Here is a 288358-nt window from a genome sequence, read left to right as displayed (position 1 = left end):
AAAAATCAATGTAGAAAAAAAAAATGACACTCATGTAGGTACCAAGTAAATAAATACTATTTTATGCTGCAACACATATTTAGAAACTAATATTTTAAATAAAAAACAGATCACATGTATAATCACTGAAACTCTGCCCACCTGCAAATTTGTTAATTTCTCTATCTGCATGCATTCATCTATGTGTTAATTCATCCAATCAACTTTTAAGCATCTATTGTACCAGGTCCTGTGTTAAGTATCAGAAATATGTGTTCTTCCTATGAGATCAAGGCCTAACATTCTTGGAACTCTATATAGAATTCAATAGGTCTCATGAGATATAATACCTGAGGATTGAGGATGAGATGATTTTACTTAAAACTCAGAGTCATGAACACGTAATTCTTATTTTACATTATAGAATTAATTAATCAAACTGTTAATTATAATTTTAAGCATATTTTTATTGCATTCTAGTCCTGGGAATTTGGCAAGCCATGTAGGTGATATAGAATAACAGGAATGTTTAGTCAGAACATCTTTTTCCAAATTATTGTGGACTAAAACTGACTAACATAATTTTCCCATTTGTTGAGTATTCCCTATGTATCAGGCAATATAATATATCTTATATATATTTGTGCAACACTTCCCCTTAGCATATTCAGGCAAGTAGAGAGATCATGCTCACTATTTTGAATATTCATATTATCATTTGTTATAGTTTGTTGATTTCACATACATCATTAATTGACTATAAAGAACACCTATCTATAAAGTAAGGCTGTTCTCAGTTATCCAAGTTGATGGAAATGACACTACAGCACAGCAGACATTGCCGTTGCACTTACAATGTAATCTTTCTTTGAGTTCATAAATAATATTCAGAATTGGTTCATACGTATGAAAGCCCCGATCAAAATCCTCCCCTCCAACACCCTCCGATGTTGTTGCACCGATCTGTGCAAACTGTCTCAATAGATGTCTAAAAGGTGGGGGCTTAGTTTTCAAACTCTCAATAATTTTTTAAGAATTCATTTATTTTGAGAGAGAGAGATAGAGGATAAGTGGAGAGGGGAAGAGAAAGAGAGGAATAGAGAGAGAGAATCTCAAGCAGACTCCACGCTGTCAGCACAGAGCTAGACATGGGGCTCGAACTCACAAATGATGATATCCTGATCTGAGCTGAAATCACAAGTCAGACGCTTAACCAACTGAGTCACCCTGGTGCCCAAATAATTTCTAGGTAATTGGGATGTTTCATTCATTTTTATTGCAAACAAACTTTACACTGTATCTGACACCAAAGGCTGGTATAATTTAGGTATTTAGTTTATGTAAACAAATCACATGATGAAAATGACTCATGTCTTATACCGTTACTGAGAATAATGTGAGATGATTTAATACATAAGTGACAGGCCTTATTTCTGGACCAAATATGAACCATTGCAAAGGTTTTTGTCCCCAAGTCTTGTAATACTTTCCTGGAAGCTAACTAGAGAATGCTCTTCAGTTTCTCTCTCAGGGCATTTCTTATCTCTCATCTCTTTCTCTTTTTTGCTTTGTTTGTTTCATTACTGAGATCATAATCCCTCCAAGTGATCTTTGATTTTTTTTTTTTTTTTTTTTTTTTTTTTACTTTTTCAGCCCTGCTTTTCTGTCCTCTCTCCATGTTGCCAAGTTTTTATCCATTAGATATTGACATCCTCATGCTTCACCCCTGCCCACCTCCAATCCCATGACATTAGCTGGTGTCAACATCACATAACCTCTACCTGCAATATGGCACTAGCCTCTTGTTAGCCATTTCTAGCCTCTCTTTTCCTATATTCAATGCATTGTACACGCTACTATTTGGTCAGTGTTCCAGAAGACTACTTGCATGCATTTAAATTCCCTGTAAGTTTAAGCCTCATTTAGGCAATCACAACCCTTTATGCTTAATCTCCTTCTACCTTTGTAACCTAAAATTTTATACACACTATTCATTTATTCACTCAAGAAATACTGGACATATGTCATGCAAGGAGCTGGTTAAAGCATGGGCGGCTGCAGCATTAAAGACCTTCTTGAGCATCTTATTTCACTGGAGACCGTTGGTGCTGTGATGCTCTGCCAAGATATCCTGGTCAGAACAGACTCGGTTCCCCCGCCAGCTTAAGCCAACTGACTCTTCCTACTTATGCCTTGGCTAGCAATTGTGTTCTATGGCAGGGAACTCCCTTGAGCAAGGTCCCACTACCTTTTAGGAAGATGCTTGAAACCAATGGCCATCAGATGTGGAAATAAAAAGGCCTGGCCCACTAGCCTCAATTTGAGACAACCCCAAAGGGCCTTCCAAGCTCCAGAACTCCTTGTGTGGTGGATTGAGGCTTCAGTTGCAACCATACTAGGTTGCATAGGTCAGTATTTCCCTCTGCCCAACCCTGCTTTCCTCACTTCTACACAGGTATGATTCCAAAGAACACTCCCTTTCTGGACACAGTCTCTGTTTCAGAGTACATTTCCAGGAAACCTTATCTAAGATATGAAGTGAAACAGGTAATAACCAAGCAAATAGCATAGATAACCGCACGTAATGCAGTAATTATATAACTGGTTGCAAATATTAGAATGCCATGCCCCTTCCTGTGGTGCAGGAGAATTATATTTCATCACCTCATCGATACCAGCTTCAATGATATTTCTTGCTCTGAACACTATGAAATGTATGTCACTTCCGGGAAAAAGCTTTAAGAGTCAGCTTATGGTTCACCATTTTTTTTTTTTCATTTTCCTCTGCCAAAACAATGAGCAGTGTTCCATATAGATGTTATTTATTATCCTGGGTCCCAGGGAAAAGATTGCGTACAGTGAAGCCACAGGTGATCTGTATGGCTTACAGCATGTTGTTTTAAGATACTGAGCTTTGAGAGTCTCTAGTTGCCACAGCAGGGTCTAATCTAGCCTGTTGGAAAGGCCTAGTGATAGGTACTCTCAAGTAAAGAAAAGCAGGCAAGAGGAATAAGGGAGTAGGATGGGGGCCAGAGACATGGATTTAATATATTTTTTTTAATGTTTCTTTATTTTTGAGACAGAGAGACACAGAGCATGAATGGGAGAGGGTCAGAGAGAGAGGGAGGCACAGAATCTGAAACAGGCTCCAGGCTCTGAGCTGTCAGCACAGAGCCCCACGCGGGGCTCGAAATCACGGACCCCGAGATCATGACCTGAGTCAGAGTCGGACGCTTAACCGACCGAGCCACCCAGGCGCCCCCAGAGGCATAAATTTAAATAGGGCTGTCAGTGATGACCTTATGGATAGGGTGATATTTGGACAGAGTCCTATACCAGATAAGAGAACAAGACATTGAAAATCTTGAGGGAAGAGTGTCCTAAGCAAAGAGAACTACAATGTAAAGGTCCTGGGGCCACTGCCTGCCTGACATAAATAAAACGAATAGTGTGGCTAGAATTCCAAGAGAAGGGGAGTTTCAACAAAGATGAACTGGATCAATAACAGAATCCAAAACACACAGAGCCTTGCTGGTCATTCAAAAATTTGTCATTTTTCTCTAGTAAGAAGGGAAGCCTTTGGGGCTGTAAGCTAGTAGAGACTGAGAAAGAGTTGGATTCTGGTTATATTTTTGAAGGTAGAATGGGCATATTTTACTGACAGGTTGGATGTGGGTTATATGAGAAAAAAAATCAAGGATAACTCTTTTTTTTTTTTTTTTGACCTTAACAAATGGCAGGAAAGACTTGCATTTCCTGAGACACCAACATTGCTGAAGCGAATTTTACAAACCCAGTCTTGTCAAATTTCTTTGCTTGTTCTCCTTATATTTCCTACACACGTTTTGTGTTTCTATCTTATCATTCACCAATCTCCATTATGTCTACATTCTATCTACTCTTCCAAGTTCAGCTCAGATGCTACCTCTTCCATGAAACTGCCTATGAATATCTCCATTTGAAGTAAGGTAACTTTTTCTTTTTTTTTTTTATTATTTTTTTAATGTTTATTCATTTTGAGAGACAGAGCATGAGCGAGGGAGGGGCAGAGAGAGAGGGAGACACAGAATCTGAAGCAGGCTCCAGGGGGATCCAACTCACAGACGACTAGATCATGACCTGAGCAGAAGTCGAACACTTAAGTGACTGAGCCACCCAGGTGCCACTAAGGTATCTTTTCCTTTTTTTTTTAAATTTATTAAACATTTATTTATTTTTGAGAGAGAGAGAGAGAGAGAGAGAGAGACAGCACATGAGCATTGGAGGAGCAGAGAGAGAGGAAGACACAGATTCTGAAGCAGGCTCCAGGCTCTGAGCTGTCAGCATAGAGTCCAACCCGTGGCTTGAACTCATGGACCATGAGATTATGAACTGAGCCCAAGTAGGATGCTTAACTGACTGAGCCACCCAGGAGCCCCAGGAATCTTTTTATATTATCATAATCTTTTATTTATGATTCTTTGTATTAATAACTTTTTCTCTTATTTTATATTGTTTTTATAATTTTTGAGGTTCAGTCAAATAGAGATGAAATTGTTATTTATATTACTAATTAACTTTAGGTAGCTGCTGTGGTGAGATTATTATTTCAGTTCTGTATTAGATTCACCCTAGCACATTCCCAAGAATGATCTACTCGCTCCCCCCACCCCCCACACACTCCTTCTCACAGTAGGTGCTTTCCATTGCAAAATTATTGAATCCCAAAGTATGGAGACAGTTGGATCTAAGGTAGGTTTGTAGCTTCTTTTTAATTTCCAATTCACTATTTAGATAAATCAGCCTTCTTCACCTAGGGAGGTTTCCTAGTCCACTCAGAATTTTATGAAAAATTCCATAGACTGGATGGCTTAAACAACAAACATTTATTTCTCACAGTTCTGGAGGCTGGAAAGACCAAGGTTAAGGCACTAGCAGATTCTATATCCCGTGATAGCCCACATGGCAGAAAGGGCAAGGGAACTTTTGGAACTTTATAAAGGCACTAACCTCATGTATGAGGTTATGCCCATGACCTAACCATCTCCCCAAAGTCCCACCTCCAAATGCCATCACTTTGGGAATTAGGTTTCCACATATGAATTTTGAAGGGACACAAACATTCAGTCTATGGGAGGAGAAGTGAGCAAGGACATGAGCCAAGAGGCCAAGACTTTATTCTTTTGAAGGATAAATATCTGTTCACCATGCACATAATGCTTTCTGTCAGTCTTAGTCTGGTCTTGAATAAAATATATGTATGTTTTCATCGCATAACCTCATAGCTCCCAGTATAATATCTGTGCACATAAGACATCCTAAGTGTTTCTGAATGAATGTATCTCTTAACATCATCAAGAATACATGGAATAAAGTAATGGTGATAATGGGACCATGAAATACCATGAAATAAGATTTTTAAAACTTTAACTACAGGGGCATCTGTGTGGCTCAGTCGGTTGAATATCTGACTTCAGTTCAGGACATGATCTCACAGTTCATAGGTTTGAGCCCCACCTCAGGCTCTGTGCTGAAAGCTCAGAGCCTGGAACCTGCTTCAGTTTCTGTATCTCCCTCTCTCTCTGCTCCTTCCCCACTCATGATCGTTTGCTCTCTCTCTTGCTCTCAAAAATAAATAAACATTTAAAAAATTTTTAAACTTTAAACAAATTTAGTTCCTACTTTTATTTTTACATATCTCTATTGCAACATGAAACTTTAAATATCATTTGCCTACTTACTTCTGCACATGACCTTATGCTAATTACAAATTTCGTACTAAAGAAAAATCACTATGCATATGTTACTAGTTTTTAAAGCCACAAGATGTTCAAATGTTATTTAAAAACCATGGTTGCATTTCCAACCATCTTTATCAACCATTAGCCTTTGAAATAAGAAACAAACTATGACTTTGACACTTGTAGAAATGAATGAAGAGACTTTATTGGCCATACAACCTCTCACTATAGATTGGTCACTAGACTACCATGGGAATTTAACCAGTTTGTTTCATGAACATATATATGGAGAAGAGGGGAAGGCAGTGGAGAAATTACTATTCTATTTATCTGAATATATATTGAATATATTTTGAATATATATTGAATATATTTATATGAATGGTAAAAAAACAGTGGAATAGAGAAAGTCTTTCTGAATCAATTGAAATAGGGGAGAACTAGGTCATTCACAAGTAAGAAGGCACTGGTAATGCTAGAAACCTGGCTTATAGTCTAAACACACAAACTCTATGCTCCATTTTAAAAGATCTCTCTTTTACCCCTATTTTTAAATCATGCCTACCATAAACTTCCAAGTTAATCAGTTTTAAGAAACTTTGAAATTATGTTAGTGCTTAAAAGTTAATAACAAAAGTTGACAAAAGAAAATGGTTCCTCATATAAAGAACACTTAGTAAAAGCCATCTATTATGCTGATATGTCAAAATCAGTAGTTAAAAGTCAACACTGACTTTTAGGTTATTTGCATGCACTAAATAGAAAGAGCACTTAGCCAGGACTCTAGAGCCTTTCCTTACACTGTCAGAATTGTGTGAGTTTGAAGTTCCTTGATCTCCCTGAGTCTCAGTGTTGCCAAAACAAGAAGAGAGTTGCATTAAGTAATCTACTTGGGTTCCTCAATGGTCATGGCTGACGTCAGATTTCCTGATTTCATGTCCATAGAGATCTAGTATGTTACAAGCTTTATCTTTAGATGTGTAATGCTTATCAATATGTAATCACTGATATATTTGAATGCATTTTTATGAAATTATCTGAGATTAGAAGAAAGTGCCCTCTGCCAATTAAAGGCTATGTTTAACGTACACCATATCCAGTGCTATCTTCCTAAATCTGCTTGATGCCATTAATAGTTCTATCCCCACCTAAGGACAAGGTAGACTTGTCCAGCTAAGGCTGTCTTCCTCTGCAAATCATCTGTTCTTGAACTTGAATCCTCTTATTCTAACTTGCTTGACTCAAGAACAAGCGTAATTCTCATTTTTTTTGTATCGAGTTACTTCTTTCAATTTGTTCCTTTTAGCCTAGAAGATTTAGAGCCCATTTCTTTTCTTAGATTACTTCAGATGTGTACCATTTAAAATGAACTGAAGTCACCTCTGGTGTGTTGTTTTCCTTTAAGCCCCTGTGTTTCATATGGCACAGCTATTCCTATCCTCACTCCATATCACTGTCCTCAAGTGCTGTATTTCAAAGAATACTTGTTATCACCCAACCTATTTTATGCCAGGTTGTTTATTAGAAAGAAAAATAAAATTTGTCCAGATACAATAATTTTGTACAAATGCATATAGTATGAAATTTTATGCAATTCTTCCATTTCATAGAATAGAATACTTCATACAGTCATAAAATGAGCAATGAGGATGTGGTTTAAGTTTTAAAGGGAAATAATTTTTAAATCAAAGAAACAAAGTCTTTATGATTGGTTAGATCTTGAAAAAGTCAACAGATTTATTGTAAAATGTGTCTAATCCTACATTTCAAATTGTAGCCAGATTGGAACCTGAGCATCTTTGGAATCCGTAATGACTCATGCAGGACACTTGTGTATCATTCAATCTTGACATGGTGCCAAAGCAACTGGTCACATCAATCAAACAAATTAGTTGAGCAATTCTTCCATGCCATGAAGACAATGTCCAGTTGGTTGTATTTTTCATCCTTTTACTAATGTCTGCATAATGGCAATTTGGCTGTGCTTCTGGTGAATGTGATGCTGTGTGTGTGATATATAGGACCTAAGGCTCAGTTCTTTGATGAAGCCTTTCCACAGAAGCTCTGAAGACTCCCAGGTATTCAAACTTCATGCCCCTTGGAACTGTAAGATTTTTGTATATTCCTCTAGAAAGCTCTGGTTCAACAAATCATGAGATCATATAGCACAAAGAGGCCCTTGAGAGAGCCTTTGGTCCAGCAGATGATTGTGTATATTTATTTCTTGGAGTCACTTGTGTTTATATCCATATATTTATGTTGGTGCTGTGTTCCCATTATATCAGAAGGTCTTTAAGGACTTGCTCTGTTTCTTTCTTTCTTTCTTTTCTTCTTTCTTTTTTTTTTGAACTCCCCACAGTCCAATAGAGTACTCTAAAATAGTGTTGGACTACTTTCTGTGAGCTGTCTGTGAAAAATTCCTATCATGCCAGATAACTAGGCAGAATTTACAAGGGTAGCAAAAACACTGGTCCTCTCCTCTCCAATAAATGTATATCCAAAGTATGGGTCACTGCACAAGCCACAAGATAATTTTAATCACAAGATATTTTTAAATGTCTCAAAATGTTCTAATTTTGCTTTCGACACAGGTTTCACACTTATTATTGGCCAATTCATACAGCCATATGAATTTGCATAGTTAAATAATAATAGAAACATGAGTGGGAGCTCATTGTTTGACTACTTTAGGACAATAATTAAAGCTAGACCTTAAGTGGCATGGGACAGGAAACAGGTCTGTCTGGCTGAATAGAATGACGCATGGCAGGTATTCAGGTAATATTGGCTGAATAATTACAAAAGTAAAACAAAAGAGTGAAAATAAATTTACTATTATTTCTTCTAGAATTACTCTTTTATTAAAAAATAGAAATATTGGCCTACTTTAAGAAAGAAAAGCTACTGATTTTTTCTTTTATTATATGTGTTTTATAGTTGACTTTCGAGGTTTCTTAATTATCACTGTTTCTAAGCAATGGTTTTATTTATTATACAGTCAGAGAGTGAGTAACTTACTATCCTTTCCCTTATTGAATTTTGTTTACTTTTTATGGATTCAAAAAATCTATAATAATAGAATTGCTCTAATTTCATGATGATATAAACAGTATTGTATATGTGCTTTAAAAATATTCATTTTAGGGGCGCCTGGGTGGCGCAGTCGGTTAAGCGTCCGACTTCAGCCAGGTCACGATCTCACGGCCCGTGAGTTCGAGCCCCGCGTCAGGCTCTGGGCTGATGGCTCGGAGCCTGGAGCCTGTTTCCGATTCTGTGTCTCCCTCTCTCTCTGCCCCTCCCCCGTTCATGCTCTGTCTCTCTCTGTCCCAAAAATAAATAAAAAACGTTGAAAAAAAAAATTAAAAAAAAAAAAAAATATTCATTTTAATTTGAGATATTTGGAGTTTGTTAAAGTCAAGAATCTAGCCAAAAAAAAAAAAAAGAAACAAGGAAAAAATGCTCTTCAAAGTTGTTCAAGATACCAACCAAATTAAATATCTGATATAAAACCAACATATTCTCTTTTAATATAGTATGTTCTTTCTGATTAAATCTAAATAATGTTCAAACCACCATTTCAGATAAAGAAGTACACTGATAAAGTATAAAGATAATATAGCTCTTAATATTTGCCAATAACATTTTTTTCCTCTGGTCAATGCGTCTTTAAGGGGAAAGAAAAATTTTAACTTGTAAAAAAGGATCTTTTATGATTGCCTGGAAATTACCAGCTTGTTGAACTCACCTTTACTGGACAGATGGCAGGTGACAAACTGATCTCAGCCAATATAATCTGTCAAAACAATCTGCCATGAGCAGGTGTCAGATAATTATCTAAATGAACAGATATGTAAAGTAATAAACAAACTAGAAATAGGTACTAAACAGGGAACTTAAGCACCTACATTTCTGACCTAACCTTCAGTCATACCTAAAATGCAAAAATTAACTGGTACTTAGAAGGTATTGTGTAACTCTGAACAGCAGTGTATGTTTTCTTCACCTAATTTTTGCTTTGTGAAAATAAATTTTAAGACTTCTATTCACACAGAACTCTGGTTACATCACTGTGATATGTAAATAAAACATTTTTTTTGTCCAAAATTTTAAAAAATTTTCTTTAATGTTTATTTTTGAGAGACAGAGTGTGAGTGGGGGAGGGGGAGAGAGAGAGAGGGAGACACAGAATCCAAAGCAGGCTCCAGGCTCCAAGCTATCAGCACAGAGCCTGACGCAGGCCTCGAACTCACAAACCATGAGATCATGACCTGAGCTGAAGTTGGACATTAAACCAACTGAGCCACCCAGACACCCCTGTTCGTCCATTATTTTTAATCCCATATCTGAGGTCAAAGCAATAATTTGTATTCAAAGTTATTGTTGTAAAACATTATAGATGTCTATATATGATGTAAAATATTAAATACATAAAACTTATACAATCAAAGATTTAAAACATATACAACCAAATATATTAAGATCTTTAATTTCTTATTGACTAGTTCTACAAATTATGAGTGATATCCATATACACTGAACTATGGATATTTTTGTAAAAATGGCAATATCCTGGCTTACTTCAGTTGAAAGGTAACAAATGATCAATATGTATTTAGGAAAATATTATTCGCCTGCATAGTTAGACATTAAGTTTGCATTCTTTTTTCTTTTTTTTTTTTTTTTTTGTAATGTTTATTTTGAGAATGGGGAGGGTCAGAGAGAGAGAGAAGGAGAGAGAGAATCCCAAGCAGGCTCTGTGCCAACAGTGCAGATCCTGACATGGGGCTGCATCTCACGAACTATGAGATTATGACCTGAGCTGAAATCAAGAGCCAGAGCTTAACCGACTAAGCCACCCAAGCACCCCAACTTCACCATTCTTAACAGCAAAATATTCTCTGCTGACCTGGTTAGTCATTTTGATTTGAGTTTAGTTTATCTTGGAATCTTATCTTGCCATTAGCAAATCTGATGAGTAGCAGGGGCAGGGGGGTGGGAGGCAGTTAGATGAAACTTCATGTAGAGAAGCTGCCATTTACAAGTTTTCTCTTGTAAGGATATTTCTTACCTCTGAAAAATCACTTGCTGTGGCATCTTGCTTATGCAAATCTAAGTAACATTAGCCAGCCACTCCCAGGCAGGAGAGATGTGTTATGAAAGAGCCTGTGACGGGCGCCTGGGTGGCTCAGTCGGTTGAGCTTCCAACTTCGGCACAGGTCTTGATCTCGCAGTTCTTGAGTTCAAGCCCCATGTCGGGCTCTGTGCTGACCGCTCAGAGCCTGGAGCCTGCTTTGGATTCCGTGTCTCCCTCTCTCTCTGCCCCTCCCCTATTCTCACTCTGTCTCTCTTTCTCAAAAATAAATAAACGTTAAAAAAAAATTAAAAAGAAAAAGAGCCTGTGACTGCATCCTAATACCTCTCCCAGAGCTGGTAACTCAAGAGTGGTCACAGTTGCACAGAACAAGGATTTCCTGGAGAAAGTGTTCCTTGGAGCTGTGACTCCATCCTCCTAATTATCTGCAGTGGCTCTGAGTTGTGAATGAGAACTGCCAAGAGGCAGTGCTTCTCAATCATTTAGCCTCAGGATCCATTTACACTTTTAAGTTTATCAATGCCCCTTAAAAAGCTTTTGATTATATGAATTGTATCTCTCAACATTTATCATATTAGTTGTAAAAATAAAGACATTTTAAAGTGTCTTTTTACTAATCGCTTTAAAATAATAATGATGTTAAACCTGTTAATATAAAGTGCATATCTTATTAAAAATGGAGTTTTCAAAATAAAGAAAATTGAGATGGGTGACACCCTTTACATTTAGCAAATATTTTTAATATCTCACAAAAGACAGATAAAGTCTCATCTTGGCTCTGCATACGATCTCAGGTGTGCTATTCCAGTTGAATTATATGAAGAAAACTTAACCTCTCACAGGTAGGTAGTTTGAAAACCGAGATATAATTTCAAAGTTTATATACATATTTTGGATATATTTTGAGAAAACAAAACCCAACAAGTAGTAGTTTCTTAAAAATGAGTTGCAATGTGGACTCTAAAACAATATCAATTGTACTCTCTTACATTAATACCAATTGATCTATCATTCATTTTGAATGAAAATTTTACCCATGATTTTGTAACATCGAGTACAATCATCTAGAAAATATTGGTTCACTGACTCATGTAGATCTCCACAACGCATGCAGAAAACTATACAATACTTTTGTGAAAGAATGGAAGTTAAAAAGTCAAGTAATGTCTTAGTATCATTACAAAAATCATTTTTGCCTCACAGACAACCCAGAAAGGATCTCGGGGCCACCGCACTTTTAGGATCATTGCCATGAAGGAAAGAACAAATGCGACTTAGAGAACAACTCTGCACATCAGAGACCAGATCACTGACAATCCTAAGCACATGGACAATAAAAACCAGTGAAGACAATGAGTGTGCAAAACAACCAGTGAGAAGACGGCTGGTTCTCAGTTGCCTTGTAGGAGTGGGGATCAAATGTTGTCTCACCTAATTGTTAAAGATAAACTGGAAACCTGAACTTCTATAAGAAATCTGATTTGTAAAAGTTGTTTAATGATTGACTAACACTTAACGAGCCAAGGGGAAACCCCCTGCGGATTTACACCATAAGCGAGTCAGGGACGTGCAGCGGACAGCGCGGTCTTTACATTGTATGTGCCTAAAGCCTGAAGTCATCTATGGAAGCTGTAACAGAGCAGGAGAAAGCACCTAAGAGCTGTAAACTTCCATGAACTTGGTACCCCTAATCTAGATATTTCTTAGTTGATGTGGGAATGTGCAGGAATCATGAGCTGGTGGAATCAAACTCCTAAGTCTGAAAAGGCATCATGACGGCAGTGGACAAAGGTACTGCAAATTACCTGGGACCGATTTCCAGTAGGGATGTGTATGCAGTAGTCAAAATAAGCATGGCAGAAAACTGGGCCCATGCATGGACGGGTCAATTTCTCCACTAGTCTTTCTGATTGGTATTTGAAAGACAGGTTTTTATAGACTGAGTAAGCTCTGGGGTTCATAGACTATTTGAAAGGAGAGGCACTAAAACATAATGGTGCCCTGCCAGTCTAGGTAGATGGGAATTTGTGAAACAATTATTTCAATGTTACAAAGAGATGAATCCTTAACTGTTACTCAAACTTGGGAAACAAGTTATGCTGGTATAATTCATATTTATATTATATTTATATTTATTTATGTATAATATAAATATCTAAATATATTACAGTTAATGCAATAATAAACATAATTATTTACCTAATAATTATGCATTTCATAATTTGTTTATGTTCATTATTTAAATGTATTTAATAATTATTTATACAGTGATTATTTTATAAACTATATTAGCTATAACTTATATGTTAATATAAATATATTTATACTCATATGACTTGCATTATATAGTATACGTGTTTATGTGTAATTTGTTTTGTATTTTATATTATTAAAATAATAAAACACTTATTACATAGAGATATATTTATATATACTACAAATACATTTATGATATATGTATATTCCCTGAAAACAGCAGAAAACAAAAGACAGGAATAACATATGTGACTCTATTGGTTCAGTCATTAGTCTCTCAAAATGATCCCAAGTAATTCTACCTTATCTGTGTGTATGCTACTCTTGTCATCAAGAGTCGTCCCCTCTCAGGGCGCCTGGGTGGCTCAGTCAGTTAAACACCCAGCTCTTGGTTTCAGATCATGATCTCACGGTGCATGAGCTGGAGCCCTGCTGTCAGTGCAGAGCCTGCTTGGGATTCTCTCTCTCTCTCAATCTCTCTGCCTTTCTCTCTCTCTCTCTCTCAAAATAAATAAATAAACATAAAAAAAAAAAAAAAAAAAAAAAGAAAGAGGTGTCCCCTGTCACTGAACCACAGCTGAGCCAGGGAGTGAAACAGAAATGATGTTGCAAGACTGCTGAGACGAGGTCTTAAGCCTTCAACTTGTACCTTGGCCTCTAGGAATGTTCACTTGGAGTAAACCAGCTGCTCTATAAAGCCTGCATACCCTGAGATCACCACGCTATGAGGAAGCCAATCTAACCACATGGAGAGGCCACATAGAGAGAGAAGGATGCCTACCCCATTGAGAGCTCCTCTGGCCATCCAGGCCTAGACACCAGACGTGCGTGGGGCAAACAATGTGGGGTATTTCAGCCCCAGTCAGTGCCAGGTAGGGAATAACCAAAGAACTGAGCAAACAGCCAGAACTGGGGGCTCATTATCACAAGCCCCCAGTGATGTGGACAAGTTATCACAACCATCTCAGCTGTGTAAATTAGCCACACTGAAGCCGTGGGCATCATGGAGCAGAGACCTGTTCTGTCTGTGCCTACCTGAACTCCTGACCACAGAATCACCAGCATAATAAAACTAGTTGTTTTATGGACCTGAATTTTTGAGTGGTTTGGCACACATCAATAGATAACTAAAACAACTATGTTTCAGTTAGTACTTACCATTTACTGTGCATAAGCCATGACGTTTGATTCACTCAGAACTATTATAATGTAAATATGATTATTTCTACTTTAGTTTGTGGAAGCAGAACCAGAAGTTTCCTCCTATTTTTGGATAAATTACCTGTAATTTGCTCAAAGTCACACAATGATAAAGTAGTGATTGGAACCTAGATTTTTTGGGGATCAGTGGTCCTAGGCTTTACTAGGACTAGGTCGTAGGTCTCTACTCAATTTCACAATCTCAGGTTTAGTACAAAACATGGATAATATTCCAGATGTGAAACCGTAGGAGGAAAGAATTGTATCATAGCTTTACATTTTTCTCCCATAAATCTTATACCCATCTTAAAATTAAAAAAAAAATGTTTTTGATATTGTAAGAGTACAAGCCAGCCATAAGGTATGGGTGCAATTTAATTTGAATTATACATATATACACACATATGAAAGTATATAAATATATATAAATATGTGTATATAAATATTCTAAATATATAAATATTGTATAAAATATTATATATGTATATGTTCAAATGTATAGTCAAGTGTTTGGCAACAGCTATTTTTGGTATTGGCTGAACAGACATCACTTTCAAATTATGTATAGGTAAATGGATGATTTGGAATAATTGCAATATATATATATATTGCATAGAACATATATATATATGTTCTAATAGTGAGCTTATTTGTTTGTTTTTTTCTACCCATAATATATCTGGAATACTCACTAGAGTCCTTGACTTTAGTAAAACAAGTAATTTCTTTCAAAAAAGGGATTTCTTTTTTTAAGAGAGAGAGCACATGCAAACTGGGGAGCGGGCAGAGGGAGAGACAAAGAGGATCTGAAGCAGGCTCCTTGCTCAGTGCAGAACCTAATATGGGGCTCAATCCCACGACCCTGTGATCATGACCTGAGCCAAAACCAGATCAGATGCTCAACTGACTGAGCCACCCAGGAGCCCCCCAAAAGGATTCGTTTTTCATTTTTAAAATTTCACCCTAACTCAAAATTTTCCAATGCTGATAACTATGCTTTTCATTATACACCATAGAATGGCCTAGAAAATAGTCCTTTATCTATGTACCTTGTGGAGGAAAATTGCTGCTTTTATTTGGAACTGCTATTTAAATAATATCGATTTTACCCCTTTTGACTCAGAGAGCTATTTACTCACCAAAATATTTTTTCTTGTTCTTCATGGTAATAGGAACATAGCGCCTAGCTTCCCAGGAGTCTTCCATTGAATTTTTTCCATTGCACTTTCCTACCTCCTTTGCAGCTATGTGCAACTACAAGATGAAGTTGTAACAATGTGAACAGAAGTAATGTGTGCCATTTCCATATCTGGGCCTATGAACAGGGGGACCTCTACTCTTTTTCTCCTTCCCATGAACACATTCTTGCCAACTGGAGCCACGCAGATACGGACAATAACTAGAGGTAGGTGAATACTTAGACTCAAGAAGGCCTGGGCCTTGAAAAGCAGTGTGGAGCAGGGCTACACTACCAAGCTGAACTGTTCACTATAGCACTAGATGCTATTACATAAAAGGCAACAAACTTCGGTCTATACAACCATTGCAATCTTGAGTCCCTTTCTTATACCTGTGAAGTCTTCAGACTAATTAATACATTCCCACTATTCTTTCTAAATTAGCTATGAAAAATATGCTTGGGGAACATCGTTACATTTTATCATTAAGGGAGCCCTCTTTGTGCATGACCTTGTTTATCCATATAACAAAGTTGGGGAAAATTGATCAACTCCAATGTGTTACTGATGAAAATTCAGCAGTTCAAAACTAAACTATTCTGTGTGGTTTTTTTTTTTTTTCATTTTGGGTGTGTCTGCCCACCCAAAGGATAATGAGCTATAAATATATATGCTGATGTTAATTAACTCTTTTCAATAAATTTTTATTGAGCATTAAGGGTATAATTGAAGAAAGAATGATAAGAATCACTCTAGAAGTTTTGTCTATTTTCTACCCCCCTTGCAAATAAGCTTGTATTCAAAAGAATTGATCTCCCATAGGCAGATCTGTGATATGCATAATTTTGTGCAGAAGAAAAGATTAAACCTTAAAAAATCATGACAGCATACAATGCTTTATATTTCAAAAGCAAAGCTGACCAAAGAAAGTGCATTTATCCTTCTGAGATGGGTTTGACAGGGCTGATGGGACACTGGCATGAGGGTTGGGATTTTTCCTTCCCTATCGCGGTTAGCAGTCAGTTTTTCTCAGCCTATTAACTGGTTTCATTGCCAGCTTGTTCATCTAAGGGCACTTCAACCTGAGTGAGCACACTTAGACTGTAAACAGTTAGGAGAAGATTGGAAATAAGAGTGCTCATTTCTACATCCAACAGAAAGATCTGGTAGCATCATGGAAGACCATGTCATGTTTGGTAATATAACATTGTAAATTAAAATAAATTTTCAAAATTGCTTTGCTCAACTACATGCTTGGGATTTTTTACCCTAACTCAAATGATATATATTTTTTAAATAAATAAGTCAGAAGAAGGGTCGTATCATGAATCAATGGTCTACCATATTCTAGGTGATTTATAGGCATGATCTCATTTGGTCACCATCATTTTATGATGTCACTATAATTCCATTACATAGGTAAGTAAAATGAACACTGGGTTATGTGACTTAAGAAAGTCATGTTGGTAAGATGGGAGGCCAGAATAATGCCCCAGAAATGTGTGGTAATTTCCACACTAACTCCAAAGTTGTTAATTAAAAAATAAAATCAACCCTACACATAAACATCTTTTTAAAGAATACATCAATCACTCTGGATGGTACTTTACCCTGTATCATATTTGATTCTCAGTTACTAAAATAATTTACAGTTTTTAAAAGGTTTATTTATTTATTTTGAGAGTGAGAGAGAGTGAGAGAGAGAGAGAGAGAGAGAGTATGGGGGAGGGGCAGAGAGGGAGAGAGAGAATCCCAAGCAGGTCCTATGCTGTCAGCACAAAGCCTGACTCAGGGCTTGATCCCATTAACTGTGAGATCATGACCTGAGCCCAAATCAGGAGCTGGACCCTTAACTGATAGAGCCACCAAGACACCCCTAAAACAATTTACATTTAACAAATTTCCTGAGATGTTCTCAATCTTAGAATTTTGCATTTCTGATCCATTCAATGCATTCACATTTCCTGGTCCCTGCAGTACCACTTTACTGCAGATAAACTTCTGGACCTCTTGCATTGCTCTATGAACTCTATCATGCCGTGGCCCCCTCCCCCACCCCCAAACACACCAGTTTCATTTCTCCAGTAATTTCTCTTCTATCAAATGGAACCCTAAAGTTTCTTGTTCTGCAGTTTCATTGGTTGATCCATCCTTTTATCAATGGACTTCTTAGCTAGACTCCATGGTGCCAAACTGGAAAAATCGTCTCACTATTTTAATGGCTATTGATTCTTTATTATTCTATATTTATTCCTTCATAGTGCCTGTGAAATAAATCACGGACTGGAATTCATTCTAAAGTCAGCGTTTCTTCTTCCTACACTTGGATGATGAGTTCTGCTACAGGAAACCCCAAAACTCCTAAACTGGTCCTAAACAAATTCGCTGGTCTTGATCTTAGTTGAGCTCTTAGCACTTTCAAGACTCTTTACTTGTTCTTGGTCTATTTTCCTGACCAGATACTCTAAATCTTTATATATTTCTTCAACCCTCTGGTCAACACTTTCTCCATAAGTCTCAGAGTGACATATTTGATAAATTTGAGTCAATGATATGTGAACTGCCTCAACGTATGCACCCCTCCCGCATTTACAAATATGTTCGTATTTCTGTTCTGTGAGCGGTTACTTCTGAAGTGATTCCTAATGATACCTGCCTCATGGTATTCAGGCCATTGTGTGACCTCCTCCTGTCATGTGTGGGATGGACCTAATAACACCTCTACAGAAGACAATATGAAAAAGTCATATAGTGATTATTATTTTTTATATTATAGAAACCTGAGAATTTTCATAAAATTCATAAAATATTAAAAATAATAAATTAATGCATAATATATGTTATATATAATAGTGTGTCATATGATTACATATTAATATATCACATAAATACATTCTTATATATTAATATATACCATGTTAATATCAATAAAATGCAATAAAATATATCAACTTTAATGTAAAAAAGCCACAAAACTGAAACATTTTTTGAAAGAATTTGTTTTTCAATGTGCAAGACACCCAAATGTGTGTGGCAAATATTCTCTTGGTCTAGTTTGTGGAACTGACATAGGAGGGTTTCAGAATCCAGACAAATTAGTGATAGGTCAAGGACAACAGCAGGAAGATTTGCAGATTTAGATAGGGTTTTGATTTTCCTACCAAAAATAAAGCACAGAAGTGTTCTAAGAGCACCCTCGACCAACAGAATATGTCCTCGCTGAAGCAGGTGGTCTGAACCAGGATCAGCCACAGCACTCAAGGGTGGGAATGCGGGGAACACAAATGTTCAGGCTGTACCAGAAGGAAATGATGAGACTGCTCCATCTCAGGTCCCAGGCAGACCAGTATTTCATTCATTCCAGCTCTTCCCATGCCATTCTTCAAGGGTGATTTTTATCACCTTAAAATAAACTATAAATGCTGCTTCTTTTATTAGGTGGCATTAAAACAAAAACAATTCCCTACTGCTTGGAGAAAATCATTTGGAGGCAAGTGGAAGAATATGCCCAAGTTATTTCAGCTAGGGTTACACACCTCTGTCCTTATAATCTGAAGCAGAGAAACCGGCCTATTAAAGGAATATTTTCCTTGAACTCCTTAACCTCTTTTTAAGTAATTAAGACACCATGTACGATTTGTCTCCTCATTTACAATTTGTTTCTGTTTGTTTACAAGTTCTCTGAAGTGTGTGAGCAGTTTAATAAATGACTGATGCTCACAAAACTCATTGGGCACCTTTCCCTGGAGACATCTACAGCCATAAAACAGTCTTGAAATAACTCAGTTAATGCCTGCTGCCTATGCATGGTCCAGACAGAGGACCTTTAGGCTCAGAGATCAGAGAGACTGTCCCTGGAAGCTGAATAACAGAGGCACCTGGTTGCAAATCCATAAAATGCAATCTCATAGGATGGTTTATCATTTCTCTCTTGCTTCTCCTTAGTTATTAAGCAAAAACCCTGAAGAAAGGTAATATAACTTAAAGGCAAGAATATTGGCAACAGCCCTGGACAAACTGAGTTCTTCCTTCTCTGGTTTTGAACACGTCAACTGTTGAATCTGTAAAATGGGGGCAATAACACCTATTTGGCAAAGGATTCATGAATAATACATAAAATATATGCACAGTGGCCATTACATGCTGTGTACTCTTTAAATCAAAGCGATTTACTTCTTTAGAAGTAAAGAAGTAATATCTAAAGTATTTTTAGATAGAAAAAGTAGAAAAATTCCAAAGTGGAAACGTGTTCTTAACTGTAGACTAGACAAGCTTTTGTTACCTAAGTATTCATTGTCATACTAACCCATTAGGATGTTCTTACAAATAGATGCATTAACTGAGTGTGAGATGGATCATAGATACTTAATCATGGCTTACAACTGATGCATAAAAACTGGAGAATTTGTACTCTGCCTTTCCTCTTGGAGTCACTTCTGCATTATTTAGGGGTCAGAGGAGAGGCTACCAGGACACAGGATGCTCTGGGCCTTCTCTGATCTGGGTTTTGTCAGGACTAAAATTGTTATGGCATGAAAAGCACATTCCTCCTGAACTCACAGTCCTTTTTTTATTTAAAAAAAGAGGGGGGGGGGGGAAGAATTACTATAGTTCCTTTGATGATTGTGAAAAAGAATGCATTTTGTTGCAGAAAGTTTGACTACAAGAAGCTATAAAGAATAAAATAAACATCACCAACCAGCGAAAAATCTTTGTTAAAATCTGTCTTTTTTTAAATGTTTTCTTCCTCCATGTGGAGATATATATATGGCTATCTACTACCTATCTATCCATACATACATATGCATAATTACATGTATTATATATGCATTTATACATTTAATAGAATTTGATCATTTTACATTTAAAAATAAACCATGAGAATTCCCTACAATATTCAATACTTTTAGAAACTATCACCCACTATTTTTACAATATTTCATAGTCTAGATATTTTAGCTCATTCCTGATTATTTAACTTGGATATTTTTGTTTCTTAACACTACTATAATTTATGCTGTGATTAATATCTATATGAAAACATCTCTGTGCATATCTCAATATTTCCTAAAATAAGTATCACTACTGGATCAGAAAATAAAAAAATAAAAATAAATATTTACTAGGGATGTGATGCTTTGCAAATTTATCCATAGCTTATTATTTACATTTTAAGTATTTTAACATAAAAATTTTACATGCACACTGTCAAATATATTAATTATCCCCCCTTTAGTATTCTTTCTCTGTTTTATACTTAAGTTGAATTTTCTTATTTGAGTTTATACTTATTTTATAGTTTTATAAGTTGACTTATTTTATAGTGTTGAATTTTACACAAAATTTCTCAATGCACCTGGCTATGACTTTAGTATTGCTATGAGACAGTAATGCAATATTCTTTGCATCAAGGATCTAATGAATTTCCTCAACACTAATGATGGACTAGGTCCTTTTTTTATTATTGATTTAAACATCCGCCTTTATAATTTACTAAATTTTTTTCTATTAGGACTTCTTTTTTCTCACTGTACTGTGTTCTGTTGACCTATGGCTCTATGGAGTTATCTTTCTAATTATTAATTTTTTGTTCACTTGTATAGACCTCACTCCCCAAAGAATGATCTGCTAACTGCATCGCCATCGTGGGAGCTTGTTAGAAATGCAGAATCACAGAACTACTCAATCAGAATCTCTACATTATTCATATATACCTTCAAGTTTGAGAGGAACTGGTACACAACAGTTTCTTTTAGCCATTGAGCTGAGTCTTGTTTTGCTGGCTGAATGAGAGGAGAGTGTACTGAGGTCAGGAGGACTGCTAAGCTAACTTCCCATTGGTTTGCCGCTTTTTGAAAAATGTCACTCATAGAAGAAGAGGGTGCCTTTGCCCATCCGTTCTGTCATTCTGGCAAGTTCTCTTGTACTGTAAGACCACTTTTTACAATAAAACGTTGACCTCTAGGAGGCTTCTGTTCTGTTTGCTTTACTTACAGCCAACTCAAACAGGAAAGAATAAAAGAAAACCGTAATTTGAGAAATCAAAAAGGTACCAACCCAGGTACTTAAATTTCTAAAACGTCAGCTCTTGATGAAATAAAATAATAAAACACAAAGTAAAGGAAAATGGAAATTCCAGTCCAGTCTATGAAATCAAAGTAGCTCAGGACTCTGCAGAATTTAACGATGTCTCAGTGAACCATTTTGTCTGCTATTGTTGAGATGTAAGCATTAAAGCAATGTAAAACTAACTAAGCCCTTACAAAAAAAGGAAAAAAAAAAACCTCCCTTCTTGTCTTACCAACACTGCTATTATCACATAGTGTGTTTCACATGATAAGCCATTCATTAAAGCATCACCTACTGTTTTTTTCCTCTTCGGTACCAGCTAGAACATGATCTGTCTCTGCATGAAGACATTGGACCTCTGACCTTTTCTGTAGCTATTCCAGGCAAGTATAATAAACAGAGTTCACTAGGTTTCTGTAAATCTCTGATTATGTTTACTGTGAAATCCAAGTGTTCTTCTCAGGCAGAAAAATTAAGGTTGATTTTCAAATATTATGTACAAACTCTAGCTACTAAGCATTCCATAATGAGCACTTTGGCAATTTAGAGCAAATTAGGGTTCCCACTAGGCAAGGATGCCATGCACTGCAGTCCAAGAAAGATGGCAGGTTGTTAATGGAGAATATTCACCAAGAATTTAAGATAAATCCAGAGAGCTCTACTCATTGTAAATTTGGGGGAAAAAGTAGTACCGTCCTTCATTCACTCCTGAAACATGTGAGAGTCTTAAACTCTCCTCCTCTTCAAACTTCACCTTATGGAGGAAGGCTAATGAATCAAATAGCCCAGTATCACTAGGTGGTTCTTTAAGGACATGCCAATTGTGGGAAACCAGTTACCTTTCACACGATCATCACTGACAGAACAGCTCAACATACACAACTATTGCCAGAGATTAATGCAAGGGTTGATTAAAATGAGGAATGAACTTTTATTTTCACCCAAGCACAAAATCAAATCAGAATTGCACTGATTACATATGTCAGAGAACCAAGATGTTAGTTACAAGCTCATGATAGGCAAATTATTTGCATTATATATTTAATTACATAGCAATACGCATATGATGGGAAAGTTTAACTATATAGATAAACATAAAGAAAATATAAAAATCATCATTATTCCTACCACACTTACATAATCATGGTTAACTATAGTCTGTATCATCTGAGAATTTATACACACATATATATGGATAAGTTATTATATATGACGTGAATATATATGACAGAAGACTGTATATAGTCAGCTATAGTATATGTGTATGTAAATACACACTATGTATTTATTTATATATATTAATTTATTTGTCTATGTCAGGTTTAAACATGTCTTATATCTGGAAATATGTATGCATATATGCAGATGCACATATATGTATGGGCATGGATTTTCTCTCTGTGTCTATGTGTGTATATATATAATTTTTGTAAGTTGTTTTTAAAGTAATAATACACACGCGAATTTCTGTGTCAAAAGAACAATCTCACTTTTAATGATAGTCCATTTTATAAATTTTACTATCATTTGTATTACTACTGTTGGATATTTAGGTTGTTTCTAAGTTTTTTTACTATCATAAACAACATTGTAACAAAAACCATATATATAACTGTCTGATTATTTCCTTAAAAATAATGGAATTACTGGGTCACTAACTATGTTCTTTTCTGCCTTATGAAATATATTACTACACTATCCTCCAGAAAGTTTGTATTAATTTACTTTGTCCTGGCAATGTATTCAAGTAAACCTCATCCTAAAACCAAAATAGATGTTATCATTAAAAATTGTTAATTTGATAAACCAAAACCAATGTATTCCTTACTAAGAAAGTTGAAATTATTTTTCATGTGTTCTCTTACTTTTCCATTATTGTATTCATTTAGTCATTATTTGATTATGGGACTTTTTATACATTAAAAAGATTACCCAACATATATTAAATGTATAGTGAATATTTTCTTTTCCATTTTGCCACTTGCCTTTCACTTTGTGGTGGGATTTTTGTTTTGTGTTTTGTTCTGGCAATCAGAAGAAATTAAAATTTACATGGTCAAAGGTATCAATTTATTAATTTGTGATATCATACTAACAATCTTTTTACGTTGCAATTCTAAAATCATTAGCCTGTTCTTGTTGCTTCTTCTGGGCATTATTTTTTGACATTTAACCCTCATGTCCATCTCAAAACAACGGTGATGCCAAGAGTAAAGTAGGGATCCAATTTTTTTTTTCAGATACTTAATCATTATCTGACCAGTATCTATTAAATCTCTTTTTATACCACTGATTTGAAATGATATTGTCATCTATGATACAGATAAATATTACACACACACACACACACACACACACACACACACACACACACATGAGTTTGTTTCCTAGATTTCTTCCTCATTACATGAGCATTCTTTTTTCATTCTGGAACAAGTTCCTCACTATGATAGCTATTGTTATCATTTAGTTTATATCAATTGTTTGCAGTGGGATTCCCCCCACTCATCTTTTATTTTCAGAATTGCATTGATTTCAGTACATGATTATTTTTCAAGTAATATTTAGAATGTTTTCCCAGATGGACACAAATTATTTCTAACTTGAATGGCATTGCATTAAATTAGGAAGATTTGAATTTATGGCCTTTCTATATAAAAGCAAAGGCTTTTCTTCCATTTATTTAACTTCCAGTGTCTCAATAAAGTGCATGGTGCTCTTCATATGGGCCCTGCATCCTTGATTAGATTCATCTCTAGGTACACTATGTATTTTTGCTAACTAAAATTAATAGGTTTCTGGGGTGTTTTTATTTAGTATATAGGAACTATAATTATTTTGCAAGTAAATTTTATATGTCATGTATAAAACTCTCATCTTTAGACATAATGGTTTCATACCTTATTTACTCAGGTTTTCCAGTGACACTAGGATGGATGTCATTTTTAAGGGATTTATAATTAGACATGTCAAGAATACAAGTTTTAAGATCCATGCAACCCAACGAGAGAGTAACCAAATCAGAGTCTGGTAAATTCAATCATGTCTGTGTTTTCTCTTCCCTTAGTCTTAAACTCATCAGAGTCATGTTTTTCCCACTCCTCCCCTGTAGCATCTCGTTATGAGAGTGTCCCATATGGCATCAAGTAGAGAGGTGGCCACTGGTCTGAGACCGTCTGTTCTCTGCTGCCTTTTTTTTTTTTTTTTTTTTTTTGCAACTCCCACGTCCCATTCACTGGCGCTTTAGTTTTCACTTGAGTGTTCCATGTTCCCTTTGTCCTGAATCATATGATGCATCTTGCAAAGCTGTGTGTGTATTCTACCATGATAAATTTGGGATGTCTTTCGGCTCTAGCTACATTTCTCTTCCCCTCTTTCAACCTCTTCTTCCTCTCCATCTCTCTCTCTCTCTCTCTCTCTCTCTCTCTTCTATCTTTTCACCCTTCCTTTGATTTCTATACTTGTACAGAGACATGGAGAAGATTGTCCTGTTTTCTGGGGCTCTCTGTCATCAATTCTGCCCCCAATATCCTGCCCAGTTTTTCATGCTGTGCTTTTGTAGCATGGCACAAATCTGTAAGACCAGTGCCATCATATGCAATCCGGCAAGTATTATGTCATAATTAATGTGTATTAATTTGTATTTAGGGAAAATTAATTTGATTGCATTAAGTGTTTTATGATTGTGAAAATGACTGTAAAATAATTATTCAAATAAAATGTGAATTTTTAAAAAGTGTTATTTATTTATTTTAGGGGGGTGTGGAGAAAGAAGGAGAGAGAATCCCAAGCAGGTTCCACCTCAGGGGGAAGCCTGGTGTGGGGCTGGACCCCACAACCGTGAGATCATGACTGGAGTCAAAATGAAGAGTCCCATGCTTAACCAACTGAACCACACAGGTGCCCCTAAAATGTGAGTTTTGTTTTTTTTTAAAGTAATGTCATACAACAGAGAATTAGTTTTTAGAGGACTATGTCTGAACTTAGAGGACTAGTAGCCATATTTTGTTCGACTACCAAAAACTGCATTGGCCAGTATTTTATGTAGACTGTCTAACAACATTACATCCACTTTTTTTTTTTTTTTTTTTTTTTTGCTTTTGGCGGTAAAAACAAAATCTTATAGGTAAGAAGGGTGGTAACATCTGCTCATGCTCTTTGTAAAAGTGAACAATCTTTTCATGTGTAAATCATTACACTAGGTCCCAACCAATTACTATGGTTATTAATAACCATGTGAACGTTTAATAAACTATAATAGTAACAAAAGATGCCCCCCCTATTCTGGAGTAGCTAGCTCTATAACCACTGCTACATGCCTTCTATATGTTAATATTTTTTGAAAACTTATGCTCTTGCTTTTATTGTCTGTAAAGAACACTCTGACATACAAAAGTTAAAAAGTTTGTGAAAGGCACACACTTTGAGGGAGGCAGAACATGGATTTATCATCATAATAAGTCATTGTCTCCTGCCCTGAGATTTTCCATCTAATGGAGCACAGGCTATTGAGCCAGATTGGGTAGGTTCAAATCCCAACTCTGCCACTCTGTGATCTCACAAAAGTCACTTAACCTCTCTTTGCCTCAGTTTCCCCTTCTTTAAAATGCAAATAATCGTTTCAAATTCCTAGACTTTATTGAGGATTAAATTAGTTAATACATGTGAAGTACTTACCAGTGCATAGCTAGCACTCAAGAAATGTTAGCTATTAGAAATACAATTCTATAACTGACAGTATAACTGTGTAATAATTATGCAAATTGCTATTATGAGCATATAATTATATTTATTACTATTGTTGCTAATTCAAGAACTTTGTCATACTATGGGTTCAATTATTTCTCCCATGCGATGAAATATTTACTGATCTTTCTTTTGCAATCCACTTTAATTCTGTAAGATAGATGTTAATCATGACACACAGAAGTCACAACAGGGCCCAGCTGTATCCAGGAACGTGAAGAATTCTTAAATAGAGCTTTACAGTTTCCAACGCACTTTCACATCCTTGCAGCCATTTACCTATATATTCCCACAAGAAAATGTTGCAATAAAATGCTTCATGAGTGTGTTCATTTAAAGTGAAAATGTACTTGAGACTTTGGGGCTTGAGAATTGCCTTTTATTTATTGGTCCAATAAAAAAATATCATATTATCTACTTCATCTACTTTTTCCGCAAGGTGCAATATTGTTATGAATATATTCCGCATGCATTCATGGATTTTATCTTTATCAAATTCAACTTAAATAGCAATTTAATCCAAGAAATCTGGTTCAAATGGGGAAAAAGTAACATGTGATCATTTTATATTTCTAAAAATCTGCTTTATTTTATTTAGAGATGGCGTTGGAGCAGTTTTTAAATCTGTGCTACGTGTTTGAGACTATTCTGCCTAGTTGTTGATACAGGTGCTTCTAAACATTTATTTTACTAAGATGTTTTCTTTGTTTACATCTCACTATTTCTAATAGCTCCTCATTTCTTATGTCAAAACGATCCTTTTCCTTACTTGCCAAGTGCTGACCTTGAATTTCAACTTTGATTGCATTTTAGTCCTTTTAGTCAATACAAATAGTCTTACATTAAAGAATCTGGATTAACGTCCTGCTTTCTGCTTCAGGAATAACTCTATTGATATGACTGAAATACCAAGTCAATCTTTTGGTGGGGGTGCCAATTACAATTGATACTTTAAAATGTTCCTCTTCTCTCCACAGCTGCACCAAGCCCTCGAATTGTACGAAAGTTTTCACGTGGCCACATGAGATACAAGTTCTGTCAAAGGTGATCGGGACCTCTTTGGAGGGTGGAGTTTCAAATTTATGATAATAGGTGCCAGTCAGGGAACTTGAATGAGCAAAGTCAGCACGTTCCGGAACCAACAGGGAGTGGGGAAGATGTCAGAGAACAAGAGAATGGACACCTTGTTGAAAGCCAGGCTGCTGTGGAATCCACTTACTTGCTGCCAAGTCACCATGTGTGTTCACTGATGGCAGCTCTGAAAACTTGTTTTTTTCTGGAAATTTAGATTTTTTTCAGTGTGAAATCTCCCAGTTTTTAAATGTTTGGAATCATTGCAATATTTTTTTTTGAAACGCTATGGTTAACAAATGTGCCATTGCTGTGGTCATATCTGGTACACAGGCATCAGGTCAGTAAATTTTGTTTGGAGGCAATCTCGTCTATAACATGGAGTCACAGCATAAGGTCTAGAGAAAGTTCCACATGTTTGTAATTGCAGATCTCTCTGCTTACAGGTTCTCTGCCCCTTACACCAAATCATGTCAAATTCTCTGAAGACTTCACACAGGAAAATAAATGTATTTTAAAAACTGCGTGTGTCTATGATTGCAAACTTGAATATTTTCTTCTATTGACTCCCTCTAAACATAATTTCCTAATGAGAACCAGCCCCTTTAAAGATTTCACTTGTTATATTTGTCTCTTCTTATTCGTATTAAATGCTTTATTTAGTTCCAAAAAGAAAGCAGTATTCCTTCTCTGAGGCTTTACCTTACTATTTTCAGACGTATGCCACATTGAAGACGAATTAAAAGACTTTAGGTTGAAAATGCACCATGCCAGACACATAATCAAGAAATTCACTCAAATATATGTCAGCCAGAGTGAGAAGTCCCCAAACAATTAGACTGTAGGTTCAAAACTATAGTTGGCCACAGCTCTTTCAACTAGCACACAAAAGTTTAGCCTACAATCACCACACATAACATCCTAATGATGAGTCGGCTGACAGAAGCCACACAGGCCGACTGGACGCTTTTCAGATTCCTACATATTTTTTTTCAACTTTGCAGGCCCAGAGTCCTGAATGAATTTGCTTGGGCAATTTAGTTCATTTGTCTCTTCTTTTTTCCTATCAATTCTCCAGCTTTTGAAAAACGTCCTTTTACTTTCCCTGCACCTCCTTTCCCTGGCTTTCTTCCTGGTTTAGATTTTACTTGGGTTATTTCATTCTATGTTATAACCTAATTTCTTTCAAAGCCTAAACTCTCTTTTACTTGAGCAAAGTTTTCAGTATATTGTTAGCTCACTGTTCCATATACCATTAAAAAAAAAAGGAGAGGAAAAAAGACTGTTATCGTGGGAACATTCCAATCATTAGTGCTTTTACCAGATTTTCCATAGTTATTCAATATCTTAACCTTAAAATTATTCATATCCCCTCTGAGCACATTCTTTGGACTAAAGTGAAAGATTTGATATAAATATTTACTTTTCCCATTAAATTTGTGATCATTTATAAACAAAGCAAAGCCAATGCATACCTAAGTTTCCAATTCTCACAACACAGCTAACGTTTCAGATATTTTTTTCTCATTTCAGACAATTAATAATGCTTTGCATTTGTCTAGCATTTTCAAAGACATCCATACCCATGACCTTACTTACGCTCCCAACTACTGTAGGAACGACAAGAAACCCTCACCTCCGCTTTTCTGAAGGGAAGCTGTCGAGCAGCGGATGGGAGAAACTGTAGTAACAGAAACTGAATGTTGCCGGGGGAACACACGTGCTCTATGACAAGGTATCTGGATGCTAAAACCACCTGGGAAAATTTCACATATCCCACTGAATGGGGGCATTATGGCAACTTCCAGTGGTAGCAGCAGCAAGAAGGCCGGGTGCCTAAGCCAGTGACACAGTTCTCCACTAACTGCTCAGGTATGTTTTAGACTTGACATGATTCCCCTTTTGCCTCTGAGATACCATGGCACAATCTTCCCAAAACAGAACAGCCATATTTCTACCTTATATTTCACTTTTTTTTGGATGAAGACCTGTATCTACCATATTAAATTCAAACCCCTCCATATTCTACCAGAAATAGAAGGACATTTGGAACCACCGTATGTTCTCATTTCTGTTTGTTCATGTGTTCATTCATAAAAATTCCTACTGATCCCTAGAATCCAGGAATTATTTGAGTAACAGGAATGGAGAGTATAAATAATATCCGTTCCATAACTTTAAAAGTTACCACTTCTAGGGATTTAGACATGTCCATAATCGGTTACAATATAAAGTTGTGTCCTAAACAATGTTAGCCATTTGCAATGGAAATAAAAGAAGGAGAATTACTTGTGCCCTGAAATAAAATGAGGAAAGTTTTACAAAGCAGTGAATTTTCTTTGGGTTTTCCTGGATTATGGGGCTAAAAGCTTGTGGAAAAAAGGCATTTCCAGTACAGAGACCAATGGGGCAAAAGACTATGTCTGAAAGAACACGCCAGAACTGGGTAATGATGAAAATGGACTAGTGTAGTGGGACGTGAAGTGCAAGCTGAAGCAAGCTGACTTTAATGCCATGTGGAGACATCTCTACTTTCTCCTAAGGACAGCCTTTGAAGGCTACTAAGAAAAAGAGAGGGGTGAACCATTCGGTACTAAGTAGTACAGATAACTTGTGGCAGCAAAGAGGGCAGAGAGGAAGGGGAAAAAGCATCCAAGCACACTACCTAGGAATATGTTACAAGAAATCACACCAGTCCTTACCAGCTCAGTTTCCAAAGTCAATCAGTACTACCGTTCCCTTCCTTACAAGCCCGACTCCCTTGCCTCTCTTGCTGCTTTGCTGTACTCTCTGGCAAACCACAACAGTGGGTCAATTCAATTCTCTTCCTGCTCTGTGTCTACCCATGGCTGGACAAAAAGCACAACATGCTGCTTACATTCATAAGCAGGGACCTTAACGTGTCAGACAAACGTGCTGTGCTTTTCTGATCTCACTTTCCTAGATTACTGCATCTTTTTCTCTACCCTGAACTCCACCCCCTACAATCCACCCATATACCGGGTTTCCCACTCCATTGAGAAATATGAAGTGGTAAAAAGAGAATTTTCACAAACTCCAAATACTACATCTACCCACCCACCAGCAACTGAACCATAGAGTTCCATTACCAAGAATATATGTGTGTGATAGATGTGGTATGCAGACACATAGAGCGACACAGGTGTAGACAGGCATAGATATAGCTATAACTGGTGTTTTTATCTGAAGTGAACCCTTCCATTTGTATACTAGACCCAATCCTCTCTCACTCCAATCATACCATCAATTCTCTCCTGCAGCCATCAGTTTTTCCCTCCCTACATACTTCCACCATTACACAAACATGCTCTATTTATCCCATATTAATCCCTTTCTAAACCCTCCTTCCCTTTCCAGTTACTACTCCAGTTACTATGTTGCCTCCCTTTACAGGAAATTTTCTCTCTTAAAGTGTTGTTGAAACTTGCTGTCACCAATTGCTCTACTCCCATTCTTTCTGAAGCCCACTTGAATAAGGTGTTTTATTAGAAACACCATGCACACTGTTTTGTCAAGTCCATCTATTATCTCCACATTGTGGTCTCTAATGCTTGGTTCCCAATTTCTATCTGTCTTGATCTAGAAGAATTTTCCTCAATCTGTGGCTTCCAAGATGCCGCACGTCTTCGATTTTCCACCTCCCTCACTGTTTCCTTCTTCCTAGGCCCAGACTTTCTTCTTCTCCCCAACCTCAGGATGCTGGATGCCATAGGACTTGATCATAGTATCTATTCTCCTTTTGACCTATACTCACTCCCTTGAAGGCCACATTCAGGCTCATGGCTTTAAATATCACCTATATGTCTATAACTCTCAAATGTTGCTCCTAAAATTGAAATTCTATTTTTCAGAGATTTAGTTTCAGCCTTCTACACCTACAGATATTTATATAAATAAAAGCTGGAGGTAACTTGAGATGAATACAAACACAAATGCCTATTAGATATTCTTTCTTTTTTTTTTTAATTTTAATGTTGTATTTATTTTTGAGAGAGAGAGAGACAGAGTGCAAGTGGGGGAAGGGCAGAGACAGAGGGAGACACAGAATCTGAAGCAGGTTCCAGGCTCTGAGCTGACAGCACAGAGCCCAACGTGGGGCTCGAACTCACGAACCATGAGATCATGACTGAGCCAAAGTCAACGCTTAATCGACTGAGCCACCCAGGTGCCCCCTATTAGATATTCTTAATACATACAAAATAATTTCTAGTAAACCAAAATTTCACACCAGAGCTGTTAGCCTATATTTTTCTCTCCTCCAGATTCAGCTATAAAGGAGAGAGGAGGTAGGAAAAAGAAAGGGTTAAACTTCTGAGGGGAAAAAACAACTCCTTTCATATGATGCACTATTTTCCCCATTCCTGAAGGGCTTCTATAGGAAATAGAGTTAGACTGCTATACAAATCAACTTAGGAAAAAAAAAAAGAAAGAAAGAAAGAAAAAGAAAAAAGCATTCTCACTAGAGACTTATCTGCTGACAATCAAAATACAAATCAAAACAAAAAAAGAATTAACTGATTGGTTGAGAATTCTTTGGTGCAAGATTTATAAAGCATGAGAAATTTGCATGGTTTCTATTCAAGAAGGCTAGATAATAACATTTTCCAAGAAAATAAATGAGGAAGAAAAAGCCTTTTTAACCCTACGGCTGCATACACTTACATAATCTTCAATCTGCAAATCAACTATGAATTACTCATTATTTCAGTATCTATATATTCCTACAGATATTTTCTATTGCCCAAATGTCTTTTTCATACAGTTGAAGATCAACCGTATTTGTATTTCATACAGTTTTGCGGTCCACATATATAACCAATGAAAAGTGATGACTATTTAGGAATTTTAAAGAATTTTTTTTTCTGATTTGGCTGACCAAGTTAACAGATGTCTCATGTAAGACTTTTTATACCAATTCTTCCTGATGTTAGCAACATTTCAAGTTAAAGACCAAATTATACTCTGCCACCTCTCACCCTACAAAGCTGCTAATCCCTTTTTACTCAGTTTCTGCATTTGAGATTATTTAGATCTTCATAACCTTCTCAGCTTCCTGATTAAGAAATGTCTGATCGGTTGTCAATTGTAACTAACTAATTCATATATGGTGGACTTGATCCACACTTTAATAGATAAGACTCAAACAGTTCAGGACTTTAGCTGTTGATCTTGGTATTAAGTTTAATTTCTAATAAATTAACTGTGGGTATGTGTATGAGGAGAGGTGGAGGCTTCTCAATTATTTAGGTATTGTTTTTTTTTCTTTGAGTTTGTAGATCATAAAACCTAATAAGGTCTTTTTGTCTCTCGTTTTATCCTCGTTTTCTGTCACCTTGTGTTAGTATCACTAATATAACTAATCAAAGCAAAAATACATATATAACAAAGTTACTCTTTCCATGGGGATATTTACTACCAGCTGATTCAAAAGCTTCACAATAGGAAAGAGGTGAAAATTGCTAAATTAAATGTTAGGACTATAAAACATTTTAAACACACTTAGAAAGTTCTATTCAAAATGATCTGAGGTCTTCTGCCTCTCTTGAATCTAGGTCTGCTCTGTGCTTTCGTAGAATTCCCTCATTCCCTTAAGGTCATATTTCAACAATAACAATCTACAGGATAAGGTGTTAAATACTTGATCAACCAAGTGTTTTAATTTGGGCACAGTGCCAGGTCACCAATTTCTTACCTTATCCCCCACTTAATTGACAGATGGAGCCCAAATGGACTAGTTGATCCCATCTCACTTAAATATTATTTGGGGTAGGAAAGGCACCACAATGTCCATGTTTTCAATAAAGCAAGCCAATAACATGAGAAATTATTCTGGCCTCATCCTACCAAAAAATCACTGCATCCTTCAGCTATGGAACTCAAGGAGCACCCATTTCTCTGTACTAGAGGAATCGTTAATTAGCCTTTGGAAGTCTCACCTATGATGTTCAGAAATTCTGAACAACAACAACAACAAAACAAGACAAAACAAAGACCAGAACAAACACTAGATGATTAGTAAATGACAGCAAACCCATAAAGCAATGTCCTCAGTGTCAGGAAGGAAAAATGCAAGCAAACCCTAGGAGATGCTGTTGCAGATCTGTCCACAGCAAGCCTCTGTGTTGAGATGTTCTTAGTATAGACTTCTATGGGGTTCCATGCTAGCCAGGATGAGGCTCAACCCGAAAACAAACTTAGACCTCAAGATTTTTGATAGGGTCCTCTTCTTGGAAGGAGAAGTTAAATTTACTAAGATTATGAAAGATTAAGGAGCTGACCAAGATGATAGGGAGTGAGGCATAGTAACCAGGAGGGGCTCTATAGTAGGGCAGCTGGGTTAACATGGAGGGTCCTCATTAACTAGCTCTGTGACTTTGGGCAGTTACCATGTACATAACTGGAATGATAATAATAAAATATACATCCTATTTTTCTGAAGATCAAATAAGATCTAGGTTATAAAGCGTGTATCACAGCACCTGGCATATACTACACCATCAATAAGTATTGTTAGTGTAATTATTATTGAGCCAAGACTAAATAAATATCTGAGCTTCAACTCTATGCCAATCACCTCTCCCCTTCAATCGTGGATATAGAATGTTAAATAAGACTCAGTTCTGACCTCAAAAAAAGACAAGTAAGAAGACAATTATAATGCAACAAGTTAATTGCTGTGCTAGAGGTTACTGCAGACTCTTCTGGGAACAGAAGGGTATAAGGGAATTCTTTCTGAATGAAATGAAAACTGTGCCCCAAGATTCTGTGAATACACATCACAACTACAGCTCTGCCTCTTATGGACACGGTGTAGCTTAGGTCAACTCAAACCTCAATTCAGGCCTTCTGGTTCCCAGGTCACGAGGGTTTGCAGAAAAAAAAAATGCCTAAATCACATACATTTCCTTCAGTTCTTTCATCCATTTCCTCATGTCTCTCTGAATCCTAATCGCCATAAAACATCTATGGAGAAAAAAAAATCGAAACAATAAGTAATTAAAGTAAAAGTAGGTATTTGAACTCTTCATTTTTCAATAGGATCTCCTTTATGTAGGTATACATAGTAGTTAAAATGTGGACCCAGTAACATCTGGAAGGAAATCCAAGGCATATAATTTACTCTCTGGCTCTAAAATTATTCTCTCTATATTTCTGATATCATTAATATATTAACCATAATTAAATTCTTATGAGTGTGAAGTAGGTTTTTACACCTTGGTGCCTCTCAAAACTGCATTTGATGAGTAATGTGAAAAATATATCCCCCCAACACCTGCTGAGTTCCAACTATAAAATAAGACCAGTAGTAGCAATTTTAGATTAGCATTCAACAATTACCTTACATTTATTAGTTCTTTTAAATGTTTTATTGGAATTGAAACAACCAATATTTGCTCATGTTTCATTAAATCCCATTTTCAATGTTCGGCTCAAACCTAGTGATAAAGGAGGGTCCTTTGAGCTTAGTGGTAATATCATCTAAGCCTGAAAATAACAGAAAAGACTTCAGAGTCAACATCTCTTTGGTCTAAGGTAACAAGAATACCTGAATAATTACTCAAAATTATAATACTAATAAAACATGAATAAGGAACCACTTACAGTTCATCCGGTATGAATTATTTTAAGCATGTCTAATAAAAGAAAGCTTTAAAAGAGCATTAGCAGAATTTATTTAATTGCAATGTGTGCAGGGCAGTGTTATATTATGTACCTGTGGCTTTTCAGAATCACACACAGCCTTGTACTTAATGTGTATAATCAAACAAGAAAATAATAAAACTGGAAACTATTCTTCAATGGTAAATTTTTGCCCACTGAGCTGTCAATTGTGGATGGATTCATGATTGATCAGAATAATACACAATGGCACGGTGTAATTCTTTAGTGTGATGTTGTAAAATGGAGTATTGCTTCTGTTATTTTATCCAGTTTGCTTTTATATGACAGGGTTTATTGTGCGTTATGTTGTAGCTCATTCCTCTGTTCACAATGCCTACTGATGTGTAATTATGACTTGTCTGAACTGTAAGAAGGAGCAGTAAGTGAAAGGAAATCTGCAAGCACGCTTGATTTATGAGTCCTGATACCATATTACAGTCCTAATCTGCCTGCTTAACTTCGCTTCAGGCTAACTTACTGTATAACATGCTTACGATTAGCACTGTAGCGAGTTGTGGAAGATTTACTCTCAAGGAGCTACTAGACTTTTTTTTTTTTTAATGATTTAGTCATTATTTCAGTTACAGGTAAGGCAATAAATTATTTCTCTTATAAAGACTTCATGTCAAGGAATGACCATTTTTATGTGGTAACAAAGAGCAGTGTGTGGAATGTTTTCTCCGTGTTAAATATCATAATGTTATTGGTAATGTTTTATGAGGAAACCAGCCATGTTCCTCTTCCTCTTCTTCTTTTTCTTTCCCCACATACTATAGCTTTTGCCTGGTGTTACAAATGCACTGTGAGAATATCTATTTTGATCCAGGGCATCTGATTTTTTGCAAGATAGCCAAAAATAGAAATTACTATGGATGAGCAAATGAAAGCAAACCCATAAAGCAATGACCTCAGTGTCAGCAAGGAAAGATGTAAGCAAATTTGCCTTTTTTAATCACCATTCACAAAGACAGATACAGCTGGAGTTAAGCATCACAGTAGTGTTATTGAATCCTAACATATTCAATTCACATGCTTTTAGAAAATTAAAGTTATAAATTACCCTTTGTTTCCTCAGATCCAATCTAAATCACCAATAAGAAAAATAGTCTTCTCCAAAGCTTATTTGTGACCAGGTTTTGCTAAATGTCTAGGAGGAAAAAAAAAACTTGAAAAATTATCCGTAGCTCATAATTTGGTATGAAATAAAAAGCTTTGTGCATAAGGACATGTAGGCCATCTCTGAGTCGTCACAGAAATATCCTTAAACAATATCAACGAGATGGATATTCCAGAATTTTTTAAAATCCTATAATTTACATCATCTTATTTTTTAATTGTCTTTTGTTCAGATTGCATTCTATTTCCCTGTGTGCAATTTCTCCTGAATATTGCTTCCATAATCAGCAACACATCAGTTTGGGGACCCCATGAACTGAAATATAAATTATTAACTGATTACCTCATGATAAAAAACAAAGTTCCAGAAGAATAACATAGAATTACACTCACGGTGGACAATAGAAGGCTGTGACTATGAACACAAGTATCCTCAAGCTTATACAACTTTGGAAAAGTTAGTCAGAACAATGATCTTTTATAATGAACAATACACTCTATGACATTCTGGAATTTCAAGAAATGCTTTTGCAATATTTTTGGTCATTCCATGCTGAATAATTAGTCTCTTTTCTATTTCTCGGCACAAAAAGTCAGCCTAATTTTGGGTTTCTTGATGTGAATTCATGCTAAGGACACTTCGACTGCCATAATATCATGCAGTAAATGTACGACTGACTAGGATGATTTTTCTCATTTGGGCATCGTTGTGGATAGTGTCTGCCAGAACGTGCAGATGATATTTACTGAACCAAAGGTCTAACTTGTGGGAGATAGCCCCAAATATGTACTTCCTTTACCAATTATCAAATGAAACCTGATTCTTTGCCATTTGAACGGATTGTGGTTGGAAATCAGGATGGTTTATATGCACTGTGGATTCAAGTCGACTTCTTTTAATTTGGTACTTGTGAACTGCTTCTCTAATGGTTTAACTATCAATGGAAAATGAGGGATGGAACTGCATACCATTAGAGTGAGCCCATAAACCATGTACTGTTCTCGCTACACCAAATATTTCAAGGCTGGCATAGCTCACACTCAGAATAGACAACAACAAATCTCCTCTATGCAACCATCTTAATCAGTGAGAACATCATTCTCTTGAATGGATGGGTCTAAAAGCAGAGTTATCAGTTATTCTGATGATAAAATCATGAACTAAAAATAGAAGTCAAAGTGTTCTGGGTAGGAACTGTTGGTTAGCATATTTTTAACAACAATTTCTCCTCTCTTACACCCAGTGAAGCCACATTTAGATAGTCTCAAGTGACCATATATTTGACTACAACTCAAGGCGTATCTTATTAATTTTCTTGAAATGGTGATATATTTAGGACTCTGAAACTATCGATATTTTCCTGTCTTTCGAGAGCTGAAATGTCCAATTATAGTCTCTGTACTCAAGAACTTGAGTCTGATTCTCTAGTCTTCACTGAGGCAAACCTCCCACTGGAATCCGTGCTTAACACAATTAGGTTGTCATTACACTGTTTGGGAGACTTTCCATGGTGAAAATTCATACAGTGTGCACATTTGCAATTGCCCTTACACTAATAGGCAAAAACAACAACAACTTCATGAGGTAAAAACTTTGATATTTGCCCTGATTTTCTCTTCCAGAGGATAATTAAGATATTCCTTGGTTTTCTTCTGACCCAATTTCTAAATAGACACATTTGAAATACCAAGAAGTCTAAAGGAAGCAAGCAAGGCACTCTCTGGTTGATAATTATATTATTCAGGAATAAATGAATCGCCAACCTTAGAAAAGTCATCTTATCCAGCTGCTTGATTAGCAAGCATTGCTATTTTCTCTCCAAAAGAGCCTTGAATCAGATGTTAGAAAATCTGGGTTCAGTTCCCTTCTCATTACATATTTCTCTGAATATTTGACATAAGCTGTTCCATATGTATCTATCTTTTAAAAGGTCTTAATAATTGCCTCAGATACTGGATTTTGTGGAAATTAGAGGCAAAAAATAAGTGGAAGAATTTTATAAACTGAGATCCATGTAATGTGTATGTGTGTGGTATCATTACCAACATGATCGTTACCACAGCACTTATTCATTTTAGCATCATCTCATTGGGTTTTCCATCACAACTTGCTCCCCTTAAATAGTGCCATCATAGCAGCCACCCAGTTTCCAAAACCCTAACCGAATCCATCATTGGTCATAGCTCATACATAGTAATCTTGCTTTTAGGCTCCAGGGTCTCCCGCTAAATTCCCAAAGTGCATTTCCTCTCCAAACTACCTCATTTTTTTTTTCCTTGCTCCTTTATGGGAACAAGCTAACACCTGGACAAATCTCTTCTCCAGCATTCTTATTCAATTCCTTCAGAGAGGAATTTAAAAATCTACATCCTTTTAGAAATCTTCCCCAATTAATAGAGATTTGTTAGGGCATTTGCATCATCCCGTGCCACCTAATCAAGTCTAAGCCCTGTGTATAAACAACGATAGCAGTGCAGCTTATGAATCCAATGCTATTTATGTTCCTTCCTACTCAATTTGTCATTTGATATGTATTATAGTCATGCCCGCATTTTTCGTTAAGTCTCAGAGACCAAATAAAGAACTAGGACTAACCATGCTCAGGAGCACGTCATGTTACAGTGAAGCTGTGCATTTCCAGTAGATGCTGGTTTCTCTTTTTTCTGATAATTACTTGATGGGAAGACACAGTTATTTGAAAATAATGATACAACAAACATGTATTGACCATCTACTTGAATGACTTCTGCAAATTAAAAAAAAAAGAAAGTTCTTGACAACGGACACCTATAATTTAAGCAATAAGTTATACAGGTGAAAATCTTTACAAAACCATATGCAGTGGATTTTTAAAATTTACTTTTCAATGAACACTTGAGAGTAACATATTATAAACTAAAGACTTAAGTTTTAGCCACGCAAAGTAAAAGTCAAGCTGTTCCAGGATGGCGAATAAAATAAATCTAGTCACATTCAAAGTAAACACTCTACCATAATGGTGTATATATATCACGGTTCTATACAGAGGTAAAAGAACCATGGCTTGCGGCGCCTGAGTAGCTCAGTCGGTTAAGCCTCTGACTTCGGCTCAGGTCATGATCTCACAGTGTGTGAGTTCGAGCCCCGCAATGGGTCTCTGTGCTCTGTGCTGACAGCTCAGAGCCTGGAGCCTGCTTCGGATTCTGTGTCTCCCTCTCTCTCTGACCCTCCCTCGTTCATGCTCTGTCTCTCTCTGTCTCAAAAATAAATAAACGTTAAAAAAAATTAAATGTCCGACTTTAGCTGCCCTCATGATTTTGAAGTTCATAAGTTTGAGCCCTGTGTTGGGCTCTGTGCTGACAGCTCAGAGCTGGAGCCTGTTTTGGATTCTGTCTCCCTGTCTCTCCCCCTCCCCTGCTTGTCCTCTTTCTCTCTCTCCCTCTCAAAAATAAACATTAAAAAAAAAAGAATCATGGCTTTACACTACGGAAACATATACTATTTATGGTGAAACATGTAATTGTCATATTGTATTTATAAAGGATGGTGATATTTAGCATCAGTATCTATTTGAGAGTAATATTGTTCTAAGTACTCACCTTAGTGGCTTGCAACAAAATATCTATCATTCAGATTTTCAGTACCTGCCCCTGAGATAGGCTCTCTGCACCTATTTCTATGCACCTGAGCACCTCACTTGTGTCCTAGACTCCCCTGCTGTTGAGAAAAAGGGATATGCAATTATAGTTACCCCCTCTTATCAGCAGAAGATATGTTCCAAGACCTCCAGTAGGTGCTTGAAGCGGCATATTGTGACATACTCTGTATATACTATGTTTTTTCTAGACATACATAGCTATGATAAACTTTAATTGATGAATTAGGCACAGTAAAAGTTTAATGAGCATAACTCATAATAAAACATAACAATTATGATAATATACTGCAGTAAAACTTATGTGAACGTGGTCTCAGTCTCTCAAACTATCTTACTATACTGCACGTTTTTTCCCGTGATGATGTGAGATAATAAAATACCCACATGATGAGGTGAAGTGAGCTGAGTGACATAGGCTTTGCGACACAGTGTTAGGCTACTATTGACCTGTGACAACACTCAGAAGGAGGATCGTCTGCTTCCAGACCACAATTGACTGCAAAACAGTGAATAAAGGGACCATCGTGCAGTCCTGAAAGGTTGAGGGGGGGGGGACATTTCTCAGTGCCTTTGTGGTCATCACCTTATGACCAAAAGGGAAGAAAATCTTTGCTAAAGGTGTGTATGTCTGCACACACATGTGTGTACGTGTGTATGTGTGTAACAAAAATTCTTCGAAGATAAGAATGGAGTTTTACTCAACTATATGTTGACAAAGCCCAATACAAAAATATTGCATGGAGCAAGCACAGAGAACATTTTATTGAACAGAAGAAGTAATTTAATCTTAAAATTTCCTTCTATTCATTATTATGCTTATTCTGTTCCACATTAACAGTGTAAGAAATGGATAACTGACAGGGGTGCCTGGATGGCTCATTCAGGTCAAGATCTCACAGTTTGTGAATTCGAGCCCTGCATCGGGCTCCACATTGACAGCATGGAGCCTGCTTTGGATTCTCTCTCTCTGTCCCTCCCCTGCTCTCTCTCTCTCTTTCAAAATAAATAAACCTAAAAAAAAAAAAATAAAAGAAATCAATGATTGAAAGAACTGTTACTTGTTTCATACCAGTGGTGCTAAATACTTCATGACTTCTCTATACCCAAAAAAATGCTTCACAGATGAAAATTCCAACACAGTATGTTCCATTTGCTTATTTTAATTTCTTTATGGAAAATTATGAATCAAAAACTCTTCCAAAAATATTTAGAGTGAACTAAAAATCCATACATTTAAAAAAATAATATGCCAATCCGCTTATATTTATGGATATATGGCTATGGATTTACATGTGATGGCAATGTGAAAGGTCTAATTTAATTACACATCTTCCATCATATGTCTCAGCATTATCTTTAACCAAGAAGGACATGCTTTTCAATAGCATCTCTTTGGTCTATTGGTTTCAATAATAAGCATGCTGGAAGAATCTTTTTATGTTGTGCCATCCAAAATCTTCCCAAAGTCTCCCTTGATCAAAATATAACGCTGCTTAAATATGTTAGGCAACATGTATTCTACCTATTTGCATTTTGTCAAATGAACTGGATCATTCCAATATGGTACCACATGTGCATGGAAGCCTGTAGCATTTTATAACAGGTGTTGAGGAAATGTACTTGACAGAGATATTGACAGTAAGGTCAGCTGTAAGCATAAACATTGAAAATATCAAGAAAAGTATATATTCATTAGTGCTACAAGAGGGGGAAGAAAGTGATATATACTAAGAATCAGCTGTAATTTCCCCCAAAACAAAACAACAATGAAACACACGTACACAAATATATATATTTCTTGTTAAAAACATTTATTTTGCCTCACAATGTCCTCTCTCTATGTCTCTCTCTCTCTCTCTCTCTCTTTCTGTCTCTCTCTTCTTCATTCTCAAATATGGAGAAAGACAGAGAAGTCTGAGACAGAGGGAGGTCATCACATGGCAAAAAGTAAAGCCTACATGACAAAGGAAATACATGATGCAATAGAAAATAATTATTTTCTTAATTTTGTCTTCCTGCATTTACCTCCAAGAGAACATTTAGAACATTCTTCTTAACATTTTGGTTGTTGATAAACCTCTTCCTCACTAGATAATATACTTCCTCTAATTTATTTCTGAATAAAACCTAAAATAATGCCATTGAACATGGTATGTGTTCAATAAATATACTTTACAGCTGAATCCTAAATTGTAATTCTGTTTAGTTAGTTTACCAAAAACACACTGATTGCCTAATGGTTTATTGATGACTAACCAAAAACATGTTCAGGGGAAAGATTTAATTGTGACATAATCGTGTGACAACCTATAATAGCAACGTGTCAGTTACATTATATTGATAAAGAATTAATAGAAATAGAACTAGTAATAAATCCCAGCATTTATGACCTAAAACTTTTGCCCTTACACAAGATTTTAAATATATACTCATAAAATGCAAATGAAAAATTTGAAATTTAAAAATATATATAGCTTAGCTCTATTGAGAAGAAACAAATTTTAAAATATAGTTGCAAAGTATAACAATACAATGTCATAAAATAATGATATGTATGTTCATAGAAAAGTCTCTTCCATGTTTCAAAAGAAACTTCAGAAATGTTTCCAATTCTCAGTGAGGCAAGCATTCCAATTTTCTGCATATTAGCAGGGCTAACTAATGACGGCTAATTTTTGCCTGTAGTATTTCCTTCAATCTGCTTGTGCACTTCCAGTTTCTCTGGCAGCAGCAGCATTTGTAAATTTTCTGGTCACTAAGCACTCAAGTACAATTGTAAGTGATCAGTTTGCAAGTGGCCAACAAGGAGAAAATATAGGGGAAAAAAAAGAATGTTTGCATAAATTTATAAATAAATGTCCGTAAAAATCTTGAAAGCTCTATGTGCACAAAATTTTTTCTGCCTACCACATGATTTTATTGTAAAAGCTAAATGAGAGAGAATATCTGTCTTTGGGTCAGGAGGAGAAAACCACATATTTTGAATGAGCTTTATTATATTCCGTGGTTGAGAAATATTGTGCGCTCAGTGATTACCCCATTTTCATTTGTATTTATTTATTTGTAAATAAAAACTGCTACTTATGTTGCAGTAATATACAAAATGGCATCTTCTCATTACCTACTTTACAACTCAAGTATTTCAAATAATACATGTCAGAGATTGAAATAATCTTTCTAAAACCTGGTATTTTTTATAATACATTTATCAAGACAGCAGAGATGCTAAGAAAGTGCAATTTTAATGAGAATATGTCCCACATTTAGAAATTCAAGAAATTAAATGTTTACACAGAGAATATTTAGCAAAAAGTCAAACTGCCATATTTTAAACTCAAGGAAAGCTGATAGGGAACAATTTTAATCATCGTATAGTGATTCCTAATTAAATTATTATTCAGAAACTCTCACAGTACGTTTTGGGTAGGCCACATGGGACAAGCTCAGCTCCTATGAAAGAGCCATGTCACAAGGCTGATGAAGGCACACGTTTCATGGACACAAACCCCTGCTTCCCTGAGAATGGCTGTCTTCATTCCATGCACTGCACACCCAGGGATGAAGGAACTAGATTCCCCTTTGTAGAAAGCCTGGGGACTCAACTACCTGAAAATACAGTAAACCCTAGGACGGCCAAGGAGACCATGCTGTGAATAAATAAGTGACTGAGATGCTCAGTTTCCAGATACATCACAGATCAACTTCTATTCAAATTCCTTCACACTTTCCGAACATGACATTCCATGTGTATGTTTAAACTGTGTGTATTTGTCACTTGCTTTTGAATTTCGTTCAACTGATAAATCGCGAGCGTCCATTATTCGGCTGAGAGGAACTCCGAACACATAGGGCTTTAGTGAAACTGAGATGCCAAATTAGCTTTAAAAATATCTTACGTTATGGCTTAATTTCATGTTTTCATTGAAGCCCAATCATGTTGGCGGCCATTCAATAGGCTACAGAAATCTGATAGATGATGAATACAGGGATATTACAAATGAAGGAAAAATTGCCAATCAAAGGGAAACACAGTGTTTTTTATTTTTTGGTTTTTTTTTTTCTTTTTACCTAAGCAGAGTACTAATGTCCCCTTTACTTCCTATTACTAAAAATCACATACCCTGATTCCCATTTGTTTGAAGGGATTCTGTCCTAGTACATAGCTTGGAGATATTATAAATTATAATCCTAAGGTAACAGAGCCAGAAATAGAGCCATAGAGAGCATAGAATGCCCTTGGTGCTATTTCAAAAGAGGATCCCCTCTGGGCAGCAGAGGGAGTCATCTGGGAGCACAACCTGGTGTTTTTAGAAGACAATGCATGTGCCACTTTCTGGACTCAAGGGTTGCCCTGTTCCAACATCTAGCAGGTGTGGCACAGTCTAGTCTAGATTTTGACACTCATTTGCTCTGTCTGGAGATCTTTCTGCCACACAAAAACTCCACAACTTTAAAAGGTGACCTTGAGTCAAAATAAGAATAGCTTTGCAATTGCTTGGGAGTTCCTGACTTCTAAGTAATATTTGTGGTGCCCAATTCTGAGACCTGAATGAAAACTGGGGAAACTCAGGGGCACCTGGGTGGCTCAGTCAGTTAAGTGATCAACTTCTGATTTTGGCTGAGGTCATGACTTCACAGTTGTTGGTTGTGAGATCGAGCACCTCATCGGTGTTCCATGCTGGGTGTAGAGTCTGCTTAAGGTTCTCTCTCTTGCTCTCTGTGCCCCTCTTTCCTGCCTGTTCTCTCTCTCTCTCTCCTTCCATCCCCCCACTGCCCCACAAATATACAAACAAAAAAAAAAAGAAAGAAAATTGGGGAAACTAAATTGATTAACATTAGAACACCAGGATAATTCCAGGAAAAATTAAAGGGAAAGCAGGTTTTTGGGTACATGGAAAGGGCCCAAAAGTAGATAAAGGGGAAGAAGAGAAAAGGGAGTAAGATGGAAATACCAATGAGTGTCATCAAATACCAGGTGGCATTTTCAAGGTGGGATGTGCTGCAAGTGACTTTACAGAGGCATGTTTGGTGTAGAGAGGAACGACAGGGGAAAGCATAAGAACTCAGTGCTAATAGCACCAAAGATATTATTCACCCCCGGACCTGAGGCAAGCAGAACAGAGAAAGCCCAGATTTCAGGCCCGCAGGCTGCTTTAAAAAGGGGAGAATATTCTGTCAATGGATACATCCATATACCGTGTTCAAGTTGACCTTTCAAGAGGGAACCAAAAAAAAAAAATCAATGTAACTTTAGTTCCCGCCTTCCCTCCAATCTCCTGAGACCGTTTCCCATTGAACCAACCCCAAAAACCAAGAAACAGGGGGAATCACACCTGTCAGCCTTGCAGGCTAAAAGCAGGGTGCAGTAGGGTTGGAGCGGAATGACTGCACTCCCATGGGGCTATAGCTTGCTTATTTCTTTTACATGTGGGGTTGAAGAGAAGAGGGAGAATGGGGACATTGCCATCCTCTCAGACACTGTGAAAACCTAAAGAAGACAACTTTTAGGATCTATCATTGTCAGTTGTATGATTCTCCCTTAGTTATCCTCCACTGCCTGACAGATTACCCCAAAACTCAGCAGCTTAAAACAATTGTTCATTATCTCACAGTTGCTGTGGCCATGAATCCTGACTTGACTTATCTGCATGCCACTGCTCAGGGTCACTCATGAGGCTGCTTTCAAGGTATGGGCATGGGCTGCAGTCATCCCAAGACTTGACTGATGGAACATCTTCTGGCGGTCTTCTCAAGATCCGTTTCTAAGATGACTCACGTAGCTGTTCATGGTACTCTGGCTCTTGCTGTCCGTTGGCTGGGGACACAGGTTTTTGACTAGCTGCTTTCACATAGAGGGTTACTGACAACACAGGAGTTGGGGTCCCCCAGAACAAGGGCTAAGAGAGGGAGACAGAGATAGCAAGAAACAGAGAGAGAGGTCAGTCTTTTTGTAAATTAATCTCAGGTGATATCCCATCAGGTTTTTATTAAAATTTTTATTGTAGACCCACATGCAGATTTAAGAAACTACACAGAGAGACCTCATGTATCCTTCATCCAGTTTCCCCAATGGTAACGTCTTGCAAAACTATAGTGAAATGTCACATCCAGATTACTGACATTGATATAATCCATTCATTAATCTCATTTGGATTTCCTCAGTTTCACTTGTACTTTGTTGCACGTGTATTTGATTCATCACAATTTTATCATATGTCTAAGTTTTTGTATTCAAAATGTTGTCCTTTTATAATGGCACCCACTGTTTTCAGCCCATTCTACTCTATCCCTAATCCTTGGCACCCATTGATCTGTTCTCCACTTCTGTAATTTTGTCATTTCAAAATTGTTATATAAATTGAATCCTACTGTATGTAGCCTTTGGGGGGGTTGATGTTTTTACTCAGCATAATTATCTGGGGATTCCAATGTGTGTATATCAATAGTTTGTTCCTGTTTATTGCTGACTTGTATTCCATAGTAGGTATATGACACTGTTGGTGTGACCATCCACCTGTTGGAGGACATCTAGACAGATGCCAAGTTTTGTTTTGTTTTGTTTTGTTTTGTTTACTATTATGATTAAAGTTGTTCTGCACATTTGTGTACAGGTTTTTGTCTGATCATAAGTTTTTTATTTCTCTGGGATCAATGCCCAGCGGTGTGATTGCTGGCTAAATGTGTGTTTGGTCTCATAAAAAACATCCCAACATTTTTGCAATACTCTTTGTGTTACAAATGAGTCACTAGGTCCACCCACACTCAGAAGGAGTTTATTACAAAAGGGAATGCACAGCAGGAGACAAGGATCAGTGGGGTTTGTTTTAGAGATTCTTTTTTTTTTTTTAATCTAACTCCTCTTTTTGCTATACCTTCAAGGTGTTTGGAGTGCTGGCTGTATTTCTCTCAGATAGGAAAGCTTATATCAAATAGCCTTTCGGTGAAACCAAGGAGGCCCACATTTGTGGAAATGTTTTGATGAATTCTCCACTATTCCTGAGTTTGGTATTTGAACTCACTCATCAGGCTTTTGATTAGAAAAAGACTGAAGTTGAGTCTATTCAAATATGGAACAGGTCTGTGCAGGCTAAAAAGATCACACATATCAAATAACCATGAAGTCTTCAAGATGAGAGCTGGGCTTTGGGCAGAGACAAACTTATTCTCCCTCCTTAATATGACTCCTGTTCCAGCCTACACCAACTCCTCCTGTCCACGTTAATGATTTGAATCACACTGTTGCTCTGCAATTGCCATCTGCCCCAGGCAGCACCCTCTGTCTCACCCTGGAAAATTCTGGAGAAGACTTGAAACAACATCTCCACACTTGCCTTCTCACACCTAGTTGTTTGGTGATTTGGAGAACTTAAGTGCATAGGTACAGAGTGACAGTGTGCACTTATTTGTTCCTGATTCAGAAAAAGAAAAATTAGTGAAATTAAGTCACATTGCTGTCACCCATGTCTACAACATAAATATTCACCTAAATATCACAATCAAAAACATCCAAACAATATTACGTGAGGAGCTCAACATCTTAATGACATCCTTAACTTGTTTTAAAGAAAAGTGAAAAAATGATACATTAAGAATAAATTTAGGGGTGCCTGGGTGACTCAGTCAGTTGAGTGTCCGACTCTTGATCTCAGCTCAGGTCACAACCCCAGGGTCGTGGGATTGAGCCCCTTGTCGGGCTCTGTGCTGCGTGTAGAGCCTGCTTAAGATTCTCTCTTCTCTCTTCCTTTGCCCCTCTCCCCAACTAGTGCGCTCTCTCTCTCTAAAACACACACACACACACACACACACACACAAATAAATTTAGAAACACATATTAAACTTAAATATGAACATTCTGTTCCAGACAAAGATGTGACTGGAAATAATGATTTTTGTCTATTCATTTCTATGATTGCTTCAGGTAGGCAAGGTTTAACCTCCCTATTAGTAAGTTCTCTTAAACTCTCAGCATTGCCCAGTCTGTCCCTCACAGTGAGGGTCCCCTGCTATTTTATTACAGAACATATCCCTCAGCAAACCTAGTCCGCTGATCTACTCCTAACTCTGAGCATCTAACTTAGTTTCTCACCACCCTCTGCTTTTGACTCCTTTCTGTGCTGATTACCCTCAAAGATAGCTTATATTCATACCATGGCCTCAGTTAACAATGTAATAGGAACAATGGAACAGACATAACTGAAATAAGGCAGGGCAGGTAGTAATGGCAATTTCCTGAGAAATCAGGAAAAAATCACACAGGTACAACCCCATTTATAGTCCAGCCATCATGGTTTTTATCTTCTCTTCTCCACAATATTTTTGTGCTCCTAATCTTTATATATTTTCTTCTGCTTAAATGTTCTGCATATGTTCACTTCGCTAATTCCTATTTCTGGTCTCTGCTTAAACGTTTTTTCATCAGAAGCCATTCCTGGATCTTCCAGATTAGTCTAGATATCTGAACACACACATTAGTAGCCCTTTGTCATGGCTGTTTGATCACATGCCTAATGTTAGCCTTGCCCACCAGCTTGTAAACCCTAGAGAGGTGGATAAGACAGGATGTCTTCTTCACTGCTATATCCTTACATTTAGCATAGATCCTAGAGCCTATTGAGTATTCAAATAATGAATTTTAGATGGTTAATCATGTCTGAGTGACTCAATGATAAAAGACAGTGAATTTCTCATGAAATAGATAAGATTCCAAGCAGGGACCTTGTCATGATTGATACACACAAGAATGAGTAGCAGGAATCCAGTCACAAGGACTAAGATTCAAAAACATATCTCTAAACACTAAGAAAATTGCACGAAGGGGAGAAAAATTTCTATCACAGAAGGAATAGCACTGGGTACGCTTGTGTGACAAATACTGAGCCCTAAAAAGTGGAAGATAATCCATGGACTTAATTTGAAGGCAATCTTAAACATAAATTCAAATAAAAATATTTGATGCTGAGGCACCATAATTTTTCCACATAGCCAAATTTGTTCCAGAGACCAAGACGGTTTTGTGACTAAAGTTGAGAGCTTGGTGAGCCAACCCTGGGGATTGAAAGATTGAGTGCCAAGACGTCTAAGCTCACCGGGATCTTTTCCATTCTTCAAGTCCCTCACTGCACAAAGGGATACCGAAGGATAGCCTCTCAGGGAAATCTCAAAACGCACCATCCCTTGACACTCAATTTCCATAGTTCCTTTTTTACTATACATTCAAAAGTTTTCATGGGTGCCTGGGTGGCTCGGTCAGTTGAGCGTCCAACTTCAGCTCAGGTCATGACCTCACAGTTCATGAGTTTGAGTCCCATGTCAGGCTCTGTGCTGACAGCTCAGAGCCTGGAGCCTGCTTCAGATTCTGTGTCTCCCTCTCTCTCTGCCCTATCCCCACTCATGCTCTCTCTCTCTGTCTTAAAAAAATAAATAAAATATTAAAAATAAAGTTTTCAACTATATATGCTTCACATACAACCTTTAATTGATATATACATATATATACATACACACATACATACATATGTATACATATGTGTATACACACACACACATATATATATATACAAACACATATATACACACACATATATATTTTTTTTTCATTAAAAATTTTTTTTTTTATGTTTTTATTTTTGCGACAGAGAGAGACAGAGCATGAGCAGGGGAGGGGCAGAGAGAGAGGGAGACACAGAATCGGAAGCAGGCTCCAGGCTCTGAGCTGTCAGCACAGAGCCCGATGCGGGGCTCGAACCCACAGACTGCGAGATCATGACCTGAGCTGAAGTCAGACGCTTAACCGACTGAGCCACCCAGGCTCCCCCTTTTTTTTTTTTTCATTTTAAATGTTCATCCAAGTTACTTATTTTTAGCTGGTCAATTTCCCACATAGGTGTGTACAACTACTCTTGTGTGAGGCAGTGGTACTATATGAATTCTGCATTGTGTGTGGAGGGATAACTTTCTGGAGATGTCCAAGATAATACGAAACAAATACTATTCCCCTACCTTCGGGAGAAGAGTGCCCCCATTAGAACTGGCATGAAGCATTTAAGCACTCCATGGAGGCCTCACTGACATTCTCCAACTAATCCACTTTAACTTCAAAGTTTTCTTGTTGTTCCAATCAACTACAACATTATTTTGATAACTTAAAGTTTAATTTCCTTTTCCAAAACATCTTAAGTTAAAAGAACAGAAAGGGGAAGTAATTTTCCATCTACAGGACTAGACCAATAGAGACTGGATAGGAGTTCAATAAAACCATTATAGTTTTTGTAATAAGATTAAATCAGCTCTTGATTGAAGTACACAGGCACTTTTTGCCAAATTATATTAGGCCCTTGGCAATTGCCACCATTGTAAGGGAAGGGTTATTTTTGAAGGCTATTTTCCCATCTTACAAATGCTATAGTGTGATGAATCATAAGTGCCTGCAAAGTATCTCAATGGATATCTTTCAGAGATGAATCCCTTTTCTTGTGGCAGGATAGTTAGTTGTCAATTTTATTGTAAGTTTTATACAGGGTTGTTAAGTTTTTTTAACTGAAACACTAATATAAGCTAACCCTGTGCTAGTTCTAATAATTTCCTAAATATTAGGCAGTGCCTTTTCCCTCAGAATCCTCTATTACTCAAGCATTACTCTTTTTTTCAAGCACTATAATCTATATTGTATGGAATGTAGATTTCTTTTCCCTAAACCAAGAAAAATGTACTATGTCACTAATATTTTTTTTTTTTTAACGTTTTTTTTTTTTTATTTATTTTTGAGACAGGGAGAGACAGAGCATGAACAGGGGAGGGTCAGAGAGAGGGAGACACAGAATCTGAAACAGGCTCCAGGCTCTGAGCTGTCAGCACAGAGCCCGACGTGGGGCTTGAACTCACGGACCGCGAGATCATGACCTGAGCTGAAGTCAGACGCTTAACCGACTGAGCCACCCAGGCGCCCCACTAATATTTCTTAAATAACATAATATCAATCTCCTTACATATGGAACCTATACATTTTATCTATTAGTGTCTATTCTTTTTTTTTTTTAATTTTTTAATGTTTATTTATTTTTGAGAGAGAGAGAGAGAGCATGAGTCAGGGAGGGGCAGAGAGAGAAGGAGGCAAAACTCTGAAGCAGGCTCCAGGCTCTGAGCTGTCAGCACAGAGCCTGATGTGGGGCTCGAACTCGTAAGCTGTGAGATCATGGCCTGAGCCAAAGTCTGACATTTAACAGACTGAGCCACCCGGGCACCCCTATCAGTGCCTTTTCTTATTTCTATAAATGGAATCAATGTCTTTTTTTTAAAATTGCTAACCTTTCCATTCAGGTCATCTGTTATATGATAAATAAAAAATAAAATCCAGGTTTATTGAAAACTCCATATATGTCAGTAGTATTAGGACTTTAACTAGGTAGTATTGTATTTTCAAAAATCCCTTTTAATTCCTGGAAAAAATAACACTAATCAGCTGCTGGTATTGAACAGTGACCTTACCAAAAATACTCCTTCCTTACCTGGTAGTCACAATTTGCATTTGGAACCAAATTTGTCAATGACAAAAAAAAAATGCTATCTAGTTTTAAAAGAAAGAGTTTGAAAAAATAGTTATCATAATAATTTTATTTTTGGTTACATGTAAACTTTATCTCTGTACCAAAAAATCTTAAGATAAAAGAATTGGGACTGAAAACAAATGGTAGTAGAAATGGCTTTTAAAGCAATACTATATTTTTAATATTTCAGTTATTTTAAGTCTTTGTTAGAAATATAGAGCACCAATTTCTGAAGATAATCTCTAGTTGTGAGAGAGAGCTTGGAATACAAGTTGCCATAGAGCTGAGGGACAGTTTTGATTTTGGCATAACTTGAGAGTCTAGAGATTTCTGATAGACTGTGCAGTACTCTGTAACCTGGTATTTCTCTTTCTCTATGTTAAAGATCTCATCTTATTGGTGGTTGGGCTTATGTAGCTTTATTCGTAGCAAGCATTAATGAGATCTTTGGGGATTTTCACATCAATTTTGGTGGAGGTGACAATGACAAATTTCTTTTGGATTCAACACAAAGAAACTCAATTGAGAACCAGGTATCCATTCATAAGTAGCAAGCTGATTCACCTACTTCAGGAAACCACCTTTTTGCCTCTGTGGTGACAGGTGGGGATGAACAAAATGGTCCTGGAAGCAACACTGTCTTTTAGTTTTCTCACCCGCTAATGAAAGAGGTTTTTATGTTTGTTTTGGGAGGGGGGTTGTTTTGTTTTTGTTTTTGTTTTGCAGTGGTTCAACACCTTTTGAGACACATCTTCAGTAGTATAAAAATTAGGCATATTGCTAAGTTTAAACACTTGGTACGACCATTCTTGTCACTACCAATGGGCCTGTGACCGTAACAAGAACCATCTCCTTTCTCATTTCAGTCCAAGACTTAACTGCTGAACATTTCCTCATGTACATGATTTTCCTCGGATTGGGAATTCCTGCCGGTTCCTCCTACAAAGCGAGGGTTCTATTTGTGATTGGGCTTCCCTTTCTCGGGCATTTTGGTCCTGATTTTTCCTATTAACCTTTCTTCAAGTGTCAGCCTTTCTTGTTTTCTGATTGCTCCTACTTAATGTCTGGTTTGGGGGCTATTTAACCACCATCTTTCAAGACAAGAAAGTGTAATACACTTTTTGACAGTCTTCTCTTTCTTCTTAAAATGTTTACTAATCAGAATTTTAAATAGCATAATATTAATAAAACGATTTCCATTTAGTTTTCTTCTTCCTAGTAATAAACATGCCAAGCATATTTTATTTAGTTAAATCTGGACTCTTAGGTCCATTCATTTATCTTATGTTGCTGCTATCCAATCAATCTCATTTTTTCCTATAGGACTATACCTATCCATATATAGGGACAGGAAATGGTAAAAAATCAATCAATCAATCAATCAATCAATAATTTAAAAAGAGGGGGGGTTGCAAATCAGAACCAGAGATTTTTTTCACCACTTCTAGTTAATGCCAATGCACTTCTTATAATTCAGATCATTAAAATTCTTCACAATGTTTTTGGAACCAACAGTTGTGAGCATACTGTCAGCATTGCAAGAAAACTTCCAATGTGAGTTTTTATTTTAATAAAAACCTTAATATGCTCTTCATCATATACATGCTACATAAAACAAATAGGCTTTACTAGGGCTATTTTTTTCTTTGTGTTTATAAGGAGCAGGATTACCAATAAGTGATGTAGTTCAATACAGTGCTATTTATTACACGTGGGAGTTTGCAGAAAACATAGAAGAACATCAAAAATAACTAATGTTTATAGTACTTGGAAAGTTTGTGATGAAATTACAGATTGTAAAATTAGTTAATTGACAAAGTTGTTATAACACTGAGTTTGCATTTTATTTTTTAAGTACATACACAAAAGAAACTACATATATGAGGTAGTCATGAGATTGATAATTGCACCTGCTATTTAATATACCTGAATGTGAGACTGTTTCATCCACATGTATTATTTTAATGCCCTATACATCTATGAATCCAAAAGGTATACAGAACCATACAATTAATATTTTAGTTAACTACGAAATATTACCCAGGTACTTTATTAATCATTATAATCAAATTGAGGAGAGGGCATGTGGCATTGTTGTATGTATACTATTCCTTCACACACATTTGTTGAATGAATAACTTGTTTTCAAATAATTAAACATTACTAAAAATACTCTTTACACTACAAATACAAAAAAATAAAGGTTGGATTTATCTTATGATTCAGAAGATTATACTAAATTTCAACTTTAGGCAATTTCATGAAATCTGAATATACTCCTTGATACCATGGTAAAGGCACTTCAAAAAAATTTCTGTTGTCAAAACTTGTTTATATAGTATTTGCTTCTTTCCTGAGAACTGAGAAGTCAAAAACGATTCCAGTTTTAATTTCGTTTCGGAATCAAGAGGGAAGTGGCAACCATTTTTATTTTGAATTTCGATTTCTATAAACTCTGCCTCCAACACAAGCTAAAAAATCCTCATCTGGGTGTCACCTGGGTTATTTATTAGTAAGGCTTTTTGAAGCACAGAGGCCCATTACACACACAGCCTGGAGAAAGACAGTGTGGCACAATAGAAAGACCTGGGGCCTTTAAACATAAGTGCAAATCATTGCCCTGGCACTTAACAGGCATGTGAATTTGTGCATTCGTCAACCACAGGATTACAAAATCAGCCTCATCCTTGACCCATTTGGTTCCAGATGGTTCTACATAATGATAGAAGGTGTGCAAATCATGTTTCCATTTAGTGCTAATCCATTGTTGTCAAGCCCAAATCTTATTTATGTTTTCATAACCCATATTTCTTTCTCAAGGGATGTGTTAATAGCACAAAAAAACAACAAATGATATGGAATTCACCAATTGTAAAAGGAGATCAATGTAGGAAAATGACAATAAAGAAAGGAGCATAGATAATATCTAGACAACTTCATGAAAAGCAAACAACCCAGAAAATGGGCTAGTGGGGCCAGCGTTATAGTCCCCGTGGGACAAGTGAATCATACCCTCATGAGATAGATTTCTCTCTGGAAACATTTTCTGTGACACACTATGCTCCATGTTAAATTTATCCTACTAAAAAAAATTCCAATTCTAACACACCTAGTTTAATGTTGAAGCTGTATGGTGAATATTTTAAACAGAAAGAGACAAAGTCCTTATACCATTTTTATTATTAAAAAAGACTCTGGAAAATTATAATAATGGTAGCTGTAGCCTTTGCCAGGTAAATACCCATAATATCTATAAACAGTCTCCTGAAGATAATTCTAATCCATGATGATTTACATGGCAAATATTTCTTTGAATAAAATTGCAGTTTGGGGTATAGAGACAGAACTAAGAAAAGAAAAACACTCTAGTATAAATTTATATAAACCTGACATCTCAGAAAGAGTGGCTGACCATGGCATAAGTTTGACTCAAGGGTATCACTGTGTGCATTCTTTTTTCTACATAATTCAAACAAGGCAAACAGTTTTTATCAGTAAAATACAACAGAAACCAAAAGTTTATACTAAGTTTTTCATTTCATTAGTTGGAAAGCGGAAGGAATAGTCAAATACGATGATTTACCAAAAACGTTCTAGGGATCTTTTTTACATGTGAGCTTCAAACAGAAGTTAGGTCTAATCACACTTAAATCGATGTAGACTCTCTGTCTCGAAAATAACCTGGCGAGTTGAAACCAGCAAAAATGTACATTGGGTTTGCAGTTGGATTCCGCCTATGATGGAGTTATAAGTTATATACTTAAGCCATTCATAACATGGACTATCAACGAAGACATCACTATATTGAAAGCATTGTTGTATTTGGCAGAAATTTTTTCTTAAGTCTTGAATGCATTATTTTTCAGGTCATTTGGTCCCTTTTGGAAACCTACAATTTATCACCAGCATATTTAACAATCAAATGAATTGTCACGTTTCTAAATAATGTACATATTTTAGGCATATTTAAGAAAGTCATTTCACTTGGGAAGAGAGTTACTATTTTTTATTCACCACAGTTTGCTTCTGAGGGTCATTTCAATTTCTTTTAATTGTACTTAAGTGTTTCTCCCCCACCCCCACCCCCTTGGTATTTGTTACTAGCTTTTAATGTGATTTCAAAATTATAAACGGGTCAGCATATTGGTAAGTGAGTTTTTGAGTTTTGAGATTTTTCCACATAGAGAAGTGAAGTAAATAGGGAGAAGTGGAGAGTGGCATTTCTTCCTAACAGGTTTCATTAAAGGGGGTACTGAGCTAATGAAAAGTTTTCCTGAGAGTCTGGTTTACAGAATGTGCATTTCTTCAATACTATTAACTTATTTGTGCTTTAACTAATATTTTCTTAAGATCCACAAAGCTTTATCAGCATGATGCTTTTACTATTATTATTTGCACTGCTATTAGGAGCAGGAATGCTGGCTGAAGATTTTCATAACCATTTTATGGGAGGCAAACTCAAATGTTAACAGGGGCTAGGCAGATAATGTAAGGGGCAAAATGGCTCATTGTAAAAGAATAAGAAATAATGGGGACTGAGAGAGGAATTCTCTTCCAGAGGGATCAGCTGTCACTCAGTCTTGACCCATAATAGTCACCCATCAGGTTGAACAAAATATGTCTCCGGGCCTACTTTAGCCTGCAGGCTATCAGCCTGCAATCTTTGTTTTAGAGATCAATTTGTCGAGGGTTGATTAAGTAACATAAACCAAACTAGACTAGTGTTTGTGGTGGGGTTGAAGCATAGGAAGATAAACTATCCCATCAAGGGCTGGCTTCATGGATGTACAAGCTGAGAAGCTGCAAGAGTCCCCACGCTTAGAAGGGCCCCACACTTGGTTTAATTGTCTGCTCTTGTTGTCTTGAAATTCTCAATTATTTTTGAACAAGGGGCACCACAGATTCGTTTGAGACAGTGTGCAGTAAATTACAGAGCTGGTCTGGATCCCATTCAAAGTAACATTTGAAGTATTTTTCTCCTGAGTGAGTTAATATACCTCTCTACAAACTTAATTAACTACCGGGAAGTGTTAAAAATGGAGGGATTCCTATGTTATCTATTTGTTTAATTTGTTTCTTTTGCAGATTTGAATGTACCCTTTTCCTCTCCCTTCCTCTCTCTGTATTACCTGTCCCTGAAAGAGAAGGCAAATGGCCTGATGCATCAAACAAAGAGGCTAAGGTAAAAAGTCAGCAGTTCTGGCTTCAAAATTACCTGCTTGATTTGCTAAAAGATAGACGAGTTTCCCAAAGATAGAGCAAAGACTTCCACTCTTTCTCTGAATTAAATATAAAAATAAAAAAAAAGACTTACAAAAATAGTTCAATGATCAATGATATTGACAAACAGGCATGTTCCCCCTCTTGATGTTACCTATTTGTAGGAAAAAATAAATTATCATTTAAATTTGTCATTAGAATTGGCCTTAACAAGTGATTTACACTCAATATCTGGTTTCAGAGCATCTCTCTGCAATGTTGGAATAAAGTACAGCACAGACTTCTCTGGTGTTCACTAAAAAGCCATCTAACCTTTTTGTAGATCCCTAGACACCTGTAATCCACCAATTTCCAGCTCATAGGAAAAAGTATGAGCATTTAACTTCGAATCTTGGGAGCAGAACTCTTAGCTGGATTAATTTATTTTTGTTACCTATCAGTGTTTTAGATTTATATCCACTTTCTTGTTATACTTGATGCCAGCCTGCATTCCTTTGCTGTTGTGCAGGTATGACTAAGTACTGTCTCATTCCATTGAATGGGACATCATTTGTCTTGAGTTCTACAGGCTGGCTTGCATACACGACAGCACACAGTGACAGTAATTTGCACTGATCTGCCCCCACTGCTAGTCCTGCTGCTACAAATAGCAATTGATTATTATGCTGTAGTGTTATTGACTGTCACTATGAACACAAGCTTTATTTCATTTTTAAAGTAACATGCTGCAGATTTGTTTAGTATAAGAGCAAAACAGGGAAATATTCATTTCTAAGAATTATTTGCAGTCACAAATGCAACTTTAAATCCTGGTCATAAAACATTTACTTTACTTTAAATCAGAGTAAACAAAAACTTTATTGTGGTATTTATTTTAGTGTAATGTAAATAAATAATTTCCAAAAGCCATAAGAAAATCAGTATAAAACTGAAATATTTTTCCTACTCCCAATTTCAGGAGAGATATGCATGGAAAATGACTAGATACCTTTTCATCTTTTTTTTCTCCCAATCGTAAATGCTTTCTCTGTTTGAAACAAAGTTGGAATTCTATTTCACACACATGTGTTTATTGACTTGTCTGGTATTCTAAAACTCTCAGTTCTTCTGGGATCCTATAGTATCTCATACCTTTTTACTTTTTTACCCCTACCAACTGACCAGAATGTATTCCTGTGTTTAAAACTACAGTTATGCAGGTTTGTAGTGTTAATATTTATTAACATTATGTCGGTGGCAGATAGATCTTAGTTTATAAATGTGTGCTTCTATAAACTACAAATTTAAATTTCTAAGTCCTTTAAGGCACAACATTACTAGGTAGCAAAACTGATTTATTTTATTATGCTATGCCATTGTGAATTTTAATATGCTTGACAACTCCAGTAAGTATACCATTTCTGACTCAAACTAAACATTTTTGTTTAGAGAACAAAAATAAAAATAAAACTACACAAAACTCAAAGACCTTAACTACGTGGTATTTTTTTCAAATTTTTTTTAAAGTTTATTTTATTTTATTTTTCTGAGACAGACAGAGAGGTCGAGAGGGTGAGGGGCAAAGAGAGAGGGAGAGAGAGAATCCAAAACAAGCTCCACGCTGGCAGCCCAGAGCTTGACTCGGGGCTCCAACCCACAAACTGTGAGATTGGGGCTTGAACCCACAAACTGTGAGATCGTGACCTGAGCCAAAACCAAGAGTCAGATGCTTAACTGACTAAGCCACCCAGGCATCCCACTATCTACCTGGTACTTTTGAACAACTCTCTGCCTTCTGAAGGCAATGCTGGGGCCAGCCGAATCCATGATGGAATGGTGGAAAGGGCCACTGGACTCTTTAACATCACTCCTGAACGATCCAACCAATGGGTGGGTTCCCATAGTTTGGGAAAATAGAAGAGTCTTAAAGATCCCACCTTGCCATTTATTTTGTGTGTCTTTGGTACATTTTTTTTTATCAAGTATTTTAGTTTATTAAAAAATAAATAGGAATCTGTTATGTAAATAGAGGTAACTGAAACAAAATAATAAACTCAATATATGTTTGGAAGGAAATCTATTCCATTGTCTGAAGTATACTGTTGAAAGGATGACTCAGGTATCTGTGGTTAGAAAGTGAATTTCATCTTCTCTCCCTTCCACCTTGAGACCACCTAACATTTAAACATCCACCAAATGCAATTTGTAAAGCATACTTGTGTTAAAATTGTTATCTACAGATGATTTAACTTTTTTCAGTACTAACAAAGGAGGAAAAGCACGTAGAGGAATTACTGAACAGAAGTAGGGATAGTTAGTCTTACACTTTGTTTTAGATTTGAGCATATGTCCCTGTTAGGTAATATACAAAACCTGTTAAGAAGTAGGCAGGCGTTAACTATAAAAGCATAATACAAATAGTCATGTATTCTTGGTAAACTGAGGTTGTCAGATATTAGTAAAAGGGATTCTCACCAATATTTTAAGAATTGGATCTATCAAGGGCCTGAAGAAAGTGGGTAGCATTTCTAAGACAGTAACTGATACAGTACAAAGTCCAGAAATATCTTTCAAAAGGTGTGTGTGTGTGTGTGTGTGTGTGTGTGTATTTACACGTGAAAAGACAATAACAGGTATTTTTCATTTCACAGCCATGACATCATTCAAATTAATGCTAAACAGCCATGTATTTATCAATTAGCATTACGTTTCCATCTCTCTCTGACTCCTTGTATTGTTGTAATTCCATCAAATAGTCATTTGCTTTTTTTATGCTAATAATCCCTTCACATTCCTTCCTTTCATCTGTATCCTTGTGTGCTATTTGTTGTTCTGCTAAATCCCTATTATAGAGGCCCATGAGTTCCAAGAGCTTGATGAATAATTGGAAATGTTTTATCCCTGAGCTTCAAAAAAGTGCTAGAAATAATTATAAGCAAACATCTTCTGTAGTGTCCCATATCAATCCAATCCCTGCTTTATGCTGTTTGTACTTTAGATAGAGAAGGAGACAGTGAGATCTTGGCTACCAGCTCTTGCAGTGTAAAGGGGACAGATGTTTCGGTTTCTATCGCTTTTTCTTCTGTCTTCTCTGTTCTTTCTGGCAGCTTGGGCTGCTCACTACAATACGTTCCACAGTTAGTCAAGCCTGTAATTTCACAAGGTACAGTTAATTATTGATCAATCAAAATGAACTTCATAATCCTTTTGACAACTTGTGCTGTACTTGAACTTCTCTCTTGCCCATAAAATAGCTTAATGGTCTATAGTATAATGAACATGAAGGATATGAACTAATGTTCAAAGCAGCAGGCAAATCCTACCTTTCTTGCTCATGCCAACTCAGGATTATTCTTCACATCCTACTACACACTCCTTATTTTTCTTCAGCAAATCAGCTAAAGATTCGAGCCTTTCCCCTATCCCATCCTGACCTCAGATGAGCTTTCATATCTTCTCCAAGAATTTGATTCAATTTAAGACATTTATTTAATAATTGACTATAAAAAGTTTTATTCTTTAGTTTCTTCTCCATAAATCAATTTAGTCAAACCTTAAAGTAGCTCTCATGGGTCAGCGAGTTATGTTTTTAGTTAGTACAGCTATGTACTGTCTTTTCTTTCTTTCTTTTTTTTTTGAACAGGCAATTATATAAAAAAAAAAGAAGAGTGTCATGGGTCAAAGAATACTGACTCCCCTCCTTCTCTTAGTGAAAAACAAACCAAAGTGGAAATAAAACCCCAAACTCGCTTCCTTACAATGTGTATGCTTAAGGATCTTAGAGCTAGTTTCTACACTCACTCAACACTTGTCAAGAGCCTACTATGTGCCAAAAGTCTTGCTCAGAGGGAAACAAGAATGGAGACTGAGATATAAAAATCTGGACAGCTAAGCCTTGTCATAGGACATAACGATGAAGCTTTTGATGGAAAGGGTGCAGCTCTGGAGAGTAAAAGAGCTGAGGGGAAAAGTATAATTATAATATGTGGATAACCAAGTTCATTCAGTCTATCAGAATGGTATCTTCCTCTAAGAAACACACTGACTCTACAATCCTGGAGACCTTTAATCCTTCTGTGTACCATATGGTGAATGCTCCCTGCCCACTGTGGTTGCAGTCCTACTATACAAAGATGAATGAGTCCTGCTTCTTCTCGGTAGGGTTTATATGACATTAGGCTCGACCAGTTAATGGAAAGGACTGCCATCCCCACAGCTGCATAGGTTCTTACAGCTTCTCAACTTGGCTTCCATCTGGAAAGCTCAGTTCTAGGGCCGTCCCTGCTTCCCGTGAGACTTCTGCGTGCACTTTTGCTTTTTACAAATGCTAATAAGCAAACAGAAACCCACAAGATCTGGCAAAACCTGAGCGACTTCTTAATCCTTGAAAGACTAAAGAGGCTAGTCTAGATGCCTCGCACAAAGTGACCACCCTGCTAAGTGACAGTATAAAGAGCCATAAAGAGACGTAAAAACAAAATGCGCCAGAAAAGAAAGACCATTTGTGACTATGGGTTTTCACAACGAAGGTTTTCAGATTTTATGGCCAGTAGAGCTGGATCTCACAGAACAGATCATTTTCATCAAATGCAGACAGATTAGGGAACAACAGATGGTAAGCAAAAAGAAAGGAACTCAGAGCAAAGGTTCAGAGACAGGAAATGCAGTGATGTGTATTTAGTGTTTATTTACTTTGACTGTATGTATACCAGGTACCAACAAGCTGTTCCTAAAATTTTGATGCATTTGATAAGCACACAAATTAGAGTGAGTGAGAGACCCAATATGTCTCAACAGAAATTCATTTCCCCCTCAAATATTCCACAGTTATCTTCTGCAAGATGCTTCTCCTCTCTACTCAGGATTGGGTTCCTCATGTACTTTGACTCTGGCCAAAGTGTCTTATTCCTGCTCCTATTGCCCATGGGCTTCTGAGGGCACTGCTGCCCCAGAGACTGCCCCTCAAACCCAGGGAGGCTGAGCGATGGCTCTCTACCACACGTCTTAAGTGCGAAGCATGCTCTCCCTTGGATTCTTCACAGAAGAGTGGAAGTTAATCTGCCACTCATCCCAACATTCCTCAAGTTTGAAGATAACGACAGAGAAGATCAGCACGGAGCCACCACTGTATCCTTTGATACAGCTCTCAGAGCTACTCCCTTGGGGTCTGTAGGTAGCGCCAGTCTATTTAGATCCCAGTCTTTATCCAGGTGAGAAAACTCAGCCCAGCTCCATGACCAGGAGAGTACTAGTGTGTCTGAATCTTGGCCTCTGGCCCAGCCTCCAGAGATCTGAGAGAGAAGGCAGATTTCCTCTCTCAAACAGTCTAGGATACAACTTCAGTTTTGCCTCTTTCCAGAATGTGTGATATTCAAGCTCCTGGGGATACTGTGCACTTACTTGCTGGGGCATTTGGTCTCAACAGAAAAATTAGGTTACAATGTAAATGTTCAGCCAGAAGCAGATTTAATATGAAACTGAAGAAACCCAAGATTGAAGGCTTCCTCCAAGACTCTGTACTTAGTTTTGTGTTTTTTGTTTTGTGTGTTTTTTTTCTTACAGGGAGCCCAAAGTATGAGAGTTTCAGGCACCACTAAACGTGGATCTGACTCTCCTTCCAATACTAGCACATTTTAGAGTGTTTCATCTGAAATCAGACCATCCCAGTCCCAGGCTAGAGCAAATTCCCAGCTCTAGCCAGTCAACTTTCTATGTCTCACCTCCATCCTATGGTGAAGATCTTTTTTCATAACATTTCTGCTGTACTCTGTCTTCAGGTTCTCATTACCCATAGGGTCTGATAGACAAGAACTGACACACAGACACAGACACACACACACACACACACACACACACACATGCACATCACATATGCATAATCTCTTTGATATATAGCAAAGGCTGTTTAAATGCACAGAGAAAATATTCTCCAGAAAAAAAAAATGAAACTTGCAGAGAAGTAATTCTGTCTACCCATCTCCATCATTAGTCATACAGGTATTTGTGAAGAGTGAGATGATTTTGATTCATCATGAAGAAATGGCCCTTTTAGAAAGATTTAAAACCAACCAAACAAATAGAAAACAAAGACCACAACCCACAACCATTGCTAGTCTTTAGGTGACAACTTCTGGCATCAAACTTCAAAACTCTTGACTTTCAGGCAACGTCTCTCCCCCTCCCCCTCGCCTTTAGAAGGAAGACAAGTTGTGAAAGAGATAGCCAAGGAGATGCTTAACCACAGAACACTAGGCATCTTAACTTTCTTCCTTGTTTTTGGACAATTGGTAAGGAGGGAAGTGACCTGGTCAGAACTAAGTTTTAGCAAAGTTAAGCACAAGCATAACTTGTGTCAGGAGGACAGATCAAGAATGGATGCCCTGTTTTTTCCAGCCCAGATCCCTCTGGGCCCTATAAGAACAGGCTTCCATGACATGGAGTCACTGAAACTCTACATGATAACAACAATAGCATCTTCACTGATGACTTCAGCCCTCGGCCCTAGAAAGGTGGGCACTCTGAATCTGTGCTCACATTCTGGAAAATAAAAGCTTTACTTGGGGTCCTTCTTGTCTCTCATGAATTGCAGTGGACCTGTAGACCCCAAGGTTCCAAACCCTGATGACCCAGGGCAAAGCAAAATGAAGATCTTCTCTCCTCGCCACCCCCCAAGTTGTACTAATTAGATTTTCAATGGAATAATCAAAACTTCCAGGGCTCTTCTGAAAGAGAGTTGGTCTCTCTGTCCTCACATCCCTAGTGAAATTGGTCTCCAAGAGGACTTTAAAATCTGCACGTCACAGAGCTCTGCCCTCAGTTAGGATACCTGCTTGTGTGGAAGCACTTGGAGCTACAGATTCAACAGATCTGCCGACGATATTCTAGTAAACTAATTGCTGAAACTCTGCCTCCTCACAAAGTTGAAAGGGAAAGTAACGAAAATGTTGTACCTAAAACACTTGACACTTAATAAGTACTCAATAAACAGTGGTTACTTCTATTAAATTCTAAAACAGTTTGGGGAAGGTCATGCCTGAGAATCGTTGCTTTAGTTAAACTGAAGTTATCATTTTCTTGCCTGTGGTTCTTTGATTCTAAATGTAGAAAGTTTAAATAAATATTTATGTAACTTTTTTTTCTCCCCTTCCCCTCCCCCATGGTCTTCTGTTAAGTTAGTCAAGATCCACATATAAATGAAAACATATGGTATTTGTCTTTTTCTGCCTGACTTATTTCACTTGATATAATACCCTCCAGTTCCATCCACGTTGCTGCAAATGGCCAGATTTCATTCTTTCTCATTGCCAAGTAGTATTCCATTGTATATATAAACCGCATCTTCTTTATCCATTCGTCAGTTGATGGACATTTAGGCTCTTTCCATAATTTGGCTATTGTTGAGAGTGCTGCTATAAACATTGGGGTACAAGTGCCCTTATGCATCAGCACTCCTGTATCCCTTGGGTAAATTCCTAGCAGTGCTATTGCTGGGTTGTAGGGTAGATCTATTTTTAATTTTTTGAGGAACCTCCACACTGTTTTCCAGAGCAGCTGCACCAGTTTGCCTTCCCACCAACAGTGCAAGAGGGTTCCCGTTTCTCTACATTCTCGCCACATCTATAGTTTCCTGATTTGTTCATTTTAGCTACTCTGACCGGCATGAGGTGATATCTCAGTACCTAGTACTGAGTACTCACTTTCCCTGATGATGAGTGATGTTGAGCATCTTTTCATGTGTCTGTTGGCCATCTGGATGTCTTCTTTGGAAAAGTGTCTATTCACGTCTTCTGCCCGGGGCGGGGCAGGGCGCGGGGGCAAAATCATAAGAGACTCTTGGATACTGAGAACAAACTGAGGGTTTATGGGGGTGCAGGAGAGGGGAAAGTGGGTGATGGGCATTGAGGAGGGGACTTGTTGGGATGAGCACTGGGTGTTGTATGGAAACCAATTTTACAATAAATTATATTAAAAAAATAAAATAAAAATAAATAAATAAACAAATAAATAAATAAATAAAATATTTATGTGAAAATCACTGTGTTACAAACTGATTTTTACATGATATCATATTTTGCTAAATGTAGAAAAGTCTACACCTAGGTATAATATGCTTACCAGGATTTGGAATAAACTCTTTGGAAAAGATTAATTATAAAGTGTGTATGAGACAAATATATTTGTGCACATGGTTATAAAAAACAAAATTCAGAACGTTAAAAATAAAGGTATATAAAAATATATACTTTCTGTCTTCAGAGGCAACCTCATACTTTAACATTTTTTAGGGGGCGGAAGAATCAGGCGGTAATATTTTAAAGATTAATTTATGATGTCATCAGGGAACATGCAATAGCACAATGTACAGCAATATACATTTTGCTGTATATTTTCAGCAATTCGATATTTCCTGACACTGAGAACATTATTTGAAAATGTAAGTAGAAATGACAGTCCAATACTTAGAACTCCAGAAATGGGATACAGAAAATACAATTCTTACCAGAGAAGAGGATGGTATTTTGGGGTAGAACTGAATTTCCCTCCAACTTGTCCCACGTCAACTTGTCCTTCCACAATGGAAAGTCATTGATCTAACACAGGAGTTTACAAACTCTTTCTGCAAGGGGCCAGAAAGCAAATGTTTTAGATTTTGCTGGCCAGTCTCTCTGCAACTATTCCTCTCTGCCATCGCCATGGAAAGGCAGTCATGAACAAGAATGAACTAAATGGGTGTGGCTGTGTTTCGATAAAAATTTATTTACACAACAAGCAGCCGGATTTAGCTTATGGTGCTTAGTTTGCCAAGCACAATTCTAAAGTAATAGAAGACACAAGGAAGAACATACGACAAGGATAAAAGAACCTGCAGGAGGAGATGATAAAGTCACAGCAAGTAAGAGGGACTGCATGAAAAAGGAAAGCGGTAATAAAGAATGGGGTTTACGTTCTGTACCAACTCCTCTCTACCACTCTATGGCAGAACAATTCCATCTCAAGATGTAATGCTGGGTGTGCTGATGATGCCAGGTAACTTGTTTTATTGGGGATTTACATTGTACATGACAGACTGTATTATTTCCAAACCCCAGGGTTTGGATACTTAAAATAGTATGAAATCATTGAAATTGCCTCATCTAGTTCCAGGAGTTTCATTTCAGCCCTGACCACTGCAATCCCAGCAACTGACCTCTGAGAAAATTTCATGTTTCAAAGAAGAGATAAATAAGCATTTTATCCCAGCCCCTTCCGCAGCCAGCATTAAGGCACCACCACAAACTCCATGAACCTAGTGTGAGGAGACACATTTGCTGCTTAATGCTACTTAGTTTGTGTTCTTTAAATCTGGAGCCTAAGCTCTGTGAATTCGTGGTGGAACAACTTTGGCAAATAGAAAAATAAACTTTGCCTCAGTGGAAGATTAGTCCGGGAGGCCCAGTGGACATTTCACAGCAGTAAAATCCATGCAAAATGAATTTGGACAAGAATAGTCTGTCTAAGATATCAATTTGCCCAAATAATATATTTATAGACTATTATTACATCGAGGGAAAAAAAGCACCAGATTGAAACTGTAAAATTTCCCTGATAAAAATGATCCATTCTCAAACGTCAACCAACATTAAAAGGGAGAATTTGACACTTTTAAATAAAAAATGATGCACAAATTACACGAGAAATCTATGGAGACTCCTTCAGTCCTTTCTTCTCCTCTATCCCGCTCTGAAACATGCAATAAACCTTTTTCAATTGGAGAGGTTTAATCTATGTGTATAAGGAGAGTTAAAGGCAAGGCCTTCTCTTCCTGGAGGCCTGTGTGAGGGCTTTTTTCAGATATTGATTGTGAAAGTGATATCACACCAGAAGGTGCATTGATATGGTGTCGGGTAAAAGAAAACGGCAAAGAATCCTTATAGTCTAATCAAAGCTCTGCCCAAGCCCCACACTCTGATGAAATCCAATCAATAGAGACGATTAAATGACACATACAGAGTCATCAATATTAAATACACTCCATTTCCTGTACAAGAGCTGGAGAACACAAAGTGGACAAGATAAAACTTGACTCTGCAGGTTTATTTACAGGATCTGTGCTATATTTAAACATGACTACGAAAGTTTGACTTAGTTGCCATTTGGCCAAAAAGTCAGGTGCCACATGGGCATTTGCAAAACCGCCTTACGTTGAGCAGAGTAGGAAGATGAGCATATGGCAGAGGGTATGACTTGACAATAAGCACTTGGAGGAGGCCAGCATTAACTTGAACATCTGGCATTTGGTTTTATGACGGAAGACACACAGGAGACAAGGAAATAATAAAAGTAACAATAAAAATAGGTACGATTTATCGAGAGTTTGCTACAAGCCAGCCAAGGTGCTAATTGCTCTACAGTTATCAATCTCATCTACAAACCTTATTGCATCGTCTTTTTTTTTTTTAATTTTTTTTTTAACGTTTATTTATTTTTGAGACAGAGAGAGACAGAGCATGAACAGGGGAGGGTCAGAGAGAGAGGGAAACACAGAATCTGAAACAGGCTCCAGGCTCTGAGCTGTCAGCACAGAGCCCGATGCGGGACTCGAACTCACGGACCATGAGATCATGACCTGATCCGAAGTCGGATGCTTAAACGACCAAGCCACCCAGGCGCCCCTCATCGTCTTTTTTTAAGGTCCAGGAAACTGAGATTAAAATGTCTTCAGTGGTGTGGAAGTGAGCTTGTTGGAAACTGAACTCAGCACTTGCCTAATTCCAAAAGTCACGCTCTTCACAAGGAGGGCCCGAATCCATTGCTAATTGACTATGATCTTGGAAAGCCTACCAATGTCTGTTTCATTGAAGTCTCTTTCTTCTTCTGTAAAGTGAGAGGCTTGAACTAAGTAACCTAACGTGCCTCTCTTGATCTAAATTTCTAAGAATTGGTAGTAGCACATGCCTGACTGCCAGGTATTTATAAAGTGTGAATAATATCACTTCATCAAAATTGCTCATTTATTGCTAAGAAAGGCTATGCTTTCAAAGGTTGGGATTTTTTTGCTCCTTATTTTAATAGGGATGACAGACCAAGAAAATAAGCAAAGGTATTCGGAGGCAAGGCATAGTTCTCGAGATTCGGTAAGGATCTCTGGACTTTCAAGTAGGACTTTTAGCTGCTTTTGTGGCTCACTGTAGTACAGACTACAAAAGAAACGGGCTGGTTTCAGCTACCAACTGCTTCTCCTTAGATTCGGGCAGTGGGGTTCAAAATGTTTCCTCATCACTTTTTAAAAACAAAATCATTGTGCAATCAATTTAATCATACTCTAAAAAGGATATTAAATATACACACTTCATCTTTTTTCTTCAAAGTCTATTTATTTTGACAGAGAGAGAGAGAGAGAGAGAATGAGCAGGGGAGGGGCAGAAAGAGAGAGAGAGGGAGAGAGAGACAATCCCAGAGCAGGCTCTGCACCAGGAGTGCAGAGCCTGATGCAGGGCTCAAACTCATGAGGAACTGTGCAGTCATGACCTGAGCCTAAACCAAGAGTCAGTCGCTTAACCAAAGGGGCCACCCAGGCACTCCCACACTTCATCTTTTAAAATATTTAACAAAGCACACATAAGGCTTACTATGTGTCAGGTACAATTTGAGATACATTGTAACGATTAATGTATTTAATACTCAGAGCAACCCATTGAGGTAGCTACCTTTATGTTATCCCATTTCAAGGATGCAGAAACTAAGACAGAGAGAAGCAAGTAACTTGCCCAAAGTCATCCAGCTGAAGGCATGGATGGAGTCAGTATTTGAACTGAAGCTCTAGAAAATTTGCCCATAACCATTAGTTTCTGCTGCCTGTCTGTATAATCTACAATTTTTTAAGAAGTTTTATAAATAAGATAGACATTTTTAAAGACATTTACGTGGGGTACCTGGGTGGCTCAATTGGTTCAGCACCCGACTTCAGCTCAGGTCATGATTTCGTGATTTGTGGATACGGGCCCCATGTTGGGCTCTGTGCTGACAGCTCAGAGCCTGGAACCTGCTTTGGATTCTGTGTCTCCCTCTCTCTCTGCCCATCCCTGGCTGTTGTGTGCATTCTCTCTCTTTCTCTCTCTCTCAAAAATAATTTTTTTTTAAAAAAATGAAAGATGTTTACAAAAAGTAAAATAAAAAGCCTTTTATGCTATCAAAAGGTGTGACTGGAAGTGAATAGACCTACAGAAAATGTTTCCCTTGAAGAAAGTCAGGCTAAATTCACTGCTAAAGAAAGGACAGGAACAGGTATGTCCGTGAATTCAATTCACACAAGTCCCCAAACAGCTGGCAGGCAATCATGAGTTTTGACTACTGTTCATCACTGCTGACATGTCAGACACGCAAACAAGCATCAGGAAAGTCTTTGACAGAATTCAAAGTATCAGACAGTACTTCTGGACAGTGGCTTCTTTGAAGAAAAATCTTGTTTGCTAATCATTCTCAAGAGGAATGCATGTTTTAAATGCTTTTTAGAGTTAGAATAAGGATAAAGAGTATCTGCTTGTGTAAGTTAGTAGCCTAATTCTATCAATAGTCAATTTCAGTATTTTCCTGCCCTTTGCTTTCAAGAAAGGCTTCATAGCCACCAGCCTTACCTATGTCATGGTTATTTTTTTGGTCTATCTTTTCTTTTTCTGTCTCTTTTCCTCCTGGTAGGTAATCTCACTGATTTCCTTTGTCTAGTTATGCAAAATAACAAATGTCAAAGCTTGGAAACTAGTAATTTGGCAATTTTAGACAATCGCCTCATAACCACATTTTAGTACACCTTTGAAGCAGCAGAAGTTCAAAGGCTTTGAAAAGACGACTATTGCCCTGCCTGTTACTATGAGTCATTGGAAGTAATTGGTCTTGTCTGATGTATGTTTTGAACTGAGGAAGTAGAGCTTTATTACCACAATCAGATACAGGTTTCTAGCCGAGGAAGTGGGGTTTTCCTCACAGATGTAGATGCATGCTTGATAAGGCAGAAAACAGACAGATGTGCCTCTATGCACCAGGGGAGAGGTGTGGAGAAGGAACAAATAAAACAGTTGAGAAAATTCCATGAAGCTACAGTGAAGTGCTTTTGGAAGCAGTCCCAGTTAGGAAATATCTCACAAGCAAGCGGCTCATAATTTCGATGCAGACTTTGGCTTTAATTTTGATACCAACCCAAACCTCCCTATTATCCTCATCATGTTCAAAGTGGGCCAGTGATTTGCTCACAAGTAAACTGGATAAATGAAAATCATCTTCTTAAGAGAATATTAACCAGTCTCTCAACGTTACTTTTACAAATATGGTTCCTGAGGTAAAGCTACTTTTGACTTCAATGAAGATGGTTGTTTCACGGTCTCTCTCATGAAAAATAAAAAGCAAAAATTTCAACTACAGAGAAATACCCATATATGTTACTTCTTTTGGCATTTTCCCTCAAAAACAGTTGTTAATGGTTTTCAATGTGTGTATATATGTTTGTAAATAAAGGAATAAGACCAAAAATAAAACAAAAGGAAGCAAACACATACACAAACACGCGAGTGTGCACGCGCACACACACACACACACACACATTTCAGACAAGGTGTGACTACTTTGTAAGTATTTCTCATGTAACATTCAGTCAACAAATATCTATTGAATGCTTACAATGGGTCACGTGCTGGGCTAGCAATTAGAGTACAGAGATCATTGTAATCCCTATCTTAAGGAGTTTACAATCTAGAAGATAAAAGGACAAAATGACATGTGTAATAATAAGGAAAACTCATTGAAGGGAAGCATGCACAGAACAGAATAACCTAAGTCTTCCTAAAAGATGTTAGTTAACTATTTGGATTTTGATGGACTCAGTGCCTATGAGGGGACTTTCCAGAAAAGGGAAATAGTCTATGCTAAGGTGCAGAAACATGAAAGGATATAAACCACCTACAGTTAATGTAGCTAGAGCTTGCAAGACAATCAATGAAAGGCTAATTTTATTCCATGTGTTTTATGTTATTACTATAAATCATGTTTTACTTTGCAAATACTCACTACAATTGTTTCATTTATATTTATTGTAAAAATACAATTGACTTATTTCAGTGACCTCATATTCTTGGCTTTGCTAAAATCACTATTATTTTAAGTAGTATTCTGTACACTATTTAGGATTTTCTACAACACAATCATATATTATGAAAGGAATTTTACTCTTGCCTTGCATTCATTAAACTTTCTATTATTTTCTTATCACACTACAGTTGTTAGTATCTCTAACGAAACACTAAATAGAAACAAAGTAAATTATTCCCTCATTTCTAATCTTAGCAGTAAAGCATTCAATATTTTACCAATAAAAAAGATGTTGAGTTTTATGTAGATGATTTTTATTAGATCACAGTGAGTTTTTTTTCTTTCTGTTACTAATTTCCTGTACTTTCTTTTCTCCCTTTATGAATGAATATTCAGTTTGGTCAAATGCTTTGTCTGCATCTACTGAGAGGGTCATGCTTTTTGCTTTTTTTTTTTTTTTTTTTTTTTTGCTGTCTGTTAGTATGGTGGAATGATTTGATTGATTCTTAGCTATTAAACCAACCTTGCATTTTTGAGATGAAGTCCACTTGGTCTTGATGGATATATTTGTTTGTATATATATATATATATATATATATATATATATATATATATATGTATATATATATTTGAGAATGCAAAATGGTGAAAGCCCTGTGGGAAACATTATGGCAGATCCTCAAAAACCTAAACATAGAACTACCATATGGTCCAGCAATCCCATTTCTAGGTATAGATCCAAATTAATTGAATGCAGGACCTAGAACATATATCTGTATACAAAAATTCATAGCAACATTATTTATAATAACCAAAAGGTAGAAACAAACTATATGTCTATGGACAGGTGTGATAAACAAACAAACAAACAAAAAACATATAAGACATACATACCATGAAAAATTGTTCAGCATCCAAAAAGAATGAAATTCTGATATGTGGTAAAACATGGATGAATCTTTAATACATAATGCTAAATTAAATAATACAGATACAAAAGGTAAAAAAAAAATGTCTGAATCCTCTTTTATGAGGTACCTAGAAGAATCAAATTAATAAAGACAGGAAGGAGAATAGTGGGTACCAGGGGCTGGGAACAGGGGTAATAAGCAGGTAATGGTATGGAAAGTTCTGCAAATGGATTCTGGTAACTTTTTGTGCAACAATGTAAATGCACCTGATGCCACTAAGTTGTTCACTTAGAAATGAGTAAATTTCTATATTGTCTATATTTTCTGCAAGAAAAAAAGAAATTAAATAAATAAATAAATAAATAATAAAAATAAAATATTTTAAAATAATACAATAATAAAAAAATTAAAAGATGACGGCATGCCCGATAGAATGTCTTACTGAATGACTGTGGAAACAGATCCTTTAAACCATCACTACCTCTCTTTCTGACCTGCACAGTCTTTGTAAAGTGGTTACTACAGCATCCAGCAGCTGCTAAAGCTGCTTGAGAAAATCTCACAAACTGGGCATTGATTCTTTGAAAAGTGTTTTCATATTAGCTTCAACCAGGCCCTCAGGCCTTAATCATCTTTTTATTTCCTCTTTCTTTGTCATTTTTCAGAACCAATGCTCAATTTTACCACTTCCTCCAAATTTCAGACCCTGTGCATGCCCACCTAATTGTTAGAAGAGAGCTTTTCCTCTAATTTGTTCAGTAAGTGGGTTTCAGTAAAGATTTGTCTCAAATTCTCTCCACTCTCTTTCACAATTGCTTATTCCTTTGTCTGAATTCCCCTCAGTCTCTAAGAAAATGGTGTCTCTCTTTGTTTGTAACAATAGCTATTACTTCTATCACATTCACGATATGCTTGGAACACATACAGTAATAATACATCACCACAGCCACCTGAGTTAGGTCTTATTATGTTCCCAATTTTACAGATGTGGACCTGAGGCATGGACAGCCTTAACAACGTGCCTGGGGTTACAGCTAGGAAATGGTGGAGATGAGGTACAAACCCAGGTAGGATGCTCTTAACTGCCTTCCTAATACTCTTATATATATAATCTTTATTTTCTTATTCTTAATCTTATTCTTAATTTTTAAGATATATATATCATATATATATACATAGATATATGATATATATATGATATATATATGATATATATATTTCCATTACATTATATTCTCACATGACAACTGTGTCCTCATTCTCACAACTCCAGCCTTCTTCCAAAGCTATCACTTCCCCTCTCTCCTTCCTTTTTCCCATCAGAAGAGTTGTTCATAATTCTCACCTTAAATTTAGGTTTTAAACACTGCCTACAAACCAATTTCTTGTTGCAAGTTTATCCAAGGCCAGTTGAGCAAAGGTCAATATTGTCCTAATGGTACAATCAGTGCAGATCTATTTTCAACCTTCATCACGCTGATCTCTTTATCAATGTTGGCTTGTGATCCCTTGTTTCTCTATCACTACTTTTGCCTATCCTTTTACCTGTTTAGAACATTCTTTTCGGTGGTCTATTTTTATTGCCCCTTCCTTCCTTTTCTTAAATGTTGATGTTTCTCAAAGTCTTGTTTTATTTTTCTTCCCTTTCTTCCAAGTAGCTGTCCCAATATCCTCAAACTCACTGACCTATAAATACTTCATTGATAAACACATATTGGAATAGGATGATTTAACTTCTTGCTCACTTGCAAAAGGATAAATAATATAAGTCTTGGTAAACTGTCTCTAAGAGCAAACCTTATCCCTGCTCTATTTTGACAATATTAGATCCAGTTTGCCCTTATTAATTCATCACTAAGTTCCAGGCATTGTTTCAAGTGCTATGCTCCTCATAATAATCACATGAGACAGATATTATTATTTCTAAAATCTATTATTGAAGCATAACAGACATATAATATTATGAGTGTCAGGTGAATTGCACAGTGAGTCCAAAATTCTATACATTATGCTATGCTCACCAGTCACTATCTGTCACCATACAGTATTATTATATTATTGATTATACCCTCTATGTTGTACTTTTTATCTTCATGACTTATTTATTTTATAACTGGAAGTTTGTACCTCTTAATCCCCTTCACCTTTTTTTCACTCCTACCCTACCTCTTCTCCAGCAACCATCAGTTTGTTCTCTGTATTTAACAGTGTGTTTGTTCATTTCTTTTTTTTTAATTCCATATATAAGTGAAATCACATAGGATTTGTCTTTCTCTGTCAGACTTATTGTACTTAGCATGATACCCTCTAGGTCCACTTATGTTATTGCAAATCAAGTTCCTATTCTTTTTTAAGGCTGAGTAATATTCCTTTGTATGTATACATGGTGTGTGTGTATATATGTGTACACATATGTGTGTGCATATATATATATGTAGTGTGTACATATGTATGTAATATATATATACATATACATATATATGTATATATATAGTCTTCTTTATCCATTCATCTATTGATGGACACAGGTTGCTCCCATATCTTGGATATGTAAATAATGCTGCAATAACCATAGTGCATATAGCTTTTTTAATTAGTGTGGTTTTTTTTTCAGGTAAATACCCAGGTATGGAATTACTGAATCATGGTATTTCTATTTTTTTATGTTTTGATGTTTTGATGAATCTCCATACCGTTTTCCATGGTGGTTGCACCAATTTACATTCCTACCAACAGTCCACAAAGTTTCCCTTCCCTCCACCTCCTTGCCAACACTTATTCTTGCCTTTTTGATACTAGCTGTTCTGAGGTGATATCTCATTGTGGTTTTGATTTGCATTATTCTCACGATTTGTGATGTTGAGCATATTTTCCTGTGTCTATTGGCCATCTGTATATCTTCTTTGGAAAAAAAAAGGATGTCTATTTAAGTTCCCTGTTCACTTTTTTTTTTGTTCTCTGCTGTAATTTTTTTTTCTTTTTTTGGTGTTGAGTTGTATGAGTCCTTTATAAGTTTTGGTCATTAACCCCTTATCAGATATCATTTGCAAATATCTTCTCCCATTCATTAGGTTGTTCTCTTCATTTTGTTGATGGTTTCCTTTCTGTGCAAAAGATTATAATTTTGGTGTAGTCCCAACAGTTTATTTTTGCTTTTGTTTCCATTGCCAGAGGAGACTTGTCCATAAATATATTGCCAAGGTCAATGTCCAATAAATTAATATCCACATTTTCTTCTAGAAGTTTTATGGTTTCAAGTCTTACATTTATGTCTTTAATTCATTTTGAATTTATTTTTGTGTGAGAAAGTGGCCCAGTTTCATTCTTTCACTCTTTCATTCTCACATGTAGGTGTCCAGTTTTCCCTCACCATTTATTGAAAAGACTGTATTTTCCCCACTGTATATTCTTGCCTCCTTTGTTGTAGACTATTTGACCACATGGGTGTGAGTTTATTTCTCGGTTCTCTATTCTATTCTGTTAATCTGTATGTTTATATTTGTCCCAATACCATACTGTTTTGATTATTATAGCTTTGCAGTACCTCTTGAAATCTGGGATTGTGATACCTCCAGCTTTGTTCTTCCTTCTCAAGATTGCTTTGGCCGTTCCAGGTCTTTTATGGTTCCACACCAATTTTAGGGGTATTTGTTCTAGAACTGTGAAAAAATACTTCTGGTGTTTTGATAGAAATTGCATTGAATCTGTAGATTTATTTGGGTAGGATAGACAATTTAATACCATTAATCCTTCTAATTTGTGAGCATGATGTATTTTTCCATTTGTTTAGGTCATCGTTAGTTCCTTTTGCCATTTTTTTTTTGCAGTTTTCAGAGTACAGGTCTTTCACTTCCTTGGTTATATTTGTTCCTGAGTATTTTATTCTTTTTTGGTACAACTGTAAATGGAATTCTTTTCTTAATTTTTCTTTCTGTTTTCATTATTAGTATATAAAAATGTAACAGATTTCGGTATGCTAATTTTTCTGTATACAACTTTATGGAACTTATCCATTCTAGTAATTTTTTGGTGGAATCTTTAGTGTTTTCTATATATAGTATCATGTCATCTGCAAATGGAGACAGTTTTACTTCTTCCTTACCAATTTGGATGTCTTTTATTTCTTTTTCTTATCTGATTACTGGAGTTAGGGCTTCCAGTACAATGCTGAATAAAAATGACAAGAGTCAGTATCCTTGTATTCTTCTTTCTTTTTTTTCTTTTTATTTGGCAGAGAGAGAGAGAGAGAGAGAGAGAGAGAATCTTAAGCAGTCTTCACACTCAGCATGAAGCCTGACATGGGGCTGGATCCCATAACACTGGGATCATGATGTGAGCTGAAATCAAGAGTCAGACAACCAACTGAGCCAAACAGGAGCCCTTATCTTGTCTTATTTCTGATATTAGAGAAAAGCTTTCAATTTTTCACCATTGAGTATGATGTTATCTGTAGGTTTTTCATATATGGCCTTTGTTATGTTGAGGTATGTTTTCTGTAAACCCATTTTGTTGAGAGTTTTTATCATGAGTGGATGTTGTATTTTGTCAAATGCTTTCTCTGCATCTATTGATATGATCATTTTTGTTATTGTTGCTGCTGTTCTTATTGAAGTAGGCTCCACACCCAACGTGGGGCTTGAATTCCTGACCCAGAGATCAAGAGTCCCATGCTCTACTGACTAAGCCAGACAGGTGCCCACGCAGAGTTTTTATTAGATAATATTTGTATTTCCATGTGAGAGGTGGAGAAACCTGAGACATAGAAAAGTTGACTAACTCATCCAAGGATCCCCAGCAAGCAATTGGTAGAGCCAGAATTCAAACTAAAGCAATGTAATTCCAGGACCATTCTCTTACCAACTATGCTACATCATGTTTTAATCAATAAATAATGTTATCGGCAGGACTGTGGCACTAAACAACTGTAGTGGCTCTTTCCCATAAATTATGCAGAGGCCCTGACCAACAGAAAGGTGATCACTGTTGTTTATCTACTCCCACACAGACAAGAGAGAGACAATGGCATTTTGAAATAAATCTTGTAATCTCATATATCACAAACCTGTCGCGTTTCCACTGTTACATGTGTAAGAGAAAGCAATGGCATTCAAATTAAGTAATGGATCTGAAACAAGGAAAAAGAGTAAAACTCATACTCTGCTTCCATCCTCTTGGATGTCTTATAACATGGAACTTCTAGATATATTTTACTTCCTAGAGGGCTAGAGAGATGCATTCAACAGCCAGATAGATGTCTTTTTAATGCAAATCATATCATATCACTACTCTGTATTGAATTCTTCAATTCCTTCCACTACACCTGGAATAAACACTAAATGTATTAAGGTGCACATACATGTCAGCATCGTCAGACTCCTGCCATTTTCCCCAGTCTCATAATGTCCACCTCTCCCCCTTGTTTGCTTTGTTCCTTCACCCTGGTCTTCTCTTCTCTCCACTTGGGACACTCATCTTCTAACTCTTGGCAAGGCTGGCTCCTTTTTATCCTTCAGGGTCTCAGCATAAATGTTATCTCCTTAGAGAGATGCTCTGTGTCCACTTGATATAAATAGGTGACCCCCACCTCCCAATTACTATCTAGCATCTCACCTTGTTTGCTTCCTGGCATGATCCAGAAGTAATTAATAATTAAATTATTAATTATTGAATTATTCATTCTTTGTCTACCCTACTAGAAGTAAGCTTTTTTGTTCAGCATCACATCCATGATATTAACACAGAGCCTAGCACATAGCAGAAGTTAACATATTTATGATACTAAGAAATAAGAAGTGTATATTACACGGAGTTTCGCAATATTCCTTTGCCTGCACACTCATACAAACCTCACCTTCTGGTGTATATTTACCTGAAAGAGCATACAATTTGGAATTGAACAGACTTAGATTCTTATCCACCTCTGCTACTTACGAACTCCAAGATCTTGGGTGTGTTTTTAATTTAAAAATTTTCCTTTCACTTGATAAAGAAAAAAGTGGTATTTACCTCATGGATTCAGTGTGACCACTAAGTACAATAGTATCTGTAGAAATGATTCACTCTATTCCTGGCACTCAGCCACCAGTTAATAAATGTTTGTCTTCTTTATGTCTTTGGCACTTGTAAGCGCCACTATCTTACAAGTTCATGGATCACAGCAACATATTAGAAAATGAAAGTTAAGAAATAGAAATGTTTTTTAAGTTTCAAATCTCCAAGCAGGAAGCCTTGCTTTTTTACATCACAAAATTTAAACAAGAAGAGAAAAATTACACAAAGGAAATAGAAGAGAGGCAGGAAGCACAGGAGGGAAAGGTGAGAAGAGAAAGAAAGAAAAAGAAAAAGAAAGAAAGAAAGAAAGGAAGAAAGAAAGAGAAAGAAAGAAAGAAAGAAAAAGAAAGAAAGAAAGAAAGAAAGAGAAAGAAAGAAAGAAAGAAAAAGAAAGAAAGAAAGAAAAAGAAAGAAAGAAAGAAAAAGAAAGAAAGAAGAAAGAAAGAAAGAAAGAAAGAAAGAAAGAAAGAAAGAAAGAAAAGGTTTGCATCTTGCAAAGATACTGACAGACCATTCCAGTTCTGGCCTGGTGTTCACTGAACACACACACAGAACATACAGGCAGTTCTTTCTTGTTGGTTGATTGCTTCGACTACCTGCCGCCAGGCCCTACATGCTAGTGCAACTTGTCATTTTTCAGAAATGAGCATCATTTTCTCAAGTGTTTTGGCCAATGTGAACATTTCACGGATGTTTTATGTTGAAGGAACACCTAGTTTCTTACATGTTTTTAAGGGACGGGAAATGTGGACATTTAAAGGCAAAACAACCCAATATTTAGCATCTTAGAACTTGGTTATATTCTAGCATATTTAATGACGTAGTGGGAGAAAGAATTTTCTTAAAGCAAAAGCCTCTGAGGTATTTCTGGAGGCATATTTCAGATTCTCAAGGAGGGCTTAGTAGGAAATATTTTTTGCTAAGATGTTTGACATGAGTCCAGACGATTCCTGGAACTCTCTTTATATAGAAGCAACACATATAGATAAGTTAGAGGTTACCAGCAGGTTTGAAATGCTCCAAAATGCTCTCATGTCAAAGGGCCACCGTTTCTAGTATTAGGTGAGTGCATCAGCCATTTTATTTCTTCTCAGTATCCCTATTCTGTCCCTATTGGTATATTTGTAATAGGAGGAATAGCCTCACGTCTCCTAATAGACAAGTCTCTTGGGTAACATTTGCCAGACCAATGGCGTGGAACCAGGATAGATGGCACTGCAGATAAAAATAAGGTTTCAGGATACAAAATGACATCACATAACAACATCAAAACTTTAAATGAGCTTTAGCTGGTCTGTTTATGTAACAGTCTGGAAAATAAGTAACTACTGTTACCAAGTTGATTAGTGAGGTTATCTTAAAATCTCTCCAAAGGGGATCGTTTTGAACTGGAAGAGTTTTTAAGAATCATCCTGCGAGTTCAAGTCAGATTTGGTGAAAAGCAATAAAGGAAAGTCCTGGGTCTTCAGAAATGTACATCTGTTCTTCAGTTTAGGAACTGTGTGAATCTGGAGTGCAAGTGCATGGGATAGATGGAGCAGCCATTAGAGGGATTTCAGTTTGTCCCTTCAAAAGGATTTACACCAATAGGGATTCACCTTATCCAGCAAGGCTTTAGGACAGATTCTTCCCATAGGCCGTCTAGCAGGCACCTTCTGTGACCTACCAAGACCCTCTTGCTTCTGTCTGCTTCACTTCTTTTGGGATCTGATTGCTATCTGTGAGGCTTCCTCTGACGCCATCTTGCCTCTTCTCAAACTTGCTTTGACTTTATGGAGACTGGCCATGGTTACACTTTTAGAACTTGACATGAACACTCAAATCATGGAAAGATGGGATTATTTTCTCCATCTCATTAAAAACACAGACAACCCATCATTTTTCTTTCCTTCTGTGGAAAAGTTTGTAATAAAAATGTTCACACATTAGTGCTTAATAAGAAGCCCAATGGATGTCCTTTACTATTTAGTGTTCATAGACTTGTGATAATTCTTTTAGCTGAGGACTCTAGAATCCTGTGACTTGGCTATCCAGATGTGGAGAAACAAGGAAAACCCTAGTAAGAAAGCCAAAATCCTGTTCACACAGGAATTTGGTGGAGAATTCATGGCCTATTTCATTTCTACCCACCCATGGCTTTCATGAATCCTGCTGTTGCCTGACCAAATCGGGTCTGTTTATAACGCCCTCCCTTTTAACTTGAACCCCTACTGGTTTTCCTACTTTATTTATTTATTTTTGTGGAGGGTATCCTCATTTCTTTTTTTTTCCCACACACTTAGCTGAACTCAAGCTTGAGTCCAAACAAGACTGCCTTGAGTGGATTCCATAGCAGCGTTCCTCAGCTGGCTAGGTCCCCTTGTGATGGCATTCCCAAGGACCCATTGGCTGGGATCCATAGCATTCCACTATCAGGACTGCTGACAAAGGTTTATTTTTTTTAATACACTTTAATCTAATGCTTAAGGAAGGAAGGGATGTTTACTTGTATGAACCTTAGTTTGTGGTGGGTTTTTGTAAGATTCCCAGGGCATTCTGAAAGCATGGGATTTAATGCTCTGCATTCTCTGAAGGTAAAACAAAACAAAACAATAAACTTATTTCCCTTTAGTATCTTTCCTTCCAACTTTTTTTTTTTTCATCCCTTTGGGAAAACATCACTCTTTCCAAATTGAAGACTCTCTTCAGAAAAGGAGAAATCAAGTGACTAACATTCTTTCTTTTGCAAGAAAAATAAAAATAACACACACACAAAGAGAGAACATTAAGTGATTTCCTTTCCAGTGATCTTTGACATGTTTTTATGAACATATCTCCAGACTTCCCTTCTCCCAAGATACAGCTCCTCGCATCAGAGTTGGATTAAAAAACCATAAAATTAATTAATAAATTAATAAAAATAAGTGAGAAAATGTACATTGTTAAGCTTTCTTTAAAAAGTAGAACCATTTACATCTTCCCAAAAAAGAATGGCTTTCAGTTTTATCCAACACAAGATAGTATTTACAATAGGACAGAGAAAGAGATGACCCAGAAGAAAATGAGACTCGACCAATCAGTGGGCCTGTTAAGAATATTAATATCATTTCCTGATGAATATTACTAAAAACACTAACAAGTGACCTTTACTGAGCACTTTCCATACACCCAGTATCCCCCCAAGCTCTTTACATGCGTTATCTCACTTAATCTTTAAGCTAACCCTGAGATATAATTTAGGGGTTGGAAAACATATCTATAGAGGGCCAAACAGAAAATATTTTAGCCTTTGTGGTCACATAGGGTTTCTGTTACACGGTCTTGATTCCTTTTGTTGTTGTTTTCTTTGTTTGTTTTTATAAACCATCACAAATATACACACCATTCTTAGCACCTGGGCTGCCCCCAGATAGGTGGCACATTGAATTTGGCCTGGGGGCTATGGTTTGCTGACCCACTTTGATCAGAGTAGAACTTATACTATTTCCATTTACAGAAGAGGAAGTTGAGACTTAGAGGAATTAGGTTAATCTGCCAAAGTTATATACCTAATAAGTGGCACAGGACTTCAGTTAACCATGTAGACCTTAGCAAGAGAAAATGAATTGCAGTTAAATCTTAGAAGTCATGAAATGAGGAAATAAATATTGAGCATTTCTAATAAACCCTATATAGTTAACTATGATTCGCGATGTCACTGGAGTATCAGCTAGTTTATAAATGCCTTATTGGATATACTAGTAGATATATGCTATTTGCCCTTAAACTCCTGGTGCATCCAATAGCAAATGATGACTATTTCATGGGCACAAATAGAAGGGTTTTACTTTTAGAACACTGTAATATTTTCCAGCCTTAACTAATATAGCCCTGATTTTAATTTTTCCTGTTCTTTACCATTTCCTTTCCTTAAGTTACAGACAACTAACGTAAATACACATTCAACATTTCAAAAGCACAACTTAGCTGAAACTGAAAAAGAAACACACACACACACACACACACACACACACACACACACAATGGGCCTAAGATTATTTCTTACTATATTCCTCAATCCAGAATTTGAATGCAAATCATTCTAAATTTTTACTAGTTATCTGAAGTGCCATAAAAGGAAAAACATAGTGAAGCATTCAAGAAATACAAGATTTTTTTCCAAAAAATTTGATGGATCAATTCTGTGGTTTGAGTATAGAGTAAATTTGAGCCCATTGAAATCAATGTTTTTGAGGTTAAAAATCACTAATTAGGAACATGTATATGTGGTACTTATATGCACTATGCTGCTTTTCCCCTTAGAAGTAAATTATGTTGAGTATGAAAGACTTGACCCAAAGTATCTACTGCAACTTTTAAGTGCTCATTGTTCATTATTAAGTATTTTATTGAAGATTTTTTTTTGTCTAGATAATAATGCTAACTCCAAACCAAACAGCAGGAATCAAATCAAATCAAATTTGGGGAATTTGTAAATGATAGGCATGTCTAAAATTAGGAAGAGAAAGCATATCCAATAGATAAAAATCCTTCTCACCTATATTCTTTTTAACATGTGTCTTTAAAGCATCTAAATCCAGACTCCATTGACTCTCACTCCATTGAGAGTGATGGAGTAACATATTTTGAAAGTTTCCCCAAACTTATAATTTTTCCCACTAGATTGAAACAACTCCTTTTATTGTCTTGGCAGTTTTTAAAAACCGGCTGCCTTTATTTTTATCTAATATCCAGAGTCCTATCAATAAATAATACACATTAAATAACCATCTTGGTTGATTTTTAAGAAGTCTTTTTTTTTTTTCTTTTGGAATAAAACTAAGCAAAAGGAAACTTAGAAGTGTACCTATATATACAAACTGGCCACAACCAACAAAACACAGGAAATTGGACACACTATGGATGGAGAAAGAATTTCCGATTTCTATCACAGCTCATTCTGCGAGTAACACTGCAGTTCATTGTCAAACACAGGAGGGCCTGGGGTGCTTAGGAGAACAGATGGCAGCTGGGTGAGGCCAGACAGGAGAGAGGGGAAGGTGTGGCCACCCAGGAAGTGATTGTAAATTATGCAGCTTGCTCTTCTCGCCTTCAGATGAAAGGGAGAAAAAAAAGTATTTAGAAACGTGTGTGCCAATGGTCAGCGCTGCGGCAGCCCCGAGGCATGTCCAACTCAAGATACAAAGCAAGGTATAGACCGAAAAGCAATCAGGGGTTTTCAGGGAATGTTAGGAGATAGATGGTGATGCAGCAGCGCAGCGACCGCGCTGGGTCAAGCAGCGTGCTTGAAATAAAAACAAAACCCAGTGAAGTTTGCAGACTCAGTTTTTCCTTCACGAACCTAATGCTATTTGAAAGGTAGGTGCGATACAGGACTCTAGTGAAATGAACAGACGCAGCCTAGGAGCGCAGCTGTTCTTGCTTCTCACCGTGAAGTGATCAAGAAAAAACAAATAGACTTCCAGAGAAGCAGAAGGGAATAAAGCTGAGATTCAAAAATGTGGGACCCGGGAAATTTAGGGAAATGGTAACAAGGGAGATTATGGAATCACCTAAAGGATTATCTTTAAAAGACTCAAATCATTATATCAGCATTATTTAAAAAACCTGGCTGTTTTCTTTGGGGGGGCAGGTAATGGCATATCAAAGTATAATAAGATGTCAAACAAATTTTAACTTAACTCTTGGCCAAACAGCAAAATAATTTGTTTCCTGTACATCTTCCCTGTGTCATTTCTATTTTGTATATGAGCATGCTCTGCCTATAACAGATTTTCCTAAGTGCATCATCAAACTTCGGGGGTGTTTTAACAGTAGTCTCACAGTGCCTAAGTCAGTGTTGTGTACACAGTAAGTGCGTATCCACCAAAACTACAAAACTGGGAAGTTCATGAAGTTTGAGTTCATAATTCCTGCACGCGCGGACTTCCCAAGTGTTACAGAGCTCCGCCCACCCCCTTGTGATTTTGCTCAGAAAAGTAACGTGGGGGGCTGGCAGGGAAGGGGTAGAAGGAGACAGTGTTGCAGATTCAAGGAGTAACATGTAAGAAAAAGCTCAAAGGTGAGGAGGAGGAGGAAGAGAGAAAAACACGGGAAGGGTTTTCGCAAGTGAAAATAATTCAGCAATGGTTCGAGGTAGTAGTGGTGGGTGGGGAAAGGCAGAGAGAAGTGGATAGAGGCTAGGCTGCCGGCTCCTCGCAAAGGCTATTCCAGAATCTTCTAAACCCAGGTGAGAGTTTGGGTTTGGGCTTTCTCATGACGGCAATGGAGAGCCAATGGACCGTTTTAAGCAGGGAAATTCATTCCCAGAGATAAAGTTCTGTAATGTTCTTTCTGGGCGCAGTGAGAGCAGAGGTTGGAGAGAAGGTAATCTTGAGGCTTAGAGGTCAATTTTGAAGCTTCGGCCGAATCCAGAAAAGAAATGATGGCAAATTGCATGGAATGAAATGAACTAGGACTAGGAGATCAGAGTGGATTTGGGGAAAAGAGAGAAAAGAGAGAGAGAGAGAAAGAGAGAAAGGGTGAAAGCCACATTTGTGGTTTCACATAGAGACCACAGCAATGAGGGTAGGTTTGGGGGAAAGAAAGTGCGTCTTCCGAACTGTAATTTTTGCTTTGGCTCTGTCTGAAGATACGGCTTCCGAAATCCCTCCACCTCCTCTCAACCCTTCCATTAATTATTAGAGGATTCTGCATAGAGATTGGATATTTGTATTAAAATTGAAGTGTGCGAAATACAAAATGCCCTAAATTATCACAATCAGTAACTCTAATTGGTATCAATTAAGACCCTGAATTCTTCCCTACCTAAAATTAATCTTTTTCTGTCAGAAAATATTTCTGAAGCAATGTGCAAACCATTGACATCTTATGAGCTTGTAAAATACTGAAGTGTTTGCTAAAGTATTTTCTTTTCTACATTCTATCTTCTACTAAGTGAATTCTTTATCTGATATTTTGTGCTAATCTGATAACATATACATTTACATGTACAACATGCATACCCAGATATAGGTAAAATTCGTAGCTTTCCTAAATTGCAAATTCAATATTTTTGTACCAGTTCCAAAATTCCTATTCACTATTTAGAAGCTTTCCTACAAGACACAAAATCCATTGTGCAATATATATATATATATATATATATATATATAACCAGAATATATATATATATATATATATATATATATATATATATATATAACCAGACTGCAGGAGTGCAAAAGTATACACTGTTTCCCTCAAAAATGGAGTCATCACTCACAGATGTAGATGTGTACTTCTTATGCCAAGATGAGACAGATGTGGTTCTATTCACTCAGGGACAGGTGCTACGGAAAAAGAGATAAAACATTTGTAGAAAGTGTAAGCAACTACATCACTGTTGCTAAATAAATAAACTCTCTGCCAAAAAACTTTATTTGCTTATTTCTCCTGCATGTTTATTTTAAGATCTGGTAGAGCTAAGCTCTATTCCATTTTATTTTCCTGCATTGGTCACAAACGGACAGGGCGTACATATGTGTTTGAATATGTTCTGTAAGAATGAATGGCACAGACAGTCCCCACGCCATGCTATATACTATTATTAATTAATATAAATCAAGCTTACCCCTGACGTACCACACCCACAATTTGACACACTTCACTTCTGGCAAGATCATGTTCACCACCCTTATAAAAGAAAACAGGTTAAAATGAGGGCCATGAAAGCTAGGCTTTCTGGCAGGAAAAGCCAACTTCACATTATTTTTCTGAGAAACATTTCGGGGAGCCACAGACTGAGAACAGTACCGGGGGCAGAAATGTGCAGCTGCTAGGCTAGGGCAAGGAAACAGAAGATGATTTTGATTTTAAATATTCGTATTAATTCTGACTCCAAAAGAAGGATCGGGTGGGAATCAGCAGCTGGGAGAGGGAAGGCGAGTGGAAAAGATGATTTTGATTTTAAATGTATTTAATCATAATGCAAAGTGGAGAACGAAGGAGATCTGCAGCTGGGCCAAGGAAGGCAGAGGGCTGAGCTGGAAGATTGTCTTTCTTTCAAATACGCAGCTTTGGCTTTCCTGGAGCCCAGGGGGACCAGGGAACTTGCAAATACAAGGAAAGGTTTTATAGCTTGAGGGGGCTGCAAATAGAAAACTCTGCCTGCCCATGTTGACATTAAGAAAAAAAAAAAGATAATAAGAATAGTTAGTAAATTTAAATGAGATTAATCCCAAGATTGAAAAGGCAGCAGAAAACTCAAGAAAGTGTTGGCTGTGGAGTGCTCTAATAAAAACAAACATGCTGATTATTTGATAGTTATCTCTCATATAAAAGAGTTTTATTATCATTCTTTAAGAATTAGGAAACTAAAAATACACTGATCATTGAAATTATAGAGAATATAATGTACTCTTTTAGTTGATGATTTTAAAGGAAGCTTAGGGGCTCTTAGAACATTATGTCAGTGCAGTTGGGGCTTGGTAAACGTTTGTGGAATGAAAGTAAAAATTAATAAATAATCATTAACCTATATTTTAGATATGGTAGAACAAAACATACACTGAGCCTACAATATTCTCCAAAAGCTGTTTTGTATATCGGCTTGTTATTTTGTTATTTGTCTCACAAAATACAGTGTCAAGAAAAACTCAATTGAACTTTCTTTTCTTTTCTTTTTTTGGTATTCTGAGTAATGTGAGTTGTTTAAAGTGTGAAATTTCCATGGCACATTGATGATATTTAAGATACTATTTAAGAAACCCAAAAGATATATATAAGTGTGTTGAGAATGCCCATAAAGGGGAGAGATGTTCAAGGGAATAATCTCAACTAAGGAATCATTTGCTTTTAATATGAAAATGTAAGTATAACATACGTTTCACACTGCCAGGTTGAGAGAATCTTTGTTTTACTTAGGGTTATTCACTATTTTGAGAGTCTTTATTTCATTTGAGTGAGATGTGATTTATTTTTAAGCCCAGCTTCTGTGTTTCCGTAATGATAATCCCTTGGATACAATAGATAGCTTGTCAATAACAGGTCATGTCGTATTTCTTGACAAACAAAAACTTCCATTTAGGACCACGTTAAAAGACTGTGTAAACCTCCATCCACGGAATTATCAACACTCTAAAATAGGTGGTGGCGGTGGTGGTGGTTGGGATGCAGAGTGGGAGGAGCCTTGCCCAAGAATCTGTCTTTAATTTTTTTTAAGTCAATTTTGCTCACCAGGTGGGGGCTTTATCCATGCTTTTCAAAGCTTGACCAATGAATCCAGCTTAATACAAATATTTCCCTTTGTAGGCAGAATAGTCAAAGCCTTAACTGGTTTAAATCCAAGTAAGAGATTTTACTTTGTCTGAATGCCAGAAAGCATACAAAAAACAATTATCAAGGGCATAAAATTCATCTTTATATCCATCATGAACCAGTGGAGTCGCAGTGGATCTCCGTTGTTCAGTGTCATTCTATGTATTCTTAGCAGCTTTCTAATTCTAAATATGCTATTTGATTTTATTTTTTGACAATTTCTGTCAGTGTACGTCCTGAAAGTAGGTTGTATTTTTCCCTTTCAGTGAAGCTGGAAGAAGCAAGTATATAAAAAAATACCGTTACTTCCTTACATTTATATTTTGTACAACCCAGCATTGATTTGCTCCTTATTTAAGCAACATTTTCTTGATAAATTAAAAAAGCAGCAATAGCCATTACTGCAGGCTATATACAGCCTCTAATATCACTTAAGCATATTACAGAATATAATATCTGGTACTTAACGACTAACTTGCATATGAAAGCTCACATAATGTCTCATAAAACCCTTAAAATGGCTTCAGTTTAAGAGTCTCTTTAAAAAAAAACACCTTCAGGGAATATTGTAAATGAAGTAGCACTCCAGCCTTGGAAAAAAAATTCACACACTTGCAGAAATTTTTAATATAAATTGAACACATTAAAAATTAATTTTGCATGACCATTTCGCATTGCGGTGCCAATGCATAGTTAAGATAAGGCCTTAACTCTTCTTTGTTTAAAGTAACATGGAAGCTCTTTGCTTTCTCTCTTTGCTTTCATCTGTACATAATTATTATTTTCATTAATCAGAAAATGGACCCCCATTTTCCTATTCTGACAGCCTCAGCTGGAGTTGACGGAAACCCTACCTGAGTCACCAGGGTAACCTAACCATAAACTTCTAGGAAACTCATTAAAGAAAGGTGTGAGCTGACAATTAACCAAGGCAGTTTCCATCATCCTTCCTTTTTTGAAACCGAGGGGCTTGGGAGAAAAGCTTACTCATCAGAAAAGTAGCTTTGCCCTGAGAAGTAAACCTGCTCTGACTTGGCCATCACTCTCCTTTCCCAGACCCCTGATTTGTCTCTTCTTACTTGCTTTCAACTGGATCGGGTCTCTTCTTGAAGATTTGTGTGGCTTTTAACAGGAGTATTAAAGAAGTAACACAATGCACATTTTCTGTTAAGATACTCATTTTTCGATGGAAATAAACAGGGGCAAAAATAAGAACCAATTGCACCTTTTTGTAGTTGTGTAGATTTTTTTTTATTAGTCTCCTGGCCATCATTTTACAACAAAAATTCCCAAAGAGGGCATCGGTCGCAATAAGACATTGACGAATGTCTTTCTCCGCGGAGAGCTGGCGTTGCATAGATCTGACATGCTGTGGTTTTCTGTGGTTCTGACATGAGCAGCCAGTGAGTCCGTGATGCCAGTGGGAGCTCAGAGGGAGTTGCTGGGGTGATTCACAGATTACATCTCAAGTGATCAATTTTAAAAAGGTGGGGATGGAGCTGACCTAAGAAAGTGTCCTAGACCTTAGGTCAAAGGTGCTATATAAATTTAGCAAACAAAGAAAGAAACCCAGAGCACATGTTCCTTAAAGAAGCTTGCATTCTATCCTTTCATTGTTCGTATCAAAGATTTAACTATGCAAATCTTAAAAGCTGAAAATAAAATGAGAAACCTCAGGCTTAGTTCAGAATCTGTGGTTTAACCTACTGGGATGGGGATCGGAAGTTTTGGGTCAGGGGACAAGTTTTACAAGAGTATTTTCTTAGCTTTCTTAAGCTTCCAGAAGACCTTGTGAAATATTACAAAATGTATTCCCTAGTTCTCTCTTAGTTCTTACACTCCATGTTAATACCATTTATAAGATACAACAATAAGACTCCAAAACTATTGAGAAGACATTCATTGCTCACTGCCAGAAAAGGTATTAGACTGGTGGTATCTTATCTTGAAAAAAAAAATCATTCAAACTGTAAAAATGTAGTGAAGCCAATCTGTCTGGAAGAATTGGAAAAGAACTATCCAACTGCTTGCAGACACACACACACATTTTCTAAGATCTTCACCTAACACAATCATTGTTACCCGCCAAGCATTGTGTATGGTGGAATTGTTTTCAGAAACTTGCAGCCTTATTTTCCATTGAAATGTTTCCAGTCAGACAGATTTCAACCATCAGTTTATTGCAATGCAAGAAACAATCCCTTATACTGTAACTCCATTCATGTGAGTCCAGTGTGCCCCCCTTTTTAATGCAAATGTTATGAACAGGATAAACACTGTAAGAGCTAGATATTTTTTTACTCCTGGGTGGACACAGAGTCATGCAAAATCGCCAAATGTACTGAATTTAGATATGTACAAAAGAAAACAAAAAAAAATCCATAGAGAAGCATCCTTCTTTGTGGCTTCAGTAATTCTCAGTAAATGGCATGTAAACTTAATTTCTCTCTCATCTTCTCTCTCTCTCTCTCTCACATATGCACACACACACAAACACACACACACACATACACGCACACACAAGCAATGACAATACACGAAGTTCACACTAGAAAACAGTTATGTAAAATTATTTTAACATTTTTGGAGAATATCTTTTCATAATCACCTGGTACTAACATGATCAGCTGTTACTGGAGGCAGTGGAGATACAAGTATCTATAAAATTGAAATAAAGGTAAATTTTTATTGAATTGTTACTTATAGTGTTTAATCCACAAGGAAGTAAATAAAGACAAATACCCAAAATCTGATGGGATGCCAAAACCCAGAATAATCCAGTTTTCACGTAAAGTTGAACACAAGTAGTAATTCTTTGGAGTCATTTTGGGTGTCTCAATAAGTAACTCCAAAGAGCTATGAACCTACTAAGGCAGAGAAGCAACCCTACATTCCTAAGTCCCCTCCTCACCATACGGCTTCTAGGATCATACAAATCAGGCAAAAATAATAACATAATAAGCATGGCATGTGCATAATACTACCACATTTATGCAAGCTTATATATGTAACCATGAATGTATACTTTTATGATATAAACAATAAAAATTCTATCCATCAGAATTTTTTCATTAAAGCACTTAAGATCAAAAGTAACACACCTATAGAGATGTTAGCATGTGTCCCAAGCTGCGTTCATTCTCCTTGAACAGAACACAATCTCCAGTCACCTTCCTTCCTAATGGAGTATATATTCTTTTGCTTCTCTTCAAAATTGTGAGAAAATGTAGGCCTTGACCAGACATAGTAGGGTTTACAAGAAGACTGGGAAGAGGTGGTGAAGAACAAACACACAGAGGTCATTTTGTAAATCTGCCCCTCCTCTAATTTTCTACAATTTGCAGTTGATAAGAAGGTGTGATAGGCTGAATTGTGTGCCCCTCAAAGTTCATATTTTGAAATTCGAACCCCCAGTGCCTCAGAATGTAGCCTTATTTGGAAACAGGATCATTGCAGATGTAATTAGTTATGTTTAGACCATACTGGAGTAGAGTGGGTTCCTAACCTGATGTGACTAATGTCTTTATAAAAAGGGGAAGTTTGGGCATAGACACACACACACACACACACACACACACACACACACACACACAGATGCACACACAGAATGTCATGTGAACATGACAGCACAGATAGAGGTGATGTGTCTTTAAGCCAAGAAATGTCAGAGATTGCCAATAAGCCACCAGAAGCTAGGGGAAAGGCATGGGACAGATTCTTCCTGACAGCTCTCAAAAGGAACAAACCCTGACAGTGCCTTGATCTCAGACTTCCAGCCTTCAGAACTGTGGCATGATAAATTTCTGTTGTTGAAGCCCCCACACCCTTCCCATTTGTGCTACTCTGTTACAGCAGCCCCAGGAGATGAGTGCAGGAGGTTTCCATCATTATGAGTTTCTGGGTCTACTTTCCAATGAGGAATAATCATAATAACAGAGCATAGTAGAGACCTAAGGCTTTATGAAGGACCTCCTATTCCACGAACATCTGAGAGGTGTGTGTTAACACTGTGGTAGATGTCCAAAGAAGCGACGTAAAAGCAACCCAAGTGTCCACTGATAGATGAGTGAATAAAGAAGAGGTGGTATATACCGACAATGGAATATTACTCTGCCATAACAAAGAATGAAATCTTGCCATTTGCAACAACATGGATGGAACCAGAGGGTATTATGCTAAGTGAAATAAGACAGACAAAGAAAGACAAATACCGTATGATTTTACTTACATGTGAAATCGAAAAACAAAAACAAATCAAGGGCAGAATCAGACCTATAAATATCGAGAACAAGCTGATGGTTGATAGAGAGGAAGGGGTGGGGGATGGGCAAATAGGTGAAGAAGAGTGGAAGTTACAGACTTTCAGTTATGGAATGAATAATTCATGGGAATAAAAGGTACAGCATAGGGAATATAGTCAATGTATTGTAATAGTGTCGTGTGGTGACAGATGGTAGCTACATTTGTGGTAAGTATAGCATTACATACAGACTTGTGGAATCGCTATGTTATACACCTGAAAGTAGTGTAATATTGCCTAGCATCTATACTTCAACAAAAAATATAGAAATGAAAAATAAATGAAAAACAAAGAAGCAATTTAACAAAATTAATGTGGGTTAGGGAAAGACAGCAATACTATAATAATAGTATAAATGTTGGAGCTACTGTTTGTTTGTTTATCTGTTTGCTTGCTTTTTCCAGAGCTTTTGTTTATAGAAGAAGCAAGAGTGACTATAAACATCAGGAGTAGAAGTTCAGTAGAGGTTTTCTACTGGGAAAGGACAGAGTTCACTTGTGAGTATTTAACGTGTACCTGTTACATGAATAAGTGAATGAATAAGCAATATCTAGCAAAGCTTCAGAGAGGAGGTAAAACTTTAGACCCTGATTGCCCTGAGTGGGTAACATCTCATTTTACACAAAACCAAATCAAAGCAAAAATGACATTTTACCCAAACATGATAGAGTGGTAAATTTTTGAGGAGGAAAAAAAAACAAACGTTTACAAGCATTTCACAACCATTGGAACCAAGTGGTATGACACAAAATATAAGACTTGTTATCAATATTCACAGTATATTGTGAATTTATTTTTAGATTGTTGTATAATATAAAAATAATATATAAAATAGTCAATGATACAGAATCTTGGGAAGATTCTCAATGCTAGAATACTATGAGACAGTTAGGATGTATGCACTTATGGTCCTTTGAAAGAAAGAATACTGATTTTACCCCACAGAGTAGCATGATCTGATTTTCCTTTCAAGGTTTACCTGGTATTTGGTTTCTCTATAAAGGAAACTTCTCTATATGTGACATACACACATGCACCTGCAAACATATACATGGGCGATATGTCAAAAACAATCTGGCACCTGCTGAGAACAAAGGGATGCTTTTTTCGGTCCAAACTGGAGTGCTCTCCCCACCCCAAGGGGCCTGCTAAGGAAGAAGACAATTGAGCTCTCTTTTCTTGCTCGAGCAAACCACGGTCAAAGACTGCATGTAGTTATTAACAGGATCAACATTCTGTTTCCCTTCTTGCCTTCCTCTTTCAAGGTCATTATAGGTATAGGAAAGCAAAATAAATCAACCCTTCTCTTTAATTATTTAATGGGATATGAGGAGTTCCATGAAGAGAAATAATATCATAAGTGGGTTGAAGTGGGATAGCAGTCGTGAATTGATAACTGTTCCTACTCATTTGACTTGTGTCACACTCCATACTCTACAATACTATGCAGGAAATTTCATCATAGAGATGAACCAGGAAGCAGCTATAGTATCTTTACACAACATAAAACATTCATGTATTATAAATAAATGATATACAGTATAAATATGATTGCTTATTAACTAATGGCCTACACTCAGGCTTCATCTATGACCTATATAAAGGATTTTTGGCATTTAACGCAAAATATACACAACAATATTTCCTTGCTTTAAAACTTAAAAAGTGTATTCTCATTAAACAGAAACCTCAAAATCAAGTTCAGACAAAAGCCAAAAAGAATGTCATTCTCCCTCAGATTTTAGTTGGATTAAAATAGTGCTATTGCACCGATAGATGTTCAGGTTACCCAAAAGAGAGTAAGATAAGGAGAAAAGACTGCTTAGAGGGAAGACAAAATACCTTGCATAAATAACAGATAATTCACACACACACACACACACACACACACACACACACACACACGCCACAGTTTCTCTAACTTTAAAGCTCTGTCAGCTGCCATGGAGAAACCACTGGCAAATTTTCTCCAAAAATAGGACAAAAGAATTATACCAATTCGATGAGAGATGAATGGCAGAATGTTTATCATTAACTAATCTTAAATATATTATTTACTTTGGAAATATTCCCACAACCCCCATGCCATAAATATTAAAACTTAAATTTTTTCTATTGCTTGTATCTACTTATGAGTTTATTTATCGAATTCTCCAGACTTACAGAAGATATACCTTTTGGAAAACAACTTCACATTTTTGTTTCATGGTAGCATTTGAACCACAAACTTAATTCAAAATTTATCTTAACAATCTTAACTACAATATCTAATTTCTTCTTATTCAACGGCTTCAAGGATTTCTATGTCTATGGTTCTAACAACAGCTCTAAACAACAGACATAGAACCATGAATGCTCACACTGAAGGAAAGTGTTAGAACATTCATCTTCCATGAGAACAGCCCAAATGAGGACTCACCGAGGACACACCTCATTTGAAAGCCTGCCCTTAATGATTGCATATAGGTAGTTAAAATAGAAAGGTCTAACATAAGTGAATTATGATCCCTTTCAAAATATGTCCCCTTGAGTTTCAAAACTTGCAAAACTTGCAAAAACTTGCTTTCAGTTTGCAATGATTACTTGATTTATTAATCACCTTAGCTATCTTTTTCTTTTCTTTTAAAATTAATTTGAATTAATTTGACATATTACATTCAACAAAAGAATTCTGGGGATTCCTGGGTGGCTCAGTTGGTTGAGCATCTGACTATTGGTTTTAGCTCAGCTCATGATCCCATGGTCGTGGGATCAAGCCCTGTGCCAGGCTCTGTGCTGAGAGTAGAGCCTGCTTTGGATTCTCTCTCTTACCCTCTGCCCCTCTCCCCTGCTTATGCGCTCTCTCTCTCTCTCTCAAGTAAAAAAAAAAAAAAAAAAAAAAGAAGAAGAAGAAGAAAGAAAAGAAAAAAGAAAAGAATTCTGAAATTTTAGGATATTCTCCCCAAAACATGTTTTTGAATATTGAACATTCATTAATTGGGATTGGCCACACACTGTAATTTATAGGGTAAAAGGACTTGGTAAGCTGTACTATTTCTTTTCAAAGAACAGAGACTGTATTTCATTTCAGCCTGGGATCCTTGAAGAATGTGTCTTCGTTTCTTCTCACTGCAGGCTACAAGCACTGCTGAATTGCTTGGTGGAAACTAGCATCAGAATTAATATCTACCTTCCCCTATGTCTTTATAAGCTTTGGGAGTTGAGAAGAGAGTAAAACAATAATAACAAAAGCAGATTCAAAGTACTTATAATTCATAATAAAACCTCCATAACAGTGCTTCTTAAGTCTAACATTTTTTATTCCCTCCATCTCCCCACCCACCATTTTTTGCTAAGTGCAGTACACCCATATGCTTCAACTAGTGGCCCTCAGCTTTGGCTGCACATTACGATTACCTGGAGAACTCACAAAATGAAATACGGATGACTAGGGCAGGGCTTAGGTTTGGATAGTTTTAAAACGCCTCAGGTGATCCCAGTTTTCAGTCAGTGAGGAGAACAGCTGTATTAAACCAATGGTTTCTAGACCTTTCCAATAACCAGAAACACCTGGGAGACTTTTAAAAGCATGGAACCCTTTGCTACTCTACCATACCTTCTTTTCTATCTGTGAAATGGAATCGGAACTTGCGCAGTATCTAGTGTTTGTGATTATTAGCAGCTCCTCTATTATTTTCATGAATCATCAGCTTTGAGAACCACTGAATACGCACTATAATTCAACCAAAAAGGGGGGGAAAAAAGGAGCTCTGATCAAATATATTTGTATCGCATCAGAATGCGGTCTCATGTGATGTGAATTTCATGGTGAAATCGTCTGTGTTCTTGTGCATCCATTCAGTAAATGTGATGATTGGTCTGCGTGCTGAACTCCCACAGAGGACTTAGGGTTCTGTGTTCTGAGAACCTCTCTGTAGTCTGTCCACACTGAGGTGCTAACTCTCTTCGCTGTTCCATTGCTCTCAAGCCTAATTCTGTTACCGAACGTATCACCATGGACGGTTTATATGTCCAATCTGTATAAATTCCTGCAGAGGTACTATGCTTTTTGTACACTAGCAGCTTCCTATGGGCCGGACCCTAAAGTGAGTGCTGTACATGTATTATCTCAGAGTTTTTTCACAGTCTTAATTTCCTTATACATAACATGGTTGGTGGGACATCACTTTTTGCTAGTTGATTAAACTGGTTCTCAACTGACAGGAGACTTCTCTGTTAACATTAAAGTGTTATTAATAAACTGAAGCCCTGGGACCTCCAAGGTTGAGGGATGTGAGGACAAGCAAACATTGGGTTAAATCACTCAAAGATCTCCTTTCTGCATCTTTGGCAAAGAACTGACTGCTGCGCATCAGTCAAAAGAGTAAGGGAGGAATTTTACCCACTTAAAGCAGAAGGATTCTCACTTTTTCTCAAACCCAATGGGAACTTCTACTATGGACATGCCTTGGAACTTCTGACCTATCTTGAGTAGTTCACAAGTTCTTGAGTGAACTACTCAAGATAACCCAGGAGGCAGTTCATTCAAGAGAAAAAGAGAGTTCATTTCAAGAAGTGTTTTTCTCATTGTGATTTCCTATTATTTATAATTTTATTTTTCGTGCATATTGAATAAAATCACCTTTTATGTCAGATGTCCATTTAGAAAAACAGTTTTTATCCCATGCTCACAAGTCACGAAACAATTATATTCAGATTCTCTGTATGATATTTTGATTTCAGTGTCTCCCTCACAACCATTTTTCTGAACCATTTTTCAGAATACTTAGAGCTTTCAAAAGTACCCTATCTCCTCTTCCATCTAAGTTGCCTAAGATGTAGCACTTAGGAATCTATGTAGAATACTGCTGCTGGATAGATTATACCTAGCTGCAAGGACCCACTGGAAAGACACTAGGCCAGTTGCATACTTTATTTTCACTGAGTGTCAGGTCTTGTAAAAATATAAAACCCAGGCCTTATTCTCTGAAAGTCTGATGTTTTTCAAGTGAGGATGGGAGTATGTTGGCTGGAGACACGTCAGGGAAAGAGAGGAGCTAAGAGATAGAAAAATCTGGGGGAATCCACAAGTTAGATTTCTCTAGAAGTAAGATTTCTGATCCCCTAAAATGTGAAGAAAAATTGAGAAAACCCTTTTATATGGCTCCAATTTGATACAGCATATTCTTAAAAAATACTGCTTATAGAAGCTTACAATTAATTCATTAAGTATAGGGAACTACTTGGGTACTTGCATTTCAGAATCACCTAGTTTTAAAAGAATCCCCAAAGTCTTTTTTTTTTTTTTTTGCCACAATGGGCAATGGTGAAGCTAATGGTTTTCAAAGTGGGATGCCTGAAGCAGCTTTAGAATCACCTGGAAACTTTTTAAATGTTTTTTTTTTTTTTTTTTTTAGAGAGAGAGAGAGTATGCACACATGCAGGAGAGAGAGAATCCCAAGCAGACTCCATGCTCAATGTGGAAGCCCGACATTGGGCTTCCTCCCATGACCCTGGGATCATGACCTGAGCCAAAATCAAGAGTTGAACACTCAACTGACTGAGCCATCCAGGAGCCCTAGGAACTTTTTAGAAAAGAAGATTCCCAAGCCCATCCTAGACTGACTGACTCAGAATCTGCCAGTGGGGCCTAGCCCTTTGTGGTTTAACAAGCCTTTCAGGTGATTCCAATTCCTGAATTTTGAAAACATTCTGGTACAAACCAATCTGGGCAGATAGCATCTTTCACAGCTTATTAGAAATGAAGTAGAAGAGAAAGGCATAACTTCCTTCCCCTGGTGACTACATGTTAGCACCCAGCTCAGAGCTTTTCTACTTCCTTAATCACAAGGGATCAGAGAACAGAATGGTGTATGAAGCCATCATTATGTGATTGCAGTAGGCTAAGCATGACTCCTTTTCGCAGCTACCTGAGGATCTGCTCTTGCTACAGGTGCATTCAGTATGCATGGAAACATCAGACTCCTTGCGCCTAATCTAAATCCTTTTTATGGAAATTAAGCTTTCCTCTTTGTTTAGTTTGCAGTGGCAAGGAACAGCTGGTGAGTAAAATTAGTATGAAAAAATCTTCATATACTTAATGGCCATGATTTAAGTCATTCCTGAGTTTTTTCCTCAAACTAAAAAGCACCTTTTACTCTTACTTCAGTCTCTCTCATGAACTAGTATTCTGCTATTTAAGTTAGGAAAATATAAATTAATTATCCATTTTTAAAATCCATAATTCATTTTAAAAGAGTAAAACCAATATGTCTTGCTCTGCATAAAAATCACTGCAGGCTCAGGAGACAAATACAGACAGAAGCTTGCTAAGGGAACTCAGATGATTTCCAAAATATGCCTGCTTTTCACAAATGTATAGTGATCATTATAGCAAGGTTAAAGTTTAACACTAACACCCTTATTTTTATTTTTTTATATTTTGCTCATATTTGGAAAAAAGAAAATGCATATTCTTGGAATATTCTGCTAGCACACACTTCCCTTGGTTGTTAAAGCACCCTAATTGTTGTGCTTTTCTGTCTTGTGACTTACGTGGTGGTTCTGACCTCACCTTTATTCCAGGTGTGAATTATGCAATTCAGACTAGCCAGTCAGACTCTGCTTCTTCCTACCCACGCTGTTGGATCAGAGATAAGAGCTTTCTCCAATTCAGTCTGAAGAGAGACACTAAGATTAAGTTCTCTGACTTCTTTATCTAAAATTTTGAGGAAGGGACACTGTTTCTTTAGCCGGAATTGTTAAGAGGATGGGCTGAATGTGGATCCCTCAGCAACCATCTAATTTGGTGAGCCTACCAGCAATGGAAACAACACAGAGATAAAGCAAAGCTAAGAGATGGAAAGACCCCTAAGAAGGCCCAAGAATTTCCACCATAAAGCTGGTTAAGACTGAACTTTTCAGGTAAAAGAGCCATTGATTTTTTGTTCTTTTTATTTTTTAAACAAATTTATATTGTATTCTTAATCACTTGTAACCTAATGGGCAGGATGTTGTGACTAATTGGTTTTTGAAAAAGGAAAGATAAATCAACCGTGTCTGTAGGATTTTGGCATGAGTAATGGGGTAGATGGTGGTTCTTTTCCCTGAGATTCTGACAGAACTAAACAGAAGGGCAGGTTTGGTGAATGTTGTATAGAAGTGGGTGGTATAGATAAAACTATGTTGGTTTTAAACATTTTTATTTGACTATACCTGTGAAACATTTATTTAAAAATGTATTGTAGGTCACTGATTATGTAGGTCTATACTTCCTTTAAGAGGTCTAAGCTAAATGTGGCTATTGGGGAGTCATTGAGATACATGCGGTAGCTGGACTAAGAAAACGCCAGAGTGTAGAGGGTGTTCAACATTTATTAAGCCGTGTTATTACCTCCGTGACATTGAATGGCTCGGGTAAAGTAAGATAATGACAGAAAACTTAGTTTGAGTTGAAAGCTGGAACTCAGTGGAATGTACTGAAAAAGCAAGGTTGCCGTGGGTATCAAAGTGACAGATAAAGAAGCGAAGATGAACACAGATCATTCTTTTAAGAATCTTGGTTGTAATTGAAAAAGATAGGGAAAAAAAGTACCCTTTACCTAAATGCGTTTGGATAATTATATATGTATTGCTGTTTGACTCCTAATTCTTTATATGGGTTCAAGGGTGCTATTACCACTTTCACTTTTGCTGCCAGAATTGTCTGTTGCCATTTTAATTTAACATTACTTATTAAAATGTGGGAGTAGTGTCCAAGCAGATGGTTGTCAGTAAACTGATGACTACAGTTATGGATTAGTGTCCAAATACAATACTCAAAACTTGGTACACTACATAGTTTCCTGAATGTGACTGCCAAAATAAATCTGGCCTGGAAAATAATTTTGAGGATTTTCCCCTCTTGCTTAAATTTTCTTCACTATTTTAAACTAAAGATCTCCTTAAAAAGCTGAGGCTGTGCACATACAGATCAACCACAATATTCATTGAATACAGCTGTAGACTTTCTTGATAAGTTTATTTAGGAAAAAACTAGTCCAGTGCAAGGCTCATGTAAACTCCAGTTCCATCCAACATGATTGTTTTCTTCCAGAGAAAAAAATCTGAAACCATTGTAATGTAAAGTATTTACTCACTGTATCTGTGTTAATCAAGTCTTAAAGTGAATTCTCACTGGTATTTACCTTATTTGACAGTTCTTGTGCTCAGTGACCAAAATAGGCTCTAGAATCTTTTCCTGTCTGTCTCTTCTTCTCTAACCATTGGTTTATCTCTTAGCAGAAGGCAAGTTGTCTTTTATTTGGGAAAAGCTGTCACTAGGTCCTCCGTTCCTCCAAAGACCTACTCCCTACTCTTGCTGCTTGGAAAAACAACTGGAATGACAATAAATTGGCTGTGCCCTGAGTAGTTCCCAGCAAGTACAATCTCTAATACACTGCTGTTGTAAATCTATCAAATGCTTGATATTTATGAAGGCTTACCTGAGAGATAAGCAGTCCCTCGAAATCCTCTAAAATTTACTCAGGATTAAGTTAAACCAGCAGAGAGTCCTATCCTTCAATAATAGTTCTCCACCCAAGCCTTTACCTAGTGTTATTTTCCTGGCATGATGTCACTGGACAGTGTTGAGGGGCACTGTAGGAAACAGCCTCATGTAGCGGAGGGCTCTGTCTGAGATAAAGGTGTCAGTGAGGGTGATTTTCATCCTGTTACACAGTGTTCTTTTTATAAGGACTCCAGGGAGAAATTTTTTTCTGGCTTTAACACCGGCAAAAGTCATTCTCTTAAGCATTTGGCTTGTTTTTATCTCACGGACCGTCCCATTTTTGGCTTGAAGCAGAACTAATATGTTGTTTAAGATACCTGGCGGCAAAGAGGTCAGCAGGAGGTCATGCTGTCTTCTCTGTGGTGAATTAGGGACATTCATTCATTATCTTTCCAAGTCCTCATTAAAACAGCTTTAATGTGGTGACCATTTGATGGTAGGCATACGCTTTAATCTTATGAATATCAAACCCACCTGGGTTACACTTCCTGTTACAGACAGTTAGCAGAAGCAGGTTAATATGATATTTTAACTCCTTCATCTGCAGCATTTGTGTAGGAATCAAGCTCACTGGTCATGTGAATTTGGCTCAAATGGTCTTTGTAGAGTCCTGATTTATTAGGTTCTGTCTTCAAATCTCTGCTTGCTTAAGATACTTTTAATCATCTGTTTAATTTTGCACCTTACCTTTTTTTTTGCTCTGATATATTATTTTTCAGGTTACTCTTTAGGCCTGGATATGCCCTATTTTTCTTCCTCATCTGACCTAGATTCAAATTTACACACTGTGAAATAGCTAATAAATTCCCATTAAGGTTGTAAAAGGTGAAGGTTCAACCAGTGTCTAAGTCATCAAATTCTCATGTAAAACTGAATGATCCTTGATATTAACAGCTTGGCAAAAGCACGCTACAGGTCCTTAGGATTTTATGAAAAAAAAAAAAAATTTAAGTCATTTGGCTGAGGGCAACCTACCTACTCTAAAATGACTTGAACATTTCTACAGTTTCCATGTCACCTAGGGCAAATCTCCCCTCTCCTAATTAATCTTAAAAAGTAATCTTTTCCCTGGAAATCTGCCCATAGTTCTATCTTTACCTGTACTCATTGTATGATTTTTTGTGTGTGTATGTGTCTTTGAGGCTGGACATTAAAAGGGAAAGTTTCTGTTCATATTTGGGCGGTCGGAGTCTAGGGAAAGTGGGACAAGAAGCCCCATTGGGAGCTTTCCGCCCCCCCCCCACCCCTGCAAGCAATAGAGAGTATTACAATGATTTACAGAGACACGTTGAAAGTAAATTATGTTGTAAATGCCTGTCCCCTGGGCCAGCTAAGAATCACAGGAAAAAAATGTAAAAAGTTTGAAATTCCCAACAGCAAAGGTTGACAGGAAAATATGGTTTTGTTTTTCTATGAGTAAAAGTAACTTTTATGTTGTGTTTTCCCATGAGAAATTATAAACTTTCAAAGGAATTTTAGCCTCTTGCATGCACATATAAGAGCAATTTATCTGGTACTGCCCCAGTGAAAACACTCTTAAGACTTTAAAGCTGTTAGAAGTGGGGCTGAATTTCTTCAAGACTGCTACTTCTTATTTGTCCTTACTGTCTCCTCTTGTCAAAACATTTACTCAGACTTCGAAGAGTTGCAAGTTGGCACCATGTTAATAATATGAAAATGCATTTGTGCAGCCCGTGTGGCTGCAATTTTTGTATATATTCATCACTTATTTAATGAATAATGAATCCTTTACGGTAGCTAGGCGACACAGAAGGATATGCAGCAAATTAAAGGAGAACTTGTCAATATAAGACACTGCAAGTGTTGCCAAGGTAGCTTCGCCCCTTTGTAGCCTCCTTGAGGCTCAAACAGGGCCTTCTCAGACCCCTGCCTTCCTCTTCCTTCCTCCCTTAATGAGCACCAGCTACAGGAATTCTACAGCCAGGTGGGTAGCGTAAATCATTCAAGTCCGTCCTGTGGTTATGAACCTTTGTTACTCCCAAGACATAAAGATCTACCTTCATGTTAAGTCTTTCTTCTTCAGTGTCTCAAGTTAATTAGAAATTAGCCTAAATGATTTTTATTAGAAATTCAAATTTTTCAATGCCATGATAACAGAAATAAGTAAGAGATGGCCCTAACCTGCTACTCACCCTTCTCTGCAGCTAAAACTCCTATCATTAGATTCTTCAGCAGTGTGGCTTAGCAGTGGCTTCTTTTCATCCAGATATTCTTGGTCAGACTCTTTGTCCCCACCCCCTCTCATAATCCCTCCTTTGCCAAAGGTCCAAGTTTTCTCTAGTGTTTATAAACTCTTTCTTGTCAAAATACCAGATAGTCTGTTTTTCCCTAGCAGGGGAAAAAAAAAAAAAAAAAGATATGTCATTTCAGGGATGAGGAGCAGACAACAGTAATCCTCCTCTGCCATTCCAGCATCAGCATCAACACTTAAGTGTGCCTTTATTCTCCATCTCGTCCAACAGAACTTTCAGGACTTTGTTCCCTTTAGACCTCAGAATTAATTCTAAAGTTTGTATAAACGTCACCACAAAATCTTGGTAAACCTATAAACCTGGTAAAGTGCATGCACATTATATTGACTTAAGGAACTACAGTATCTCTGCGTAATATTCCCACAACTTCAGTGATGAATAGAATGAAAGCTAAACCGGCATCATCCTCATTTTCTCATGCTCTGCTAGACACACACTAAAACCCTGCCGCTATGCGTTGTTTCTTTCCCCACCCCTTCATTTTCTCTGCCTGTGATAGACATATCCTTATTTATGGATTAACAAGTACGAAGATCATGTCACTTCCTGACATAAATGATAATGTACTTTTTGTCCCAGAGATATATTTAGATCAAAAAAAGAATCCTCGTGAAAAGCATCAGATTGAGTTGTTGGTTAAGCAGAGCTACTTAATTAAAATATCACATTAAAATGCTTTTTAGTAAAGAGAAAGCTCAAAGCCAGTGCTTCATTTGCAGTAAGGTTGGGAAAGACATTCCAAATCCCTTCCAGTAGTGCAACTTAGCTTTACTCCAATGTGACCATTAGTCCTTAACCTCGGATAACAAACTTCTAGGGAATGTGAGGCATAGGGAGTCCTCAGAATCATCCTGTGCATGCCTAATCAATAAAAGCTATCCCTTAATTTCTTGGTTAATGATCAGCAAAGGGACAAAATTTTTTTAACTGGAATTTTCCTGTGTTTATTTTTTTTTAATTTTTTTTAACGTTTTTATTTATTTTTGAAACAGAGAGAGACAGAGAATGAACAGGGGAGGGGCAGAGAGAGAGGGAGACAGAGTCTGAAACAGGCTCCAGGCTCTGAGGGGTTAGCACAGAGCCCGACGCGGGGCTCAAACTCACGGACCATGAGATCATGACCTGAGCCGAAGTCGGACACTTAACCGACCAAGCCACCCAGGCGCCCCTCCTGTGTTTAAAAATAACCCTTCTCGTGCTCGCTTCGGCAGCACATATACTAAAAATAACCCTTCTCTGGGGCACCTGGGTGGCTCAGTCGGTTGAGTGTCTGACTTCAGTTCAGGTCATGATCTCATGGTTCATGGGTTCAAGCCCTGTGTTGGGCTCTGTGCTGACAGCTTGGAGCCTGGAACCTACTTCGGATTCTGTGTCTCCCTCTCTCTCTCTTTGCCTCTCCCTTGCTCATGCTCTATCTCTCTATCTCAAAAATAAATAAACATTAAAAAAATTTAAATAGCTGATCTAAATCTACTAAATATTTTCTTGAAGTTTAAATATGGTTGTGTAAAAAGGCCGTATAGGTTGTATAAAAAATGTACTTCCATTTTTGTAGTAAATAACATTAAACTGCTTAAATTATAGACCACTGGATGGACAGATGGATAGATAAATAACAAGGTACAAATATATCTTGTCTTTGTTCCTAGTTCCTGGAACAAAGCTTCAGAAATCCTTGGAATCTACTGAGTGATACAAGTGTCTCTGTTATGCCAAGGTGGTGACTCCTGGGAGCCTCAAGATAGTTTCAGGATAGGAGAAGCCTTTCACCAAAAAGACCAGTCTTGTGATTAGAGGGTTGGAACTTTCAACCAGCCTTGCTTTCAGATGGAGAGAGGAGGAAGGCTGGAGATTGAGTTCAATTACGTGGTCCATGATTTAATTATGCCTGAGTAATGGAACCCCAATAAAAACTCTGGACCGTGAACATGGTGGCGCCTCGTGGTTCATAAACACACTTATGTGCTAGGAAGGTGATATGCCTGGATTCCAAGTTCCCCTAAGACCTTGCCCTATGTATCTCTCCCTTTGGTTGTTCCCAATCTATATCTTTTATAATAAAACTATAGTCATATGTATAATGCTTTTGGTGAGTTCTGTGAATTCTAGAAAATGACCTAACCAGAGGGGATTGTAGGAACACAATTTATAGTCTGTCAATTGGAAATGGCACCCAAGACTTGTGGCATCTAAGTTGAGTGCAGTCTTTTGGAGAACATTGCCTCTAACTTGTGGAATCAGGCACACGTGGTTAGTGCCAGAATTGAATTCAATTGTAGTTGGTGTCAGAATTGGTGTCAGAACAGAGATGAAATCTTTTTTGAAATTTATTTTTGTTTACCTAATGGTTCAATTTTTCTAAATTAATCAAAAGTTGGAAAAAATGGAAGCAGTAGTAGCGAAGAAAGGATTCAGTTATTCAAGTACTGAAATAAAAGGACACTTGATGAAGGTGCTGAAATATAAATTTTCACAATTTCATGACCTAGAAAATGGTTAGGTTAATTGAGAACACAATTTAAATTTTAGTTATCTGTATTTTATAAAATGTATATATTACATATTATTAATATAAATATATATCACTATTAATGTTTATGCTAAGGTAAATAAATTTAACTCCAGTTGAATTTTGAGGCCCAAGAGCACAGAGAGTAATAAGAGAACATCAAGGCAAATAAATATAGGACCTAGTTGATGTTAGGATTTCTCTAGCATAATTGCATACTTTTTCAAGTGCATCTTTAAATTATTTCATGGCAAGAGAATTGTTTTCTACCCTGAGTATTGAAATGGTCACTTTTCACTTTCCTTATCTGCAAACTAGGAATAAGTCTAGCTCCTACTATTCAATAGTGTTGTGTGGATAAAAGAAAACGTTGGTTTGGGGAGTCTTAGAATTCTACATGTGCTGCTGGGCAATGCCCTTAGTTGCCTCACACAAGAGACCCGTCTGTTCCCTGACTCTACCTCACCACTTTGTCACCTCCCCTGGACTTCTGCTTGCCAATATTTCTCTTCAACGGCCTACCAAATACTGAACTCAAAACTCTGATTTGTTCTGACCAATGCAGAGAACACAAAGTTTTCACTCCCATTCCCCAGAACGAAGTATTTCTCCTAATTTCTGAACAATTCTATTACACTGTTGATCCACAGCAAGCCTGTGACAAGGAAATTCCTTCAGTTCAGTACAGTGTCTGCTTTTAAATCTAAATGCGACTTTTACGTTTATTTGTATTTCAATGCAATTCCTTTCCTTTTTTTCTAACTTGAGTTTAATGCTTCTAAGGTAATCATAAATTTATCCTACCTTTTTAGTATTTGTTACATTTGCATTTGGTAACCTGGTGTTACCTTAAAGGGATAATGTGGTTAGAAAGAACACTGCATTGGCAGTTAGAAGCAAATCAAAAAACCAAATAAATATTTGGGTTTAGATATGCTAGTTATGCCATTTCAAGATCATTTTGTAGTTAAAATCTTAGGTTTTTATCCATAAACTTGAGATTATAATATCGTCCTCCTTATATAATAGAGTTTCTGTAGGGATCAAATTAAATAAGGAAAACTATTTTAAAATACTCTATAAAACTGAAAAACAATATTCAAATATAAAGTAGAATCACAACTAATTTATTTTATTTTATATTTTATTTTATTTAGTTTTTTAAGAATAACTTGGGATGAAAGCATGAGTTCTTTAGCCACTCACTAGAGACCTTCTCTTTGTCCTTTATCCAAGTTCATTATCCTCTCCTCTTTGGTTTGCTTGTTCTCCAGACCCTTGACCTAGATTTCCCCCTCTTCCATAACAATATGAGACTGTTAGATTAGTTATACCTAAGGCTCCATTCTAATGTATTGATAATTATTTTATCCACTTTCTACCAGCTACTTCTTGCTGAGTTCTCCAGCTTCAGCCTTTGGAAGTTGGGGGATAGAATGTTAAGGATATTGGTTAAGAAGCCAAATAATCTTTGGTTGGAATCTTCAGTCACTCCCTGGCTAAGTGACCTGGGACAAGTTATTTTACACCTGTATATCCGGGGTTCTTCATCAGTGAAATATTCTTTCCATGTAAGGAAAGTAAATTTCCTTATAAAACTAGTATAAAGTTTGTCAGAGATAATATATCTAAAGTATTTAGACCAGTGCCAACTACTTATTAACTTAAAAATATTTGTGGTGGAAGCAGGTTTAAAAAAAGGGATGGGGGGAAGGATAAGGAAATGACTGAATTTTAATTCGGACTTTACTCCAAATGTTTTCCATGTAAGTGTTATGTTAATTTCAATTTTTTGAGATAGTATGCGATGTCAGATAGAAAGCAAAGAAGCTTTCTGTGGCATTTTCCTGGGTCTCCAGTTTGTAGACAACAGGTCATGGGACTTTTTGGCCTCTATAATTATATGACCCGATGCCTTATAATAAATCTCTTTATTTTAAATATATGTATCATCTATTCTGTTTCTCTAGAGACCTCCTGAATAATACATCAACATCAGGCAGGAAACTATTAGCTGCATGCACTTCTTATCCTCCAGCTTCCCATTCAAGAAAGAGTAGGTAGTTTCATATCAATTATCACCATTTTTCCTAACAGTTTATAAGCCATATATATTTAATATGCTTAAAGTGGACTTGATGATTCTGACTCCATAATTTTAAGAATCACTCCTTTCTTCCTCTCTCAACCAGAAAGATATTTTGTATTATGTAGTCATAGTTAGAATCTATGAATAGGACACAATTGTTCCCTCAGGAGAAACCTACACTGGACTTAGAGATTTGAAATCAAATTAAACAAACAGATGTTGGACTTTTCTTTTCTCATGTGCCCTAGAAGTTCTCCTTAACCCTCTGGTGTTGATTATGCTCTCTTCTACTTGAATTCTCACTGATCCCGTGGATGACCTTAGGAAAAGGAAGGGAAATTAATAGTCATTTATGATGGCTAATTTTGTGTTAACTTTAATAGGCAAAAGGATGCACAGATAGGTAGTAAAACATTATTTGTGAGTGTGTCTGTGTGGGTGTTTCTGGAAGAGATTGGCATGTGATACAGCAGACAGAGTAAAATCTGTCCTCACTCATGTGGGCAGTCATTTAATCCACTAGGGCTCAAGTAGAACAAGAAAGTGAAAGGCAAATTGTCTCTGTATTCTTCAGCTAGGATGCCCATCTTTTCCTGACCCTGGACATCAGAGCTTCTGATTCTCAGGCCTTTGGGCTTGGATTAAATTATGCCAATATCGTTGTTCTGAGATTTTGAAATAAAATCCTATTCTTTACGGAGAGCATGAACTATACATCTAAAACAGAATCTTAAAGTAATATTTTATAGCACATTGCAATTCATTAATTACATTCACATTTATCATGTTCTTAGATACACAAAATTTTGGAGATTTAGAATAGTCAGATTGCTCAAAGTCACCAGCTGGTTGAGGATAGGTCAAACTGTTATGATTTTATTACATTTTCTAAAATAGAAAATCAGACCAGGATATACTCTCCAAGTTTATTCTCTCAAGTCCCTCATTTTACAAATAAAAAAAAAAAAAAAATAGACATGCTGACAATTAAGACAGAAACCCTGGTTTGTTAGCCTTTCTTACCTTATCACTATACATTCAGATGTAATGATATTTGTAGATATGTAGATATTTTTAAACATTAAGGACAATACCTGTGCTATCCAAAAGTCATGCCTCCCAAAAAAGGAACATTAGGCATGAAAATAAAAAGTATTTCGATTCCCTAATCAACAACCATGAGCCTTTTGAAGTCCCTTGAGAAACCTGTAGGCTGATAAATATTTCTGCCCGGATACCAATTGTCCAAAGCCTTGACTGCTCCAGCTGATTTTTAATAGCCGTTCTCTGAACCTTTCACTTAGGTGCATGAAAACAGTAGCATTGTCACAATGAGAATACCATCTCCCCAGCAATCTTTGAAGATTCATGTCTGATACAGAAGTATTAGAGGCGGTTCCATAGTTCCATGTCACTGTTCCATTTAGAACTCTGAGATAGTATGATGACTTCTTTTCACAAATTGAGACATTTCCTTCCTTTCGTAGTGCCACATACTGCCAGAAAAGCACATTTGCGTAGTATGTTGAAACAATGTGCTCTCAGTTTTGGGCACTCCATGTAATTAAATGATAACACCATCTCAGCAATCTTTTGGTGCTTCCTCCTACCTAGGATGTCATCTACTCATGACTCTTATGTGATTTATAATCTGCGCTCTATAAGTTTCACAAAAATAAAACATAAATGCCAGGCCAGAATGACACAAATGGAGAAACAGCCCATTCCCCACCTTCAGCATGATTTGTGATATTTACTGACTAACCAAACACTAGCATGGGATCAGACCCAAATAGCCTTTCAAGACTGGAGTGGTGACAATTGGCAATGGTTAGTGTGGTACCAAAGTATGTACAATATTTGCAGTGTCATAGAACAGGGCTCTTTCCAAAGGGGAAATGCAGCCTTACTGCACAAAGGAGACTGGGAGATGATGTGGGCACAATCCATCCTCCTGGGTATAGGAGGGAACCTAGAAATGTCATAAAATCCCTCTTTGATCTGTTGTCGCTACTGTTGGTTGTATGGGAAATTAACATATTTAATTAACTGTCTGACCAAAGCAGCTGTTACCTTATATAAAACCTTGAACATTGGTGCCTGGCTCATCCCACTAGGTGTTTGAATGTGCCAGGGGCATAAGACTGATGATATTTTTATACTGCATGGCACAGCATGATTCCTCTTGCAATAGGCTCAAGTCAAGATCTTCTTTAAATTCTTCATGGAGAATAATGATGCTCCAGCCCAAATTGCTTAATAACACCCTATGTCAGGCCAGCCAACAGGAAGCTCCATGCACAACAAAATGAACTCTGGCCAATCCAATCATTTCCAACTTCCAAAAAGGCCCCTGCTGCATAGGCCCTGGCAAAGTCAGGCATGCATCTTTCCTCTTCGTCATCAGGATGCTATTTTAATTACAATTCACTTCTCTTATGACATTACTTGCCTTCTCTCTCTATATATATATATTTTAAACTCCTTGGCTGAAATATTTCTAAATGGAAAGAAGTACTTCAGAGTCAGAAGTTACTTGCATTAGTTTGCTAAGTTGTTGGTCCAAAGCTATTATGGAGATGGTGTAAAATAAATTTAATGCATCTAATTTCATATGGTACATGGATTGGTTTGAAGGATTTCTGTGAGGGGGGTGAGGGACGGTAGAAGGTGGCTTTTCTGGCCATTGAAAAAGCTTTCCTTTACTTGGTTTGTTATTTCACCCAATTGTGAGAGAGTAAGAATCAGGCATTTTCTATTTTGGATGGCTTGAGCTGTGAAGTGATGAGTTTATCTCTAGCAAAGATGGAGGCCAGAATTTTCAATACCTTTCTCGGGGTAATGTGGTAACACTGGTTATCTTGATTGCCTGTGCTGCTCTTTTTCTGAACAAATTGACTCTGCCATTGAATGTGTCTTCCTCATCATACCTTTACTACTGGATACACTTAATATTTTCTTTTGTGCCATTTCTGAAATTCTTGGAAAGTCTTGCAAAGTCTGCAGTTTCGGCTAGGACCATATGTAACTTACAAACAGTTTGCTAGTTCAGCAATTGAAGGGCTCAAAATCCTGATTAGAGAGTGAGGCCCCCATAAAAACTATAGAGAAAAAAGTTAGCTAGCTAGGACTTTACTGTTGGCATTATTATAGTCCAAACTTCTAATAATAAAATATGTGATAGATATATGAAGTAGGTATATGTGATTCTAAAAAGTGATCAATATTTCCAAAAATATAAAACTAAAAAAATTGAATAAATATTAGCATAGACTATCTCATTCTGAATGAGCATATCCTGTGTTGTACTGCATGTGGTCAAAGACCCATTCTAGTTATTTGTTGGAGCTATCATATGAGAATCTCCCAGGATTTAAGGAAGCAAGGTGGTGAATAGTTGGCTTATTTTTTTTATTGATCCATTGTAAGACGTGTGTGTGTGTGTGTGTGTGCACACACTGACATATATATATATACATATATATGTATATGTATGTTTATAAACCTATCCATACAATTATATATTTCTATCTATATAAGATATAAGATGAAAATTATTCTTTAAAACCACATTATTAAAACATATGGGATAACATCACATCTGAAGGTTGGAAGAGCAGCTTCAAGCTTCTAGAATTATACATGTTAGAGAGATAGTGGCCTTATGTCATTGTTAACTTTAATTAGGAATAGACTGCTCAGGTAACTAGGTGATAGTCTCTCTGCTATTATATAACTGATCTTTTGGTGACGACCAATGGAATCCTGATTGCTATATTCAGATGGAATTCACCCAAAGCATTCTTGTTATTCAACAAATGGAGAAAGTGAGGAATGAGTAAGTAAAGTATTCCGTCTGTCCTAATGTTGCCTATAGAATAGATATCTAGCAATGACTATAACTGGAGAGTTTCTTTAATAGATATTTGATCAGTGTAAGAAAATATATGTATTATATAATCATTATGTTACTATTATATATAGATTATATATGTTACTATATAGCTAATATAAATAGAATTACCAAACTATAGGTGATATAGAGTGAAGTTCTGATAATAATTTTTAACCTATTGTAGCTTTCATTGAATAAAGTATTGTGTTAAGATTTATGCACATTCTGTCATGCATTCATAATAATACACATAAGGTAGCTACTAATAGTATCAACATGAAATTGATCAGAACATGAGGAGAACGCTTAACTTCTAGGTCAATTGTCACCCATAAGTGACAGAAGTTTGTCAGCATAGGTTTTCCCAATACAGATGTGATGTGCTCACCTATCACAGAATTCTTCCTGTTAAATGAACTGGTGAAATCTCTAGAAGTCTGTTGTAGTCTGCTTCAGATAATGCTTCTTATGGTCACAACTTCGGATCCTGAACTGACTTTCACCTATGCTGTGCTATTCTGCTTTCTTTGTAGGAAGGTTGGTTGGTCGGTTTTACTATTTGCAGAAAGTGCTTAAAATTTTGGTTTGTAATTGCTCACTGCTTTGTAACTATGTTTAACAGAGCTTACTTTACTCTAGTCATCTTTCCTAAATGCCCGCTGCCAGGTGTTCATCACCCCTGCAATGTCACCTCTTTCTATTTTTGTGTCCTTGTAACTTTCTCTCCACTTTCTACCAATATGCGCCGGCTCATGCTGCAAGGTAGTCTTGTGAATTGGGCAGGACCTGATACTTAGAGGATAAGAACCCATATGAGTCTTCAAATTACCTCTTTTATATACATACCCCCACTGTACCACTTTCTGAGAAGGATGCCTTTCCACCTGTGTATCCTCAAGCCCTGGTACACTGCTTGTCTTGGGTGGAGTAGGCCATCAATAAATATGGAATGTTAATTGGAATAAATATATTTACTTAAATGCAAACATATTTAATTTGGAAATTCATTCTTCTTTTCATAATATACCAAACTTTTTGGGGGGAAAATTATCTCTCTCCAATGGTCATTGAGTTTGAGTATTCAAAGTAGTGTGCCCTCTCCTAGGCAAATGACACAAGTCAGGAAAATAAGTGTCTGTCACTGTCTCTGTGCATGTCTGTGTCTGTGCATGTGTCTCTTTTTCTGTGTGTCTCTGTGTGCATGTCTCTGTATGTCTCTTTCTCTGTATCTCTGTGTGTGTCTCCTCCTCCATGTGTGTCTCCCCTTCTGTATCCCTCTGTCTTGGTGTATGTCCCTGTATCTCTCTCTGTCTCAGCGTGTGTCTGTGTATCTCTGTTTCTGTATGGCTGTGCCCCTGTGTCACCCCCTCTCTCACTGTCTCTGTGTTGCCGTCTCCCAGCCCTCCCTGTGTTCCTCTGAAGTCCCTCCCTCTGTCTCTGTGTTCCCCCCCTTCTCTGTCCCTCTGTCTTTCTGCACCCCCCATGCTTCTCTATGTGTGTCTGTCTCTCTCTGTGGCCCTGTATGTGTGTCTGTCCATGTGTATCTGTCTCCCTCTATGTGCATGTGTCTGCATGCATGTGCTGGTCTCTATGTGCCTTTCTTTCTGTGTGTGTGTGTGTGTGTGTGTGTGTGTGTGTGTCCTTGTGCCTACAGTGTCCATGTACATGTGTGTGTCTATCTCTGTGTGTCTGTCTCTTAGAATTAGAGTCTAAAGAAAAAGGACAAAGATGGGGAGGAATGGTCGAAGTTCATCCATTCTAGTGTAGACTTCAAAGTATGTGTGTCTTAAGTATTCTGCTTCCTGTCGTTTCCTGAGCCTTATGAGTTCTATTTATTTTTTAACAGCATTAAGATATAATTTACAAATAATAAAGTGCACATATATATATAAATGCATAATTTTAAAAATGTTGACATATATATCCCCCCATGAAACCATCATCAGAATCAAAATAATGAATATATTCCATTACCCAAAACATTTTCATTTTAGCCCTTCATAATCCCTCCCTCTTATTTTTCAGCACCCCATCCCCCCCCCCACCAAATTTAGCAAATACTGATGATCTTCCTGTCAGTATACGTAAGTTTGTACTTCCTAAACTTTTTTAATACATGGTATAATTATTAGGTGCTTTTTCTTTTGGTCTGGATTTTTTCACACACCATAATTATTTTGAGATCCATCCATATTGTTGTATATTTCAGTAGTCAGTCATTTTGCTGGTGCTGAATAGTATTTTTTTTAATATTTATATATTTTTGAGAGAGAGAGAGAGTATATGAGCAAGTGGGGGAGGGGCAGAGAGTGAAGGGGACAGAGGATCTAAAACAACAGGCTCTGCTCTTGACTGCAGAGAGCCTGATACAAAGCTTGAATTCACAAACCATGAGATCAGATAATGCTTAACCCACGAAGCCACCCAGGCACCCTGAATAGTTTTCTATTATGCATTCACCTGTTGATGGGTTTGGGGTTGTTTTCAGGTTTTGGTTATTAGAAACAAAGCAGATATAAACATTTTTATAAAACTCTTTGTGTAAACATAGGCTTTCTTTCTCTGGGGTGACTTCTTGGGGTGGAAATGGTTAGATCCTATGGTAGATGTGCGTTTGACTGCTTTAAGAAACTGCCGAACTATTTTCCAAAACAGTTGTATCATTCCAATATTAAAGTGTTTACTTCATTTTGAGTTAATTTATTGTACAGAGTGAAAGGTATACATAGAGGTTGATTTTTTTTTTTTTTAACATATGGATATCCAAGTTTTTAGGCCTCATTTTTCATAAAATATTTTCTGTTAATTTATCTTTGTTCCATTAAAAATCAGTTGCACATATATGTATGTCTGTTTCTGGGCTTTCTATTCTCTCCATGAATCTGTTGTTGTTTTTTTCTAATTTTATTCCAGTATCACAACTCTCTTAGTGTAGCTTTACAGTGTTTTGAAATCCAGTGGTCTTAGTCATCCAAATTTGTCCTGACTTTTAAAGCTTATTTTGGCTATTCCAAGTCCTTTGCTATTTCCATATGAATTTTAGAATCAACTTGTCATTTTTTTTCACAAAATGTTCTACTAAGATGTTGTTTTTTATTGTATTGAAACTGTACCTTAATTTTAAGAGAATTAATATCCTTAATATTGGGAACTTTAACACATGTTCATGATTTCTCTCAATTTATTGAGCAATCGTTTGTAGAATTTAATATGCAGGTCTTTCACATCAGTTGTCAAATTTACCTCAAGTATTTCATATATTCTATTATAAAGGGTTTTTTTTCAACTTCACTTTTAATTGTTCATTGCACATATATAGAAATAGAATTGGTTTTTCTGTACTTACCTTGTGTCCTGCAGTTTTGCTAAACTCCTTTATTAGTTTTAAGAGTTCTTATAGATTTCATTGGATAATATTCATAGAGGATGATGTCCTATATAAATGTCAGTTTTACTTTTTTCTTCCTAATCTGGGTATTTTTTTCCACCTGTCTCCCTATGCTAGATAGAACCTTCAGCACAATGGAGAATGGAAGTGCTAAGAATGGACATCCTTGTCTTGTTTTCCGATCTCATGGTGGAAAGCATTTCACAATTAACTATGATGTTAACTGTAGGTTTTCTATAGATTTCCTTAGGTTGAGGAAGTTTCCTTTAGTCCTTGTTTGCTTATAGTTTTTCTCAGAAAGAGATGTCATTTTGTGTGAAATTGGATTTTTTTGCATCATTTGAGATGATTTTACATTTTCCTTTACTTTGTTAATATGATGAATAACATTGATTTACCTATTCAATATTAAACCAGCCTCTCATGCTGAGATACAATCAAGGGTACTTTGCATTCTGCTCTTTATATATTGTTGAGTTCTATTTGGTAAAATGTTGACAGCTTTTGCATCTACTTTCATATAGGATAGTTGTTTCTAGGTTTATTTTAATTGTTGATGTATTTGTTCATTTAGTTTCAGGATAATATTGACCTCAAATGAGTTGAAGTATTTATTCCTTTTCAATTATTTGGAAAAAAATATATGTAAAATTGGTGATTTTATTTTGTAAATGTTATGAAGAATTTCCCAGTGAAGCCATCTGGGCTAGAAATGTTCTTTGTGGAATGTTATATAATAAAAAATTCTATTCCTTTAATAGATATGGTATAATTTGTCCATTTCTTCTTGAGTAGGCTTTGGTAGTTTTTGTCATTTAAGGAATTCTTTATTTCATCTAACTTGAACTTATTGGCATAAATAAATAACATTAGATTGTAACATTAGATTATATGTCACTTTTCTAATTTCTGATATTGGTAACTTGTGTTTCTCTGTTTCTTGTCCACCTGACTAAAGTTTTATTAATTTTAGTGAATTTTTTTAAATACAAGAACTAGCTTTTTGTGCCACTGAATTAATCTATTTTTTTCTCTTTAACTGATTTCTGTGTCTAGCATTTATTATTTCTTTCATTTATGTTAAGTTTAATCTGGTTTCTTAATGTGAAACCTGAGGTCATTTATTTAAGAACTTTCCTTTTTCTAGTGCTGTAAATTTTCCCAGTACTGCTTTTGCAATATCACAAAAGGTTGAATAGGTTGCATATTAATTTTTTAGATCAAATACTTTATAATTTCTTATTTGATTTCCTATTTAATCATGTGTACTTTGGTTTATAAATATTGTGGATTTTTGAGACCTCTTTTTTTTTTTTTTTTAATGATTTCTTATTTAATATCACTGAGATGAGAGAGCATATTTTGAATGACACAAACTCTTTAAATGTTATTGAAACTTGGGGCACTTGGGTGGCTCAGTCGGTTGAGTTCAGCTCAGGTCATGATCTCACGGTCCATCAGGTCAAGTCCTTCATTGAGCTCTGTGCTGACAGAGCCTGGAGCCTGCTTCAGATCCTCTCTTTCTCTCTCTCTGTCCCTTCCCTACTCACATACTGTCTCTCTCTCTGTCTCTCTCAAATATAAATAAATATTAAGAAAAAGACTTTAAAAGTTATTGAAACTTGATTTATGGTGCAGAAAATGGTCTATCTTGGTAAATGTTCTGTATGCACCTGGAAAAAAGTGTGTATTTTGCTGCTGTTGGGTGTTATCTAAATGGCAATTGGGCACACTTCATTCATAGTGTTGTTCACATCTTTTCTTTGCATACTGATTTTCTATCTGTATGTTGTATTGATTGAAGGAAGGCTATTGAAATGTCTGACTATAATTATGCTTTTATTGTTCTTTATAGTTTTATTAGTTTTTGCTTCATATATTTTGAAAAACTTTTATTAGGTGCATATATGCTTAGGTTTACTATATCTCTTAATAAGCTGGCCCATTTATTAAATGATATTCTTTATCTCCATTTTTAAATCTACTTTTTCTGACACTTAATGGGTATTCCACCTGTCTTATTAGCACAGCATAACTTTTTTCATCATTTTACTTTTATCCTATATTTTTCTGTGTATTTGAATTGTGTCTCTTATAGGCAATAAGTAGTTGGGTCTTGTTCCCACCCCCATCAGACCATTTATACCTCTTAATTTGGAATTGTACCACATTTAATGTAATTATTGATATAAACCTCTGTTTTCTACCTCCTATTTGATATGTAAAAAAAAAAATAAATAGTGTTTTAGGAAGTGGTTGAAAAATATCTACTCATACAGATTTTCAGCTGAGATTCCAGAACCTGAACTGCCTACCCTTGCTCCTTATGTTGTCCTTTTATTTCTTTTGTTGTTGTTGTTTTTATTGGATCATGTTTCCTCTCGTTGATTTCTGTATGAGTCTGTTTCTTAAGCTGTGGTATCCTTTTTGTTTTGTTTTTTGTTTTTTCTGTCCTAGTTTCTAGTTGAGAGCTTGTGATATATTTTTAAATGTTGGGTTTAACAAAAATGCTTTTTATATGTTAAATATTTTTATTATTTTGTTTTTATTTTCTTAGTTGGATTATTTCCTATAACTGTACTATCTTAATGATTGTTTTAGAGGTTATAATATATATATATTTTCTAAGTTACCATTCTTGATGGTCTTGACTCTGTGTTGAAGATGCAGATTTATCTCTTATCACTTCTGTCAAATGTGGTTTAACATCATTTATATTGTCAATATTTTAGTGATAAATTTTTATGTATTGAAATATCTTTGCCTTTGTTTTTGAAATATATTTTGCTGGGTGTAGAATTCTAGGTTGACCCTTCCTTTTTTTTTCCCCTTTAAATACTATAAACATGTTGCTCCACTATTTTCTCACTTGCCTTGTTTCTAGCAATAAATCTCCCATCCTTAATCTTCTTCATATTTTTCTTTCTTTTTTTTTTTTTTTAAGTTTTCTTTTTCTTTGAGCCATTGGTTGTGATGTACCTTGTGGTTTTATTTTCTGTGGGTGGGTGGGTGTATGGGTGGGTGTTTATTGATTTCATTAGGTTTCTTGGCGGTATAGATTATTATCTTATCACATTTAGAAAATATTTGGCCAGTTTTTGTTCAAATATATTTTCTCCCATGCCATCTTTCAGGGACTCCAATTAAATCTATATTAGCCTCCTTGAAATACTACAGATACCTGATATTCTGTGCATGTTTAAAATTATTATCTTTGTATTTTATTTCGGATTGTTTCTATTATATCTGAAGTTCACTACTTTTTTCTTCAATACCTAGTATGCCATTAATCCTCTATCTCATTGTATAATATCATCTATCTATATTGTGGTTCTTATGTGAGAGTCCTAATTTGGGTCATCTTTATATCTTCCACTCCTTTTTGTCTCAGTTCAACTTTTTAAACATTTGGAATACATTTGCAACAACAGTTTTAATGTCTTTGCCTGATAGTTTATCATCTGTGTCAGTTTTGAATCTCTTTCAACTCATTGGTTTATCATCATAAAGGTTGTATATTCCTGATTCTTTGCATGTCTGGTCATTTTTATTGGATGGCATACATTGTGAATCTCAACCCGATGAATGCTAGATATTTTTGTATTCACATAAATATTATCAAGCTATTTTCTGAAACACAGTCAAATTTCTTAGAAATGGTCTGATACTTTTGGGTCTTACTTTTAAGGTTTATTAAGCAGAACTAAAGCAGTACCTAGCCAAGGACTAATTATTTTCCACTACTGAGAAAGATTGTTCTCAGAAATCTACCAGTGTCCTATGAAAGAATAACCTCTCTTTGAATAAAATAAAGAGATTTATGACATTGGTTACAAAGCTTAAAGCAGCAAGAGTCACAGATGACTAAGTTTTCAAGTCTGGCAGAATATAAATGTACCACTGATAAAACAGAAAAGTCACTAGTTGGAGTCAGAGTAAAGTGTTGGGCAGGGGGGAAGTAAAAATGAATACAACTCTATGTGCATGGATTTTTAAATCTCACAAATGAAAATTGCAACTGTATGTTGTCTTCATTCATCACATTGAGGAATATTTTTTTAATTATAAAAGCTTTTTATCAAACATTTACTTAACATGCATCCTTCTGCCAAAGACTATTTCCACAGCCATGTTAATGTGTGTATACCCTTTCAATTTTAGTAGTTCACACATTTAATCATGGGTGAAACAAGAGAGACTTAAATGAATTTCCACAAATTCAGAGTCAAATGCTCAAGATGTGAAAAATATACCAGATTCTGAAACTAATTAAAATACACAAGGAACATGTTAAAATACATTTCCTATTGTAAATTAAACTTTACCTAAGAGCTATCCAGCATAAGAAAAGTTTTGAAGAAAAACATCTAGCAAAATGTTTCTGCCTAATTCCCAGAAAATATGGAGCACTGTGCGTGGTTATAAGTTATGTTTCTAACACAAGCCAATATACTTTCCTTAATTTGCTTGGCTAAGACCTAGTAATTTAGTGATAATATAACATATTCAAAGGGATAGGGAAAGAACACTCGTCAGCATCCACCACTGCCGTGCAATAAAATTCCAACTTTTTTAAAGAAGAAAAATATAGCATCAAACATAAAAACCTGGGATAAAACCCACAATATGAAAGTAACTGCCTTAATGAAATATTAAAATTGCATCAGGAATACTGTTCTGGCATTAAAAATAAACAATAACATTTTTTCTAGTTATGGTTCACTTCAATTCTTTAAAAATTAATTATTACCTCTTTAAATATTTGATTAAATTAGATTTCAGTGGGCTATCACTATCCACAAAACACAGGGTATGGTGTATAAATTCTCCTATCTCAATTTCTGATGTACTTTGTCATGTTATTTAATTCTGTGATGACTTACTCTACTTTTTATTTTTTTTTACTTTGGTAGTTTTATAAAATGAGCACAACTAAAGCTCTTATTTTGAGTGCAAATAGAGTAGATTATTAAGCTCCATAAAAAGTAAAACAAAACAAAACATAACAAAAAACCTGTGACAATAATATTTGATACTTTCCTATCCTATATTGCCTAACTTTCTCACAAAGTCCATTGCAATTGCACTTATGAATCTTATCCTTTAAATCCTATATAATTGTAAGGCAAGAGTCCTACAGCCCAGCTTTAATAGTATATACAATTTGGCTGCCAAGTCAAACATTTTTCACACCTATCTATAACTAGCAATTAAAAACACTTTTTAAGGAAAATAAGCATTTTGAACTGTGGTTCAATTTTGAACTGTGATTCAATTTCTCTAGTTTCAGAGTAAATTTTTGACCCTGCTCTATGTTTAGAGATGTGGCACATAGATGTAATCTTGCCATTAGTATGTTTACTGAGCCACTGTTTTTCATTTCAGAGAATGGTCTTAACATTCATATTGTGCTTAAATTTGCACAGCTATATTTGTTGTTTAATTTCAAATGTCAGTTGATGAGCTTTGGAAATTATGCCTCAGAGGACAGCCAGAGGAAACTGTTTACCAGGTTATCTACATTAATTTTGGAGAAAATAAAAGGAGTTATCAGGTTAGATTGAAGAATGAAGATATGGAAGATATGAGGGGACTTTTATTTAGACAAAGCTTTAATTGGTTTAATTTCTCACATATGAAGAAAAAAACCTTTATGACCCAGTGACAAATGAGTCCGTTTTCTTCAAACTAAACTCACAAGGTCTGACAAACTAGTATTTCCCCCACTAGTACTTACATTTTATTTCCTAGCTCGGCCACCAGAATTGTAATTTCGCTAATCACTCAACCTGTGTTAGACTCAACACCCTACTCCCACCCCAACTTTGGCGTCCCCCATGTACACTTTGTTGCCAAGCAGAGTAGAGCACATTATGTGGTGTTACTCAATCCACAACTCTATAATGACTCCATAATCTATTCTGGAAGGAGAAGAAATAGACAGCCATGTTGATGATTTTAGCCCTCTGGCCATAGTTTATTGGATTAAGTATAGACACCCTACTTAAACTATAATAATAATCTTTTCTCAAGAATGTGAAGTAACAGATGCAGAAGTTCTATAATAACTGTAGTTCTTTGGAAAATGAGATGTTACATTGTTTCAATATCCAAAAGGACCTTGAATCAGGGAAATTCAGTCTTGTTAAAAATTAGAATAAAATAGAAGTACAGAGACAAAAAGACTTCTGAAATGATGTAGGCCCAGAAAGATAGGGAGGTTAGTGTCAATTTCTTATCTTCCAGTCCATTTTTTGTCCCCATTGAAGCCCAGGTATGCTTCCTGGTTTTGGATTCCAAAAGGTGCTGTTGTACACTTATATTTAGTTCCCCTCTAACCTTGTTGACTGAGCTGGTTTATGTCTTGAACTATTTCTCACAATTAAAGCCTTGACTAAAGATGTTATGAGAATATCTCTCCTCACATTTCTTGTGACTGTACTCTTCCATGTTTAGTAGTGCCTTCACACTTCCAGTAATCACTTCTGTTACAGCAAATACTCAGTGCCCAGGAGGAGACAAGCGGCATGCACTCAGGGAATCAGGAAAAATGGTTTGTTTCACACCCGTGCCAGCCCAGTGGAATCACCTCCAAAGGCCGAACCCTGAGCCTTGGTGTTGGCCTCTTTTTATGGGTGGGATTTCAGGGTCTCAAGAGAAAAAAAACAAAGAAAAGGGGCAGGGAACAAAGAGAAAAACAAAGAAAACAAGAGAAAAAAACAAAGACAAGGGGCATCAGTTGTGCTACATGGGCAGTTGGCAGATGCAGGAGGCAAGCAAGATTACAGAAGCCAAAAGTATGCAAAGGGAGTATCTGGCCTCAGACATCTGGCTGTCCCCTTTTATATTGCTTTTACCAGCTTTCTTTCTCATTCCCCCATCTTGATTCTCAAGCTGCTGTAGTAGACTTAGAGAAAATCAGTTTGTGGGGGCCAGGGAAACCTTTGCTGCCATGGGAGGAGGGGCAAAATGTGTTCTGGCTTCTTCCTGCTGGACAGGGATGTTGAAGGGAGGAGTGAGACAGCTAGGGCTCTTCATCATCCAAAGGAGTGTAGCAACAGCTAGAATGGTCCAACTGGAGCATCATCTGGAGTTTTATAGCTTCTAGGCAAGAGGAAAAAAAACGTGGTTAGCATATTAAGAATACAAGGACCAAACAGGAGGGCTATGAAAAGCATTAGGAGAGGACCAGATAAAGGGAGGAGCCAGGGTACCCAATTCCATATATTGCTCCAGGAGTTCCATGAGTCTGCTAATTCCTGCCTCCATTTGTTGATTTGCTTCTCTAGCTGCTGGACCGTATCTCGGACTATCCCTGATTGGTTGACATAGAAGCAACATTCTTCATTTAGGAAGAGACATAGCCCTCCCCTTTTGGCAGTTAGCAGGTCCAGCCCTCTTCTGTTTTGTAAGACTACTGCTGCTAGGGAGCCTACTTGGTCTTAGATTTGGTGACCTGTTCTATGCCATCTGTTAGGTCCTTGGATAATTTATGATAATAAGTGGTTGAGGAGACCATTCTTCCTGTTCCCATGCCCATTCTTGCCATTATCCCCAAGGAATCAGCAGGGGTATGACTTGAATGGCTCCTCTTGATTGAGTGTATGCTGTCGAGGGTACTATAAGAGACTGATTGTTGGGTACAGTGTTTATTTGAGGAATGAGGAAGGCCAGGTACAGATGCCAGTCCAGTTGGCCAGTAGACACACATAGGTGTCTGGCCCCCACATAAAGAGAAGCCCCGGAGGGGCTGACACCAGGGTTGGGTTGTAGGAAGATGATTGAATTTCTGACTGTCAAGAGTCTGGTTGCATTGGCCAATGGTCAGATTGCCGACTGGCTCCATTCCCATTTTGTTTGTCAGGCACCTGGGAGCTGTTTGGGACAGTTTGACTCCAGTTAGTACGGGTCTCACCATGTGGGGGTCTGGGTCTTTAGCTAACAGGGTAACGTTTACAGTTGTCTGTGTTATAGGAGTAGCTGTGCAACACAAGGATCCTGTGGACAAGCAGAGCCAGCAGGTTCTGGCCAGGCTAGGATTGGTATTATTGAGGAGGCGATGTGTTGCATATTTGCAATATTTGGTCTAGATGGGCATCTAAGACAAATGGCCTATCTGATTTATGGAGGTTGAAGGATTAGGCAGAAGTGACCCAGCAGGCATGAGGAACTTCAGGGCAGGTTGGATCAGAGAGCCCCCAGTGGCATTTTATTTTTATTTTTCCCACCCAATAATTTTTTCTGCTTCTGGTACAGGGAGTGACCCTCTTGGTAATATAACATCTATTCGTTATGCAGGGATACATGGTGGCACAGGGGCATGGCGGTGGTGTCGTTTTACCTCTGTGGACTGGAGGAGCAGGAATTTGTAGAGGGGGAGGGATTGGAGTAAAAGTTGGGAAGGGTACAGGGGGAGGATTGGAGTAAAAGTTGGGAAGGGTACAGGGTACAGTGCAACCCCGTGCGCCTGTACCATAAGTTTGACCCTCATGAAGACAGTAGATGGGGTTCAGCGGTTGGACACAGAGAGTGGCCCTTTGGGCCTTGGGGGAATGATAAGTCATGCATTTGCATGGCAGGAGTAAGAAGATTCTTTTTGGACAGGTTAGGAACAGGAAAATGTGCAACAGGGATAGGAGATAGGGCGATCCCATCCTGGGGTAGGAGACAGTTATAAAGGCAGAGAACAATATACAGAGGAGGACATCAGTCATAACTCAGATCATATACATCTAAGGAGAATAAGGCATCATGACACTCATAAGTAGAGGGAGGCTAACAAGAGTTTGTGACTGAGGAGCCAGTCTGTGGAAGTAACTTGGGTCAGCCCCATAGCAGAGAGTATAGCAGCAAGTATGAAAAGAGAAAGAAGTAGGGGATGGCAATGAAATCTGAGAGAATGATTTGGTAGAGTTCATTTAAGTTGCTTGGTGATTTCCTCAAGCTTCTGGTTACAGAGAATTCTCAGGTGTTGGCTGCAGGCCTCTTATCATCTATCTTCTTAAGGGTAATCTGTAGAGGATTGTTCTGGTTAGCAGTTACTTTCCATTTCAAGTGGTTGTCAGGTGATAGATACGGTGTCTTTACTTGAGAATGGTGGATCCAGGCAGTTAGTCCTGCAACCTTGAGAGCTGTGGGTGTGGTTAGCACAACTAAATAGGGTCTCTTCCAGGTAGGTTTGAGTGGTTCCCTTTTCTAATCTTTTATCCAAACCTGATCCCCAGGTTTGTAAGGGTATATACTTATTCCTAGGAAAATAGGTATCTTGTCTATCACCATCTATGTATCTCAAATAGTTTCTCCTAATCCTTGTCATTGTTTTTGTATTTCTAAATTCCCTAGTTCTGTCAGGGTCCTCCTGAATTTGACTAGTGGAGGGGGTCTTCCATATAGGATCTCGAATGGGGAGAATCCTATTTTTGCTTGGGGTATACAGTGGGGGGAGAGCTAGGGATAGTATATCTGGCCAGGGCAAGTTAGTTTTCTGACAAAGTTTTGCCATTGCTGATTTAAGGGTCCAGTTTATACATTCCACTTTTTCTGAACTCTGGGGCTGCATGGAAGTTCCACTGGATACCTAGGGTTTTGGCTACTTGTTGTACCACCTCTGCCACAAAATCTGGACCATTGTCTGAGCCTATGGTTAATGTAATGGCATTCCATGTCTGGGAACGATATCCCTTAGCAAGGCCTTGATTACTTCTCTTGCCTTTTCAGTGCATGTGTGATAGGCTTCAACCCAGCCCAAAAATGTGTAGATGAATACCAAAAGATATTTGTATCTATATGGCATTATTTTGGTAAAGTCTACCTCTAAATCTTCGAAGGGTGTCTGACCACAGTGTTGGATTGCCATGGTCCCAGTGGGGTTTTGTTTGGCGTCATTTTGAGTGCAGAGGAGGCAGTGTTGAGAGATCAAGGCACAGAGGGATGGGAGTTGGGCAATTACATAGTAACAGCTTAATAAGGTTTCAAGGGAGGGTTTTTTCCTAGGTGGGTGAGATCATGCTGTTGGAGAACCACCTGGTGGGCTAGCTGCTCTGGTATGTAGACTCTTTGGTCTGGAAATGCCCACCATCCTTCTTTTGTCTGGCCTCCTTTTTCCTGTTGTGCCTGTTTTGTTTCTTGGATTGTGTACCTTGGGGGAAGTTGGCAGTTCCGGGGCCAGCATGATTTTTGAGAGAGTTGTTTGTTTTCCTGCTGCTTGTTTAGCTGTGGCGTTAGCATGTCAGTTACTATCTGACACTGAATCTTTTCCTGTTTGGTGTCGCTTGCAGTGGATGACTTCCGCCTTCCTCGGTTCCCAGACTGTCCTTAATAGTTTTAGGATTTCTTCCTGATTTTTTATTTCTCTTCCTCCTGTGGTCAAAAGTCCTTTCTCCTTGTATAGAGCCCCATGTACATGTAGAGTGGAAAAGGCGTAGCGCAAGTCAGCGTATATGTTGGCCCGCTTGTCTTTACTCAGTTGTAGTGCTCTTATTAGGACCCACAGTTCTGCTCTTTGGGCTGACCATTGTGGCCTATGGAAGGGCCTTTGCTTCTATGACCTCAAAATCAGAGACTACCATATAACCAGTGTATCTTTTGCCTTTGTTCATGAAGCTGCTGCTGTCAGCATACAGGATGAAGTCAGGATTTTGTAAGGGCCTGATAGGTCGGATCAGCTAAAATAGACTTCATCAAGTACCTCTAGACAATCAGGCTCTCAGGGCCCCACCACTGTGGGCAAGAAAGTGTCAGGGTTTAGGGTTTTTATGGCTTCCAATCTTAATCATGGGTTCTCACATAGCAGTTCCTGATGTTGTGTCATCTGAGCCTGAGTTAGCCAGTGTTGCCCTCTGGCATCATCAGGGTAATAACAGAATGGGGAAACTCAATGTTCAGGTTTTGCTCCAATGTGAGTTTGTCTGCTTCCTTGATTAAAAGTGTGGTGGCTACCAGGGCCCTCAGACAGAATTGCCATCCTGCTGCAACTGAGTCAATCTGCTTTGAAAGGTTTATGCCCCTGTTCTCTGCCAAGGTCAAAATTTCTGGGTGAGAACTCCCAGGGCCACCTCATTCTTTTCATGTACAAACAGGTTAAAATCTTGTGATACATCTGGGAATCCTAAGGCCACTGCCTCTGTGAGTTTTGTTTTTATGGTTTTGATTGCCTTTTCTTGATTAGGTCCCCAGAAAAGGGGTGCCCTTTCTTCCCCCTTTATTGCCTCCTATAGAAGTCTAGCAAACTGTGACAATCCAGGGATCCATATTTGACAGAATCCTGAAGCTCCCAGGAACTTTCAGACTTGCCGGCGGGTAGTAGGAGCCAGAATGGTACAGACTGCCTATTTCCATTCGGCTCCCAGCAGCCGTTTGCTCTGGGTAATGTTGAAACCCGAATATTTAACTTCTTGTCAGCAAATCTGTGCCTTTTGCTTTGACACCTGGTATCCTGCCTCTGCTAGTAGCCTGGGTAGGGTCCTGGTTCCCTCCAAGCACTGGGTCTGTGTGTGACTGGCTAGCAGGAGATCATCCATATATTGGAGTAGGACACATCCTAGGTCCCAGAAACCTGGCTAAATCAGATGCCAGTGCCCCAATGAATAAGTTCGGTGAATTTTGGAATCCTTGCGGCAGTCTAGTCCAAGTGAATTGTTCCTTTGCCCCTGTGGTAGGGTTTTCCCATTCAAAAGCAAATAGGGGTTAGCTATTAGATGCTAGCTGGGAGATAGAAGAAGGCATCCTTTAAATCTAGACATGCGAACCATCCTGCTTCCAAGGGTGTAAGTCCTAGGAGAGTGTATGGATTAGGCGATGCTGAATGCAGCATGACAACTGATTCATTAATGGCTCTTAGGTCCTGTACGGGGTAGTAATCATTTGTCCCAGGCTTTTTCATTGGCAACAGGGGAATATTCCATGGGGACTGGCATCGTTTTAGAAGTCCCCATTTGCGTAGCCTGTCCCAAGTGCATCTGGATCCCTAGGCGTGCCTCTTTGGGACCATATATTGGCATATTTTGACAGGTTGGGCCCCAGGCTTTAGGTCAATTAATATTGGGGGGTGGTTTTTTGCCAGACCAGGGGTGGTTCCTTCCACCCAAACTGAAGGGCATTCAGTTCCTAGCTCGGGGACTGCAGTTGGCTCTTTGGGAGGGGAAGTCTATAATATCCATTCCTCTTCCTGTGGAATTGTCAAGGACAAAATCATGGGTTGGACCTTTTTATTTAAGTGCAATTGTGTCTGTCCATCTGAGATGAAGGCTATTTCTGTGTCCAACTTGGCTAGGAGGTCTCTACCTAATGGTGAGACCAGGCAGCCATGTAGATACAGGAATCTATGAACTATTTGGTGACCCCCACCCCACCCCCCCCAGCTGGCATTGTCAGGGACCACAAAATGGCCTTTGGGTTTGCGTCCCAGTAGCTCCTACGATGGTGACTTCTTGACCTGAGAGAGGTGACACCTTGTATGGCACCACAGAGTGTTTGGCCCCAGTGTTGATCATGAAGTCTATTGTCTGGCCCCCTACCTTCATTTTGGCTGTGGGCTTATGGAGACCTAGTTGGATAGAGCCTGGTTCTTCCTAATCAGAATCCACTCCTGCCAGTTCAATCAGGTCAGCCTCCAGTAGTTCTGGTTGGTAGCAGCTGGGTAGAGTGGATTTGGTTTTCCTTTTTGGCAGTTGGGGCATTCATTTTTCCAGTGTCCAAATTCTTTTCAGTAGGCACATTGATTCCATCCCAGTGATGCCCTTCTTTTTTGTTCTTGAATCCCTAGTGGTTTCCATGGGGGCCCTTCTGGAGGGGGTGGTCATCCCAAGGCTGCAGACAGGAGAGCTGCCTTTTGTTTCATTCTTCGGTTTGCCTCCTTTCTGGCAGCTTGATCCCGATTTACAGAAACTTTGTTCGTGATTTCCAATAATTCAGTGGTGATCTTTCCAGTGAATCCATTCAATTTTTGGAACTTCTGTCTAATGTCACTTTGGGCCTGTCCCACGAAGGCAATATTGACCATGCACTGATTTTGAGGGGCTTCTGAGTCAAATGGGGTGTAAACTGTGAAGGCTTCACATAATCTTTCATAGAAATCAGCTGGACTCTCTTCTGCTTTTCTATGACCCCAGATACCTTTGCCATGTTGATGGCTTTTTGGCCCCTGCTTTTACTCCCTGGAGAAAGATGAGTTGGTATCTTTCTAATCTGGCCCTTCCCGAAGCCTCTGTGTTGGGGTCCCAGCAAGGCTTCTCTTCGGGTATAGCCTTCCATGCCCAAGCCTCAATGTCTAGTTGCCCATCTGGTGCCAGAGTCTGGAGCCATTTTCTGGCTTTGGTGACAGTTTGTTGGTACTCTTCCATGTTGAAGGGGGTAAGCAGAAGCCACTTACATTTGACCCAGGCAGGGCTGTGAGTCTGGGTATGGATTCTAGGAGATCTATCATCATCTGGAGCTTCTCAGAGTAGGGCGGCATGTGGTGTGTCCAGTTGAGGAGGTCAGTAGTGGAGAACGGTTCGTAGTAGAAAACTGATTCCCCCTCTTGTAGGGTCCCGTTGGGGCCTGTTCTCTGGGGACCCCTAGTCTCCCGCAGTGGCATCTGCATTGCCATTGAGGGCCTTGGACCTTGAGCCACGGACCTAATGTATCTTCCTGCCAGTTCAGGTGTCCCTGGTTGGGTCAGAATGGCTGCTGGCGGAGGTGAAACTTATGGGGGTGGACTATCAGGCAGGTGAGGTTCCTCTCCCTCTATTGATGGGGTGCTGGGGCCATATGGTGGCAGAAATGGAGGGACTTCTTCTGAATTTTCTTGGAGGATGGGGGGCAGTTTTTTCCTGCTGTGAGGTCCTCTTCTCGGCCTGTGCCACTAAGACCCTACAGTGTCCCTTACTATTAATGCAGAACCGAACCCAAAGAGGCTTGACTTGGGCTATTTCCAGCCGCTTATCAATGTATGGGAATTGATCTGGGTGGCTAGGGTTTCCACTAACTACTTTATAAACAGACTGTGGGGACATCTAGGGGGCCAACCTACACCAAATGTAGGCCATTCTGATTCACAGAGGGTGTGTAATTTCTTGGGGATCAATTTGACCCCATAGTCACCTGAAAATCCCTTTTTAAAACTCTTAATGATACACTCCAAAACAGTTGCTTTTGAGGAATTTCTCCCCATCCTGGTATCCTAGATGGATCCCTCCCAGCATATAGTGTCACAGGATACACACAAGGGAACAGGTCACTTCATCCTCCTGGCCTCTCCCCTCATGCGGACTTAGATGCCTCTTAGCATTGGCAGGTCAGTATAAACCCCTGACTCAGATCAGGCCTTTGTGGACCTGATTCTGCCTTGAGCCACATGAGGTCATCACTGAATCACAGAGTAGGACCCACTCAGGCTTAGTAGCCAACACTGTGGAGCACGGGCCCTCTTGCACACATTCAGACAGATTGCACACTTCTACCAGGACTTTCCTGTGTGGTAACTATGTTTCCCAGGAGGTGATCAAGCTCCCCTTCCCACTCTAGGATGGGCCTTAACTCAGTCCTGGGTCCCTGGGGACACTTACCAGATCTGATGTTCCATCTGGCAGAATTTTCTGATGCCCCCTGGATTCCATTCGAGTGCAGCAGGGGCCGACTATTGCCAGGCCCAGCGAGGGTCAGGGTCCAGTGAAATCACTAGCTGCACGCCTTCCTTTCCCTGTCAGGGGCCTGCGATGAGTGGCCTCTCCTACATTGACGTCCTCCTACATTGACGGCTCAAGGGGCCAGCAGGGGTGTTGGTTTCCCAGCCAATGCACCAAAAATGTTACAGCAAATACTCAGTGCCCAGGAAGAGACAAGTGACACCCACTTGGGGAATCAGGAAATACTGTTTGTTTTGCACCAGTGCTGGCCCAGCCGAGTCACCTCCAAAGGCTGAGCCCTAAGCCTTGGCATCAGCCTCTTTTTATGGGTGGGATTGCAGGGGCGCAAGAGAAAAGAAAGAAAAGAAAAGAGGAGGGGATAGGGGTGAGGGGAAGGGAGAGAAGGGGAGAGGGGAGGGGAGAGAAAGGGGAGGGGGGTGCTTACCAGTCATGCTATGCAGGCAGTTGGCAAATATAGGAGGCAAACAAGATTATAGAAGCCAGGAACTTACAAGGGGAGTATCCAGCCTCAGACATCTGGCTGGCTCCTTTTCTCTTGCAGTTACCAACTTTCTTTCTCTCTTCTATTCACTAGGTTTTCATTCAACAGTATTTCATTGAGACCCAACTAGGAGCCAAGGATTCTTCAAACCTAGGGTGGTGATGTTGAACAAAAATACAGTCCCTTATCTCCTGAATTTGGAATTCGGTGGGGAAATATTAATTAATTCTGTTAAATTATTATACAATAATGAAGTGAGAAGGGCAACAAAGTGAAAGAGCATCTTTCTGTGAGTGTTTATAAAAAAAAAAATTGATGTAGTTTCAGGATGAAAGGCTTCTTTGAGGATATGGCATTTTAGCTGCTATCTGAAGGAACAGTAGGTATGGATTTCCAGAAAAGAGGAGGAGCTTGGAAGTATTTTAAGAAAAGTGGGGAGAAGCTCGTAATTCCCTGTTATAAAGAAACCCAAATGATATGTGAACTAAGGTCAAATAGGGCTAGAGTGAAAGAATAAGCAGGAGATGATGTAAGATGTTATTGGGAAAATGTCCAGGGCTAGATCATACATTTAAGGGCATTAAATAATTTGGAATTTATTTCAGAATAATGGAATGCAATAGAAGGCGTTAGAAGCAATGACTTGGTGTCAGTCACTTTAGTATTTTGAAAATATTATTCTGGCTGCTGTGTTGAAATTATATTGGTGAGAGATCAGATTAGATGTGGTGGACAAATTAGTTGTTAATTATAGTGCTCCTAGCCAAGAAATGCCACTAGTCTTGTAGTTTGGTATTGGAAATGGAGAAATATTTAGAAGCCCAATTAACAGGACTTGGTGATGATTTACATACAAGAATAAAAGAAGGGTTGGCCACTGTACATGACTCTTGACATTTATGGCTAATGTAACTAAACTGAGGGAAGTAACCCTTACTGAGATATTCTGAAGTTAACAGGTTTGGGATAAATGCATAATAAAGGGATAAGTGGAGGAAAATTTGTTAATTGTCAGTTAGATATGTTGAATTTGAAGTAGTTTTACATTTTGAATCAACAGCTGGCTAGGGGCACCTGGGTGGTTCAATTGGTTAAGCGTCCGACTTCGGCTCAGGTCATGATCTCGTGGTCCATAAGTTTGAGCCCCATGTCAGGCTCTGTGCTGATAGCTCAGAGCCTAGAGCCCACTTCAGATTTTGTGTTTCCCCCTCTCTCTGCCCCTCCCCACCTCTCAAAAATAAGTAAATGTTTTAAAAAATAAAAATAAAAAGCTGGTTTAATTAGAATTTCCTCCCAGGACATAGAGGCTGAGAAGCATCAATATATCAAGATAGTCATTAAAACTATGAACATAGATAAGATTACTGAGGGATAAAATAAAAGTGAGAGGATAAGGAAATCTGGGACTAAATCAAGAAGAATTCCCAAATTTTGTGGCTGGATACATGAGGGTAAACCTGAATACCATAGCATCTAAGAGAATCTTTCAGAACGATTAGGTCACAAAGTCAAAGCAAGAAGGTATTTACAGAAACAAGGTTGTCAAGGAAGAGGCATGCTAAAAAAAAATTTAAAAATGTATGTACTGAATTAAATGATATTGACATTACTGTTGACCTTACTAAGAGCTGTTCACATAGTAATAAGGCAGAACTGAGTTGGAAGGGGTGGCAAAGAGAGTAAGAGGTACAAGAAGGAGGTAGTAAATGTTGAGCTTTCTTTCATTTTTTTTTAAAGTTTACCTATGAAGAGAAGGGGTGTTGTGTCGTAGTGACTAGAGGTAAATGGAGCTTCCTCTCCTCTCACTGAATATATGTACTTGGGTGCTGACTTTTAAAATACTTGGATTATATGATGTTTTAATACAGTCATTTTGATTGAACTTGTTGGAGGTGACTATTAGAACGTTTCCAAAAGGCCCTCTTTGCAAGTAATGTACCCAACAGGGAGTTGCATCATTCCTCCCGTCCTTGAAACTAAGCCTGTCCCTGGGTCTTGCTCCACTTCCAAGTCTGTCCCCTCTCTTACTGATTTCACAAGGCATTGTTCGTGTCATTTCATACCTTAACCCATGATGGCACTTTGGAATAAAATGAGACTACTCTTATAAATTATTAGCGTAATGCTATAATCAACACTCAAAACAAATTTGCTAACTTTGCCTAATTACATAGGCAAAATAAATACATTAATTTTCATACATCGCCTGGGAAGTGTTCTCAGATGTAAGGTGATGTAGGTGTGAGGAATCAATAACATTGCTGAGGGTCTAAATTTAATGAATAGGCTGGCTGGATTATCTAAAAAGTTTCCTTCCTCCTTCCTTATCTGTGGGTATAAGAGATACATATTACTGACAATTGATTATAAAGAACAAGGAATCATTTTCGTTTTGCCAAATAATAATAACATATAATTTACTTTAAGGATATGCATGTGTAGGATCCCAGGAAAAACTGCAAACAAGATGCCCAGATAAGAAATACGAGCATAGTTCTGGATTAAAATAAATGCTAAGAGGTCTTAGCCATTGGAGTTTCTGGATCTCCTAGGCTGCCAATTATTCCCAGTTCTTCAGTTATTTGTCCATTGGTGTGTCTGCTCCTCAACTCCTTCTTATTTTAGTTATTTTCTTACCCTGTCTTTAAGCAATGTTTAATGTGTGTGTATGTGTGTGTGTATTTTCTCCTCCACCTCAAAGCCAACTTTGAAGTTAACTGTACTTCGTGCTCTTTCCTAATTTCTGACTGCATATGACCCAACGAGAGCCTTTCCAGTGTCTCTGTTATGACTTTTCACTTTTAGTGCATGTGGATATCCCCATTATTCTTTTCTCATTTGATAATTCAAATGCCAGAGGGAGAGAATCTAATTGGTCCAGTCAATTGTTTTGAGCCAAATTACAATGTAGGATTTCTGCCATTCTGTTGTTCAGTTGCCCATGGGTCAGATGGCAGAATCATTCTTATTTAGGAGACCAGTTGACTGGAAATTTCATGTAGAAAAAACGTCTATGCACTTAACAGAAAATGTAGTTTAATATTGAGAGCAGGCACAGTGCTCAATAAAAACTTGTTGATACATTAGGTACTATTGGCCTATGATGCATACTCAATTCCTGCCTGCATATCAAAATCACTTGGTGAAGGTTTTGGGAACACTAATTCTAAGGCCTCAGTCTACCTGTTCTAAATTTAGAATCTCTATGGATTCAGTTTGGCAGTCTAGTTTGTTTAAAAAGCTTCACAGTTCATCCTGATCTGTCTTGCAGTCCTGTAGGGTATTTTTTCTTCATATATGCAGTACCTGAAGCTTTATCAGTCTTCACTCATTTTTCAGTTTATTTTCTTTTCAAGGAGTTTACCTTTTTGTTAGATATTGACTCACTTTCATTATGGATTGCCTAGTTACAAAGCTTTTATAGGTGTATCCATTTTCTCAGAGATTCTAAACTAGGACAAGAAAATTGGTAAACATTATAAGCTAAACATGCAACTGAAAGAGAGTCCTCCTAGAAGACGGGGAATGTTGAGGGCTTTGGAATATCAGAGAAAATATGCTCCATTTAACAGGGCCAGTCATTATTTAGCATATCTGTTCTTGTGCAAATATGGGAGATTGGTGTTGCCAGAATGTCTGTTTTCCAAAGAAGATGATACAGGCTTTTATGAAAATTTCCACAGTTTCTATATTGACAACTTATTAAATTCCTTCACACATTCCCACTCTCCTCCCTGCTGGTCAAAATTTATAACAACTATATGAAAAGACATCATTGTACTGCAGTTGTTCTTAGAGAAACAATTCACTTTGAAGAAAAATACATGATACTCTACTTTGGGTATAGATAGTGAGGCCTAACAGTCAGGGTTTGTGAGAATAAAGCCATTGGCCCATCATTCTGCATTAGAAAAGAGAAATTCAGGGTGGAGTGTAGTAGGAGAAAATGGGAACAGGAAGATAACAATAATGTATAATCTATCTAAAGAAATATAGCCTATGGTGTTTAGGTGAGGTTAAAATAATTTTAAGAGTTATTTATTTATTTATTTATTTATTTATTTGCATGTTTGTGATTTAATTATCTTCATTATCTCCCCAAACGTGTAATACACACTTCTCCCTGTACAAATGATCTCTGTAAATTGAACAAAGGAAAATCGAGCAAAAGCAGCTGAGTCCCATGTCCAGCTTTCAGCATCTCGTGGAGAATGGAAATAAGCCATGGGAATGGACATGTGTGTGGAAACAAGAGTTTACAGTTACAACAGCTGAAATCCATCCAAAGGGGATCATAAGAACCAAAGATCCTGGGAATTCCCAGAACTTGGGGGGATGCCATTGAACTTCTCAGAATTTGGCATAGAGACCAAGATCCTATCCACCTCTCAATGCTAAGTCACCCTAGGTACCCTATGGGTTACAATAATAAATTGCAAGTGACAGTGTTCTTGGCTCTAAATAGCTTATATATCTTATTCAAGATAGAGTTTGGTTATCCTTATCCTCTTCTCTTTAAAATCTGGTACCAAGAACTAAATATGCACAATGGTGCTTTAAATTTGAAGGATGCTGTATAGAGAGTGAAGGCCTCACCCTTACCATGAAATATTCTAAAATGGCAAAAGTAACAGGAAGACAGAGAATAACAGAAGCCTCCTACTGTGACAAGTCAAATCAGGGCTTTAATGGTATGATCTTAAACTATTGATCATGTAGAGTAAGGACTGGGAGAAGCAATGAGAAAATGGTAATCTTACTATGAGGTGTTAGATTAAGACAGATGCAACAATTCTTACTTTTTTTTCCATGGAAGATTTTGACTAGAGCTTGAATAAGAAAAAAAGAACTTCTCCGATATCTAAGTAATTATGATAAGAAATTTGAAATACGGAATTGGAAAACAAGACAGGAAATACCACCAGACTTGATGTTGAAATAAACACAAGAATGTGAATATTTGACTTTGCTGTTTGCAGTCTGACAACTACGGAAAAATTACTTAATTCTTGATTGTCCCCTCTATAAAATGGTAGTATTTGTTTCAGTCCTCTATAGCTGTTAAAGATAACAAGAAAGAATGTATTTAAAGTTAATTGTCACAACTGTTAAGTAACGGTTGAATGAATTAATAAGGACCATTTTTGGGGTCTGGGTGGCTCAGCTGGTTAAGCCTCCAGCTGTTGACTTTGGCTCAGGTCATGATCTCACATTTCATGAGATTGAGCCCCACTTTGGCTCTGCTCTGAGAGCGTGGAGATGGTTTGGGATTTTCTCTCTTCCTCTCTCTCTGCCCCTTCCCTGCGCGCGCTCTCTCTCTCTCTCTCTCTCTCTCTCTCTCTGTCTCTCTGTCTCTCTGTCTCTCTCTCGAAAATAAACAAATAAACATTTAAAAAGATGATTTTTAAGACTATAACTGAAATTGAATATAAATAAATGTTCTTGCAACTTGCTTAATGACCATTAATCAAAGGAATTATTTCAACTCCTGACGCACTACCTCTTAGCTTATAAAAGTGCCTAAATCTCTTTTATTAAGTATAAGAAAAAAGATATGCATTTCTTCATCACCTTTCCTTTTCTTTTAGTCGGCAGTTAGTATATACCTTATTCTCATACTATATTTGGAATCAATGCATAATTTTTAGTTTTTATTTTATTTTATTTGCTTTTTTATTTACATCCAAGTTAGTTAGCATATAGTACAATAATGATCTCCAGAGTAGAATCCAGTGATTTATCCCCTACATACAACAGACACCCAGTGCTCATCCCAATGAGTGTCCTCCTTAATAATCCTTGCCCATTTAGCTCATCCTCCTACCCATGAGCCCCCCAGCAACCCTCAGTTGTCTATATTTGAGAGTCTCTTGTATTTTGTTCTTCTCCCTTTTTTTTATATTGTTTTTGCTTCCCTTCCCTTATGTTTGTCTGTTTTGTATCTTAAATTACACATGAGTAAATTTATATGATAGTTGTTTTTCTCTAATTATGCTTAGCATAATACACTGTAGTTCCATCCATGTTTTTGCCAATGGCAAGATTTCATTCTTTTCGATTGCCTAGTAATACTCCATTGTATGTGTGTGTGTAGAAACCACCTCTTCTTTATCCATTCATCATTCGATGAACATTTGGGCTCTTTCTATACTTTGGCTATTGTCAATAGTGCTGCTATAAACATTGGGGTACATGTGCCCCTTCAAAATAGCACACCTATGGGGCACCTGGGTGGCTCAGTCAGTTAGGCATCCAGCTTCAGCTCAGGTCATGATCTCAGTCTGTGAGTTCAAGCCCTGCGTCAGGCTCTGTGCTGACAGCTCAGAACCTGGAGCCTGTTTTGGATTCTGTGTCTCCCTCTCTCTCTGACCCTCCCCCATTTGTGTTCTGTCTCTCTCTGTCTCAAAAATAAATAAACGATAAAAAAAAAAAAATAGCACACCTATATCCTTTGTATAAATACCTGGTAGTTCAAGTGCTGGGTTTTAAGGTAGTTCTATTTTCAATTTTTAACGAACTTCCATACTGTTTTCCAGAGTGGCTGCACCAATTTACATTCCCACCAGTGGTGCGAAAGGGTTCCTCTTTCTCCACATCCTTGCCAACATCTGTCATTGCCTGAGTTGTTAATTTCAGCCATTCTGACAGGTGTGAGGTGATATCTCATTGTGGTTTTGATTTGTATTTCCCTGATGATGAGTGATGTTGAGCATTTTTTCATGTGTCTGTTAGCCATCTGGATGTCTTCTTTGAAAAAGTATCTATTCATGTCTTTTCAATACATAATTTTTAAATAAAAATTACACTATTGAGTTTATATAATGTGGTGGGAACAATTCCCATTGTTTCCCCTAGGCAACTCTTTTTATATCTTGCCTGTACGATATCCCAGAAGAATCAAAGATTATGTTTCTGTGCCCCTGTTCTTGGCAATGATCTCATCAAAATGTCACAACCTCTTGCTAATGATCTGAATAATTTTCTGGAGTACTTATTACATGATATCCTGGGATATAATTGTTTTAAAATATACATATGAATGCAATATAAGTGTACTATGTGGAATCATAATCTACCTAATTCTGACTCTGCCTCTGTCATAGGAAACCAGCTGAAATTAGGTTGTCTACTGTTCTTGGTCACTAATGTTAGATATGGAAAAAATTTCAACTGTGGACTTTTCCCAGTCATGGAACTTGGTTTTATAAATATTTTAAAGGGATTTTCCCTTCTGTCACCAATTTCAGAGAATAATTGATAAAGCAGCTTTTCTCATGCAGACCTCTTCTCCTTGGTGTGGACTTCCCATACATTATATTTAAAGGTTAGAATAAAATCCATGAGCAATATCAACTGATAACCTATCCAATATCTAACAACTTTCATGAATCGATGTTTTCACAAAACCTCTTGACAAATTATAACCAATTAATAAGAGTAACTATAAGTTAGTTATCTCTTATGACTAATACAATTTCTTCATAATGCAGTATCAATTCAGCTCAATATTTTTCTGAATAAAGGGTAAGTCAAGGCAGTTTTTAAGTATAAACTACAGCAAATTATATGAAATTGACATTTTAGAAGAACAAAAATGGTTGCCTCAGTGATTACATTATGGCTCAACCCAATATATCCATATACCTCAAAATATTATTTTCTGGTTTTTTTGCCTCATAAAAGCCTCAACATGCATCTCAAAGCTCATGTACTTTTTCTAGACACTCCATCTAATTGACAAAGTACCTCATGAAGCTAGAATGGCTTCCAAAAATTAGACAGAATATCTACCATTAAGTAATGAAAAATTCTAAACATTTCCCCATTCTTTTTTATTGTACAGCTTTACTTTTTTATTAATAGCATAAATCCAGTTGAATACCTTATATAACATTTGAGAAGCAATAAATTATAACTTCTTGAATTTATTTTCTGCTTTCTCAGAAGAGTTCATGTCACAGACCTTGTCTTATTGTTCAAAAATCTCCTGAAAATTAGGTAGAGATTATTTTGTTGAGCATTGATAGAACTGCGAAGAGCAAAGGTACACTCCAGCTGACTCTGCGCCTCCATTAAATCTTGACTTGAAAAAGAAGGTACAAGAAAAATCTAATAGCTGAAAGTGAAGCTGATAGAAAGTTTAATAGATTTTTTTTCCTACTATTAGTATAAAATCCATGAGTCAGGGATCATGTGTGGCGATACGATGAAGTTTTGGGGTGATGGGGGTTCATGGGGCCTGGAGCTGACGGCCAGGAAAGAATTCTTGAAGACATGTTTGGTGCAAAAAGGTGATTTTATTAAAGCACAGGGACAGGACCCATGGGCAGGAAGAACTGCACCCTGTAAGTGTTGGGGACAATAGTTTTATGGAGTCAGGGGATCAAGAAGCAGTTTCCAAGAGACTTTCACATGCAAAAGAGTTACTGGCGGCCTAGCTATTGTCAAGCTAAGGTTGTTTTCCCTCTAGCAAAGCATTACCATTAAGACAGTAGGGAGTTCCTGGATTTTAGGCTGTTGATGGGATTGCCTTTTTCTGGTAAACTGGTGAAGACTCGTCAATTTAACCATTTGTTTTTTAATCCTCTCCTGTTTTGGGGTAGATGGGAGTATCCAAGGAATATCATACTTGTCCCACCTGGAGGAGGGGTGTGCTAGCTTGTGCTTGGCCCCTCAGCCTGCCTCGTGCTTCCTCACCACTACTACATCTCTAATTTTCAACAAGAATGACTTCCAAGTAAAAATGCTTTATTAAATAGTTTTTAAATGAATACTTAGGCCATTTATTGACATACTTCTATGTCATACATATTTTTTTGTCATACTTGAGTTATTTTACCACAGCCATAGGAGAATAGAGCTATGCAATTATAGAACAACGTTTCCCTGCACTTGTAATTTTGCATATTAAAAATATACATATCGATTTGTTATTTAAATAGAAGTCATTATTTTTTATATTTTTAGACGAGTAAACACGTTTAGGAAGAAAAGTTGGGGTAATTTACCCAGAATTCGCAGAGACTGGATTCAATCCTTGGTGTGTATAGCTTCTAAGCCCTATATCTTTTCTCAGTAATATATTACATTCTCACATTATTATTGTGATTTTTTTTTGCTTTCTTTTTAAATGTGTGCTTTAAATGTTAATTTATTTGGTTGAATGATTTTTTTCATTCAATTGAGTTGTTAGCAGATAGCCATCATTTCCTTACTTCTTATGTTAGAGCTCTTACTAATAATATAAAGAAAAATGAGAGGAATTGTAAAAACTTAAAATTTAGAAAACATTCATTGGTCAAGACAATTCTCTGGAACTTGGCAGAAATTGGCATAAAGTCCTTAAAAAATGGAAAGATGGTGCCTATCCTCCTTCGACCCCATCCCATGCAGAGAATTCACATGACCAAAAGAAACAAAAACTGGCCTGAAGGAATGAATGAGACAGGGTTCTGAATGGAAGCAAGGCCTTAGACTTTGTTCAGTTGGATTAAAATCATCAGCAAATGACATGGAAAGGACAAAGAAGTGCTTCTTTATTTTGCAGAGCAGTGCTACTCCCCAAAATGATGGTAAAAATTCCATTGGTAATGATGTTTGCAAATCAGATACATCTTGAAAACCTTCAGGAAACCCAAGGGTAGTCCTAAGGGCTTGAAGCAGAGTCCTGGTACATACCTCTCAGTAACATGTAGTTAAGTCAAATTTACACAGAAATCTTGTAAGGACCCACTATTTTTTGCTCTGCATCCTGAAATCCATTTACAAAGTCACAGAGTTACAAACAAATTTAATTGGTACAGCTCTGAGTTCCTTGTGTTTGAGTGGAAATTAGCACTAAAGAGTAGAAAAGTTCTGTTCAATTTGCAAACACTAAAAGAGGACGCAACGATTTCTTTCTCCATATTCTCTCTTTTTTTTTTTTTAACATTTATTTATTTTTGAGACAGAGAGCATGAACAGGGGAAGGTCAGAGAAAGAGGGAGACACAGAATCTGAAACAGGCTCCAGGCTCTGAGCTGTCAGCACAGAGCCCCAAGTGGGGCTCGAACCCACAGACCGTGAGATCATAACCTGAGCTGAAGTCGGATGCTGAACCGACTGAGCCACCCAGGCGCCCCTCTTTCTCCATATTCTAGTAAACACGATTCTGTGCAAAAGTATAAGATCCTTTTATTTCTGTAAGTAACCCCTGTTCTCAGTAATTTATTTGTAATCTCCATTATAGTTTAGATAAAGGGAAAAAATCACAGGAGCAGACTGATGAATCTTAGCAGACTTTTTTTTTTTAAATCTTTTTAAGATCATACACTTTATAGAAATATGGCAAAGGCACATGCAAGCAGAAAAAAAGTAAACCTAAAACATCACTGGCTTAGAAGATGAAATGTAAAAACAAGGGCTTTCAAAGTGAAGTAGGTGGAAATATTGATAACTGAAGAGGTTTTGCTCACACATTTTATGTTTTGCTCAGACATTTTATGGATCTGGAAGCTGCTATGTTTTGTTATCTCAGGTAAAAGATAAATAGTAGTTTGTTAGTCTCAGTCCTGAAAATGGCTGCACCTCTATTACCTAATGTAGTAATGATGCATAATAGGTACCCAATAAATGTTTGAGAACGGTTGAACAAATGAATCGCAAAGTCAATAATGATTCAGTTTTGTGAGCTTGATAGGTTAAAGCAATGTGTTTTTGACACTAGATCTGTACATTTATGCTATTTCTTAGATATAGCTAAATATATATTACACAGTGGTAATCTCTTATGCCTATTGGAATCACTGTAATCATCTAAAATTACTAGTGCCCTCCATCCTGAGAAATTCTGATTCAGTTGCTCTGGGATGAGACCTAGGCAGGAGTACTCTTAAAATCTCCCCAAGTTAGGCAACTGTGCAGTCATGATTGGGAACCACAAGAATTTAGACCAAGTTGTCTGTATTACCAACTAAAGTTTATGATCATCAGCTGTAAGTAGGAGATAGTCACTGTCAGGCATCTATTTCCAGCAGTAATCCAAGTAGAATAAATTTTTGGTCACACTGATATTGCAGTGGTGGACATATTTAAGACAAACTTAATAAAAACTCACTACCTGAGTCTATACGTATTTATTTAGCAGGCATAAACTGGGTGTCTACTTTGTGTGGGCAGTGTACCGGCCCTGGCAACACCGTAAGGTGTAACGTAGACAAGGTTCCTACTTTAATGGAGGAGAGACCACTCTGCCCCATACCAAAATATTAGAGACACAAACACACACACACACACACACACACACACACACACATTAGTGTAGGGCGGGAATATCTACTCTAGATTATGGACTCTGGACAATCTTCCTGGAGGGAAGACCTTAAATTGGAACAACAGGGGTGAAGAGAGCATTCTAGGCAGAGGGAATATATATGAAGAAGACCAAGAATGGCAAAGAGCTTTTGAAGTGGAGGAACTGAAAGAAGGTCATTGTGGTTGGACCATAATGAATGGAAGGGCAGACTTAGTCTCAGCTGAAACTTTGCTTGGATCATGAGAATGGGGATCCTTTATATTTAAAAGATTTAACCTCCTGAAAATGTCGATTCTGTCCAATTTTCCTGTTCTCCTCATTCAATTTTTTTTATATCCTCTGTCACCAGCCTAGTCAAAGCCACTACATCTCTTTCCTTATTACCCCTTCTTGTCCCCTCACTGAAACTAGCATAATCCTCTAAAGGTAAGTAAGATCTGGTTATGTCATGCTATGGCTTAAAACTTTACCATAATTTTTCACTGACCAGGAAAATGTCCCTAGGTCTCACACACTTTTCACGAGCATTCTCTCCTCTCTCAGATCATGTTGTCACTGTCACTCTCCTACCTTCTCCAGCCATATTGAATTTCTTTTCATTGTTACAATTTACCAGACTCTCTCACACAGATTTCCTCCTTAGCCTGCTTGTCCTGTGTGATTTAACCTGGCCATCTGAGAACTTAGATATGTAACTGTTTATTTTTTGTCCCCAGTTAGACTATAACGCAGCATGTAAGCCTCTAGCATACAACCTGGTCTTTATTTATTGAATTAACCCATAAGAGAAAAGATAATTGCACTGAGATAATTTACAAAGAAGTCCTACACTGATCAAACATGAGATTTTCCTCCCATAATTTCCATCAGAAAACTATAGTTTTTAATAGCAGCACATGATCATTTTTATTCTACTTATAACACTACTTTTTGAAATCAAAAAATAGTTTGTGATATCGTTAAAACTGGGGGATTTTTCTAAGCTTTGGAAAAGATCAGAAAGTGATGGGTAAAGAGCGAAGCACCCTCCACACAACTCTGTGAACACAGAACTAGTCATTTACTATACGCAACACTTAGCCACTTCCACAACTCACTCTGACAAATCTTACCACAAAACCACATGCTCCTCCAATTGCTTGACAGAAGTTCAACTTGAAAAGGTTTCCTTCAGTGTAGATTTTCTGTATGTTTCCAGTTAGTGATAGAAGGGAAGCCTGTTACAGCTTGTGTGGGCTTGGCACTCTCAAGGGGCTTGGGGACCCAAATAAAGGACCAGGGGAGGCATGGAAGATGAGAATAAAATAAATCATCAGAAACAAGAAAATAAGACAACCCATATGGCTGTTCCCTGTGATGCAGGTTCAGGTCTCCTTTGAGAACCTAAATAACATCTTCTGTAGTCTCTTTTCCAAAGAGAATGATCCGGTAGGTGAGACAAGACAGTAATTTTTGCCAAGCAGTAGAAATGCTCAAAACTTAGGCATGAGGTGAACTACATTTTGAGGTGGTTAGTTTGGAGGAAGATTCGATTCCTGGGAGCTGCTAATCTGTGCAAAGAGGTGAGAGAGCAGAAAGAGGTTGTGTGACTCTTTGAAAGACTTCTGGACCAGTTCCATAATGAAGTGTTCAAAGCAACTCTTCATTTCCACACGGACGTGTTTACTACAAAGAAGTTGGAAACCCAACAAATACAATAGTAAAGAATGTGTGACCCTAGTTGGGGCAGAGGGGCCTCAGGTGAAGACCCAGTTCTACTGGCTGACAGGTTCCCTGGGTTCCCACAGATACAACTAATACCGTGAGGGCTGAAAACTTAATTCGACCCCCCAGTTGGCAACAGAGATGGAGCTTTAGTCAACTGTCATGCGAGCCGAGTATTGTGGCACAGGACCTGATGGAGCCAAAGCTTGTTACCTGAAAGGATTTCAATCGCTGTTCAGGCCAATCATGGAAGTTAATTATGGGGTAGGGAAAATTGCCTTTATCATTTGTTATCATTTGATTTCGCTGCCTTGATGCATCATTCTGGCAGCCCACGTAGACTTTTCCCAAGTTAGTTCTCCACTGTAACATTTTATACTTCTCAGACATCCTTCTCTTCAGTGAAATATTTGCATTCAACAGATGTCTCTTTGCCATGTTTTTAAATCAGTGACACTGAAAAATGCAGTCCTTCTGGCAAGGAACAGAGAAGGGAAAGCTTGGGAAAAGAGATAGCATGATGCTAAAATCACAACTTCTGGCACAAAATTGCCTTGGGTGTATATACCAACTATAGGATATGTTAACCTACATGGCCTCAACTTCCTTATCTGTAAAATGAGAATAGTAACAGCAGCATTTATCTTGTTGGACTGTGGTAAAGACTGAGTGAGAAAATCTAAGCAACATACTGGGAATCGTACTCAGTACAAACTAGTCTTCAAGAAATCTTAGTGATTATTGTTTTTTGGAATTACTCAAATCATAGCATTACGGTAGCTTTCCACTCACCCAGCATGGGATGAGAGGTCAGACTGAAAAGATGTAAACACATCTGAACCACCCAAACCCATGCAACATCATCTTTAAAATTTCTTTTAATTGAAATACAGTTGACACACAAGGTTAATATTAGTTTCAGGTATGTAATGTAGTAATTTGACAAGTCTATAGCTTACTCTGTGCTTACCACAAGTATAGCTACCATCTGTCATCATGCAATGCTGTTACACCATCATTGTCTATGTTCCCTATACGGTACTTTTTATTCTCGGTGATCTGTTCATTCCGTAACTGGAAGCCTGTATCTCCTACTCTGCTTCCCCGTTTTGCCCACCCACCCTCTGGCAACAACCATCTGTTTGTTCTCTGTATTTACAGTTCGATTATATTGTTTTGTTTTGTTTTTTAGATTTCACATGTAGCTGAAATCATATGGTACTTGGCTTTCTCTGTTTGACTTATTGCACTTAATATTAATACCCTCTAGGTCCATCTGTTTTGTTGCAAATGATAAAACTTCTTTTTTAGGATTGAGTAATATTCCAGCATGTTTGTGTGTGTACCCCATCTCCTTTATTCATTTATAGATGGACACTTGAGCTGCTTCTATATGTGGGCTATTGTAAATATACTGTAGTAAGTAAGGGTGCATATATTTTTTAAGTTTTTATTTTGAGAGAATGAGAGAGAGAGAAAGAGCATGAGTGGGGAGGGGCAGAGAGAGAGAGAGACGAACAGGTTCCATGCTGTCAGTGCAGAGCCCAACGTGGGGCTCAAACTCACAAACCAGGAGATCATGACCTGAGCTGAAATCAAGAGTTGGATACTTAACCGACTGAGCTATCCAGATACACTAGGGATGCATCTCTTTTTAAATTAATGTTTTTGTTTTCTTTGGGTACATACCCAGTAATGGAATTACTGAATCATATGGTATTTCTATTTTTAATTGAGAAAACTCCATAATATTTTCCACAGTGGCTTCACCAATATTACATTCCCACAAACAGTGCACAAAGGTTTATTTTCCCCACATATCTTGCCAACATTTTTGTCTTTTTGACTCTAGAGATTCTGAAAGGGGAAAAGTGAAATCTCATTGTAGTTTTAATTTGCATTTCTTTCATGATTAGTGATGTTGAGCATCTTTTCATGTGTCTGTTGGACACCTGTATGTCTTCTTTGGAAAAGTGTCTGTTGAGGTCCTCTGTCCATTTTGTAATGAAATAATTTGTATTTTGGTATTGACTTGTATAAGTTTTTCATGTATTTTGATGTTAACTCCTTATCTGATACATTATTTCCAAATATCTTCTCCTATTCAGCAGGTCATTTTGTTGGTTTTTTTCACTGTGCAAAAACTTTTTACTTTGATATAGTCCCAATAGTTTATTTTTGCTTTTGTTTCCCTTTTGTTTAGGAGACGTACTTCTAAACATGTTGCCACAGCCAATGATGATGAAATCAGTGTCTCTGTTCTGTTCTAGAAATTTTATGTTTTCAGGTCTCACATGTAGATCTGTAATCAAGTTTGAGTTTATTTTTGTGCATGGTATAGGGAAGTGATTAAATTTAATTCTTTTGGATGTAGCTGTCCAATTTTTCCGTCACCATTCGTTGAAAATACTGTCTTTTCCCCACAGTATATTCTTGCCTTCTTTGTCATAGATTAATTGACTATGAGTGTGGGTTTATTTCTGGCCTCTCTATTCTGCTCCCTTGGTCTATGTGTTTATTTTTGTGCTAGTACCATACTGTTTTAATCAATACATATTTGTAGTATATCTTGAACTTTGGGATTGTAATACCTCCTGTTTTGTTTTTATTTCTCAAGATTCCTTTGGTTATTTGGAGTCTTTTGTAGTTGCATACAAATTTTAGTAGTTTTGTTGTAGTTCTGTAAAAAATGTGATTGGTGTTTTGGTAATTTGCATCAAGTCTGTAGATTGCTTTGGGTAGTACAGGTATTTTAACAATATTAATTTTTCTAATCCATGAGCATGGGATACCTTTCCATTTGTGTGCATTTCAATTTCTTTCATCATTGTTTTATAGTTTTTAGATTATAAACATTCCATCTCCTTGGTGAAGTTTATTCATAGGTATTTTACTTTTTGGTGTAATTGTAAATGGAATCATTTTCTTAATTCTGTATCTGCTACTTCATTTGTAGTGTATATAAACACAATTGGCTTTTCTGCATTAATTTTGTATCCTGTAAATTTACTGAATTCTTTATTATGTCATATATATATATATATTACTTCTTATATATATAAATATATACTATTACTTCTAATATATATATATAAAACATATATGTATGTATATATATTACCTAATATATATATATATAAAACATATATATATATAAATATATATTACATATATAAAAAACATATATATATATGTATGTATATATTTATATAGTTAGTGGAATATTTAGGGTTTGCTCCACATAGCATCATCTTATCTGCAAATGCTTAACATCTACAGTTTAACTTCTTCTCTTCTAAAAACTTGGATGCTTTTATTTCTTGTCTGATTCCTGTGGCTAGGACTTCTAGTACTATGATTAGTAAAAGTGGTAAGAGTGGACATCCTTATTTAGTTCCTGATCTTAGGGGAAAACTCAGTTTTTCACCATTGAGTAAAATGTTTGCTATGGATTTCTCATATTTGTGGAGAGTTTTTATCATAAATGGATGTTGAATTTTGTCAAATGCTTTTTCTGCATTTATTGAGATGATCATCTAAGTTTTATTCTTTGTTTTCTGGATGTGGTGTATCATGTTGATTGATTTGTGAATATTGAACCATCCTTGCATCCCCAGAATAAATATCATTTGATTGTGGTGAATTATTCATTTAGTATCGTTAAATGTGGTTTGCTAATATTTTGTTGATGTTTTTTGCATTTATTTTCATCAGGGATATTTGCTGCAATTTTCTTTTTTGTAGTGTTTTTGTCTGGTTTTGATATCAGGATAATGTGGGCATTATGAAATGTATTTGGCAGGTTTGCTTCCCCTTCCATTTTTTAGAACAGTTTGGGAAGAATATGTAGTAACGCTTCTTTAAATGTTTGGTAGAATTCACCTGGGAATTTATCTGGTCCTGGACTTTTGTTTATTGATTACCAACTCAATTTTATTTCTAGTAATGATATGTTCAGATTTTTTATATCTTCCTGATTCCGTTTTGGAAAATTGTATGTTTCTAGGAATTTATCCATTTAAGTTGTCCGGTTTTGGCATGTAATTTTTTGTAGTATTCTCTTATAATTCACTGTATTTCTTAATGTAAGTTGTTAACTTCTCTTTTATTTCTGAATTTGTTTTTTGGGGTCTTGTCTCTTTCTTGATAAATTTGGATAAAGGTTTGTAAATGGTATTTATCTTCTCAAATAACTAGCTCTTGGTTTCTTTGTTGTTTTTTTTTTCCTAATTTTTTAAGTCTCTTTCATTTATTTCTTCTCTCATCTTTATTATTTCCTTACTTCTAACTTTGAGCTTTGTTTTTCTTTTTCTAGTTCTTTTAGGTGTATGGTTAGATTGATATTTTTCTTGTTTCTGGAGTTGTACCTATATTGCTATAAATTTTCCTTTTAAACTGGATTATTTGCATCCCAAAGAATTTGGATAGTTAGGTTTTAATTTTAATTTCTTCCATGCATTTTTTTATTTCCTCTTTGATTTTCACTGGCCCATCAGCCATTTAGCACCATGATGTTTAGTCTATGTGTGTTTGTGTTCTTCCAGTTTTTTTCTTTTTTTTCTTGTGATTGATTTCTGGATTCATATGGTTGTAGTCAGAAAAGATGCACAAAGATGCATTTGAATTTTGTCAAAAATCAATCTTCAATCTTCTTTCAATCTTTAAGAAGATCTTTCAATCTTCTTAAATTTATAGAAACTTGTTTTGTGGGTTGATATGTAATCCATCCTGGAAAATATTTCATATGCACTTGAAAATAATGTCTATTGTTTTTTGGATGGAATGTTTTGTATACATCTGTTAAGTTCATCTGGTCTAATGTGTCATTCAAAGACATGGTTTCCTTGTTGATACTCTTCTTAGATGATATATCCATAGATGCAAGTGAGTTGTTAAACTCCCCTATTATTAATGTATTACTGTCAATTTCTCCTTTTAGGTCTGCTAGTACTTATTTTGTGTACTTAAGTGCTCCCATACTAGATGTATAGATATTTATACTTCTTATATCCTCTTGTTGGATTGACCTTTTTATCATTATATAATATACTTCTTTGTTTCTTGTTTCACCTTATTTTAAAGTCTATTTTGTCTGATATAAGTATTGCTACTGTTTTGTTTTTGTTTTTGCTTCTATTTTCATGTTCTATGTTTTTCATCCTTTCACTTTCACTCTCTGTGTCTTTAGGTCTGAATTGAATCTCTTGTAGGAAGCATATAGATAAGTCTTTTTTTGTTTTGTTTTTTAAACCATTCTGCCATTCTGTGTCTTTTGAGTAGTGATTTTGACTAGTTATATTTAAAGTAATTATTGATAGGTATGCACTTATTGCCATACTGTTTTCTGATTATTTTTTGTAGTTATTCTGTAATTTTTGTTATTGTTCTTTCCTTGTGGTTTTATGCCTTTCTTTGTTGTCATGCTTGAATTTCTATTTATTTTTTGTGTAGCATCATGGATTTTTGGTTTAGGGTTACCTTGAGGTTCATGTATAGATGGTCATTTAAGTTCATAAAAAATTCATAAAAGAAGTTTTTTTACTCCCTCCTTCAGGTTTTATGCATTTGTCATGTTTTATATCTTTCCACTCATAATTGTCTTCCAATTATGGCCTATTCTTTTCCACTTAAAGTCCCTTTACCATTTCTTGTAAGGTCGGTTTTGTGATGATGAATTCTTTAATTTTTGTTCGGAAAACACTTTATTTCTTAATTCTGAATGATAATCTTTCTGTGTAGGATATTCTTGGTTGTAGGTTTTCTTTTCCTTTCAGCTCCTTGAACATAGCATACCATTCTTTTCTGACCTACAAAGTTTCTGCTGAAAAATTAACTGATAGTCTTATGGGATTTCCCTTGTAAATAACTTTTTGCTTCTCTTTTGCTGATTTACATTTTTTTTCTTTAACATTAGCCTTTTACATTCTAATTATTAGAATTATTGTCTATTTCTAATTATTGTCTAGATGTGGACTTCCTTGGGTTCATCTTTTTTGGAAATCTCTTAGCTTCTTGGGCCTAGATGTCTGTTTCCTTTCCCAGTTAGGGAAGTTTTCAGCTATTATTTATTCATATAAGTCTTCTGCCCCTTTCTGTCCTTCTGGAAGCCTTACAATTATTTGCTCAATGTTATCTAAGAGATCCCTTACCCTATCTACCTTTTAGTTAAATTCTTTTTTCATTTTACTGTTCAGCTTGGGTGCTTTCCACTACACTGTCTTCTAGATTACTGAGATGTTCTTCAGCATCTACTAATCTATTGTGGATTCCCTTTAGTGTATTTTTTAAAATTTTACTTATGGCATTCTTCTTCACCTGATTGGTTCTTTTTTCTAATTGCTATCTCATTGTTGAATTTCTGAGATCCTCCACTCCTCTCTCAAGTCTGGTGAGCATCTTTATGATCACTGCTTGAAACATTTTATCAAACAGAGTGCTTATCTTCATTTTATTTAGTTATTTTTCTGGGGTTTTGTCTTGTTCTTTTGCTTGGAGGATATTCATCTGTGTTCCCACTTTTCTGGACTTTCTGTGTTTGTTTCTATGAATTAGGCAGAATAACTACTTTTCCTAAAAATAAAAGAATGGCCTTGTGTATGGTCACCCGCTGTATAGTGTGTGTGTGCCCGGTGACTTTGGCTGTCTGGTTGGAGCTGTGGGTGCTGTGGGTTGGGAATCAGGGTACTCTGTGCTGGGGCTTCCCTGATGGGATAGCCAGAGCTGAAGTGGGCATGGACTGTGATAATCCGGGCTCTCTGCACAGAGAGGACCCTGGCGGGATAGCTGAAACTGAATTGGTTGTGAGCCTGGTGGTCCACAGCTCTCAGCATAGAGTGTGCCCTGGCTAGACGGGTTAAGGTGGAATGGCCTGGTCCAGGGATATCCCTGGTTTCTCCACAGAGAGGCCATGCTAGCAGTATGCTTGAAGCTGAAGTGGATGCAACCTAGGATATCCCATGGCTCTCTACATGAAGGGCAGTCTGGAAGGGTAGCTGGGGCTGAGGCAGGGCATGAGCCAGGGGTACCAAGTGTTCTGCACAGGAGACACCTGGGTAGGGCAGTTGGAGCCAAGGCAGGTGGCACCCTGGAAGGACACCTGTGGTTGACATGGGCACTGTCCACAGCAGTGCCAGAACTTTCCACACAGAGGGCTCCCTGGGAGGATAGCTGAGGTTGAAGTGGGTAGAAGCCAGGGTACTTTGGGGTCCTTAGTGCAGGGGGTACCCTGACAGTGTGATTGGAGCCAGGGGCAGCATGGGCTGGGGTATCCTAGGGCCCTCACACAAGGGGCACCTTGGTGACTTAGTTGGGGCCAAGGTGGGGTGCAGGAAGGGGGTCCTTGGGCATTCTACAGAAAAGACACCTTGGCCAGGTACCTGAAACCAAAGCAGTTGTGAGCCAGGAGTTCCCAGAATGCTGTGCCCTAGCATGCTGTCTGGAGCCAAAAAGTGTGGGCCCTGAGTGTTCTGGGGTGCTCTGTGTCTCTCTCACCTTGGTGCAATGACTGGAGCTGTAGTGTGTAATGAGCACTGACTAGGGGTGCATCCTGGTGTATGCCACTGTGTGGCTGCCTTTGAGGTATGGCTGGGGCTGGTGTGGGCTAGAGGTCTGGTGCTTGTGAGGCAGCAGGCCAGCTATGGCACCTGAGACACCGCTCTTTTCTGAACTACCAAGATGGAGGGCAAACATCAACTGTGGTGCTGCCAGCTCTTCTGACCCAGATAGATTTCCAACAGTTCCCCCGCTCTTTGGTGGAGTTCTAAGGCTGGGTCTTTTATATACCAATCACTATTTTAAACAGCAGCTTTTTTTTCCATGCCCCAGGGTGGATGTATCTTCTCACTCTCCCTCAGCACTTCCCTTCCCCACAGTAGCTGGCAGCTTCAGGGGTGGGGGTTTCCTTCATTACTGGTGCTCTCTCTTTTGCTTTTTTCTTTGTGGTCTATCTTTGGTTGTGCAGAAACTGTTCAGTCAGCCCTCAGTTTTTCTTCAGGAGGAATGGGTCTATAAATAGGTATTGATTTGGTGTGTCTATGGAGAAAGTGAGTTCAGGGTCTTCCTACATTGCCATCTTGGACCAGAATGCTTATTTAGTCCGTGCAACTTTATTTTTAAACTCCACACCCTGTGTAAAGTACTTAACGTATCTGAAATACTGGATGTTCAACTACCTATAAATAAGTTTCTTACATATGCACTTGCATTCTTTAGATAGAGCTGAGTCTCCAATAATGGTCTAAAGATAATAGCAGTTATCGCTAAAGCTGGCTAAATTCATCTTGCTGTCGTTTATCTTTCCTTTGACTTTATAGTACTTGAAAATATTGATCTATTTTACAAATGACCATTGTGTACTTTGTCTTTCTTAATTTGGCCATCATTTTTTCTCCTTTCTTTCCTGCCCCACTCTTGATATCTCAAACAAGGCTTTCTCTATGTGTGTGATGAATTCACGTTACAGTTAGGTAATAAGATGTGTACAGAAAAAGGCAAATGTTTTTCATAATTAGCCTTAAATAGAAGAGAGTAATCAATGAGTAGATGGATAAAATAATCTTACCCTTTGAAATGTTCTGATTTTACTAAGTTGCATACAAAGTGAGATCTGAAATCATAATTCGTAAATAAATCACATTTTAAAAACTGCAGCCTGTCTTTTATGCATTGATTTAATACGCATGGATTCTGGAAACAAATCTATCATTCACTGTGTGATTTTTGGCAAATCACTTAAGTTTTCTGTGCTCTAGTTACACCATGAGTTGTATGAGGATAATAAAATTACTTCCCTTATAGGGTTATGATGAAAATTATGTGAATTAATAATAAAGTGCTTAGAACAATGGCTCAAGAGCTACATAAATGTTTGCTATTTTAAAATACAGTAGTGGAGCCCCTGGGTGGCTCAGTGATTTAAATGTCTGACTCTTGGCTTTGCCTCTGGTCATGATCTCACAGTTTGAGTTTGAGCCCCAAATCTGGCTTCCCACTGACAGTGCAAAGCCTGCTTGGGATTCTCTCTCTCTCTCTCTCTCTCTCTCTCTCTCTCTCTCTCTTCTCTGCTCGCTCTCTGTCTCTCAAAATAAATAAATAAAAACTTAAATATTTAAAAAAATACAACAGTAATCACAGGGTCACCTGGATGGCTTGGCTGGTTAAGCATCCAATTCTTTTTTTTTAAAAAAGTTCTTAACATTTATTTATTTTTGAGAGAGAGAGAGAGAGAGAGAGCGCAGAGGAGGGACAGAGCAAGAGGGAGACACAGAATCTGAAGCAGGCTCCAGGCTCTGGGCTGTCAGCACAGAGCTGGATGCAGGGCTCGAACTTGGGAACTGCAAGATCATGACCTTAGCTGAAGTCAGATGCTTAACCGACTGAGCCACTCAGATGCCCCAAGCGTCCAATTCTTGATTTCAGCTCAGGTCATAATCTCATAGTTTGTGGGTTCAAGCCCTGCATCAGGCTCCACACTGACAGTGCAGGGCCTTCTTGGGATTCTCTCTCTTCCTTTTTATGCCCCTCCCCAATTGCATGTACTCTCTCTCTGAAAATAAATTTAAAAATAAATAAAATACTGTAATCACATAGCAAGAGTAAACACTGTAAGGTATTCTTCATGAAGTATAAAAAGACAAACTGATAGACTTGTGAATTTGTCTTTCAAGTTTTCATAGACTCAAGGTGAGAGCCAGAAGATTGTGTGCGTATGTATGTATGCACATGTGTGTATGCATGTGTGTGTATGTTTGTCTACTTTGGCTCCTTTAATATAGCAACTCTAGCTCACACTCTATTTAGCTAAATGAAAGATGTTTACATTTCCTATAAGGCTGTTGCTTTTCCAGTCCCTCTGGCAGCAGATAGAAGAGAATAACATCCTGCTTTGCATGGCTAAAGGCACCTCGGCTGCAACAAAACATTGTATTGAATGTGTCTGAGGAAATAAATGATAGGCTGTTCTCACAAAGACTGTATCATGTTTAAGAGAAGTTTAGTCTTTACCTTTCAATTTTCCATGCAGTTAGCTATTATCCTGAAACATTCCTGGACTCCCAGAGTGCAGCCAGCAGCTTCAGGAACTGACGACATTTATAAGCCACAACTGAGTGGTTTCACTCTGTTGATCCCCCGTTCCAAAGGATACATGTGGGTTTTGGTCACAATTGGGGAAAAAAAAATTGATTTTGTATTTTAAGTGGAAACTTCTTTAGCCATTTTAATGTATATGTGAATTGGAACAATGTCACAGGAGTACTTAAAAGAGTTTTAAAAAAAATTAAAGGATCCATAGGTTACTTATCCTTTTTCCAGTGATTTAGCATTAAGAACAATAAAATTTCTAGTATTTTTTATTATTGAAGTATGATTGATATATAATGTTGTATTAGTATACAGTGTACAACATAGTGATTTAAGAATACTTCTTAATCTTGGACTTTTTAATCTTCTTCACCTATTTTGCCCATCCCCCCAACTCCCTTTTCCTCTGGCAACCACCAGTTTGTTCTCTGTATTTATGAATCTGTTTTATTTTTCAGATTTTATATATAAATGAAGGCATATGGTATTTGTCTTTCTCTGAATTATTTCACTTAACATAATACCCTCTACTCCCTTCCATGTTGGTAGCAATTGGCAAGATCTCATTTTTTTTTTAACTTTTTATGGCCAAGTAATATTCCTCTGTGTGTGTGTGTGTGTGTGTGTGTGTGTGTGTGTGTGTGTGTGTGTATGTGTATGTGTGTGTGTATAACATCTTCTTTATCCATTCATCTGTGGATGGACACTTGGGTTGCTTCTGCATCTTGGAAATTGTAGATACTGCTACAATAAATATGGGTGCATAAATTTTCAAATTACAGTTTTTATTTTCTTTGGGTAAAAAAACACAATAGTGCAATTACTGGATCATATGGAATTTCTACTTTAATATTTTTAAGGCATTTTTACTTTTTTAAGGAAGTTTATTTTGGGAGAGAGAGACAGCGTGTGTGCATGCACATGAGGGAGGGGCAGAAAGGGAGAACTAGAATTTCAAGCAGTCTCCACACACCTCAGCCCAGAGCCTGACCTGGGCTCGATCTCACAAACTTCAAGATTGTGACCTGAGCTGAAATCAAGAATAGGATGCTTAACCGGCTAAGCCAACCAGGAGCCCTTTGGGCATTTTTAAAATGTATTTTTTATATATATTTTTATTTGATTGTAGTTGACACACAATATTCCATTAATTCCAGGTGTACAAAATAATGACTCAACAACTCTATACTTAATGCTATGCTCACCACAAGTGTAGCTACCTTCTGTCATGGTCTGTGTTCCCTATGCTGTACCCTTTATTCCCATGACTTATTCATTCCATAACTGAAAATATGTATCTCCTGCTCCCCTTCACTCATTGCCCATCCCCCTACCTCTGGCAACCATCAGTTCTCTATCAGTCTGGTTCTGCTTTTTGTTTATTTGTTTTGGTTTTTTTAGATTTCACATGTAAGTGAAATCATATGGTTTGTCATTGTTTGCTGACTTATTTCACTTAGTATAATACCCTCTAGGTCCATCCATGTTGTCACAGATGGCAAGATCATCCTTTTTTTTTTTTTTTAGCTGAGTAATATTCCAGTGTGTGTGTGTGTGTGTGTGTGTGTGTGTGTGTGTGTATGTATTCATCCATCTATCCATCTATCAGCGGACACTTGGGTGGCTTCCATATCTTGGCTATTGTAAATAATGCTGAAATAAATAGAGGAGTGGATATATCTTTTTGAATTAGTGTTTTTGTTTTTTGGGGGGAAATACCAAGTAGTGGAGATACTGGATCGTATTTTAACTCTATTTTTACTCTTTGGAGGAACATCGATACTGTTTTCCCTAGTGGCTTTACCAATTTATGTGTCCACCAAGAGTACACAAAAATTCTTTTTGCTCAACATCCTTGCCAGCACTTGTTATTTCTTGTCTTATTCTAGCCATTGTGAAAGATGTAAGGTAATGTTTCATTGTGGTTTTGATTTGCATTTCCTTGGTGATTAGTGGTGTTGAGCATCTTTTCACATTTGTTGGTCACCTTGTATGTCTTCTTTGAAAAGTCTATTCAGGTTCGCTGCCCATTTTTTAAACAGATTATTTGTCCTTTAAGTTTTTGTTGTTTTGGTATTGAGTTGTATGAGCTTGTATATATTTTGAATATTAATCCCTTATCAGATATATAATTTGCAAATATCTTCTATTCATTAGGTTGCCTTTTTGTTTTGTGGATGATTTTCTCCAGTGTACAAAATCTTTTTATTTTGATACAATCCTGGTAGTTTATTTTTGCTTTTGTTTCTCTTGTGTGAGGAGATCTAACTGTAAAAGTGTTACATTAGCCAATGTCAGTGAAATTACTGCCTGGGTTCTCTTCTAAGAGTTTTATGGTTTCAGGGGTCACATTTAGATCTTTAATCCATTTTGAGTTTATTTTGTGTGTAGTGTACGAAAGTGGTCTAGTATCATGCTTTTGCATGTAGTTGTCCAGTTTCCTCAGCTCATTTATTGAAGGGACTGTCTTTTTTCATTGTATATCCCTTCTTTCTTCATCATAGATTAATTGACCCTATAAATGTGGGTTTATTTCTGGCCTCTATTCTGTTCCATTGGTCTGTATGTTATTTTTGTGCCAGTACAATGTTGTTTTGCTTACTACATCTTTATAGTATATCTTGAAATTTGGAATTGTGATATCTCCAGCTTTATTCTTTTTTCTCAAGATTGCTTTAACTATTCAGGGTCTTTTGTGATTTCATACAAATTTTAGAATTATTCTAGTTCTGTGAAAAAATGCTATTGGCATATTGAGAGGAATTGCATTTGAATCTGTAGATTGCTTTGAGTAGTATGGGCATGTTAACAATACTAATTCTTCCAGTCCTGACCATGGAATATTCTTCCATTTGTTTGTGTTATCTTCAATTTCTTTCATCAGTGTTTTATGGTTTTCAGAATACAGGTCTCTACCCTCCTTGGTTAAGTTTATTTCTAGGTATTTTATTCTTTTTGGTACCATGGTAAATGGGATTGTTTTCTTAATTTCTCTTCTTGCTACTTTGTTATTAGTGTATAGAAACACAATAAGTTTTTCTGCATTTTGTATCTTGCAAATTGAATGCATTTATTACTTCTAATAGTTTTTTTGTGTGTGAAGTCTTTGGGTTTTTCTATATGTTGTATCATGTCTCAAAATATTGACTGTTTAACTTCTTACTTTCCAATTTGTAAGGCATGTATGTATGCACGTATATTGCTTGATTGATTTGGCTAGGATTTTCAGTACTATATTGATAAAAGTTGTGATAGTGGACATCCTTGTCTTGTTCCTGATCTTAGAGGAAAATCTGTCAGTTTTTCACTATTGAGTATGATGTTAGCTGTGGGTTTCTCATATTCATGGAGGATTTATGTAATGAATGGGTGCTGAATTTTGTCAAGTGCTTTTTTTGCATCTATTGAGGCAATCATATGATTTTTATCTTTCCTCTTGTTAATGTGATAATTCCTATTGATTGTTTTGTGAGTATTTAACCACCCTTGCATCCTCAGAAAAAAATCCCACCTGTTCATGGTGAATGATCCCTTTAATGTATTGATAAATGCAGTTTGCTAATATTTTGTTGGGGTCCTTTGCATCTATTTTCATTAGAGATATTTACTTAAAGTTTTCCTGTTTTGTAGTGTCTTTGGTTTTAGTATCAGGGTAACTCTGGCTTTGTAGAATATATTCAGAAGCTTTCCTTCTTGTATGTTTTTGAATAGTTTGAGAAGAATAGGTATTAATTCTTTAAATGTTTGGTAAAATTCACCTGTGAAGCCATTTGGGTCTGGAATTTTCCTTGTTGATGTGTTTTTGTTGTTTTTGTTGTTGTTGTGCATTTATTTTTTGGAGTTTTTTTGATTATTTAATATTACTACTAGTAACAGTCTTTTTAGATTGTCTATGCATGTTTCTAGAAATTTATTTTTTCTAGGTTGCCCAATTGTTTGGAATATAATTTTTCATAGTGGTTTCTTATAATCCTGTTTTTCTGTATTATTGGATATTACTTCTCTTTTATTTCTGGTTTTTATTGGGGTTCTCTCTTTTCCTTGATGAGTCTTACTGAAGGTTTATACATTTTGTTTCTTTTCAAAGAACGATCTCTTGGTTTTGCTGATCTTTTCTATTATTTTTTTTTAGTTGCCATTTCATTTATTTCTGCTCTAACATTTATTATTGTCTTCCTTTCCTTCTACTGACTTTGGGCTTTGTTCTTTTTCTGTTTCCTTTAGGTGTAAGGTTAGATTGTTTGAAATTTTATTGTTTCTTGAATTAGGCCTGTATCACTATAAATTTCCCTCTTAGAACTGCTTTAGCTGTGTGCCAAAGATTTCAGATAGCTTTCATTTTCAATTTTCTCCACGTATTTTTTGTTTGTTTTTTCTGCTTGATTTCTTCATTGACCCATTGGCTGTTTAACATTATGTTGTTTAGCCTGCATGTGTTTGTGTTTTTTTTTTTTTTCAGTGTTTTTTTTCTTGTGATTGATTTTCTAGTTTTACTCCATCATGGTCTCAAAAGATACATGATATATATCAATCTTCTTAAATTTATTGAGACTTTTTGTGGTCTAAAACATGATTTATCTTGGGAAATGTTCCATGTGTACTTGAATATAATGTATATTCTGCTTTTGGATGAAATTTCAGGCTGTATCTGTTCATCTGGTTTAATGTGTTGTTCATAGCACTATTGATTTTTTTTCTGTGTGGATGACCCACTGATGTAAGTAGGGTATTAGTTACCTATTGTTGTATTACTGTCAATTTCACCCTTTATGTCTGTTAATATTTGCTATATGTATTTATTTGCCCTCATATTGGGTGCATAGATATTTACAATTGTTATATCCCCTTATTGGATTGTCTCTTTTTATCATTATGTAACATCGTTCTTTGTTTCTTGTTACAGTCTGTTTTAAAGTCTATTTTGTCTTTTTTTTTTTTTTTTCTTCTGTTTTCATGGAATAACCTTCTCTATCCCTTCACTTTCAGTCTGTATGTGTCTTTGGGTCTGAAGTAGTCTCCTGTAAGCAGCTTATAGATGAGTCTTTTTTTTTTTTTTTTTAAATCCATTCTGCCACTGTTTGAGTTTTAGAGTATTTAGACCAGATACATTTAAAGTAATTATTGATAGGTATGCAGTTACTACCATTTTTGTGAATTGTTATCTGGTTGTTTTTGTATTTTGTTTTTCTTTTTTCTTATGGTTTGATGGTTTTCTGTATTGTTATGCTTGGATTCCTATTATTTTTTATGGGTGTGTATCTATTACAGGTTTTTGATTTGTGGTTACGATGGGATTCATATATAACATCTTCTGGGTATAATGGTTATGTTGAGGGTCACTTAAGTTTGAACACATAAAGCACTGAACTTTTATTCTCCCTCCATGTTTGATATATATATACAATGTCATATTTTACATATTTTTACATTTTTTAAATATTTTACATCTTTATCCCTTGAATCATTTTTGTAGATAATACTTAAATTTTATTACTTTTATGTTTTAACCTCTTTACCGGCTTTATAAGTACTTAATCTTTTTCTGTGTTTGCTTCTACCTATGAATTTTTTCCTTTTATAATTTTCTTCTAGATATGGCCTTTCTATTTAAAAAATCATCTGTAACATTTCTTTTAAAGTTGGCTTAGTGGTGATGAACTTCTTTAACTTTTGTTTGTCTGGAAAACTCTTCATATCTCTAATTCCAAATGATAACCTTGCCAGGTATAGTATTCTAGTATTGTTGGTTGTGGGTTTGTTTTTTTTTTTTTTTTCTTTCAGTACTTTGAATATTTCATGCCATTCCCTTTTGGTCTGTATATTCTCCTGAAAAATCAGCGACTGTCCTTATGGGGTTTCCCTTGTGCGTTTTCTGTTGCTTCTCTCTTGCTTTTAAGATTCTCTATCCTTACCTTTTGACATTTTAATCATTACGTGTCTTGGTGTCAACATTCTTGGCTTCAACTTCTAGGGGCTGTCTGTGATTCCTGGATTTCCTTGCCCTGATTAGGGAATTTTCCAGCTTCTATTTCCTTCAATAAGTTTTTGCCCTCTTTTTTCTCTTCTCCTTGGCTTCCCCTACAGCACAAAGGTTATTACACTTGGTGATGTCTCTATTTTTTATATTTACTGTTCAGCTTGTTTGCTGTTACCCTGTGTTCCCGATCACTGATCTGTTCTTCTGCATCCTCTAATTTGCTTTTGATTCCCTCTAGCGTAGTTTTCATTTCAGTTATTAAATTCTCCAGCTCTTATTTTTTTATATATTTCTTTTATAATTTTGTTGAAATTCTCACTGACTTCATCCCCTTTTTTCTCAAGTTTAGTGAATATCTTTAGGACCATTATTTAGAACACTTTACCAATTTTATTACTTTTCTTCATACTGTTTAGGACTTTTTTTTTTTCTGTGATTTTTGTCTTGTTCCTTCACTTGGGACATATCCCTCTGTCTCCTCATTTTTGTCTAACTCTCTGTGTTTGTTTCTATATATTAGGTAGGCCAACTATATCCTCCTGGTTTTGAAAATAGTGGCTTTGTGTAGAAGAGGTTCTGTGCTGTCCTGTAACTCAATCCCCCTAGTCTCCAGAGTTAGGAGCTCTAGGGGTGTCCCTTTTGTGGGCTGTTTGTACCCCTTTGTTGCTCAGCTATGATTGCTGTGGGCACATTGGTGGTTGGGGCTGGCACTTAGCCCAGCTGGCTACAGTGACCTGCTTTGCCTATTGTGGGCACACTGGGCAGAGTTTGCTCCTAACACTGTTAAAGCCAAGATACAGGTGCCATGAGCTTGCTAGTGTACAAGACTGGCCCATATCCTGGTTGTTTGTATTTATCAGCTCTGACAGCTGTGGGTACACGAAAGGTTAGGGCTTGCTCCCTTTTTAGCTAGCTTAGGTGCCTGTGGACATGCTCGTATGTTGGGTTATCTTCCGACCCCCAGGGCAGGAATCATTTTGGAGGAACACCAATACCATCTGGAGCTACCTGATGGTGTGGTGAGGCAGGAGCCACTTTGGAGGGTAACCTGCCAAGGCAGGCAGTTTGGGTGGGGCAGATCTGGAGGGGACATCAGGGCAGCTCACATAGTGCTATCAAGGTAAATGGGGAGTGTTAGAACTAGCTCCCACAAGCATCCAGATATCTAGGCTGCAGGAGGGCAAGCGAAATAGCACCACTAATACTTTTGTTCCTGGAGAAATCTGCAGATCCCTGCCGCTTTGGCACATGTCCTAAAATTGGTCAGTATAGCTTCACATATATCCCAGCTACTGTTTTCAAGCTGTTTCTGTGCTGTACCTCCAGCACAGTTATTTAACATACTGGGACTCAGCTTCTTATTGCCCTCGTCTCCTGGAGTTAAGCCCTGCCAATTTTCAAGGCCAGATGTTATGGGGACTCGTCTTCGTAGCATGTATCCCCAGGGCCAGAGATATCTGGTATGTGATCTGATCCCCTCGCTTCTCGGTGCTAATCCTTCTCATTAGTGGTCAGTCAGGCCAGGGGTTTGGTTCCTGACCACATCCCTGCTCCCCTTACCCTTTCTGATGTGACCTTCGCTCTATAACCAGTTGTAGAAGGTCGATTTTTCCCAGCATTCAGCTTGTTTCCGGAGGTAGTTGTAACATAAGTAGTCGTTTTTGTGTGTCCATAGGACAAGGTAAGCTCAGGATCCTCCTCCTCTGCCATCTTCCCTGCCCTTCTCTGAAATATCTAGTACTTTCATCAGAGATGTAGAAGTAAAACTTCTTGCCTGGCCTCCTTAAAAATTTTTGGAAAGAAAGGAAGAAAAAAAGGACAGTTCTCTATCAGTTCTTTTCACAATAATTACGTAAAAATCATCTCCAAACTTAGGGACTTATTTCTCAGTCACAATCTGCAGGTGTCCAAAGCTGGGCTAATCTAGGCTAGGCTTACTTGGACTTTGCTTCAGTATGTGGGCTGGATTCAGATCTGTCCCACACATCTCTCTTCCTTGGGCCAGCAGTAATATGTATCTGAGGCAAGTTCTTTTCATACAATAATACAGGAATGTAAGAACACAAGTCTGACAATGTAAGAATATTCTGAACATCACACCATCTCATAATCTAATATCCAATTGTCCAAACAAGTCAAGGAGTAGAAAAGTACATTCTGTCCACCATGAGAACATAGAACTAAGTTAGGGATGAGGAGGGAATAAATATATGCTGAAAAATAATTTAAATGACTACACGAACAAACCTGTGGATAACCAACTAAGTTTTCAAAGAAAGAAGTACCAGGGTAGTTATTTCTAGGGGCTTGATATTGGTCAAAATTGTCTTTAAAAGGCTTAGACACATGTAATTAGGGTCCTTTTGTGCCTTCAGACAGAAAGTGAGAATATTCTCTCCCTTCAAGGCCCTTAGCCCATACCTTCCTTGCCTCACTATAAACATTTGGTGCCAGAAAATCACCCTTGATTCATGCCTCAGGTCACATAAGCTTGAAGGGAATAGCTTCTATTCTTTTATAAAAATTACTCCTCAATCTTCTAGCTTCTTCCTATCACTCTTCATACCATGAAACCATAATCCATATAATTAACAGAAATCTCTAAATTGCTAAATTCAAAGCAATAGTGTTTTAAATCTGTGAACTCAAAGTTTAATTACTTTATGAACCATAACTGTGACAAATGGTAGAGATGCAAGGTTGAATAATACTCATGATTCCTGCTCTTATGGAAAGTACATATAGTTGGGAATAGATACAGATAGGCTATATATAAAAACTTGCATGATAACATGAGCAGAGCATGATAGATAATGGACGAAGGCATCAAAAAAGGAGAATTGAGCTTTTGGCTTTAGGAAGCAATATTTAAATTGATACCTAAAATGTTAGTGAGAGATGAAGGATGGGGTGTGTGTGTGTGTGTTAGGATTCTCTAACCCAGAGACATGTATTGAACTCAGTGAATGTCGAATGTTTGAGTAGATTAAAACTGTAATGAATTTGTTGAATCAATTCATTCTTTCATTTAACAAATATTTACTGGTTTCCTACAATGTTCTCGATGTGTTTCAAGGTGTGGGAGTTCAAACAGCCAAAACACAAAACAAATAAAATATTGTGTGATAGTTGTAAGTCCTCTGGAGAAAATTCGAACAGGAAAGGCAATATAAGATGTAAGTAAGACTCAGATTTCATTTTAAATAATTTGGTCAAGGAAAGGCTAAGAGGGTGACAAGACAAGGAAGTAGGCATAGGAAAAGTAAAAAGGCTTGAAGTGGAATAGTGGTGAATTCCAGGCATAGCCAGGAGGCCTGTGTGACTGGAGTAAAGTACATGAGCAAAAGAGTGGTGTAATTTGAGCTTTGTTTTAATAACATCACTCAGCTTGGTGGAGAATAGGCTGTAGGGAAATATGTCCGTTAGCATAAAGGTAGTGACAATCTGAAAATATCAGAGGCTTATTAAAATTGTATTTATTGTTCACACAAACTCCAATGTTGATGTTCCTGGATGAGTAGCTCTCTTGGATCATGCTCTTTTAATTAGTGACATATGGATCCATACTCCTTCCATCCTGTGATGCAGTAGCCTTCCACAATAGATCTCCATGGTTTCTGAGGAAGAGGAACGTGAGAAGTAGGTACTGCATATTCAACAACCTCCACGTAGAAATGTGACCCAACCAGTTGCCTTCCATTGGCTATAATTATTCACATAGTTCCCCAATGGACTAGTAGGCTTGGAATTTTAGTTCTTGGTTCAGTGTCCACCTTCAAGTAAAATAGACATACAAGTCTAGAAATTTCTGCCATAGGAAACAAGAACAAAGGCAGGAAAACCAGTTTTGAGGCTATTATAATAATATATGTGAATTTTTTTTACATATATGAGGGAGAGAAACAGAGCATGAGCAAGGGAGGGAGGGCAGGGAGAGAGGGAGACACAGAATCCGAAGCAGGCTCTGAGCTGTCAGCACAGAGCCCAACGTGGGGCTCAAACTCACAAACCGTGAAATCATGACCTGAGCCAAAGTGGGATGCTTGACCAACTGAGCCACCCAGGTGCCCCAATTCTCAGACACTTTAATAGTTTAACATAGATTGTGGTGTAATATCTGGAAAAGGGATTTGAATTCTACCTCAGCTTCTTTCCAGTTATACAATATTAGGCAAGTTATTTAATCTTTTAAAGAAAGATGCATAGGGTCGCCTGGATGGCTTAGTCAGTTAACTGTTGGACTCGATTTTGGCTCAGGTCCTGATCTCAGTCATGAGATCTAGCCCTCTCCCTCTCTCTCTCTTTTAGGATTCTGTCTCTCTGCCTCTCCCTTGCTTGTTCTCTCTCTCTCTGTCTCATAGGTTAATTGGATTATTAATAAGTGTGTCACTTGATGTATATAATATATAAGACATGTGTTTTATATCACATGGGGCTCTGCATTGGCTCTGCACGGACCGTGTAGAGCCTGCTTGGGATTCTCCCTCTCCCTCCCTCTCTCTGTGCCTCTCCCCTGCTCACACTGTCTCTGTGTCTCTCAGAATGAATAAACTTAAAAAATCTAGTGGCATACATAGACCCCTCAGTGGGGGTATACATGGTATGGTAGAGTACAAAAATAGTGATTAAACATTATTGTTTTGAATATCATCACAGAAGCATTCCTGTTTAGAGTCATTCTTGTCCAGATTAGATGAGCTATAAGTCAAATCACTTTCTACTTGGGGTCCTACTTCAGTATTGTGAAAGTTTCCTTTATGCATTCCCTGACCCATGTGCCTGAATAGTAAATGGCACAATGAAGAACAAAAGCCATTTTGCTTTAATGGATATGAACTCATCTTTTATCTGGATTAAATCCTTGTGAGGTCAGGGATAAACAACTGCTTTCTTCTAATAAGGACTTACAGCCTAAAAATGTCCGTCGGTCTGTTGGCCTTCCAGCCACTTCTGCATGTCCTCTAGTGGTCCTTTTGCTCTGAGTAGTGGTCCTGTTCTATACTGCTTAAGTGCTTAGGACGCCAACACTATGGAAATACCTTCTTAATTAGGAATCAAGTGTTAAGGCTTTGAAGGCTCAAGAGTTCAGGGGAGGTGTATGAGGAGGTATTAGGGCATCAGCATTGGCCCCCAGTGCAACAGAGCTATATAGAGTCTGTGCCTGTTTTTGGACTGAACCTTGAACATTGTGCATTTGAGGAAGACTGAGACCTCTTTGAGTTTTCTTCCATGAAGTAACAAGAATAACTGTCACAAAAAGATAATGACTAAAAAAATAACAAGCCTATTCTAAAGAAATAGTTTTCATCTCTCAAACTAATCCAGTGAAGATTAGAGGTGAATTTGTTAAGACCATAGATATTTCTCATTATTGCTTTGTAATTTAGCTCTCCTGCCTGGAATTAGTACACAAAGATGTGAGATATGGATAATGTCTATCTTTAGCATTCAATAATCACATTTATTATCAGATAATGTTATTTGTGCTTTATATTTTAAAGTGGCACAGAAAGTACTGAGTAAAAGAATTCATCAGAAGTGTTGACAAGATTTTTAATTCCTTCTGTTTCCTTTGATATTTTTCTTAAATAGAATATGTAAGCAATACAACCCATACGTAAAACACATCTCAGTTTATGTTTATTCTGCTTTTTATTGCACATTTGAAAATTAATAATTCAATGTTCTAATATTAGCTGTCATCTTAGCTGTGATAAAATTAATTATTCATCAAAATATCAAACAAATGGTGCCTTTTTTGTTTTAGATGAGAAATCGTTCTTTCAGCTTTGAGAAACCACATTTGATTTTTTCCTTGTGTTTCGGGTCAAATAATATTTAAGCATTTAAGTTATAATTATAATGTTTTCATATTAAATATAGAAATCTGCATGTATCACAATTGATAATAAATTAAAAAAAAACTTTTTCTTTCTACACTTGGTTATTCCTCCCGTTGCTTATTTCTTGGCAGATAACATTCTTTAGAAAATCCACTATAAGAGTCATGTTTTGGAAAAGTTGAATATAAATGATTTCTTTTTGGTTCTGGTCAATGCTGTACTCTGCCTTTTACAGGCCAGAATTCACCATAGTGAAATGATGGGTGCAATAATCAGGGACTCTGAAAATTTTTTCTGAGAATAATATATTTCCTTTGAGTCTTCTGGAAAGTATTTTAAGTTAAAATGTGATCTTAAAACACTAGTTTTGAAGAATCTTTATAGTTTTTATTGAGGATAAAAAAAAAGTTTTGTCTCTTGTTAAATTTATATTTGTTTTGGGGCTCCTAGGATTGTGGGGGTAGGGGTGATAATAAAGTAGTTTATATAAATCCCACCTGTTTCAGGGATGTCTGAGTGGCTCAGTCGTTTAGGCATCCGACTTAGGCTCAGGTCATGATTTCAGGGTTCATGAGTTCGAGCCTTGCATAGGGCTCTGTGCTGACAGCTCAGCCTGGAGCCTGCTTAGGATTCTGTCTCTCTCTCTCTCTCTCTGCTCCCTCCCCCACTCAAGAATAGATAAACATTAAAAAAAAATTTAAATCCTACCTGTTTAATTTCCGTATTTGTTCTTGGGTAAGTCACCAGGAGACGTTTGTGATGCCTGGTAAAAGACTGCAGTTTGTACGAAGCCTTGTTCTCTTTACTCAGCCTGATTTTATGGACCAAATTTGTAAAATAGGGGATTTATATGTTCGGGGCCCCACTATAAAATTCTATATCCTAAATCTTGCAAATCTTACAGACTCAAGAGTCTAACATGTTCAGGTGTGCTAAGGAGTGAAACTGTCCTGGGCAAGTGTGAAGTTGTGTAAACTATCTCTTTATGGTGAGTTTGCCCCTTTTTGACCTATTGCTGCAACTCCAACTTACCCAACATAAATTTGCATTGCTACCATTTCAGGTGCTTGTAAAAACATGGAGTCCCAGCCCAGTTTTAGATTCTATCGAATTCAATGAGACCAGAGCCCAGAATTCACTCTGTAAAATAAGGACGCCAAATAATAATGCCAATACGAGTGGTCCCCTCTGGGTAATGATCTTTCCTGGCCTGATAGTCCCACCATTACTCTTAATACTAATAAGTAGACATTATTAAGCACACCCCCCCCCTTTAAGTGTTTAGGTTTGGATGCCCGACAATGTGCTCACCCTACCCATAGACCACACTTTGGGAAATGCATAATTTCTGCCTCTTGGTGAGACACAGCCCCCAAGTTTGCAATTAGCACTTGGGGGTTGTGGACTAGAAATGATCGTCAGATTGGCAATAAACTTCTGTACCTTGAAATGGTTGTCTTCTTCCTGGCGACTCTTGCCACTGTCCAGTTTGCTGTGTTCTTTTTCTATAAAAATGCATTCAAACCTTGTTAGTTTGTGTCTGAATTATCCAAATAAGCCTGCATTTTAAAGTTACTAGCATTCCCAGTAAAATGTGGAGTTTTTGAGTCTGTAAACCTAGAAAAAAATTGTTTATATACTTTATTTTTTTTTAATTTTTTTTTAACGTTTATTTATTTTTGAGACAGAGAGAGACAGAGCATGAACGGAGGAGGGTCAGAGAGAGAGGGAGACACAGAATCTGAAACAGGCTCTGGGCTCTGAGCAGTCAGCACAGAGCCCGATGCGGGGCTCGAACTCATGGACAGTGAGATGGTGACCTGAGCCGAAGTCGGATGCTTAACCAACTGAGCCACCCAGGCGCCCCAATTGTTTATATACTTTAAATCTACTTTGTGCAAAAGACCCTGATAAATCTGTCAATAGAAACAAAATAAGATGACATAATAAAAAGTCTATTTTTCCTCCTACGTTTCACAAAGTGAGTATCTTCACAGCAAAGAGAAGCAGTCCTAAAAGTTTTCCCTCATTTGCTGAAATTTATTACAGTAATTCATTTATCACAAGTTTCTATATAAGGATAATATTTCAACAAAGACTGAATCTTCACTAGAAGGAAGGTACGGTGTTAGGCCCTATAGGTGCCAAGTAAATAAATAAATAAATAAAAAAGAAAACGCAGTCCAATAATCTAGTACACCAAGTAGACATATTTCTTTAAATTGTGACACACTGTGGCGTCATGTGGAAAATACTATGGGAACACACACGATGGTTAATGCATTTAATTTTTATTCCAAAATATGCAGCACTATCTTTTCTCACAGACATCTAGGTAATGAAACATTTTGTCAGGGAATCCATTAACAACCAATTCCAGTTGAGGACAGTAGTGATCTATTACAATAATTTTTTTTATGAAGTTTTATTCAACCCGCATTTGTTGAGTAAGGACTTACTATGTGCAGACTCCTTTACTTGGCACTGAAGGTGTAGAATGATGACATCCTATTCTCTGCCCTGTAAAAGCTTAGAGGTGGCATATAACACACAAAAGAGAAGGTGGTTTGTATAAAAAGAAATTTCCTAGGGGCTGGGGAAAACGTGACCCTCTATAATTTTGAAGGTTATATTTCAGCTTAGACTTTTAACATATTTTTCTGTGATAATTTTCTAACCAAAATATTAAGTATTCTGATGATAGACTAGATGAACAAATATCTTTATCTTGTGTTTTGTTTCTGATACAGACTAGACTATGGATCTACTCCCAATTCACTTTATTTAGGACCCCAAAAGTCTCCCCTGATGTAACTGCACTTCGTATCTCTGGGTCTTATGTGCAGATTTTACAATATGACAATTCTTATTTAGCTACATGATCCTTCATAAAGAGTCCTCAGGGTCTGTCATGCTCTGTAAACTCATATTAGATGGGAAGAACCTGGAGAGCAGAGACCTTATGTTGTGTAGAATTTTCTTATGGCCTTCAGTACATTGGACCAACTTTCTATTGGCTGGAACTGATTGGAGGGATTGAAGTGTCTCAAGAATCTGCAGTCCGAAATTATGGAAAAGTAATAAATCTGTTCACTAATTAAACATTTTGGTGTTACAGTATGCCAGCGCTGTGATCTGGATTTTTATGTCCCCCTCAACTTCCTGTTAAAATCCTAATGCCCAATGTCATCTTAATTAATAGAGCTTTGGGAGGTGATTAGGTCATGAGAGCAGAATGAAATTAGTATCCTTATCAAAGAGACCACAGAGGGCTTTCTTGTCTGCTTCTACCATGAGAAGGTTACAACCTGGAAGAGGGCCTTCACCTGCTCATGTTGGTATCCTGCTCTCTGACTTCCAGCCTCCAGAGCTGTGAGAAATAGGTTTCTATTCTCCAGAAGCTACCCAGTCTGTGATATTTTGGTACAGAAGCCTGAACAGACTAAGACAGTCAGGTAGCTTGAAGCACACAGAAGCTACAAAGATGAATTAAGATACTAGTCAAACCAAGCAATTCTAGTTCATTCCAGGAACCACATCTCAAGTGACATTAGGTTAAAAATTGAACAAAATCCCACTTCAGCATTAAACATTCTCTTATTTGTTTCTTTCTCTTCTGGGGCAGATAAATAAAAGCTACAATGAGGAAATAACTTAATAACTAATAAAACAATATGATTGAAAAACATTTGTCTTACAGAGACAGGAACATTGCACATGTCTGTTATACAGCTTAAGTTCTCAGTACTACTAGTCGGAATTCTTTTCTCCTGTATACCCCGAGGGCATATAATACTCCATAATATTTGAAACTGGCGAGTCAAATTTGCTCGGGAAATTTCAAAATTACAAACTTTTTGATCCGAGTTTTCTTCTTCCTATTAACCACATATTTATTGAGCTTCATTTTTTGTTAGTATCAAAATCTATTGATTCACAAGATAAATATTGACCTGACCTTGCCTTCACCTCAGTTTATATCTACTTCTTAAGTCAATAAATCTAGAAACTGATCTGACAGCAGTCAATATTAGTTTAAAATTCTTAAAATAGCAGCTTTGCTCTAAGGTAATAATTCAGTATTTTATGGATTCCGCCTCAAAGAAGCAAAAAGGCAATGTAACTTACCAATTTGCTATATAAAACTATTTCTGTGTCATTGGGTTTCACTCATGCCAGAGAATATCTCTACTTTAATGCCTGTATATTTTCTAATCTCTGACCCGAAGTATTTGAAATACTTTATTCCACTTGCTGGTGGCAGTTGACTACCAGTGTCTTGCTTTGATTCTAATTATAATTAAGCTATGTAATTATTCTTCAAATGACTGATGCTTTCTGTTGGGCTCAGTTCCCTGTGGACTGAATTTTACCTGGAGGTATAATAAATATAGTCAACAGCCATACTGGACTTTGGAAGTTAAAGGCAATAATACGTTTGTTACCTCATTAATCAGCTTGTTTTTATCTTTTCAAAGTCTAGGAGAAATAAAACCATGGGTCAAGATTTGCATATATTTATACTATAGATAAAGGAGGTAAAGCTTAGGGGCCTAGTCGTAACCAAAGCAATGTATTCTGCAATTTATTACTTTTTTTAAGGCCACAGCACTCATCTTTTACTTATACTATTTCTCAGTGCTTTGGGCGATAGATGACATACTCATACCACAGAATTCCATAATGAAATCTCCCAAAATGCATTTAAAGAAAAGTTAACTTTAATTTTCCTCATAAGTAACAAACAAGGAAATTTCATTTTGGAAATAGCTTATACCTCGTTATGTTCTAAAGAAATAGGTTGTGACATTAAAATGTATATAATCAGGGGTGCCTGGGTGGCTCAGTTGTTGGGGGACGGACTTGGGCTCGGGTCATGATCTCACAGTTTGGGAGTTCGAGCCCCGCGTCGGGCTGTGCGCTGACAGCTCAGAGCCTGGAGCCTGCTTTGGATTCTGTGTCTCCTCCCCCTCTCTCTACCTGTCCCCTGCTCATGCTCTGTGTCTGTCTCTCAAAACTAAATAAACGTTAAAAAAAAAAAATAAATGTATTTAATCAGACGATCATTTAGAGATTGTGCTTAAATGTCATAGGAATAAATGACGAGATCAAAACAAGAAAACATGTTATCCTATACAGAACATTTCAAAGTGTAATGTGAAACAGAAGTTAATCTTATTAAAAGTTTAGTCCATTCTTTGCGAACAGCAGTCTAACTAGGAGAAATCATGCAAATTGGCCAAAGCATGCAAGGGAAATACAAATGCTTCCTGAAATACTGATACTGCACTTGAAATCACATTAGAAAACCTTTTGAGCAAAGCTAATAATCCCTCCAGTAAATTTTAGTTTCTGACCGTAGATCTACTACCTTGTTTATATATTTACAGTTTTACATGTATGTAACATACTTTGCATATATGTGGCCCTGAAATTCATATAGTTACCATGACAAACTCATGCAAATGACTTTTGTTCCATGTAGATTTAGAAGAGACTCAGTAGATACAGGAACTAACTATAAGTCTTGAACATGACATGACATGATTTGCCACATAAGATGATTAGAGCCAGGTCATGAAGGAAAGCCTCACAGGTAATTAGAATGATAAAGTTAGTATCATTCTTTCATTTATTAACTTTTAATCCCACTGTTCTTAGAAGTTGCTATTTCATTTTATCCCATACTATTTTTTATAGTCTTTTCCAGCTCCAAAATTATATGTTTATCCTGAATCTAGCATTATGAAAATATAAATACCTAACTGAAAAGAATTTAGACAAGGTCGTTTGAAATTATCAGTTACATAACTGTCAATGAATTGCATTTTGATAAGTTTAGATAAAATTATTTTCTTTACTTTTTATATTACTAACTCCCATCCAAAAGGTTTTTTAAAAAGTTCAGGGGACCTCCTCACCTAATTATTCAGCTCTCTTCTCCTAAGAAACTGAAAATGGTTAGAGAGAGACCATTATTTCCAGAGAACTGGCATTTGAAATTCAACAAAATGAATTCTCCCCTTACCTAGAATTCTTTGTTTTTTGTACTTAGTTTTGGTTAACAGAGAGTGCTGCTTACAGTATCTCTCATTTGTGTAAGTGAAAAATAACTCTGTTTTTATTACTTAAAATATTACAAAAAGGGACAATATGCTAAAAATATGCAGTGAACAAATATCATCTGTACAGACTGGAAGAGAACCTTCATAAATTAACCTTATTAGTGCATTACTGTAAGCGAATGCCAAAAAACCTCCTAATTTGCATTAAGATAGATTTTTCAGGTTGGCTGCATGATTTAATTAAAGAAAAGATTAAGAATCATTAAACAAGCTGCTCTACCTTGCAATAACAGAATTCATATCTGATTCAGGTTAACGAAAACACAGATGGTGATTCAGTAACTGTTGAGTTGCTGTAACAGAATGAAAATGATCCCATTAGTTCTCTGGAAATGTGAGGGAATTTGGAAATTAGTATGCAGATACATTGTATGGTGCTAGACAGCTTGGTCTGCTCGGATCATCGCTGATTATACTTTGTTTGGGTTGGCAACACTGAACTTAATAAATGAAAAAATGTTCCAGTATACCACAGTTGGAAACTGTTCAAGGTTGAAATAGGTGTGCAGGATTTCAAAAGGAGAGAGTTAAGTAAACAAATGTCAATCAATTCAGAGCTGGCAACTTTCTTTTTTTTCCTTTAAAGAATATGTCTGTTCTTGAGAAGCAAGTGTCATAAAAATGGAAACCCTTTACTGGATACATATGTCTGTGTGGTATTTATTATTACAAAAGTATTTTAAATGCACAGGATCACTTTGAGAGAGATGTGTAAGCGTTTTAATAGCTTTTTTTTCCTGGCAGAAATAGAAAAAATTCAGTCACTATGAGGATTATTTTTCACAAAAAGAAATCAATATAATTCTGATGGAAAATGTTATGACAGGATAAAAAAAAAGTGTAAATATAATGGCTATTGAAAGTTTAAAGGTGTCAATAAGGACCACAAAGTAATCCTCAAGGAGCCTTCTGGGAAAGAACAACTTAAACAAGTAGCAGAGTCAATCACAGCAGCTGACAGAAATAGCCATTGCATTCAAGAGCTCAACGACACACATGGCCTCCATTTTTAACACCTGGTTCTCGCCATCAGTCTGAGTGCTCAGTGTCTGACCCTTTGGAACAAATCTGCATGATGGCAAAAGCCCATCTGGACAGAGTCCGAGTCAGGAAGCAAATGACCCTGGTCTGTTAACTTGCTACCAAAAATGGAGGTGAGACGTTCTAGATAAGTCTTCTCAGAATATTGAACTGCACCAAAAACTTTATCCTACATAAGCAAATTGCATTAAAACATTAAAAAAATTGCATCAAACAGTAATGGACATCCCCGACTTTCAATGTGATAATACTAATCTTACAGACATAACCCCCTTTTCAGAATTAGCACAACAAATTTTAAGCAGGCTGACTTTTCTCTAGCTATCCATGTATTTCACTGAACTTCTAAAGAGACTATTGCCATTTTTTTCTAAAACTTACTAGAAGAACTTGAATCTATTCTGAATTTTAGACTGGAACACTTAGCAACATCTAAAAGTACGCATGTTATAAACATGAGTGTCTTAGTTACAAATGACCTCTCCCCTACATCCCCCATTATAAGCCCTTTTTCTGGCTTTCAAACTAGATCTCTGAGGAAATCCTACTATTAAGAAGAAATGCTACAAAATGCTTTCTACACAGTGCAGGATACAAAATCAGTATCTGATTATAAAGGTCTTGATACACCACCATTCCTTTTAACCACAACTTTAACTGCTTGATCTTTAAAAAACAAACAAACAAACAAACAAACAAACAAAAAACTCCAGGGCACCGTGGTGACTCAGTAGGTTTAACGTATGACTCTTGATTTCAGCTCAGGTCCTGATGTCACTGTTTGTGGGATGGAGCCTTGCATCAGGCTCTGTGCTGATGGTACAGGAACCTGCTTGGGATTCTCTCTCTCCCTCTCTCTCTGTCCTTCCCCTGCTCACTCTCTGTCTCAAATAAATAAATGAACATTAGAAAAAATCCATTATGGTTTCCCGCTGAAACTATACATACTTGATATGCAATATATCAAGAAAGACACTGGGCACATGAATTGTACATGCAATGGATGGTGCTATTTTAAGTGGAGATGCTTAAGAAAAAAACTTGATCAAGTTGCTATTTGCCACTATATTGCACTACTGTCCCTGTTAGGGATCTAAAGGGAGCCACCTTCATGCTGAATGTACAATGATCTGTTTAACTACATTTAAACCTGATTACCTGAAGAGTTGCAGTCTCCTCCCACAATGTGCAGTAAGGATTCCAACTAGACTTTTTTTTTTTTTTTTTCCCTTGTATGATGCCAGTTTTATCTATATGTCGGAATATTAGGTAGAAAGGTTTGAAGCCAGCGGAACAGATTTTGAAAAGTTGATACATGGTGATTTTGTAAATACTATTTACAATTAACCCATTTCCTTTAACACCAGAGCCTATGTGGTGGCAAATTGGTAGTTGCTTTTTTTTTTTTTTTTTTTTTTTAATTGTTGTGAAGCTGTTTATAGGTGTTGCAGTATTAACTTTGCAATAGCTTGGAGAAAAGATCTATAGAAATTAAAAACAAAAAACAAAAAACAGTAGGCTTGTTTTATAAAAAGCTTCACCATAGGATTCTTTATAATAAAAACATTAATTCCTGGTGGCTGTAATTTATTTACTTTATAAAGACAACATTTACCCACATTTTAGGTAAACTTTCCCATATGACAAAGTTGAGTAAATAGATAGAACTTTGTGAAATTTGATTAATACTATTTTGTTTAAAAGGCCATTAAGATTAAAATTTAAATACCAAGTCTGTTGAAATGAATAAAGGCTCACTATCACCTTTAGATGAGGTGCATTTACTCATCATTTCTTAAATCAACGTTTTAAGATTATCTCCTTTATTCCACATTAGAAATAAAGACATTACTTTATCAGTATTGCTGTTATTACTTTCATTTCACCAATTATCAAATTGAAATTTAAGTAAATTACCAAAGTTTGCATAGCTAAGCAGGATTTGAACATGGCACTTCTGATACCAAATTCAGTTATCTTCCCTGCAATAAATATTAACCCTAACTAATGCAATAATTGTAACCTTTACTATACTTCTGACTTCATGGAGCTATGTAGTTGTAAATAATGCAGGTAAGGGGCATTTCTGTATTCAATTTGTACTGTGCCAAATTGATTTGAACTTGTTGACATGTTGCCTTGCAAAGTGTTCTGTAACCTGTTTCTCACATGTGTGGTCTATTTTTCCAACAGTGCACAAGAAATAGAAGTACTGATCTTGGTTACCAGTGTGTTCAAGACGAAGAATGAATGCCTCTGGCACAAGAATCCAAATCCATACAGGAGAGGAATCAAGGTTTCCACTGGGGAGAGCCTTTGTTTACTCATAACAAATAAATTATGGAATACATTCACTTATCAATTCCTAATTGAACACATTGTTTCCATTATGTGGTGGGGAAGCATTTCTGGAGAGAAATCAAGATTCTGTTCAGAGAAAAGAAGGCCCTGAGCTACTAATTTTTCAGCAACCAAGTTAATCTGCCTACCTGCCCCGGAAGAAATTCTGTTCTTGTTCTTTTCCAGAGTAGAGCCACTGTTCTACATGCTCTGCTTAAGACTGATGTGCTCTTAAATAGAATGAATTTCATCTACTGCCGAGGCAAAGTCTAAAAATAAATTAGTGGACGGGGGAGAAAGTGTTCAAAGAACAAATTATGACTATCCATAGGAGATAAGTAAAGGCAGGGGAAGGGAAGGAGCTTAATGGAGAAGAAAGAGGAGGAGGAAGAAGAAAGAAAGGGAGAGAGGAAGGGAAGAGAGTAATCAAGGTGCAAAAACCAAAAAATGATTAATTTAAAAAACTCCAAAGAGGAAGTGGGGACAGGTTGTGAGAAGACAGATGGGCAGATTCTGATGATCCATATGCCAACACGAAATTATCACGAATTTAGAGTTTTCTCTTTTCCACAACCAACATCCCACCCCTTTCCTCTATCCGCTCATGGAAATACATGGACTTAAAAGTGGTTAAAGTGGTCCTTGTCAGGGTTCTTGTTTACTCCCCAACCCACAGACCAGCCCTTGTATACAAGGCGTGACAGCATAGTCATTAGATTAGCACCGTCATCAACAACAGACTACCAAGGGGAATGAAATCAATGGCAGTAATTTTTATAGGCAGACTAGAGGTACATCCAAGAGGTCTGTGTGAAATCCTTAAATATCTTAATTATTAACAAAATGAGCCAATGTCTTGGTACTTTTTTTATTTAGGTCATCTCCTATTTTCTAACTATAATTTCCTCAGGGGTCAAAAAAGGATATTAATATGTAAACAGAAAGCAAATCTAGCAAATATGATCTTTATGCATATATTTTAGGGTTTCTTCTGTAGATAGCATCACAAAGGGCCAAAGCTTCAACATTTCTATTCCCTCCTGCATTATGTTACTCTACACACTTATGAATCCATAGCTGCTGGCTGCCACAACTCCCTTCAAAATAGAGGACTCCATGGAATCCACAGAAGGGATTCCTCAGTGAAGTCTCAGCCTAATGCTGTGCTGACTGCATTGTCATACACACTGGTTAGGTGTGTAAATGTGACATCAACATGGAAACAAGTGAACTGAATAATTGAAGACAGAATGGAATTTGTCATAATATCTACAAAATGCTGTTATAAAATATTAAGCATTAAATACATATTAGCTATTGCTAATTTTTTTTTTTTTTAATGTTTATTTTTGAGAGGGAGAGAGCGTGAGCAGGGGATCGGCAGAGAGAGAAGGAGACAAAATCTGAAGCAGGCTCCAAGCTCCAAGCTCTCAGCACAGAGCCCCATACAGGGCTCAATCTCACGAACTGCGAGACCATGACCTGAGCTGAAGTCAGTTGCATAACTGACTGCACCACCCAGCTGCCGTGCTATTGTTACAGTTTTTATTATTTAGGAAATGTGTATGAGGAATGATGTAGAATGATATGAGGATCATTGTGGATCAGTATAAAAATTAAAATTTTAGACATGAAAACTTTCCTTTTTCTCTCCCAAAGACAACCCATCTTTCTCTAAAATCTGAAGTCCTTCTGAATGGCAAGTTGAGAATTTTCAGTGTCATAAAATGATCATATTCTCTTTAGCCTGCTTTGTATTTGGGGAAAATAGAGGTTAACTGGTATACAACTATTTTGAAAGATTAAGATGTCTGAGTCAGTCATTTTCCTGGGATGGAATTGGATTCATTTTTAATGAACATTGAGTAATGCCATTCAAACCATTAGTTTCATTCTTTGTTTCTCCTTACTACATATCATGGCAGTAGATACTATAGAACATACATAAAAATAAAACTGGGGAAATTAGAAAAACTTCCTGGAGACATTGTTTGAACTGGGGAATAACTGTTGCAACTGTTATAAATCTAAGACACAGCTAAAGAAAGAATTAGCAACTTCCAGTGACAGCTCTAGTTAATAAAGAATACAACTCTACCTATGTCCTAAAGATTTACAGAGCCTGTGGCAATATGATCATTGTACTTTCACATGAGATGTCTCCTACCATTGCGAGGTGCTTTAAGGGTAGGTTAATTTATCCTAATACGCACCGGAGAATATTGTAGAAATTGATTTTCTTAAAAAAAAAAAAAAAATTGAAAGAAGGAAATTAAACTGTACCACACTATTAACATACCCTAAAACACAGTTCTTGGTCCATGGCAAGTAACTAGTATGTATTGATTAACTACTGTGCATGCTTTAAAATTCCGGAATGGGCATAATATTAAGAAAATGTAATTTTTCTTCTAATAAGAAAAAATAGATTAATGAAAACCAATGAGATTTTTTTTATACAGTCTTGTTTTGAAATTTACAGCACATACTCAATTTGAAGTCTTTTATGAACTTGAATAATAATTTGGTGTAATTCAATCATTTTATAGATTGCTACCTAGAGATCAGACAGATTTTAGTGAACTTTTAAAAATCATGGAGCTAAAGGTCTATAATCTAATAATTAGAATTAAAACTAAAGTTACAAAAACTTACATAGCCAGATGAAAAGGTCAAAATGACAGTTTGATGTAGTCAGTGACAGGCCACTCAAAAACCTTTAAAATGGTTATCCAGAACCCAGTTACCTGATTCTTGGAGACTCACCTTTTCTTTGGGAATCAAAACAGAGTCAAAGTTCACAATTAAGATAGTATTGTATAGTGAGTTTTTAAAAAGAGCCTCTGAACTGCTGTTAAACACTTCTCCTGGGAGCTGGGTTGGGTGTGGTTCCTCAAGCCTAGAAAAACCTTATTTACATAAGGATCCTTCTTTGAAAGGGAACAATGGTGCCTGTGGCTGTTCAGTAACTGTGTTGGTCCCCCAGTCTTGTGCCTGGGTACAGGTTGGGGCTGCACTTGCAAAGTGTTCCTGGGCCAGAGGATGTGAGTAGTCCAGCGTACCCAGTGGGACCCATCTGGAAAAGAGCGCCTACACGTGGCTTTTGGGATTCCTGTCGGAGACCAGGGCAAGTCCCAGTAGGGCATGGACCCCAGCAAGGAGAGTTTGGGAGCAGTGGACTTTGGAAGACTAGGCAGTGAGGAGAAATGACAAAGGAATAAAGACACAATATCCATGCCACAAAGCATTGTCAGAGGAACCCTGCAGGCAGGAAGAACTAGTAAATATACCCGTGGAATGACAGCTTTACAAATCTGCCCCCCAAGAGGGTCTCAATGCTGATAGACAATGGTACCTGCCACACCGGGCTAGACTATTCCTCATGATATTTTGCATCTCAGTTTGATCTATGAAGGGTCAGAAGTAGCAGAATGCTAGAGGAGGAGAAATGGATGGCAGGGAAAACCAAGTAGAAGCCCGTGCTGTGCTACTTTTTCCTTTGACCGCAAGTAAGCCCTGGCCTGGGAGGAGAGAAGATTTAGTGCCAGATCAATTTAGGGATCAGGACTATGACAAAGCATGAAGGTTCTGTTTTCTGAATTGAGACTAGGTTTGTGACTGAAAGCACCCAGAGGACTTTTATCAGTGAAGGCCCCGAGGGGAAATGGACTTGCTGAAACTTCTCTAGTGACTGGGAAAGGCTTTCTTTGACTAAATTTGAAAGGGATAGTGGCAGCCAAAAATAAAGCTGTAGTTTGCTTATGTTCCAAACATTCTACCTGAGCTTATAGGACTGCTTACTAATGCAATTTCTGAGTGTATAGAAAAGTACACATCACATTTATTGATATTATGGTATTAAGCCATAAAACATTTCCAAAATAATTCAATAAATTTTGCTATAAGACTAGAAACCTATTTTCAGGTTCTTCTACCCCTTTAGCTAGTAGGAATCAATACAACTACAGATTAAGTTTGTTTTTTTTCGAGCAGTGATTCTCATTTGGGGTGATTTTGTCCTCCAGGGATATTTAGCAATGTCTGGAGACATTTTTTATTGTCACAACTGGAGTGGGGTGGTGTTGCTGGCATCTAGTGGGTAGAGACCAGGGTGCTACAAAACATCTCACAATGCATAGGACAGCCCCTGTAACAAAGAATTATTCAGCTCAAATGTCAATAGTTTCATGATTGACTTAGAGCATAGTTAGGTAAGTATTGTATGTTAGCCAGCAAGGCTGAGAAAAGACACCTTGCATAGCTTGGATATTTAACGAATGAAATCCAGACAGGCAATACACTATCTTCCCACATTCTCACTGGCTACTTCTTGTCAGTTCCATCTTGTAGCACTTCTTTCTCTGATCTGTTCTTTGAGTACCTTAGGACTCATGAAGACTTCCCTACTCCTGGGTCCCTAGTTAGTGTCATCTCTTAACCAATTTTTGAAATAGATAAGATGATCATTTGGGTTCCTTCCACTTCTGACATTGCAAGACTCGTGTATTTACCAAATTTTTGACAGAAATCCACAAAGGGGGAAATAAATAACAAAATAAATCCACACATATATCCGTTCATTATAAAAACAAAAGCTCTAGAAGGAATGTGCCTGAACATAATAAAAGCCATATATGAAAAATCCACAGCTAACCTCATACTCAGTGGTGGAAAAAACTGACAGCTTTTCTTCCAAGATTGGAAACAAAGATATTCACTCTCACCACTTTTATTCAAAATAGTACTGGAAATTTTAGCCACAATAATCAGACAAGGGATCCAAATTGGTAAGGAAGAAGAAAACTTGTCACTATTTCAGATGGCATGATACAATACATAGAAAACTCTAAGGGCTCCACCAAAAATTAGAAGTACTGAATTCATTAAAGTCACAGGATACAAAATCAATATACAGAAATCTCTTGTATTTTTATACCCTAGTAATGAAGTAGCAGAAAGAAATTAAGAAAATTACAAATTCCATTTGTAATTGCACCAAAAGAATAAAATACGTAGGGGAAAAACCTAACCAAGGCGGTAAAAGATCCATACTCTGAAAACCATAAAACACTGATGAAAACAACTGAAGATGATAGAAACAAATGGAAAGATATTCCATGTTCCATATTAGAAGAATTAATATTGTCAAAATGTCCATATTACCCAAAACAATCTACAGATTCAATGCAATGTCTATCAGAATACTTTGGCATTTGTCACAGAACTAGAACAAATAATCCTAAAATTGCTTTGGAATCACAAAATAGTCTAAATAGAGAAGCATTCTTGGGAAAGAAGCACAAAGGTGGCTGTAGCACTATCCCAGATTTCAAGATATCCTGCAAAGCTACAATAATCAAAACAGTATGGTACTTGCACAAATATAGACACATGGATCAATAGAACAGAACTGAGAGCCAGGAAATGAGCCCCACCCCCTTATGTGGTTAATTAACCTGTGAGGAAAGAGGCAAGAATATGCAAGGAAGAAAAGACAGTCCCTTCAATAAATGGTGCTGGGAAAACCGGACAGAGTAAAACCAGACCATTTTCTTACACCACACACAAAAGAAACTCAAAATGTTTTACAATCTAAATGTGAGAGCTAAAGCCATAAAACTCCTAGAAGGAAACAGTAATATCTTTGATATCAGCCTTAGGAACATTTATCTAGATAGGTCTTATCAGGCAGGGGAAACAAAGGCTAAGATAAACTACTAGGACTACATTAAAATAAAAAAGCAAAAGAAACCATTAACAAAACAAAAAGCCAACCTATGGAATGGGGGAAGATATTTGCAACTGATATATTCATTAAGGAGTTAATATGTAAAAATATATAAAGTACTTTTTAAAATTTAACACCAAAAGACCCCAAAAAATTGGTTAAAAAATGAGAAGACCTGCCTAAATAGAATTTTTACAAAGACATAAAAATGACCAAATACGTGAAAGGATGTTCAACATCACTAATCATTAGAAAAATGAAAACAAAAATCACAGTACCACTTTACTCCTGTTGGAATGGCTAATATCAAAAGGAGAAGAAATAGGGTTGACAAGGATGTGGAGAAAAGAGAATCCTTGTGCAACATTTGTAGGAATGTAAATTGGTACAACAACAGTGGAAAACAGTATGCAGTTTCCCCCCAAAATAAAAATATAAATACTATAGAGTCTTTAACCCCTCAAAATGAAAACTAATTAAAAAATTACAGCATTATTTATAATAACCAAGACAGGAAAGCAACTGAACAAACAGACACTTAAATACAGAGAGCAAACTGGTAGTTTCCAGAGGGGAGGTAGGTGGGGGATGGGTGAAATAGATAAAGGGGATTAAAAGGTACAAGCTTCCAGTTATAAAGTAAATATGTCACTGAGATGAAAAGTACAGCAAGGGCACCTGGGTGGCTCAGTGAGTTAAGCCTCCGACTTCGGCTCAGATCATGATCTCACAGTTTGTGGGTCTGAGCCCTACATTGGGCTCTGCACCGACAGCTCAGAGGCTGGAGCCTGCTTCAGATTCTGTCTCCCTCGCTCTCTGCCTCTCTCTCTCTTTCTCAAAAATAAATAAACATTAAAATTTTTCTTTTACATAAAAAAAGAAAACTACAGCATTGGTGATATGATGATATGTAATAATATTATTTGGTGACAGAAGGTGACTATATTTATTATGGCAAGCATGTATAGAGTTGTCAAATCACTATGTTGTACACCTGAAATTAATGTAACATTGTATATCAACTATACTTCAATAAAAAAAATACATGAATAATTTGATACACAAAACAATTCATAAGAGTAAATTAGTATGGATTTTCCAATACATGTTCCAACTTGATAGATTTAAATTTATGTAAAATATAATACTTCTCCCTTTTATTCTAATATTCTGATTTAAGGATGATGTAAGGGGTGAGCTTGTTGGTTCCTGATATGGTTTCTGGAAGCTAAAAGATATTCAGTAAATGTTTGTAATATGAAATAAAATATTTACCATTGTTATTGAGGAATCACCTTTTGTGATTCTTTCTAGATACATTTTTTCTGGGAGGAAATTTCCTTCCCTTCACTCTGGACATATTTCCAAGCAAGTAGAATTCTTTTCCTATAAGCTCAGCTCTGAAATATTAATAATCAGGGATGAGTGGTCAGTGAAATCAGTACTACTCTCATGTAATAATTGCTTGAGCAACCTGTCTGCTTGGTAAGAAAACTTTGGCTAAACTGATGAGATGGTCTGTACATAGATAGCTACACTTCCATTTAGGGAAGAACAGAATTTGGAAGATGAGCACAGAGGGAAAATTGAAGCTAATCTAAACATACTTTACATGAAGTCTACTAAAAACCTCTTCTCTTTACTCTCACATTTTTCCTGATTTATTAAATACATAGGGAGATTTGTGACTCTTCTACTTGAAACACACTATTGTATTAAAAAATTTACCACATGGAAAGAAATCCAAACCATTTCATGTCTAAAGATGCATTTCGACAAAATGGAGAGATACCATTAATTTGAAATAATTTTACAGTGCACCTGGGTGGCTCAGTCGGTTCAGAATCTGACTCTTGATCTCAGCTTAGCTCATGATCTCATGGTCTGCAAGCTTGAGCCCTGCATCAGTGTACAGCCTGCTTGGGATTCTGGCTTTCCCTCTCTCTGCTCCTCCCTTACTTGCTTCCTCTCTTTCTACCTCTCTGTCTCAAAATAGATAAACTTTTCTTTTCAAAATTGAAATAATCTTGAGAGGAAATAATGTCACCAAAATGTCCCTTCTGATGCTAAAATGAAAAATTCAGTGTTTATGAAAAAGATGCTCAACATCGCTAATCATTAGGGAAATGTAAGTGAGAGATCATTTCACACAAGTCAGGTGACTAATATCAAACAAACAAATGTTGGCTAGGGTGTGAAGAAAAGGGAATCCTTGTATATTGTTGGTAGGAAAGTAAAATGGTACAACCACTATGTAAGACAGTATGGAGCTTCCTCCGAAATTGAAAAGTAGAGATACTATGTGATCCAGTAATCCCACTACTTGGTATTTGCCCAAAGGAAATGAAAACACAAATTCAAAAAGATATGTACCCCTTATGTTTATTGCAGCATTATTTATAATAGCCAAGATATGGAAGCAATCTAAGTGTTCATTGGTAGATGAATGAAGAAGTTGTGTTTTATATATAACTCTATATATAGATATGTCTCTATATCTCTACATATAGATATGTCTCTCTAAATATCTCTCTATATAGGTATGTCTCTCTCTATATAATATATAGAGACATATTATATATGTAGTGGAATAGTACTCAGCCACAAAAAAGCATGAGAACCTGCCATTTGTGTTAATAGTGATAGACCTCGAAGGTAAAATGCTAAATGAAAGAATTCAGACAGAGAAAGACAAATACCATATAATTTCACTTATGTGTGGAATCTACAAAACGAAAACCAAAACTGAACCAGAAATAGACCCATAAGTACAGAGAACAGAGCAGTGGTTGCGAGAAGGGAGGGTGGGGTAATGGGCAAAATAGGTGAAGGAGATTAAGAAATAAAGTCTTCCAGTTATAAAATTAATCACAGAGATTAAAAGTGCAGCATAGGAAATATAGTCAATAATATTGTAATCATGTTATATGGTGACAAATTATAACTACACTCATGGCGAGCATTAAATAATGTATAGAATTGTCAAATCACTATGTTGTACATTTGAAACTAACATAACATTGCGTACAATTGTATACAGTACATCTATACTTCAATAATTTTTTTAAAAATTCCTTTAAATTCCTTTAATTTTTTTTTTTAATATTTATTTATTTTTGAGACAGAGAGAGACAGAGCATGAACGGGGGAGGGTCAGACAGAGAGGGAGACACAGAATCTGAAGCAGGCTCCAGGCTCTGAGCTGTCAGCACAGAGCCCGACGCGGGGCTCGAACTCACAGACCGTGAGATCATGACCTGAGCGAAGTGGGACGCTTAACCGACTGAGCCACCCAGGCGCCCCTAAAAAATTTTTTTAAAAAATTGAGCTTAATCCAGAAGTAACCATATAAGAACAATTTGATTTCACAGTGTGAATTATGCATAAATTTATTTGCACTCTCAAATGGACTATCATCACTCAATCAGATAAGCTTTGAAAATGCTAATCTTCCTTATCTGTTCCTGTCCCCTCCTCTTTTCACCTTTTCCTTTCATTCACTGCCCCCCTTTCCTGACATCACTTATTTTATATTTCAAAATTAGTTGCTTTCCTAACTTAACTAAGAACATGAAATCCATGAGCTACTTAATGTTACCCTGAATTGCTAAAATTCCATGTATGTGCTAGGTCGATAGCATATAGCTCATGGGTCTTTCTTTCTCTAAATAACAATATTTTTTTGTTTGTCCTTTTGTGTTCCGTTACTTGGCATTAGAGGTATTGTGGCACATTACTGACTTGCACCATTCCAGTCAGATCACACATAATACAGTACAATTCAGCAGGAGTGATCATAAAAACAGAATTATCTTTCACCCTAGGAGGTTTGCCCTTCCTGGTAAAGGTTGAAAGAAATGTATGGAAGCTCGCACTAATACTGCTCACAGCTTAGGAAGCTGTGAATACAACACAACTTTAGTAAGGACAGCTCACTGGGCATTTTTGAGTAGGCTGAAAGGAATGTAGTGAGGAGATATAAGTAAAAAGTACCTGCCAGCAAAACCCGTAATAATGGAGTTCCATCAGTACCTAAGTCTTAAAAATACCAGCATTATCCAATTGCTAAAGCATTTTAAGATAAAACACTGAGATTTCAAATTCACAATGCATCTTTTTGTTGCTTTTATTTCAGTGTTCCTTGGGGAAAGGACAACACTCACAAACGTTCATTTATCTTAATAAGATTGTGCTTCCATAAAAAAACAAAAAAACAAAAAAAACCCAAAACATTAATTCTAAAATGAGTTTAGATGGGACCTAAGGATAGAGGTAGAGTAAAACTAAAACACAGTACCTCTTTCCCCACAATTTCCCCTTTCTGCTCAGGAAAAATAAAAAAGGATACACTCCAACACCGTGACTACCTCAACAATGGAAAAAAGATAAACGTGACATAGAAGCCAAGGATAGAAAACGCAAGATTCTTGTGTAGCTTGTAGTTTTGCTGGACTGCTAAGTCTTCATTTTCATTACCTAGAGATAGTTCGGGAGAGACAGTGTGAATGGGGAAAATTTAAAGAAAACTATCCAACTTAGAAATAGATTAAGCATGAATAGCTGCCTAGGTCAGAGGTGATCACAGAAAAGCTAGTGGGAGAAGTTTCTAGCTACAGTGACATGATCTCAGCGGACAAGGTAGAAAGAATCACTTGGGCTTTCCCCGTCATAAAGGATCCTATTTTGGGCCGGGTAGTGAAACCATAGAGGTAGCAGCTAATAATTAAAATCAAATGAAGCTAGGGGTACCTGGCTGGCTTAGTTGGTAGAACATGGGACTCTTCATCTTGGAGCTTTGAGTTTGAGCCCCATGTTGGGTGTAGAGATTACTTAAAAATAGATCTTTAAAAATAAAATCAGGGAAGAGTGCCTAGGTGGCTCAGTCAGTTAAGTGGTTAAACATTGGACTCTTGATCTCAGCTCAGGTCACCATCTCAAAGTTCAGTTCGGCCTCATGTTGAGCTCTGTGCTGATAGTGAGGCATGTGCTTAGGATTCTCTCTTTCTCCCCCTCTGTCTGCCCCTCCCCTGCTGGTACTGTTTCTCTCAAACTAAAATAAAGACACTTAAAAAAATCAGGGGTGCCTGGTGACTTAGTCAGTTAAACATCTAATTCTTGATTTTGGCTCAGGTAACGATCTCCTGTTTCATGAAAATTGAGCTCCACATTGGGCTCTGCACTTGGCATGGAGCCTGCTTAATTTTCTCTCTTGTACACTTGTGCACACTATTTCTCTCTCAAAAAAAAAAAAAAAAATCAAATGGAGCTAAATGTCTCAGGTAGTAAAATGGAATTTATTATAATTGAATATAAAGAGAAAATAAATAAGATAACATCTTTAGAAGTAGAAAAATTGGGAGGGCACATAAGAAACTCCAGATGCTATGTGACCTCCTCTCCCCCAGCTGTGAACATTGGTGCCATAGGGCATCCTAATATATTCCCTATTTGATGCAGATTCTGGTTCAGGAAATCTGGGGTGAGGCCTGAGATTCTGCATTTCTAACAAGCTTCCATGTGATGCTTATTCAGCTGGCCCATAAATACTTCAAGTAGCAAAGAAACAGAAAAAATCAATAAGTGGTGGCTCCGGGATAGAAGCAAATGTTTTAAGTTTAATCAGGAAAAGAGAGAGGGGTGACAGGGGAAAAGAGGAGAGAGTGTTTGACTCGTTCAAAGTTCTGGATCATTCCTCCTATGTTCCCAACTACTGCTGTGTCAAAATCTCAGAAAAGAGCAGAATCTACAACCTCCAGCAACACATACATAGCCCAGCTGAGCTCTGCTTTCTCCCCTTCAGCCCCATACTTCATCTATTACAACTATAGAAAAAGCACATTGTAGTTCTGAGGTGAAAACGACCTATCCTTAAATAAGATGCCAAAAGGGCACAGGAGAACTTACCCATATTAGAACAAAACAAAAGCTTGAAATAAAGATTCTCTGTTAAGCCAAAGCAAGGAGAATAAAAAGAAAGACAAAGACAAGATGTAAAAATACTTTAAAGTAAAAAATAAAGGAATATAACATGCAAAAAAACACATGAAGATCTCAGTCTAGAAGAAAATATAACACAAAGGTCAAAATAACATAAAGTTCAAAATCATGTTTCCTATGAGTGTTCATACTGCAGAGGAATTTAAACTGGAGCTATTCAGAGATGAGGGACTTAAAGAATTAATTGAAAATTTGTGTAGCTAAGAGAACATCACTACAAATAAATGTAAAAAAAAAAAAATAAAACAATGTGTACATGACCCATATTCCTAACAGCAAGGGAGGCTTCATAAAATCTTTGTGATTGTAGAGAAGAGATAAAGATACTGAAGAAATAACAATATTAACAAAGTCATGAACATACAGACAATATAAAAATACTTAGTGTTACCAAATTAGAGATGGGAACATATAGAAGTGCTCAATGAGTTAACAAAAGCTCCCAGTTAACGATGTTTAGTCATATATACGAATTTATGTCTGGTTTTATCAATTCAATAAAAAGATAAACTGAAACAAGTTAAATGCATATGTTGGGTATTGCTAGATTATCCTGTATATAGATTAAATATAACTGAAGGCAACTACAGTTGAGCAACTTACAGGCATAAACACTAAGGACAACTAGCAAACAAAGCAAACATAAAGTGGACAAGGCCATTTGAGTACATCCTCCTAGGGAAATTACTGAAAGATGGGCAAACAAGAGGGTAATCTAAGAAGGACACAGAAATATAATGTAAGAAAGCAAATTGAATCTTCAGGCAGATGGTGAGGGGGACCTGGGGTAATAGCTGTGTAGCAAGCATGAAGAACAAACATCTAGTCCAGATTAGTGGGCTCAGGGAGGGATTTCCCAAAGATTATACAATTGGAAGACAGTTGAGCGTCACGTGGGTGGCTACATTGGTTAATCATTGACTTTGGCTCAGGTCATGATCTCATGGTTTGTGGGTTTGAGCCCTGCATCAGGCTCTGTGCTGACAGCTCAGAGCCTGGATCCTGCCTCAGGTTCTGTCTCCCTCTCTTTCTGCCCCTCCCCTGTTCATGCTGTGTCTCTCTATCTCTCAAAATAAATAAACATTAAAAAATTAAAAAAAAAAAAAGCAAAGAAAGACAATTGATGTGTTTGGACATATTGAAATGATGTTTCTACTTGGTAAGATTTTGGAAAAAATTAATAATTAATACAAGAAAAAACTAAGCAAACAATAAGATAACTATTAACTCCAGGGAAAAACCACAAGTTGTTCATACAAGAAACTTAAGTATAGTTTCTTATGTGGATCGTTTTTAAATAACATTCACATAGTAAAAATATGAAATCTGTGATAGAATTATATTGTAAGGATGTATAAGATCAAATAACTATAACCGTGTAATATTTTATTTGTATGAACTCATTTAAATACACAGGGTAGATACCATCACCATCCCATTTTTCAGAGAGGAATTTGTCTAAATTTATTTTTTAAATTTTTTAATGTTTATTTATTTTTGAGAGAGGGGAGTGGAGAGAGACAGAGCGCAAGTAGGGGAGGGGCAGAGAGAGAGGGAGACACAGAATTCGAAGCAGGCTCCAGGCTCTGAAGTGTCAGCACAGAGCCCGATGTGGGGCTTGAACCCGCAAACCATGAGATCATGACCTGAGTCGAAGTCGGACACTTAACTAACAGCCATCCAGTTGCCCCTAACTTTATATTTTTAACAATAGCATAAAGGAATATTTTCTTGAAACATAAGAAAGGCCCATTTGTGTTGCAGTAATAAGTGTACAAGGAAAATCAATGCTAGAATATATTCTGGTTAAGCTATTGAAATTTAAGAATTATTAAAGAACTTTTTAGGCACCTGAACAGTAATAAAATTCAGGCTAGTATCAACCAGTATTCATTTGTTCATTCCACAAATGCTTATGAAGCACTCTCTGAATAAGACTTTGTTCAGACCACAAGAAAACAAAACAGACAAAACTATCTTCCCTCATAGAGTTTATCTTCTCACTAATTCAATACAGAGGACAGTGGAACAATGTGTAAAAGTTCTGAAAATATTAAATGCAGATCTGATACTATTTAAATATAACAGGAAAAGAAAAAAACATTTTCAAACACGAAAATGCTAAGATAATTAAGCACCAATGAACTTTTTTGTTTCAAGCCAACCAAGAGTTCCAAATAACTAACTCAGAAATAAACTGTGATAAAAGAACCAGGAATAAGCATCTCCATAAATTTAAATGTAAACCTAATTTGAAATAACTGAGAATTTTATTATGAAATGTAATAACGTTATAAATTTTAACATCACATGATTACTTATAATTTAAAAAACATTAAGAGCCAAAGTAGATAGGTAGAAAAAGTACATTTTCATGTTTCTTTGTATAGTGTATCTAAAAAATATTGGCCTTAGCTTCTTAATATCTGTCATAATCTTCCTTAAGAGAGATATTTTTAGTAATATGTATGTCTCTATGAGTGATTTAAAATGCATTCAGAGGTGGTCCAGGGAAGATGGCAGAGTAGGTGGATCCAGAGCCCATCTCGTGCCAGAGATACACTAAGATAACATCTACATCTGTAAAATTAACTCTAAAAATGACCTGAAGAGCAGACCTCCCCCAATTAATCGTAGAGAGGAGGACACATCAAAAATAGTTGGAAGGGTGAGACATGGTTGTGAACCCACAAGGCAACCTCCAAATGGGATGGACATCACAAGCATGGAGAAGTAGAGAGGACCAGATCTCACACCAGTCACCTCTGGCACCGGGATCTCACACTGGGAAGACAAGTCCCCATCTGGCTTTGAAAACCATTAAGTATTAACTTAAGGAACTTTAAAATTCAGTAACTTTAATGCCCAGAGAGAACCAAAAGGCAATAGAAACTGAGCCTCTGCCTTTAGGCAATAGAAAACTGAGCCTCTGCCTTTAACGGGTCAGCATAATAAATAACTTGGCCTTACAACAGGCACATGAAAAGATGTTCAACGTCGCTCCTTATCAGGGAAATACAAATCAAAACCACACTCAGATACCACCTCACGCCAGTCAGAGTGGCCAAAATGAAGAAATCAGGAGACTATAGATGCTGGAGAGGATGTGGAGAAACAGGAACCCTCTTGCACTGTTGGTGGGAATGCAAATTGGTGCAGCCGCTCTGGAAAGCAGTGTGGAGGTTCCTCAGAAAATTAAAAATAGACCTACCCTATGACCCAGCAATAGCACTGCTAGGAATTTATCCAAGGGATACAGGAGTACTGATGCATAGGGGCACCTGTACCCCAATGTTTATAGCGGCACTCTCAACAATAGCCAAATTATGGAAAGAGCCTAAATGTCCATCAACTGATGAATGGATAAAGAAATTGTGGTTTATATACACAATGGAATACTACGTGGCAATGAGAAAAAATGAAATATGCCCTTTTGTAGCAACATGGATGGAACTGGAGAGTGTGATGCTAAGTGAAATAAGCCATACAGAGAAAGACAGATACCATATGGTTTCACTCTTATGTGGATCCTGAGAAACATAACAGAAACCCATGGGGGAGGGGAAGGGAAAAAAAAAAAAAAAAAAAAAGAGGTTAGAGTGGGAGAGAGCCAAAGCATAAGAGACTGTTAAAAACTGAGAACAAACTGAGGGTTGATGGGGGGGTGGGAGGGAGGGCAGGGTGGGTGATGGGTATTGAGGAGGGAACCTTTTGAGATGAGCACTGGGTGTTGTATGGAAACCAATTTGACAGTAAATTTTATATATTAAAAAAAAAAAAATAATAACTTGGCCTTAGACACAGAACAAAAGCAGCAATTTGAAAAGCACCCATGATACAAGTGAAGGAAATTTATTGACTAATCTTAGAATGTGTGTTGGAGGGACAGAGATCTTCAAGAGATTTCTTCAGGAGTAGAAGTGCTGCCAGGTGTCATTTCTCTTTCCATACCCCAGCCTAGATAGCCAGACTCTTGCTTGAGGCAGTTCTAACCTTCTCTACTTTGCTAGCATCACATGCCATGCTGTGCTGTGCCATACCTTGGCATCCCCCTGTGAACCAGCCCCATCTAACCTATTCATGTTGGTAGGCATTCCTCCAGAGCTACTCCTGCTCTCCCACACCCTGCAGGCAGCCTTGGCAGTGAACTGTGCCACACCAAAGTGACTTGCCCAGGGAAGGAAGGCAAATATCCCCACACACCAGCACGCCTACAATTCCAGCATTACATCCAGCTGTTTGTGCAAGGAATAAACCCTGCCCTTTGGTGTACCTGCAGTTGTGGCAAGAAGGCTAACTGCAGATACCTAGTCAGATTGCTGTTCCTTCCAACCAAGGAGCTTCCAGACAGGCCCCTCAATGGTACAGGGACAAAACCTTGCCAAGTGCACCCACACAGACAAAATGGGTCATCACAGCCAGCTGAGCTGAAGGTAATCATGGTTTAGCCACAATAGTAGGGCACACATTGTCCACACAAGGGACACCACTATAGCACCTAATTTTGGAGACCAGGGGGACTGAGCTACAGAGCATTACAGAACTTCTACCCAAGGCCACTACTTTCAAGACAAGGGGATATAGCTGACCTACCTAATACATAGAAACAAACACAGAGAGTTAGACAAAATGAGGAGAAAGAGGAATATGTCCCAAATGAAAGAATAGAACAAAATTACAGTAAAGAAGGTAAGTGAAATGGAGATAAGCAATATGCATAATAAAGAATTCAAAGTAATGGTCATATGTATACCCACTGGACTTGAGAAAAGAGTGGATGCTCTCAGTGAGAATTTCAACAAAGAGATAGAAAATATAAAAAAGAACAAATCAACCAATCAGAGATGAAGAATTCAATAACTGAAATAAAAAATGCACTCAAAGGAATCAGCAAATTAGAGGATGCAGAACAGATCAGCAATCTGGAAGACAGGGTAATGTAAAGCAACCAAGCTGGAAAAAAAAGTTAAAATTAAAAAAGAAATGAGAATAGTTTAAGGGAACTCAGTGACATCATCAAGTTTAAAAACATTTGCACTATAGGGCTCCTAGAAGGAGAAGAAACAGAAGGGGGCAGAAATTTTACTTGAAGAAATAACAGAAATTTCCCTAATTTGGGGAGGGAAACAAAAATCCAGATCCAGGAGGCACAGAGAAGCCCCAACAAGATGAGCCCAAAGAAGTCCACACCAAGACACAATAAGTAAAAGGACAAAAAGTAACGATAAAGGGAATTTTTAAAGCAGCAAGAGAAAAGAGAACATTTACAATAAGGGAAACTTCATAAGGCTTTCAATTGATTTTCAGCAGAAACATTGCAGACCAGGAGGGAGTGTTATGGTATATTCAAAGTTTTACAAGGAATTAACCTACAGCAAAGAATATCCAACAAGATTATCATTCAGATCTGAAGGAAAGATAAAGAATTCCCTGGACAAACAAATGTTAAAGTAATCCATCACCACTGAACCAATCTTACAAGAAATGTTAATGGGAATTCCTTAAGTTAAAAGAAAAGGACATAACTAGAAGAAAATTATAAAATAAAACAATTACAGTAAAAGCAAACATATAGTAAAGGTAGAATAATCACTTACAAAACCAGTGTGGAGGTTTAAACACAAAAGTAGCAAACAAACAAAAAACAATAATACCTACAAATATTAGTCAAGGGATACAGAAAATAAAAGGGTGTAATATAAGACATAATGTACATAAAAGGTAGAGTAGGAGTAAAAATTTAGTGCTTCTGGAATGTATTTAAACGTGAATAACCATGAACTTAATGTATACTGCTATATACATAAAATGTTATATATGAACTTAGTGTAATTGCAAATCAAAAAATAAAGAGAAAGGAATCCAAGCACAACACTAAAAAAAGCCATCAAACCACAAGGGAGGAGAGCAAGAGAAGAAGGAACAGGAAAAAACTACAAACACAATTAGAAAATAATTAACAAAATGGCAATAAGTACATGTCAACCAACAAATACTTTAAATGTAAACTGTCTAAATGCTCCCATCAAAATACATAGGATGATCCAATGGATAAAAAACAAAACCCAGCTATATGCTGCTTACAAGAGACTCACTATAGATCTAAGGACATAGACTAAAAGTGAAAGACAAACAAAATGCAGAAAAAAATGCAGGGTAACAATACTTATGTCAGATAAAACAAAATTTAAAATAAAGATTGTAGCAAGAGACAAAGGGCACTACTTAACGATAATGATATCAATCCAACAAGAGGATATAACAACCATAAATGTCTATGTTCCTAACATTAGAACATTTAAATATATAAAGCAATTTATTAATAGACATAAAAGGGGAAATTGACAGTAAGATAGTGATAGTAGGGGACTTTAACACCCCACTTACATCAATGGATAGGTCATCCAGACAGAATATCACAAGGAAACAGTGGTTTCAAATGACACATTAGATTAGATGAACCTAACAGATACACAGAGAACATTCTGTCCAAAAGAGTAAAATACACATTCTTTTCAACTGCATATGAAACACTCTCCAGGAGAGATCACATGTTAGGGGAAAACAAAACAAAATAAACAAACAAAAAACAAGTCTCAACAAATTTAAGAAAATTCAAATCATATCATATCAAGTATCTTTTCTGACCACATAGTATATGAAACTGGAAATTACTAGAAAATATCTGGAAAGAATACAAACACACGGAGGCTAAACAACTTGGTACTGAATAATGAATGTGCCAAGCAAAAAAAAAATGTTAAAAAATACATGGAGACAGATGAAAATGAAAACAACAGTCTCAAAACTTTGTGATGCAGTAAAGGTAGTTCTAAGAGGGAAGTTTATAGTGATACAGGTCTACCTCAAGAAAAAAAGAAAAATCTCAAATAAACAACCTAACCTTATACTCAAGGAAGCTAGGAAAAGAACAAAGATCAAAACTAGTAGAAACAAGAAAATAATAAAGATCAGAGCAGAAATAAATGAAATAGGGACAAAAGAGAAAAAAAGCAAGAGCTGTTTCTTTGAAAATATAAACAAAATTGATAACCCTTTAGCCAAACTTGTCAAGAAAAAAAGAACTCAAATTAAAAAATGCAGGAAGAGGGGCGCCTGGGTGGCTCAGTAGGTTGAGCGGCCGACTTCGGCTCAGGTCATGATCTCGCGGTCCGTGAGTTTGAGCCCCGCGTCGGGCTCTGTGCTGACAGCTCAGAGCCTGGAGCCTGTTTCAGATTCTGTGTCTCCCTCTCTCTGACCCTCCCCCGTCCATGCTCTGTCTCTCTCTGTCTCAAAAATAAATAAACGTTAAAAAAAAATTTTAAAAATGCAGGAAGAAAAATAACAACTGGCATCACAGACTTATAAAGAATATCATGAAAAATTATATGCCAACAAATGGGACAACGTAGAATAAATGGATAAATTCCTAGAAACATACAATCTCTCAAAACTGAATCAGGAAGAAATAGAAAATTTGAACAGACTAATTATTAGTAATGAAATTGAATCAGTAATCGAATATTTCCCAACAAACAAAAGCCCAGATCCAGATGGCTTGACAGCTGAATTCTATCAAACATTTAAAAAAATTAATACCTGTTCTTCTCAAACTATTCTAAAAAAATAGAACAAGAAAAACTTCCAAATTCTGTGTATGAGACCAGCATTTTTCTGATACCTAGAGCAGAGAAAGACACTACAAAGAAAAAAAAAAGAAATTAAAAAGAAAAAAAAAGAAAGAAAAGTACAAACCAATATCTCTTACGAACATAGATGCAAAAACACTTAAAAATATATTAGCAACATAAATTCAAAGACAATTAAAAAATAATCCACCACAATGTCCACGCTATAAAACAATCATTCACCCTTTCACCAAATGGGATTGATTTCAGGAATGCAAATCTGTTAAGAGGAAACATCATATTAACAATAAAAGAAATTATAAAAGTCATATAATCATTTCTATAGATGCAGGAAAAAGCTTTTGATAAAGTACATTTTTATGATAAAACTAGAAAGTATATAGAAGGAACATGCCCTAACATAATAAAGATCATATAAAAAAAAAAAAAAAACAGAGCTAACAACATATTCAATGATGAAAAGCTAAAAGATTTTTTTCTGAGATCAGGAACAAGGTAAGGATGTCCACTCTTGCCACTATTATCAACATAGTACTAGAAGTTCTAAATGCAGCAATCAGACAAATAAAAGAAAGAAAGGAAATTTGGTAAAGAAAAAGTAAAACTGTCACAATTTGCAGATGACATGATAGTATACACAGTATCCTAAAGGTTTAACCAAAAAAATGATTCAAATAAGATATATTAGATTAAATGAGATAAAATATTAGAATAAATTCAGTAAAGCTGTAGGATATAAAATTAATATGTAGAAATCAGTTGCATTTCTATACACTAATAATGAAGTAGCAGAGAGATTAAGAAAACCATCCCATTTATAATTGCACCAAAAAGAATGTAAGAATAAACTTAACTGAAAAGGTGAAAGACTTGTATTCTGAAACGACACAACAATAATGAAAGAAACTGAAGACAATTTATAATAAATGAAAAGATATATCATGGTCATGGTATGAAAATTAATATTGTTAAAATGTCCATACTACCCAAAGCAATGTACAGATTCAATCCAATTCCAAATGTCAATAACATTTTTCACAGAACTGGAACCAATTATCCTAAAATTTGTATAAAACCACAAAAGATCTGGAACAGCCAAAGCAATCATGAGCAAGAAGAAGGCTGCAGGTATAACAATCCCATATTTTAAGATGTACTACAAAGCTATAATAATCAAAACAGTGTGGTCCTGGCACAAAAATAGACCTATAGATCAATGGAATAGGATAGAAAGCCCAGAAATAAACTTGCACCTATATGGCCAATTAATCTACAACAAAGGAGGCAAGAATCTACAAGGGAGAAAAGACACTCTATTCAGTAGTAAATGGTGCTGGATCACTGGACAGCTACATGCAAAAGACTGAAACTGAACCACTTCCTTATCCCATACATAAAAATAAACTCAAAGTGAATGAAGAACCTAAATGTAAAACCTGAAAATAGAAAACTGGAAGAAAACATTGGCAGTATTCTCTTTGACATTGGCATAGCAGCATATTTATGGATAGGTCTTCTCAGGCAAGGGGGAAAAAAGCAAAATAAACTAGTGAGACTATACTAAAAACTTTTGCACAGGAAAGGAAACCATCAACAAAATGAGAAGGCCACCTAATGAAATGGACAAGATATTTGCAAATGATACATTTGATGAGGAATTAAAATTTAAAATATACAAAGAAACATACAACTCAACACCAAAAAAACCACAAATAATCTAATTAAAAAATTATCAGAGGATTTGAATAGACCCAAAGAAGACACATAGATGGCTAATAAATACATGAAAAGATGCTCAGTATCATTAATCGTCAGGAAAATTCAAATCAAAACCATAATGAGATATCATCTCACACCAGTCAGAACGGCTAGTATCAAAACAAAACAAAACAAAACAAAACAAAAAAAACAAGAAATAATAAATGTGGGAGAAAATGTGGAGAAAAAGGAATCTTCATGCACTATTGATAGGAATGTAAATTAGTACAACCACTGTGGACACAGTATGGAGGTTTCTCAAAAAAATAAAAATAGAAATACCATATGATCCAGTAATTCCACTGTAGGATATTTACCCAAAGACAATTAAAACACTAAATAAAAAAGATACGTGTTTTATGTTTATGGCAGCATCATTTACAATAGCCAAAATATGGAAGCAACCCGTTGTTCATGGATAAATGGACAAAGAAAATGTAGTGTGTGTGTGTGTGTGTGTGTGTGTGTGTGTGTGTACACACAAGGAATATTATTTAACCAGAAAAAGGAACAAAATCTTGGCATTCTGACAACATAGATGGACCCAAAGGATATTATTCTAAGTAAAGTCAGTCAGAGAAAGAGATATACCATATGATTTCACTTATATATGGAATCTAAAAAGCAAAAAAACAGACACTTAAATACTGTGAACAAACTGGTGGTTGTCAGAGAGGTGATGGGTGGGCAATGGGTGAAAAGGTGATGGGGATTAGAAACTTCCATTTATAAAATAAATAAGTTATGGACATGTAAAGTACAGCACAGGTAATAATAGTCAATAATATTGGAGGGGTACCTGAATGGCTCAGTCGGTTAAGCATCTGACTTTGGCTCAGGTCATGATCTCACGGTTCGTGAGATTGAGCCCTGCATCAGGCTCTGTGCTGACAGCTCAGAGCCTGGAGCCTGCTTCAGATTCTGTGTCTCCCTCTCTCTTTGTCCCCTTCCCCACTCTCACTCTGTCTCTGTCTCAAAAATAAAGATTAAAGAAAAAAATTTAAAAAAATATATTGTAATAGTGTTGTATGGTTGATGGTGACTTCATTTATGGTGATCATTGAATAATGCATAGAATCACCAAATCACTGTGGTACATACCTGAAATGAATAGAACATTGCATATTAATTATACTCCAATAGAAATAAAATGTAAAATGCATCTGGACTTCAGCAATTTCTTCAACATTATTTTCAGGGTTTTCTTTTTAATTCTTATCTTAAATTAAAGTGAAATTATATTTGATAGTTTGTTTTATATACATGTGACTACACATATATATGTCTATATATATACACGCATATATATACATATATATTCACACACATATATATATATATACATATGTATATACATATATAAAACTTTGATTTTGGGATATGATTTTTTTATGTTTGCTTTATTTCTTAAGTATTTATAATAAAATATATCTTTTCAACAAATAATAAAGACTATACATATAAAAATATTTTGCAGGTTTTCTTCATTGTTTTGCTCTTATTTTTCTAAATACTTTTTTGCATCACATTTAGATGACTGTTAAAGTAGGATAAATATCATCTTTATACTCCAATCAAGAAATTGTTTTGTCATGAAAATGATCAAGATATAACAAAACCTTCCTGGTACTGCTGCAAAATCCAGACTACTAGGGATGCTTTGGTAATTACACCAATTCCAGGTGAAGGCTGTTCAAATCAAAACCATGAGATATCATCTCACACCAGTCAGAACGGCTAGTATCAAAACAAAACAAAACAAAACAAAACAAAACAAAACAAAAACAAGAAATAATAAATACAGAAACAAATTAGTCATTTCCAGGACAATAAAGGATTAATAAAAATCACGTTGCAGGGCATTGGAGAGGACAAAATGCCTTGGAATTTCAAGATGGTTCTAAAAATAAACTTTGAACAATTACAAAAATCTGTAAAATCTGCAAACACTGGGAAATGACCCCTTTTTGAACCAAACATAGCATCAGCAAATTCGCAAAACATATCAAGTAGAGAAATGCAGGGAAGTCCAACCTAGATACTGTTCTCTCACCCATACCTGAAGAGACAGACATTGGTGACACTATTGTAAGTCACTCGGTTGTAGTTGTTTACAGTTTAATACACACAAGGGGAATCCAGCCATGTCCATTGTGTGCACTTAGTTTGTCTCAGTTTGTCATTTTATTGACTTGATGCAATTAAAGAACTTTGACTTGTTCTGGATGAAAGAACCACATGACATATTTTGATAAATCAATTCAAGCAACAGATATCTAGGGAGCACCAATATGTAGTAAGGATTCTGCTAGGTGCTAGGGTTGCAACACTGAGGCTAGTTCCTACCTTGGGGAGTTTAGAACCCAGTGGAAAAAAGGGTCAAACAAACCAGTCTAAGGCAGGGTATTCCCTCTTACTTTTGCAGCCAAACTCATTAGCAAAACTGGAAAAGAATGTCATTTCCAGAGTGCTGGCTTTCACAGGGCCCATTTATAGACAGGTGTTCTGGATGTTTCTTACATACCTTGGTTCTTTTCCAGTGAAAGCGGATGACTCTAATCTCACCCACTCTCATGATCTTACCTCATTCCCTTTGTGATTATACCACCTTTTCTGTACATGGCTGATGCACATTAAGGTTTAGACGTATTTAGAAAGCCTAAACTAAGATTCCATGTTTAGCTTCTATCACATTAACAATCACCTTTAACCAATTAGAAAAAGTACAGAGAAAATAGCCATGTATCATAATGCTACATCAACCCATCTTTTTAACCCTTGCCCATGGATTTCAGAGATGTTTCTTGGATCATACAGGGTGGCAGGCACTGTCACCTATGCAAGCCCTTTAGCCACACTTAATCCCTTCAATTTTCCCACGCTCATCCTTCAACTTTTTTTCTATTCTGAAATCTTGCTCTGGTCTCTCTTTCACCTGAAATGCCCTTTTCTCTGCTTCTAATATATCTTGTTCCTGCTCTCTCTTCACATCCCAGTTTAGGTTCCAGATTTCATATGCATCCTCTCATCATTTCAAGCCACCTTACTTCCTAATCCTTTCCAGAAATAGTTTCCTCCAGAACTATGTTGATACTTCGTATGTCATGTTCAGTATTTCCAGTTAGCTTTCATTATGTTGGCTTTCCTCAAACTGAAGTTCTGACACTTTTCTATGTGGTGTCCTTTGCATGTTCTATCCCAGAACACTACTCCTGGTAAGAATTTACTAAAGCTCAGTGAACCTTTTGCTTAACTGTCATTTTCTCATTCCCTGCATTCTCTTTTGTAGTGCTCCATTCTGTATGGTGGAAGCCACGAGGACTTCCCAGAATTCTGCATGCAGGTACTGAGAAGCTGAATAAAGCTGCCTGTTCTAGGTATGCATTTCTGCCTCTACAGGTAGCCCCTACTGTGGTAGATTGGAAAACATCAAATTTCGGCAATCACCATCACGCGTTGGCATACGGCATCGGGAACTGCAGCTCAGGAAATGACAGACTGACAAAACGAAAGAGGAAAACTTGAATGGAACACTTAGACCAGAAAAATAAAACCTATCTCCAGATTTTTCACATTCGAGGTTTCATATTTCCCAAATACATATGCCAAGTTCTGCCTACATTTCCACTGGCACTCCATTTCGTAAAGTAGTTTTGTTAAAACACTTAACGGGCCTCAATTAGAAATTTAAGTATATAAAAACGTAGGCTTGTGCAAAGGGAATGTGAAAAGGTAGGTCGAGTGTAGAAGAGGGGGAACAGGGATGGCACAAACAGCCATAACAGATGAGCTTTCACACCACGTGTCGGGACGTGAGGGAGACTCCCTTTCCCGCTCTTTAGGGATATGTAGCCATTTGAGAACACCCAAGATCAAATCAAGACTATCAAAGACCCATGCTGCATCATCACATTGCTGGTGGCCAGGAGCCAGCGCTGTCATCACTTGGTTTTGTGCTGCTTAGGGCAGAAAATCTGATTGTTCAGCAACATGTAATCAGCTTAAAACAAATCTGGAAGATGTTACCCAAAGACTAGATGATATCCAGGCCCTGGAATTTTCTGCAAAGAAAATGAAGGATTTGCCTTAAGATAAAAACTGTATCCGAGGAAAGAAATTTGAGACCTTGGGACAAAACTCAAGTCAATAAGTTTAATAGTAAGGCTTTAAGAACTGGGATTACAACCCAAACAAGCCAGGCAGGTCCTTCAGCGCAGTGAGAGAAGCCAGGGTCCAGTTTCTAGAACTAAAATATTCTCTGTCTTCTATGCCTAGATACCACTTTTATTCTTCAGAGAAGGCATACTCCCATGAGAAGTGGGATTACATTTAAACACCAAGATGATAGAAGTCTTAAGAGCTGAACAGAGTCATGATTTAACTACTTATCATGTGGCCTATGAACTTGACTACGTCATTTTGTCTCGATTAACCACTATTTTCCTTTGAAAAAAATACGGATAGCGGTACTAGTTTTAGTAGTATTTTGGTACAAATCTCTTTCTTCCTTCCACATTCACTCCCCCGCCACTCCTGGTGTGCTAACATAGCAGCAGAAGTGGGATTTATAATATTATGTGTGGTTGGAGAAGGAAACAGACTCGTTGAACATAAGATACTGCAGCACATATAGGAGCAAGAGGTTACTCTATGAAATGTAAAAGTCTGCTTTCTGAGAAAGTGCACCCTAAGCCTTTTCCAGTCAATGCCCCGGCCCTTTTTTCTCCATCTTCAGGAGATACAGTATGGCCTCCAGCCTTAATGACTTCCAGGACAGATGAATGGGTGTAGTATGAGGGTAAGCATGAGTAAGTCTTGAAAGGTGAGCAAAAATAGCCAATGCTTATTGAGTGACTACTATTTTAAGTAAATAGACTATTTTAAGTAATTTTTATATATTTATTATATATAATCTATACATTTATACAATATATAATATATATATATTATATAATTTAATCCCCATAACAAACCCTTGAGAAAGGCACTCTTATTATACACATTTTTGCAGCTGAAGAAAGTGGGGTGAGGAGAGGTTAAGTAATTTGTCTATCACGTCACATGGAGTAAGTGGTAAAGCTAAATCTCTGAGGTCTGAACCCAGACCACACTCTTTTCCATTAAGCTTTACTGTTGAGTGTGGAATTGCCCAGGCAAAGAGGGAAAAGAAGTTGTTTGGGATAAGGGGAGTCACATGAGCAAAGGTGCAAAGGCGTGATATAGGATTCGTGTTGAGGGCTCTAGAAAGTTTGGGAAGTATATAGGAGAAATTATCAGGAAGTCAATTATAGCCAGATCTAGAAATGTTATGATTTGCTGATTCACAAATAGCTGGATAAGCTTTTAATATTAATGGCTGTGCTTTCCTTTTTATGTCCTATAATCAGTGACTTCTCCCTTGTCTGCTAGGCTATGGGGCATCAGTTGTGCCAACAGACGGTTGATAAATCAGAACAGAAAATATCATCAGTTTGAAAACGGCTTTGGAATGCCAATGAATATAAGATTATTGTGTTCGTGAACACTAACGTATTGTGCAATAAAATTTTGACAAGACTTGAACTGATTCCTAACAAGTAAGAGTAGGTCTCCTCGGATAATTCTACAGGTTGAGGAAGGGCAAAGAGGAAGGTAAGGATAATACAGATCTTGCCTAGGGTTGGGATGTCAGAGAAAGGTGAATGTGCCCTAGAATCTAAAGAAAGTCCAGCGATCCAGCAAGATCCAGTGTTCCCCACTACCCAGCCTTGTAAATGGGCAGTAGCATAGAAACGGCTTCATGGAACATGTAGATAGAAAGACCTTGGCAGCAGCGTATGTCCAGGAATTCCATAGCAGAAGCAGATAAAGGTAATCTGTGAGCCAGAGAAGAGCACGATATCTCTTGTGAGAGAGCTGGACTGGAGAGGCCTAGGGTTTGCAATAAGGAGAAAAGAACAACATGCATTTGCTGAGAAGCAGAGGTCACATTACAAAGAGGTCACTGTGATCAGATGAGGACAACCTGGACCAGATGCCTCTTGCCCCACCCATCTCTTACCATGTTGTCTCAACACCAGGTATTCCTTTCTCAAGAACAGAGTTTAGGGATTGGAAATTATATTCAATAGGAATTTAACTTGCAATACAAAGTGAAAGGAAGCTCACAAGAGAAAATAAATTCAGTTATAGAAAAATTAGATTCCTTAGACACCTCAATTTGTGACCTGGCATTCATGCCTACTATACAGAAAAGTTTACTTTTCCAGATTTGGATACAGACATAATCTACAATGTATAAGCAAACTGAAGGGACTATGTCTGAGATGGATTTCAAAGATAGCCATCAACTGGGGAAGGATAGATGACTCGAGAATCGGAAGGAAGCAGTTAGCCAGACTGGCATGGGGAGTAGAATGAACCCCTGCCTGATGAGCAGGTCTCATAAACAGACTCGATGGCAATTTCACAAACTTTACGAATTTCACATTTACTTAATTAATCTTAAGCAAATGTGCTTCTTTTTCACCCTCTCTGTATATGACAGCTACAGGACACTCACTCTTTCCTTTCCATTTGTAGCCTCCTCATCCCCTGTGTGGATTTGCTCCAGACAACTATTCCAGCCCTTTCTTGAACTAGCCCTGCCTGTTCTATCCTTGGCCTGACTTAAATATTTACATCCTCATTCCTCAACTGACCCCTATCAATTCAGGATGAGGCATTTTATTTATCTTTGCAAAAGTTCCTCACCCACTACTGGAGAAACGTGTTGCTATCATTCAACTTTATAACACTTCTCTGAAGTTTTCAATTGTGTTGACATCCTTTAAGCTTTCCCAAACTTAAAACTATGAAGGTTGTAGTGACATTTGCTTCTGAATTGCAACAACAGTACCATGTTTGCGAATATTGAGGATCCACTTTAATTTGAACAATTTTATTTATTATTATTTTTTAAATATTTAATGCTTCTTTATTTTTGAGGTAGAGACAGCTAACAAGTGGGGAAGGGGCAGAGGGAGACACAGAATGTGAAGCAGACTCCAGGCTCCAGCTGTCAGCACAGAGCCCGACGCAGGGCTGGAACCCATGGACCACGATCATGACCTGAGCCAAAGTCGGACGCTTAATGGATGGAGCCACCAGGGTATCCCTAATTTGAACCATTTTAAACAACCATAACTTTGTGCAGCTCTAAATTTTCTTTATCTTACCTTTTCATATGTTAATATAAACCAACATACAACAGCACTTCCCAATGATCTTAAACACTTTTATATAATCATTAATTTCTCACCTCAAGCTTCATTTTTATTATAGCCACATACTTTTAGCAGTATTGGGATAATTATCTTTTTCCTGTAGTACATGTTCTAAATCTTGTCCTATTATGACCTGGATATGAAGGACAGCTAAGCTACTTAACTTCTCTAGACTCAATTTCCTCATCTCCAAATATTAAGAAAAAATATTTATATAACTAATACTTGTATGGCACTTGCAGTGTGCTGGGTTCTGTTCTAAGCATTCTACAAATATTAATTTGGTTCATCCTCATAAGGTCTCAAGGAGTAGATACTTCTAGTATCCCTACTTTATAAAGAAACGATGGCATGAAGTGGTTAAGTAATTTGCCCAAGGACACACAGCTACTAAATTGTGAACTAGGAGTCAGCACCTGGCACTTGACCATTACAAAGGCTGCCTCCCCAGTTAAAACAAGCTTAGACTCTTTCTGCATTTCTAAGTTAAATCGATACAGTTTCTACTCTGAAGGCACTGACAATGTCAGTCAGTACTAAAGTACTAACAGTTAAAATGCTGACAATTTAGTACAGATGCTTACAGTCAAATGATCAATAATACTCATCTGCTTCAACTGACCACTGATGATATGCCTTCGAAGCACTGACCATACCTCTGACAGCCATTGAGCTTTCCTAAATGCGGACTATAATTACACACTAAAGACACTTTGATAGGCTTGCGAACCATTTGTTAGTCCATAGGAAACTTCTCACTGGTCATAATCAGCCCACGGGCACATAGCAGGTGCCTCAAAGGAGTCTGGACCTGAAGAAGACTAAGATATCTTTGTCAACTTCTCCATCTTTCAATTTCCCTCCACAATATCTACCCTTTTGGACACCTCAGACAAGCACAAAGAAGTACCTTAAACTCATGCTCTGAGTGAAATTTGCCATTTAAAGTCATAATTGACATTTGCATGGTGCCAGCTTTCCAGCACAGTCTATCTCCCAAGGTGAATATCTCCTAGCTGAAACCTACAGTTATCACCTTAAAAAGCAGAAGGTAACAATCTAGGATCACCTCAAGGAGTTTTGCATTGCTACAGACAGTGGCTTAGACATTCTCTCTTAAGAATTTTCCTACACATTTTATTTCTGTGTAAAGCCTTGAATAACAAGAATTATAACAGCTCACAAATTTTGGGGTTTCGTATTTGTTAAGCACAATTCTGAAAACTTCACATTTTCATTCTCAAAACAATCCTTGGAAGCAGATGATATCAGTACTCTATTTTTGAGATGTGAAATTGAGGCTGAGAGGTTAACCAACTTCCTCAAAATCCACATACCTGTTTAGGGCTGAGTGTGTGTTATTTCTTAAAGCACTTTCTGGTTATCTATTGCTTCACAGCAAATTTCCACACAACTTAGTGGCTTAAAATAACCATTTGGTTTCACTCACAAATTGGTAGGTCTGGAACGTGGGAAGGGCTTGGCTGGGTTCATCTCTGATCCATGTGGCATCATATGGAGAAGCAGCGGCTGGAGAATCTACTTTTCCCTCACATACCTGCTGCCTCAGCAGAAGATATTGTGTCTCATCATCCAGAGCCTCCCAATGTAACTTGGGCTTTTCACAGCACAGTGGAAAGCTGACACTTTAGAGCAAGTATTCCCAGAGAAAAGGAGCAGAAACTAGCATTCCTCTTACAAGTAGACTGGGAACTTTACCTCATTTTAATGTTCAAAGTAGCCAGAGGCTGCCTACCTACATTTGCAAAGAGGAAATAGGCGCCACTTTTCAATGGGAGGAGTTTCAAAGCATTTGCAGCTATAGTCAATCAATTAAGCATTTGCAGCCTATTCAATCGATTAAGCAATTGTAGTCAGGTGGCAGCTGGGGTTGAAGGCGTCTGAAGGCTCCTTTGGGCTGCACGGCCAAGTTGGCTCCTTCACGTGATTGCAAACTAATATTGGCAATTAGTTGAGAGCTCAGGAAAGGCTGTTGACCACGGTGCCTACCCTATACACAATCTCACTACGTAGAATCTCAAGCATGGTGGCTGGATTCTCAAAGAATCTTGACGGTTATCATTGCAGGAGACACAGCAGAAGCTGCAGATCTCTGCCTTAATCTATTTATTGGTCAATCCTTAAGAGCAGCTGATTCACAGGGCTCCCGGATGGCTCGGTCAGTTGAGCGTCCGACTTCAGACTTCAGATCAGGTCATGATCTCAGTTTGTGGGTTACAGCCCCGTGTCGGGTTCTGTGCTGACAGCTCGGAGCCTGGAAGCTGCTTCGGATTCTGTGTCTCCCTCTCTCTCTCTGCTCCTCCCCCACTCAGACTCTGTCTGTCTCTCTCAAAAATAAATAAACATGAAAACAATTCAAACGAAGCAGCTGGTTCACAAGGAGAGTAGACTCCACCTCTTGGTATGAGGTGGGGCACCAACTTCTACCACAGTGCAAGGCCTTCTCATAAAGTGGTTGCCTTCTACCAGAGAGCATGCTTTTGTTTGTTTGTTTGTTTGTTATTACTAGTTATGCATTTCATGCAATGAAAGTTGTGGTTTATCGTATTCGTGAATACAGAATGCCTTCCACTGAGAGACGCTTAGCAGAGCTAGATTGAACCATATGAAATGTCTAAAATTCAATCAGCTTTGACCAACAGGAATTGCAATGTCATGATTCAACTTAAAATTTTAGGTGTCCATCAACATTGAGATGTGAAGTAAAAAAAAAAACAAAAACATTTTGTATAAATATTTAGCAGAATCAGAGAGAAAGCTTTGCTATCTTAACTTTTATAGAAAAAGGTCATTTTATGCTAGCTCAGAATTGTCAGACCAACGTTTCTATCTTCTTCTTACTTATATCCTTTAGTCCCGATCCCTGAAGCCCTTCCTGGCATTGATTCTCTAAGTTTATGAGGCCAATGCTTATATTTGGTGAATACTTGTAAAGGCCTGCTCTCCAACCTTTTCCCCATAGGAGGGAATAAGGTCAATTCACTGTGTCAATGGCAATGTAAGTGTTCTCCTTCATACCAAATCTTCTATTTTTCTTTGTGACTTTCCCAGTGTTGCTCCCCACATGAAGGACCCGTCTTACAATTCACTTCTAACAGAAAAGGTTTTCAATAATAGATTCCCCTGTGAAGCTCCCCACAGCTCTTAAAATGAGGGAAGGGAGCCAAACCTCAAAGCTCAAGACTACTTGCTGAGGTGGTATATTTTAGGAAGGAATTATTATGTGTCAATAACTCTCTTATACTATGGTTTATATGGCATGAAACACTCAACAAATGTAAATTAATAACAGTGATGTGATTATGACACATCATAATTCCATCTCCTTTGTCTTGCCGTTACTCAAAGAGCATTAATCAAAGCAGATATGTTTTCTGTCACACCTCAGAAATTTTAAATATGTAATGATATGTGGCTGAAACACCATAGTGTCTTCAGCCGCTAAGAGAACAAGTCTCATATCTTCTTGGTGAGGTTCTAACTCTTAACATTGGGGGTTTAGGGATTCTACTTACTATCTGAAACACAACATTCTGACAATAACACTCGTGACACCAGAAAGCGAGGGTGGACAAAACTCAAAGTGGGAATTGGAGCAAAAGAGATTGTCTCTCTCAGTGGTAGCCTACAGTGGATTACAAGAGGGTGTGAACTCATGATATGTAAGTAGAAAAGAAAGGCTGCTAGCATCAATTCTATCTTTAAGAAAGTCTGGGCTCTGCTCGGTGTTTGGGCTGAGATACAAAACAATTTCTCTATTTTCCCAAATAGTTCACCCCTCCTTAATTATAGCTCTCAGACGAATGTTTTGTTACCATCAGAAAGCAGGCAAAGCAGGAAGGAAATAATCAGGCATTTTCACTTAGAACATTGAATTTTAATACCGCTTTTCCTCTTGCTAACAGACCTTTCAATTTTACTTCTTACATGTTTTAAGTATGATCAATTTTACCTTTCAAGATATTACTCCTCATCTATAAAATTACGCAAAAATTGCCATAAACAAGCTGACTGAAAAGGAACAATCGTTGTACATTAAAAAAAATAACCTTCATGTTTATAGAAATAATAAAGCCCATGCAGTACTTCTTTTAAAGATCTTGCTCTAAACAAACTGAATTATTCATGCATAGAATTGTACAGCATTAGAACACCTGTTTTCAATCATGCATAATGTAAAATCACTCATTACCTCACAAGAGCCTCTACATCTCCAGCAATCAAATGGCATTGAAACAGCAAAACAGGTGCCTGGCAGGTGGATCCAAGCAGATGTTTTTGGCTTGCGTGCCTTTTCTTGTACAGGTGTGATGATCTTGTTTTCAACTGCATAATTGCTATTTAAATAGGTAATATTTGATTCTTATGCACTTTAATATTTATTTTTGCTTTTTCAGTTCCTCTCTCGTCGCCACTGCCTGGGCTTGAGGTGGATTTGAAAGCTTTGGGGATCCTGTAAGGTGCAGAGATGCCGGCTGAAGGTGCCATTCCACTGTCTTTCACTGACTTACAATGGCGAAGGGACCTTCTGTGACAAGTATGGTTTCTGAGTGAACCCGTAGAGTTTCAGCCGCATGGCTAACTACTGAACAGGAAGGAAAAAGTTTCTCTCCCTCGTTAGGTATCATCCAGAAGTCATATTTAACCATTCCCACTGTGCATACCATGAATTTTAAATGAAGTCAATGCAAATCTATGAGTACAAATCAGAAAGAGAACATCTTTCTTCAGCTGCCGATACACAATGTATTGAACGTCTACAAAGATAGCTCTGTGTGTATCTTGCTTGGGAGCCATCAAAATGCATTTGCTTAAGCATGTTTTAGGAAAACATCTTTAAGTCCCAGCTGGAAATAGGGCTTTCACTTTGTACTAGATTTATCCAATATAATTTCATTCAAGCAGAATAAGTAATGTAGCTTTCCACAGGGGGTGTCACAGCCACCTTATTTCCCTGTTTCTTTCCCCAGTTCTTCCTTTTGAAAAACAAAAATGATCCACAAATTTAGTATCAGTGAAAGGTACTGTATTGCAAGATGTAAAGACACGCAACTTGATTTGTGAGAGCACGTGCAGCATGAATTTGTGTGCTGTTGCAACCATGCTGTCATTCTCTGCAAATCTTTGGGGCTGTTTTTCATGGGTTTGCAGTGAGTGAGACTGCCAGAGTGGAATCACAAGTCCACTCTGCTGACACAGTTGGAGGTTTAGGCACCCATGTACCTCAGAAACTAAGGCCACTGTCATGCCAGGCAAGCGAACACACGGACAATACCACAAGCAAAGTATGTCTTTGCCAGGGTACATTATACCACTGGTATTTTGGATAACCTATGAAAAACATCCAAATATTTCTATGTATAGGGATCACTGTTGGCAACCATCCAAATATTGTATTGAAACCCATTCAAGTTTCTAAGTATCTGGACACGTGGGATCATTCATGAAGACCAAAGACCCAGACATGGCCACCCTCCCTTCCCCTTTACCCCAGATGGTCTGGCTCTATGCAGACATGGCCATGATATTAGTTATCCATGTAATGCTCTTTCTAATAAAAAAATACCCTAAAATGAATTAAGAGGTAAATTATATTGCAGCTATTTTATCACCTAAAATGTTAGAATGATTTAAACTAATTTAATGGATTTTTGGTCTTGTATTTTCACCTAAGTATTGACAACTTGCTATATGACCGGACATAACGTTCTCTTGAGGTTGATCTCTAGTGTAAATAAAATGAGAATAAAATTTCTGTTGCAGCATATATTAAGCCTATAGATCCAAGCACTTCATATCTATTATATTTATTCTAATTCTATATTTGTTATTAATATTTTATTACTATGCATTATTTTAACTATTAGCTTCTCATGAATTAAAATCAGATTCCATGAACTAATCATTGGCATCATCATAAATCACAGTCACTATTAGTGCTCCACCATTACCAACATTTATTGAACACCTATTGTGGGCCAAACATATTTTTAAAAACTTTACATGAATTGGGGCTCAGTGGGTAAGCATCTGACTTCAGCTCAGGTCCTGATCTCTCAGTTTGTGAGTTCAAGCCCCGTGTTGGACTCTGTGCTGACAGCTCAGAGCCTGGAGCCTGCTTCAGATTCTGTGTCTCCCTCTCTCTCTGCCCCTCTCCTGCTTCCTCTCTCTCTCTCTCTCTCTCTCTCTCTCTCTAAGATAAATAAACATTAAAAAAAGTTTACATGAACCATTTAAATACTATATTATACATAATACATTATGTTATCTTTACAATTTTTTGTTATTTGAGTGCATCAAAAAATTCAAACCTACCAAAGTCAGAGAATATGAAATCCACTGTTAAATTTTGGTTTCAAGCTTTCTCAGTATAACTAATTTGGGCTTGTCAGGGAGATCTCTGAATCTTCAAGACCTGAGTTGCAGGATACACGTTTGATATGATACCCCACCATATCCAGTATGTGGCACTGGCAGGATAAAGACAAGGTAATTCTGAAGAAAATATTTCCAAAACATTTCCAACGGGCTTCTCGTATACAAACGTTATCCTAGATAGGGATCCACTCTATTCTTAAGTGGATGCATATGTGTGTGTGTATATGTGTCTCACATCCTACCGTTCGTAATCCATTTTTGCTTTTCAAAATGCAAATACTTACTTGGTGTTTGACTACCTCAGTGCAAGAATCCAAGGGTGCACTTTCTCTGGAATCAATTGTTCTTTTTAATACAAACACAAAAGACATTCTGTGTCACCTATAATTAGGTAGTAATAGCAACTGAAAACACTAAATAAGGGCATTAATTACAATCTAACTGAACAAAATATCTACAATAAAAACACAGAAAGTAAGAATACCTTTACCTTGAACAGTACCAAAATTTATTTAGAAGGAAATTAGAATAGGTAGAAAAATAGAATAGATAAAACATGTCAAGAAAGCTCCCAGGAGTGTGGAGCATCAGTAAAATCGAAATTTAGGACATAGAGGACTAACAGCTCATCAAAAACAAAGAGCTACACCATGATTTTAACAATAACTCATTACTGATACGCTTTGAAAATTTTGAAGTGTCACCTAATACGTGTGTTCTCTGAATGTATCCTAACTTTTTCCACTAAACACAATTTTATCATTCTATCATTTACATTCTTATACATATATGTTGGGACCAGCGAACACTGAAACGAATTAGCGTAAGCATATCAGGATTGGCGCCTCTCAGAAGGGGGTGACTGAGTGATTACAGAATTCTGCCCAAATAGAAGGAAATGAAAACACGCAGAAAAGCCAAGCCAAAAATTAGGAGTTCAGGGATTCAATGTTTTACATTGGACATTAAATTGTATTTCCTGGAAACAGATAAATAAACAAATGAAACAGTTGATGAAATACTAATGAATTGTTTCATCCTCAAAGAATGAATCTAATTTGGAGATAGTAAGGGGTGTGGTAAGTAAGTCTGCTTGCTGTAGTTCCTTTCCTACTATCTGCTATAAAGAAGTCTTAAGGACACTCTCTTCCACTGAGGTGGAGAATGGCAGGAGAAAGAAATACCCAAGTGTGTACTGAGAAGGTGTGGAAAATGGACATCAACCTCACTCACTTAGAAGGATACCAATGTTAAAAAGCAAGTTGTAGCTTAGAAAACAAGACAAATTTATTTTTCTAGAAAACACTATACATAGAACATTGAGGAGAATGAGATAAATTGGCACAGAAATATTCAAAGAAATAATTGCGATCTCTTCAACTCAATCACACACTCCAAAGCCAAGATATTTCAGCATATTATATAAAAACAACATTTCCAGAGATCCATCCATCAAGAGGCCCATTCCCAAAGCTGACTTTTGTTAACAGTACAATCTTAATTTGAATGGAACTGTGGTACCAAGAAGAATTTCATTACAAATCTACTATGAAAAGAACAAAACACTTAAATAACAAAAATATTCAGGATAGCTGTTTAAAAATATTAAAATAGATCTACCCTATGACCCAGCAATAGCACTGCTAGGAATTTACCCAAGGGATACAGGAGTGCTGATCCATAGGGGCACTTGTACCTCAACGTTTATAGCAGTACTTTCAACAATAGTCAAATTATGGAAAGAGCCTAAATGTCCATCAACTGACAAATGGATCAAGAAGATGTGGTTTATATATACAATGGAATACTACTTGGCAATGAGAAAGAATGAAATCTGGCCATTTGTAGCAACGTGGATGGAAGTGGAGGGTATTATGCTAAGTGAAATAAGTCAGGCAGAGAAAGACAGTTACCATGTGTTTACACTCATATGTGGATCCTGAGAAACTTAACAGAGAACCATGGGGGGAGGAGAAGTGGAAAAAAAAAGTTACAGAGAGGTAGGGAGGCAAACCATAAGGGACTTTTAAATACCGAGAACAAGCTGAGGGTCGATGGGGGGTGGGGAGAGGGGAAAGTGGGTGATGGGCATTGAGGAGGGCACCTGTTGTGATGAGCACTGTGTGTGGTACGGAAACCAATCTGACAACAAATTATATTTAATAATAAATTAATTAATTAATTAAAAAAGTATTTTATAGTTGAGTACATTTTGAAGATGTTGAAGTTGGCGGTAGCCACTGGACTGATACATCTGTGATCTGGTTATCGTTCCTTAAGCATCACAAGCTTCTATCTGCCATAGAGAATCTCTTTAATTTGTGATAACTGCAAAACTGGATCAGTTTTCCAGTTCTTTCCCTTTAAAACTCTATGTAGATTTCCTGAGCTTTCCAAAGTTGGGACCCTTCTCTTTGTATGAGGCTTCGAGGATAAGCATCCACAGGGTCTCCTACCTCATTAGTTCTTTCATGCCACAGTTTGCATATCCCATTGTCTATTCCATGACTCAGTTTCCCCAAACCAGTGCCAGTTTTAAGTGTTCATTTCTCTTGGTCTATAATGAGTACCTGTAAGGTTGCACTGTTAGAACTGAGTAATTTCTGGGGCATCTGAGTGGCTCAGTCGGTTGAGAGTCCAACTTCGGCTCAGGTCATGATCTCACAGTTCCTGAGTCTGGCTCTGTGCTGACAGCTCAGAGCCTGGAGCCTGCTCTAGATTCTGTGTCTCTCTCTCTGCCCCTCCCCTGCTCGTGCTCTCTCTCTCTGTCTCTCTCTCAAAAATAAACATTAAAAACAATTAAAAAAAGAATTGAGTAATTTCCTGTATGTGTGCAGTGCTGTAGTTTTTGACTATATCCTATAGATACAGGGTCATGGACTTTTCTACGTCATCCATATAGAAATACCTTGAACCACTAAACAAGATCAACATTTTACTAGATTTTTCTTTTACATATTTTATAAGAATTACTTTTCAACACCTATTCTCTTGAAACCTCCTTGCAGAATCTTTAAGTCCTGAGCAATTGAGTTTTCCAACTGTTGGGAGAAGTTTGCTTTCTTCAGAGAGAGGGGACTTGCAAAAACCTGTTCATAAACCGAAACAAACTCCAGGCCACAGATTTTTAGCATCACCTAGAAAGCCAATGATCTAGGACAGCATATCACGTCAACTCAAATTATGACTGGAATAAAATGCACACTAACTCCCCTATCAAGCTATCTGGGCCCATTTCTTCAAGATTGTAATAACTGTCCAGCTGAGCAGATAATGTCACTCTCTGCCCCTAGTCCTCATTTTTATCATACCTGGATGTGAGATGCCAATCAATTGTTTGAAAGTAATTTGATCGTTCATAGTGGACCACTTGAATGGCAGCAAGAATAGGCTATTACCAACCCATAAACAAGTGGTAAATGTTTGATAAGATCAGCATAGTATAAACGTATCCTCTAACTTGCCCATTATTAGTCGGCTCTCTATCCAAAACACTTTTATGTATTCTAAAGTAGATAGCTAACTTTCAAATGAAGAGAAAGAAATAAAATTGACTAAGGTAGTAAAAATAGTGTAATGAGATGATTCAACTGGTCTTATAGGAGTTTAAAGTTTCTCAGTTATCATTTTGAATATCAAATCTTATTCTAGTACATACGGGCAGATGGAGGTTCAAATGGTTTTTCACTTAGTAGAATGCCAAAGCTATATTGTGTGCTTTTAACATTTTGGCAAATAATTAAGTTAATATAATTTGTGTTTTCTGTCTTAGGATTCCTTGTTGAAAGAAATTGTTCATGTTCTCACATAAATCATGTTTCTGTATGCAATTATCAATCATTTTTACTATGGATACACGGAGATTTTCTGTTCATCTTGGATGGTGCATGGCAACATTCAATGAAAATTGGTCAATTGAATTAAATTTATAGGAAAAAAGCTAAGAATTTCACTTAAAATCCTTATCTCAGGTTATACTGAGATAATTTTTCTTAAATCGGTCAGACCAAAATTAAATGTAAAAGCTTTATAAGGACAATTAAGAAAGTGTTATTTGGAAAAACTTTTTTTTCCCCAAGTGCTTTATGAAGTTTAATTTAAAATCAATCATGTGTTATCATTTAAATTTTTTTAAGTTTATTTATTTATTTTGAGAGAGAAAGAAAGAGAGTGTGTGAACAAGGGAGGGGCAGAGAGAGGGAGAGACAGAATCCCAAGCAGGTTCTGCATTGTCTGCTCAGGTACTAAGGCAGGGCTCAAACTCGAGATCACGACCTGAGCCAAGATCAAGAGTTCGACTTGAGCCACCCAAGTGCCCCTAAAACATTTTTGTTAATATGAGTATCTCTAAATCTACATCTATTATCTATAATATTATTCAAAATATATAAATAATTTGCATTCATGTTATTCCTTATGAATACTTATATAAGCCACTAAGACAATTTTATTTCTCACATAAGAAATATTAGAGTAACTTTATATACAACTCAAAACTATAAAAGCATTAGTTATCAGGGATATTCACATACTTAAGAATTTAAAGTTGTTCCATTGTTTTTTCAAATAAGTCAGTAGAAGGATGAGTTTCTTCTTGGTAAAGTGAGAATAGTGTTTAGTAATCAATTTACTTAGTTAACTGCATAATTAAATACATTTTCCTTTGTGTGTAATGAACCCAAGAGAAAATAGTAAATCAAAATAGCAGCTCTAGTGTGGCACAGAGGTCAAATATTAGAATACTTTGTTTAGTAAGAGGTAATATGATATCACATACAACAGTCAAAAAATACTAAGTGCAATTGCTTTTGAGTCAATATTTCAGGAACTTGGTTTAGATTACCGGACAAAACAAACATCTCTGCCCTCATGGGGCTGAGAGTCTAGCAAGAAGAGACAGAAAATAAAAAATCAAACCCAATAAAGAAACAGATTATATGTGGTATGAAAGAAGAAAAAGGAGAACAAATTAGGGAGGAATGAGACCACAAAATGTAGGGTGTACATTACAGTATCAGATAGGGTGCTCACATCTGAAAGAGGTCAAGGAAATTAACAAAGCAGAGATCTAGAAGAGTATTCCAGGAAGAAGAAACAGTGCAAAGGCCATAGGGCAGGAGCATTTCTATACCAGTGCAGCTAAAGCACGGTGAGTGGAGGGGAGGAGGGTTTGATGTTACAGAGGTAACAGGCGCTAGATTTTGTAGGTCAAGTTCAGCAAACTTTACTGCAAAGAACCCAATGGCAAGTATTTTAGCCTTTGGAACCCATGCAGTCTCTGTTGCAACTACTCAATTCTGTATATTTAGTGCCAAAGAAGCTACAGGCAAAACTTAAATGAATGTGAGTGGCTACAATCCAATCAGCTTTATTTATGGAAACTGAAAGTTAAATTTCATATAATTTTCACAAATCATATAGTAAAAAAAACTTGTTTTAACTGTTTAAAAATATAATACCATGTTTAGCACACGGGCTATTAAAATATGGTGGTGGGCACAGGGCACCTGGGTGGCTCAGTTGGTTAAGCGTCTGACTCTTGGTTTTGGCTCAGGTTTCTCATGGTTTCATGGGTTCGAGCCCCAAATCAGGCTCTGTGCTGACAGTGCCGAGCCTACTAGAGATTCTCTCTCTCCCTCTCTCTCTGCCCCTCCCCAACTCACGTTGTTTCTGTCTCTCTTGACATAAATAAAAAAAAAAAAAACTTAAAAAAATATTTTAAAAAATGGTGGTGGGCAGATTTGGCATGAAGGCCATAGTTGAGGTGATATCTTTGGCCATTGTAAGGACATTGGTTCTCACTGAATGAGATGAAGTTTTAGTGTGGGATTTTTAGCAGAACAACAGCATGACAGGCTTACTAGCTTTCAAAGATTACTTGGGTGGCTGTGTTAAGACTACAAGGGGCAAGGATAGGACTGGGGAGACTTGTTATGAGGCCAGTAGAGAATCCCAAGGGAGAGATGATGGAGGTTGAGACCAAGGTGGTAATGGTAGAGGTAAAGAGAGGTGGTCAGATTCGGGACCTATTTTGAAGGAAGAGCCTGTAGCCTTCCTGACTATGTGTAACAAGTATAAAGTAAAAAGGAGGCATGGAAGTTGCCCCTGAGGAAACCGAAGAAAAAATAAAGAAGTTAGGATCAGATGTACCTTGATCCAAACCCCACTGCACCACTAACGTGTATCAGGCAAATTACTTAACTCTCTCATGGCTTGGTTTTCTCAGAGTAAAATCAGGATGATAATATTCAACTTATAGAGCAAGTCAAAGTGCAGAGCAAACACCATGCAATGGTAACACTGAGGTATGTGATCTGCGCTTCAACACTTGTCATGATGAATTCTCCCACCACCCAAATAGGCAGGTCCTGTCATGTCCTTATTCTGGAAAACCTAAGCACAACCACAGTGCCAACTGTTGGTTGCAGGGTTGTGTTTGAAACTCATTCCGCCCGACTCCAGGATCCATGCTTTCAACCCTTAGGCTAGCTAAGCTGCCTCCATGAAAAAAAATGTGATTTATTTTTCATAAAACCAGACAACCAACCAGCAAAGAACTTATTAGCTGACAGAGTCTATCCTAAAGCCAGATAGAGTAGATAAGGGGCTAGAAAAAAGGGAGCAAAATAATAACTAAGCATAGATTGATATTTACAGGGTGTAAAAGGATTGTAACAAGTGTGCATGGGAAAGAAATTAGGAAAGAGAAAATTTAAGGCAAATAAAAGTTCACATTGGTTCTTGATGATTCATGAAGTCACCTTCTCTTCCTTGGCAAATTCAAAAAAATTCAAATTCATTAATTCATCGGATACATATTTTGGAATGCCAAAAATGATTGCTGAAACTTAGGAAAATAAGCAAATAAGCTAGAATTTGCCCTCTTGTAGCATTTGCCCTCTTGTAGAAACCATCATTAGCAATTAATTGGAACTATTTTCAGTGGGGTTAAGAGAACCTCAGTACTCTTCTTCCAAAAAATCAGAATCCCAGTCATGTAATTCAAGCCTTAAGGAGAAAGAGTGCAATTTATTGAATTTGTTATAGGAATTCTGTTTGCCGATTTGTGAACACCAAATATTAAATTGATTGGGTTCTTATTAGTCATTTCTCAAACTGAAATGACTCTCCGGAATAGGGTGCTGCTCTCTCCCAGACTGTTAGAGCCATAAGTTATCAGCCAATGCTGAGGGGGTCAGGACGCAAAGGAGAGGAGAAAAACTAATCAGCTCAGTTTTGATAAAGAAATGCTTCTCTCAGGGGACATGTATTGATCAAGCTAAATTTGCTTAATAATAGAAAATACAAATACCAATATAAGAGCATATGGCAACAAAAGCTTTGAAATTATACAAAGTATGGAGAGATATACTTGTGGATATTATACGTTTTGATTTATTTACAATCAAAATATATTGATCTCTCCATGAATATTGACAAGAAAGAAGAAAATACCTTGAAGGAAAGAATACCACATCAGAATCAGCTCGATAGCAGAGATCTCCATAGTTTCATCTCAGTTCTTTATTTTTTTCCTAAAAATCTCAAATCCTGAGCCAGGCATGTCTCTGGCGTCTGGTGGTGCTGTCACCCCTGTGCACCTAGTATTGCCTGCTGGCTAGTGACAGTATCTCCTTGATGAGCAGGCCGGGGCCAGTCCCAGGCAGCTCCCCTTTCAGCCTGACAGCTGCATATCCCAGGTGGTCTGACATTTGAGATGGAGGCTGTGGATAAGATTGAAGGTGTTTTAGGGGAGAAGTAGGCTGTGAATAACACCAAGACTTCATCCAGATGGAATCACTCATGAGACAACCTGAGATACTCTATTACTGTCCATATGTCTCCTAGGTCTCCAAAGGCGAGCCTCCATTGATTTATTAGAAACCCACTATTTATGTTTTTGGCTCATCTCACAACAGACTACAGTGAAGGATTTAGCAGAGATGCTGCTGTTTCTAGTGGTTATTGGAATTTTATAAGTTCTTTAAATAAAACAGCCTCCATAAATATCCTAGTAAACATCACACAATAAAGTAAATATTTGGGGGTGAGCTTCAGTTGATTTCCTCTTAATATACACCACCTTTTTTACAAGTTTCCTTCTGAGTGGAGCCCCATGGCAAAACCTTTTACAGAACATGCCTATTTTAGGTAAATAAATAAATATAGGATTCCAAAGAAATCAAAATTACTAGATATTGCTAACAGCACTGCTTAAACACTATTTTTTTTCCCTTGCAGATAAACCTTGGATGAATTATTTCATTGTTCTACCAGCACAAACAGTTGTTATTAGTGTATCTTATTTATAGATGGCTCTTTGAGGGACTATAGTAATACAGCAAAATATCAGTTATTTCATCACACTGGTGAATTTAATGAACCTGAAGGTGTGTGTTATTTTAGCACTTGCTATATAGCTCCTGTGAAAACCCAGTGGTGCTAAAATCTGTAAACCTGTCATTGCTTAAGTAATAACCTTGTTAAAAGCATCTTCATTTAACTTACTTTAGCTTCTGCAGGATGCAGTTTTATTTTATCAGTGCAGAGAGTAGGTGTTTCAAACCCAAACCACTTATTGTAAATATAATTAATTGTAGTTCATTAATTTATTCCCAGTGTTATTGCTTTTATTTTAACACTTAGGTTAAATTAAATATTGTCTGGAATCTTAGTACCCATTTTCAATTTTTTACCAACTCTTAATTTATATTGAATTTCTGCAGTTACAGAAGTAAATTTTAGTCTGCACTAACAAAATGTTCATTTTAATCTTTAGTACTTCTTTACACAAGGCACAACAGACTCTTCCCCTCCCCTGTATTCACTGTAGATTTTTTTTGTAGAGTGCAGTTTTGTTAATCTGCTTGGAATGGATTTGAGTTTATTCTGGCCTTTTAAAAATATGAAGAAAATTGGATATTGATGGTAGATGTTCAGAATTATCAATTGATTTCTACACGAGCACATCTACAATTATTGAAATGCTGGCAATAAAAGTGGGAACTCCCTCCTATTTAGAACTAGACATGAAAGGAGGGAGGGGGAAGAGAGAGGGAGAATCAGAGACAGAGACAGAGAGAAGATTAAAGAGGATAAATACTATAATTTGTATAATTATAGCTTTAAGGCAAAAACAAACTTTCTATAATTACCTAGACCGGCCAAGAGCAAGGTGTATGATAAAAGCTATATGTTAGCCACCACTTTGAAATTCTTGGCTAATTGCAATAATGCAGTCAATAAATACACACATTACACAACCACATATAGAAGAACTTTATACAAGGTATCGGTGGCCAACCACTATTTCACTGCTGAGTGAAATTAGTCAAACAGCTCCCAGCCTGATAGGTAGGCTATGATTTATATCAAATTGTCTTGTTCCAAAAGGTGTCAATAGACATCCAGGACAGAAATAGTATAATAAGTCCATTTGGCAATAAATTGAACCTGTCAAGGTAGTTTTCTTTCTGAATCTATTATTTTTAATCCAATTTTTTTTATAAAGTCATGAAATTCTTGTTTGATTTATGTGAAAGTCTTGGAAAATTGATAGTTGATGTTCACTTCTACAAAAAAATCTGCAATTTAACTTGAGCTATTGTGCTTTAAAATATATCAAACTGATTATTATAATCATCAAAATATTTTTGTAAAATGCAAAAAAAATGATAACGCTGTTATTGGTCATTGCTTTCCAACCCTCTACATATAAAAATTGATTTTAAATTTGGGGCTAGGAAGAGAGAAGAGAAGAAATACTTCAAGAACTAAGACAATTTCTTGGGTTATTTCCAGTGTTAAAAATAATACTGAGTTCAAACATTTGTTTTCTATGTAATGATGTTTGCCTTATATATAAAGATTTTTAGAGTTATTAATGTTCAGATTTTTTGAAGTATGGGTCATTCAAATAATAGTATATTTGAATATGCAGTGGAAAAGCCAGCTTTAAATTTGCATATATACAATTACTCTCATTATCAGTCTTTTTTTGTAATGTGTTTATCTCTAAAAACTTTTTTTAGTAATTCAGTTAATGTTTATATGCCTTGAATAAATGACATTTTTAATCAGAATATTAAGCAACTATGTTAATATGTGTTTGGTGAAAGTTAGTGTAGTTTCTAAATAATGGCCAGACAAGAGATTACACAATTGTATCTTTCAATAAGATACACTTTAAATGTACATTAAAGTTAGAAAAATTTAATGAAATTCACACTTATATCAAGGATTTTTTTAATTAAATCTATTGGTTGTTGGTATCTGTGAACTCTTAAGAATAAACACCTGCAGTGTTTTATTATGTAAAAAGGTGGTTTAATTGCATCATATTTATCACAGAAAAATCAAGCCCTATTCAGAAGATAATAATGACACAGTAATTGGATCAGTAATTGGTTCAGGATGATTCAATATTGTACTAATAATCATAAATACTGCTGTCTTCTGCTTTGATACAGGGCTGACATGCTAATATAGATTGGATTTAGAGCAATAAATATTAGTGAACTGGATCTAGTATTAATGTCTGGACCTTTAGTTTGGCTATGCTGGCCAGAAACAGATACAAAACTTGCAAATGTATGTATTTTCAATTATGATATGAATTCAGTCAATACACTCGATTGGCTTTTCTTATTCATGTCTGAAACTAGTATCTTCAATGTATAGAGTGGAGGGGAGTAGATATAAAGACAGTTCTTGATTTTTCTCGTAAAAGTGATCATTTTGTAGGAGCAGTAGAGTTTTTACATTTGATGGAGCCTGGTTACCACAGCTGATGTGACATGATGACCTGGTGGGCAAAATTCTTCACGTGCCAGTCATGTAATGATGGATAAGAAAATCATTTCCATTACCACACTGTGTTCAGCAGACACTTGGCGGTTAAACAGGACTATTTCTTAGCCAGTGTGGTGGCAGCCTTTCACTGGAGCCAAAGGAGAGGAGGCTCATTATGTAGGAAACAATGATCCTTATTCACTCAACATGGAAACTTGCCTTACAAGAGCACATTGGACGGCTCTGGGCTGGAACAAAAATGCTATATCCCCTTTTATCAATGGAACAGAAACCCAGGATCAACATGCCTGGCTTGGAATGCAGCCTACTGGTGATAGAAATGGATATATTCAGGCATTTGTTTATTTATGATAATTTCTATGGATGGTGGTGGTTGGAGGGTGGGGGAGGGAGAGTTCCTTACCCTCTACCCCTGCTGGAATAGGTCTGTTTTGTGGGAGACGGGGAGGGGCAACTCACAGGTGCCAATAAAGAATGTAACCATGCAGGTATAACTCTGAAACTACACCATCACTGGAGACAACTAATTAGATGTATAATGTTTACATGGCAATGGGAGAATATTTTTTCTATTATCTTTAATCCAAATGTAGGATAATGGTATGCATGATATCTATGCATAGGACTGAAAGAATGTTATAGGGTATATAAGGAACCAATGTTTCCTGGTAACAAACTCAAACAGAATGAGGCAGTTCCTGAGGATAATAGAGAGAGGATGATGGGACCAATGAATCTCCAGAAGATTTTGGCTATCTTGTCATCCATCTCTTGCCTTGGGTTTTGTTGTTTACAAACTGGGAATCTGAAATGGAATTTACTCTCCAACAGGCCTTATGAAGAAAATGAATATAAAGCTTATCAAATCTATTATTTATAAAAATGCTCCAGGATGAGTATTGCGATTCTTGCACATAATTTATCTCCCTTCTAATTATTTAAACAATCTTTGAAGGCAGGCATAGAGTGGAGTGATTATTTTCTCATTGCCAAAGTCAGGAAGCACAAGTGGATGAACAGTGTGTTGGGGAAAAAAAAAAAAGAGCCCGAAAATACTGCATTGGTGTCCTCAAAGAGATTTTAGATAACTTCGTAATTCTCATTCAAGGGTACTGGCTTCAACTTATACTGGCCTTCTCCCGCCTCCCTCTTCATGCAAGGTATAGATGACCCAAGTTTCTCAGCATACACTCAGTTGAGTATTTCTAATGGCATCCACGTTGGTGCTATTTTCTATGTAGGCATGGAGGGATGTCTTCATCATTGCAGGAGTCTGGGGTTACTGCCAAAGGCAATGATCCAACTCCACAGGCGAGGGAAATAGATAATTTTGGTTCCCGAAGCAGCACTGAGTCCAGTAACACCTGAGCAGTGAAAATCCTGTGGTGTCTTCATTCAAGAGCCAGGAAATTCCATGTGTTTACGGAATCAAGTTCTCTCTTAAGCAGAGTGGCTGTTTATTGTTATGTACCCATGAAAGGAAATCTGTAGTCAAATAGCCGCCAGACGGTCACACATTCACCATGCATCTATGCCCCTGTGTCTCCAGTTCTGAACCAACTGCTCAGGAGTTATGGATAACTAAGCCACTTGGTCCTATGTCTCCCTGAAACTCTACGGGGAGTTGTGGTTCTCTCGTTTAGTGATGTGAAGGAGGGGAATGCACCGCGCTTCAAATCTCTCATTACACCTTAAGGAGGAGCCCAGCTAGAAATATCAACGTTTGAACAACCGTAGCAGACAAGGTTGCTTTTCTTTCTTTAACCACTTATTGGAAAGCAGATCAACATTTTCTTCTTCTTGCTCCACACTGAGAATCCAGTGTCAGTATCCCAACAGGAGAACTGAGGCTGTGGTCTTTCAGCCTACATCTTCAGTGTCATCAGCGACCATGTAATAAGTTTAACAGCCACCACAGAAACTATATTATTGAGTAACAAATTGGTAATTAGGAAGTTTTTGTTGTTCTTACAAGTTTTCTGCATTTGTGGATGGTTGTTGTTGTTGTTGTTGTTGTTTTTTAACCAAAATTTGGCCCTAAGTCATAATTTTTCTTTGTTTTTGGTTTGTGAGTTAGTAAATTCCTGAGTAATTTTTAAAAATTCCACATTCATTTTGACCTTAGAAACTTGTCTTGGGACCACAAGTTACCAGTGTTCTTAACTCACCCGAGTAACTTCCTCTGTGAGGTTGAAGTTTGCTGTAGAAAATTCATCTGGATGCTTGTAACATCTGCATCATAAATAGTAAAAAGCTACTTTTTAGGTGCCAGTGTAATAAACGTCCTTTATAGCAAAATAGGGATAACGTCTTATTTTACCCATTTACAATTATTTAAATATTTACTTTCCACCACCACAAGGTTGCAATAAATTTCCAATTAACAACGAAATACAATTAAATCATAACTTCAAAAACCCCTTTAAATCAAAGAAAGAAGACAAACGTACTAAAATTTAATCTCTCCTTTGGGGCAGGACACAGCTTACAGGTTCTAGTCAGCCAGCTAAATGACAGTCAGAGAAGATCATGTGACTGGGGTCTAAAAACTAATTAATCTCCATAAAGCTGTAAGTGAGGTAGGTAAGATGACGAAATCTGATTACATTATTGCATTTAAGGGGAGAAAATGCAACATGTATTTTTCATGTTGATTTTAACCACCTGAGCCCTTAATGACGTTTGTACCTTGGAAGAAACCTCATATTTCATCCATATTTAAAAAGAACTACAAAGATGCTACCATCATTAGTGCATGATTTACACATTTGGTGTAAATAATATGAAAATAAATCATGTAGAATGCCTTTGTAAAGTTCTCAAAGAATAAGTAATTCTTTGAAAAGTAGATTCATTGTAAAAAAAAGAAGCCATAAATCCTAAGAGTAAAAGAAATTGACAGAGATATGTAAAGGAAATAATAATTTTACTATTCCTACCCCTATTTCCATAAAAAGCAAATGATTGGGTAGTATATTTTAGCTATTGGACATTTATGTGCTACATTTTTATTAGTTCTAAAGTTAAAGTCCTATTCAAAATAATTCTGAAAATTGATTAAAATATGGTACCTTCTACTGCTTCCATCATTCTAGTCACACACAATATATATAAACACTTTGAATGTTAGAAGGATTCATTCAAAATCCCATAGAACCTTCTTGTATATTTCACAGCTAATTTTTTTTTTACTGTTTTAACATTTAACTAAAAGAGACTTCCAAGCAATGGTTCTTTAAACACACCCTCCTTTTATCTTCAGCAGAAAAACAAGGATTATAGAATAATAATTTGGAACATGATGTCTGGAATGCCTTGAAAATAATCCTTATTAGATTAGAATGAGCCCTGAAGAGTGTGCATGCAGGGGTGGGGGTGTGAGTATGTGTATGTAAGGGAGAGCAAGAGAGAGACAGAGATTTGGAGTTCTATTAATAAACATTATCAATCATAAACTATACAAATCATAAACTGTCCGCAAAAACATTTTACTTAAAAAAAATTGGAAGTACTGTATTTGACTAAAAACATAAGCCAGGGAATTTATTACTTACTACCAGGTAATCCATTGCATACTGAACACAGAGAGAGTTGACAGGCAGAATATATTCTCTACTTTGTTTTATTATAATTATAATTATTTTTTATAATAATATTAACGAATGTGTAAGAAGACTCCTGAAAACAGAGTACCTCTCATTGAAAGTCTGAAAGCACTTTACAGATGAAGGGCTTTATCCACCCTATTTTACATGAACAAAGTTTTTGTGCGCTAAGGTGTATCCACTTAGGACAAAAGTGTCATTTCTCTTCTTGGCAAACAGACTAAATGCTAACTCAAGTTTTGCCCGGTATGCAAACTTCAGAGGAACCATAAAGAGTGGGTATAATTTAAGATTCAGGAGATAAGGGATATCTTTGCTCCTTCATTTTTCTTGTGTCATCTCCTTAAGGTGAACGTGTCAGTATACAGACTGATGTACGCCCCGAGATGCACTTGTGTACTCAGTGAGACGAGGAGCAGAGAGAAAACTGTAGGGGTTCCTGAACGAGGCAGAGTGATGGCAAACCACAGAATACTGTGTCAGGAAGGAGAGTCACTCCATCTCGTCTGACCTCTGCCTTCTCACCCACCTAATCTGCTCTGTATCCCTTCCTATTACCCTCTATCTCTCCACTTTGCCTTTACATACAGAATATGGAAAACATTTTCCCTGACCTGAATAAGCATTTATGATCAGCTACTTCCTGAGTTCAGTGACTATTTTTGGACCCTAGCAAGCACAATAGTTGTAACTTTCTATGAATGATGATAGCAGTTAAAATTTTATTACAATTATTTAAAATTGTTGATTTGCTTAAACATTCCAGGTCTGGATTTCGAATCCCTGAAGACCTGAAGCATTAAGGGAACTCTTGCTAATGGGTAACTTGTCACTATCCGTGGTTAAAACTGAAAAGAGGTAAAGATAACAGCCGGAAAATTCTGAAAGTTTGTGTCAAGAATTTCTAAAATGTTTCATATGCAAAATGGTTTACAAAAATATTACTTTAAATCGTTTTAAAGAATGTTTTGTGGGATACAAGGGTATGGCTGTGGTATAAGGGTAACAGACATCTGTGCGTGGAACTCTAAATTCTAAACAGAATTCTGTTGGATCATGTAATGATGCATGAATGTCTGGCCATTCCCACCAACTGCACCACAGAAAAATCGTCTGAGCCTATATACAGTCAACTCACTGCCCTTACATAATCGAATAGACAAAGCTTGACACCCAGGGTTAAGAAAAAAGAGATGAAAAGGAAAGAAAAAAAAAGTTGAAAACGAGAATTCAAAGAAAAAGCGGATGTAATTCTCTATCTTGATATCTCACAACTTTGTTTTTTTTTTTTTTACTCTCAATGTTACAGAATTGTTCAGCAGTTCAAAAAATCCTGAGATCCAAAATGTGTCAACAGTACAACACATTGAATTTTTCAGCTGCCTTAAAGCATGTCCTCAAAGTCTTGGTTTTTTTAAGCAGTAATTTGTATAAATGGCATAAATTGTCAACTCTTCTGCAATCGTGAATTGAATTCTGTTTGGGTTGTGGAATGAGTTTTCTTCTTTCACTTCCTTTCTGTCTGTCAAGGTATTTTCCTAACACATCTGAAATTTGGGTTTAAATTGAGACCTAAATTTGACAATTGAGGTACAGATTTATGAAGACCAAGACTCCTACCGGGCAGTTTGTTTTGAGTGTGTGTGTATGTATGTGTGTGTGTACTTATTTACTTATTTTTTTCATTCATTCATCTACTTACTTATAGACAGAACATTAGATAAAAATCTATTTTGAAAACACTCTAATAAGAAAGATACTAGGCAAATTCTTATTTAATATAAAAGCCACTTCAACTATTAATCATGATTACAGAAAATTCCCATTGTGACAGAATATCATTTAACTTCCAAAAACTAGAGGCAGTGACAGCACATATTTTTTAAAGCTCTCCTATGTAATAATTTTGTGTAAAGAAAGATTGTACAACCTAATCTTTGAAAGAGCTTAAATTACCAATCAAATATACATAACCTATTTCGTTTGTTAAGGTCTTGATTTTATATATTATTTTGGCTTCATTTTAACAAATATACTTGGCCATAATGAAAATAAACCTGCTGAAGTCTCCGAGGTCTGAGACAAGCTATAACACATTTCTGCACCACGGGGTGGGCTCCTGGGATACCTACTGAGAAAATGCATGCCCACTGAGCATGCCCAGACTATTAAAATGAATTGACATGTTAATGCTGACAGGAAAAGAGCACAAGAGAGCTTGCTAAATTACTGCTCAGTCAGGCACTAGGAATTCCTGAGTGGCTAACTCCTGAGCAAAACCCACAGCAAGCACAACAACAACAACAAAACTTTATTGTCAAATGCACCAAAACAAACAAACACTAACAGGGTTGTCATGTTAGTAATCCACCTACCCATAAATCATATGGATTTTAATCATACCTGCCACCTTAGCTGCTTATCCCCAGAGAAATTGTTTTCTTTTTGCTCCCTCCTTCATTCACTTTCAATTATCTGGGAGCTGTTTCGCGTGTTTATTTATTTATCTAAAGTTCACATACAGTATGCATGCACAAATTTTCTCCAGGGGTCTGGACCAGGCAGATCATACGAGGATGCAGTGGAGCGTAGCAGCTAACAGCTCAGATGAATGTACTCAGTCTCAAAAACCTGCTTTGGACCATGAGGACAAGGAAGGGGGAGGACAGAAAGTAATTAGTGTGTGTACAATGATTGATTATGGCTTAATATTCAGGCATTTCACCTTTACACCACGACAGGTAGACGTAGAGAATGATGAAACAGGAAATCCTTGTGGTTTTTGATAAGTGAAGGGAAAAAAAAAACAATAACAAAAAAGACTGGCTTTCCACATTTAAGTCATTAGCTTTCTCCGCTGTGGAGGTGGAATAAAGTTTATTCACTTTTAAACGGGTAACGTTTGATCAGTCTATTCAACGCATTAAGAATTGTTCAAAATCTCACATGTTAAGATGAACGTGAGTAAGTGACTTCTAGCCCTGGGCAGTCAGAGAGGAGACAGAAGGAAGCCATACATTTCAGATGAAATTCTCTAATCTCGCCCTCGTGTTGTCTTACTCTCATGAACAACTTCAGAGAATAATACCAATCTGGCTACTCAAGGAATAAGTAGTGAACTGCTCGTGACCTTTCCTCAGCTCCAGGAAGTGAAAGAGTAGCACAGATCCATTGTGGAGCCCGTAACCTTTAGACACAAAAATCATTTTCATGAGACAAAATTGGGCAAAAGGTAGGTATGTTAGTGAGGGGAAATGTGAGAGAAAGGAAACTTTCGTTTTATTATATCTGTCAAATTCAAGGGTTTTGGATACTGTGGTGTAAGTCACCATGGCTTTTTATGCACATTCTGATCTATACTGGCCAAGCTGTGTATCAGCTGCATCTCTAGCTAGAATCTGTTTAGAACACCCATAGAAATTAAAAGGATCACATGGAGTTTGACATTTTGCAAAATGAAAGAATAATGGATGTATTATGTTGTGTTTTTTTTTTTTCTTTTAATAAAAATGTCTAACTGACCCTTGGGAAGCTGGGCTCGAAGTTTAGAAGTCTGAATCATTTTTCTTCCTCTTTATGCTTAAAAAATATAAGGATGTAATTTTTCAACTTCATATTTTATTTGATATTTCAGTAAATTTAAGTTATCTTCCTTGCTCATAAATCATAAATGGAATAGTCTCAGTTTACCCTAAAATAATTTGGTGTCTTCTATTAATTTAGTTTATATCTAAATGTCCAATAATCAAATCTCCCTGTTCTATTTATTTGTTTTTCTTCTTATAATTGTGGCCAAGAACATGCCACAAAACACAAGATGTGTTAGATTTTTAACCTCAGGTCTGAACAGTATAAATAATCCATATCATATTACATGTAAAATCATAGTCTTCCAAAGTACCAGATTATTGATGCCAAATAGGCACTTAAAATATTTTGAGGTAGAAAATAAATCATTGAATCACATTTCAGAGATATTTTACCATTATACATCTATATTTTACAGTTTATGATGATGATTTTATATTTTCTATAATCTTCCCTAAAAATTATAATCATTAATTTATTCAGCGGTTACTTATCCAGCACCTAGTATATTTCAGGTAGGTATCAGATCACAGTGTCTTAGATAGAATTGTTGCATAAATGTAGATACAGATATGGATAGACCAATCTGTTATCTATCTATCCACTTCATTTCAAAAATATCAACTTCAAAGTTCATAATTAGATGAAACTGAGCATGGTTTAGCTGTACTGAAATAACCAAAATATGCCAGTAACTTTTTTTTAAGTTTATTTTCTTATTTTTGAGAGAGAAAACATGTGTGTGAGCAGGGGAGAGGCAGGGAGAGCACAAGAATCCCAAGCAGGCTCCGTGCTGTCAGCACAGAGCTCAACATGGGGCTTGAACTCATGAACTGTGAGATCATGACCTGAGCCAAGAACGAGAGATGGACACTTAACTGATTGAGCCACCCAGGCGCCCCTCAATAACTTTTTTTTAAATGTTCATTTGTTTTTGAAAGAGACAGAGAAAGAATGCGAGTAGGTTAGGGGCAGAGAGAGAGGGAGACACAGAATCCAAAGCAGGCTCCACACTCTGAGCTGTCAGCACAGAGCCCGACACAGGGCTCGAACTCACGAGTTGTGAGATCATGACCTGAGCCGAAGTCAGATGCTCAACGGACTGAGCCACCCAGGCACCCCTTAATAACTTTTAATGTGCCAAAAGAAAAAGGCCAACAAGACTCTGATTACCCAGTCTATATCGCTCTATCTGCATCACATGGATGACAAGACAAAGGAGCCCAGAGCAGAACATAGTGCATCACAGAACTGCAAGAAATCCCCAGGGAGGCTGAGAAGGAAGAGTTGAGAGAGATTAAAGGAGCCAGGGGAGAATGTGAAATGGGAAGAGAATATTTCAAGAAAGAGAATCCGATATTGTCAAAAGGTCACACAACATAAGGACTGAAAGGGGTCCTTGGTTTAGTAAGAAGATGCCATTGCTGGTCTTGCAGGAGTGGTGGAGTAAAAGCCAGATGGCAGTAACCTTAGAAATACACAGGAGGAGAAAATGAAGATACAGCTAGTATGGAAAAAGTATTTTAGAGTTCTTCACTGAGAGGGGAGACAGAAAAATGAGACCATAGCTAGAGCAGGCATCTGAAACAGGAGGAAGATTTCAGGGACACCGTACTGCAGCTACCTATACTGTAGTCTGGGTCTGGCTCCTCTTGGAGGTGTGCCTTACACAGACAGTACAGCCCTACGTGGTGGTGCCATTACTGTTTATGTGTTTGTTCAGTCATTTTTAAAATAGGAGAATCTTCGGCACGTTGAAGTGCTCATGGGAAGCGGCCAATAGTGAAGAGCAGATTAGAGATATTAAGGAAGGAGAGAGATATTCAAAACAAGTGCAATGGTCACAGGGGTGCAGTGGGGGTATCTCTTCTTTTTTAAACAAGTATGAATTCAGGTCAGCCTGTACCACTTACAGTTCTTCCAGTGATGTACATGTGGCTACCCTTTGTCAAACAGCCCATTTCCACCCTAGCCAAGCCACCTCTAAATTTTATTTTTAGAAATTTTATCTCTTATACCATCTATATGTGACATTATTTGAAGCTTTTTCTTAAAATTTGTTTATAGAGAGAGTGTGAGCAGGGGAGGGCAGAGAGAGAGAGAGAGAGAGAGAGAGAGAGAGAGAGAGAGATTGAGAATCCCACACAGGCTCCTCACTGTCAACATAGCTCCTGACGCGGGCTTGATCCCAGGAACCATGAGATCATGACCTGAGTCAAAATCAAGAGTCAGATGCTTAACCGACTGGACCACCCAGCTGCCCGTGACATAATTTATTTGACGTAGAAGGTTTCAGCTGTTTTTCCACTGATGTACCCCTAGCTTCTAGACCACTGTCTATGGGAGGTGCTTAATTAATATTAGCACCAAAATATCTATTTTGGTCATTTTATGATACAGATAACTTGCAAAATTGTGTTATTTTCTTGAAGAAGATACAACTGTTTGTATAGACAACAGAGAATTCACATTTTTTTCTCATGTTGGTAGACATTGATTTTGTTCACATGTATCCACCATCTATTCCCCAGTAACTCAAGAGTATTGTAATTGGTCTTAGCAGGTTGCAGTTGGCCTATCAGTCTGTTTTCCAGGGAATCGCTTTGTGGTAGGTATGCGTGGTATCCAGAACTGGCCAATGAGATGCATGGAGACGCTGTCGTATGGGATTCTGGAAAATGTCTCCGTGCTAACAAAAAAAGAAACTTAGAGAACTATATCCTTATCTTCCATCTATAGCGTTTTATCTCCATTTTATACCTGCAGCTAGGGCACCCATGTTATAAGCATGGAAAGAATGAACTTGCTGAGATTACTGGAGAAGAAAAGCTTGGGCCCTTTTATTTACTCCCTCAAGTGTATCCCACTACCACCTTACCGAGTGCCAGGGGTAGAAATGACAGCCATAATCCCTAATTTGAAAAGTTTACAATCTCCTGGTTTTGAAGACAACATGTCCACATATAGGTTAGAGGACACACAAAAAGGTTAACAAGCAAGTGTTTCTTATCTGAAGGCTTGCCTAGGGACAGTCTACGTACAAATTGATTCAGGCTGTTGACAGATTTTTAGCAAGATAATTCTAATGTAATGTAACATAGTCTTAGGAGTGACATTCCATCGCCTTGTGCAGTCTGTTGGTTAGAAGCAAATTACAGGGGTGCCTGGGTGGCTCAGTCAGTTAAGCATCTGACTCTTGATTTCATCTCAGGTCATGATCTCTCAGTTCATGAGGGCAAGCCCCTGCATCGGGCTCTGTGTTGACAGTGCAGAGGCTGCCTGGGATTCTCTGTCTCCCTCTCTCTCTGCCCCTCCCCTGCTCACTCTCTGTCTCTCTCTCAAAATAAATACACTTAAAAAAATAAAAAAGAAATAAGTTATAGGCCCCACCCCCAATTGAAGAGGGGATTATACAGGGGATTGAAAGTGGACTCTTGGGGCACCTGGGTGGCTCAGTCAGTTAAGCATTTGACTTCAGTTCAGGTCATGATCTCACAGTTCGTGAGTTTGAGCCCCGCGTTGGGGTCTGTGCTGATAGTTAGGAGCCTGGAGCCTGCTTCCGATTCTGTGTTTCCCTCTCTCTCTGCTGCTCCCCCACTCACGCTCTGTCTCTCTCTGTCTCTCAAAATGAATAAACGTTAAAAAAAATAAAATAAAATAAAGTAAAGTAAAATGAAATAAAATAAAATAAAAAAAAAACAAAGTGGGACTCTTCAGGGTCATCTTTCCTTGTTGACCACATCAATGATTAACGTCCTTTCAACATGGAAAATAAATTCACCACCTTCAAAGTTTCCAAGAGTCTTATGCTTGCTTAGCACCAGCTCAAAATTCAAAAATTCATTATTTAAATCAGTTAAGAATGAGGTTTCTGGGTATAATTGTTAAGAATAGTTAGCTTTCAGGCCTTTCTCTCCTGTAACACTAAAGACACAGTTATCTGCCTCTAAAAAACTCAATATAAAATGGTGGGACACAGAAATAAGTTCTGAAATTCAGCCAAGCAAATGTTTGGAGTTTCTTGATTAGAATTTAAGGACTGGGAATAATTCTCTGTGGCTCTAGGCTCCCTGCTATGGCTCTTAGTTCTGCTTTTTGAGTCACTCTTCTTTAAAAAAAAATAATATTTACTTTTGAGAGAGAGAGAGAGAGAGCACGAGTGGGGTAGGAGCAGAGAGAGAGGGAGACAAAGAATCCAAAACAGGCTCCAGGCTCTGAGCTGTCAGCACAGAGCCCGACACGGGGCTCGAACTCACAAACCACAAGATCATGACCTAAGCTGAAGCCGGACGCTCAACCAACTGAGGCACCCAGGCACCCCTTAAGTCACTCTTCTTTTTTCATGAAAGGTGCACAGTTTTTCAGCTAAGTAGTTCTATTAGTACCTCCTGTCAGTAGCATTGTGGTAGTCTGACATTCTTTTTTCATACTGTACTGTTTTTTGTTGGTTTTGTTGATTTGTTGTCATGTATATACAGATATAAATAGATATAGATATAAATATAGCATCTATATGTATATATACTATCTACACACACACACACACACACACACACACACACACACACAATTATACAATGGAATATTACTCAGTCAAAAAAAGAATGAAGTCTTGCCATTTGCAATGATGTGGATGGAGCTACATAATATGCTAAGTGAAATAAATCAATCAAAGACAACATATAATTTCACTCATATGTGGAATTTAAGAAAGAAAACAAATGAGCAAAGGGAAAAAAAGAGAGAGGAGGAAAACCAAGAGACAGACTTTTAACTATAGTGATAGTGACCTCCTTATCGCAACAATTATTTCAAGTATTTTCTAGGTCTCCTGTGGATTTCTATGGGGTTCACATCTTCAGACAAAAACCAGGCCCATGATCTTTTGAGATAATCCCTCTCCCCTGGTGTCCTGATAAAATGCCTACGGAACACCACACTCAATTTAGCAGAATGTTTATGATTTGATTGGGAAAATCTGTGAGGCATATTGTTTATCTCCCGATAGGCCCATTTTTGTGACTGAATATCCTAAACTTTTCACCTTTCTGAGGATTTAGTAAAAGGTTGTAGAGTCACACCTTCACCTTTTTCCAGAGCAAACATTTCTGACAATGAATCTCTTAATATTGATTTTCCCCCCAATCTGCAGAGACTGGGAATTTTCAAATCATCAAGTCTTGGTTCATTTTTTTGTTGGTAACTCTTCCCTCAATTTCTCTCATCTTTAACTACAATCAGCAAGAATAAACAAGACAGCACCTCTACCACATTGCTTAGAAAGCATGGGGTGCCTGGGTGGTTCAGTCGGTTAAGCGGCCGACTTTGGCTCAGATCATGATCTCGCAGTCCGTGAGTTCGAGCCCCGCGTCGGGCTCTGTGCTGACAGCTCAGAGCCTGGAGCCTGTTTCAGATTCTGTGTCTCCCTCTCTCTGACCCTCCCCCATTCATGCTCTGTCTCTGTCTCAAAAATAAATAAACGTTAAAAAAAATCAGCTGTATTACCGAATTCATCACCTACATTTCTGTTTTTCATATAACTATAGAAGACAATTTTGGTAAGCTTTCTTACACTGTATCACAAGAATCCCTCTTCCTCTAATTTTCAATAACATACTCTTCCCTTCATTGTGAGCCTTCAGTGACAGCGTCCTTACTGTCCAGATATCTGCCCAAACTAGGCATTTTCTATCATGCTTATCAAAATTCCTCTACCTATACCCATAGCGTGCTTCAAAGTCACTCAAGGATTTTTACTTAATAGTTTTCTATACCATGTAACAAATTACCACAAGCTTAGTGGCTTAAAACAAAATATATTTATTATTTCACTGTTTCTATGGCTCAGGAGTTCAGGCTGTGTTTTGGCAGAGTCCTCTGTAAGGACATACAGTCAAGGTGTTGGTGAAGGCTGTGATTGTCATTGGAAGGTTCGACTGAGGAAGAATTCACTTCCAACTTGACTCAGGTTGATGGCAGAATCCATATTTATTTTGACTAAAAAATTGAGGGAGTTAGCTTCTTACTGGCTACAGGCCTTTAGCTCCTTCCCATGTGGGCCTCCTAAGATGGCCTCTTTTTATTTCAAAGCCAATAAGAGAGAAAGTCTCTAAAGCAAGTCTGCTGACAAGACAGGCAGGTTATTAAAACATGTTACATAATCATGGGAGTGACTCCAATCACATATGCCATATTCCACTGGTTAAAATCAAGTCAATGTTCTCACCCACTCTCAAAGGAGATTATAAGAAAGTAGTGAACATAAGAAGGTGGGTGTTATGGGTTGAACTGTGTTCCTCCAAAATCCATTTGTGGAAGCCTGATCCCCGGTACCTTTGAATGTAATTGCATTTGGATATAGGGTCTTTAGAGATATAATTAAGTTAAAATGAGGTCCTTGGGTTGTGCTCTAATCCAACCTGACTGCTGTCTTTATAAGAAGAGATTAGGAGACAGACATGTACAGGGGAATGACCATATGAAGACGAAGAGAGAAGATGGCCATCTACAAGCCAAAGAGAGAGGCTTGAGAAGAAATTAGCCCTGCTGACACTTTGATCTCATACTTCCAACTTCCAGAATTGTGAAAAAATATATTCCTGTTGCTTAAGCCACCCAGTCTATTGTATTTTGTTATGGAAGCCTTAGCAAACTAATATAGTATGGTCATTGGGGTTAACCTTAGTGTCTGTCCTCCACAATTCCAGAAATTTTTGACAGTTGTAAGACATTGTCTCAAGAAACTTGTGGTGTTCTTCTAAGGTGCCTTAGAGTCCTCCTCCCAAGAGGTAGAGGTAAAACGGGCAAACATACGGGACTCTAGAGCTCTTAAATCCAGTTCAGTGAGAGAATTATACTTTAATTTGTTCTAAATACGAGAATTCTACATCATGAGAACTTCTCAAATTCAAAGAATCTCTGTAGTCTTATCTGATATGGCCTATCCCAGGAATATGTTCTTCCTACAGAAATTGTTTTGATTGTGAAAATAGCACTGGGTTAGTATTTAAGAGATTTATTAAACTCTAACATCCACTCTGATACATGCCAGTTTGGCAATTTTGAACAACTCCCCTAAGCTCTCCGGGTTTTTGTTTCTTTACCCATGAAACGAGGAGTTTCTACAAAATGCCTCTATATTTTTTCCTATCTCTCAGTAATGTGAATCACAGCCATGTGTATATTTTGTGGTTAATCACTTTGCTTCCATTTCTTTACTAATAGGGGAGACATAATAATACTCTATTATACAAAGTTTGCTCTGCCTGATCGATGATGAAGATTTCTGATAATTAAAGGCAAAACGTATATTTGTACTGAAAAAGAATTTGACAGTATTCCTCAGCATCAGAAACATGAATGGGAGTTACGTGTTGAGGCCTGACTGTGGTTTTTATTTCTCGGTTACTTGTCTTTGAGAAAGGAAATGAAATTAGACGTAATAGATTGGAACTTACTTTTGTAAGTTCTGTCAGTCTGAAGAGAAAGTCTTCCCAGTCAATCTGAAGAGAAAACATTCTTGTATCTTAAACCACAAATCGTAGTTTTTAACCTTTGTGTTTTCAGAGCTGACTTTATAGAGCTGAGATGTCTCTTTGGTGTCTGTGTAAAGCAAGAAAACAAGTGACAAATTAGAAAGTAAAAATCAACTTCTTTTGTTCAAATGCCAAGCATCTCATCTGTATCTGTATTGCTTCGAGATTTTTCACTCACTGATATGGGAAGTTGAATCAACGACGAATTCTTTATCCTCACACCTGTAGTAGTCGGAACTGGCTGCCACAGTTAAAAATTTGTAATTTTCCTGTGTACTGTCAAAACTCAGCCCAGAGACTACATACACATTCACCTTCATTCACCGTAACATTCTAAATATTCATTTCCTTTAGGCAGTGGTTCAAAATTTGAGGTCAGCATGAGTTAAGAAACTTTCAATGTTCTTTTCATTCTTAGTTGTCACCTATCCTGTCTTCAGGATTCAGACACCTTCTGTCTTCAGTTTCCCCAGTGAAGGTCCCTGAATAAAATTCTCTGAATACTTAAAAGACCGTGTTTCTAAAGTGATGTGAGGCTAGCATGAGCTCTCTGATGTACAGGTGACAGGCAAGGAACTAAATTGGCCGCATTTGCTGAATTATCCAAACCCATAGGGGGCAGGATTCCACCTGGTTGGGATCTTCCACTGGAGTAAACTCAGGGACCAGCTTTTTATGAAATGAAATGGGCTGTAAGGGAACAGCCAAAGTGACGGCAGATTTTGTGTTCAGTGACCGTATGGTTTTCATTATCTTGTTCTCAACGAAGAATTCATCCAAAGAACAACCAAATGAAAGCAACGTGTAAACCATGTCAACCCATCCTTGGATGAATGTGTCACATTTGCTCTGTTATCTAGCAGTGATCGGTGATGGTGTAAAGGTGGGGAAGAATGAGGAGAAGGAAAGGTAGTGCAAAAAGAAAGTATGGTAGGAGCAAGGAAAAAGAAATGTGTCAGCCATTCAGCTGTCTCATTATGTAGCTTCCCACACTCACCAAAGATGTAATTCATCCTGCAGGTGCAAACATTGTTGGCTTTCTCATAGACTCTTGACGGATGGACCGGATGTATGTTTCCTTACCCCAGATGCTCTTTAAGAATACCGGCAATGAGATAGGGGATTGTGTGCACCTGAATCAGCACATTCACTGAGTCTTATTTGTCTCATTTCTTGTTTAAAGAACCAGTGGTATTGTGCACAGAGAAACAAAAACTAGGCAGAGGGCTTTTTTTCTTTTACTACAGAAAGATGGCCAATCTAAACACCTTCTTGAGTCACTTTTTATAACTGCCTCTGAGATAAATATGACATGACTCTCTTGATTACTCATCACCAAGAGACACATTAGTGGACAATTATCTGAACACATGACAATATTGCATCCTGAAATAAAATTCATCCTTATGTTTCCTATAAGGTTTTCAAGGATTTGAGGTGGATTTTCCACTACAAATTAAGGGGGGGGGTGTAGAGGTTTTCTTTCAAGTCATTTGAATGGATAATATAGTAGAAATAGGAATGTCCATTCTATCTGAATCAGTGGCTCTCTTCCCTTCCCTGCTTATTAGCTCCCACCAACTCTGAGGATCCAAAATCCCAAACAAAACTGATTCTTTTCTGGTTGAAGTTCCATTGACTCTTGGCAAAAAGCAACTTCCTGGTTCAAAGAAAAAAGGCTTATAAAAAAGCTCACAAGGCTTCTTAGACATCAAATGAGTCTTACGAAACCACATTTTGATGAGCTAAGTGTAAATGAATCAGAAACACATGGATTAAATTTCCCTTGAAATACACATGGGTTTGAAAATCAAGGAAAAAGTGTTTAGCCAAATGTGTTTTGGGTTTTCTTGAACTGAAAACATTTGAAAAAAGTTGAGGCATTTGCTAAACCCTAATACACTGTTGTGTTTGCTCAACCCTCTTCTAAATCAATTAAATTTCCACGAGGCTTCCTCCATTCCCTTGTGGTTTGTCTTGTCACCTCTGTCTTGACACTTTATAGACCAAACCAAGTTCCCATTGAAAAAATAGACTGTTCTTCTAGATCCACTTAAATGTGAGGTAGTTATTAAAAAACCCAGTGAATCAGAGACATTAAGGGATGGAAAAGCACCCATTAGGTCATGTATTCTATCTTGAGGGTTGGAGCACATGCACTCACAGCTCTCTAGTGCTTTATCCAGTATAGTTTTAAATGTCTCAAGTGACAGGATTTCCACCACCTCCCTTGGGAGAGTGTTGTGCATTCTAATAGATTTTGCCATTAGGAACCGTGCCTAAGTGTGTAACAGAGGCACAATGGGATGCCTGAGGGGGGAAAAAGATATTATGGATAATTAACTCTTTCACTACTCAGTATCAATCACCTGTAGCATGTTCAGCAACTTTCTTTGGCATTTCAGTACTCCCAATGTGCTAGACGTGTGGATTACTGCATTACTAGTTTTCACTTAAAAAACAAAATTTTGTTAGTGGTATAAAATTAGGCCTATTTTAATGTAAGATAAAGCTCCACAGTGAACAGATCCATCGCAATAGAAATATGGACACTCAAATATATTTTATTTGATAATACTATCTTAATATTCCTTAAATATACACGACTTTGAATGTCAAGGTTTTTATTGATCAAGATGTGGCGTCCAAATGGCCCCAACCCGAACCTAAACACAAGCACCACCCGTATATGTATTTTATTACCTATCTGCTCTCCAAACTGCCTTCCTTCTGCTGCTAGTATCTTTTCTTTAAGCCTCTTTCACAGCAAATTGAACTTATTTTCCATTTCTCCTGCTCCTAGGCAAGCCACCCGTACGTAGGAAATATGTTTGTCTTTCTAGGTAGAAAGGAAAACCTAGCTTTCAATACAACTAACATGTTTTTAGAGGTCTTATGGCAGAGTTTACATTAATTTGCTCTCGTTCTCATTCTACTTACAAATGAGTTATAAGTCACATAATGACTTACATGGCCTGTCATAGTGCTACTATGCTGACCTTTTCAAGATTCTGCATTGTGAACAGCTGACAGGCATACCTCTTCCATGCCAGCTACTGCAACCTATCAAACTTAACCAGTGAAGTGGCAAGAAGAATCAGGTAAGGGGAATGGAAAACTGCATATTCCTGACTTCTCTTTTTAATTTCTCTCTCATATGAGGTGGCTTTTCATGTTTCACATTATCTTTTATTTTCCTTTTAAAATGAGCATTCTCCTGTCCCTTCAGCCTGTTCTTTATGTTATCTTGCCCCTCTCTGTGCATTTCTGGGTCAGTCATACAAAATGAGTCCCCGCTTGGGGGCATAGAGTTGAGACTTTTGTATCTAAGTCGCTCTCTTTTTCTACTGTGTTAAGATTTGGGGAGGGGAAGTAGGGATTGGGATAAAATTTTTTCAAAATTCTACATTCATTTGATGATTATCACACCTTCTCACTTTAAATTGTGTTTCTTAAAGATATTTTAAATAATATCGGACTTGCTTTTCAATTACTCCATTCTGCACCTAATAATACTTACCTTAGTAAATGAGCTGGGCCATTTTCTCCCTCTGTTACAGCAAACTGAGAAGTTGCTCTATTCAGTCTGTTTATATTACTGCGGCAGCTTTGGTTATCATGGTATTTTCCTGCAACAGATACAGCTTTCCTTTTTACATTTTTCTTTAATCTTCTAAGTCAACCCTCGTGGCCCTTTAATAAGAGTGTTACTCTTTGAATTTCTTCTAATGGTTCCCCTTTCTCTCTTGCTTAAGGGGATTGCTGTTAATATTTAACAATTTCAAATTTCTGTTTTTAAAAGAGGATATTGGACTTTTGGTATCTAGGCTGCTTTAAATTTATATCAACTTTTTCACAGCAAAGACTGAAAAACACATATACAACTGTCATTTGGTAGCAATCAGGACCAAAAATGGGGAGAAATACTGTTTTTCTTTCTTCCTTAAAAAAATATTTGATATTCAAATGATTACAAGCACAGTGTGAGCATAATATTCTGATTCAGGTTACTTCCTTCTGTATTCTAATCTGAATTTGGTAAATTTCTGAGTAAAGGGGTATTTATTTTCCCATCTAGAAAATGCTTTAAATCAGGTCTCATGGTCAAAAAACAAAAACAAAACCAAAACCAAAAAAAAACAACTGAGAAATAAAGGGCTGAGTTCCTCATGTCGAGTTAAATGTTGAGATTATGATAAGCATATGATGCATGCTGCCATATTATGGCCACTAGCTTGTTTTTTTCATTAATGGCAAAAGTGAAACCAGATTCTGTTATGTATACAATGCGATGCCTTCAGCTTACACAAACTTAGTGCAGTCAAAAAATCTATCAGGAAGAGCTGAGGGTGAGGCTTTGTTCTAGTAAGTTCAAATATATGTATTTTACTTTCTACTTGTTATATAATGGGCACCTTTAAATAAATGTCAATATGCATTTCATCTTAATAAGCACGTCAGATGAGTCACTGAGAGGGAATTTGATTTCAATGTTTGTTTCTTTAAAATGCTTTTATTCTATCTTACAAATACACGTTATTTCAAAAGGAGATATTAATAAGTTCTCAAAAGCCAATATTTTCTATGCTACAATCATTCCATAGACATTGGGAAAGAGAGAAAATATTTATAAAGCATTTAGTGATGAGTAATTCACAAGGAAATAATTATAAATACAAGTCAAACAAATTGGCAATTGTTTGCATTTCAAATTAGAAGTCACATAAAATGAAGCATTGCTCTGATTTGCTTCATGAGCATTTTAGGGAAAGCTATTTCTACCTACATTTGTGGGGCTCACATGGAGGTCTGGCTGATAGAACATTAGTCTGAGGGTCTGGATTTCATAAAGTCACTCTATCAGACCTCGCTGTGTGGCCTGGTGGAATTTACTCTGGATTTTCTGTATTTCAGTTTCCTCATCAGTGCAGCTGGGGATAAAAAGAAATTTAAAAAAAATATATATGTGTAAGGTATTTACGGTCAAGCAGGCTAACAATTTGTTCAGATCAAGCCGTGTTTTTCATAACAAACATGTTTCCCCTAAAGTCACTAATATTCGTAATAGACTCAAGTTCATCTAGACTCTTTAGGTAATAATGCATATCTACTTAAGAGATGAGGAAATTCAGCTGAAGAGATAACAAGACTGACCCAGGGCCACTATGGGTATCAGAAAAACCAGCTAATGACTTGTTTATAGAACAAATATTACTTAATTTGTTCAACAAATATTACTTGATATAATCTTATAATGCTCAAACTAAATTAGCCACAGACAGACTTTCCTTGGTTATTAACTCCTTAATTGATGCTGTCATTACTATCTGCTTGTCCTTATCCTGTATGAATCCCAAAGAGCAAAAAGGCTAAGGTTTCAAATCTCTTTTCAAGAGGTATGCTTAAAAATCCCCAAATAGTCAAATTTACTTGTATTCTCAGCCAATGGAGAAGAGTGAGTGACCAGGGAGGGAGAGAGGTTAGCATAGGCAGACAAAGTCATGCCAGCCCTTGAAGTAATTCAAAAGGTGATGCTTCTCACCACGCAGAAAATAAGTTCAATAAGAAAATAAGTTTAATAAGAAAATAAGTTTAAGAAAATAAGTTTAATAAGAAAACATATTAAAATATAACTTATGCAAAAATACATACATGACCAATTAAATTTGTGATCATGCTTTTGTTTGACTCATGTGTGGTTCAGTTGAGCCATGCACAGCCAGTAACAGCAATGACCATCATGTAGGGGAGATCATGTTCCCAGGTTTACTTGGACAGTCCAAATAAGCACTTGTCCTTGCTTCTTCTTAGCATTGTCCTAGATTTTTCACCCATTATTATTAGAGTGGTGTTCAAATGAGTTGGGATGGTTTGGTAGAACTCTACCTTCCAGTCATTTAGCCACTAAATACACACACACACACACACACACACACACACACACATATATATATGTGTCTATATATATATATATATATAGATAGATAGATATCTATATATATATATATATATGTATATATATTTCCTTTCATGTCTTTTGGGCTTTTTTTGGCCTTTTGCAATAACATACACAGTTTTATTTTTAAATAAAATATTTTTATTATAATATTAAATATTTTAAAATATTTTAATGGGAACTTAATTAATGAATTTCTGCTTGCCAAGAAAGAAGATGAAATTTTAAGTTGCACAAAATGCTTCTTGTCATTTATTATCCACTATAGGAATTGTAATGCTATCAGTAAATACATGAAAAACAGAGATGAAACTCCCTTGAAGAAGCATTAGCATCTACTTCAAAAGTTAGGAGCTATTTATAGATGACTGTGCCAAAGAAGATAATTTGACAAATATAGCTTAAAATGGTAGGTTTTCATATGTCTCTGAAAACAAGGCTTTTCATTTAGATCAAATTAATCTACATTAATTTTGCTCGTGCTGAAGTCAAAATTTCCTGGGGTACATAAAAAAAGGAAGGTGATGACTGCTAATGTATTGGCCTTATTGGCAGAACTTTGCAAATGGTTAAGTGATGTGAATTCTATATCCTTGTTATTAGCTCTTTCCAACTGACAATTCTAACAGTAGTTCAATTTTTCTTATTTATAAATTCAAGAGGTTATAGTAGTTCATTTTGCTAAAATAAAACATCTGGCATTGTAATTTAAACATTATGATAAATAAATAAAATTATTTGTTTTTGTACTGATAACATAAACATAAATATTGGTGAAGAAAGTGTCATGTTAAAAAAAATATCAACAGGAAGCCTATGGAGCAGAAATATACTTGGAATTGCCTGTGGTGAACACATAGTTTATACCTCTGCTTCCAAACAACTGTGAAAGTCTCCAATAAAAACAGAATTAGCTGTAGGCAGACTAGGTTGGTTCTTTTTTTCTGCACAGTAGGACTAACTAAAATACAGAAAATTTTGTGTTGTGTTCCTGATGAATTAAAAAAAAAGTATGGTAATACATGTTCTCTCTTTTCATGGTTCATCAACAAACAGACTTTAGAAAGTTTATCCTTTATAAACATTTTATCCTTTATTCTATGAAGAACTGCTTCATAAACAAACCTAAGTAACGCAGTATTAAAACTCTTTTATAAGTTTTATATCACTGTGTTAAAAATTAGAACATAAAGAGAAAATCTTAAAATTTGTATGCAACCACCAAAGACCTCAAATAGCCAAAGCAATCTTAGGAAAGAAGGTCAAAGTTGCAGGCACCACACTTCTTGATTTCAAACTATAGTACAAAGCTACAGTGATCAAAACAGTGTGGTGTTGGCACAAAAACAGACACATAAATTGATGAAACAGAATAGAGAATCCTAGAAGTGAACCCATGCATATATGGTCAGTTAATTCACAACAAAGGAGCCAGGAACATACGATGGGAAAAGAATGTACAAGGTTCTTTCCACACACTTTTCAATGTGTGAAAAGAGCATTGTACACTCTCGTGTCTGTGAGCATCTGTGCTTTATCTCGATTTATCTTGTACATCTGTTAGCAAGATGTATCCTAAGGTATCAGAAAAGCCTGAGAGAGGCTATTTTTTGAGTCTGGAAATGCTTAGAAATGCTTCCATATAAATTAATGGTAATTGCTCTTTTGCTTTATGTCATTTCAGCTTATGAAAGGTTTCATAGGAATGCTCTACTCTCAGCAGAGGAAACCTATGTATGCAGATCTGACTTTAACAGATCTACCTTAAAATTACACTGTTTATGATAACTTCATTACTCCAGATCCATCATAAAGTCGTAAAATCTCATAAAGGTAAGATGATATCTAAACAGGAAGCACATTTAAGTGTGCATACAGTTCTTAGTTAGGAAAACACTAACTTGCTTTCCCGCACTAAGTAGACAGGAAATAGAGACGAATTTATCCTTATCAGTCCAGGCTCAATGAATAGAGGGCAGGCAGCACTATGATTTTCAGCATCCATCTTTATGCCTCCTAATTACATCAGCATAAATTCTCCCTTTCACCCTGTCCACTCAACGTGGTCCCAAAGGCCATCTTGGCCAGGTCTATGTTTCATTCTTTCTAGAAAGGCTCCTAGCTCTATTTTGGACTCTCTTGGTTTATTCATGATATGAAGGTCCAATCATCTTGCTCCTATACTCACCCTCCTGTTCAAATTCTACTCTTCTTCAAAGATCTAGTTACAGTCCCACCTCCTCAGTGGAGCTATTTCAACGCACATAATTCAATCTGCTGAATTCTAATGACACGTATTGCCTATATTATACAATATACCACTGAACTTATGTGTATATACTATTTACACACAGATGCATACATTATATATATTGGGGTTTTTAAATGTTTATTTATTTTTGAGAGACAGAGAGAGATGGAGTGTGAGTGGGGGAGGGGCAGAGAGAGAGGGAGACACAGAATCTGAAGCAGGCTCCAGGCTCTTAGCTGTCAGCACCAAGCCTGCCACGGGGCTCAAACTAACTGTGAGATCATGACCTGAGCCCAAGTCTGATGCCTAAGCGACTGAGCCACCCAGGTACCCCTGTATATATTGTTTTTAACATCATGATATTCATTTCTCCCTAGTAAATTATAAACTTTTATGGAAAGAATGGAGTCTTAGATTTGCCTACTTCTCCATTTATGTGCATCATTTGGTTGACAGGCACTTGTATTCACTTAATTAAAGGTTTTCTTTCCCTTTGATTTGTTTTTAAGGCATTCATTTATAACAAAAGGTCTTAGAATTATGATCGCCTTTATCCCTAGTTATGTGCAATAAGAAACACAGAATAGGTCCTTACATTCAAGTAGCTTTTATAAGTCCTAGAAAAGCACGATTTTAGGAGTCCTACATTCCACCAGGCCGACATCTATCCACATCTTCTGCAATACGTTGGAATTTAGTTGTTAGCATGCCTGGTCCTCGAAGATGTGGCAGTCAGTGTCCAACATGTTGATTCGAAAAGCAACAACTTGGATCCGATTTCCCTATGGAATGTCAAAATACAAGACACACTGTGACCTCTATTCCATATCTAACCTGATTTAATAGCCATTCAGCCCTTGTTAAATTTCCTTTAAGTCGAGATCATATTTGCTGCACTTTGAAGGGTTGAGTGAATGTGTGTCTCAATCAGCAGAGAGAAAGCATATGAAACAGTAACGGAACGTTGATTAAGTGTATGGAAGTATTAAGATGCAGAACCGTGGGTTTCATTTTCTTCTGTCTTCTTTCTTTCTCATCTTTCTCTTTTTTTTTTTTTTTTCAAAATCAAGTTTAGGAAAAGCTCTCGTCAATATAAAATATCTTTTTTCTACTGTCTATCAACAAATGTGTTTTAAAAAAGAGTATATGAATTCTGTTCCAATAGCGGGATTCAGTAAATAAAAACAGTAGCAATGTACTACTTTGAATGAAATCAAGATACATCAGGTTAAAATATCCTAGGAATCATAACCACTCAACCATTTTATTTTTTATTTTATACAAAATAATAAAATATAATGATCAAATATCAGCACCAGACATGCAGAGGATAGGAAATAAAATTCTCCTTTTTTTTTTTTTTTCCAGTCAAGACCTCTTTTCTGGTACTGAAATTTTCATATTCTGAAGATGTGGCCTTTTGAAGGTCTCTACTAACATTTTTTAAATAATTTATTTTTTTAGATCTATTAACCGTTTTTTACATTAACATGAGTTTAAAGGTCCACAATTTTGTTTAAAATCAAAAGAATTAAAATATATTGTATGTTATCTTACTATAACAATTTTTTTCAGTTTCCCTAATTCCTATAGCTTATTATATAAGTCCATATACATATGTATCATGTTGAATAATTATATCTATATATCCTTACCATATTCATCATATTGCATAAGTGAAGCCATAACCTAGTAAAGTGATACTTTGTTATTCAAATGATGCAAATATTTGAATTATCTTGTTTGAATTAGGTCTCTGCCCTTCTGCTTTCACCAGTAAGTGTTGTGTTTTATGTTACACTCATTGCACCACAGGAATTTCTTGAAGAGATGAAAGAGGGAAGACAAGGAGAGAAGCTCCTTCTTGCAAAGTTATACAGTGATTCTATCGCCTCTGTTGCGGTGTTAAATCAAATATGCTATTTTATTAGCAAGACCAATTTTATTTGCATATAAAAACTATGTTGTAGAGGTGTGGTTCCTTTGCATTGGGCATTAAAGGAAGTAATAGCTTTCTTTGAATCTTTATTCTTTGAGAAAAAAACATATATCAGTGATGTCTTTACAAATATAATTTTTGCAGTATTAATTTTTTTAATGCTTATTTATTTTTGAGAGAGAGAGAGACAGAGAGAGCGTGAGCAGTCGGAGGGACAGAAAGAGGGACACACAGAATCCGAAGCTGGCTCCAGGCTCTGAGCTGTCAGCACAGAGCCCAATGCAGAGCTTGAACTCACAAACTGCGAGATCATGACCTGAGCTGAAGTCAGATGCTTAACCAACTGAGCCATCCAGGCGCCCCCTGTAGTGTTTCTTTAAGGTCATTCTTTGTCTTTTGTTCTTAACATGAGCACCATTCGGGTTCTTTCACGAATGACTACTTGGTACTAGGAATACCCTCACAGACTTCTCTGGACATTGTACAGACTCCACACAAGATGTGTGGTTCAATTTGGTACTCATGAGTAGCATGCCATAAGGAGTAACACACAGCCATATGGAACAGAGGTGAAACAGCTTCCTTTTAGATATTCCACATGGCACAGAAGATTTACATATTTGGACAATGTTTAGAACTATGAGTGGACAGGTTGCCGGGGATTAGATTAGAGAAGAAATCCATTGCCAAACTAATGAATTACATGAATTAGCAACTTTTTAGTGGAAAAGTAAAAGGAGTAACTACATTAAGCAGATTCACTGCGTAAGTATATAAAGTGGAAATGCAGATCAGAACAAAAAAAAGGGGGAAGGGGGACATGAGAGTCTTTACAGTGCCATAGCCTGAGGGGTAACAAGTGAGTGACAATTCATTGGTTTCTACTTGGATAGCTCACCAGCATAAGGCATGTCACCACAAAAGGCAGGAAGAGAACCTGAAGTTTACATAAAACTGCGAAAAGGAGATGGGAGTCAATACCCATAGTGACGAAAGCACTAGTGTCCATTGCTGAAGTGTGGGCCCCCCTCCCCCAATGTTTAATGCTTCCTTCAGTGACATAGCATTAAAGGTTATTGACCAGCTCTGCAGAGGTACATTCAAAGTGGTCCCTGAACACTAATCTTCGGACCGTCTCAGCCTGACTTTAAAAGAGTTGTTCGAGGGGGCTGAGAGGGAAGGACTAATTAAAAACCCAGATTTCTGGTACCTGATCCCACAGATTCTGACTCTGTCAGTGTATCTGGGACGGGGCTTGGAAATATGTTTTATTTTGTTGTTGTTGTTGTTCTTGTTGTTGCAAGGCATGTCTGAATTAAAAGATGTTACCAGGTAATGCCTTCCTGAGATTGGTAGTTGTTATTAAACCTAACAGTGTATTAGAATCACCAGGAGAGACTTGTTAACCCACAGATTACCTAAGAATCTGCATTTTTAGCAAGTACCCAACTGATACTGATTTTCCTGGCGAAGGAACCATAAATTGAAAAACACTTGTGTGGAGTAGTTACATATTCAAATACCGGTAAAACCTAAATAAAAATATATTTGCATGAATCAGACTGAGCATAAATAATAAAAAAAATGAGGGATCTGTGTGAATTAGAGAGGGCATGCCCAAACTAAATGTATTTATAATGTAGTTTCTTCTAAACTATTCTACAGGTCAATTGAAAGTTTTCTGAGATAAAATTCTACTCTATGCCCTTTAATGTGCGATTTCTAGCTCTGTGAACTTAGACTGAGCATAGCTTTCTATGAATGTGGAAATGTCATTCATTCATTCATTCATTCATTCCAGCTATTTATTGACTAACTTGTATATGCTAGGTGCTGTTCTTGGTGGATGGGATATATCAGTAAATAAAATTGTAAAAAAAATAGTCCCCTTATGAAGAAATGTACATGGAACCTACCCACTTCTACATAATTTTAGTTTAAAATTGAAATATAATTAACCTTAAGGTCTGCCTCACTTATTAGTTAAAATTCCCAAGAATGCAACCATTGCATATCAAACCAAAAATAAATGTCTAAGTTTCATAATCTCTTAGTAAAATACTTATATTGCTTAGATCAGCTAACTGCTAAGAAAATAGCTTGTCTGAAAATTCTAAGGTATAAGTGTAAAGGCTATGATTTGGGGAATACCAAACCTTAGCACTCCTTATCAAATATATGCAAAAGAAGTATTCTATGAGATTCTGAGAAAGGTGAGATTGCAAGGATACAAACATGATCATTGAATACAGCTATTTTCTTTTTTTTAATGTTTGCTTCTTTATTCAATTATTTATTTTTGAGAGGGGGAGGGGAGGGGAGAGGGAGGGGAGAGAGAGGGGAAGGGAGGGGAGGGGAGGGGAGGAGAGGAGAGGAGAAGGAGCAGGAGCCTGCAAGCCCGGGAGGGGCAGATCCTAAGCAGTTGCTGTGCCAGTAGCAGCAAGCCCTATGCAGAGCTTGAACTCAGGAACTGTGAGGTCATGACCTGAGCCGAAGTTAGAGGCTCAATTGACTGAACCACCTAGGCGGCCCATAATACAGCTATTTTCAATCTTACCTTCACATAATTGTCTAAAATGCTTTTGAAAAATAGCAATGCCTGGCTCCAGCTGCAGAGTTGCTATTTTCCCTTGTTCGGGAGTGGGCCGGGGCATCCCCAGTTTAAAAGGCTTCCCAAGGGATTCTCATGTGCAACTATAATTAAAAGCCACTGATATAGAAAGTGTCATTCATTTGTTTATTTCTTTGCAAACACTTAGTGTGCACTCCATGAGCGTGTGTGAGGATACATTTGTGAAAAAAGAGATACGGAATATATCCTCATGAGTATATATTTCTTTAATATTTTAAAGAACTAGAAAAAACAGAAAGCCCTTTATTGGAGATTTGAGTGTACTGAACACCGTGCCTTCCACATGCAGACTCTGGGTCATGTTTCTGAGCAGCCTGGCTTGGTGGGCAAGTTTGTCTTGAAGTAATACTGGAACTGCAACATATTGGGAATGTGTTAATATCACAAATAGCTTTTGAACATAATTTAAAAGGATATACTTGAAACATACTCTGTCCCAGATACATTTCAGATTCTTCTTAATTATAAAGAAAGGAAGTAGATATTGAAGGTGCAAGTCCTATAATAAGTCAATTGTTTTAAGGCTACGTGAAAGAAAACAATGTACACAATGTTCTCAGCAGGACTTGAAGATGTCTATCCTCAGAGGACTAAGAATTTAAAAAGAAAGTAGGATTTTAATTGGGTGAGAAGGGTTTATTTTGAACTATGGAATAAATTACCTATTCAAAGAATTTAGAAAGAGCGTTCTGTAATGCTCATGATAATGTTAACCTGTCTCAGCACTGTTCCCTAGGAAATGATACTTTTACTCTTTTCTGAATTCCTTTTAAGAAGTTTCTGATATTAAAGGAAAAGATGTTCTTTCTAAATATTTATAAAACACCTAAGACCAAAAAATTCATAGGTTTCTTCCACAGATTGTTTTATTTTTTCATGTGTTCTTTTTCTACATACACAGCTATATTATAAGATGTTTTTCATACCTCTCAGGATCCTAAGAAACCCTACAGGTTATTTGATGACACCCCACCCCCCCCCCCCCCCCCCATCCACTCTCAATTCTGTATTTCCTTTCTCATCACAGTTTTTTTGTTTGTTTGTTTGTTTTTGTTTTTGTAGGGAGAGAGAGTGAGAGCTCACATAAGCAGAGGAGAGGGGCAGAGGGACAGAGAAAGAGAGGAGAGAGAGAGAGAGAGAGAGAGAGAGAGAGAGAGAGAGAGAGAGAGAGAATCTTAGGCAGGGTCCATGCTCAGTGCAGAGCCCTATGCAGGGCTTGATCATAAGACCCTGGGATCATGACCTGAGCCAAAATCAAGAGGGGGACACTCAACCAACTGAGCCACCCAGGTGCCCCCCTCATCACCATTTCTAAGAAGCATAATTTTATTCATTTCTTTCCAATTTTGTCCATTATACTTTGGACATCTTTTTTTTTTTTTTTCCCTGCGAGAAGGATATCTCTCTTATTGTTGCTACAGATTCTGTGCACATATGGTGATAGGCACTATGCTAGCTATTTTGAATGCATTGTTTCCAACCCTCATATCAAATCTTAGAAGGTAGGTATTTTTCTCAAATTATGAGCATGGAAATAGAGGTGAAGAAGAGAAGGATAAACTTGTTCAAGTTTATAGAGTAGCCCAGTAAGCCAGAAACCCATGCCAGGTTTGCTCCAGTACAATGCCTATAACATTTTTCTAGCTTATCTCTCCAAGACTTCTATAAAGGAGTTCTCTCACTTCTTCTTGATTATGAAGAATAATTTTAATCCTTTTTGACAAGTCTGCTATTCATGGCACATGTACTTTTTGAGACCTTTCTAAAGGTAATCCTCATTTCTTGTGACTGTTCCTTACGTGTGGTCGTTTTTGACTGCCTCTACTTGCCTCATTCCAGTTTCTTGAAAACTGGTCCGTGTGGGTCCCCCAGAGCTGACTGAACTCTCCGGGTGCTGGGTTTGCAGCATCAGGTTGAACTGCACCGTTCCTTGCCTTATTCTAGAGCAATGCTTCTATTAATCTGGCCTCAGGGCCCATCAGCCTTTTTGGCAGCCAATTAGTGTTGACTCCTACTGAGCTTATTGTCAACTAAATACCTCAGTCTCTTTCACAACTGCTGTTGCTAAGTCATATCTCACCCCTGGTCCTACCTTTGTGTATTTTGTTTCTGAATCCATGTTTAAGGCCTTGCAATTATCCCTAATGAAGTTTTTTTATTTATTTATTTGAGAGAAAGAGAGAGAGCATGCACACAAGTGAGGGGGGGAGGGAGTGAGGGAGGGAGAGAGAGAGAGAGAGAGAGAGAGACAGAGAGAATCTTAAGCAGTTTCCATGCTCAGTGTGGAGCCCAATTCAGGGCCCAATTCATGACCTGAGCCAGAATTGAAGTCAGATGGTCAACCGACTAAGACACCCAGTTACCCCATCCCTAATAAATTTAATCATATTAGAGTCACCCCATTGTTCTAGACTTTTAGCATTTTTCAATATCTGTTAGCATCTGGGATGGTGGCAGAGAATAGTGGAAAGAGATTCTGAATCTACATTTGATATAGTCACTCTTTCTCATGACATAAAGTTTTTTGCAAAAGAGTCACATAATTTTAACCTATGTTTAATTTATTGGTAAATTCCTTAACTGAGTAAGACTTGGTGCTGACCACCAGAAACTTCTGTTCAGGACGAAGACAATGGCCCTGAGGTAGAGAGAGCTTTTTGGCTATAACCTGAGCTTTGCCTCTCAATATGCTATACTCAATATGTCCCCAACTATGTAGATCCTGCTGGGTTCATATGTGGGTTTCAAATAATTGTCGAGAATTTGAGTTGAATCTCAGGTAAGTTCAGGTGAGCAAAAACTCTTGAGCAGCTTCAAGAAGCTTCAGCAAAACTGCTGCTAGGTCGTTCACTGAAACTAAATGTCCACACATACTAAATCGTGGAGGAAATAAAAAGCTACCAAATCATGAGAGCATTGAGAGGGGATACTGATTTTGTCACCCAAAGAATCACTACCTGTTTAAAATTAGGTAAATATTATGACTCCATGCATGGCAAAGTTTTTATGTGAGGTCAGAGATGAAAAATATGTTTGAAGGGAAACAATTTTTTTTTTCTCTCCTATCTCTTGGCCTTATTCTCTCCTTTGTCTCTTTTTCTCAATTCTTAGACAAATACTAAGTGATCTAAAAAAAAAAAAAAAAAAAGAAAGAAAGAAAAAAAATCAAGAGAGTTCCATGCCAGATAGTTTTTAATCTTCTTCCTCTAACAGTTTCCAAGAAACTAAAAAGGGAAAAGTGGAGAGAGGAGGAAGATAATCAGGGTTGATTGTGAATCTGGGAAAAGTCTCAACTATGTATTGAGATTCACAAAAATGAAATATGAAAGATCACAAGAGAGGAAATGAATAACCATTTTGCCCGTTGCCAGTGTTCTGCTCCCCATTCTTCCAGCTGCGGCCGATGCTTTAGCTTTACCCTCAGCTCGGAGTTAGAGGCACACGCACACATCTCAGCTGCTGTGCTTTCTGGTACTGTTGTTTGCCTTTCTTTAGAATGCCCTAAAGATAGCATTCTTCCCAAACACACTGTCAGGCTGAGAAAATTTCATCAGGGGGATGGAACCATCCTCTCTGGTAGGAAAGGCTTTTCCACCTGCAGGGTGTATGTAAACTATTGGAAATATACAATTTTTTTAGTGGCATCAGCAGCCAAAAAAAAAAAGTTCCTGATTCAGCTCTCCAAATACTTTTCTCATCTCTACAGAGGACTTGATGTAAAGGACCTATGATGGCCATCTTCATCACGTGTCCTGTGTGTCTGGCACATTGTATGGCCCATACCAGGCATTCAACAAATATTTGTTGACCAAATAGATGAACTTTGGCTTGAGTCATCTAGGATGAGCTGGTTCTTTCAGCATACGTAAGAATGAGCAGACACTCGATGCACAAATACGTGTGTCCTATCGAGCAGTGAACATTGCCAGGTAAGGAATTCTTTCAGCTTTCACAGCTGTTTTGTTGGTGGTGATTTCACCATGTATTCCAGACATTTGGAAATTGAATTGTTCAGTATGATATAATAGAATATTTTGTATCTGAGTATACAGAAGTTCAACCTTCCCTTTAACCTTGAGAATTTCTCATCCAGTTAATTTGATAACTGAATTCGGGGACCCTAAAGCTTGTATTTTTAACAAGTTCCCAGCTTCTCCTACTGCTGTTGGTTGAAAACCATTGCACCAATCCAATCCCTAAATGACAATGGCGAAGGTAGGCTGAGAGTGTGGGTAAAGAAACATATCAGTATGGTTGCTCAAGCAGTACCCACACCCTCCTTTCAACTGAGGCATTTTTCTGTTTTCCCATGTGGCCTCTTTAAGGCAAGCGGAAGGAAGAGAAAAAGATGGCAAGATCTCAGTGAAGTAAAATCAGCATCAATAAATGAGAACAGATCTTAGGTGAAATTTGTGGGTTCAATAAAAAGTTTTTACTTGTTTTGAAGTTCTCCAGGGCCAAGAGAGAGGTTCTATTATCTCCATCGCGAGCTTCTTCCACATCTAAAAACATTATTCAGAACATTCCTGCTACAAACTTAAGCCCATTTCCATTGCTAATGAGGCATTCTATATTATACTACTAAGGAGCTGATGTTGGAAAATAAATGTGTCTATGAAGTAACTGCATTAAAAAAATAAAATTGAAATAAAAATAATTAAATGCAGCCAGCTGCTTTAAGCAACCTTTTCATCACATGGTAAGAAAAGTATTCAAAAGCAATCCAAAATCTGTTCTCCTCTGTTACTTCTTGCCTTATTGCCTCACCACAATGAGCCGTATCAGTAATGGAAACGACTGGCTCCACGCATTTCCTTACGCTATGGCCAGTTCTGTGTCCTTTCAATGAAACCATCTTCATTTATTCCTTTGCTCTTATCTGGTTTGGCCATAGTCATATTAAAGGATAAAAAAAAGCAAACAAGTGTACTTAGTCACTAAGAGGTAAATTTCTCTTCTCCTTAGTCTTGCTAAAGACAATGTTGGAAAGGGAATGAAGTGGGCCATGTACAGCTTCTCAGGATGAGAAGAGTTGTAGTGTTCCCAAAGAATTAAATACATCATCTTTCTCAACCTGTGAAATCACTTTTACGTGACCCAAACTTCTCACACATATACTTGTTTGTTCTTGAAAAGATAAGGTGAAATGGCACAAAGTGAACACATACATACATTATATACATTAAACACATATATACAATAAAAACATTTATGTTTGTGAAAAGGAAGCTTGGCTGCACTTGTCTAGACAACCAGACAAACTTGTGTTGCTTATACTAAAAGATTAACCTATTAGAATACACAGAATTAGGAAAGAGGAAGACTCATGATTTCTTTTGGTGGTTAATGCCCTGATTTGGTTGGTCTGCTTTTTTGTTTGAATCCTTTAATGTTTATTTATTTTTGATAGAGACAGAGCATGAGCGGGGGGAAGGGCAGAGAGAGAGAGAGAGAGAGAGAGAGAGAGAGACAGATTCTGAAGCAGGCTCCAGGCTCTGAGCTGTCAGCACAGAGCCTGATAGGGCTCAAACTCAGGAAACACAAGATCATGACCTGAACTGAAGTTGGATGCTTAACTGACTGAGCCACCCAGGTGTCCCTATTGGTTTGCTTTTAGTTTAACTTCTCTTTTATCTAGATGATACTAGCAGGTGAGTAGTTGTCCTTATACTTAGCGAGGTGTGCAAACCTAAAATACTAAAAAGCAAAACAGTGCCCTAAACCCCAAATACCAATCTTCTTACACAGTATATAAGGATATGTCCACTTGTACTGAATATATTCCCTGAAACTTTTAGCATGTAAGGAAGCCCATGCTGGACAAAGTCACAGAGAAAGGGTTTTAGTAAAATGCATACATACATACGTGTTTATAGTTAAAACAAAATAAAACAAAATCCACCAAATGATTTCCCCTCTTATATCATTATACCTTATAGATAATTGCCATATTTTGAGCATTTTTCTAAAGTTACCAGAAAATTGAACTTTTCCTACGCGTTAATATTATTATTCTGTATATACCTGATTATATGTGCTAGATATATTCTTAGAAATTACATGGTAAAAATAAGAATTTTGGAAGTAGATATCTAATTTAACTATCCTGTGCCAACGTTTTACAACCTGTCCTTAAATAAAACAAAGCAACCCCAATTTATACAGCAGACACACACTCACAAACACACATAGCTAACACAAAATGTTATACAATAATTTATGCTAAATGAGATGCATTCTGACATTTTCTATCCTATCCTGTTTTGTTCTTTAAAAAGTGTTGGTCATGCCCCACTAAATTGATTTCAGTATACACTAAATTTCACAAAAATCTCTCCCTTGAAAAACTGCTGTTTTTAAAAATTCTATAATGATGATTAAATCACCCTTACCTATGCTGATTAACTACCTTCTGATTTGTCTCTGTAGCAATTTCAGGTTTTGACATAATGAGCCTTGAATCTATACTCACTTCTATTTGACTAGTACCTATCTGAAGGTAACTACAAAATCTATGTTGTGCATATGAAGACAGTGCGGTGTTTGATAACGTTATGGTTGCTTAAGATGCAATTTTTAATGAATGCTTTGCTGTTGCTATCTCAATCTGGTGAACTGAGTACACAGCCTACTGTCTCAAGCCTAGTACTTTTGTGTTTCATTTCCCTTGGGCTGATCTATACTTGACTTTCTATACATTAGATCACTCCGAAGAAAAGTCTAAAAAAGCATCTCTAGCAATCTTTAATTCATATGATTAAAAATTCAAAAGAAGCCCTTGTACCAGCTGTTAGACTATGTTCGTAAGCTGTAATTCAGAGTTCAGGCCCCAGCAAATTGAAGGTTAGGTTAACAGGATTATTCAGTGGAACTGCATTAAACTGTAGCAACTAGAACAGTAGGTGGACTGTTTTATACACGCTCATTTGCAGGAGATAAACTAAGGATGAGCAAAGTTATCGCATTGGAAATCTTGCTATCCATTTTTTTTACCTCTTTTCTGCAGTATGATTTAAAAGGGAAAGCAAGTGAAACTAACCACAGAGTTTATTCGCTATATATGCTGACCAGTAGAAAATCCACATCGATTGTTACAGTGAATCTCTTTTGAAAATTACCAACAGAGTTTTCCTCTTTAGACTTTAGCTTTCTCCAATAAAGTCTGAAGTTTCAGAAGAAAATATTTTTGCTGCTCCATACTGAAGTGTGTTAACGTGCAAATTTGGGAAATACCAAAAATTAAAATACCAAAAATTATAATTTAGTTATAATAGTGATGCCCTTATACTTCTGTGATGTAGTAGTAAAAAATTTTCTTGATAGTATCAATCCCCTACTTTCAAAAAATAAGAAAACCTAAGTTATAAATACAATACTTGAGAATTTACCAATTGGTCCTGGCTCAGGCACTTTCTAGTAGCATGTTCTTAAGGAAGCCATTTAAACTCTTTGGGCCTCACTTTTCTCACTTAGAAAATGAGAGAAATGGACACTATGACTTTCTTCTGTGGACAAAAGGTCCTTTCTTTTGTGTTTTTTTTTTCTTCTAAGTTTATGCAGAAAGTGATTGTGGGGCTGGATCTCCTTGTTGTTGGCTGATAAGTGATCAGGAACAAAATAAATGAAGAAACACAAAATCTATTTTGTCATAAAGGAACTTGAAATATTTTCCTCCTCAAGACTGACTAACTGCATCGGAAAAGGAAAATAAGACTTCTCCAGGCAAGAGTGAAGAAAATGACAAAGATTAGTAATCTCAGTTTAGAAGATGTAAAATAAAATCAGTGAAGAGAAATTTAAACAGATCCTCTGTCTCACTACATAGTAAACATAAGAAAAGAATGAATGAAGTTTTTAAAAACACAAACATCAGCTTCAACAGAATGAGAAGGGCATCACCAAAAAACCCCAATATTTTGCTTACAACAGGAGACAAGGTGCAAGGAAAAAGAATGTTCTTGTGAAAACTCTGACCAAAGTTTTGAATGAACTTCAAAAATGTATCAAAACTAAAAATATTTCAAAGATCACTTTTAGTCAGTAAATACCATGAGACGCTACTTTAAATAGGTTTTTGAAAAAAAAAAAATGGTATAGCTGTACACTGTAGTTGTGACAGTTCATACCTCTTTTCGAATGGGGGCGCCTGGGTGTGCTCAGTCGGTTAAGCATCTGACTTCGGCTCAGGTCGTGATCTCACGGTCTGTGAGTTTGAGCCCCGGGTCGGGCTCTGTGCTCACAGCTCAGAGCCTGGAGCCTGCTTCCGATTCTGTGTCTCCCTCTCTCTCTGTGCCTCCCCTGCTCACACTCTGTCCCTCTCTGTCTCTCAAAAATAAATAAACATAAAAAAAAAAAAAGAATAATTAGTGAGTATAACTTACTACTTGGCATTTTCCATAGGGATGCTTAATTTCAGTATCTTTTTTATATCTGGAATGATATATGTTCCATGTACAGTGGACTGAAAGCAAGATAAGAATTAAAAATATGATAAATTGGGGTGCCTGGGTGGCTCAGTCAGTTCAGCAGTTTGTGGGTTCGAGGCCCACGTCGGGCTCTGTGCTGACAGCTCAGAGCCTGGAGCCTGCTTCGGATTCTGTGTCTCCCTCTCTCTCTGCCCCTCCCCTGCTTGTGCTCTGTCTTTGTCTCTCTCTCATAAATAAACCTTAAAAAATTAAAAAAATAAAAATAGTATAAAGTTCTGTGGATAAAGACATACATTTATTAAAAAGCACTTATCCTTCATTTGCTGGATTCACAGACGTTTGCACATTTTTTATTTTTCTCCTGTTTACATAATAGAGATTCGTGTATCAAATCAAGGTGGCCAATCAATAATAAGAGCTAAGGAGGGATGCCTGGGTGGCTCAGTCAGTAAAGCATCTGACTCTTGATTTCAGCTCAGGTTATGATCTTGTGGTTTGTGGGATCGGGTCTTGCTCAGGCTCTGCCCTGACAGTGTGGAGCCTGCTTAGGATTCTCTCTCTCTCTCTCTCTCTCTCTCTCTCTCTCTCTGTCCCTCCCTCCCCTCTTTTTCTATTTTGAAATGAATAAAATAAACTTAAAAAAAAAAGAACTAAGTAGTCACAAAAAACTGGCTTGCAACTCCAGATCATCCCAATTACTATGTGAATCTTGGCAAAGTACTAAAGTTCCCTGATCTCTAGTTTTCAAATCATCAAAGAAGAGGGCCATTCATACTGTTACTACGAATTTGAATGAATTAATACATATAATACTCACCATATTAGAGTTACTCAATATGTTATTAGTCTTTTTCCTAATATGGATCTAGCAGTCGTAAGTCTTCTAGAAAGAAATCTCCCACGGTATAGAATAACAGTTCTTTATTTCATATCATATTCCAGTTTCCACTGGAGAGAAACTTTAAAAAGTATGGAAATTATATTCAAGATCCTTTAAATGTAAGGAGTATCGCGAACTATTTATGGATTGAAGGGACTGTTTCTGTTAATGTAGGAAAAGCACATTTCAGAAGAAAGAAGACACAGAACATCACTTCTGTTGTTCTGTCTTTATTGAACAGCAACATGTGTGGAGAACTGTTTCAGCAAACATCTGAACAGAATGCACAATGGCAGCAGACCTCAGGGTATGATATCTTACTAGCAGTGGGGAGAGGTTTATGGTAAATGAAAGTATTAAATTATATACTGAGTTATATATAAGGCAGTAAGAGGTATGGAAAAATGGGTAGAGCAGACTCACTCTGAAAAAGATATGAACATATGCAAAGGGGTACAGGTTACAACATTAAATAGGGTGTCAGTGCCGACCTCAGAGAGAAGGGTGAATTAAAAAAAAAAAAACATAAAGAAGGTAAGGACATCATCCAGGAGAACGACTGGGGGTGCAATGTTTGTTGACAGAGGAAATAGGTAAAACAAAGCCCCAAGATGAGAATGTGAAGCCATATCTGTTGCACAAGGAACCCAGTATGACTGGGATGACATCATCAAGAGGGAAATAAAGAATGGAGGTCAAAAGTAACAGAGGTGATATCATGGAGGACCTTCTGGAACATGTAGGGACTTGGGCTTTGAATCGGGGTAACATAAGGGCTAGGGGGCTTGCAGGGTCCTGAAGAGGAGTAATATGCTATACTTCACTCAAACTTGATTAAACTTGTTGCTGTTTGTTCTCAGCAGGAAGCCTTGAGACTTGTTAAGAGAGACTACTGTCATAATCTAGGAGGGATACCAACGTGATATTAGTAGAGAAGGTAAGAAGTAGTCATATGCCAGGTATATTTTTCCAATCTGAGACAACAGATCTGATGATGAAGTAGATGTGCGCTTTGAGAGAGTGAGAGTAACGAAAGAGGACACCATGGCTTGGAGCCTGAATGATTAGTAGGATGGAATTTGCATTAACTAAGCTGTGAAAGACTATGGGGGAAACAAGCCAACTTCAGGAGGAAACATGAAAAATTGGGTTGGTGCATGATAAAACTGTGAGATACCCATTAGATATCCCGGTGGCTATGTGAAAATGCACAAAGAAGTTTATGGAAGAGGGTTTATCTGGAAACCTGCTTAAACTTGGAGTAAACCAAGTGAATCAATAGTATAAAAGCCATGAAGAGGGGGGCGCCTGGGTGGCTCAGTCGGTTAAATGCACGACTTCAGCTCAGGTTATGATCTCACAGTTTGTGAGTTCAAGCCCCACGTTGGGCTTTTTGCTGACAGCTCAGAGCCTGGAGCTTGCTTCGGATTCTGTGTCTTCCTCTCTCTGCCCCTCCTCCACTCGCTCTCTCTTTCTGTCTCTCAAAAATAAATGATAAAAACTAAAAAAACTTTTAAAAAGCCATGACGAATAGATAATATCATCTAAAGGAATGAGGGTGGATAGAGCAGGAACTCCAAGGACCAAAGCATGGAACCCTCTAACATTTAGAGACAACTACACGAGCTCCACGTCTCAGGCATTTGGTACTCACACATTCCACGTCCATTTAGAACATGATGCTTTGACTAATATTCGCCCCTTTGATCTGACCCCTCAAATCACCTATCGGAAACCCTTCTGTCCTCCAAGAACCACCTATTTGCTTCACCCCTTCAAAAGACATTTTTCTAATTGTGCTCATCCTCTGTCTCCTATCTTACCCTGTATTACAGTGTATCCACCTGCATCCTTTAGCAGATTAGGCCTCCCATGGCAGCAACCCCTACCATTCCCATCACCATCGCTATGAAATGACATCAGTGAATGTTTGACATGTACCAGGCATGCTCTTAAACTCACTTGAAACACAATATCCTTAAATTCCTTAACTCATCTACTCTTATTTTACAGAAGAAAAAAATTGAGACTCTGAAGCTAAGGTCAATGGCTTAAGGACTCCTAGCTAGAAAGCAGCAGAGCTGAATTTCAGTATCGAGTCTCAACTATTCTAAAGACCTTGATCACTACCTGGGCCACCTTCATGTTATTCATTTTATACTTTACCAGACATGGTAAATATTTTGTAAAAGTTGCTGGGTAAATAGATGAATGAGGTTTTGAATTAATAGCTCTGCTTTCCTTTTGGCAGCTATAATAAAATCTTAACTAACAAATTAATTTTGTACATCCTTCAATTAATTAGCATCTTTAATTTTCTTGTTATAGTCTACTTTTAATAAAATGTGCCAAATTACAACACATGTTACTTTAGTTCTTCAATCAGAATAAATTGCTGAAACATTTCTTTGAGGTGGGTACAAAATCATCTTTGTTCCCTATACCTTGGACACCTTGGGTGATATTCTTTCTTGAGAAATTATGATTAGGACCACAGGATCACATGATCTGGAACTTTCAGAGAAAGATATGTATCATATTCCCCAGGCAATTCACCTGGAAACTCTTTTTAAAATAATATTTTGAGAGTAATTTTTAGCAGCATGATTCAAAGTATACATTTTTATTAAATCTTTAGCTAATTAGAGACCCAAATCATAGACTGTCTTCTTTGCCAAATGTAACAAGATGCTGTCAGCATCCCGTCTTCATTCTGCAGATTTCGCAGTGTGATTGGGTTGAATCCGCCTTGCCTCCATTTGCATCTGTGGGCGCGAGGGCTTTATTCCTGGATCTAGGAAGGCTGTTCTATGCACTCAGGGCAGTCCAGAAATAATGGGAGCTAACAGGTCACCACGACTGCCTCCACTCCCCTCCTCAGCCACGCCTCTATCCAGTAGCTCTTACATTCAATGACTCTAAGGAGGTGGTATATAAATACCCCCTCTCTCATCTCTAGAACAGGATTATTCTGAGGTGTGTGTTTTCCACTTGATTCTAGAGGATGCTCTGCGGGATGAAGCGCCAGCCACACACTGTGATAGCTGGCTGATAAAGCACTCCTTGGTGCATGACTTCACTTCCCTCGATCTCTTTCCTGCCACCTTAAATTAGCGTTTCCTGCACCTCCCAAATAAACTACTTGCCCTCACATCCTTATCTTAGGGTCTGCTTCTGGGGAAAACCAAACTAAGACACCAGAATTCTGGTTATCTGCGTTTTTACTGTAGTGATAGAGCCTCCTGGTAGAAGGAAAGCAACAGCATGCTTTTTACCTCCCTCGGTGCTTTTGTGTTCAGCCAAAAATGTGCCATATTTAACTGCTCTTGTACATGATTGTAATAAAGAAATTGGGGTGGTTAGTCAATATTTCATGTAAGTCCCATATTTTGAGATATTGATGCAACACGTGACTGTTTTATGGGTTGAATATGCTAGCCATTGATCTATTATGAACAAGCCATTTGAGTACATGGGGCAAAATCTCAAAGAAATAGCACAGTGTCCACACTTAGGAAGAACAAGACAATACATGAGACCATTTCAGACTCTAGGGTATGGCAAAGGTTGTGACACTATAGATATCCAAACCTGTAAAGCCATGCGTTTACAGCCATTTTCTAATTTTTTTTAATTTTTTTTTAACGTTTTTATTTATTTTTGAGACAGAGAGAGACAGAGCATGAATGGGGGAGGGGCAGAAAGAGAGGGAGACACAGAATCGGAAGCAGGCTCCAGGCTCTGAGCCATCAGCCCAGAGCCCGATGCGGGGCTCAAACTCACGGACCGTGAGATCATGACCTGAGCTGAAGTCGGACGCTTAACTGACTGAGCCACCCAGGCGCCCCTATAGCCATTTTCTAAATGATAAACTCTTAGACAAACATAGGATAGTGTTATTAATCAATGTTGACGGACATACACATACTGTCAGATGGAATAACCCAAAATCTATTTCTTTCCAAAGCTAAAAGAAAAAACTGTTTTCCTCATCATACACTAATTTCTGGATCACCAAATTTTATCAGGGTTACTCTTATTTATGAAACTATATCCACATTTAATTTACCTCAAAGCTGATTTACAGGGGTGCTTGGGTGCCTCAGTCAGCTAAGCATCTGACTCTTGATTTCAGCTCAGGTTATGATCTCATGGTTGTGAGATCAAGCCCTGCATCAGGCTCTGTGCTGAGATTATCTCTCTCCTTCTACCCCTACTCCTTCCCCAGCTTATACATACTCTCTCTCTCTCTCAAAAAAAAAAAAAAAAAAAAAAAAAAAAAAAGCCACAAAACAAAACAAAGAAATTCCACTCTGATTTATAAAAAGACTATTTTCTGCTTTATTTTCAACTGAATATTTATACTTTACTTAAATAGTCATTAAAAATACCTGGTGAAACCTTTAGTGTGAGGTTATATCAGTCTTTGATGTTATAGGTCTTAAAGCAATTTTCTTCTTAGGGGTCCTTCCTAAAACTGACGTTAAAGTTTTGGTTTTTGTTTTTTCCAACAGCAGAGAATGTGGAATGTGTCTTTCACATGTATGCTAGAAGCATCCTTTGGTTTTAAATAAATTATCAGAGAAAACTCGTAGTTCTAAAATTTAGCACTTTCTGAAAAACCAAATCCTTTTCTGTATGATGTAATTTAGTTTCAAAATTTATTTTAAGGACTAGAAATTCTCGACTGCTAATTGGTACACTGGACATAAGTTTTTAGATACAGAGTAAACAATTTACTTTAGTGTCAAGGAACCATCAGTGACCATTTTATTAGAATTCTAAAAATGAATAATAAGCCCAGCCCGAGCTTGTTATAATTGCTAAAATAAAATCGCAGCTCACACTATGGTGATTTAGCTAAGCTCCTCTTTGATTCCATCAAACTGCACGGGGCAACAGCTGGCCTTTTTTCCGACACCCTTGGTATGTTGACTGCAGCCGCGTAACTGTGTAACTTTGTCTCAGGGCTGGACTGTTGCTAGGGCTTGGACCACACCTTCCTCCTGCTTTACCTAAAGCCCATTGGTCATGATTTCATAATCAGGCAGTTTGCAGGGTGTCAGCATAGGGGCATTGGCAAAAATATACTCTGTGTTTCTACAGGTGTTACATTTTTTGCTCCCCTAGTGACTACTAATCATTCAATTGGACTAAAATGATATATTTTAAAAAAACAATGTCCTGGCATTGCTGAGAACATGCATAGAAGGCCATGAAGGTCTACAATGCAAGATTGCACAATAACCCATTAAAATAAACATTTGCAAGCACAGATAGCTGGACTGAAATCCTGCTCTGATACAAATAACATCTGGACAACTTTTGTTTGCATCTTCCAGCATAAAACACCCTGGAGAAAAAATAGAAGACAAGCTAAAAGACAAAGGACCACTAAAGGTTTTATTATGCTATGGGTGTGGTACCATAAATTTGAGGGGTTTCGGGCCAGAGTTGCCAAACCTGAATTTAAACAGCATGTTGTTTTTAAAAGTTGTAACACTGGTGAGGAACAATTCAGTTTTCTTACATAATTAATCCAGTGTGAAATAGAGTGACTGGAAAACATCCAGTGGTTTAAAAATAACTCAATTATTTATAAGTTCCACAGTGCTATAAGATTCCACACCAAGGAGAGTAAAGGCAGCTTGGTACCAAGTGAGTCTTTCTTATTCAACAAGCACTTTAGGAGGTGGATATAGGCAATCTAACTGTAAAAGACTATGCCGAGGGGCAAAGAAACAGAAGTCTCCTTGGATTATGGATCGGGGTGACGGGCAGGAAGAAGTTTCTTCCTCTGACATTTATATATTGCTAATACATGTTAGGATGAATTACTAATACCAAAAGTACTGAAGCATGTGAATGAAGTGGGGGTGGAGGGGTGCAGAGAACGGAGGAAGAGAGGAGGTCTGGAAAAGAAAGAAAAATGAGCATCTTTTTTATACGATCCGCATCATAGGCTATGAATCAGACACGTCAGTGAATGGACTTTCATTTCTAATGTTGCTCTTTGATGTGAAGCAAAATAATTACAAGCTGAAAGATACTACCAAGTATGATATTCAATATAAAGATAAAGAAATTAGCCATAAATAAATCCTTATATAAAATATCACTCTGAGGGCGGGCCAGCAGCTAGCAGCTATATATTTGTGTCAGCTACAGCTGGCTGCTAAACAAAGGGAATGAAAGTTTGCTTTAGTAACATTAAAATCTTGCAAAATATTTCACAGTTGTCTCATGCTTTATTTATTTATTTATTATTTATTTATTTATTTATTTACTTACTTACTTACTTACTTATTTAGGTGCTCTTCTATGTAAAGGGGGCATGCAAGAGATGGCAATAGTCTCAAAGCACCAGGCCCAGAGTTGGAAAGATTAAACTCTAAAATCTGCCTTTAAAATATCAGGTGAACTTTTCTAGATAGATTTGGTTTACTTTAATTTTATTTCTTTAAGCTAGAGTACAGAGATCAGGGGAAAAAAATGAAAGCAGATCTTTATATATTCAGCCACTTTGTAAGCTTTTCACTATGATTCTAGTATGTTTCAGACATACTGTATGTATTGGTACTTTTAGCCTTAGAAACAAACAAAATATAAAACATAATTCTTTCATTTATCTACCAGGCTGAACAAGCAAAATTTTGTTATACTCATGATAAGGAAAGTAGGTGTCATTTACTTAAATAAAGCGTCAAGAAATGATTTTTTTAAATCATCTGTTGTTTATTTATGGATACTACCTGAGAGATAAATTTCAGTAATCCTACTGTAAGAGGATTAGTTTTTTCTTGAGAAGCTGTAAGTGATAGTAGAAATACTGAAGGAAAGTAGTAAAGGGATTACAAAGTCCAGGTGGTTGCAGTTATCATACCTAACTGCTGGTAAGTGAAGTTTTACTTGTAATCATTGTACTAATAATTGGGAGATTACTACTAGAACAACTTGACAAAGTTTGTGATTAAAGGTCAAGCCAGTAAATAGGCTCACGGCTACCCCGCTCCCTGACATCAAGTTTCCATTGCTTTGATACTATTTTTTTTTCCCTGTCTGTAGTATGGAGTCAGTGGCTAGCTGAACATCAGTAATCTCTGCTTCTGTAGTATTTTGCTTCCCTCCCTCTAGCCAACCTGTAAAGACACAGTACATCAAGGCTTCTAGGCTGGCACTGACGACCCAATGCAATAAGATCCTTCTGAAATGAATTAGAACAATGGCTATTGATCAGCTCAGGGCATTGTTTGCATGTGAAAAGAGAATACTGAACACTGTCAGCTCTGAGTGGTATCTCCACGTGTGAAAGACACTATTCTTGTGCCCATTCATTTAAATGTATTATTTACTCATTTCCTTAAGGCCTGCATTGTGGCAGTTATGTTAGATACCAGAATAGAGGTACAATGTGTTGTTCCTGGAGGTGACAATCAATGATATGTGTTCAATCTTAATGTATAGGCATATGAATAGGGGGAGATTTGGCTCTTCCTAAGAGAGTTGAGAATGGCTTCAAGGAGGATAAGACATTTGATGTGGATCATGAGGGAGGAACAGTTGGTGAGGAAGAGGGAAAAAAATGCCTGGGTAGAAAAGAAATCGTAAGAAGGAAGAGGCATAAAGATGCACAATGTTGGGGCCCCTGGGTGGCTCAGTTAGTTGAGCGTCTGACTCTTGATTTCAGCTCAGATCATGATCCCAGAGTTGTGGGATTGAGCCCTGCTCCATGCTCAGCACAGAACTAGTACAGATTCTCTCTCTCTTTCAATCTCTCTCTCTCTGTCCCTCTCCCCCATTCACACACTCTCTCTGAAATAAAACACACACACACACACACACACACACACACACACACACACTGCACTATGTGAGAAAAGGTCACTGTTGGGTGCAACTAAAGAATGAGGTGTGAAGAGGGATGTGGCATGAGATGAACATGGCCAGGTAAGTTGGACCAAGACTGTGGAAAGGGTCACGCTAGGCCAAGGAGTTTATTCTTAGGGCAATATAAAGGAATTAAAGACTTACGTAGAACGTGACATAACTGGCTATAAATAGGTAAATAAACCTTGCTCATTAGACTTAAAGAGAATAGGCCATTTTGGTTTTTAGTAGGATTTGCAACATGCGGTTACAGAGTGAGTTATTAGGTCCATCTTGACACGTGATGAAAAGACGGGCCTCATGGAGGCCCCTTATACAGTGATATACATTATATTGATATATAAACAGGGTATCTCTCTCCTGTTTATGATTTACCAACATAGCAATCCTTCTCTATGAAAGAAAAGGGGGAATTGAATGCCTTTTTCCTCCCATACACAGACACACACACACACACACACACACACACACACACACACACAGATGAAAAAAAAACAAACAAAAAACCTTGCATTAACTAAAGTTTAAACCTGTGGAGATAAGAGCTGTATCCACGTGTAGAAACTAAAATGGAGAATTAGGCACTGATCCAGGTAACCAACACCCCCTTTACTCATCATCACCTCCAAAATTCTGTTGCTTAATTTATCTCTATAGTTTGTAGAAAATAATGCTTCTCCAACAGATCCTTCCTTTGCTTTTTATTTTGTACTCTATAGCTACAGACTTAATTAGCTTATATGAACAAACCTTCTAGCACCTTACAGGAGAAATACTGGTTAAAAAAATGTTGGAAAGAACAAAGATTATTCCAAGATGAAATATTAGCATTATGACCCACACAGACCACCTGGAATTCTTTAAGCCATAATACTCAGTAACAATTCCTCTCATGCAATGTAGCTTGTACTTCCTAATTTCTCAAGAGATATTTACTTGGACACTAGCTCTTTGTTTTCAACAGTTTTCCTGCCTTTGCAAATTAATCCCCACCTGTAGTCAAATGCTTCCACTTATGAAATCACAACAGTTGTTTAAGTCATGGGATTAAGAATAATGGAAAACATTATGTAATTTTGGAATGTGGGAAGAGGAAAAAATATTTTAAATGAAGGGGAGAATTTTCTTATTTAGCTGTATCTTTAAAGATAAAATAATAGAGAAAAGTAAGTGGATGTTCCTGAAACAAAGAGAATAAAGCTGGGGCTATGCTGCTTTCAAAAGAAAAAAACAAATGACATACTGACCAGTACAGAGCTTCAGTGGTCTTTATACTCATGTAAACTACTAACTCATTCTATAGATGGTACACCGCAGTATTCCTAAGTGTCAGGCTAAAATGCCTGAGAAAATTACTGGATTTGGTTCTGCTAAGCTATTATGGGATGTCTGGAATCATGTCAACTCACCCAGTGACAAAAAGAGCAGAGTCACATGAAAAACTGTGACTGAATTCAAATTAGAATTACTTTAGCCAAACGAAATTATTCTGAACCTTAAATAATTTTTATTATAAATTATAGACTTTATCTACAGTCAAACAGTCAACTTAATAATTTCCAGTTCTCCCAGGTCTTCATGTTGGAAAATCTAGATGGACCATCAACTGTTCTTTTCCATGTCCTGTTTGCATTACAAATGAGAAAGCCATGAAAAATGACTCAGTGGTGAACCTAAGACTTCCACCTCTTACCAAGAAGTAACAGGACCAGCTTTACTGTGATTGAAACAAACACAAAATAGACAAATACATGAAACAATGATTTTTTTAGGACACTGAACATCAGATAATGGACGTTGATTCCAGGGAAAAACTGAGGTGAGCCCTACAATTGCCCTAGCTTAAGGCCTTGAAAGGGCTTCCAAGACATGGTCCAGGGAAGGAGAAAATAGGCTATATCAGCAAACTCCTTGAAGTTAGGGGATACGGGTAAGTGTCTGGAGAAAAGAAGGTGGCTACAATCTGTGAAATAGAGTACCAAAGAGGAACAAGATATAGAGAGAGAACTACTGATATCCACAGGGGAGTATCCTTTAATATTCAGCTGAGTACTGATCATTAAAGATGCTGCTGAAGACTGGGAGAGAAGGACCTGAAAAGATCAGAGGTAACAGTTTCCAGAGGTCACTCAGAGCTAGGAATAATGCCTATCCCTCCCAACCAGCATGGAAAACCTCATAACAAAGACAGCCTTGAGTAGAATACTCAGAAATATCTTGCCTGAGTGGTAGGGAATAATTAGTCCTAGACTGAGTACTATTCCAGTCCCAACTGATGAATTTTAAAAGGAAGAGCCAAAAGAATCAAACTATTTTCATATAATTTAACTGTGTTCCAGAATAAAGTTCTAGAATATTTATAGAACACAAACATATTGGACGCTCAAATAAAATTCATAATGTCTGGCATCCAATCAACAATTTCCAGGCATGCAAAGAAGTAGAAAAATATGGCCTATGATTAGGATAAAAATCATACGAAACAAACCAGAACTTCCACAGATGTTAGAATTAGCAGATAAAGATGTTAAGATAGTTTTTTTAACTGTATTGCAAGGAAATAGATGAAAAAGTATATAACAAATAAACTCCTAAAGATGAAAAGTACACCAGAGATGAAACTGTACTAGATGGGAGTGGCATCAGATAATATATTGCAGAAGAAAAACATTAGTGAACTTGTAGACACAGCAATAAAAAAATTCCACAATGAAATATATATAGAAAAATATTTATTTAAAAAATGAACAGAAAATTAGATTTGAAAACACTTCAAATGTCCCTACACATGTATAATTGGAGCCTCTGAAGCTACTGACAGAGGGTGGACAGAAAAATACTTTGGAGAAATAATGACTGAAATTTTTCCAAAATTGATGAGAATTTAACTTACAGATCCAAGAAACTCAACAAGGTCTAAGCACAAGAAATAAAGAAAAACATACCAGGTCACGTTATAACCACATTGTTCAAAACCAGGGGTAAAGACAAAATCTTAAAATCATCCAGAAAGAAAAATGATGTTACACATAGAGAAGCAAGGATAAATATGTGGCAGATTTCTTACCAAAAACAATGATAGCAGGAAAACATCACAGTAAAATCTTTAAAGTACTGAATGAATAAATCTGTCAAATTAGAATACCACATTCAGTAAAAAATATCCTTTAAAAACAAAATTAGGGGTGCCTGGGTGGCTCAGTCGGTTAAGCGTCCTACTTCAGCCCAGGTCATGATCTCACCGTCCGTGAGTTTGAGCCCCGCATCGGGCTCTGGGCTGATGGCTCAGAGCCTGGAGCCTGCTTACGATTCTGTGTCTCCCTCTCTCTCTGACCCTCCCCCGTTCATGCTCTGTCTCTGTCTCAAAAGTAAAATAAACGTTTAAAAAAAAAAATTAAAAAAAAATAATAAAAAATAAAAACAAAATTAAACTAAAAACTTCTTCATGCATACAAAAGTTGAAGGAATTCGTTACCAACAGGTCTGTACTATAAGAAATATTAAAGGAATCCATTCAAGTTTAATAATGACAGATGACATCCTGTAGCTATACAAAGAAAGAACACTGAAAAAGATAACTACATGGATAAATATATTTTTCTTAGTATTTCCCTTTCAAATAAAATGTACTTCTTAAACAAAAATAATAAAAAATTTAGGGGTTTATAGCATATGTATAAGTAAAATTTGAAACAACAGACTATGCGTAGGAGAGGAGTAAAAGAAGTATATTATGGTAAAGTTCTTATAAGTTAAAGATAGTTACTCTAAGCCACAAGGCAATTATTAAAATAATAAAACAAAGCACCATAGTTAATAGCTAAAAAAGAATATAAAATAGAATATAAAACATACTTATGCACAATATACACAAATACACATATAAATAAAAATATATTTTATATACTTATAAAAATATATAAATATATGAAATATATTTCAAAGTAAATGTAAATAAATATAAAATATTTATATTTCAGAGTAAGTTGATGTTGATTTCTTTTTAATTTTTAAAAAATGTTTTATTTAGTTTTGAAGGCGAGAGCATGAGCGGGGAAGGGGCAGAGGGAGAGAGGGCCAGAGGAGCTGAAGGAGATTCTGTGCTGACAACCTGGAGCCAAGCAGGCTGGAACTCACAAACTGAATTGTGACATCATGACCTGACCTGAAGTCAGCCTCTCAATCAACTGAGCTACCTAGGCGCCGCCAGAGTAAGTTGATTTCTGAGCAAAGAATATAACCAAAAAATATAGGATCTTTTCATAATCACATCAGATCACAACAAATGACATTAGAATATTAAACTTTGATGTTTCTAATAGTAAAGCTTCACAATAAATGAAGCAAAAACTAATAGAATCACAGGGGAAAATAAGTTAATCTATCATCATCATCAGAGATATCAATACCTCTCCTTCAATAACTGACAGAACAAATAGAAATCAGTAACAATATAGAAGAGCTGAAAATACTACGAACCAATTCAATGTGGTTAACAGTTATAGACCACTCCAGTCAACAACCATAAAATATACATGTTTCTCAAGGACACAGAGAACATTTACTAAGATCACCTATATTTAAATTCAGAAAACAAGTCTCAATATATTTAAAAGTCAAAGTAAGCATGCCCTAGTCCTATAACAAAATTAAATTAGAAATCAACTACAAAATGATCTCTGGAAATACCGCAAATATTTGGAAATTATATAACACATTTCTAAGAAATCCACTAGCCAAAATAATAAATCAAAAGGGAAACAAGAAAGTAGTTTAGACTGAATTAAAATGGAAACACAAATGTGTAGAATGCTGCTAAAGCAGTACAAAGCAGTATAAGCAGGGAAAATTATAGCACTGAATGACCAGAAATAATAATACTAATAATAAAGTCTCAAATCAATGATTTGCTCTTCAAAAACTAGTAAGAAGGGCAAGGATTTAATCTAAGGTATTCAGGAAAAGGAAATAATAAACATCAGAGCAGTTGGTAATGCGATAATAAGCAGAAAAACAATAGAAAAAATCATTGAAAGTAAAAGCTTGTTCTTAAAGAAAAATCAATGATATTGGTGAACACTTTGCAAGACTTCTCAGAAAAGACATATATTAACTATATAAGGAATGAGAGACGAAGAAGTTCACTACCTAACCTATAAATATTAGAAAGATAATAAGAGGATATTATGAGAAACCTTATGACAATAAATTCAATAAGTTAGGTGAAATGGGGAAGTTCCTTAAGAGACAAACCACCAAAGCTTACTCAAATAGAAAGAGATTATGTGAATAGCCCTATATCTTTTAGTAAATTGACTTTTGCTTTAAAAACCTTCTAAAAATTTTCCATCCAAGATAACTTCACTAATGACTCTACTAAACATTAAAAAATAGTACCATTTCTATACAAAGTCATTCAGAAGCTCCAAGAAGAAAGAATATTATCCCACTCATTTTATGAGGCAAACATTAACCTATTGTCAAAACCAGACAAAGTCATTACAAGAGAAGAAATCTACAGATTCATATCCCTCATGGCATGCATGCAAAAATTCTCAGTGAAATATAAATAAGTCAAAAGCAACAATATAAAAGCAGGATCATAATATATCACAACAAAGTATAGTTTATCTAAGTAATGCATGGCTTATTCAACTTCAAAACTCAACCAATGTAATTCACCATTATATATTAATAAAGTGTAAAAGGAAAACCATATGATCACCTTAATAGACATGTGCATGCATACCCACACATACACATACAAACATCTGGTGAAATTAAATATTCATTCCTGATAAAAAATCTCAGCAAACTAGGAACAGAAGGCAATGTCCAAAGCCTGATGAAAGGCACCTAGGGAAAATCTATAGCTAATATCATAGGTAGAATGAAAGATTGAGTGCTTTTTCCCCCTTATATCAGGAATAAGAGAAGAATATTTGCTCTCACCACATCTATTATACAACATAATAGAGTTTAGGCATTGTAATCGTTTTGAAAAAAAAAAGTAATTCGAATTAGAAATAAAGAACTAAACTATCTTTGTTCTCAGATGACTTGATCATCTATGTAGAAAATTCCTCTCTACAACAAAATTCCTAAACCGAATGAGTTAATTGAGCAAGACTATAACATATAACTCTAATATTAACAAAGCTAACAATATTGTATTAACAATCTGAAATTGAAAGTTAAAAAATATCATTCATACTAGCATAAAAATAGAAAATGCTTAAAGATAAATCTGGCAAAGATGGTCAACACCTGTAAACTGGAAACTATAAAATACTGTTGAGGTGCTCATGGGTGGCTCAGTTGGTTAAGCATCCAACTTCTGGGTTCTGCTCAAGTCATGATCATATGGTCATGGGATTGAGCACTGCATCAGGCTCTGCACTGACAGCACAGAGCCTGCTTGGGATTCTCTCTCTCTCTCTCTCTCTCTCTGCCCCTTCCCTCTTCACTTTCTCTTTCAATAAATAAACTTTAAAATATGTATATGTTGTTGAAATAAATTAAAGCAACCCCAAATAGACCGTGAAATACACCATGCTTACTATACTTAATATTGTCAAGATATCAATCATCCCCAACTTTATCTATAGATTTAATATAATTTCAGGTAAAATCCTAGCAGGATTTCTGTAAACATTAAGAAGTTGATTTAAAAAACCATATGGAAATACAAAAGACCTAGAATAGCCAAAAACATTGTAAAAGAAGAATAAACTTGAAGACAAACACTACCTATTTCAAGACAACTACAATGTGGCAGCAAAATCATGATAGGATGGAAGTGATATAAAGGTAGACAAATAGATCAGTGGAATAAAATAGGCCAGGAAAGATTCACAACATATGGAAAACTTATTTTTGTCATAGGTGCAAAGACAACTCAGTGGAAAATGGTTTATTCAACAAATAGTGCTGGAAAAACTGAGTATTAGTATGCACAAAAAAATTGAACTTTGATCCTTATCTTGTAAAACATATGCAAATTAAGGGGCTTGGGGGGCTCAGTCAGTTGAGCATCCAACTTTAGCTCAGATCATGATGTCACCATTCATGAGTACAGCTCCGTATTGAATTCTCTGCTGTCAGCACAGAGCCTCCTTCAGATCCTCTGCCTCCCTTTCTTTCTGCTCCCCTCTCTGTCCCTCCCTCTTTCTCTCTCTCAAAAATAAATATAAATAAATAAATAAATAAATAATAAATACAAATTAAAAAAAATCTAAAAATATATGAAAATTAAATTCAAGTGGATCATAGATCTAAATGTAAAATATAATATTATAAAACTTATAGAAGAAAATCTATGTGACATTTGTTTAGGCAAATATTCTTAAGATATAAAACCAATAGTACGATCCCAAAAGAAAAATAAAAACTGATCAACTGGCTGTCATCCTAAGTAGAGACTTCTACTCTTTAACAGACAGTGTTAAGATACAAAAATGACAAACAGAAGAGCTAGAGAAAATATGTGTCAAATATATATCTACTGGAGGATTTTATTCAGAATACATAAATAACTTTAAATTCCGCATTAAGAAAGGCAACAACCCAATTCAAAATGGGCAAATGATTTGAACAGCCACTTCACCAAAGAAGATAAACAACAAATGGCAAACATGTACATGAAAAGATACTCAACAGAGTTAGTTAGCCATTAACAAAACTCAAATTAAACAACAATGGATTTCACTACACACTCCTGAGAATAATTAAAATTAAAAAGACTGTACCAAATAACACTATGGATTTGGAGGAACTGGAACTCTCACACACTACTGATAGGAATGTAAAATGGCACACCACTTTGGAAAGTTAAACATACACATATTACCTTATGTAGCCATTCCACTCCTATTTATTTACTCAAGGCAGGGGAAATATGTCCGTACAAAGATTGGTGCTCAAATATTCACAGCAACTTTACCTGTAATAGCCCCCAAATGGAAACAATCTCAATGTCCACCACAAGAAAACTGTGTAAGCAAATTATATCCACACAGTGGACTACTACTCAGACTTTAAGAGGAATCAACTACTGATAGTAACAACAACATGGTTTAAACTCAAAATTATTTCTGCTGAATGAAAAAAAAAAAAAGCCAGACATAGAAAAATACATATTTTTGGATTATTTAAAACTCTAGAGAGTTCAAACTAATTTCTAATAACAGAAAACAGATTAGTAGTCTCTGTAAGGAGATGTAAAAGATGTTTAGTGACATGAGGAAATTTTTTGGGTGATGAATATATTCTGTGTCTTGATTGTAACGATGGTTTCACAGGTGTCAAACACATAAACACATGGTCGAAACTTACCATATTGTACATTTTAAATCTATGCTTTTTTTGTATGTCAATTGTACCTCAATAAAACTGTTACAAAGCAAAAATAATGAATATAATGCTTTTTAAAATGTCTAACAAATACTTAAATATGAACTGTCAATTTCCATAGACTTCTTTTCTGAGATTTACTGATAATCTTGCATATTGTGGATACCTAAAATGAATACAGAAATTATGCAAGAAGTTTAAGTTCTCCTGCCTAAAGAAATTACTTAAATGAATTTGGGGCAGAGGGATCATTATACTTCTTGAGTTTAGCTCCGCTTATTCATGCATGCCATGTTTATACTATGATGTTAACATTCTGTGTTCATTTTGATCTATGTTCCTTCAAGACAGAAGAGATCCCTCTGCTCAGAACAGAGATAACCCAAATTTGATTGAGAGCCAAATGGTATTGTGTGACCTAATTAAATGGCGGGTATTTCATGAGCTTAGTCTTTCACATCTGGCTGTTATTAGATAGCCCTACTTGGCTACCCCACAAAGCAGCATTTGATCTAAGGGCCAACTCTGCCCCACAATTTGCTAATGTCTCTCACCCTGACTAAATCCACAGGGAGAGGTCGGGCCCAAGAAACCACGAAACAAAGTAGGTAATATCTCTGCAGAAGGATATCTTCTATTTCTATTTCTGTTTGGTTTCTAAGTGCATTTTGCCTTGACTAACTTCAAATATTGATTGTTAGAAAGTGGACTGGAAATGTAATGATTGACTGATCGCAATGTATTACATACAATGAATTTTGAATACCACAGAACTAATTGAATAAATGAACGGAAATATTAATATTGAATTAATAGGAATGATCAGAGTGAATTAAGCACAGCAGGCCAAATTCTGCCCTTGGATATGCATGCACAATTTCCATTGACTTCAATGGGGGTTTTCTTGTGTGTATCCAAGGGCAGAATCCAGCTTAATGAATTTTTTAATTGTTTTTAAATGGTGAATGAATTGGTTAAAGTGCAAAGCACCAGAGATGATTCCAAACATATTGCATATATTCCCGTGTATTTTTTTGTATGCCCGAAATACATGCATACAATCTTATATCTACAATTTACCACAAAAGTCAAAATTTAAAGTTGGAGAAAATAATATGAGAAATAAAATCTTTGCTGTTACCTTTTCTTTGAAAGAGACTAATGCATTACACCGCCGAAGACTTCTCTTTTTGTATATTAAAATGACAATACTTTGATCTATTAATGAACCACTAAAGGAAATCTGAAACTCTGGGGGCCAGCAACTCATCTATGTCCTTTCCAGCATGAGCACCAGTAGATCAAGGTGCTGCCTCCACCACAGAACTTATCACCTTATGTTATAAAATCTTTTGCCAGTGATTATCAATGTCTATGCTTATTACTTGATCTGGAGCAACTGTCACCACAGGTTAGTTTTTAACACTTTTACTACCAAAGCCCTCCTAGATTGAGTTCATGATAGAATCTAAAATATGTTGATCCCCTAATACATTTAGTCATTTAGACAGACCAATTCTACTTTAAATCATCACACCCACTAGCCTGAGACAAAGAAAAGCAATGTTTTAGACCTGAAACTTGTAACAATTCATTATAAGACATTATTCCTTAACATAGCATTTTCTTGATAACGAAAAATAACACTTGTGTGAGATAAGCACTAACCCTGCGTAGGAAAAGTGTGTGTTTGAGTGTTTTGGAGATGAGGATAGAAGAACTCACCTGTACAAGAAAAATCAGACAAAACAAAACCCGGAATATTATACATTCCTTGAATGGATATATAATATAAAATTAAATTGATCACATTCTGTTTGGTTTGCTTTGTTTTCTAATTAATAGGCTTTATTTTTTAGAGCAGCTTTAGATTCACAGCAGAATTGAATGAAAAGTACAGAGAATCCCTACATACTTCTCCTCGTATACACATACACATACATACACCCCTCATCCATGTGGTACATTTGTTGTAGGATCAAGCCCTGCATGGAGCTCTGCACTGAGCATGGAGCCTACTTGGGATGCTCTCTCTCCCTCTGCCCCTCTCTCTCACACTCTCTGCTCACACTCTCTCTAAAATAAAAAAAATAAAATAAAATGTCAATGTCAAATATACGGTATTATCTCCACCTTTTCCCACATAATCTGGTAAGAGTTTCACAGTTTGGCATTTTACATTTTGGCGTGTGATCTGTTTTAATTTTGGTAAAGAATGTAAGGTGAATGTCTAGATGATGATGATGATGATGGTGATGCTATTTTATTTATCTTTGCACATGGATATCTAGTTGTTCAGCATGACTTGTTGAGAGAGTATCCTTTCTGCATTGAACTTGCCTTTGCTCTTTAGTCAAATATCAGGTGACAGTGTGGATTTATTTCTGTCTTCTTTATCCTGTTCCACTGATCTGTGTATCTATTCTTTTGACACAACCACATTTTTCTGATTACCGTAGCTTTAGAGTAAGTCTTGAAGCAAATAGTGTGAATCCTCCAACTTTGCTCTTACCCTTCAATATTGTGTTGCCTATTTTGGGTCCTTTGCCTCTTCATATAAACTGTAGAGTCACTTTGTCAGATCACTTCCTTTTCAAAAGACTCTCTTTTTATTCTATTCTCTTTTTATGTTGAGTAAGAAATAAATTTAGGTATATGAATTCTAGAACTACCCTTCATAGAAAAACTTGTAAATAGGATAATAACTACTTAGAGAGACAGAATGACTATGACTTGTTTTTTGGGCTAGATAAATTCTTGGGGTTTTTCAGTAAGAAAGCTTTTGCTGTTTTTGAATATTATTTATATTAGTGATTATAAGTTGTATAGTTCAAACTTTGGGGGAGTAAAGTTCTTGGGCTCTGTTCTACAAAAGTTTATAGTCAGAAGAAGGGATTTTGGCAACAAACATCAAAGTATTAAAAAAATACAGTATACCTGGAGCCAAGATAACACTGCATGTTAATTATTCCTGAATAATAATAGGAAAAAGACCTGCCTCTTGAAACAAAGGTGTTCTGAGGGTCTCAAATGAGAAAAAACAATGTAACTGAAATTATATTAAAACCTGTGACATACCTCGAGAAGAAAATCCTTTCAAAATTCAGTATCTATGTCATGAAAACAGTCTCACTAAAATTATACTGTTGATAGCTGGTTGAATCATAGAATTTTAATTCTGGGGTGTGTGTTTTTGTTTTATTGCCTTGTGTTTATTTTGAATTTAAAATTTTGCTTTATAAAAAACATTCAACAGTTCCACTAACATTTAAATTTCCACAGGCAGGAGATGTCTTTGAATGCTACCTGCAGAGCAACAAAACTATTGTTAGTGGGCAATTTGATAGTAACTATGGAAGCAAACTATAGACTACAGAGAAATATTACATCAACCTAGCATTATGATCCTGTTTAATTTTGAAAATATATCATTAACTCACAAATGGTTGCATCTGCAATTATCCATTCCAACAAAATATTATACTTGATTAGAAAGTACAAATGGTGACAGGAGTCAATTTCATACATGGTAGTTTAGAATTCCTTAAATAAGAAGCAATGTAACTAAAAAAAAATTGCTGCAAGCAAGTCCATAAGTAACTTATAACAAAATAATCCTGAAAATTTAAGTATAAAGGCACTCTCTCTCTTCACCCCTGCACTTCACCCTTGCTACTTAAAGTGTGGCCCATGGACTGACATCATTATCATCATAACATGTCAGGCCCATCCCAGATCACCTGATTCAGAGCTTTCATTCAAAAAAATAAAAAAAAGAGCAAAAATAAAAATCAAGGGATAGCTATAAACATATAATTTTGAAAAGCACTGCTCTACAATCTTAATAATATACTTAAAAATAAGTGTATTTTGTAGTTAGAGCTGCTCTGCCATTAATTGCCTATATGACCCTGGATAAATTACTCAATCTGCCTATACTCAATCTCCTCATGAGTCATGCAGGGATAATATCTACTTCCCTAAGTTGTTTTGAGGGTAGAATAAATATCATTGTTAAGTGTATCCATATTTCCATTCATGCGATTGTTTGTGAACTACCTCAAGCATTGTGTTGTTCTTTTTGTTTTAAATTTTTTAAGTTATTTGAGAGAGTGGGGAGGGACAGAGACAGTGCTAGAGAGAATCACAAGCAGGCTCCCCATTGTCAGCACAGAGCCCAACGTGGGTCTTGAACTCATAAACCATGATGTCATGACCTGAGCCAACGTCAAGAGTGGGTTTCTTAACTGGCTGAGCCACCCAGGCACCCCTTTCAAGTAATACATTTTATAGGACTCTACCAAATAACATGTTTCTCATTTCCTGTGCCTATAGGATAATAGCTCTTATCACAAAGGTTACAGAAAAGAAAACATGATATAGAAAATTCTTACTAGTATTAAATGAATACACTGTACGTTTACCGTGGGAATTTCTGAGTATCCTCAATATGCAAGACCTCTTTCAACCTTAGTGTCTTCTATTCCTTCCTTTATTGTATATGGGCTAATCTGGGGTATATTTGTGGCAAGGTTCAGCCTTCACATTCCCCAGGATGTGTCACTTCTTAGGAATAGTCAGAGTTGTTTCTCAGATGTGTCTGAGATAGCTGACTCTCTGTCTACCAGTGCTGAGCCCTGCCTGCACACATTTTCCTTCCCCCCTGTGAAGGTGATATGAGCTTTCAATAATAGCAACCATCCAGGCATTGCTGAACTTTGCCATGGTTCATGTAGAATGGGAAGGTATTGTATCCTATGAATATCTGTCTTGTTTGTCTTCTCTCTGGCTTTTAATTTATCCCAAGGGATTAACTTCTCATTAGCATGATCCTTCATGAGGTGCTCTGATCACTCTGTGTTAACATATCTGTATTTATAGTTCTGTTGCATAATTATAATACCTATCTTAATGTCTGACATACCACTGTCCTTCTATACGTATGGTTTTCCTTTCTCAATCTAGGCTGCTATTGGAGATATCTCAGAATAATACTATCACTGTAAACATAACTTAGACATCTTTTTCTTAGCTGTTTATCACAATATTGTTACTGAGACCAAATTGGTATATCTAAACTTATAAATTCTAATTACTAGCACATGATCACTAAAGCTATTGGATTGAAACACCTCCATTTATTTGCTTTTGGGGTCTTGTTCTGGAATTTGAATAGAAGACCCTTTACAGCTTGGCTTTAATGCATTTATTCTCATTAGGGCTACAGGGATATTCACTGCACATAATTCAGTAGTGTTTCTGCCTAAAATAGTAAATTTGTCCTTGAGGTCTCATGAGTTTATTCCCACTCACCTTGTCTTAACAAATTGGTTATTGACATGGTGATCAAATAACGACTTTTGAGAGAACGAGTGGATGTGCTAATGATCCCCTGAAGATAACAAACATAAAGCAGACCTGTCTTGGCAATCTTGGATGTGATCACTGTAGGTGTCCGTAATTTCATCATTGGAATACTTATGGGCCATTCTCGATGCACAGTTATTTCAGTGATGGAAAAGTCCTTTATCCAGGCAAAAGTATACTGCAGCTCTGGGTACAATCTAAAGAACTATCTTGGGACACTTATAGCCAAAAGCCTAAATACGAGACCATGGAGAGGAGATCTCAATCTGAAAGGAGATCAAGAAACCATGCCAAGAGGGTGAAGACCACGGAGACGTGATAGGACAAGAAAGACTCCCCGGAATGGTGATAGCTGTGCTCAAGAGCAACTGACAAGAGGAAAGCTACTGCAGTACTTAGAAGGTATGAGTGTCTTCGGGAGGAATCAGAGAGACTTTAAGGATATCCATCTACACAAACAGATGCCATCTTTGTATCAATCCTAAATTTATTTTTCACTCATTTTTCTTGATTAGCAAGAAAAGCTCTGTTCTTCACATAGGCAAATAATAACCTATATTGTGGATTATGGACAGATTTCTGACATCACAGTGACATATTGAATATAATTTGGTATTCAGTAGCAAAGAAAAATAAGGTCTGATTGGCAGTATTATTGAATCCTTTCTTTTCGAAGTAAGTATAATGTGCTAAAAAGTCATGACATAAACTACTTTTTTAAAGTGATGTTACATATTTTAAAGATGCCCCTGGTAGGATTCTTTATGTGCTTGTGCTTTAGAATGAACTGGAGCTGAGCAGATAGATAAACAGGATGGCTGAGCTGGGAACACCTTTCTCAGCTGCCCTGCCATTTTTTCAGGCCGGCAAAGCCCCTAGGAAAGTACTTAAAGTTAGGGAAGAAACATTTGTAAGTTTAAAGTTTAGTAAGGAGGAAAGAGAGAATTTATTTTGCTTGTTCAAAAGTGCAAATTCTAGTGTTTTGGGGCATCAAGGGTGCAGAAAAGCAAATGTAATTGTTCAGTAAATTAGCCCCTGGGTTTTTCACTCAAACCTAAGCATTGCAACCAGATCAGAAATTTCGACAGTGTGGCATCTCTATGACTTTCTCTGTGAAATCTAATGCTCTGTCTCGTAGACATAATATAAAACACTCTGTAGGTCTGCATTATGTAACCTCCAACCATATAATTCCAGACTTGGCTCAAAATCTAAAATATTCCTTGGACAAAATGTAAAGAAATAATAATAGTATTAAATTTGAAGTCACTCACATTTAAATATATGAGAGCTTTACCTTAAAAGCTGAATATTTTTGACTATCTGCTTTAAATAATAACTAATCTGGACCAGCTTAATACAGTTTTTGATAATGTTTCGCTTCATATTCAATTTTGGAAGTCTCTGGTTTTGCATATTTTTTGAATTTTGTTCTTTTGATATTAAATAAAATTTTAGAGAAACGAATTTACCCAACTTAGCAAGGCAAATATTGAGTTTGTTATAAAATCGATGCCATTTGTCAGGCTTCCTCATTAAATATGCTACAGTATGTATGATTTTATTAACCCACCACTAAAATCATACTTTACATGATCAAACCCTCCCTGACTTGTGAATTCTCTCAAGGATTCAGAATTATGTTTGATATAAAGAATTAAGAAAAACATCTCTGACTTTGAAATTTAACTCCCTCTTGGAATAGAATACTGGTTGTACCGATTAGCTCTATGTGTACCTAACTTAACTAGCTCTCTAAAGACAAAAACTTCTTAGGAAATTGTTCCCATTTCAATGAGAGACAAAAGATCTTTTTCTGAAAGTTCATGGACTCTAAAAAGCTTGGCTCCATTTTGATTCTAAAAGAAATAAATTTAAATATGATATTAATGACAATTATTATATTCAAACTGGTTGCCTTTTCAGAGTTGTATGCTTAGTTAGATGTTACTAGAGACGATTATGAAGTTATTTTGTGCATCAGTAATGTTAATCTCATATTAGCAGAAATAACGTAGTAGGTCAGAGATGTGAAGTGACTTTCAGAAGCCTCAACATAGACTAGGCTATGTTCTGCAGCAGGAAGAACACATTTCTTATGACAATGTGCACTATTTTTAGAAGGATGAAACCTAAGATCTTATATTACACAAACAAACAAGAGCACCACCAACAACAAAATCTACAGTTCTGTTCCGGCTAACTTTTTATTAAGACCTTTCAAAGTACCTCAATGGGTCATACTCACTCTTTCTCCTCTGTCCTCTATTCACTTTTAAAATTCCGACAAAATTTCATATCATGTCGTTAATATATGGCAACATTTACATTTTGCCCGCTAATAGAGATTTCACCAAAGAGAAATTTGATCCTTATTCTCCTTTAAGAAAATAAATAAAATGTTTTGGTAATGGGTATTTGGGTCAGGAAGTTCCTTAACATTTTCAGGAATAAAATGTGTTTATTAGTACTTCAAAGGCAAATACACTCTACTATAGGCATGTTAATTCGCTGGTTTAATTTAAGCATACAGAGTTTGGAATTATGTGAACTTGGGTTAGAATCTCAGCTGTATCATGTATGATCTCTGAGACCATAAAAATAAGTGGTCATTCTAATGGGAGAGACAGGAATGAATGCCAAGAAGATAAAGACCTGAGAGACTTAAATAAGAAATTTTGATTATGGTAGTGATAGGTGTTGGCAAGAGTACCTGATGAGAGGAAAGTTACTATGCTACTTACAGGATGTAAGTATTTAGGAAAGTTACTTATTGTCTCTGAATCTTGTTGCCTATCTATAAAATAAGAATAGTAATACCAAATGTATGGAGTATATAAAGCTCTAAGTTCAGTGCTAAGAACAGAGAACCACCCCCCCACCCTTAAAGAAGTTTCTTGCTCTTCTTCTCTCCTCCTCCTCTTTCTTCTTCATTACATGCATTTAGAATTAGCATTTACTTTTAGATATTTAATCTCTAATATCAAACCTAAAAATTATTACATTGTTCCAATTCTGAATTTTAAATAGCATATTTTTAAATAGCATATTATTCCCATATTGCATATAATCAACAATAGTGTTTTAAAATGATTTACAACAGTGTTAAATATTACTGCCTTGTCGTGAATCAAACATTTCTATAGGGTCTTCGGACCTCACGATAATAAAGAGAAGTTTGTTAGGCCTAATGTTTAGAACCTAGCACCAGTAGAGTCAAAGTCACGGATTTTTCTATTGCACTTTATGTAGGTCACAACTTTCTTTAAGATGACACACCTAACACTCTGGTCAACCCCACGTTTGAAACCAAGCAAGAGAGTATATATAGTTTGTATACATTCATCACCATCCCTATGAAGAGTGATCAATACTAAAAATAATCCACTTAAATAATGGGCAGAGGATCTAAACGGGCATTTTGCCAAAGAACACATACAGATGGGCAACAGACAACATGAAAAGATGCTCAACATCACTAATCATCAGAGAACCAAGAATCAATACCACAGTGAGATAAGCACCTCACACCTATCAGAATAGCCTGTATCAAAAATAAGTGTTGGTATCAAATAACAAGTGTTGGTGAGGATGTGGAGAAAAAGGAAACCCTGTGTGCTGCTGGTGGGAATGTAAATTGGTATAACAACTGTGGAAAATAGTATGGAGGTTCCTCTAAAAATTAAACATAAAAATACCATGCAATCCAGTAGTTCCACTGCTGTGTATTTATCCCCCCCCACCACCAAAAAAAAGAAAGCTCTAATTGGAAAAGATACGTGCACCAATGTGTTCACCGAAGTATTATTACAGTAGCCAAGATAAAAGCCACATAACTGTCCATCAATAGATGAATGGAGAGGTGCTTAGGTGGCTCAGCTGGTTAAGCCTCAGCCTTAGGCTCAGGTCATGATCTTACGGTTCATGAGTTCAAGCCCTGCATTGGGCTCCGTGCTGACAGGGAGGACCCTTCTTGGGATTCTCTCCCTCTCCTTCTCTCTCCGCTCCTCCTCCATGTGTGTGATTTCTCTCTTTCTCAAAATAAATGAACTTAAAAAAATGGGTGAATGGATAAGATGTGGCATATATATTCACATGCACACACAATGGAATATTCTGAGCCATAAAAAAGAATGAGATCTTACCATTTGTGACAACAGGGATGGACCTAAAGGGTAGTATGCCAAGTGAACTAAGTCAGAGAATGACAAATACAGTATGGTTTCACTTTTACAGGGGATCTATAAAACGCATGAAGAAAGAAACCAAGAAAAGCAGAAACATAAATACAGAGAAATGGTGGTTGCCACGGGTCCATGGGTGAAAGAATAGGCAGAAAGAAGTGAAAGGGAGTGGGAGATACAGGCTTCCAGCTATGGAACGAATGAGTCATGGGATCAAAGGTACAGCATAGGGAATATAGTCAATGGTATTGCAATAGCGGTGCATGGTGACAGATGGTAGCTACACTTCTGGTGAGGACAGCATAACATATATGGCTGCCAAATCACTATGTTCAATACACCTGAAACTAATGTAATATTGTGCACCACGGTCGTCCAACAAAAAACAAACAGAAAACAGTGATTAAGAAGCATCCTCATAAGGATCCACACGTACCTTAAGGACAAATAATATCTCTTCCATTTATCTTCTATTTGTCTTTTCTTTAATATAAAAACTTTTTTGAGGGGATAGTTTTAGACGGACAGAAAAGTTATAAACATTGTACAGAGAATTCCCAAGTGTCTCGTACCCCTATTGTTAGCATCTTACTATGGAGTACATTTGTCAGAATTATTAAGCCAACCATTGCTATGTTACTATTAACTAAACTGCATGCTTTATTTGTATTTCACTAGTTTTTCCATGTCATTATTCTATTTCAAGATACCATGCAGAACACTACATTACATTGAGTTTTTATCTCTCCATAGTCTCCTTTGGTCTGCATCACAGACTTCGCTTGTTTCTGATGACCTTGACAAATCTTGAGGAGTACTGATCAGATAATTAGTAGAATATCTCTTCATTTTGTTTTTCCTAATATTTTTCTCATGGTTACTCTAGGGTTATCGGTTTGGGGAGGTCTTCTGTTTGCTTTTATGTTCTGATTGTATTTTGTCTGGCCGAGAGTTCAAAAAAAAAAAAAAAAACCAACAACAAAAAAAAAGCTTTTCCATCTGAGGCAGTGTTTAGAATCATCCTGCTTTATTTAGCTCTCCTTGTTCAATTTTACTTAGTGATTGAGATGAAAGCTATTCAGATAACTACCAAAGGAGATGAGATGATGCTAGCAAATAACCATGGAAAACAGGAGAAAATATTTTAGCCTATTTCTCTGAATATGTAAAATCCCTCCCCAAGTATATTTTCCTGAATCTTCTTTGACACCAAAGACAACTGCCCGCCACGTATCATTCTTCAGCATGTTTATTTCATTTTGTATATGAAAAGGTCAACCTGAAAATATACATCAAACCTGAACGAAAACATCCTCTTTTCCTATGCAACATACCAGTGCTTGAAGTTTGCTCTTCCCGCATTATTTGTTTAATAGAAATATTTTCCATACCACCTGGTTCTGGCAGAAAGTCAAAATTTGCATTTATATGAGGTAGTTTATCAAATATAACATACAGAAGTCTGTTAAGTACACATTGCATTTTGTTTGTGAGAAAATCTGTTTGTATTTAATGTAGTTTTTAAATTAACCTTAATGAAAGCTTCTGAAAATTGTTGTTCTAAGCATTTGAAATATGCAACAAGAACTGGTGGAAGACATAAACATGTTTTCCATTATATGTTATCAGATAGCCCAAAATTACTACAAAGAAGAATGTGGGACTATGTTAAATTAGAAAGATAAGCAAGCATTTAGTTAAAAGCAAAGGTCTTTAGAAGAGGAAAGCATCTAACGCAGTTAACCCCAAACATCTTATAACAATCTTCTGTCAGAGGTATTTTTACATTTTTAAGTCAGAATGTTACTTACTACATACAGAAATGAAAATTATTTGCATCAAACCTTAACATTTCATTTCTCTTAATCTAAGATTTGCTAAATACAGACTCACCCAAGGTTTTCTCAAGTGCTTCAAAAGGTAATTGGAACAAGACCCTATCTGGCTGTGTCTCTCCAGACAATAGTTTTGGTCTCTTCTCATTTTTCCACCGCCCTTTCATTCCCTACATTATTGTTCTTAATATCTTTTTAAATTTCAACCTATCTCAGTAGTTTTCACATGGAAGATTCCCCAGTAGTGGATACTGGATTAATGTCCATTTCTAGTAGACCATGTTACCAGTTGAGGCCAACTCAAGTGTCTTTAGACCTTAGACGATCTATTTACTCATGTAAAGGCAGCTTCACAAGTGCTAACGTGAACAGGAGAACACAGAACGTGACTTCAAAGAAGGGATCCCCACTTGTTCCCAAACCATCTTTGTCATGTAAAAGGAAATACTCAGCATTTTCAGATAGCAGATATTTAAAAAAAAATTAAAACTAGATGTCCAGATACTTGTTTAAATCACACGATATTTAAATGCTGGAAACTAGCTTTCAAGTATTTTAAAATATTGGGTAAGCCAAACAAAATATGGCTGATGCCACTTTGCAACCTGTGTTACAAAGTACAATAAATAAATGTTAATGATCTCCAAATTCAAGCAACAGCTAGGGAAATGACTATTTCCTTTTAGCATATATTTTAATCCTTTGGGCGGAAAGCCAGGGGATATTTAGAAATTAATCAGATATTACTCAGAAGTATTGCTCTTCAATGCTTACAGCATTTGACAAAGTCTAGGTTATGGTCCTTAATCCTAGATTTGCTGTACCTTTGATCACAAATTTCTTTGAAGCCACTGCAGTTTTGTTTTGATAGTTTTACAAAAAAAAAAAAAAAAAAATCTTAACAACAAAGTTTTTTATGCAATAAATGCCATCTTTGGTTACATTATTTATCAGTTCCAGTTTCCTACCTGTCTCATCTCCTAAACTTAAATTTGTCTATTCATAGTTTTATCATATGGAGCCCCATCTAAAGTATTTAATTTACTAAAACTATACATAGAGGGCTTGATCATTCTTATATTTCTCCTTTGACATTTGTACAAGGCACATGTTGCTCTAAACCATCATGTGTAGCAGTCCCCTCTTGAATTACCTTCCAGGTGGCTTTGGTTGAGATAAAGAGAGGTATTACATGAAACTGTAAATTTTTATGCTAAGATCAAAAAAAAGCGGTGTACACCTTATTTATTCCTTATAGTCACAATGTGGGAAAGTTTTCTACGAATTTTACTTCCCCTTCCATCTTAATCAGGCCCCTCTGACAAGTTAGAAAGAAATTCCTAGAACTGGATGTGAATCATACGCCTCTTCCCTCCTCAACCCCAGCCAGCTTAAAACAATCCTATGAGGGATGAGCTTTGAGCTCTTTGCCATCTTATCATGTCTCCAAATTCTTCCATGTAGCAAAGTCAGCATCTTTAACGTAAGAATGATTTCATACCCAGATTGTTATTATTTCTAGAATGTATTTGAAGTGTGATTTAATGTGTTTGAAGGCGATGTTAAAAGGATAAAAGGAGTTGTCTAGTGGAGATTTAAGAGTGAATTTTTAATGTAAATAATTTTTAAGTCTTTTTACCCTAAATTACATTCACCAGGAACTCAATCTCGAATATAATGCAGAACTTCTCACACGACACAGCAGGTCTAAGAAAAATTTGACCTTTGTGCACATGCAAATGTGTGGTTTTGTCTATTTTTAAGATGGCCCAGGGAACACATGTTCATGTATTATTATGGAACTTACAGTATCACAAAACTCATTCAAATAACTTCAGAAATTCCAGCACAGTTTTTTTAGAACAATCTCAGATAGAAAATGCTTATTCTGTGTGTACAGTTATGATTTTTATGACAACAGTCATGTTTGGCAAATAAAGTGGATAAACTTAAATTGGGCCATTCACTGGATTATGACATACAAGATTAAAATCCAGTTCCTCTATTTAATAAACATCCATAAATGCCTATAATATGAAAAGAGGATGATACAAAATGGCTTATCATAAGAGGTATATAGGTTCCCTGTTTTGAAGGGGATTCATTAATTGTATTGTTTTTAGTCATTCTAATATAATTCATGAGATATTGCTAATACTAAAGTCATTAAGCCAACATATTAATTTATATGGCTATTTTCTACATATACTAGTGGCACCTTGGCTAATAAAGAATTTTATGGACTGAAATGTATTTTTTTGAAATATATTTTAAAGTCATAAAAAGTTTATCATCAGATAAAATTTGAGTTTGTTATTAATCTTATCAATATTTAAGGTTTGTGCTCTATGAACTATCTGCATTAGAATCACTTACCAATTCTTGTTAAAAACATAAACCCTTGGGCACCATGCTGGAATTCACATTCTTGCCATCACCACATAATCTTCTTACACAGAAAGAATTGAGAACTATTGGTTGCTATATCAAGATATTATTATGATAAGTTCATCACCTCTCCAGTGGGCTCAGGAATCCTTCATAGCAAGGTAGAATCTCATCATTAGCTTATTTGTTGTATTGAGATGTTCCTCTTTGCTAAAAATTATATGATAGCCACTAGATTTGCTAACAGTTTTATTGCAGCCACTAGATTTGATACATTTCTATTTTTTGTGAAGCACCTATTTACATCATTTAGTGAATTGTGTGTGTGTGTGTGTGTTTTAAATGTATGTTTAAGTTTAGAATATCTTTCATACTCCCTATATTTCCAAAAAAAAGAATGTCAAGGGGTTTGATATGATATAAATGATTAAAAAATTAATCATTACGATTTTGGCAGTTCATGCCTTCACTCTATACTTTCAAGAAAAAACATATTGTGCTTTCGCTTCTCTGGTTTTTGATCCAGTGTTTGATCTAGTTTGATGGGGGCTTCAAGAATGTCCCTAACCCTCATCTCAAGTCTAATTATAACAAAGATAAAACCAGTGCATTTCCATCTTCATATACGAATTTTCATAAAATGGAGGAGTTAATATTTCCATACTTGACCTTTTCTCATTACAAAGAGAAATGCAAATAATTTAATAACATTATTTGCTTATACCCCTTAAGGTTCAAATAACTAGTTATTATATAGGAACAGCTAGGTCTAATCTGCTTCAGAAGAAACATACTCTGTTAGTGTACAATAGCTAATATCAGATCACTAATAGATTTAACCTTGTAAGTTCATAGATATTTAAAAGTGTTATGGTTTGAAGGTCAACTTGTCTGTCTTACTGTAAAAGAAAGGCAAAGAAATGAATAAAAATTAGAAAGAATTAATTCTTCAAAAAGTTTTTACAAATCAAAACCCCACAGTTTCACACTGAGAACAAAAGAAGCATATTAAACACCAAAGTTTATCAAGACAAATTAGGTCCCAGTTTCAAATTTTCTTTAATCTTTTGCATCTGAACAGTTTTTTTGCCTCATGCTGTTTTCCCTAGTTAAATGTTAAAATGAATTCTAGCCAATACCATTGACTTCCTCCCTTAAAAATATTGAGACACATAATAAAAAATTAATTACTTCCCCTAATTTCCGTGTGATTCTTTAAAAAGATGTAAAATTCATTTAAAGTAAGTGGTGACTTTGTCTTTGAAGATCACGACAATTAACATGGATCAAAGCTTAGGTTCTGTAACGATGATAGCTTATTAGCATAATGAAATTAACTTAGAGACAAGAATCTTTAATAGGTACAACAAAAACGCTTTAATAATACTTGAAGAAAATTATGTATTTGCTAGAAGTACAACAGTTTCAGATTTTCTATCCAATTAATAAGTTGTTAATTAACTCCTTTCCCAAACAATGCGCACTTTCAGTTAACATCTGCCCATGGAATATTCTGTCTATTGTGCTTCATTTTTTTGGACGGATATTGCAGTTTTGCCCACGATACTTTGTATCTTTTTTTATTAAGAAAATTCAAGTTTACTCCTCTATACTGTAGATCCAATATTTTCATCATGAAAATAAAAGAAGGCCTAATCGCATACCTTGGGAGGGGAATGAAGATGTCCAATACGTGATTACATCATGTTTGGCAGCTCACAATTCAGGTTTCCGCATTTCAAGGGCAAATTGTTTTTGGACAGCTTGAGGGTGTCTATAAGATTTGACCCACTGTTTCAATCCAAGAAGAAAAAACTTACTCATTAAAAATAATACTAATAATTTCGGTCTAAGTGGATGTTGGAAAACGCTTGGATGTGAGGATAAGTAAAAGAATGCTTTATTTCCTGTATTGAGCCTGTAAAATTGTGCTTTATCCAAGTGCTGTTAAAAATGTATTTTGTCAGGGGCACCTGGGTGGCTCAGTCAGTTGAGCATCTGACTCTTGGTTTTGGCTTAGGTCATGATCCCAGGGTTGTGGGATCGAGCCCAGCATAGGGCTCTGTGCTGAGCATGGAACCTGCTTAAGATTCTGCCTCTCTCCCTCTGACTCTCTCACTCATGCTCTTGCTCTCTCTCTAAAAAAGAAAAATGTATTTTGTCATTTATTTTGCCATTCGTTTCTTAAACCAGTATTTAGTGGACACTAATATTTATTGACTGTGCCATGCACTGGGAGTCTCTGAACATTCAAAAGAAGAGGGATAATGTTGTTGTAGGTGTTGTTTTCACTGCTGCTGGTGTTCCTTTTTCAGTTGACTTATTTTCTCTTTGTCCACATAGCAGAAATGGGTGCTCTGTTCAGGTCCTTTATCTCTGTTACACATGACTTGGACACTAACTTTCTGACTGACACAGGCATAATCCAAACACAACATTTAAAAAATCAACACAAGAATGATTTTTTAAATATCAAAATCTAACAAGGAATGTCTCCCTATTGTACTCCCTCCATCCCACCTCCAAAACTCTCTTCCTCTTCTGTATCCATATAGAAAATCTGGGTCTTTTCCAGCTCATAGATGGTGGGAATATTCTAAGTATTTCTTCTCTGGATCCAGAAATGAGAGAATAGCTTCTGATCCCAAATTTTTCTGCTGTTCCCAAT

Source organism: Panthera leo, chromosome C1 (genome assembly GCF_018350215.1).
Source record: "Panthera leo isolate Ple1 chromosome C1, P.leo_Ple1_pat1.1, whole genome shotgun sequence".
NCBI lineage: Eukaryota > Metazoa > Chordata > Mammalia > Carnivora > Felidae > Panthera > Panthera leo.
Note: the sequence above shows the minus strand (reverse complement) of the source record.